This window comes from Grampus griseus (assembly GCF_964374135.1).
Source record: "Grampus griseus genome assembly, chromosome: Y".
Taxonomy (NCBI): Eukaryota; Metazoa; Chordata; class Mammalia; order Artiodactyla; family Delphinidae; genus Grampus; species Grampus griseus.
In genome coordinates, this window is record NC_139016.1 from 11,686,581 (window position 1) to 11,930,373 (window position 243,793).

Consider the following 243,793-nt stretch of genomic DNA (forward strand, 5'->3'; position numbering starts at 1 on the left):
TTCTGTGTGTGTTTATGTCTGCTAGCTTAGCCTGTGCACTGAGTCACAGGGAGCCTTGTGTGTGTGTGTGTGTGTGTGTGTGTGTTGGTAAAGACTGTGCATTGGGTCACAGTGAGCTGTCTTTGTCTTTGTGTGATTGCTGGTGTAGACTGTGCATTGATTCAAGTTGAGCTGTGAGTGTGTGTGTGGTGTTGGTATGGACGGTGCACTGAGTCACACTGAGCTGTGAGTGTGTGTGTACATGCTGGTATAATCTGAGCGTTGAGTCACACTGAGGTGTGTGCTTCATGTCTGTATGTAGTTGTATGGAATGTGCCTTGGGTCAGAATGAATTGTGTATGTGTACGTTTTTGTGTGTACTTGGTGGTGTAGAGTCTGTATTGAGTCACACTAAGCTGTGAGTGTGTGTGTGATAGGATGATAGGTATCCTATACCTGATAGGTATAGGATGTGCATTCAGTCACAAAGCCGTGTGTGTGTGTCTGTGCTGGGATAGGCTGTGCATTGATTCACAGTGAGCCTTGTTTATGTGCTAGTACAGACCGTGCATTGATTCAGTAAACCATGAGTGTGCTTTGCTGTGTTTGTCTGCTGATATAGGCTGTGAACTGAGTCACAGTGGGCCATGTGTGTTTGTGTCTGATGGTATAGGTGATTCATTGAATCACAGTGAGGCATATATGAGTGCGTGTTTGTGTGTGTGTGTGTGTTGTGCTGTAGGGTGAGTATTGAGTCACAGTGTGCCGTGTGTGTGTTTTTGTCTGTGTGTGTAGTACAGTCTGAGCATTCAGTTACAGTGCGATGTGTTGCATGTGTTTCTGCTATTATGAAGTGTACATTGAGTCACAATGAGCCCTCTGTAATTGTGTGTGTGTGTGTGTGTTGGTAGAGGCTGTGAATTGAATCAGAATTAGGTGATTATGTGTGTGTGGTGGTATGAGCTTTGCATTGTGTCATGGAGGTATGTGTGTGTGTGTTCCTACAGACTTCATTGAGTCACAGTGAGCCTGGTGAGTGTCTCTGTGCTCATAGAGGCTGTGAATTGAGTCACAGTTTCTTATGTGTGTGTGATTGTGTGCTGGTATACACTGTGCATTGAGTCATAGTGAGCAGGTCTGTGTGTGTCTTTGTTTTTCTGCAGTAGTACGGGTGGAGCCTTTAATCAGTTATGTGTGTGTGTGTGTTGTTCGTTTGGTCTTTGCATTGAGTCACTAAGGTGTATATGTGTGTGTGTGTGGTGTTATAGACTGTGCATTGAGTCAGAGTGAGCCGTGAGTGTGTGTATACGAGAGTGTGTGTGCTGGTGGGCTTTTGTTGATGCACTGGTGTGTGTGCATGTGTGTCTGTTGTGCTACAGACTGCATTGAGTCACAGTGAGACATGTTTGTGTGTGCTGGTATAGGCGATTGATTGAGTCACAGTGATCCATTTGTGTGTGCGTGTTAGTATGCGTGTGTTCTTGTTTAGGCTGTGCATTGAGTCACACTGAGGTGTGTGTGTATCCTTGTGTGTGTTGGTATACATTGTGCATAGAATCACAGTACCATATGTGTGTGTGTGTGCTGGTAAAATCTGAGCATTGAGTCACACTGTCGTGTGTGGTGTGTGTCTGTATGTACTTGTATGGACTGTACATTGAGTCACAGTGAGCATGTGTGTGTGTGTGTGTGTGTGCACTGGTATGCCTTGAACACTGAATCAGCTAGGTGTGTGTGTGTGCTCATATAGGCTTTGAATTGAGTCACTAAGGTCTTTGTGTGTCTGTGTAGGAGGGGGGCTACAGACTATGCATTTAGTCACACTGACACGTTTGTGTACGTGAGTGTGTGTTGTGGTATGTGATTTCATTGAGTCACTGGAATTTGTGTGTGTGTGTGTGTGTGGTGTTACAGACTGCATTGAGTCACAGTGAGGCGTGTGTGTGTATGATGGCATAGGCAATTGATTGAGTCACAGTGACGCATGTGTGTGTGTTCTCATATAGGCTGTGCATTGAATCACAGTGAGACATGTATCTGTGAGTGTGTGTTTGTGTGTGCTAGTATAGGGTGTGTATTGAGTCACACTGAGGTGTGTGTGTGTGCGTATGTGTTGTTATAGATTGTGCATTGAGTCAGAGTGCCGTGTCAGTGTGTGCATGCTGGTATAGACTATGCACTGAATCAGGGTGAGGGGTGTGTGTGTCTGTGTGTTCTGGTATAGGCGGACCATTGAGTCACACTGAGGTGTGTGTGTGTGTCTGTGTGTGTGTGTGTGTGCTGGTACAGCCTGTGCATTAATCACAGTCAGTTGTGTGTGTATGTTCACCTACAAGTTGCACTTTGTGTCACAGTGTGTCTGTGTGTGATATTATACGGTATACACTGAGTCAAAGGGAGCTGTGTGTGGGGGGGGGTGCATGTGCTCTTATAGACTTTGCATTGAGTCACACTGAGCTGTGTGTTTGAAAGTCTGTCTGTGTGTGTGTGTGTGTGTAGAGGTATAGGCTGTGTACTGACTCACAGTGAGCATTGTGTGCTTCTGTGTGTGTGTATGTCTGCTAGCTTAGACTGTGCACAGAGTCCCAGGGAGCCTTGTGTGTGTGTGTGTGTGTGTGTGTGTGTGTTGGTAAAGACTGTGCATTGGGTCGCAGTGAGCTGTCTTTGTCTGTGTGTGTGACTGCTGGTGTAGGCTGTGCATTGATTCAAGTTGAGCTGTGAGTGTGTGTGTGGTGTTGATATGGACGGTGCACTGTGTCACACTGAGTTGCGTGTGCGTGCTGGTATAATCTGAGCGTTGAGTCACACTGAGATTTGTGCTTCGTGTCTGAAGGTAGTTGTATGGAATGTGCCTTGGGTCACAATGAATTGTGTATGTGTACGTTTTTGTGTGTACTTGGTGGTGTAGAGTCTGTATTGAGTCACACTAAGTTGTGAGTGTGTGTGTGTGATTGTATAGGATGTGCATTGAGTCACAAAGCCGTGTGTGTGTGTCTGTGCTGTTATAGGCTGTGCATTGATTCACAGTGAGCCTTGTGTATGAGCTAGTACGGATTGTGCATTAGTCAGTTAACCACGTGCGTGCTTTTCTGTGTTTGTCTGCTGATATAGGCTGTGAACTGAGTCACAGTGGGCCATGTGTGTTTGTGTTTGATGGTATAGGTGATTCTTTGAGTCACAGTGAGCCATGTATGAGTGCGTGTTTGTGTGTGTGTGTGTGTTGTGCTGTAGGGTGAGCATTGAGTCACAGTGTGCCGTGTGTGTGTTGTTGTCTGTGTGTGTAGTACAGTCTGAGCATTCAGTTACAGTGCGATGTGTTGCATGTGTTTCTGCTATTATGAAGTGTACATTGAGTCACAATGAGCCCTCTGTAATTGTGTGTGTGTGTGTTGGTAGAGGCTGTGAATTGAATCAGAATTAGGTGATTATGTGTGTGTGGTGGGATGAGCTTTGCATTGTGTCATGGAGGTATGTGTGTGTGTGTTGCTACAGACTTCATTGAGTCACAGTGAGCCTGGTGAGTGTCTCTGTGCTCATAGAGGCTGTGAATTGAGTCACAGTTTCTTATGTGTGTGTGATTGTTTGCCGGTATACACTGTGCATTGAGTCATAGTGAGCAGGTCTGTGTGTGTCTTTGTTTTTCTGCAGTAGTACGGGTGGAGCTTTTAATCAGTTATGTGTGTGTGTGTGTGTGTTCGTTTAGTCTTTGCATTGAGTCACTAAGGTGTATATGTTTGTGTGTGTGTGTGGAGTTATAGACTGTGGATTGAGTCAGAGTGAGCCGTGAGTGTGTGTGTACGAGAGTGTGTGTGCTGGTGGGCTTTTGTTGATGCACTGGTGTGTGTGCCTGTTGTGTTACAGACTGCATTGAGTCACAGTGAGACATGTTTGTGTGTGCTGGTATTGGCGATTGATTGAGTCACAGTGATCCATTTGTGTGTGCGTGTTAGTATGCGTGTGTTCTTGTTTAGGCTGTGCATTGAGTGACACTGAGGTGTGTGTGTATGCTTGTGTGTGTTAGTATAGATTGTGCATAGAATCACAGTACCATATGTGTGTATGTGTGCTGGTAAAATCTGAGCATTGAGTCACACTGTCGTGTGTGGTGTGTGTCTGTATGTACTTGTATAGACTGTACATTGAGTCACAGTGAGCATGTGTGTGTGTTTGTGTGTGTGTGTGCACTGGTATGCCTTGAACACTGAATCAGCAAGGTGTGTGTGTGTGCTCATATTGGCTTTGAGTTGAGTCACAGAGGTGTATGTGTGTCTGTGTAGGTGGGGGGCTACAGACTATGTATTTAGTCACACTGAGACGTTTGTGTACGTGAGTGTGTGTTGTGGTATTTGATTTCATTGAGTCACTGGAGTTTGTGTGTGTGTTTCTGTGGTGTTACAGACTGCATTGAGTCACAGTGAGGCGTGTGTGTGCATGATGGCATAGGCAATTGATTGAGTCACAGTGACGCATGTGTGTGTGTTCTCATATAGGCTGTGCAATGAATCACAGTGAGACATGTATCTGTGAGTGTGTGTTTGTGTGTGCTAGTATAGGGTGTGTATTGAGTCACACTGAGGTGTGTGTGTGTGCGTATGTGTTGTTATAGATTGTGCATTGAGTCAGAGTGCCGCGTCAGTGTGTGCATGCTGGTATAGACTATGCACTGAATCATGGCGAGGGGTGTGTGTGTCTGTGTGTTCTGGTATAGGCGGACCATTGAGTCACACTGAGGTGTGTGTGTGTGTCTGTGTGTGTGTGTGTGTGCTGGTACAGCCTGTGCATTAATCACAGTCAGTTGTGTGTGTATGTTCACCTACAAGTTGTACTTTGTGTCACAGTGTGTCTGTGTGTGATATTATACGGTATACACTGAGTCAAAGGGAGCTGTGTGGGGGGTGTGTGCATGTGCTCTTATAGACTTTGCATTGAGTCACACTGAGCTGTGTGTTTGAATGTCTGTCTCTGTGTGTGTGTGTGTAGAGGTATAGGCTGTGTACTGACTCACAGTGAGCATTGTGTGCTTCTGTGTGTGTGTATGTCTGCTAGCATAGACTGTGCACAGAGTCCCAGGGAGCCTTGTGTGTGTGTGTGTGTGTGTGTTGGAAAAGACTGTGCGTTGGGTTGCAGTGAGCTGTCTTTGTCTGTGTGTGTGACTGCTGGTGTAGGCTGTGCATTGATTCAAGTTGAGCTGTGAGTGTGTGTGTGGTGTTGATATGGATGGTGCACTGAGTCACACTGAGTTGTGTGTGTGTGTGTGCATGCTGATATAATCTTAGCGTTGAGTCACACTGAGGTTTGTGCTTCGTGTCTGAAGGTAGTTGTATGGAATGTGCCTTTGGTCACAATGAATTGTGTATGTGTACGTTTTTGTGTGAACTTGGTGTTGTAGAGTCTGTATTGAGTCACACTAAGTTGTGAGTGTGTGTGTGTGATGGTATAGGATGTGCATTGAGTCACAAAGCCGTGTGTGTGTGTCTGTGCTGGTATAGGCTGTGCATTGATTCACAGTGAGCCTTGTGTATGAGCTAGTACGGATTGTGCATTACTCAGTGAACCACGTGTGTGCTTTTCTGTGTTTGTCTGCTGATATAGGCTGTGAACTGAGTCACAGTGGGCCATGTGTGTTTGTGTCTGATGGTATAGGTGATTCATTGAGTCACAGTGGCCATGTATGAGTGCATGTTTGTGTGTGTGTGTGTTCTGGTAGAGGCTAAGCATTGTGTCACAGTGTGCCATGTGTGTGTGTGGTTGTGTGTGTGTGTAATACAGTCTGAACATTGATTCACAGTGAGATGTTTTGCATGTGTTTGTGCTTGTATGAACTATACGTTGAGTCACAATGAGCCATGCGTGTGTGTGTGTGCTGGTAGAGGCTGAGCATTGAATCACAGTTAGGAGTTTGTTTGTGTGTACTGGTATGGGCTTTGCATTGAGTCACAGAGGTATGTGTGTGTTTGTGTGTGTCTATGTGTGTATGTCTGTGTTGCTACAGACTTCATTGTGTCACAGTGAGCTTTATGAGTGTCTGTGTGCAGACACAGGCTGTGAATTGAGTCCCAGTGTGTTATGTGTGTGTGTGTGTGTGTGTGTGTGCTGGTATAGCCTGTGCATTGAGTCACAGTGAGCTGTGTGTGTGTGTGTTTGCTGGTGTAGGCTGTGCAGTGATTCAAGGTGACCTGTGATTGTGTGTGTTGAACAGGAACGGACTGTGCACTGAGTCACAGTGAGCCATGTGTGAGTGTGTGCGTGTGTGTGAGCCAGTATAGGATATGCACTGAGTCACAGTGAGCTGTGTGTGTTTTGTGTGTGTGTTTTGGTAAAATATGAGCATTGAGTCACACTGAGGGGTGTCCTGTGTGTCTGTATGTACTGTCATGGACTGTGAATGGAATCACAGTGAGTGCTGTGTGTGTGTATTTTGTTGTATAGAGTCTTTATTGAGTCACACTAAGCTGTGTGTGTGTGTGTGTTTGATGGTATAGGTGGTTCATTGAGTCAGAGTGAGTCATGTATGAGTGTGTGTGTGTGTGTTTTTGGGTAAAAGCTGAGCATTGCATCACACGGTGTCATGTGTGTGTCTGTTGTTGTGTGTCTGTGTAGTACAGTCTGAGCATTGAGTTACAGTGAGATGTGTTGCATGTGTTTGTGCTAGTGTGAACTGTACATTGAGTCACAACAAGCCATGTGTGTTTGTGTGTGTGCTGGTGGAGGCTGATCATTGAATCACAGTTACGTGTTTGTGTGTGTGTGCTGGTATGGGCTTTTCATTGAGTCATGGACTTGTATGTCTGTGTGTTGCTAAGATTTAATTCAGTCACAGTGAGCCTTGTGAGTGTATATGTGCTGATATAGGCTGTGAATTGAGTCACAGTGTGTTATGTGTGAGTGTGTCTGTGTGTGTGCTGGTAAAGACAGTGCATTGAGTCACAATAAGTTGTGTGTGTGTTAATATTCTCATATAGACTGTGCATTGAGTAACAGTGAGCAAGTGTGTGTGAGTTTGTGGGAGTGCATGAGCACTGGTATGGGTGGAGCATTGAATCAGTTAGGTGTGTGTGAGTGTGTGTGCTCCTATGGGCTATCTATTGAGCTACTGAGGTGTATTTGTGTTTCTGTCGTAGTACCACAGACTGTGCATTTAATCACAGTGAGCAGGGTGTGTGTGTGTATGTGAGTGTGTGTGCTGGTAGGCTTTCATTGAGTCCCTGGTGTGTGTGTGTGTGTGTGTGTGGTGCTACAGACTGCATTGAGTCACAGTGAGGCGTGTGTGTGTATGATGGTATAGGCAATTGATTGAGTCACAGTGAGGCATGTGTGTGTGTTCTCATGTATGCTGTGCATTGAATCACAGTGAGCCCTGTATCTGTGAGTGTGTGTTTGTGTGTGCTAGTATAGGGTGTGTATTGAGTCACACTGAGGTGTGTGTGTGTGCGTGTGTGTTGTTATAGATTGTGCATTGAGTCAGAGTGCCATGTCAGTGTGTGCATTCTGGTATAGACTATGCACTGAATCAGAGTGAGGGGTGTGTGTGTCTGTGTGTTCTGGTATAGGCGGACCATTGAGTCACACTGAGGTGTGTGTGTGTGTTTGTGTGTGTGTGTGCTGATACAGCCTGTGCATAAATCGCAGTCAGTTGTGTGTGTATGTGCACCTACAGGTTGCACTTTGTGTCACAGTGTTTTGTGTGTGTGTGTGATATTATATGGTATATAATGAGTCAAAGGGAGGTGTGTGGGGGGTGGTTCATGTGTTCTTATAGGCTATGCATTGAGTCACACTGAGCTGTGTGTTTGAATGTCTGTATGTGTTTCTGTGTGTGTAGCGGTATAGGCTGTGTATTGACTCACAGTGAGCATTGTGTGCTTCTGTGTGTGTTTATGTCTGCTAGCTTAGCCTGTGCACTGAGTCACAGGGAGCCTTGTGTGTGTGTGTGTGTGTGTGTGTGTGTGTGGGTAAAGACTGTGCATTGGGTCACAGTGAGCTGTCTTTGTCTTTGTGTGATTGCTGGTGTAGACTGTGCATTGATTCATGTTGAGCTGTGAGTGTGTGTGTGGTGTTGGTATGGACGGTGCACTGAGTCACACTGAGCTGTGAGTGTGTGTGTACATGCTGGTATAATCTGAGCGTTGAGTCACACTGAGGTGTGTGCTTCATGTCTGTATGTAGCTGTATTTAATGTGCTTTGGGTCAGAATGAATTGTGTATGTGTACGTTTTTGTGTGTACTTGGTGGTGTAGAGTCTGTATTGAGTCACACTAAGCTGTGAATGTGTGTGTGATAGGATGATAGGTATCCTATACCTGATAGGTATAGGATGTGCATTGAGTCACAAAGCCGTGTGTGTGTGTCTGTGCTGGGATAGGCTGTGCATTCATTCACAGTGAGCCTTGTTTATGCGCTAGTACAGACCGTGCATTGATTCAGTAAACCATGAGTGTGCTTTGCTGTGTTTGTCTGCTGATATAGGCTGTGAACTGAGTCACAGTGGGCCATGTGTGTTTGTGTCTGATGGTATAGGTGATTCATTGAATCACAGTGAGGCATATATGAGTGCGTGTTTGTGTGTGTGTGTGTGTTGTGCTTTAGGGTGGGCATTGAGTCACAGTGTGCCATGTGTGTGTTGTTGTCTGTGTGTGTAGTACAGTCTGAGCATTCAGTTACAGTGCGATGTGTTGCATGTGTTTCTGCTATTATGAAGTGTACATTGAGTCACAATGAGCCCTCTGTAATTGTGTGTGTGTGTGTGTGTTGGTAGAGGCTGTGAATTGAATCAGAATTAGGTGATTATGTGTGTGTGGTGGTATGAGCTTTGCATTGTGTCATGGAGGTATGTGTGTGTGTGTTGCTACAGACTTCATTGAGTCACAGTGAGCCTGGTGAGTGTCTCTGTGCTCATAGAGGCTGTGAATTGAGTCACAGTTTCTTATGTGTGTGTGATTGTGTGCTGGTATACACTGTGCATTGAGTCATAGTGAGCAGGTCTGTGTGTGTCTTTGTTTTTCTGCAGTAGTACGGGTGGAGCCTTTAATCAGTTATGTGTGTGTGTGTGTTGTTCGTTTGGTCTTTGCATTGAGTCACTAAGGTGTATATGTGTGTGTGTGTGTGGTGTTATAGACTGTGCATTGAGTCAGAGTGAGCCATGAGTGTGTGTGTACGAGAGTGTGTGTGCTGGTGGGCTTTTGTTGATGCACTGGTGTGTGTGCATGTGTGTCTGTTGTGCTACAGACTGCATTGAGTCACAGTGAGACATGTTTCTGTGTGCTGGTATAGGCGATTGATTGAGTCACAGTGATCCATTTGTGTGTGCGTGTTAGTATGCGTGTGTTCTTGTTTAGGCTGTGTATTGAGTCACACTGAGGTGTGTGTGTATCCTTGTGTGTGTTGGTATACATTGTGCATAGAATCACAGTACCATATGTGTGTGTGTGTGCTGGTAAAATCTGAGCATTGAGTCACACTGTCGTGTGTGGTGTGTGTCTGTATGTACTTGTATGGACTGTACATTGAGTCACAGTCAGCATGTGTGTGTGTGTGTGTGCACTGGTATGCCTTGAACACTGAATCAGCTAGGTGTGTGTGTGTGCTCATATAGGCTTTGAATTGAGTCACTAAGGTCTTTGTGTGTCTGTGTAGGAGGGGGGCTACAGACTATGCATTTAGTCACACTGACACGTTTGTGTACGTGAGTGTGTGTTGTGGTATGTGATTTCATTGAGTCACTGGAGTTTGTGTGTGTGTGTGTGGTGTTACAGACTGCATTGAGTCACAGTGAGGCGTGTGTGTGTATGATGGCATAGGCAATTGATTGAGTCACAGTGACGCATGTGTGTGTGTTCTCATATAGGCTGTGCATTGAATCACAGTGAGACATGTATCTGTGAGTGTGTGTTTGTGTGTGCTAGTATATGGTGTGTATTGAGTCACACTGAGGTGTGTGTGTGTGCGTATGTGTTGTTATAGATTGTGCATTGAGTCAGAGTGCCGTGTCAGTGTGTGCATGCTGGTATAGACTATGCACTGAATCAGGGTGAGGGGTGTGTGTGTCTGTGTGTTCTGGTATAGGCGGACCATTGAGTCACACTGAGGTGTGTGTGTGTGTCTGTGTGTGTGTGTGTGTGCTGGTACAGCCTGTGCATTAATCACAGTCAGTTGTGTGTGTATGTTCACCTACAAGTTGCACTTTGTGTCACAGTGTGTCTGTGTGTGATATTATACGGTATACACTGAGTCAAAGGGAGCTGTGTGTGGGGGGGGGTGCATGTGCTCTTATAGACTTTGCATTGAGTCACACTGAGCTGTGTGTTTGAAAGTCTGTCTGTGTGTGTGTGTGTGTAGAGGTATAGGCTGTGTACTGACTCACAGTGAGCATTGTGTGCTTCTGTGTGTGTGTATGTCTGCTAGCTTAGACTGTGCACAGAGTCCCAGGGAGCCTTGTGTGTGTGTGTGTGTGTGTGTGTGTTGGTAAACACTGTGCATTGGGTCGCAGTGAGCTGTCTTTGTCTGTGTGTGTGACTGCTGGTGTAGGCTGTGCATTGATTCAAGTTGAGCTGTGAGTGTGTGTGTGGTGTTGATATGGACGGTGCACTGTGTCACACTGAGTTGCGTGTGCGTGCTGGTATAATCTGAGCGTTGAGTCACACAGAGATTTGTGCTTCGTGTCTGAAGGTAGTTGTATGGAATGTGCCTTGGGTCACAATGAATTGTGTATGTGTACGTTTTTGTGTGTACTTGGTGGTGTAGAGTCTGTATTGAGTCACACTAAGTTGTGAGTGTGTGTGTGTGATTGTATAGGATGTGCATTGAGTCACAAAGCCGTGTGTGTGTGTCTGTGCTGTTATAGGCTGTGCATTGATTCACAGTGAGCCTTGTGTATGAGCTAGTACGGATTGTGCATTAGTCAGTTAACCACGTGCGTGCTTTTCTGTGTTTGTCTGCTGATATCGGGTGTGAACTGAGTCACAGTGGGCCATGTGTGTTTGTGTTTGATGGTATAGGTGATTCTTTGAGTCACAGTGAGCCATGTATGAGTGCGTGTTTGTGTGTGTGTGTGTGTTGTGCTGTAGGGTGAGCATTGAGTCACAGTGTGCCGTGTGTGTGTTGTTGTCTGTGTGTGTAGTACAGTCTGAGCATTCAGTTACAGTGCGATGTGTTGCATGTGTTTCTGCTATTATGAAGTGTACATTGAGTCACAATGAGCCCTCTGTAATTGTGTGTGTGTGTGTTGGTAGAGGCTGTGAATTGAATCAGAATTAGGTGATTATGTGTGTGTGGTGGGATGAGCTTTGCATTGTGTCATGGAGGTATGTGTGTGTGTGTTGCTACAGACTTCATTGAGTCACAGTGAGCCTGGTGAGTGTCTCTGTGCTCATAGAGGCTGTGAATTGAGTCACAGTTTCTTATGTGTGTGTGATTGTTTGCCGGTATACACTGTGCATTGAGTCATAGTGAGCAGGTCTGTGTGTGTCTTTGTTTTTCTGCAGTAGTACGGGTGGAGCTTTTAATCAGTTATGTGTGTGTGTGTGTGTGTTCGTTTAGTCTTTGCATTGAGTCACTAAGGTGTATATGTTTGTGTGTGTGTGTGGAGTTATAGACTGTGGATTGAGTCAGAGTGAGCCGTGAGTGTGTGTGTACGAGAGTGTGTGTGCTGGTGGGCTTTTGTTGATGCACTGGTGTGTGTGCCTGTTGGGTTACAGACTGCATTGAGTCACAGTGAGACATGTTTGTGTGTGCTGGTATTGGCGATTGATTGAGTCACAGTGATCCATTTGTGTGTGCGTGTTAGTATGCGTGTGTTCTTGTTTAGGCTGTGCATTGAGTGACACTGAGGTGTGTGTGTATGCTTGTGTGTGTTAGTATAGATTGTGCATAGAATCACAGTACCATATGTGTGTATGTGTGCTGGTAAAATCTGAGCATTGAGTCACACTGTCGTGTGTGGTGTGTGTCTGTATGTACTTGTATAGACTGTACATTGAGTCACAGTGAGCATGTGTGTGTGTTTGTGTGTGTGTGTGCACTGGTATGCCTTGAACACTGAATCAGCAAGGTGTGTGTGTGTGCTCATATTGGCTTTGAGTTGAGTCACAGAGGTGTATGTGTGTCTGTGTAGGTGGGGGGCTACAGACTATGTATTTAGTCACACTGAGACGTTTGTGTACGTGAGTGTGTGTTGTGGTATTTGATTTCATTGAGTCACTGGAGTTTGTGTGTGTGTTTCTGTGGTGTTACAGACTGCATTGAGTCACAGTGAGGCGTGTGTGTGCATGATGGCATAGGCAATTGATTGAGTCACAGTGAGACATGTGTGTGTGTTCTCATATAGGCTGTGCAATGAATCACAGTGAGACATGTATCTGTGAGTGTGTGTTTGTGTGTGCTAGTATAGGGTGTGTATTGAGTCACACTGAGGTGTGTGTGTGTGCGTATGTGTTGTTATAGATTGTGCATTGAGTCAGAGTGCCGCGTCAGTGTGTGCATGCTGGTATAGACTATGCACTGAATCATGGCGAGGGGTGTGTGTGTCTGTGTGTTCTGGTATAGGCGGACCATTGAGTCACACTGAGGTGTGTGTGTGTGTCTGTGTGTGTGTGTGTGTGCTGGTACAGCCTGTGCATTAATCACAGTCAGTTGTGTGTGTATGTTCACCTACAAGTTGTACTTTGTGTCACAGTGTGTCTGTGTGTGATATTATACGGTATACACTGAGTCAAAGGGAGCTGTGTGGGGGGGGTGTGCATGTGCTCTTATAGACTTTGCATTGAGTCACACTGAGCTGTGTGTTTGAATGTCTGTCTCTGTGTGTGTGTGTGTAGAGGTATAGGCTGTGTACTGACTCACAGTGAGCATTGTGTGCTTCTGTGTGTGTGTATGTCTGCTAGCATAGACTGTGCACAGAGTCCCAGGGAGCCTTGTGTGTGTGTGTGTGTGTGTGTTGGAAAAGACTGTGCGTTGGGTTGCAGTGAGCTGTCTTTGTCTGTGTGTGTGACTGCTGGTGTAGGCTGTGCATTGATTCAAGTTGAGCTGTGAGTGTGTGTGTGGTGTTGATATGGATGGTGCACTGAGTCACACTGAGTTGTGTGTGTGTGTGTGCATGCTGATATAATCTTAGCGTTGAGTCACACTGAGGTTTGTGCTTCGTGTCTGAAGGTAGTTGTATGGAATGTGCCTTTGGTCACAATGAATTGTGTATGTGTACGTTTTTGTGTGAACTTGGTGTTGTAGAGTCTGTATTGAGTCACACTAAGTTGTGAGTGTGTGTGTGTGATGGTATAGGATGTGCATTGAGTCACAAAGCCGTGTGTGTGTGTCTGTGCTGGTATAGGCTGTGCATTGATTCACAGTGAGCCTTGTGTATGAGCTAGTACGGATTGTGCATTACTCAGTGAACCACGTGTGTGCTTTTCTGTGTTTGTCTGCTGATATAGGCTGTGAACTGAGTCACAGTGGGCCATGTGTGTTTGTGTCTGATGGTATAGGTGATTCATTGAGTCACAGTGGCCATGTATGAGTGCATGTTTGTGTGTGTGTGTGTTCTGGTAGAGGCTAAGCATTGTGTCACAGTGTGTCATGTGTGTGTGTGGTTGTGTGTGTGTGTAATACAGTCTGAACATTGATTCACAGTGAGATGTTTTGCATGTGTTTGTGCTTGTATGAACTATACGTTGAGTCACAATGAGCCATGTGTGTGTGTGTGTGCTGGTAGAGGCTGAGCATTGAATCACAGTTAGGAGTTTGTTTGTGTGTACTGGTATGGGCTTTGCATTGAGTCACAGAGGTATGTGTGTGTTTGTGTGTGTCTATGTGTGTATGTCTGTGTTGCTACAGACTTCATTGTGTCACAGTGAGCTTTATGAGTGTCTGTGTGCAGACACAGGCTGTGAATTGAGTCCCAGTGTGTTATGTGTGTGTGTGTGTGTGTGTGTGTGCTGGTATAGCCTGTGCATTGAGTCACAGTGAGCTGTGTGTGTGTGTGTTTGCTGGTGTAGGCTGTGCAGTGATTCAAGGTGACCTGTGATTGTGTGTGTTGAACAGGAACGGACTGTGCACTGAGTCACAGTGAGCCATGTGTGAGTGTGTGCGTGTGTGTGAGCCAGTATAGGATATGCACTGAGTCACAGTGAGCTGTGTGTGTTTTGTGTGTGTGTTTTGGTAAAATATGAGCATTGAGTCACACTGAGGGGTGTCCTGTGTGTCTGTATGTACTGTCATGGACTGTGAATGGAATCACAGTGAGTGCTGTGTGTGTGTATTTTGTTGTATAGAGTCTTTATTGAGTCACACTAAGCTGTGTGTGTGTGTGTGTTTGATGGTATAGGTGGTTCATTGAGTCAGAGTGAGTCATGTATGAGTGTGTGTGTGTGTGTTTTTGGGTAAAAGCTGAGCATTGCATCACACGGTGTCATGTGTGTGTCTGTTGTTGTGTGTCTGTGTAGTACAGTCTGAGCATTGAGTTACAGTGAGATGTGTTGCATGTGTTTGTGCTAGTGTGAACTGTACATTGAGTCACAACAAGCCATGTGTGTTTGTGTGTGTGCTGGTGGAGGCTGATCATTGAATCACAGTTACGTGTTTGTGTGTGTGTGCTGGTATGGGCTTTTCATTGAGTCATGGACTTGTATGTCTGTGTGTTGCTAAGATTTAATTCAGTCACAGTGAGCCTTGTGAGTGTATATGTGCTGATATAGGCTGTGAATTGAGTCACAGTGTGTTATGTGTGAGTGTGTCTGTGTGTGTGCTGGTAAAGACAGTGCATTGAGTCACAATAAGTTGTGTGTGTGTTAATATTCTCATATAGACTGTGCATTGAGTAACAGTGAGCAAGTGTGTGTGAGTTTGTGGGAGTGCATGAGCACTGGTATGGGTGGAGCATTGAATCAGTTAGGTGTGTGTGAGTGTGTGTGCTCCTATGGGCTATCTATTGAGCTACTGAGGTGTATTTGTGTTTCTGTCGTAGTACCACAGACTGTGCATTTAATCACAGTGAGCAGGGTGTGTGTGTGTATGTGAGTGTGTGTGCTGGTAGGCTTTCATTGAGTCCCTGGTGTGTGTGTGTGTGTGTGTGGTGCTACAGACTGCATTGATTCACAGTGAGGCGTGTGTGTGTATGATGGTATAGGCAATTGATTGAGTCACAGTGAGGCATGTGTGTGTGTTCTCATGTATGCTGTGCATTGAATCACAGTGAGCCCTGTATCTGTGAGTGTGTGTTTGTGTGTGCTAGTATAGGGTGTGTATTGAGTCACACTGAGGTGTGTGTGTGTGCGTGTGTGTTGTTATAGATTGTGCATTGAGTCAGAGTGCCATGTCAGTGTGTGCATTCTGGTATAGACTATGCACTGAATCAGAGTGAGGGGTGTGTGTGTCTGTGTGTTCTGGTATAGGCGGACCATTGAGTCACACTGAGGTGTGTGTGTGTGTTTGTGTGTGTGTGTGCTGATACAGCCTGTGCATAAATCGCAGTCAGTTGTGTGTGTATGTGCACCTACAGGTTGCACTTTGTGTCACAGTGTTTTGTGTGTGTGTGTGATATTATATGGTATATAATGAGTCAAAGGGAGGTGTGTGGGGGGTGGTTCATGTGTTCTTATAGGCTATGCATTGAGTCACACTGAGCTGTGTGTTTGAATGTCTGTATGTGTTTCTGTGTGTGTAGCGGTATAGGCTGTGTATTGACTCACAGTGAGCATTGTGTGCTTCTGTGTGTGTTTATGTCTGCTAGCTTAGCCTGTGCACTGAGTCACAGGGAGCCTTGTGTGTGTGTGTGTGTGTGTGTGTGTGTGTGGGTAAAGACTGTGCATTGGGTCACAGTGAGCTGTCTTTGTCTTTGTGTGATTGCTGGTGTAGACTGTGCATTGATTCATGTTGAGCTGTGAGTGTGTGTGTGGTGTTGGTATGGACGGTGCACTGAGTCACACTGAGCTGTGAGTGTGTGTGTACATGCTGGTATAATCTGAGCGTTGAGTCACACTGAGGTGTGTGCTTCATGTCTGTATGTAGCTGTATTTAATGTGCTTTGGGTCAGAATGAATTGTGTATGTGTACGTTTTTGTGTGTACTTGGTGGTGTAGAGTCTGTATTGAGTCACACTAAGCTGTGAATGTGTGTGTGATAGGATGATAGGTATCCTATACCTGATAGGTATAGGATGTGCATTGAGTCACAAAGCCGTGTGTGTGTGTCTGTGCTGGGATAGGCTGTGCATTCATTCACAGTGAGCCTTGTTTATGCGCTAGTACAGACCGTGCATTGATTCAGTAAACCATGAGTGTGCTTTGCTGTGTTTGTCTGCTGATATAGGCTGTGAACTGAGTCACAGTGGGCCATGTGTGTTTGTGTCTGATGGTATAGGTGATTCATTGAATCACAGTGAGCCATATATGAGTGCGTGTTTGTGTGTGTGTGTGTGTTGTGCTTTAGGGTGGGCATTGAGTCACAGTGTGCCATGTGTGTGTTGTTGTCTGTGTGTGTAGTACAGTCTGAGCATTCAGTTACAGTGCGATGTGTTGCATGTGTTTCTGCTATTATGAAGTGTACATTGAGTCACAATGAGCCCTCTGTAATTGTGTGTGTGTGTGTGTGTTGGTAGAGGCTGTGAATTGAATCAGAATTAGGTGATTATGTGTGTGTGGTGGTATGAGCTTTGCATTGTGTCATGGAGGTATGTGTGTGTGTGTTGCTACAGACTTCATTGAGTCACAGTGAGCCTGGTGAGTGTCTCTGTGCTCATAGAGGCTGTGAATTGAGTCACAGTTTCTTATGTGTGTGTGATTGTGTGCTGGTATACACTGTGCATTGAGTCATAGTGAGCAGGTCTGTGTGTGTCTTTGTTTTTCTGCAGTAGTACGGGTGGAGCCTTTAATCAGTTATGTGTGTGTGTGTGTTGTTCGTTTGGTCTTTGCATTGAGTCACTAAGGTGTATATGTGTGTGTGTGTGTGGTGTTATAGACTGTGCATTGAGTCAGAGTGAGCCATGAGTGTGTGTGTACGAGAGTGTGTGTGCTGGTGGGCTTTTGTTGATGCACTGGTGTGTGTGCATGTGTGTCTGTTGTGCTACAGACTGCATTGAGTCACAGTGAGACATGTTTCTGTGTGCTGGTATAGGCGATTGATTGAGTCACAGTGATCCATTTGTGTGTGCGTGTTAGTATGCGTGTGTTCTTGTTTAGGCTGTGTATTGAGTCACACTGAGGTGTGTGTGTATCCTTGTGTGTGTTGGTATACATTGTGCATAGAATCACAGTACCATATGTGTGTGTGTGTGCTGGTAAAATCTGAGTATTGAGTCACACTGTCGTGTGTGGTGTGTGTCTGTATGTACTTGTATGGACTGTACATTGAGTCACAGTGAGCATGTGTGTGTGTGTGTGTGTGCGCACTGGTATGCCTTGAACACTGAATCAGCTAGGTGTGTGTGTGTGCTCATATTGGCTTTGAGTTGAGTCACTGAGGTCTATGTGTGTCTGTGTAGGAGGGGGGCTACAGACTCTGCATTTAGTCACACTGACACGTTTGTGTACGTGAGTGTGTGTTGTGGTATGTGATTTCATTGAGTCACTGGAGTTTGTGTGTGTGTGTGTGTGGTGTTACAGACTGCATTGAGTCACAGTGAGGCGTGTGTGTGTATGATGGCATAGGCAATTGATTGAGTCACAGTGAGGCATGTGTGTGTGTTCTCATATAGGCTGTGCATTGAATCACAGTGAGACATGTATCTGTGTGTGTGTGTTTGTGTGTGCTAGTATAGGGTGTGTATTGAGTCACACTGAGGTGTGTGTGTGTGCGTATGTGTTGTTATAGATTGTGCATTGAGTCAGAGTGCCGCGTCAGTGTGCATGCCTGTATAGACTATGCACTGAATCAGGGTGAGGGGTGTGTGTGTCTGTGTGTTCTGGTATAGGCGGACCATTGAGTCACACTGAGGTGTGTGTGTGTGTCTGTGTGTGTGTGTGTGTGCTGGTACAGCCTGTGCATTAATCACAGTCAGTTGCGTGTGTATGTTCACCTACAAGTTGCACTTTGTGTCACAGTGTGTCTGTGTGTGATATTATACGGTATACACTGAGTCAAAGGGAGCTGTGTGTGTGGGGGGGTGCATGTGCTCTTATAGACTTTGCATTGAGTCACACTGAGCTGTGTGTTTGAAAGTCTGTCTGTGTGTGTGTGTGTGTAGAGGTATAGGCTGTGTACTGACTCACAGTGAGCATTGTGTGCTTCTGTGTGTGTGTATGTCTGCTAGCTTAGACTGTGCACAGAGTCCCAGGGAGCCTTGTGTGTGTGTGTGTGTGTGTGTGTGTTGGTAAAGACTGTGCATTGGGTCACAGTGAGCTGTCTTTGTCTGTGTGTGTGACTGCTGGTGTAGGCTGTGCATTGATTCAAGTTGAGCTGTGAGTGTGTGTGTGGTGTTGATATGGACGGTGCACTGTGTCACACTGAGTTGCGTGTGCGTGCTGGTATAGTCTGAGCGTTGAGTCACACTGAGATTTGTGCTTCGTGTCTGAAGGTAGTTGTATGGAATGTGCCTTGGGTCACAATGAATTGTGTATGTGTACGTTTTTGTGTGTACTTGGTGGTGTAGAGTCTGTATTGAGTCACACTAAGTTGTGAGTGTGTGTGTGTGTGATGGTATAGGATGTGCATTGAGTCACAAAGCCGTGTGTGTGTGTCTGTGCTGGTATAGGCTGTGCATTGATTCACAGTGAGCCTTGTGTATGAGCTAGTACGGATTGTGCATTAGTCAGTGAACCACGTGCGTGCTTTTCTGTGTTTGTCTGCTGATATCGGCTGTGAACTGAGTCACAGTGGGCCATGTGTGTTTGTGTTTGATGGTATAGGTGATTCTTTGAGTCACAGTGAGCCATGTATGAGTGCGTGTTTGTGTGTGTGTGTGTGTTCTGCTGTAGGGTGAGCATTGAGTCACAGTGTGCCGTGTGTGTGTTGTTGTCTGTGTGTGTAGTACAGTCTGAGCATTCAGTTACAGTGTGATGTGTTGCATGTGTTTCTGCTATTATGAAGTGTACATTGAGTCACAATGAGCCCTCTGTAATTGTGTGTGTGTGTGTTGGTAGAGGCTGTGAATTGAATCAGAATTAGGTGATTATGTGTGTGTGGTGGGATGAGCTTTGCATTGTGTCATGGAGGTATGTGTGTGTGTGTTGCTACAGACTTCATTGAGTCACAGTGAGCCTGGTGAGTGTCTCTGTGCTCATAGAGGCTGTGAATTGAGTCACAGTTTCTTATGTGTGTGTGATTGTTTGCCGGTATACACTGTGCATTGAGTCATAGTGAGCAGGTCTGTGTGTGTCTTTGTTTTTCTGCAGTAGTACGGGTGGAGCTTTTAATCAGTTATGTGTGTGTGTGTGTGTGTTCGTTTAGTCTTTGCATTGAGTCACTAAGGTGTATATGTTTGTGTGTGTGTGTGGAGTTATAGACTGTGGATTGAGTCAGAGTGAGCCGTGAGTGTGTGTGTACGAGAGTGTGTGTGCTGGTGGGCTTTTGTTGATGCACTGGTGTGTGTGCCTGTTGTGTTACAGACTGCATTGAGTCACAGTGAGACATGTTTGTGTGTGCTGGTATTGGCGATTGATTGAGTCACAGTGATCCATTTGTGTGTGCGTGTTAGTATGCGTGTGTTCTTGTTTAGGCTGTGCATTGAGTGACACTGAGGTGTGTGTGTATGCTTGTGTGTGTTAGTATAGATTGTGCATAGAATCACAGTACCATATGTGTGTATGTGTGCTGGTAAAATCTGAGCATTGAGTCACACTGTCGTGTGTGGTGTGTGTCTGTATGTACTTGTATAGACTGTACATTGAGTCACAGTGAGCATGTGTGTGTGTTTGTGTGTGTGTGTGCACTGGTATGCCTTGAACACTGAATCAGCAAGGTGTGTGTGTGTGCTCATATTGGCTTTGAGTTGAGTCACAGAGGTGTATGTGTGTCTGTGTAGGTGGGGGGCTACAGACTATGTATTTAGTCACACTGAGACGTTTGTGTACGTGAGTGTGTGTTGTGGTATTTGATTTCATTGAGTCACTGGAGTTTGTGTGTGTGTTTCTGTGGTGTTACAGACTGCATTGAGTCACAGTGAGGCGTGTGTGTGCATGATGGCATAGGCAATTGATTGAGTCACAGTGAGACATGTGTGTGTGTTCTCATATAGGCTGTGCAATGAATCACAGTGAGACATGTATCTGTGAGTGTGTGTTTGTGTGTGCTAGTATAGGGTGTGTATTGAGTCACACTGAGGTGTGTGTGTGTGCGTATGTGTTGTTATAGATTGTGCATTGAGTCAGAGTGCCGCGTCAGTGTGTGCATGCTGGTATAGACTATGCACTGAATCATGGCGAGGGGTGTGTGTGTCTGTGTGTTCTGGTATAGGCAGACCATTGAGTCACACTGAGGTGTGTGTGTGTGTCTGTGTGTGTGTGTGTGTGCTGGTACAGCCTGTGCATTAATCACAGTCAGTTGTGTGTGTATGTTCACCTACAAGTTGTACTTTGTGTCACAGTGTGTCTGTGTGTGATATTATACGGTATACACTGAGTCAAAGGGAGCTGTGTGGGGGGGGTGTGCATGTGCTCTTATAGACTTTGCATTGAGTCACACTGAGCTGTGTGTTTGAATGTCTGTCTGTGTGTGTGTGTGTGTAGAGGTATAGGCTGTGTACTGACTCACAGTGAGCATTGTGTGCTTCTGTGTGTGTGTATGTCTGCTAGCATAGGCTGTGCACAGAGTCCCAGGGAGCCTTGTGTGTGTGTGTGTGTGTGTGTTGGAAAAGACTGTGCGTTGGGTTGCAGTGAGCTGTCTTTGTCTGTGTGTGTGACTGCTGGTGTAGGCTGTGCATTGATTCAAGTTGAGCTGTGAGTGTGTGTGTGGTGTTGATATGGATGGTGCACTGAGTCACACTGAGTTGTGTGTGTGTGTGTGCATGCTGATATAATCTTAGCGTTGAGTCACACTGAGGTTTGTGCTTCGTGTCTGAAGGTAGTTGTATGGAATGTGCCTTTGGTCACAATGAATTGTGTATGTGTACGTTTTTGTGTGAACTTGGTGTTGTAGAGTCTGTATTGAGTCACACTAAGTTGTGAGTGTGTGTGTGTGATGGTATAGGATGTGCATTGAGTCACAAAGCCGTGTGTGTGTGTCTGTGCTGGTATAGGCTGTGCATTGATTCACAGTGAGCCTTGTGTATGAGCTAGTACGGATTGTGCATTACTCAGTGAACCACGTGTGTGCTTTTCTGTGTTTGTCTGCTGATATAGGCTGTGAACTGAGTCACAGTGGGCCATGTGTGTTTGTGTCTGATGGTATAGGTGATTCATTGAGTCACAGTGGCCATGTATGAGTGCATGTTTGTGTGTGTGTGTGTTCTGGTAGAGGCTAAGCATTGTGTCACAGTGTGCCATGTGTGTGTGTGGTTGTGTGTGTGTGTAATACAGTCTGAACATTGATTCACAGTGAGATGTTTTGCATGTGTTTGTGCTTGTATGAACTATACGTTGAGTCACAATGAGCCATGTGTGTGTGTGTGTGCTGGTAGAGGCTGAGCATTGAATCACAGTTAGGAGTTTGTTTGTGTGTACTGGTATGGGCTTTGCATTGAGTCACAGAGGTATGTGTGTGTTTGTGTGTGTCTATGTGTGTATGTCTGTGTTGCTACAGACTTCATTGTGTCACAGTGAGCTTTATGAGTGTCTGTGTGCAGACACAGGCTGTGAATTGAGTCCCAGTGTGTTATGTGTGTGTGTGTGTGTGTGTGTGTGCTGGTATAGCCTGTGCATTGAGTCACAGTGAGCTGTGTGTGTGTGTGTTTGCTGGTGTAGGCTGTGCAGTGATTCAAGGTGACCTGTGATTGTGTGTGTTGAACAGGAACGGACTGTGCACTGAGTCACAGTGAGCCATGTGTGAGTGTGTGCATGTGTGTGAGCCAGTATAGGATATGCACTGAGTCACAGTGAGCTGTGTGTGTTTTGTGTGTGTGTTTTGGTAAAATATGAGCATTGAGTCACACTGAGGGGTGTCCTGTGTGTCTGTATGTACTGTCATGGACTGTGAATGGAATCACAGTGAGTGCTGTGTGTGTGTATTTTGTTGTATAGAGTCTTTATTGAGTCACACTAAGCTGTGTGTGTGTGTGTGTTTGATGGTATAGGTGGTTCATTGAGTCAGAGTGAGTCATGTATGAGTGTGTGTGTGTGTGTTTTTGGGTAAAAGCTGAGCATTGCATCACACGGTGTCATGTGTGTGTCTGTTGTTGTGTGTCTGTGTAGTACAGTCTGAGCATTGAGTTACAGTGAGATGTGTTGCATGTGTTTGTGCTAGTGTGAACTGTACATTGAGTCACAAAAAGCCATGTGTGTTTGTGTGTGTGCTGGTGGAGGCTGATCATTGAATCACAGTTACGTGTTTGTGTGTGTGTGCTGGTATGGGCTTTTCATTGAGTCATGGACTTGTATGTCTGTGTGTTGCTAAGATTTAATTCAGTCACAGTGAGCCTTGTGAGTGTATATGTGCTGATATAGGCTGTGAATTGAGTCACAGTGTGTTATGTGTGAGTGTGTCTGTGTGTGTGCTGGTAAAGACAGTGCATTGAGTCACAATAAGTTGTGTGTGTGTTAATATTCTCATATAGACTGTGCATTGAGTAACAGTGAGCAAGTGTGTGTGAGTTTGTGGGAGTGCATGAGCACTGGTATGGGTGGAGCATTGAATCAGTTAGGTGTGTGTGAGTGTGTGTGCTCCTATGGGCTATCTATTGAGCTACTGAGGTGTATTTGTGTTTCTGTCGTAGTACCACAGACTGTGCATTTAATCACAGTGAGCAGGGTGTGTGTGTGTATGTGAGTGTGTGTGCTGGTAGGCTTTCATTGAGTCCCTGGTGTGTGTGTGTGTGTGGTGCTACAGACTGCATTGAGTCACAGTGAGGCGTGTGTGTGTATGATGGTATAGGCAATTGATTGAGTCACAGTGAGGCATGTGTGTGTGTTCTCATGTATGCTGTGCATTGAATCACAGTGAGCCCTGTATCTGTGAGTGTGTGTTTGTGTGTGCTAGTATAGGGTGTGTATTGAGTCACACTGAGGTGTGTGTGTGTGCGTGTGTGTTGTTATAGATTGTGCATTGAGTCAGAGTGCCATGTCAGTGTGTGCATTCTGGTATAGACTATGCACTGAATCAGAGTGAGGGGTGTGTGTGTCTGTGTGTTCTGGTATAGGCGGACCATTGAGTCACACTGAGGTGTGTGTGTGTGTTTGTGTGTGTGTGTGCTGATACAGCCTGTGCATAAATCGCAGTCAGTTGTGTGTGTATGTGCACCTACAGGTTGCACTTTGTGTCACAGTGTTTTGTGTGTGTGTGTGATATTATATGGTATATAATGAGTCAAAGGGAGGTGTGTGGGGGGTGGTTCATGTGTTCTTATAGGCTATGCATTGAGTCACACTGAGCTGTGTGTTTGAATGTCTGTATGTGTTTCTGTGTGTGTAGCGGTATAGGCTGTGTATTGACTCACAGTGAGCATTGTGTGCTTCTGTGTGTGTTTATGTCTGCTAGCTTAGCCTGTGCACTGAGTCACAGGGAGCCTTGTGTGTGTGTGTGTGTGTGTGTGTGTGTGTGGGTAAAGACTGTGCATTGGGTCACAGTGAGCTGTCTTTGTCTTTGTGTGATTGCTGGTGTAGACTGTGCATTGATTCATGTTGAGCTGTGAGTGTGTGTGTGGTGTTGGTATGGACGGTGCACTGAGTCACACTGAGCTGTGAGTGTGTGTGTACATGCTGGTATAATCTGAGCGTTGAGTCACACTGAGGTGTGTGCTTCATGTCTGTATGTAGCTGTATTTAATGTGCTTTGGGTCAGAATGAATTGTGTATGTGTACGTTTTTGTGTGTACTTGGTGGTGTAGAGTCTGTATTGAGTCACACTAAGCTGTGAATGTGTGTGTGATAGGATGATAGGTATCCTATACCTGATAGGTATAGGATGTGCATTGAGTCACAAAGCCGTGTGTGTGTGTCTGTGCTGGGATAGGCTGTGCATTCATTCACAGTGAGCCTTGTTTATGCGCTAGTACAGACCGTGCATTGATTCAGTAAACCATGAGTGTGCTTTGCTGTGTTTGTCTGCTGATATAGGCTGTGAACTGAGTCACAGTGGGCCATGTGTGTTTGTGTCTGATGGTATAGGTGATTCATTGAATCACAGTGAGCCATATATGAGTGCGTGTTTGTGTGTGTGTGTGTGTTGTGCTTTAGGGTGGGCATTGAGTCACAGTGTGCCATGTGTGTGTTGTTGTCTGTGTGTGTAGTACAGTCTGAGCATTCAGTTACAGTGCGATGTGTTGCATGTGTTTCTGCTATTATGAAGTGTACATTGAGTCACAATGAGCCCTCTGTAATTGTGTGTGTGTGTGTGTGTTGGTAGAGGCTGTGAATTGAATCAGAATTAGGTGATTATGTGTGTGTGGTGGTATGAGCTTTGCATTGTGTCATGGAGGTATGTGTGTGTGTGTTGCTACAGACTTCATTGAGTCACAGTGAGCCTGGTGAGTGTCTCTGTGCTCATAGAGGCTGTGAATTGAGTCACAGTTTCTTATGTGTGTGTGATTGTGTGCTGGTATACACTGTGCATTGAGTCATAGTGAGCAGGTCTGTGTGTGTCTTTGTTTTTCTGCAGTAGTACGGGTGGAGCCTTTAATCAGTTATGTGTGTGTGTGTGTTGTTCGTTTGGTCTTTGCATTGAGTCACTAAGGTGTATATGTGTGTGTGTGTGTGGTGTTATAGACTGTGCATTGAGTCAGAGTGAGCCATGAGTGTGTGTGTACGAGAGTGTGTGTGCTGGTGGGCTTTTGTTGATGCACTGGTGTGTGTGCATGTGTGTCTGTTGTGCTACAGACTGCATTGAGTCACAGTGAGACATGTTTCTGTGTGCTGGTATAGGCGATTGATTGAGTCACAGTGATCCATTTGTGTGTGCGTGTTAGTATGCGTGTGTTCTTGTTTAGGCTGTGTATTGAGTCACACTGAGGTGTGTGTGTATCCTTGTGTGTGTTGGTATACATTGTGCATAGAATCACAGTACCATATGTGTGTGTGTGTGCTGGTAAAATCTGAGCATTGAGTCACACTGTCGTGTGTGGTGTGTGTCTGTATGTACTTGTATGGACTGTACATTGAGTCACAGTGAGCATGTGTGTGTGTGTTTGTGTGCGCACTGGTATGCCTTGAACACTGAATCAGCTAGGTGTGTGTGTGTGCTCATATTGGCTTTGAGTTGAGTCACTGAGGTCTATGTGTGTCTGTGTAGGAGGGGGGCTACAGACTCTGCATTTACTCACACTGACACGTTTGTGTACGTGAGTGTGTGTTGTGGTATGTGATTTCATTGAGTCACTGGAGTTTGTGTGTGTGTGTGTGTGGTGTTACAGACTGCATTGAGTCACAGTGAGGCGTGTGTGTGTATGATGGCATAGGCAATTGATTGAGTCACAGTGAGGCATGTGTGTGTGTTCTCATATAGGCTGTGCATTGAATCACAGTGAGACATGTATCTGTGAGTGTGTGTTTGTGTGTGCTAGTATAGGGTGTGTATTGAGTCACACTGAGGTGTGTGTGTGTGCGTATGTGTTGTTATAGATTGTGCATTGAGTCAGAGTGCCGTGTCAGTGTGTGCATGCTGGTATAGACTATGCACTGAATCAGGGTGAGGGGTGTGTGTGTCTGTGTGTTCTGGTATAGGCGGACCATTGAGTCACACTGAGGTGTGTGTGTGTGTCTGTGTGTGTGTGTGTGTGCTGGTACAGCCTGTGCATTAATCACAGTCAGTTGTGTGTGTATGTTCACCTACAAGTTGCACTTTGTGTCACAGTGTGTCTGTGTGTGATATTATACGGTATACACTGAGTCAAAGGGAGCTGTGTGTGTGGGGGGGTGCATGTGCTCTTATAGACTTTGCATTGAGTCACACTGAGCTGTGTGTTTGAAAGTCTGTCTGTGTGTGTGTGTGTGTAGAGGTATAGGCTGTGTACTGACTCACAGTGAGCATTGTGTGCTTCTGTGTGTGTGTATGTCTGCTAGCTTAGACTGTGCACAGAGTCCCAGGGAGCCTTGTGTGTGTGTGTGTGTGTGTGTGTGTTGGTAAAGACTGTGCATTGGGTCACAGTGAGCTGTCTTTGTCTGTGTGTGTGACTGCTGGTGTAGGCTGTGCATTGATTCAAGTTGAGCTGTGAGTGTGTGTGTGGTGTTGATATGGACGGTGCACTGTGTCACACTGAGTTGCGTGTGCGTGCTGGTATATTCTGAGCGTTGAGTCACACTGAGATTTGTGCTTCGTGTCTGAAGGTAGTTGTATGGAATGTGCCTTGGGTCACAATGAATTGTGTATGTGTACGTTTTTGTGTGTACTTGGTGGTGTAGAGTCTGTATTGAGCCACACTAAGTTGTGAGTGTGTGTGTGTGATGGTATAGGATGTGCATTGAGTCACAAAGCCGTGTGTGTGTGTCTGTGCTGTTATAGGCTGTGCATTGATTCACAGTGAGCCTTGTGTATGAGCTAGTACGGATTGTGCATTAGTCAGTGAACCACGTGCGTGCTTTTCTGTGTTTGTCTGCTGATATCGGCTGTGAACTGAGTCACAGTGGGCCATGTGTGTTTGTGTTTGATGGTATAGGTGATTCTTTGAGTCACAGTGAGCCATGTATGAGTGCGTGTTTGTGTGTGTGTGTGTGTTGTGCTGTAGGGTGAGCATTGAGTCACAGTGTGCCGTGTGTGTGTTGTTGTCTGTGTGTGTAGTACAGTCTGAGCATTCAGTTACAGTGCGATGTGTTGCATGTGTTTCTGCTATTATGAAGTGTACATTGAGTCACAATGAGCCCTCTGTAATTGTGTGTGTGTGTGTTGGTAGAGGCTGTGAATTGAATCAGAATTAGGTGATTATGTGTGTGTGGTGGGATGAGCTTTGCATTGTGTCATGGAGGTATGTGTGTGTGTGTTGCTACAGACTTCATTGAGTCACAGTGAGCCTGGTGAGTGTCTCTGTGCTCATAGAGGCTGTGAATTGAGTCACAGTTTCTTATGTGTGTGTGATTGTTTGCCGGTATACACTGTGCATTGAGTCATAGTGAGCAGGTCTGTGTGTGTCTTTGTTTTTCTGCAGTAGTACGGGTGGAGCTTTTAATCAGTTATGTGTGTGTGTGTGTGTGTTCGTTTAGTCTTTGCATTGAGTCACTAAGGTGTATATGTTTGTGTGTGTGTGTGGAGTTATAGACTGTGGATTGAGTCAGAGTGAGCCGTGAGTGTGTGTGTACGAGAGTGTGTGTGCTGGTGGGCTTTTGTTGATGCACTGGTGTGTGTGCCTGTTGTGTTACAGACTGCATTGAGTCACAGTGAGACATGTTTGTGTGTGCTGGTATTGGCGATTGATTGAGTCACAGTGATCCATTTGTGTGTGCGTGTTAGTATGCGTGTGTTCTTGTTTAGGCTGTGCATTGAGTGACACTGAGGTGTGTGTGTATGCTTGTGTGTGTTAGTATAGATTGTGCATAGAATCACAGTACCATATGTGTGTATGTGTGCTGGTAAAATCTGAGCATTGAGTCACACTGTCGTGTGTGGTGTGTGTCTGTATGTACTTGTATGGACTGTACATTGAGTCACAGTGAGCATGTGTGTGTGTTTGTGTGTGTGTGTGCACTGGTATGCCTTGAACACTGAATCAGCAAGGTGTGTGTGTGTGCTCATATTGGCTTTGAGTTGAGTCACAGAGGTGTATGTGTGTCTGTGTAGGTGGGGGGCTACAGACTATGTATTTAGTCACACTGAGACGTTTGTGTACGTGAGTGTGTGTTGTGGTATTTGATTTCATTGAGTCACTGGAGTTTGTGTGTGTGTTTCTGTGGTGTTACAGACTGCATTGAGTCACAGTGAGGCGTGTGTGTGCATGATGGCATAGGCAATTGATTGAGTCACAGTGAGACATGTGTGTGTGTTCTCATATAGGCTGTGCAATGAATCACAGTGAGACATGTATCTGTGAGTGTGTGTTTGTGTGTGCTAGTATAGGGTGTGTATTGAGTCACACTGAGGTGTGTGTGTGTGCGTATGTGTTGTTATAGATTGTGCATTGAGTCAGAGTGCCGCGTCAGTGTGTGCATGCTGGTATAGACTATGCACTGAATCATGGTGAGGGGTGTGTGTGTCTGTGTGTTCTGGTATAGGCAGACCATTGAGTCACACTGAGGTGTGTGTGTGTGTCTGTGTGTGTGTGTGTGTGCTGGTACAGCCTGTGCATTAATCACAGTCAGTTGTGTGTGTATGTTCACCTACAAGTTGTACTTTGTGTCACAGTGTGTCTTTGTGTGATATTATACGGTATACACTGAGTCAAAGGGAGCTGTGTGGGGGGGGTGTGCATGTGCTCTTATAGACTTTGCATTGAGTCACACTGAGCTGTGTGCTTGAATGTCTGTCTGTGTGTGTGTGTGTGTAGAGGTATAGGCTGTGTACTGACTCACAGTGAGCATTGTGTGCTTCTGTGTGTGTGTATGTCTGCTAGCATAGACTGTGCACAGAGTCCCAGGGAGCCTTGTGTTTGTGTGTGTGTGTGTGTTGGAAAAGACTGTGCGTTGGGTTGCAGTGAGCTGTCTTTGTCTGTGTGTGTGACTGCTGGTGTAGGCTGTGCATTGATTCAAGTTGAGCTGTGAGTGTGTGTGTGGTGTTGATATGGATGGTGCACTGAGTCACACTGAGTTGTGTGTGTGTGTGTGCATGCTGATATAATCTTAGCGTTGAGTCACACTGAGGTTTGTGCTTCGTGTCTGAAGGTAGTTGTATGGAATGTGCCTTTGGTCACAATGAATTGTGTATGTGTACGTTTTTGTGTGAACTTGGTGTTGTAGAGTCTGTATTGAGTCACACTAAGTTGTGAGTGTGTGTGTGTGATGGTATAGGATGTGCATTGAGTCACAAAGCCGTGTGTGTGTGTCTGTGTTGGTATAGGCTGTGCATTGATTCACAGTGAGCCTTGTGTATGAGCTAGTACGGATTGTGCATTACTCAGTGAACCACGTGTGTGCTTTTCTGTGTTTGTCTGCTGATATAGGCTGTGAACTGAGTCACAGTGGGCCATGTGTGTTTGTGTCTGATGGTATAGGTGATTCATTGAGTCACAGTGGCCATGTATGAGTGCATGTTTGTGTGTGTGTGTGTTCTGGTAGAGGCTAAGCATTGTGTCACAGTGTGCCATGTGTGTGTGTGGTTGTGTGTGTGTGTAATACAGTCTGAACATTGATTCACAGTGAGATGTTTTGCATGTGTTTGTGCTTGTATGAACTATACGTTGAGTCACAATGAGCCATGCGTGTGTGTGTGTGCTGGTAGAGGCTGAGCATTGAATCACAGTTAGGAGTTTGTTTGTGTGTACTGGTATGGGCTTTGCATTGAGTCACAGAGGTATGTGTGTGTTTGTGTGTGTCTATGTGTGTATGTCTGTGTTGCTACAGACTTCATTGTGTCACAGTGAGCTTTATGAGTGTCTGTGTGCAGACACAGGCTGTGAATTGAGTCCCAGTGTGTTATGTGTGTGTGTGTGTGTGTGTGTGCTGGTATAGCCTGTGCATTGAGTCACAGTGAGCTGTGTGTGTGTGTGTTTGCTGGTGTAGGCTGTGCAGTGATTCAAGGTGACCTGTGATTGTGTGTGTTGAACAGGAACGGACTGTGCACTGAGTCACAGTGAGCCATGTGTGAGTGTGTGCGTGTGTGTGAGCCAGTATAGGATATGCACTGAGTCACAGTGAGCTGTGTGTGTTTTGTGTGTGTGTTTTGGTAAAATATGAGCATTGAGTCACACTGAGGGGTGTCCTGTGTGTCTGTATGTACTGTCATGGACTGTGAATGGAATCACAGTGAGTGCTGTGTGTGTGTATTTTGTTGTATAGAGTCTTTATTGAGTCACACTAAGCTGTGTGTGTGTGTGTGTTTGATGCTATAGGTGGTTCATTGAGTCAGAGTGAGTCATGTATGAGTGTGTGTGTGTGTGTTTTTGGGTAAAAGCTGAGCATTGCATCACACGGTGTCATGTGTGTGTCTGTTGTTGTGTGTCTGTGTAGTACAGTCTGAGCATTGAGTTACAGTGAGATGTGTTGCATGTGTTTGTGCTAGTGTGAACTGTACATTGAGTCACAACAAGCCATGTGTGTTTGTGTGTGTGCTGGTGGAGGCTGATCATTGAATCACAGTTACGTGTTTGTGTGTGTGTGCTGGTATGGGCTTTTCATTGAGTCATGGACTTGTATGTCTGTGTGTTACTAAGATTTAATTAAGTCACAGTGAGACTTGTGAGTGTATATGTGCTGATATAGGCTGTGAATTGAGTCACAGTGTGTTATGTGTGAGTGTGTCTGTGTGTGTGCTGGTAAAGACAGTGCATTGAGTCACAATAAGTTGTGTGTGTGTTAATATTCTCATATAGACTGTGCATTGAGTAACAGTGAGCAAGTGTGTGTGAGTTTGTGGGAGTGCATGAGCACTGGTATGGGTGGAGCATTGAATCAGTTAGGTGTGTGTGAGTGTGTGTGCTCCTATGGGCTATCTATTGAGCTACTGAGGTGTATTTGTGTTTCTGTCGTAGTACCACAGACTGTGCATTTAATCACAGTGAGCAGGGTGTGTGTGTGTATGTGAGTGTGTGTGCTGGTAGGCTTTCATTGAGTCCCTGGTGTGTGTGTGTGTGTGTGTGGTGCTACAGACTGCATTGATTCACAGTGAGGCGTGTGTGTGTATGATGGTATAGGCAATTGATTGAGTCACAGTGAGGCATGTGTGTGTGTTCTCATGTATGCTGTGCATTGAATCACAGTGAGCCCTGTATCTGTGAGTGTGTGTTTGTGTGTGCTAGTATAGGGTGTGTATTGAGTCACACTGAGGTGTGTGTGTGTGCGTGTGTGTTGTTATAGATTGTGCATTGAGTCAGAGTGCCATGTCAGTGTGTGCATTCTGGTATAGACTATGCACTGAATCAGAGTGAGGGGTGTGTGTGTCTGTGTGTTCTGGTATAGGCGGACCATTGAGTCACACTGAGGTGTGTGTGTGTGTTTGTGTGTGTGTGTGCTGATACAGCCTGTGCATAAATCGCAGTCAGTTGTGTGTGTATGTGCACCTACAGGTTGCACTTTGTGTCACAGTGTTTTGTGTGTGTGTGTGATATTATATGGTATATAATGAGTCAAAGGGAGGTGTGTGGGGGGTGGTTCATGTGTTCTTATAGGCTATGCATTGAGTCACACTGAGCTGTGTGTTTGAATGTCTGTATGTGTTTGTGTGTGTGTAGAGGTATAGGCTGTGTATTGACTCACAGTGAGCATTGTGTGCTTCTGTGTGTGTTTATGTCTGCTAGCTTAGCCTGTGCACTGAGTCACAGGGAGCCTTGTGTGTGTGTGTGTGTGTGTGTGTGTTGGTAAAGACTGTGCATTGGGTCACAGTGAGCTGTCTTTGTCTTTGTGTGATTGCTGGTGTAGACTGTGCATTGATTTATGTTGAGCTGTGAGTGTGTGTGAGGTGTTGGTATGGACGGTGCACTGAGTCACACTGAGCTGTGAGTGTGTGTACATGCTGGTATAATCTGAGCTTTGAGTCACACTGAGGTGTGTGCTTCATGTCTGTATGTAGCTGTATTTAATGTGCTTTGGGTCAGAATGAATTGTGTATGTGTACGTTTTTGTGTGTACTTGGTGGTGTAGAGTCTGTATTGAGTCACACTAAGCTGTGAGTGTGTGTGTGATAGGATGATAGGTATCCTATACCTGATAGGTATAGGATGTGCATTGAGTCACAAAGCCGTGTGTGTGTGTCTGTGCTGGGATAGGCTGTGCATTCATTCACAGTGAGCCTTGTTTATGCGCTAGTACAGACCGTGCATTGATTCAGTAAACCATGAGTGTGCTTTGCTGTGTTTGTCTGCTGATATAGGCTGTGAACTGAGTCACAGTGGGCCATGTGTGTTTGTGTCTGATGGTATAGGTGATTCATTGAATCACAGTGAGCCATATATGAGTGCGTGTTTGTGTGTGTGTGTGTGTTGTGCTTTAGGGTGGGCATTGAGTCACAGTGTGCCATGTGTGTGTTGTTGTCTGTGTGTGTAGTACAGTCTGAGCATTCAGTTACAGTGCGATGTGTTGCATGTGTTTCTGCTATTATGAAGTGTACATTGAGTCACAATGAGCCCTCTGTAATTGTGTGTGTGTGTGTGTGTTGGTAGAGGCTGTGAATTGAATCAGAATTAGGTGATTATGTGTGTGTGGTGGTATGAGCTTTGCATTGTGTCATGGAGGTATGTGTGTGTGTGTTGCTACAGACTTCATTGAGTCACAGTGAGCCTGGTGAGTGTCTCTGTGCTCATAGAGGCTGTGAATTGAGTCACAGTTTCTTATGTGTGTGTGATTGTGTGCTGGTATACACTGTGCATTGAGTCATAGTGAGCAGGTCTGTGTGTGTCTTTGTTTTTCTGCAGTAGTACGGGTGGAGCCTTTAATCAGTTATGTGTGTGTGTGTGTTGTTCGTTTGGTCTTTGCATTGAGTCACTAAGGTGTATATGTGTGTGTGTGTGTGGTGTTATAGACTGTGCATTGAGTCAGAGTGAGCCGTGTGTGTGTGTGTACGAGAGTGTGTGTGCTGGTGGGCTTTTGTTGATGCACTGGTGTGTGTGCATGTGTGTCTGTTGTGCTACAGACTGCATTGAGTCACAGTGAGACATGTTTCTGTGTGCTGGTATAGGCGATTGATTGAGTCACAGTGATCCATTTGTGTGTGCGTGTTAGTATGCGTGTGTTCTTGTTTAGGCTGTGTATTGAGTCACACTGAGGTGTGTGTGTATCCTTGTGTGTGTTGGTATACATTGTGCATAGAATCACAGTACGATATGTGTGTGTGTGTGCTGGTAAAATCTGAGCATTGAGTCACACTGTCGTGTGTGGTGTGTGTCTGTATGTACTTGTATGGACTGTACATTGAGTCACAGTGAGCATGTGTGTGTGTGTGTGTGTGTGTGCGCACTGGTATGCCTTGAACACTGAATCAGCTAGGTGTGTGTGTGTGTGCTCATATTGGCTTTGAGTTGAGTCACTGAGGTCTATGTGTGTCTGTGTAGGAGGGGGGCTACAGACTCTGCATTTAGTCACACTGACACGTTTGTGTACGTGAGTGTTGTTGTATGTGATTTCATTGAGTCACTGGAGTTTGTGTGTGTGTGTGTGTGGTGTTACAGACTGCATTGAGTCACAGTGAGGCGTGTGTGTGTATGATGGCATAGGCAATTGATTGAGTCACAGTGAGGCATGTGTGTGTGTTCTCATATAGGCTGTGCATTGAATTACAGTGAGACATGTATCTGTGAGTGTGTGTTTGTGTGTGCTAGTATATGGTGTGTATTGAGTCACACTGAGGTGTGTGTGTGTGCGTATGTGTTGTTATAGATTGTGCATTGAGTCAGAGTGCCGTGTCAGTGTGTGCATGCTGGTGTAGACTATGCACTGAATCAGGGTGAGGGGTGTGTGTGTCTGTGTGTTCTGGTATAGGCGGACCATTGAGTCACACTGAGGTGTGTGTGTGTGTCTGTGTGTGTGTGTGTGTGCTGGTACAGCCTGTGCATTAATCACAGTCAGTTGTGTGTGTATGTTCACCTACAAGTTGCACTTTGTGTCACAGTGTGTCTGTGTGTGATATTATACGGTATACACTGAGTCAAAGGGAGCTGTGTGTGTGGGGGGGTGCATGTGCTCTTATAGACTTTGCATTGAGTCACACTGAGCTGTGTGTTTGAAAGTCTGTCTGTGTGTGTGTGTGTGTAGAGGTATAGGCTGTGTACTGACTCACAGTGAGCATTGTGTGCTTCTGTGTGTGTGTATGTCTGCTAGCTTAGACTGTGCACAGAGTCCCAGGGAGCCTTGTGTGTGTGTGTGTGTGTGTGTGTGTTGGTAAAGACTGTGCATTGGGTCGCAGTGAGCTGTCTTTGTCTGTGTGTGTGACTGCTGGTGTAGGCTGTGCATTGATTCAAGTTGAGCTGTGAGTGTGTGTGTGGTGTTGATATGGACGGTGCACTGTGTCACACTGAGTTGCATGTGCGTGCTGGTATAATCTGAGTGTTGAGTCACACTGAGGTTTGTGCTTCGTGTCTGAAGGTAGTTGTATGGAATGTGTCTTGGGTCACAATGAATTGTGTATGTGTACGTTTTTGTGTGTACTTGGTGGTGTAGAGTCTGTATTGAGTCACACTAAGTTGTGAGTGTGTGTGTGTGATGGTATAGGATGTGCATTGAGTCACAAAGCCGTGTGTGTGTGTCTGTGCTGGTATAGGCTGTGCATTGATTCACAGTGAGCCTTGTGTATGAGCTAGTACGGATTGTGCATTAGTCAGTGAACCACGTGTGTGCTTTTCTGTGTTTGTCTGCTGATATAGGCTGTGAACTGAGTCACAGTGGGCCATGTGTGTTTGTGTCTGATGGCATAGGTGATTCATTGAGTCACAGTGAGCCGTGTATGAGTGCGTGTTTGTGTGTGTGTGTGTTGTGCTATAGGGTGAGCATTGAGTCACAGTGTGCTGTGTGTGTGTTGTTGTCTGTGTGTGTAGTATATTCTGAGCATTCAGTTACAGTGTGATGTGTTGCATGTGTTTCTGCTATTATGAAGTGTACATTGAGTCACAATGAGCCGTCTGTAATTGTGTGTGTGTTTGTGTGTGTTGGTAGAGGCTGTGCATTGAATCAGAATTAGGTGTTTATGTGTGTGCGGTGGTATGAGCTTTGCATTGTGTCATGGCGGTGTGTGTGTGTGTCTGTGTGTGTCTGCTGCTACAGATTTCATTGAGTTACAGTGAGTCTGGTGAGTGTCTGTGTGCTGATAGAGGCTGTGAATTGAGTCACAGTTTCTTATATGTGTGTGATTGTGTGCTGGTATACACTGTGCATTGAGTCATAGTGAGCAGGTCTGTGTGTGTCTGTGTGTTTGTGCAGTAGTACAGGTGGAGCATTTAATCAGTTATGTGTGTGTGTGTTTGTTCGTTTGGTCTTTGCATTGAGTCACTGAGGTGTACGTGTGTGTGTGTGTGGTGCGATAGACTGTGCATTGAATCAGAGTGAGCCGTGAGTGTGTGTGTATGAGAGTGTGTGTGCTGGTGGGCTTTTGTTGCACTGGGGTGTGTGTGTGTGTGTGTGTGTAGTGCTACAGACTGCATTGAGTCACAGTGAGACGTGTTTGTGTGTGCTGGTATAGGCGATTGATTCACAGTGATCCATTTGTGTGTGTGTGTTAGTATGCGTGTGTTCTTGTTTAGGCTGTGCATTGAGTCACACTGAGATGTGTGTGTATGCTTGTGTGTTTTGGTATAGATTGTGCATAGAATCACAGTACCATATTGTGTGTGTGTGCTGGTAAAATCTCAGCATTGAGTCACACTGTCCTGTGTGCTGTGTGTCTATGTACTTTTATGGACTGTGCATTGAGTCACAGTGAGCATGTGTGTGTGTTTGTGTGTGTGTGTGTGTGCACTGGTATGCTTTGAACCCTGAATCAACTAGGTGTGTGTGTGTGTGTGCTCTTATTGGCTTTGAGTTGAGTCACTGAAGTGTATGTGTGTCTGTTTAGGTGGGGGGCTACAGACTGTGAATTGAGTCACACTGAGTTGTTTCTGTACATGAGTGAGTGTTGTGTATGGGTTTTCATTGAGTCACTGGGTTTTGTGTGTGTGTGTGTGTGTTTGTAGTGCTACGGACTGCATTGTGGCACAGTGAGCTGTGTGTGTGTGTGCTTGCTGCTGTACGCTGTGCATTGATTCAAGGTTAGCTGTCAGTGTGTGTGGTGCTGGAATGGAATGTGCACTGAGACACAGTCATCTGTGTGTGTGTGCATACATGTGTGCTGGAATCAGCTGTGCACTGCATCACTGTGAGCCGTGTGTGTGTTTGTGTGTGTGTGCTGAATAATCTGAGCATTGAGTCACACTGAGGTCTGTGCTGTGTGTCTGTATGTAGTGGTATGGCCTGTGCAAGGAATCAGTGAGCTGTGTGTGTGTGTGTTTGTGTATTTCGTGGTGTAGAGTCTGTATTGAGTCTCATTAAGCTGTGTGTGTGTGTGTGTGTGTGATGGTATAGGATGTGCATTGGGTCACAGAGCCGTATATATGTGTCTGACCTGGTATAGGCAGTGCATTGACTCACAGTGAGTGTTGTGTATGTGCTACTACAGACTGTGCATTGAGTCAGTGATCAATTTTGTGTGTTTGTGTGATTGTCTGCTCATATAGGCTGTGCACTGTGTCACAGTAACCCATGTGTGTTTGTGGGAGTGTGTTTTTGGGTGATGGAATAAGTGGTTCATTGTGTCACAGTGAGCCATGTGTGAGTGCATGTTTGTGTGTGTGTGTGTTCTGGTAGAGGCTAAGCATTGTGTCACAGTGTGCCATGTGTGTGTTTGGTTGTGTGTGTGTGTAGTACAGTCTGAACATTGATTTACAGTGAGATGTTTTGCATGTGTTTGTGCTTGTATGAACTATACGTTGAGTCACAATGAGCCATGCGTGTGTGTGTGTGCTGGTAGAGGCTGAGCATTGAATCACAGTTAGGAGTTTGTTTGTGTGTACTGGTATGGGCTTTGCATTGAGTCACAGAGGTATGTGTGTGTTTGTGTGTGTCTATGTGTGTATGTCTGTGTTGCCACAGACTTCATTGTGTCAGAGTGAGCTTTATGAGTGTCTGTGTGCAGATACAGGCTGTGAATTGAGTCCCAGTGTGTTATGTGTGTGTGTGTGCTGGTATAGCCTGTGCATTGAGCCACAGTGAGCTGTGTGTGTGTGTGTTTGCTGGTGTAGGCTGTGCAGTGATTCAAGGTGACCTGTGATTGTGTGTGTTGAACAGGAACGGACTGTGCACTGAGTCACAGTGAGCCATGTGTGAGTGTGTGCATGTGTGTGAGCCAGTTTAGGATGTGCACTGAGTCACGGTGAGCTGTGTGTGTTTGTGTGTGTGTTCTGGTAAAATATGAGCATTGAGTCACACTGAGGGTTGTCCTGTGTGTCTGTATGTACTGGCATGGACTGTGAATGGAATCACAGTGAGCGCTGTGTGTGTGTATTTTGTTGTATAGAGTCTTTATTGACTCACACTAAGCTGTGTGTGTGTGTGAGTGTGTGTGATGGTATAGGTGGTTCATTGAGTCAGAGTGAGCCAAGTATGACTGTGTGTGTGTGTGTGTTTGGGTAAAAGCTGAGCATTGCATCACAGGGTGTCATGTGTGTGTCTATTGTTGTGTGTCTGTGTAGTACAGTCTGAGAATTGAGTTACAGTGAGATGTGTTGCATGTGTTTGTGCTAATATTTACTGTACATTGAGTCACAACGAGCCATGTGTGTTTGTGTGTGTGTGTGTGTGTGCTGGTGGAGGCTGATCATTAAATCACAGTTACGTGTTTGTGTGTGTGTGCTGGTATAGGCTTTTCATTGAGTCACGGACTTGTATGTGTGTGTGTGTGTGCATGTGTGTGTGTTGCTAAGATTTAATTAAGTCACAGTGAGACTTGTGAGTGTATATGTGCTGATATAGGCTGTGAATTGAATCACAGTGTGTTATGTGTGAGTGTGTCTGTGTGTGTCCTGGTAAAGACAGTGCATTGAGTCACAATAAGTTGTGTGTGTGTTAATATTCTCATATAGACTGTGCATTGAGTAACACTGAGCAAGTGTGTGTGAGTTTGTGGGAGTGCATGAGCACTGGTATGGGTGGAGCATTGAATCAGTTAGGTGTGTGTGAGTGTGTGTGCTCCTATGGGCTATCTATTGAGCTACTGAGGTGTATTTGTGTTTCTGTCGTGGTACCACAGACTGTGCATTTAATCACAGTGAGCGGGGTGTGTGTGTGTATGTGAGTGTGTGTGCTGGTAGGCTTTCATTGAGTCCCTGGTGTGTGTGTGTGTGTGTGGTGCTACAGACTGCATTGAGTCACAGTGAGGCGTGTGTGTGTATGATGGTATAGGCAATTGATTGAGTCACAGTGAGGCATGTGTGTGTGTTCTCATATAGGCTGTGCATTGAATCACAGTGAGCCCTGTATCTGTGAGTGTGTGTTTGTGTGTGCTAGTATAGGGTGTGTATTGAGTCACACTGAGGTGTGTGTGTGTGCATGTGTGTTGTTATAGATTGTGCATTGAGTCAGAGTGCCATGTCAGTTTGTGCATGCTGGTATAGACTATGCACTGAATCAGAGTGAGGGGTGTGTGTGTCTGTGTGTTCTGGTATAGACGGACCATTGAGTCACACTGAGGTGTGTGTGTGTGTTTGTGTGTGTGTGTGCTGATACAGCCTGTGCATTAATCACAGTCAGTTGTGTGTGTATGTGCACCTACAGGTTGCACTTTGTGTCACAGTGTTTTGTGTGTGTGTGTGATATTATATGGTATATAATGAGTCAAAGGGAGGTGTGTGGGGGGTGGTTCATGTGTTCTTATAGGCTATGCATTGAGTCACACTGAGCTGTGTGTTTGAATGTCTGTATGTGTTTGTGTGTGTGTAGAGGTATAGGCTGTGTATTGACTCACAGTGAGCATTGTGTGCTTCTGTGTGTGTTTATGTCTGCTAGCTTAGCCTGTGCACTGAGTCACAGGGAGCCTTGTGTGTGTGTGTGTGTGTGTTGGTAAAGACTGTGCATTGGGTCACAGTGAGCTGTCTTTGTCTTTGTGTGATTGCTGGTGTAGACTGTGCATTGATTCAAGTTGAGCTGTGAGTGTGTGTGTGGTGTTGGTATGGACGGTGCACTGAGTCACACTGAGCTGTGAGTGTGTGTACATGCTGGTATAATCTGAGCGTTGAGTCACACTGAGGTGTGTGCTTCATGTCTGTATGTAGTTGTATGGAATGTGCCTTGGGTCAGAATGAATTGTGTATGTGTACGTTTTTGTGTGTACTTGGTGGTGTAGAGTCTGTATTGAGTCACACTAAGCTGTGAGTGTGTGTGTGATAGGATGATAGGTATCCTATACCTGATAGGTATAGGATGTGCATTGAGTCACAAAGCCGTGTGTGTGTGTCTGTGCTGGGATAGGCTGTGCATTCATTCACAGTGAGCCTTGTTTATGCGCTAGTACAGACCGTGCATTGATTCAGTAAACCATGAGTGTGCTTTGCTGTGTTTGTCTGCTGATATAGGCTGTGAACTGAGTCACAGTGGGCCATGTGTGTTTGTGTCTGATGGTATAGGTGATTCATTGAATCACAGTGAGCCATATATGAGTGCGTGTTTGTGTGTGTGTGTGTGTTGTGCTTTAGGGTGGGCATTGAGTCACAGTGTGCCATGTGTGTGTTGTTGTCTGTGTGTGTAGTACAGTCTGAGCATTCAGTTACAGTGCGATGTGTTGCATGTGTTTCTGCTATTATGAAGTGTACATTGAGTCACAATGAGCCCTCTGTAATTGTGTGTGTGTGTGTGTGTTGGTAGAGGCTGTGAATTGAATCAGAATTAGGTGATTATGTGTGTGTGGTGGTATGAGCTTTGCATTGTGTCATGGAGGTATGTGTGTGTGTGTTGCTACAGACTTCATTGAGTCACAGTGAGCCTGGTGAGTGTCTCTGTGCTCATAGAGGCTGTGAATTGAGTCACAGTTTCTTATGTGTGTGTGATTGTGTGCTGGTATACACTGTGCATTGAGTCATAGTGAGCAGGTCTGTGTGTGTCTTTGTTTTTCTGCAGTAGTACGGGTGGAGCCTTTAATCAGTTATGTGTGTGTGTGTGTTGTTCGTTTGGTCTTTGCATTGAGTCACTAAGGTGTATATGTGTGTGTGTGTGTGGTGTTATAGACTGTGCATTGAGTCAGAGTGAGCTGTGAGTGTGTGTGTACGAGAGTGTGTGTGCTGGTGGGCTTTTGTTGATGCACTGTTGTGTGTGCATGTGTGTCTGTTGTGCTACAGACTGCATTGAGTCACAGTGAGACATGTTTCTGTGTGCTGGTATAGGCGATTGATTGAGTCACAGTGATCCATTTGTGTGTGCGTGTTAGTATGCGTGTGTTCTTGTTTAGGCTGTGTATTGAGTCACACTGAGGTGTGTGTGTATCCTTGTGTGTGTTGGTATACATTGTGCATAGAATCACAGTACGATATGTGTGTGTGTGTGCTGGTAAAATCTGAGCATTGAGTCACACTGTCGTGTGTGGTGTGTGTCTGTATGTACTTGTATGGACTGTACATTGAGTCACAGTGAGCATGTGTGTGTGTATGTGTGTGTGTGTGTGCGCACTGGTATGCCTTGAACACTGAATCAGCTAGGTGTGTGTGTGTGCTCATATTGGCTTTGAGTTGAGTCACTGAGGTCTATGTGTGTCTGTGTAGGAGGGGGGCTACAGACTCTGCATTTAGTCACACTGACACGTTTGTGTACGTGAGTGTGTGTTGTGGTATGTGATTTCATTGAGTCACTGGAGTTTGTGTGTGTGTGTGTGTGGTGTTACAGACTGCATTGAGTCACAGTGAGGCGTGTGTGTGTATGATGGCATAGGCAATTGATTGAGTCACAGTGAGGCATGTGTGTGTGTTCTCATATAGGCTGTGCATTGAATTACAGTGAGACATGTATCTGTGAGTGTGTGTTTGTGTGTGCTAGTATATGGTGTGTATTGAGTCACACTGAGGTGTGTGTGTGTGCGTATGTGTTGTTATAGATTGTGCATTGAGTCAGAGTGCCGTGTCAGTGTGTGCATGCTGGTGTAGACTATGCACTGAATCAGGGTGAGGGGTGTGTGTGTCTGTGTGTTCTGGTATAGGCGGACCATTGAGTCACACTGAGGTGTGTGTGTGTCTGTGTGTGTGTGTGTGTGCTGGTACAGCCTGTGCATTAATCACAGTCAGTTGTGTGTGTATGTTCACCTACAAGTTGCACTTTGTGTCACAGTGTGTCTGTGTGTGATATTATACGGTATACACTGAGTCAAAGGGAGCTGTGTGTGTGGGGGGGTGCATGTGCTCTTATAGACTTTGCATTGAGTCACACTGAGCTGTGTGTTTGAAAGTCTGTCTGTGTGTGTGTGTGTGTAGAGGTATAGACTGTGTACTGACTCACAGTGAGCATTGTGTGCTTCTGTGTGTGTGTATGTCTGCTAGCTTAGACTGTGCACAGAGTCCCAGGGAGCCTTGTGTGTGTGTGTGTGTGTGTGTGTTGGTAAAGACTGTGCATTGGGTCGCAGTGAGCTGTCTTTGTCTGTGTGTGTGACTGCTGTTGTAGGCTGTGCATTGATTCAAGTTGAGCTGTGAGTGTGTGTGTGGTGTTGATATGGGCGGTGCACTGTGTCACACTGAGTTGCATGTGCGTGCTGGTATAATATGAGTGTTGAGTCACACTGAGGTTTGTGCTTCGTGTCTGAAGGTAGTTGTATGGAATGTGTCTTGGGTCACAATGAATTGTGTATGTGTACGTTTTTGTGTGTACTTGGTGGTGTAGAGTCTGTATTGAGTCACACTAAGTTGTGAGTGTGTGTGTGTGATGGTATAGGATGTGCATTGAGTCACAAAGCCGTGTGTGTGTGTCTGTGCTGGTATAGGCTGTGCATTGATTCACAGTGAGCCTTGTGTATGAGCTAGTACGGATTGTGCATTAGTCAGTGAACCACGTGTGTGCTTTTCTGTGTTTGTCTGCTGATATAGGCTGTGAACTGAGTCACAGTGGGCCATGTGTGTTTGTGTCTGATGGCATAGGTGATTCATTGAGTCACAGTGAGCCGTGTATGAGTGCGTGTTTGTGTGTGTGTGTGTTGTGCTATAGGGTGAGCATTGAGTCACAGTGTGCTGTGTGTGTGTTGTTGTCTGTGTGTGTAGTATATTCTGAGCAGTCAGTTACAGTGTGATGTGTTGCATGTGTTTCTGCTATTATGAAGTGTACATTGAGTCACAATGAGCCGTCTGTAATTGTGTGTGTGTTTGTGTGTGTTGGTAGAGGCTGTGCATTGAATCAGAATTAGGTGTTTATGTGTGTGCGGTGGTATGAGCTTTGCATTGTGTCATGGCGGTGTGTGTGTGTGTCTGTGTGTGTCTGCTGCTACAGATTTCATTGAGTTACAGTGAGTCTGGTGAGTGTCTGTGTGCTGATAGAGGCTGTGAATTGAGTCACAGTTTCTTATATGTGTGTGATTGTGTGCTGGTATACACTGTGCATTGAGTCATAGTGAGCAGGTCTGTGTGTGTCTGTGTGTTTGTGCAGTAGTACAGGTGGAGCATTTAATCAGTTATGTGTGTGTGTGTTTGTTCGTTTGGTCTTTGCATTGAGTCACTGAGGTGTACGTGTGTGTGTGTGTGTGGTGCGATAGACTGTGCATTGAATCAGAGTGAGCCGTGAGTGTGTGTGTATGAGAGTGTGTGTGCTGGTGGGCTTTTGTTGCACTGGGGTGTGTGTGTGTGTGTGTGTGTGTGTGTAGTGCTACAGACTGCATTGAGTCACAGTGAGACGTGTTTGTGTGTGCTGGTATAGGCGATTGATTCACAGTGATCCATTTGTGTGTGTGTGTTAGTATGCGTGTGTTCTTGTTTAGGCTGTGCATTGAGTCACACTGAGATGTGTGTGTATGCTTGTGTGTTTTGGTATAGATTGTGCATAGAATCACAGTACCATATTGTGTGTGTGTGCTGGTAAAATCTCAGCATTGAGTCACACTGTCCTGTGTGCTGTGTGTCTATGTACTTTTATGGACTGTGCATTGAGTCACAGTGAGCATGTGTGTGTGTTTGTGTGTGTGTGTGTGCACTGGTATGCTTTGAACCCTGAATCAGCTAGGTGTGTGTGTGTGTGTGCTCTTATTGGCTTTGAGTTGAGTCACTGAAGTGTATGTGTGTCTGTTTAGGTGAGGGGCTACAGACTGTGAATTGAGTCACACTGAGTTGTTTCTGTACATGAGTGAGTGTTGTGTATGGGTTTTCATTGAGTCACTGGGTTTTGTGTGTGTGTGTGTGTGTTTGTAGTGCTACGGACTGCATTGGGTCACAGTGAGCTGTGTGTGTGTGTGCTTGCTGCTGTAGGCTGTGCATTGATTCAAGGTTAGCTGTCAGTGTGTGTGGTGCTGGAATGGAATGTGCACTGAGACACAGTCATCAGTGTGTGTGTGCATACATGTGTGCTGGAATCAGCTGTGCACTGCATCACTGTGAGCCGTGTGTGTGTTTGTGTGTGTGTGCTGAATAATCTGAGCATTGAGTCACACTGAGGTCTGTGCTGTGTGTCTGTATGTAGTGGTATGGCCTGTGCAAGGAATCAGTGAGCTGTGTGTGTGTGTGTTTGTGTATTTCGTGGTGTAGAGTCTGTATTGAGTCTCATTAAGCTGTGTGTGTGTGTGTGTGTGTGATGGTATAGGATGTGCATTGGGTCACAGAGCCGTATATATGTGTCTGACCTGGTATAGGCAGTGCATTGACTCACAGTGAGTGTTGTGTATGTGCTACTACAGACTGTGCATTGAGTCAGTGATCAATTTTGTGTGTTTGTGTGATTGTCTGCTCATATAGGCTGTGCACTGTGTCACGGTAACCCATGTGTGTTTGTGGGAGTGTGTTTTTGAGTGATGGTATAAGTGGTTCATTGTGTCACAGTGAGCCATGTGTGAGTGCATGTTTGTGTGTGTGTGTGTTCTGGTAGAGGCTAAGCATTGTGTCACAGTGTGCCATGTGTGTGTTTGGTTGTGTGTGTGTGTAGTACAGTCTGAACATTGATTTACAGTGAGATGTTTTGCATGTGTTTGTGCTTGTATGAACTATACGTTGAGTCACAATGAGCCATGCGTGTGTGTGTGTGCTGGTAGAGGCTGAGCATTGAATCACAGTTAGGAGTTTGTTTGTGTGTACTGGTATGGGCTTTGCATTGAGTCACAGAGGTATGTGTGTGTTTGTGTGTGTCTATGGTGTGTATGTCTGTGTTGCCACAGACTTCATTGTGTCAGAGTGAGCTTTATGAGTGTCTGTGTGCAGACACAGGCTGTGAATTGAGTCCCAGTGTGTTATGTGTGTGCTGGTATAGCCTGTGCATTGAGTCACAGTGAGCTGTGTGTGTGTGTGTTTGCTGGTGTAGGCTGTGCAGTGATTCAAGGTGACCTGTGATTGTGTGTGTTGAACAGGAACGGACTGTGCACTGAGTCACAGTGAGCCATGTGTGAGTGTGTGCATGTGTGTGAGCCAGTTTAGGATGTGCACTGAGTCACGGTGAGCTGTGTGTGTTTGTGTGTGTGTTCTGGTAAAATATGAGCATTGAGTCACACTGAGGGTTGTCCTGTGTGTCTGTATGTACTGGCATGGACTGTGAATGGAATCACAGTGAGCGCTGTGTGTGTGTATTTTGTTGTATAGAGTCTTTATTGAGTCACACTAAGCTGTGTGTGTGTGTGTGTGTGTGATGGTATAGGTGGTTCATTGAGTCAGAGTGAGCCAAGTATGAGTGTGTGTGTGTGTGTTGGGGTAAAAGCTGAGCATTGCATCACAGGGTGTCATGTGTGTGTCTGTTGTTGTGTGTCTGTGTAGTACAGTCTGAGCATTGAATTACAGTGAGATGTGTTGCATGTGTTTGTGCTAGTATGAACTGTACATTGAGTCACAACAAGCCATTTGTGTTTGTGCGTGTGTGTGTGTGCTGGTGGAGGCTGATCATTGAATCACAGTTACGTGTTTGTGTGTGTGTGCTGGTATGGGCTTTTCATTGAGTCACGGACTTGTATGTGTGTGTGTGTGCATGTGTGTGTGTTGCTAAGATTTAATTAGGTCACAGTGAGTCTTGTGAGTGTATATGTGCTGATATAGGCTGTGAATTGAGTCACAGTATGTTATGTGTGAGTGTGCCGGTGTATGTGTTGGTAAAGACAGTGCATTGAGTCACAATAAGTTGTGTGTGTGTTAATATTCTCATATAGACTGTGCATTGAATAACAGTGAGCAAGTGTGTGTGAGTTTGTGGGAGTGTATGAGCACTGGTATGGGTGGAGCATTGAATCAGTTAGGTGTGTGTGTGTGTGTGAGTGTGTGTGCTGGTAGGCTTTCATTGAGTCCGTGGTGTGTGTGTGTGTGTGTGTGGTGCTACAGACTGCATTGAGTCACAGTGAGGCGTGTGTGTGTATGATGGTATAGGCAATTGATTGAGTCACAGTGAGGCATGTGTGTGTGTTCTCATATAGGCTGTGCATTGAATCACATTGAGCCCTGTATCTGTGAGTGTGTGTTTGTGTGTGCTAGTATACGGTGTGTATTAAGTCACACTGAGGTGTGTGTGTGTGCGTGTGTGTTGTTATAGATTGTGCATTGAGTCAGAGTGCCGTGTCAGTGTGTGCATGCTGGTGTAGACTATGCACTGAAACAGGGTGAGGGGTGTGTGTGTCTGTGTGTTCTGGTATAGGCGGACCATTGAGTCACACTGAGGTGTGTGTGTGTGTTTGTGTGTGTGTGTGCTGATACAGCCTGTGCATTAATCACAGTCAGTTGTGTGTGTATGTGCACCTACAGGTTGCACTTTGTGTCACAGTGTTTTGTGTGTGTGTGTGATATTATATGGTATATAATGAGTCAAAGGGAGGTGTGTGGGGGGTGGTTCATGTGTTCTTATAGGCTATGCATTGAGTCACACTGAGCTGTGTGTTTGAATGTCTGTATGTGTTTTTGTGTGTGTAGAGGTATAGGCTGTGTATTGACTCACAGTGAGCATTGTGTGCTTCTCTGTGTGTGTATGTCTGCTAGCTTAGCCTGTGCACTGAGTCACAGGGAGCCTTGTGTGTGTGTGTGTGTGTGTGTGTTGGTAAAGACTGTGCATTGGGTCACAGTGAGCTGTCTTTGTCTTTGTGTGATTGCTGGTGTAGACTGTGCATTGATTCAAGTTGAGCTGTGAGTGTGTGTGTGGTGTTGGCATGGACGGTGCACTGAGTCACACTGAGCTGTGAGTGTGTGTGTACATGCTGGTATAATCTGAGCGTTGAGTCACACTGAGGTGTGTGCTTCATGTCTGTATGTAGTTGTATGGAATGTGCCTTGGGTCAGAATGAATTGTGTATGTGTACGTTTTTGTGTGTACTTGGTGGTGTAGAGTCTGTATTGAGTCACACTAACCTGTGAGTGTGTGTGTGATAGGATGATAGGTATCCTATACCTGATAGGTATAGGATGTGCATTCAGTCACAAAGCCGTGTGTGTGTGTCTGTGCTGGGATAGGCTGTGCATTGATTCACAGTGAGCCTTGTTTATGTGCTAGTACAGACCGTGCATTGATTCAGTAAACCATGAGTGTGCTTTTCTGTGTTTGTCTGCTGATATAGGCTGTGAACTGAGTCACAGTGGGCCATGTGTGTTTGTGTCTGATGGTATAGGTGATTCATTGAATCACAGTGAGGCATATATGAGTGCGTGTTTGTGTGTGTGTGTGTGTTGTGCTGCAGGGTGAGCATTGAGTCACAGTGTGCAGTGTGTGTGTTTTTGTCTGTGTGTGTAGTACATTCTGAGCATTCAGTTACAGTGCGATGTGTTGCATGTGTTTCTGCTATTATGAAGTGTACATTGAGTCACAATGAGCCCTCTGTAATTGTGTGTGTGTGTGTGTGTTGGTAGAGGCTGTGAATTGAATGAGAATTAGGTGATTATGTGTGTGTGGTGGTATGAGCTTTGCATTGTGTCATGGAGGTATGTGTGTGTGTGTTGCTACAGACTTCATTGAGTCACAGTTAGCCTGGTGAGTGTCTCTGTGCTCATAGAGGCTGTGAATTGAGTCACAGTTTCTTATGTGTGTGTGATTGTGTGCTGGTATACACTGTGCATTGAGTCATAGTGAGCAGGTCTGTGTGTGTCTTTGTTTTTCTGCAGTAGTACGGGTGGAGCCTTTAATCAGTTATGTGTGTGTGTGTTGTTCGTTTGGTCTTTGCATTGAGTCACTAAGGTGTATATGTGTGTGTGTGTGGTGTTATAGACTGTGCATTGAGTCAGAGTGAGCCGTGAGTGTGTGTGTACAAGAGTGTGTGTGCTGGTGGGCTTTTGTTGATGCACTGGTGTGTGTGCATGTGTGTCTGTTGTGCTACAGACTGCATTGAGTCACAGTGAGACATGTTTGTGTGTGCTGGTATAGGCGATTGATTGAGTCACAGTGATCCATTTGTGTGTGCGTGTTAGTATGCGTGTGTTCTTGTTTAGGCTGTGCATTGAGTCACACTGAGGTGTGTGTGTATCCTTGTGTGTGTTGGTATAGATTGTGCATAGAATCACAGTACCATATGTGTGTGTGTGTGCTGGTAAAATCTGAGCATTGAGTCACACTGTCGTGTGTGGTGTGTGTCTGTATGTACTTGTATGGACTGTACATTGAGTCACAGTGAGCATGTGTGTGTGTGTGTGTGTGTGCACTGGTATGCCTTGAACACTGAATCAGCTAGGTGTGTGTGTGTGTGTGCTCATATTGGCTTTGAGTTGAGTCACTGAAGTGTATGTGTGTCTGTTTAGGTGGGGGGCTACAGACTGTGAATTGAGTCACACTGAGTTGTTTGTGTACATGAGTGAGTGTTGTGTATGGGTTTCCATTGAGTCACTGGGTTTTGTGTGTGTGTGTGTGTTTGTAGTGCTACGGACTGCATTGGGTCACAGTGAGCTGTGTGTGTGTGTGCTTGCTGCTGTACGCTGTGCATTGATTCAAGGTTAGCTGTCAGTGTGTGTGGTGCTGGAATGGAATGTGCACTGAGACACAGTCATCTGTGTGTGTGTGTGCATACATGTGTGCTGGAATCAGCTGTGCACTGCATCACTGTGAGCCGTGTGTGTGTTTGTGTGTGTGTGCTGGAAAATCTGAGCATTGAGTCACACTGAGGTCTGTGCTGTGTGTCTGTATGTAGTGGTATGGCCTGTGCAAGGAATCAGTGAGCTGTGTGTGTGTGTGTTTGTGTATTTCGTGGTGTAGAGTCTGTATTGAGTCTCATTAAGCTGTGTGTGTGTGTGTGTGTGTGTGTGATGGTATAGGATGTGCATTGGGTCACAGAGCCGTATATATGTGTCTGACCTGGTATAGGCAGTGCATTGACTCACAGTGAGTGTTGTGTATGTGCTACTACAGACTGTGCATTGAGTCAGTGATCAATTTTGTGTGTTTGTGTGGTTGTCTGCTCATATAGGCTGTGCACTGTGTCACAGTAACCCATGTGTGTTTGTGGGAGTGTGTTTTTGAGTGATGGTATAAGTGGTTCATTGTGTCACAGTGAGCCATGTATGAGTGCATGTTTGTGTGTGTGTGTGTTCTGGTAGAGGCTAAGCATTGTGTCACAGTGTGCCATGTGTGTGTTTGGTTGTATGTGTGTGCAGTACAGTGTGAACATTGATTTACAGTGAGATGTTTTGCATGTGTTTGTGCTTGTATGAACTATACGTTGAGTCACAATGAGCCATGCGTGTGTGTGTGTGCTGGTAGAGGCTGAGCATTGAATCACAGTTAGGAGTTTGTTTGTGTGTACTGGTATGGGCTTTGCATTGAGTCACAGAGGTATGTGTGTGTTTGTGTGTGTCTATGTGTGTATGTCTGTGTTGCCACAGACTTCATTGTGTCAGAGTGAGCTTTATGAGTGTCTGTGTGCAGATACAGGCTGTGAATTGAGTCCCAGTGTGTTATGTGTGTGTGTGTGTGTGCTGGTATAGCCTGTGCATTGAGTCACAGTGAGCTGTGTGTGTGTGTGTTTGCTGGTGTAGGCTGTGCAGTGATTCAAGGTGACCTGTGATTGTGTGTGTTGAACAGGAACGGACTGTGCACTGAGTCACAGTGAGCCATGTGTGAGTGTGTGCATGTGTGTGAGCCAGTTTAGGATGTGCACTGAGTCACGGTGAGCTGTGTGTGTTTGTGTGTGTGTTCTGGTAAAATATGAGCATTGAGTCACACTGAGGGTTGTCCTGTGTGTCTGTATGTACTGGCATGGACTGTGAATGGAATCACAGTGAGCGCTGTGTGTGTGTATTTTGTTGTATAGAGTCTTTATTGAGTCACACTAAGCTGTGTGTGTGTGTGTGTGTGTGATGGTATAGGTGGTTCATTGAGTCAGAGTGAGTCATGTATGAGTGTGTGTGTGTGTGTGTTTGGGTAAAAGCTGAGCATTGCATCACAGGGTGTCATGTGTGTGTCTGTTGTTGTGTGTTTGTGTAGTACAGTCTGAGCATTGAGTTACAGTGAGATGTGTTGCATGTGTTTGTGCTAGTATGAACTGAAGATTGAGTCACAACGAGCCATGTGTGTTTGTGCGTGTGTGTGTGTGCTGGTGGAGGCTGATCATTGAATCACAGTTACGTGTTTGTGTGTGTGTGCTGGTATGGCCTTTTCATTGAGTCACGGACTTGTATGTGTGTGTGTGTGCATGTGTGTGTATTGCTAAGATTTAATTCAGTCACAGTGAGCCTTGTGAGTGTATATGTGCTGATATAGGCTGTGAATTGAGCCACAGTATGTTATGTGTGAGTGTGTCTGTGTGTGTGTTGGTAAAGACAGTGCATTGAGTCACAATAAGTTGTGTGTGTGTTAATATTCTCATATAGACTGTGCATTGAGTAACAGTGAGCAAGTGTGTGTGAGTTTGTGGGAGTGTATGAGCACTGGTATGGGTGGAGCATTGAATCAGTTAGGTGTGTGTGTGTGTGTGTGTGCTCCTCTGGGCTATCTATTGAGCTACTGAGGTGTATTTGTGTTTCTGTCGTGGTACCACAGACTGTGCATTTAATTACAGTGAGCGGGGTGTGTGTGTGTATGTGAGTGTGTGTGCTGGTAGGCTTTCATTGAGTCCCTGGTGTGTGTGTGTGTGTGTGTGTGGTGCTACAGACTTCATTGAGTCACAGTGAGGCGTGTGTGTGTATGATGGTATAGGCAATTGATTGAGTCACAGTGAGGCATGTGTGTGTGTTCTCATATAGGCTGTGCATTGAATCACAGTGAGCCCTGTATCTGTGAGTGTGTGTTTGTGTGTGCTAATATAGGGTGTGTATTGAGTCACACTGAGGTGTGTGTGTGTGCATGTGTGTTGTTATAGATTGTGCATTGAGTCAGAGTGCCATGTCAGTTTGTGCATTCTGGTATAGACTATGCACTGAATCAGATTGAGGGGTGTGTGTGTCTGTGTGTTCTGGTATAGACGGATCATTGAGTCACACTGAGGTGTGTGTGTGTGTTTGTGTGTGTGTGTGCTGATACAGCCTGTGCATTAATCACAGTCAGTTGTGTGTGTATGTGCACCTACAGGTTGCACTTTGTGTCACAGTGTTTTGTGTGTGTGTGTGATATTATATGGTATATAATGAGTCAAAGGGAGGTGTGTGGGGGGTGGTTCATGTGTTCTTATAGGCTACGCATTGAGTCACACTGAGCTGTGTGTTTGAATGTCTGTATGTGTTTGTGTGTGTAGAGGTATAGGCTGTGTATTGACTCACAGTGAGCATTGTGTGCTTCTGTGTGTGTTTATGTCTGCTAGCTTAGCCTGTGCACTGAGTCACAGGGAGCCTTGTGTGTGTGTGTGTGTGTGTGTGTGTGTGTGTGTGTTGGTAAAGACTGTGCATTGGGTCACAGTGAGCTGTCTTTGTCTTTGAGTGATTGCTGGTGTAGACTGTGCATTGATTCAAGTTGAGCTGTGAGTGTGTGTGTGGTGTTGGTATGGACGGTGCACTGAGTCACACTGAGCTGTGAGTGTGTGTGTACATGCTGGTATAAACTGAGCGTTGAGTCACACTGAGGTGTGTGCTTCATGTCTGTATGTAGTTGTATGGAATGTGCCTTGGGTCAGAATGAATTGTGTATGTGTTCGTTTTTGTGTGTACTTGGTGGTGTAGAGTCTGTATTGAGTCACACTAAGCTGTGAGTGTGTGTGTGATAGGATGATAGGTATCCTATACCTGATAGGTATAGGATGTCCATTGAGTCACAAAGCCGTGTGTGTGTGTCTGTGCTGGGATAGGCTGTGCATTGATTCACAGTGAGCCTTGTTTATGTGCTAGTACAGACCGTGCATTGATTCAGTAAACCATGAGTGTGCTTTTCTGTGTTTGTCTGCTGATATAGGCTGTGAACTGAGTCACAGTGGGCCATGTGTGTTTGTGTCTGATGGTATAGGTGATTCATTGAATCACAGTGAGGCATATATGAGTGCGTGTTTGTGTGTGTGTGTGTGTTGTGCTGTAGGGTGAGCATTGAGTCACAGTGTGCCGTGTGTGTGTTTTTGTCTGTGTGTGTAGTACATTCTGAGCATTCAGTTACAGTGCGATGTGTTGCATGTGTTTCTGCTATTATGAAGTGTACATTGAGTCACAATGAGCCCTCTGTAATTGTGTGTGTGTGTTGGTAGAGGCTGTGAATTGAATCAGAATTAGGTGATTATGTGTGTGTGGTGGTATGAGCTTTGCATTGTGTCATGGAGGTATGTGTGTGTGTGTTGCTACAGACTTCATTGAGTCACAGTTAGCCTGGTGAGTGTCTCTGTGCTCATAGAGGCTGTGAATTGAGTCACAGTTTCTTATGTGTGTGTGATTGTGTGCTGGTATACACTGTGCATTGAGTCATAGTGAGCAGGTCTGTGTGTGTCTTTGTTTTTCTGCAGTAGTACGGGTGGAGCCTTTAATCAGTTATGTGTGTGTGTGTGTTGTTCGTTTGGTCTTTGCATTGAGTCACTAAGGTGTATATGTGTGTGTGTGTGGTGTTATAGACTGTGCATTGAGTCAGAGTGAGCCGTGAGTGTGTGTGTACGAGAGTGTGTGTGCTGGTGGGCTTTTGTTGATGCACTGTTGTGTGTGCATGTGTGTCTGTTGTGCTACAGACTGCATTGAGTCACAGTGAGACATGTTTTTGTGTGCTGGTATAGGCGATTGATTGAGTCACAGTGATCCATTTGTGTGTGCGTGTTAGTATGCGTGTGTTCTTGTTTAGGCTGTGCATTGAGTCACACTGAGGTGTGTGTGTATCCTTGTGTGTGTTGGTATAGATTGTGCATAGAATCACAGTACCATATGTGTGTGTGTGTGCTGGTAAAATTTGAGCATTGAGTCACACTGTCGTGTGTGGTGTGTGTCTGTATGTACTTGTATGGACTGTACATTGATTCACAGTGAGCATGTGTGTGTGTGTGTGTGTGTGTGCACTGGTATGCCTTGAACACTGAATCAGCTAGGTGTGTGTGTGTGCTCATATAGGCTTTGAATTGAGTCACTAAGGTCTTTGTGTGTCTGTGTAGGAGGGGGGCTACAGACTATGCATTTAGTCACACTGACACGTTTGTGTACGTGAGTGTGTGTTGTGGTATGTGATTTCATTGAGTCACTGGAGTTTGTGTGTGTGTGTGTGTGGTGTTACAGACTTCATTGAGTCACAGTGAGGCGTGTGTGTGTATGATGGCATAGGCAATTGATTGAGTCACAGTGACGCATGTGTGTGTGTTCTCATATAGGCTGTGCATTGAATCACAGTGAGACATGTATCTGTGAGTGTGTGTTTGTGTGTGCTAGTATATGGTGTGTATTGAGTCACACTGAGGTGTGTGTGTGTGCGTATGTGTTGTTATAGATTGTGCATTGAGTCAGAGTGCCGTGTCAGTGTGTTCATGCTGGTATAGACTATGCACTGAATCAGGGTGAGGGGTGTGTGTGTCTGTGTGTTCTGGTATAGGCGGACCATTGAGTCACACTGAGGTGTGTGTGTGTGTCTGTGTGTGTGTGTGTGTGCTGGTACAGCCTGTGCATTAATCACAGTCAGTTGTGTGTGTATGTTCACCTACAAGTTGCACTTTGTGTCACAGTGTGTCTGTGTGTGATATTATACGGTATACACTGAGTCAAAGGGAGCTGTGTGTGTGTGTGGGGGGTGCATGTGCTCTTATAGACTTTGCATTGAGTCACACTGAGCTGTGTGTTTGAAAGTCTGTCTGTGTGTGTGTGTGTGTAGAGGTATAGGCTGTGTACTGACTCACAGTGAGCATTGTGTGCTTCTGTGTGTGTGTATGTCTGCTAGCTTAGACTGTGCACAGAGTCCCAGGGAGCCTTGTGTGTGTGTGTGTGTGTGTGTGTGTTGGTAAAGACTGTGCATTGGGTCGCAGTGAGCTGTCTTTGTGTGTGTGACTGCTGGTGTAGGCTGTGCATTGATTCAAGTTGAGCTGTGAGTGTGTGTGTGGTGTTGATATGGACGGTGCACTGTGTCACACTGAGTTGCGTGTGCGTGCTGGTATAATCTGAGCGTTGAGTCACACTGAGATTTGTGCTTCGTGTCTGAAGGTAGTTGTATGGAATGTGCCTTGGGTCACAATGAATTGTGTATGTGTACGTTTTTGTGTGTACTTGGTGGTGTAGAGTCTGTATTGAGTCACACTAAGTTGTGAGTGTGTGTGTGTGATGGTATAGGATGTGCATTGAGTCACAAAGCCGTGTGTGTGTGTCTGTGCTGTTATAGGCTGTGCATTGATTCACAGTGAGCCTTGTGTATGAGCTAGTACGGATTGTGCATTAGTCAGTGAACCACGTGTGTGCTTTTCTGTGTTTGTCTGCTGATATCGGCTGTGAACTGAGTCACAGTGGGCCATGTGTGTTTGTGTCTGATGGTATAGGTGATTCTTTGAGTCACAGTGAGCCATGGATGAGTGCGTGTTTGTGTGTGTGTGTGTGTTGTGCTGTAGGGTGAGCATTGAGTCACAGTGTGCTGTTGAGTGTTGTTGTCTGTGTGTGTAGTACAGTCTGAGCATTCAGTTACAGTGCGATGTGTTGCATGTGTTTCTGCTATTATGAAGTGTACATTGAGTCACAATGAGCCCTCTGTAATTGTGTGTGTGTGTGTGTGTTGGTAGAGGCTGTGAATTGAATCAGAATTAGGTGATTATGTGTGTGTGGTGGTATGAGCTTTGCATTGTGTCATGGAGGTATGTGTGTGTGTATTGCTACAGACTTCATTGAGTCACAGTGAGCCTGGTGAGTGTCTCTGTGCTCATAGAGGCTGTGAATTGAGTCACAGTTTCTTATGTGTGTGTGATTGTGTGCTGGTATACACTGTGCATTGAGTCATAGTGAGCAGGTCTGTGTGTGTCTTTGTTTTTCTGCAGTAGTACGGGTGGAGCCTTTAATCAGTTATGTGTGTGTGTGTGTGTGTTCGTTTGGTCTTTGCATTGAGTTACTAAGGTGTATATGTGTGTGTGTGTGTGGTGTTATAGACTGTGCATTGAGTCAGAGTGAGCTGTGAGTGTGTGTGTACGAGAGTGTGTGTGATGGTGGGCTTTTGTTGATGCACTGGTGTGTGTGCATGTGTGTCTGTTGTGCTACAGACTGCATTGAGTCACAGTGAGACATGTTTGTGTGTGCTGGTATAGGCGATTGATTGAGTCACAGTGATCCATTTGTGTGTGCGTGTTAGTATGCGTGTGTTCTTGTTTAGGCTGTGCATTGAGTCACACTGAGGTGTGTGTGTAAGCTTGTGTGTGTTGGTATAGATTGTGCATAGAATCACAGTACCATATGTGTGTGTGTGTCTGCTAAAATCTGAGCATTGAGTCACACTGTCGTGTGTGGTGTGTGTCTGTATGTACTTGTATGGACTGTACATTGAGTCACAGTGAGCATGTGTGTGTGTTTGTGTGTGTGTGTGTGCACTGGTATGCTTTGAACCCTGAATCAGCTAGGTGTGTGTGTGTGTGTGCTCATATTGGCTTTGAGTTGTGTCACTGAAGTGTATGTGTGTCTGTTTAGGTGGGGGGCTACAGACTGTGAATAGAGTCACACTGAGTTGTTTGTGTACATGAGTGAGTGTTGTGTATGGGTTTCCATTGAGTCACTGGGTTTTGTGTGTGTGTGTGTGTTTGTAGTGCTACGGACTGCATTGGGTCACAGTGAGCTGTGTGTGTGTGTGTGTGCTTGCTGGTGTAGGCTGTGCATTGATTCAAGGTTAGCTGTCAGTGTGTGTGGTGCTGGAATGGAATGTGCACTGAGACACAGTCATCTGTGTGTGTGTGTGCATACATGTGTGCTGGAATCAGCTGTGCACTGCATCACTGTGAGCCGTGTGTGTGTTTGTGTGTGTGTGCTGAATAATCTGAGCATTGAGTCACACTGAGGTCTGTGCTGTATGTCTGTATGTAGTGGTATGGCCTGTGCAAGGTATCAGTGAGCTGTGTGTGTGTGTGTTTGTGTATTTGGTGTTGTAGAGTCTGTATTGAGTCTCATGAAGCTTTGTGTGTGTGTGTGTGTGTGTGATGGTATGGGATGTGCATTGGGTCACAGAACCATATATATGTGTCTGAGCTGGTATAGGCAGTGCATTGACTCACAGTGAGTGTTGTGTATGTGCTACTACAGACTGTGCATTGAGTCAGTGATCAATTTTGTGTGTTTGTGTGATTGTCTGCTCATAGAGGCTGTGCACTGTGTCACAGTAACCCATGTGTGTTTGTGGGAGTGTGTTTCTGAGTGATGGTATAAGTGGTTCATTGTGTCACAGTGAGCCATGTATGAGTGCATGTTCGTGTGTGTGTGTGTTCTGGTAGAGGCTAAGCATTGTGTCACAGTGTGCCATGTGTGTGTGTGGTTGTGTGTGTGTGTAATACAGTCTGAACATTGATTTACAGTGAGATGTTTTGCATGTGTTTGTGCTTTTATGAACTATACGTTGAGTCACAATGAGCCATGCGTGTGTGTGTGTGCTGGTAGAGGCTGAGCATTGAATCACAGTTAGGAGTTTGTTTGTGTGTACTGGTATGGGCTTTGCATTGTGTCACTGAGGTATGTGTGTGTTTGTGTGTGTCTATGGTGTGTATGTCTGTGTTGCCACAGACTTCATTGTGTCAGAGTGAGCTTTATGAGTGTCTGTGTGCAGATACAGGCTGTGAATTGAGTCCCAGTGTGTTATGTGTGTGTGTGTGTTGGTATAGCCTGTGCATTGAGTCACAGTGAGCTGTGTGTGTGTGTGTTTGCTGGTGTAGGCTGTGCAGTGATTCAAGGTGACCTGTGATTGTGTGTGTTGAACAGGAACGGACTGTGCACTGAGTCACAGTGAGTCATGTGTGAGTGTGTGCATGTGTGTGAGCCAGTATAGGATGTGCACTGAGTCACGGTGAGCTGTGTGTGTTTGTGTGTGTGTTCTGGTAAAATATGAGCATTGAGTCACACTGAGGGGTGTCCTGTGTGTCTGTATGTACTGGCATGGACTGTGAATGGAATCACAGTGAGCGCTGTGTGTGTGTATTTTGTTGTATAGAGTCTTTATTGACTCACACTAAGCTGTGTGTGTGTGTGAGTGTGTGTGATGGTATAGGTGGTTCATTGAGTCAGAGTGAGCCAAGTATGACTGTGTGTGTGTGTGTGTTTGGGTAAAAGCTGAGCATTGCATCACAGGGTGTCATGTGTGTGTCTATTGTTGTGTGTCTGTGTAGTACAGTCTGAGAATTGAGTTACAGTGAGATGTGTTGCATGTGTTTGTGCTAATATTTACTGTACATTGAGTCACAACGAGCCATGTGTGTTTGTGTGTGTGTGTGTGTGTGCTGGTGGAGGCTGATCATTAAATCACAGTTACGTGTTTGTGTGTGTGTGCTGGTATGGGCTTTTCATTGAGTCACGGACTTGTATGTGTGTGTGTGTGCATGTGTGTGTGTTGCTAAGATTTAATTAAGTCACAGTGAGACTTGTGAGTGTATATGTGCTGATATAGGCTGTGAATTGAATCACAGTGTGTTATGTGTGAGTGTGTCTGTGTGTGTGCTGGTAAAGACAGTGCATTGAGTCACAATAAGTTGTGTGTGTGTTAATATTCTCATATAGACTGTGCATTGAGTAACACTGAGCAAGTGTGTGTGAGTTTGTGGGAGTGCATGAGCACTGGTATGGGTGGAGCATTGAATCAGTTAGGTGTGTGTGAGTGTGTGTGCTCCTATGGGCTATCTATTGAGCTACTGAGGTGTATTTGTGTTTCTGTCGTGGTACCACAGACTGTGCATTTAATCACAGTGAGCGGGGTGTGTGTGTGTATGTGAGTGTGTGTGCTGGTAGGCTTTCATTGAGTCCCTGGTGTGTGTGTGTGTGTGTGGTGCTACAGACTGCATTGAGTCACAGTGAGGCGTGTGTGTGTATGATGGTATAGGCAATTGATTGAGTCACAGTGAGGCATGTGTGTGTGTTCTCATATAGGCTGTGCATTGAATCACAGTGAGCCCTGTATCTGTGAGTGTGTGTTTGTGTGTGCTAGTATAGGGTGTGTATTGAGTCACACTGAGGTGTGTGTGTGTGCATGTGTGTTGTTATAGATTGTGCATTGAGTCAGAGTGCCATGTCAGTTTGTGCATTCTGGTATAGACTATGCACTGAATCAGAGTGAGGGGTGTGTGTGTCTGTGTGTTCTGGTATAGACGGACCATTGAGTCACACTGAGGTGTGTGTGTGTGTTTGTGTGTGTGTGTGCTGATACAGCCTGTGCATTAATCACAGTCAGTTGTGTGTGTATGTGCACCTACAGGTTGCACTTTGTGTCACAGTGTTTTGTGTGTGTGTGTGATATTATATGGTATATAATGAGTCAAAGGGAGGTGTGTGGGGGGTGGTTCATGTGTTCTTATAGGCTATGCATTGAGTCACACTGAGCTGGGTGTTTGAATGTCTGTATGTGTTTGTGTGTGTGTAGAGGTATAGGCTGTGTATTGACTCACAGTGAGCATTGTGTGCTTCTGTGTGTGTTTATGTCTGCTAGCTTAGCCTGTGCACTGAGTCACAGGGAGCCTTGTGTGTGTGTGTGTGTGTGTGTGTGTGTTGGTAAAGACTGTGCATTGGGTCACAGTGAGCTGTCTTTGTCTTTGTGTGATTGCTGGTGTAGACTGTGCATTGATTCAAGTTGAGCTGTGAGTGTGTGTGTGGTGTTGGTATGGACGGTGCACTGAGTCACACTGAGCTGTGAGTGTGTGTGTACATGCTGGTATAATCTGAGCGTTGAGTCACACTGAGGTGTGTGCTTCATGTCTGTATGTAGTTGTATGGAATGTGCCTTGGGTCAGAATGAATTGTGTATGTGTACGTTTTTGTGTGTACTTGGTGGTGTAGAGTCTGTATTGAGTCACACTAAGCTGTGAGTGTGTGTGTGATAGGATGATAGGTATCCTATACCTGATAGGTATAGGATGTGCATTGAGTCACAAAGCCGTGTGTGTGTGTCTGTGCTGGGATAGGCTGTGCATTGATTCACAGTGAGCCTTGTTTATGTGCTAGTACAGACCGTGCATTGATTCAGTAAACCATGAGTGTGCTTTTCTGTGTTTGTCTGCTGATATAGGCTGTGAACTGAGTCACAGTGGGCCATGTGTGTTTGTGTCTGATGGTATAGGTGATTCATTGAATCACAGTGAGGCATATATGAGTGCGTGTTTGTGTGTGTGTGTGTGTTGTGCTGTAGGGTGAGCATTGAGTCACAGTGTGCCGTGTGTGTGTTTTTGTCTGTGTGTGTAGTACAGTCTGAGCATTCAGTTACAGTGCGATGTGTTGCATGTGTTTCTGCTATTATGAAGTGTACATTGAGTCACAATGAGCCCTCTGTAATTGTGTGTGTGTGTGTGTGTTGGTAGAGGCTGTGAATTGAATCAGAATTAGGTGATTATGTGTGTGTGGTGGTATGAGCTTTGCATTGTGTCATGGAGGTATGTGTGTGTGTGTTGCTACAGACTTCATTGAGTCACAGTGAGCCTGGTGAGTGTCTCTGTGCTCATAGAGGCTGTGAATTGAGTCACAGTTTCTTATGTGTGTGTGATTGTGTGCTGGTATACACTGTGCATTGAGTCATAGTGAGCAGGTCTGTGTGTGTCTTTGTTTTTCTGCAGTAGTACGGGTGGAGCCTTTAATCAGTTATGTGTGTGTGTGTGTTGTTCGTTTGGTCTTTGCATTGAGTCACTAAGGTGTATATGTGTGTGTGTGTGGTGTTATAGACTGTGCATTGAGTCAGAGTGAGCCGTGAGTGTGTGTATACGAGAGTGTGTGTGCTGGTGGGCTTTTGTTGATGCACTGGTGTGTGTGCATGTGTGTCTGTTGTGCTACAGACTGCATTGAGTCACAGTGAGACATGTTTGTGTGTGCTGGTATAGGCGATTGATTGAGTCACAGTGATCCATTTGTGTGTGCGTGTTAGTATGCGTGTGTTCTTGTTTAGGCTGTGCATTGAGTCACACTGAGGTGTGTGTGTATCCTTGTGTGTGTTGGTATAGATTGTGCATAGAATCACAGTACCATATGTGTGTGTGTGTCTGGTAAAATCTGAGCATTGAGTCACACTGTCGTGTGTGGTGTGTGTCTGTATGTACTTGTATGGACTGTACATTGAGTCACAGTGAGCATGTGTGTGTGTTTGTGTGTGTGTGTGTGCACTGGTATGCCTTGAACCCTGAATCAGCTAGGTGTGTGTGTGTGCTCATATAGGCTTTGAATTGAGTCACTAAGGTCTTTGTGTGTCTGTGTAGGAGGGGGGCTACAGACTATGCATTTAGTCACAGTGACACGTTTGTGTACGTGAGTGTGTGTTGTGGTATGTGATTTCATTGAGTCACTGGAGTTTGTGTGTGTGTGGTGTTACAGACTGCATTGAGTCACAGTGAGGCGTGTGTGTGTATGATGGCATAGGCAATTGATTGAGTCACAGTGACGCATGTGTGTGTGTTCTCATATAGGCTGTGCATTGAATCACAGTGAGACATGTATCTGTGAGTGTGTGTTTGTGTGTGCTAGTATATGGTGTGTATTGAGTCACACTGAGGTGTGTGTGTGTGCGTATGTGTTGTTATAGATTGTGCATTGAGTCAGAGTGCCGTGTCAGTGTGTGCATGCTGGTATAGACTATGCACTGAATCAGGGTGAGGGGTGTGTGTGTCTGTGTGTTCTGGTATAGGCGGACCATTGAGTCACACTGAGGTGTGTGTGTGTGTCTGTGTGTGTGTGTGTGTGCTGGTACAGCCTGTGCATTAATCACAGTCAGTTGTGTGTGTATGTTCACCTACAAGTTGCACTTTGTGTCACAGTGTGTCTGTGTGTGATATTATACGGTATACACTGAGTCAAAGGGAGCTGTGTGTGTGGGGGGGTGCATGTGCTCTTATAGACTTTGCATTGAGTCACACTGAGCTGTGTGTTTGAAAGTCTGTGTGTGTGTGTGTGTGTGTAGAGGTATAGGCTGTGTACTGACTCACAGTGAGCATTGTGTGCTTCTGTGTGTGTGTATGTCTGCTAGCTTAGACTGTGCACAGAGTCCCAGGGAGCCTTGTGTGTGTGTGTGTGTGTGTGTGTGTGTGTGTTGGTAAAGACTGTGCATTGGGTCGCAGTGAGCTGTCTTTGTCTGTGTGTGTGACTGCTGGTGTAGGCTGTGCATTGATTCAAGTTGAGCTGTGAGTGTGTGTGTGGTGTTGATATGGACGGTGCACTGTGTCACACTGAGTTGCGTGTGCGTGCTGGTATAATCTGAGCGTTGAGTCACACTGAGATTTGTGCTTCGTGTCTGAAGGTAGTTGTATGGAATGTGCCTTGGGTCACAATGAATTGTGTATGTGTACGTTTTTGTGTGTACTTGGTGGTGTAGAGTCTGTATTGAGTCACACTAAGTTGTGAGTGTGTGTGTGTGATGGTATAGGATGTGCATTGAGTCACAAAGCCGTGTGTGTGTGTCTGTGCTGTTATAGGCTGTGCATTGATTCACAGTGAGCCTTGTGTATGAGCTAGTACGGATTGTGCATTAGTCAGTGAACCACGTGTGTGCTTTTCTGTGTTTGTCTGCTGATATCGACTGTGAACTGAGTCACAGTGGGCCATGTGTGTTTGTGTCTGATGGTATAGGTGATTCTTTGAGTCACAGTGAGCCATGGATGAGTGCGTGTTTGTGTGTGTGTGTGTGTTGTGCTGTAGGGTGAGCATTGAGTCACAGTGTGCTGTTGTGTGTTGTTGTCTGTGTGTGTAGTACAGTCTGAGCATTCAGTTACAGTGTGATGTGTTGCATGTGTTTCTGCTATTATGAAGTGTACATTGAGTCACAATGAGCCCTATGTAATTGTGTGTGTGTGTGTGTGTGTTGGTAGAGGCTGTGAATTGAATCAGAATTAGGTGATTATGTGTGTGTGGTGGTATGAGCTTTGCATTGTGTCATGGAGGTATGTGTGTGTGTGTTGCTACAGACTTCATTGAGTCACAGTGAGCCTGGTGAGTGTCTCTGTGCTCATAGAGGCTGTGAATTGAGTCACAGTTTCTTATGTGTGTGTGATTGTGTGCTGGTATACACTGTGCATTGAGTCATAGTGAGCAGGTCTGTGTGTGTCTTTGTTTTTCTGCAGTAGTACGGGTGGAGCCTTTAATCAGTTATGTGTGTGTGTGTGTGTGTGTTCGTTTGGTCTTTGCATTGAGTTACTAAGGTGTATATGTGTGTGTGTGTGGTGTTATAGACTGTGCATTGAGTCAGAGTGAGCTGTGAGTGTGTGTGTACGAGAGTGTGTGTGCTGGTGGGCTTTTGTTGATGCACTGGTGTGTGTGCATGTGTGTCTGTTGTGCTACAGACTGCATTGAGTCACAGTGAGACATGTTTGTGTGTGCTGGTATAGGCGATTGATTGAGTCACAGTGATCCATTTGTGTGTGCGTGTTAGTATGCGTGTGTTCTTGTTTAGGCTGTGCATTGAGTCACACTGAGGTGTGTGTGTAAGCTTGTGTGTGTTGGTATAGATTGTGCATAGAATCACAGTACCATATGTGTGTGTGTGTCTGGTAAAATCTGAGCATTGAGTCACACTGTCGTGTGTGGTGTGTGTCTGTATGTACTTGTATGGACTGTACATTGAGTCACAGTGAGCATGTGTGTGTGTTTGTGTGTGTGTGTGTGCACTGGTATGCTTTGAACCCTGAATCAGCTAGGTGTGTGTGTGTGTGTGTGCTCATATTGGCTTTGAGTTGTGTCACTGAAGTGTATGTGTGTCTGTTTAGGTGGGGGGCTACAGACTGTGAATAGAGTCACACTGAGTTGTTTGTGTACATGAGTGAGTGTTGTGTATGGGTTTCCATTGAGTCACTGGGTTTTGTGTGTGTGTGTGTGTTTGTAGTGCTACGGACTGCATTGGGTCACAGTGAGCTGTGTGTGTGTGTGTGTGCTTGCTGGTGTAGGCTGTGCATTGATTCAAGGTTAGCTGTCAGTGTGGTGCTGGAATGGAATGTGAACTGAGACACAGTCATCTGTGTGTGTGTGTGCATACATATGTGCTGGAATCAGCTGTGCACTGCATCACTGTGAGCCGTGTGTGTGTTTGTGTGTGTGTGCTGAATAATCTGAGCATTGAGTCACACTGAGGTCTGTGCTGTATGTCTGTATGTAGTGGTATGGCCTGTGCAAGGAATCAGTGAGCTGTGTGTGTGTGTTTTTGTGTATTTGGTGTTGTAGAGTCTGTATTGAGTCTCATGAAGCTTTGTGTGTGTGTGTGTGTGTGTGTGATGGTATGGGATGTGCATTGGGTCACAGAACCATATATATGTGTCTGAGCTGGTATAGGCAGTGCATTGACTCACAGTGAGTGTTGTGTATGTGCTACTACAGACTGTGCATTGAGTCAGTGATCAATTTTGTGTGTTTGTGTGATTGTCTGCTCATATAGGCTGTGCACTGTGTCACAGTAACCCATGTGTTTTTGTGGGAGTGTGTTTTTGAGTGATAGTATAAGTGGTTCATTGTGTCACAGTGAGCCATGTATGAGTGCATGTTCGTGTGTGTGTGTGTTCTGGTAGAGGCTAAGCATTGTGTCACAGTGTGCCATGTGTGTGTGTGGTTGTGTGTGTGTGTAATACAGTCTGAACATTGATTTACAGTGAGATGTTTTGCATGTGTTTGTGCTTTTATGAACTATACGTTGAGTCACAATGAGCCATGCGTGTGTGTGTGTGCTGGTAGAGGCTGAGCATTGAATCACAGTTAGGAGTTTGTTTGTGTGTACTGGTATGGGCTTTGCATTGTGTCACTGAGGTATGTGTGTGTTTGTGTGTGTCTATGGTGTGTATGTCTGTGTTGCCACAGACTTCATTGACTTGGCAGAAGGAAAGAAATCATAAAGATCAGGGCAGAAATAAATGAACTAGAAACAAAGAAAACAATAGCAAAGATGAATAAAACTAAAAGCTGGTTCTTTGAGAAGATAAACAAAATTGATAAACCATTAGCCAGACTCATCAAGAAGAAGAGGGAGAGGACTCAAATCAATAAAATTGTAAGTGAAAAAGGAGACGTTACAACAGACATGGCAGAAATACAAAGCATCCTAAGAGACTACTACAAGTAACTCTATGCCAATAAAATGGACAACCTGGAAGAAATGGACAAATTCCTAGAAAGGTATAACCTTCCAAGATTGAACCAGGAAAAAACAGAAAATAGGAACAGACCAATCACAAGTAATGAAATTGAAACTGTGATTAAAAATCTTCCAACAAACCAAAGTCCAGGACCAGATGGCTTCACAGGTGAATTCTAGCAAACATTTAGAGAAGAGCTAACACCCATCCTTCTCAAACTCTTCCAAAAAATTGCAGAGGGAGGAACACTCCCAAACTCATTCTATGAGGCCACCATCACCCCGATACCAAAACCAGACAAAGATACTACAAAAACAGAAGACTAGAGACCAATATCACTGATGAATATAGATGCAAAAATCCTCAACAAAATACTAGCAAACAGAATCCAACAACACATTAAAAGGATCACACACCATGATCAAGTGGGATTTATCCCAGCGATGCAAGGACTCTTCGATATACACAAATCAATCAATGTGATACACCATATTAACAAATTGAATAAAAACCATATGATCATCTCAATAGATGCAGAAAAAACTTTTGACAAAATTCAACACCGTTTTATGATAAAAACTCTCCAAAAAGTGGTCATAGAGGGAACCTACCTCAACATACTAAATGCCATATACGACAAACCCAGAGCAAACATCATTCTCAATGGTGAAAAACTGAAAGCATTTCTTCTAAGAACAGGAACAAGACAAGGATGTCCACTCTCACCACTAATATTCAACGTAGTTTTGGAAGTCCGAGCCATGGCAAATCACAGAAGAAAAAAATAAAAGGAATACAAATTGGAAAAGAAGAAGTAAAACTGTCACTGTTTGCAGATGACATGATACTATACACAGAGAATCCTAAAAATGCCAACAGAAAACTACTAGAGCTAATCAATGAATTTGGTAAACTTGCAGGATACAAAATTAATGCACAGAAATCTCTTGCATTCCTATATATTGATGATGAAAAATCTGAAAGAGAAATTATGGAAACATTCCCATTTACCATTGCAACAAAAAGAATAAAATAATACCTAGGAATAAGCCTACCTAGGGAGACAAAAGACCTGTATTCAGAAAACTGTTAAGACACTGATGAAAGAAATTAAAGATGATACCAACAGATGGAGAGATATACCATGTTCTTGGATTGGAAGAATCAGTATTGTGAAAATGAGTATACTATCAAAAGCAATCGATTCGAGACCTAAATGTAAGACCAGACACTATAAAACTCTTTGAGGAAAACACAGGAAGAACATTCTTTGACATGAATCACAGCAAGATCTTTTTCGATGGACCTCCTAGAGTAATGGAAATAAAAACAAAAATAAACAATTGGGACCTAAGCAAACTTAAAAGCTTTTGCACAGCAAAGGAAAGTATAAACAAGACGAAAAGACAATCCTCAGAATGGGATAAAATATTCGCAAACGAATCAACGGACAAAGGATTAATCTCCAAAATATATAAACAGCTCATGCAGCTCAATATTGAAGCAACAAACAACCCAATCCAAAAATGGACAAAAGACCTAAATAGACATTTCTCCAAAGAAGACATACAGGTGGCCAATAAGCACATAAAAAACCTCTCAACATCGCTAATTATTAGAGAAATGCAAATCAAAACTACAATGAGGTATCACCTCACATCAGTTAGAATGGGCATCATCAGAAAATCTACAAACAACAAATGCTGGAGAGGGCGTGGAGAAAAGGGAGCCCTCTTGCACCGTTGGTGGGAATGTAAATTGATACAGCCACTATGGAGAACAGTATGGAGGTTCCTTAAAAAACTAAAAATAGAATTACCATATGATCTAGCAATCCCACTACTGGGCATATACCCCGAAAAAAACGTAATTCAAAAAGACACATGCACCCCAATATTCATTGCAGCACTATTTACAACAGCCAGGTCATGGAAGCAACCTAAATGCCCAACGACTGACGAATGGATAAAGTTGTGGTACATTTATACAATGGAAGATTACTCAGCCATAAAAAGGAACGAAATTGAGTCATTTGTTGAGACGCGGATGGATCTAGAGACTGTCATACAGTGAAGTAAGTCAGGAAAACAAAGATCGTATATTAACGCATGTATGTGGAACCTAAAAAAATGGTACAGATGAACCGGTTTGCAGGGCAGAAGGTGAGACACAGATGTAAAGAACAAACATATGGACACCAAGGGGGGAAACCACATGGGTTGGGGATGGTGGTGTGCTGAATTGGGCGATTGGGATTGACATGTATACACTGATGTGTATAAAATTGATGACTAACAAGAACCTGCAGGGCTTCCCTGGTGGCGCAGTGGTTGAGGGTCCGCCTGCCGATGCAGGGGACGCGGGTTCGTGCCCCGGTCCGGGAGGATCCCGCGTGCCGCGGAGCGGCTGGGCCCGTGGGCCATGGCCGCTGAGCCTGCGCGTCTGGAGCCTGTGCTCCGCAACGGGGGAGGCCACAGCAGTGAGAGGCCCGCGTATCGGAAAAAAAAAAAAAAAAAAAACCCTGCAGTATTAAAAAACAAAGCAACTAATACTAAACTTTCTTTAGGTTATTTCTATGGAAATACATTAATATAAATGTTTCAGACATTACATGAAATTTCTAAAAATCTTATATGTTCTGGTATAATGTTATGTCACAATTCTAGTTACTAAAGTGTGTATCTCAGAAATAACTAAATTTCCTTGTCAACTGCATTATTATGAACTTTCCTCAAATCTTTAACCGTGGTCATTTTTAAGTCTTTGTCATTTACAGACAGTTCTGCGTGTACTCTGATGCTTTTGCAAAAGTGTTCCTATAAAAGGGTTTCATTTCAAGGAATTCATGGAAAAGACTGTGACAAGTACAGGTTTCTGGTAACTGAATATACTGCTGAACTGAATGAATACGCATTTTCAGAACTCTAATGGAAAACTGATGAACTCATAAAAGTAGTAACAAAAGATCACGATGGAAAAAAAATTAATTACATGGGACTGAGTGACATGATGAGGATGATTATAATTTGTGACTTTGTTTGAATTTAAAAAACAAATCCCAACAGGGAAAAAAAGACACAACTTATCAAAATATGTGAGACAAATCTGAAGCACTTTAAATAGAATTTATTTTACTAAGTATATATAGACAAAAAAGACTTCTAAATCAAACTGATTTAGTTACTTTAAGTAACTAAAAATAGCAAAACCGAAAGCAAAAAAAAGAGGAAACATAAGAAGAGAAACTGAATGCACAAAATAATAACACAAAATTCTAGGTCTTAAAAAATAAAAGTTAGCAATATTTACAAAGACAATGCACACAAAATCACAGAACGCCAACAATAAATTAGACAGGATATCTCTATACATCCTGTACCATTAAAAAGGTAATAATGAAAGTAGAAAAAAATTAACTTGTAAAACATGGAACAATTCCTCAAAAGGTACAGGAATGTAAAATGGTAGTCACTCTGGGGAAAAAAATTTTAACTAAATGTGTAAAGACTATACAACCTAGTAACTGCCCTTGAACATGATCCCAGAAAAATAAAAACGTATATCCACACAAACACCTGTACATGAAACACAGTGACTTTATTCATAACAGCCCCAATATGGAAACAAAGTTCTTTGATGGGTGAATTGCTAAATAAATTGTGGTACATCCATACCATGGACTGCTACTCACCAGTAAAAGCAAAAAAGAAAAAAGAAAAAAAAAATCCAGATATAAGCAACAACGGGGATACATCTCCAGGAATTATAGCATGTGAAAGAAGCCCTTCCCAAAATATGGCCTATTTTATGATTCCATTTGTAAAACATTCTTAAAATTTACTAAATTACAGAAATAGAGAACATTCAATGTTGCCAGTGGTCAAGTACAGGGAAAGGAGAAAATGAAGGTGGGTTTTAAAATAAAACGGATCCATGTGGTGAAGTACATATTCTGTATATTTGCCATATCAATGTTAGTATCTTGCATATGATCCTACACTGTAGTTTTGTAGAATGTTACCACTGAGGGGACGTGAGTAAAGGTACATAGGTTCTTTGCATTATTTTCTTACAATTTCATTCCAATCTCCGATTAAGTGAAAATAAAAACTTTACTGAGGGGCTTCCCTGGTAGCAAAATGGTTGAGAATCTGCCTGCCAATGCAGGGGACATGGGCTTGAGCCCTGGTCTGGGAAGATCCCACATGCCGCGGAGCAACTAGGCCCGTGAGCCACAACTACTGAGCCTGCGCGTCTGGAGCCTGTGCTCAGCAACAAGAGAGGCCGCGATAGTGAGAGGCCCGCGCACTGCAATGAAGAGTGGCCCCCGCTTGCCACAACTAGAGAAAGCCCTCACACAGAAACGACCCAACACAGCCAAAAATACATTTAAAAAAGCTTAACTGAAACAAAATACACATTGTTACCCTAGTTATAGGGTATCAAATTCAAAATCAGCATAATGAAAAGACTCCTCAAACACAAAAGCCTTGTAAACATTTAGCAATTCCAAATTTGCTATTGTGGGAGACAAAAGCACTTTACTCAGACAGCCAGAATGAGTTTCTACTCCTCCATCCCTTAGTCCCTTGTTAGGATGAAGATAGTTTCTACCTCAGAGGAACTGTGGGAGTCAGGTGGGAAAATGCATGGAAGTCCTTTGCACACAATATTACCCACAAGTGCATAATAAACGGTAATTCTCTAGCATATACCAAATACCAACATACTCTCATAGGGGGATTTCTGGACATAACCGACCACACCACTCTCAATTTCATAGTATTTCCCCTAGAACGGCAGTCTTTACTACAATTACTTCACTAAGCAGCTCAGATTAATGTCACTTGCTATGCTAATGTCTTTTCACTTTATATCTTTTCAGGATAATGGGGACTCGGATGTTCCAAAAATTCTAACTTGACCAAAATTACCACTTGTTCTTTTAGTTTTTCTCCTCTTCTCTCATTTCTCCCTTCTGAGTTGTAGTTCCAAGGTACATTTGGTCTTTCTCTCAACTTTGTTACCCTAACTTGTAACTTCCAGCCCAAACCACTCAATTCCAGACCCACAAATCGTTTATTAACAAATTAAAATTACTTAGATGGTCTAATGACACTGTAACCCTGTGCTGTGCCATCTGAATTTCTTAAAAGCACTCTCTCCACTGGGAAGACAACCAAATGTGGCTTGTGGACTTTATTCCCCAAAATGCTTCCCAAATCTGTGCCTTTGAACTCCATTCTCATCTGAACTCAAAATTTTGAGTTCAAGCCCAAAGCATTTCTTGATCTTCTATTTTTAGAAATATCCCTCTAGGAAGTGTGTAAACAACAAATGGAGCATGTTAAACAGGAAGAATATTGCAAATTTAATATTCTCTTGTTTAAAACCTGTCGAAAACTCCATTTCTTAACTGCAGCAAAAGTTTACAATGGCTGAGACTTTATACTATAAAAGTATTATACGGGCTTCCCTGGTGGCGCAGTGGTTCAGAGTCCGCCTGCTGATGCAGGGGACGCGGGTTCGCGCCCCAGTCCGGGAGGATCCCACATGCCGCGGAGCGGCTGGGCCCGTGAGCCATGGCTGCTGAGCCTGCGCGTCCGGAGCCTGTGCTCCGCAACAGGGGAGGCCACAACAGTGAGCGGCCCACGTACCGCAAAAAATAATAATAAAAAATAGAAAAAATTAAAAAAATAAAAGTATTATACTTCTATTTTTTCCAGTAGTCTGTTAACTCCCTCAGTGCCTTAAGTCATGCCAAAATACTTGAAGTTCCCAAACATTCATGTTTTGTGAGGTATGAAAAAAGTAGATGACTTAAATCTGTCCTGAAATGCAAATCCTAAAAATACTTATTATTTGATATATTTACATGAATCTCCCAAATTAGTGATAAAACTCTTGTGTGTAAGGACAGCAGGAAAAGTCCACATCTTTTCCATACTTGTCTTTCAGGAAATGGTAAAGAGGCAGTCATTAATAGAAATATGTATCACAGAAACATAAAAAAGGAAAAAGAAAAAACTTTACAGCACAGATCCTACATTTATCTAAATTCACATTATGAGCTTAAACTTCAGCTGATCAAATACAACTATTTTAATATTTCATTTTATTTTAAAAAAACTACTTTATTAAGGTATGATTCACATACATAAAAATCCTAATTTTCAGTTTACACCTTTGGAAAAGTGACAGGTTTTATTCCAAAATGCAAAAGCCAGGATATTTTGTAAATGATAATTTAAGCAAGTTGAATTGCACATTCATGTTGGAAATGTAAACTAATTTTCACAACACCAAGAAAAGTTCTTACTAAACTGGCAACATAGAGAAAAGAATGACTTAGTTACTGCTTTCTGAATTAGTACCCTGTTTTATGCAACTTATGGATTAGGTTCTTTTTCTAAATAATGTGCTATTATACAAATCTGTTTAATTAAAAGGTACTAGGGAGAACTGTACAATTTGGCTAAGCATAAAGACCCTGAGCTCACCTCCTACTATGAGCACACCCAAATCACAACTTTTTGCATCATCTTCTTCAACTAAACATACAAAGGAACAACAGGGAGAAGGGTAGGAGGGGCAGAATTGTGATACAGTCAAATCCCATACCCCTGGGTGGTCTACCCACAAATGGGAGAATAATTTACAAATGCACAGGTTCTTCCAAATGAATGAGAGGTCCAAACCACATGTTGGACTACCCAGTGTAAGGACCATGCACCAGGAAGACAAGACCCCAGAGCATCTGGCCAGTAGGAGTTACTTCTAAGAGATCCACAGGGCTGTGGGAAAGACTCCACTCTTAAAGTGTGCATAGAAAATCTCACACACTCTGTGATTCAGGGTAGAAGCAGTAATTTAATAAGAGCCTGGGCCAGAACTACCTAGTCACCTGGGAGTCTCCCAGAGAGGCAGGAAGCAAATGGAACTCACCCTGGGGACAAAGACACTGGTGGTTATAAAGCAGAAACTAACACACCATTGTAAAGCGATTATACTCCAATAAAGATGTGAAAAAAAAAGACACTGGTGGCAGTCAATTTTGGCAGCCCATTCTACTATGTGGACACCGGTGTTGGGAATCCTTTGGAGTCAACCCCCTAGTTTATCAGCCCCAGGACCCAGCCCTGCCCAAGTCCAGCAGCCACTGGCACCAGTTACAGAGGTGTCTCAGGCCAAGCAACTAAGTGGGCATAGCCACAGTTGACCCATCAACATTCAGGCTGCCTTAAGACCCCCTGAGCCCATAAGCCACCTTTGGACAGAGCCAGACCATGGACCATGAACCTATGCAACAGTGGGAAGGCACCAGGCTCAAGACCTCCATGACCCTCCAGCCAGAGACCCTGGGAACCAGCTCTACCCATCAAAGGGCAGACACCAGCTTCAAGTAAACCACAGCCCTGCAGTCTGTGAACATGGTCTGCACATCAGTTGGCCAGACATTGCCTGGGACCAGCTGTATCCGGACCCCACCCACTAGCAGGCCAACACAAGCTTCAAGACACCCCGAGCCAGGCATCGTTATATAAGTAACCAGCCCCACCTACCAACTATTTCACACCAGCTGCTCTGGGGACCCCTGGGTCCTGCAATCAAACCCCAGAACACAACTCTGCATACCAGTAAGCCAGTACTAGCCCAAAGGCTCCCTATGGTTCTGCAGTTAGCCACCCCCATGACCCGGTCCGGTCAAACAGTGGCTGGCACCTTCTGCAAGAGGCAGTGCCTGACAACCAATTGGACCCAGAGCCAATCAAACCTACCAGAACACCCACACAGTGTGCCACAATGAATGCAGCCCTCTTAGGGGGCATCACTACAGCATACAGTTCTGGTAACGAAAGGCAAGTGTGCTGCTGGGACACAAAGGACATCTAGAAAAGGCCACGTCTCCAATGATGGTAAATGCAACCAACCTGCCAGATACATACAAATATGAACAGCAAGTTAGGCAATATGAGGCAACAGAGGAACATGCTCCAAATTAAAGGAGAAGATAAAACTTCAGAAAAAGTTAGTGAAGTGGAGATAGGCAATCTACCTGAGAATGAGATCAGGCAAGTGATCATAGAAATGACCAAAGAACTCAGGAAAAGAATACAGGTACAGAGCAAGAAGACACAAGATTTAAACAAGTTTTAGAAAATATAAAGAACCAAACAGAGATTAAGAAATCAGTAAGTCAAACAAAAAATACACTTAAGACAATCAACAGTAGACTGATACAGAGGAACAGATGAAAGAGCAGGAAGACAGAGTAGCAGAAATCACTGATGCTGAACAGACACAATGAAAAGAAATGAGGACACTTTAAGAGACCTCTGGGACAACATCAAGCTCACTAATACCCACATTATACGAGTCCCAAAAGGAGAAGAGAGACAGGGACTGAGAACATAACTGAACAAATAACAACTGAAAATTTCTCTAACCTGTGAGGGGAACCTGTCAGCCAAGAAACACAGCCCAAACTGGATTAACTCAAAGAGGAAAACTGTAATAAAAATGACAAAAACTAAAGCTAAAAAGAGAACATTTAAAGGTAAGGGTAAAAAAATAAAAGTAAGGGTAACGTAACAAATGACATACAAGGGAACTCCCATAGGGCTATCAGCTGACCAAGAAAACTCTACCCAAAAAGGCTCTTGTTCAGATTTGGTGGAGAAATCAAAAGCTTTACAGACAAGCAAAAGCTAAAATAGTTTGGCACCACAAAGCCAGCTTTACAACAAATGTTAAAGGCACTCTTCTAGGTCAAAAATAAAAGGACATACGTGAAAATCACGAAAGGAAAAAACCCATCAGCAAAGACAAACATAAAGAAAGGAAATCATTAATGCACAAAACCAATGTTAAAATTAAAACAGTATAAACTAGTAAAATCATCTATATCCACAATAAGCAGTTAAGGATACACAAAACAAATAGATGTAAAATATGATATCAAAAACAGTAATCCAGGCTTCCCTGGTGGCACAGTGGTTAAGAATCTGCCTGCCAATGCAGGGGACACAGGTTCGATCCCTGGTCTGGGAAGATCCCACATACTGCAGACCACAACTACTAAGCCTGCGCTCTAGAGCCTGAAAGCCACAACTACTGAGCCCACAACAACTGAAGACTGTGCATCTAGAGCCTGTGCTTCCCAACAAGAGAAGTCACGACAATGAGAAGCCTGCACACTGCAACGAAGATTAGCCCCCCTCCGCCACCGCAACTAGAGAAAATCCACACGCAGCAACGAAGACCCAACGCAGCAAAATAAATAAAATTTTATTAAATAAAAAAACAGTAATCCTGAGAGGGAGATGAAAATGAAGGACTGTAAAAATGCATTTTAAATTAAAAGATCAGAAACTTCAAACAATCATATGCATATGTATGCATCTGTGCGTACTTATATATAAACCTCAGGGTAACCAGAAGTCAACAATCTGTAACAGATACACACACACAAATGAAAAGAAATCCAAACATAAGTAATTAAGGGGCTTCCCTGGCGGTTCTGTGGTTAATACTCCATGCTTCCACTGCAGGGGGTGTGAGTTTGATCCCTGGTTGAGGAATTAATATCACATGGGCCACGCCATGCAGGTAAAAAAGAAAAAAAAGTCATTAAATTACAAGAGATGAGAACAAAAAAGACCTATAAAAAACCCCACAAACGGGGCTTCCCTGGTGGTGCAGTGGTTGAGAGTCTGCCTGCCGATGCAGGGGACATGGGTTCGTGCCCCGGTCCGGGAAGATCCCACATGCCGCGGAGCGGCTGGGCCCGTGAGGCATGGCCGCTGAGCCTGCACGTCCGGAGCCTGTGCTCCGCAACGGGAGACACCACAACAGAGGCCCGCATACTGCAAAAAGAAAAGAAAAGAAAAGAAAAGAAAAGAAAAGAAACCCACAAACAACAAAATGGCAATAATAACATACACTTCAGTGATCACTTTAAATGTAAATGGACTAAATCTTCCAATCAAAAGAGATAGGGTGGCTGAACTGATGTGAAAACAAGACCTACCCACAAGTTGCCTACAAGAGACTCACTTCAAATCTAAAAACACATGCAGATGGAAAGCATGGGGATGGAAATGGTATTCAAAACAAATGGAAATCAAAGGAAAGCTGGGGTAGCAAAACCTGTATCAGACAAAATAGACTTTAAAATAAAGATTGTTACAAGAGACAAAGAAGGACATTCATTACGTAATGATTAAGGATTAATCCAAGATGATGTAACAGTTATAAATATACACACACCCAACACAGAGCACCTAAATATAAAGCAAATATCAGACACAGAGAGAAATCAACAGTAACACAGTAATAGAAGGAGACTTTAACACTCCACTTACATCAGTGGACAGAGCACCCAGACAGAGTAATCAGTAAGGGAACACTGGCCTTACGTAACACGTTAGACAAAGTGGATTGCATAGATATATACAGAACATGTCATCCAAAAGCAGCAGAATATTCATTCTTCTGAAGTGCATATGGAACATTCTCCAGAATAGATCACAAGCTAGGCCCCAAGACAGCTAGAAACCATAAAACCCCTAGAAGAAAACAGAGGTGGAATACTCTTTGACATTAAATCATAGCAATATTTTGGATCCGTCTCCTAAGGTAAAAAAAATACAACCAAAAAACCAAACAGAACCAGATTAAACAGAAATGCTTTAGCAGAGCATTCGTTTTCATCAACAAAAAGACAACCTAATGAATGAGAGAGACTATTTACAAATGACATGGTTCATAAAGAATTAATATACAAAATATATAGAGTTCTTACAAATCAATATCAAGCAACCCCCAAATAACCCAATCAAAAAATGAGCAGGGGGCTTCCCTGGTGGCGCAGTGGTTGAGAGTCTGCCTGCCGATGCAGGGGACATGGGTTCGTGCCCCGGTCCGGGAAGATCCCACATGCCGTGGAGCGGCTGGGCCCGTGAGCCATGGCTGCTGAGCCTGCGCATCCAGAGCCTGTGCTTCGCAACAGGAGAGGCCACAACAGTGAGAGGCCCGCGTACTGGGGGGAAAAAAAAAAAAAGGCAGAAGACACATTTTTCCAGATGAACAACGAACACAGGGAAAGATTGTTAACCATCACAGAAATGTAAATTAAAACCACAATGAGGTATCACCTCTTGCCTGTCAGAATGGCAGTCATCAAAGAGACCATAAGTCACCAATGTTTGTGAGGATGTAGAGAAAAGGGGACCTTCCTACACTGTTGGCCGGAATGTAAATTGGTGCAGCCACTATGGAAAATGGTTTGGAGGTTTTTCAAAAAACTAAAAAGAGAACTACCATATGATCCAGTAATTCCATTCCTGGGTATATATATGCAACAAACCCCAAAACACTAATTCAAAAAGATACATGCACCCCAATGTTCATAGCATTATTTACAATAGCCAAGATAAGAAAGCGACCTAGGTATCCTTTAAGAGATATGTGTTTATAAAGAATATGTGGTATACAGAAACAATGGAATACTACTCAGCTATAAAAAAAAAATGTTGCAACAACATGGATGGGCTTGGAGGGTTTTATACTAAGTGAAGTAAGGCAGAGACAAACACTGTATATCATTTATATGTAGAATCTAAAAAATAAAACTAGTAAAAGTAACAAAACAGAAAGACTCACAGATACAGAGAATAAACGAGTGGTTACCAGTGGAAGAGGTGGGGGGAGGGCAAGATAGAGGTAGGGAACTAACAGGTACAACTTACTATGTACAGAATAAATAAGGTACAAGGATGAATACACAGGGCATAGCCAATATTTTATAATAACTATAAATGGAATATAACCTTAAAAAACTGTGAATCATTATGCTGTGCATCTAAAACTTACATAATAATGTACCTCAACTTTTCAAAAAAAGGCACACCGGAAAAAAAAAGGCTTGGGTGGAGTCTATGTTAACAAGTGTTACACTTCCTGCAGTAAAATAACAACCACCTCCAAAATCCAATTTATAAAGGATATTAAACTGATGAAAGAAAATAGGAAACAGAAGACTTCGTTAATGTAGATATACTTCTAAGTGATGGTGGTATATTTGATTTCATGTCCTGTTCTCTACTGCTTTAAAGACTGTAAAATTCTGTGAAGTAAAATTCTTGACAGGCAATCCAAATAGAACTAAGGCTTTTTTATGTGCAGGTAAATACCGTAGTTCAATTTATACGAACCTTGGCAATAAATCATCTCAAAAAGAGATGAAACAGTAAGATGCTATGTAAGAAATACAAAATAGAGCTAGTTAAAAAATTCAGATGTAGCACTAATAAATTATAATATAAACGTAATACTTTATAAGTCTCCTGATTGTTAAATTTTAACTTTCGTTTCAAAAGAGTCTGTCTTGAGTTCTATCATATTTTGACTTTTGGACAAAAACCATTTACATGAAAATCAGAAAATATAGCTGTTAAAATAATATGAGTGGCATTTGCTAGTTTTCTTAACTAAAATGGAATTATAATTACTTCCTTTTGAAATTATATATACATGTGTATACATATGTGTATCTATATGTATGTATATATATATATGATTACTGTTCAGATTTCAATTATTGAAAAACTGTTACCTAAATTTAATAAAATATGCACAACTTTTTGTCTTTAAATTATTTCTAGAAAGTTATTTCAAAAAAGTACTTCATTAATACAATCATAAAGGCATTTCACCAGATAGGATTATAAATTCTCTAGACATTTGCATAACTTCATTTGTAGAACCTTACCAAAACTCCCTGGAACACTGTTATAAAGAAAAATGTGATAAAATGAGAATACAGGCCAAAAGCTTCAGCAAGTACAGGTAGAAAACAAGGAATTCTTACAAAATGGTTAATGGTTAATTAAGAGTAATTTGTTCATATGAAGTAAAAAACCTTCACCTTGTTAAAATTTACTAGTGATACAGAATTTGAATATATCCCCCCCTCCCCTTGCTGAACCATGTTGTACAGGCAGAAAATCATGAAATTTTAAGTCATGTAATCCAGAAAATAAGTCACTTAATATATTTGTTCTTAGAGTGGAGACCATCATTCTGACTCTCCTCTTCATAATAAACAAGATTTATCAAACCTACATCATGTTCTCTTTAAAATCTTAACTTCACTATTCATTTTCTACTCTACACTTTTCTGGTACTTTTTTATTGGTGATCACTGCAATAACTGAAACCTAACAAATCAGATGAAAGACATTTACTTTCAAAATAAACATACTTTTGCAAGTAATACTTTACAGTAGGCACCTCAGAAACTATCATATATGTGAAAATTCAAAAGTTTTCTTTATATTTTTACAACTATGTATTGTATTATATATGTTATACATGTGTGTGAATATATATGTACATATAAAATATATATAATCAGATTTGAAAATGAATAAAATCTGGGTCTTTACAGAAAGTCTTTCTACAACTCAAACAGTGGAAAACCCTTTGAACATTGAACAACTTTAACAAAAGATTCTGTACAATGCTAAAGTTTTATTTACACATACAAAATGTAAAAGGAGTAGTGTTTAAAATTACAGAACTCCTTAATATTTAACAGCAGGCAATCTCAAAAAAAAATAATAACATTCCATTCACAAATATTTTCAAGCAATAAATATGTATTCATAAATAGTGTAAATCTGTATTAAGATTAGAAACAAAATCACAAATTTAAAGTTTATTCCTTAGTCTATGTGCAATCGATTATCTTTGTATCTTTTGTTATTAGGCTACGAAATTTTTAAAAAAGTCTTAATTTGGAACCATTATGGCCTCAAAACAATACAGAAAAACAATGCAGTTAAAAAATATTTTTCTCCTTTAATTTTTCACATTAAAAAAGTTAACCAAAGATTTAAATTTATTAACTATCTTCGCAAACAAATGGCCAGTGAGGACAGTGTATCTTCCCCAGGAAACTTCTGAAAGGATAAAATATAGATGAAAACTAATTTATCAGTCCAGAAACAGAGAAACAAACAACAAAAAAGGTATCATCGAGTCAGTAGTCTGTTGGACAATGCCAGTTTTGTCAGATACCATAAAACATGTGATAATTATTACTAAGTAAAGCTGGATCATCTTGGAGCAGAAAAGTGCTCTCCTACATCCGGTTGTTTGACAATATTCTTGGAAGGTTGCATAGACATTAGCTTTTGGTCAGCACTCTTAAGAAGCAGCTACAAACCCAGTGGTGCAGAACTTTCCTGAAGATCAGAAAAGGTGTCATTTAATATTCATGGAACAATATCAAGAAGAGGAGGATGATACTGAAGGAGCCTAAAATTAAAAGTGAGGTGTATTAATTATTTTAGTATATCATTAATCCTTAAAAGTGTTCTCTAGTTCATGGCTATAAACAATATACAGCCTACTTATGAAGTGAGTTAGAAAGAAACATCAAGTCTTAAAAAAGTTCAATAGCCTGCTAATTGATGTGCTTTTATTGTGTCCTTTAGGACCATATTTCTAAGAGTTCTAAATTATTACCCTCATTTTTCTGTACATCATTTAGTCACAAAAACTTACAGGACATACCAAACTGACTGCTAAAACACAGAATTTGTGAAAAACTTTAAAAATTTTAATTAAAATTTCACTAGTAATTGGTTCATGAACATTTCTCAGCTAGAGTATATATTGCACATATTTCTCATAATTTTTCTCTTTTTTAAGCAATCCTAAGCACCATTCAATTAAAAATACTACAAACTAAATTTCAATATTTAGAACAAAAGGCACTTGACCAGTATTAACAACTCATGAATAACTGTAATTCCCTTCATAAAGCCATTCAAAGTCAAAAGTAAAGGTTGGCAACCTGTCTTTGAAATTAAAACATGCAGAATACACATACTTCTGAATTTAGTTTCATGCATCTTATAAACTGTACCATTAGTCAAAATCCATCAAATATTTCTATGAGTTTAAAAGATAACAAGAACTAGGTCTTAAATAAATACAATTAAGCTCTGAAAATAGAAGAATATTAAAAACATAATGATTTTTCTTTAGATTATACCTACAGAATTAAGTAACCAACATTTGGTTTTATCAATTAAGCCAAGTAGCATAAAGACTATGATAATATTCTAAAAGTACACAGAGATTTTTAAATGTAATTACTGTTATTATTTAGGCCATTCCCACTGAAAAGGACAAACAGTAATATACATTAATTTGATAAAAGGCTTCCAAGTATGAAAAAGAGGAATATTTTCTTACACATCATCTATTGAACCAATGGAACCAATATACATCTTATTAACAAATATACATCTTATTAACCAATATATATCTTATTAATCCTTATTAACTAATTAGCAAAAACAAACACTGCTGCTTCACAACCCAGCTAACTATGTACTCTCACATGATGAATTCACTTACTAATGTAAACTGGTCATATACTTGCATGAGGTCCTCCATTTTGTATTCTTCTAGCACCACAAAATTGTTCAGATTTCCACTTGTTTTTCGTGCACAGTCATGGCAATGTACTATGTATGTCTTTTGAGAATTGCTTTCATTAGTGACAAAAAGAAGATCAAAAACCTCCACCTATTTTGTAAGAGAAAAAGCACTGAACAGAGACAGTTGAATTTATTTGCACAACTTATAAAACTATGGAATTCTACTTTACATGAAAATGTGGACAGTTATTTTTGTCTAAATGCTGGAACTTAAAAAAGCCACAGAGTTGTATGTCTGAGATACCAGGTTTATTTTGTAGGACACCCAAAGACAAGGGTAATGTTATATACTTAGAGATTAAACTAATGGAATGAAATCCTCGTTATAATCACTAATTAAAGTTTAATCAAACATTTATAAGGATCAGCCTATTTTTATTTTCCCCAGAATATCAGAACAAAAATAGAAAAAAGTGATAATTTTTCTACTTCTTCATGATAGTATTCATAGTGTTCTGGTTTTGTTTGTCTCTCTCTCCTCACACTGAGCTCCACAAAGGTTGTGACTAAACTATTTTATTCATTTTTGGACTCTTAGATATCATAGTGCTTAGTTTGGAAGCAAACCAAACCAAAATAATAATAATAATAAAAGTAAAGGAAAAAAAGAAAAATGGAAAAGTGAAGGAAAAATAGGAAACAAACACTTGAATGAACATGATGAGATTATTTTCAAGAGCCCAAAACTCATAGATGACTAATAAAGGGTGTTCACTTCTAAGCCTACTATATTAAGGAAGATAAGTACAGAGTGTATTCATGAACTTTATCATACGGAGAGACAATAAGTGCATCTTAGAAAGAATGTTGAGTTACAATGACTCTGCCAGGAAAGTGGATAATAGACAGAATACTTGTTTTCATATACAGAATAGATTCTTATATATCTGAGGTATAATACCTAACCAGAATCTGTTTGGCCTTATAATAATATACTTCAATGAGGCTATACAATAGTAAAACAGCCAACAGATTTAATCAGTATATCTCATAAGTGTAACACAGTTTCAAGATCTAGTTCAGACCTTTCCAAGTTCTAGGCAAGTGATCTGACTTCTGCTTGACTTGTTCAGTGATTAGAAACTCATCACTTCAAATCGTCTTGGAACAACCTAATTAAACTTAAAAGCTTTTGCACAGCAAAAAAGAACCCCATAAATGATACGAAAAGACAGCATTCAGAAGAAAATATTTGCAAATGAAGCAACTGACAAGGGATTAATCTCCAAAATACACAAATAGCTCATGCAGCTCAGTATCAAAAAAACAAACAACCCAAACAAAAAATAGGCAGAAGACCTAAACAGACATTTCTCCAAAGAAATGACCATACAGATGGCTAAGAGGTACATGAAAATATGCTCAACATCACTAATTGTTAGGAAATGCAAATCAAAAGTACAGTGAGGCATCACCTCACACCAGGTACAATGACCATCATTAAAAAATCTACAAACAATAAATGCTAGCAAGGGTGTGGAGAAAAAGGAACCCTCTTGCACTGTTGGTGGGAATGTAAATGGATACAGCCACTGTGGAGAACAGTATGGAGGTTCCTTAAAAAACTAAAAATAGAACTACCATATGACCCAGCAATCACAGTACTGGGCATATACCCTGAGAAAACCATAATTCAAAAAGACACATGCACCCCAATGTTCACTGCAGCACTATTTACAATAGGACACAGAAGCAAACTAAGTGTCCAATGACAGATGAATGGATAAAGAAGATGTGGTAAATACAGTGGAATATTATTGAGCCATAAAAAGGAATGAAACTGGGTCATTTGTAGAGACGTGTATGGACCTAGAGTCTGTGACACAGAATGAAGTCAGAAAGAGAAAAACAAATATAGTATACTAACACATATACGTGGAATCTAGAAAACTGGTACAGAAGAATTTATACACAGAACAGGAACAGAGATGCCACATAGAGAATGGGCGTGTGGACACGGGGGAAAGCGGAGGTTATGACGAATTGGGAGATTAGGATTGACATAAATACACTACAATGTGTAAAACAAATAGCTAGTGGAAACCTGCTGTATAGCACAGGGAGCTCAGCTCAGTGTTCTGTGGTGACCTCCTAGCTGGGTGGGATGGCGGGGTAGAAGGGGGGGTCCAAGAGGGAGGGGATATATGTATACATATAGCTGATTTACTTCATTGTACAGCAGAAACTAACACAACACTGTAAAGCAATTACAAAAAAAATGCAGAGTTCATAAGGTTTTCTATTACTATGAACAGGCAGTAACATACTTTAGGGAGCCCAGTAAAAAGGTTGCGTTTCTTCAACTTGTCATCATTTGCCATTTGATCAACTATCCTGTTGATTTTATTTTCTAAACACTTCTCCCTTCCTTCTCCCTTTATTTTATATCCCTAACACTACCTATGAGTCTCAGCCCTCAGTTAACTTCTCTTAACACCATTCTAGGGATCTCCCTGGCAGTCTAGGTTAAGACTGTGCTTTTACTGCAGGAGGCATGGGTATGATCTGGGAACAAGATCCCACATGCCTTGTGATGCAGCCAAACAAACAAACAAAAAAACAAATAAACCAAACACACTACCCATTCTGTAGTCTCCCAACTAGGCTCTTCACTTTCTATCTCCATCCTCTTCAATGATCAACTACCACTCTCTGAAACACGTATCATGACTTGAGTCGCTTGCTCTAAAACTTTTAACGACCTTAGAATAAACATCAGATTCCTTAAATTCAAGATGCTCGCAGCTACACACCATCTCTTACACATTCTGAAAATATGTGCTACATTTTCTAGCCACATTGAACTACTTAACCTCTTTATTATGTACACTACTTGTTTCCCCATCTGTAACACCTAATGATGCTTTATTCTCCAATTCAAGCCATTTTGCGCCTGCTGAAATCAAATTCATGCTTCAAGGGGCTCCGATGGTAATGTTAGAAAGTCATTTTTCGTAAATATTTGTATAATAGTCTGTATATATGACCACAGTCATTACGGTTTCATATATATCACATTTAGTTGTTAACAAATTGTATTATCCAAGTAGAATATAAGCTCCTCCAGAACAGCTACCACATCTTTATCTTTGTACTTTTTAAAAGTCTTGGTCACAAGAGAAAAAAATTAAAAATTTATGAAATTAACTACAAAGGACTTAACACTTATCAGCCTAGACCTATACTGAAATAGATCCAGTTTGCTGGCAACTGTGTACTTACTACGAATTGTTCCTGATTTAAAATCTGAGATGATAATCATCTGGTAAGAAGGTGCAACACAAATACCACTGTTAGGAGATACTTCTGAGTTAATATTTGATGAAATATTATACCATCAAATGAAAATTTAATACAATTGCTATGATAGTCAATTTCAATAAAATACATTAAAGTATAGGTAAATTTATAATTAAAAAACAAAAGAAACCAAACCCTAGAGAAACCACAACAAAACTGTCAATAAGAAGTTACCTCGCAAATGCTACAGTAATGCGCTGGTTCATGATTTGTCCGCCCATGCCATATAACCTCTTTTCCTGCTGTAATAAGAGCTTCCCTCAGTGTCTGACATTGCTTTAGAATTTTCATAAGACAATACCTATTATGGAGAAAAATTATTGTGACAACTGAATACTGAGTATTCTTAGCACAAAAGAAACACCAAATAGAAATAACTTTGACATTCTTGGTTCTAAGATCTATTCACATAATTTTCCTTTTTTCAATTTTTCATATCTAGTAGGCCTAACAATGATAATACTAAAGCACTGAAAGTTGAGAACTAATATTTGAATATAAAAATACAATGCTGTCTACCAAAAAAAACCTCACATCTTATTTGAAGATATATTCTTACTTTTTACTTCGATTTAGACAACTGAGAGAGTTTCCCTAAGAGTCAATTTCTTCATCTTTGAAATGAACAGTCTGAACTGCAGGCTCTTTTTTTTTTTTTTTTTTTGGGGGGGGGGCTCCGGACGCACAGGCTCAGTGGCCATGGCATGTGGGATCCTCCCGGACCAGGTCACAAACCTGTGTCCCCTGCATCGGCAGGCAGACTCTCAACCACTGCACCACCAGGGAAGCCCAGGCTGACTCTTTGGTTATAGCAAGGTAAGAAGGTACATATTTACATCTAGATACAACAGAATTATTTTTATATAATTGATTTTAAAATTCTGAATTATGTAAACAATTATCTATGAATTATGATATAAAATTAGTTTAACTATAGTACTAAAGGAAAAAAGGGTATTATTGTTTCAATTTTAATTTGAAGGTAGTATAATGGAATCTTTATATTAACACAAACTTTTTTGTAATTTACACTTTCTTTACGTGCATACTTCTGATGCTAACAATATATTGAATTCTCACAAAAAGTGTTAATTTTTCTATAATTTGCTGTCACCACTTAGAATTGTCTATTACAGTTGCCACAAACGTGTCTCAAAGTTCTCCTTTGAATGCAGAGCTGGACTAGTTGATTTATGAGGTACATTTCAACTCTAAAATTATCCTAAAAAGCACAAAATTGGTTTAGCAAAAATGATGTCACAACAATGTCTGTGAATAGTATAACCGCCTGGAATCATGATCAGATTAACTTGGACCTCTTTGATATACTGAATTGCTACTAACTTAGAATTTGCAATGTATTATTATTACATAAACTATTATTTGAAAGAAATGATATTACATTAACAGTATCTGAAACTATCTTCCTTATCTTTATAGGCTTTTAGTCTTTTTTTCCCATTAGAATGTAGGATTAATGAGAGCAAAGGCTTTGTCTATTTTGTTACCTGCAGTAGGACTGTGCCTGGCATAGAGTAGGTATATAACAAATATTTGATTACTAAGCAAGAAAGTAAATTCTACAATATGATAAGAAATAGCAGATTTAGATTCCCTTTATTTATATTTCTATGCTATTTGTTATTTGCCAGGTTAAACTATTATTATCCGTTTTTTAAAATCAAAGAGTAAGTCTGGAATAAATTTACTTTAAGTAAAATCTTGTTCATTTATTTAAAAACATAAAAAGCATAATAATATTAAATCCAAACTTGCATGAAAATTTTCTTAAGTATCATATAAAATCATACCACTTTCAATTTGCCTAGACAAATTCTTTTCAGTTTTTAAGAAACAAAGCCATGCCTTACCTGTATTTGGATATCGAAATAAGAAAAGCTTTGTAGTGTGGTGTGGTGTGTTTTTGCGTGTGTGTTTGAAAGAAGTGCTAGGACAAGCAAGAAGTAAAAATTCAGTTCTGGAAAGAAAATATATATCACACTAGACATAGCATTTCTTGATGTCCTCCTACTACCCTTCTTCACTATGGTTTCACCTCTGGGACCAGACACCTTTTCACATAAGTACTGCTTCAAATTATTTATTTCACAGGAAAATAATGACTAAAACTCTGAAAATTTTTATTTGCACAGACAGCAATGCTCATAAACTTGACAATGCTATCATGTGGGAAAATAAAATGTTAATATTTTATTCATGAAGATAGCATTCATGAAGGGTTACATACATTAGGCCACCTAACTTTTATGCTACCTAAGCCCACCATCAGAGGCATTATTGTCTATCCTATTTTACAAACAAGGAAAATGGACAACAGAAGGGTGAAATTTCCCAAAATAAGATCCCAAATGATGCAAATACTGGAGTAAATAAAAGTTAGGCTGACTCAATATTAAAGTCTCTCTGACAACAATCTCAGACTGTCACCACAATTTTAGTAGATGCTACGGAAATTAAAAACCAAGAGATGCCTTGCCTTTTCCAGCCTACCTTACTGATAGAGGCATGTACAAAAAGTGAGCCTAATATACGGTGATAATTGTGGGCATACTACGAATCATTGTAACTGGCTTCATTTACCATTCAACTACATAAAGAACACGATATTTATATTACAAAGTTGAATCAGTATCAAAAGATCTCATCTACTACATTATCGTTTAATTCCTTTCAAGGATTTTATCAAAAGGAATGCTCTAATGTTAATGACCATATGAGTTTCATGAAAATGAAGAAAATCAAAGCACTGTAATAAATGTAATAAATTTCAAATATCTTCAAACATTAATTATAAATTGAAGAGTGAGGATTCCCTTAAACTTTCAATCAACTCATTTTTTAATTAAAACCAAGAAAGGAGAAATATTTATTTTGGAGAATACAGATAAAAATCAAGAATAAACAACACCTCCATTAACTGTATTTTAAGCTTTAAAGTACATATTTAGTGTCCCCTCATGATACAAAAATAATACTTAGAAATAGGGAAGGAAATTATTTTTCAGCTATCCAAGTAAAAATATATACACTCAACTTAACCCCAATCTCAAATAGTGACCAAAGAAACAGTATTGTATATCTCCTGATACGATACAAATAGAAAACACATTATCTCTTTTCAAAAATGTTTAACCTGAATCTAATATAAGGAAACAACCAGACAAACCCAAAATGTGAAACATTCTAAAACGCACCTGGCCTGGTTTCTTCAAATAAAAAGACAATGTCATTAAGAACGATTCTTAAGAGACCAAAAAGACATGACATGATTGAATGACTCCAAAAAGAACAGCCAAATACTATATTCAGTGTGAACTCTGAATGACTCTAAATTGGGAATAAGAGTGGACTAAAAAGAAGCAATAGCTTTTAAAGAACTTTTTGGACAGGTGATAAATTTTAACTATAGATAATATGATATTCTGATTTTAGTTATCTTAGGTGTGACAAAGCTACTATGGCTATGAAGGGTAAGGCCCTTATTTTTAAAAGATGTAGAATAAATTAGGCAGGGTTCCATAGATAGTAAGTAAATGTGGCAAAAACAAAGTAAACTAAGATGAAAAATCTATCAGTATTCAGTGTACTATTCTCTAACTTTTCTGCAGGGCTGAAAAAGTTTATACAATAATATAATTCAACTTGTGTAATTCAATTTTTGTAGTGCAGCTATGTTTTGTGGTAAAATTTACATTAAAAAATATATATCTTAATATGGAAAGATACAGGAGTTGAGTAAATTAAAATATCAGTGGACTTAAACTTTAAGTACTATTAATGCAGTCTTTCTGTGATGTTTTAAAAATAGCTAATAGTTCAGAAACCTCAGCATCTCAAATCTTAGCAGGGATTATATATAAGCTAGCTCCAGCTATCAGTCCTCTATACTAGGTAACAGAGCTATCTACCCCTCTGAGTGTTTATAGAAATTTTTCTTTAAACATTCTATGAAGACTTTAAATTCTTCATGTTGAAGAAGCCAGGCTGTAACATCATTATCAATATCTAACTCATTCCTCTCCTTATTCTTTAGTCACAATCTCAGTGACAAGAGCAAATGCTGTGTTACAATCCTGAATCAAGCAAAACAGATTCCTCCCTTATCTCAACCATTCAACCATGAAATATATCTTATTTTATTCTCTAAATTCTGGCTGCCTCTTGTCTGAACAGCAGTAATTACCTTTCAATTCATGCCTATATTCTTCCTATCTTCATCATACTGTGGCCAACTGATCTAACTTGCAAATTTGATTATTTTTACTTCCAAAATTAATAACTTTTCTCATTAGCAACTGTTGCTGATGTGAAACATACCTGAAATTTTTAGCCAAACAGTTTATATATGTTCCATAACTATTATGAATGAACAAGTTGAGCTTAACTGCAAAGACACAGTTTTAATTCTGATCCACATCAGGAGAAATTCAGTTCAGTTGTAACACAGAGGATTTGTGAAAAAGTTTTGACAGTAATTTAAGTCAAAAGAGAAATTTATACACTGAGATCAGTTATTACAGTGATTCCTCAGGGTTTAGGATTAAAATCTTTGAAGTCAAGTCCATTGCATTCTAAACTGACAGACAATGATAATCAACATAATGAATATGCTTTTCACTCATGATTCTCCTTGCTGCCATTTCTAGGTGGTATCTGGAAGAATATGAAGTAAAGTACGAATGAAGATTAGTCCAATATAGTAAAATGGCTAAGTTGTAGAAATCTGAAAAGATGTACTAAATCACTAAGTCACACCACAGGTTTCTGGCTTTAGAATGCACTGATACCAAACTTGAACTAACTACAAAGGAAAAAAAATTAAGCATCTTATAGAGTAGTTTAAGAAAAGAAAGATAATTCAGTCTTAAACCAACAAAAAAATCAGTAGTTGGAAAGTGGAAATAACCCTTGCCATTTTAAAATCACATAGTGCAAATACAAGCTAAGTGGCAAAGCACTTATAGTTTAGTTACACCAAGTATTCCTAAGGTTTGTAAAACTCATTTGGTGTTTAAATCAGGCTACTATAGTTATTACGTAGCTCATTTACAGTGCCCATTCACATTTCACTACAGAATTATTAATATGCTTAAGAATGCTGTCCTATACCCTGCTAGTATGGGTGGTAGGGAAAAATATGTATCTTTTTAAAAAATTTTTTGGCTGCATTGGGTCTTTGCTTCTGCGCCCATACTCCCTTTAGTTGCGGTGAGCAGGGGCCACTCCCCACTGCAATGCTCGGGCTTCGCCGGCTTCTCAGGCTTCTCATTGTGGTGGCCTCTTCTGCCGTGGAGCACAGGCTTCACGTGCGTGGGCTTCAGTAGTTGTGGCACACAGGCTCCAGAACGCGGGCTCAGTAGTTGTGGCTTGCAGGCTCTAGAGCGCAGGCTCAGTAGTTGTGGTGCACGGGCCCAGCTGCTCTGCGGCATGTGGGATCTTCCCGGACCAGGGCTTGAACCCACATCCCCTGCATTGGCAGGCGGATTCTCAACCACTGCACCACCAGGAAAGCCTCAAAATATGTACCTTTTTAAAACCAAAGAAAATCTGAAATCTAAAAGACATCTGGCCCAAAGAATTCAGGATAAGGACTATAACCTAGAGTATTTCATCTGTAAAGTCTTTCCTGAATTCTCTCTTGAAAGAGCCATCCTCTATGCTCCCCCATTATACCTTAGCAACAGTTCCATTAAAGCAAAGAGCACATTTTTCAATAGCTGTGCAAAGAGTACATTGTTTCTAATAGTTAGCACCCTAAAAATGTATCACACCTTTCAAAGCATCCTGCAAAGTACCTAGGCACCCAGTTGGTTCACAATAAACACTGACTGAATTAAAGAATAGAAAGACCTATTTATACCTCAGTAGATGATACTGGTAAGTATTCCTTATTTTCTTTTTGGTTGATTTGTAATACTTAAGCATACTGTATTTAGCTATGACCCAACTATAAAGAGGTTTAAAATAGTAAACATAGTGGTAAAAATAGAATATTTAAGTATACATCTAAAAGTAGTAGTGTGAGAAATGACTATCAAGAGAGGTGGATGTGGGGGAGTGTCAAATTCTTTCAGAAATTCATGTGCTAGGCTTAAAAATGTAGATTCTCAAGAATTCTACAATTGTGATGTCTTATATTTAAAATGGCTGGTCACTGGTTACCTCCACCAAGTAGTTTCAGGGATACATCAGAGTCAAAAGCCATACTGCTATGAATGGAGGAATGAAAAAGACAAGCTCAAAGCTAACACATGAAATGACTCAAAGAGAAGAATTACAAGAAAGAAACTATTTAGGAATCACCACAGCACATAAAACAGGTTAAATTAATACCACCTCCTTCTGACAGGATTTAAGGACAAAAGCAATGATAAGGATACAATAATTAAACAGCAAAAAAACTTCTGGGAAGACAACAAAAACAATAAATCTTTGTTATTTCTTTAACAACATATTCTAACTGCTCTCCTGCCTCTCTCTGTTCATTCTCTTATTTAGATCCTCATTTTTCCTGTTCGTAAATACAACTACTCTTTGAAGCTCTATTCCTCATTGTTAGTTCTCTTCCTGTAAAGGTAATAATCACAAAATAGTAGGTAAAACACTCCAGTTAGTTGGCTCCTGCTTTGCTCTCTAAAGTTATTTCCAATAGCTTTTTCTAAAATCTGTTTCCATTTTCTCAGTCTTGCTACTGCCCCACATGAAGTGATGTGTCCCAATTACAAACAAAGACCTTCCTACTGAACCTATATAGGTGTTTTAAAATGCTGATTCTGCACCTAACTAGATAGGTGACCTAAGCCTGGTGTAACTGAAATAATTTTTGTTCAGCACGTAGAATAAAACTTAGTAAGATTACAAAGTACTACTCAACATCTAAAACCTACTTAATATGGAAACCCAAAGGGATATTTCATTCATTCTTTTCCCACATCAAGTTCTCTACTCATTCCTTCTCCTATACCTTTGTGCTTCACATAAATTACCTTGCTTTTCCAAAGAACAGCTCCCCCCAAACATCCCTGATTCTGTAAGATCCAAGATATATAACATTAACATTTTAAAAAATTAGGATACTATTTTTTTTTACTGAGTTGTAATTGATGTCATTGATACATTTTAAAATCTACAACTTTTAATCCATGTATTTTACATGCTCTACAACTTTTGCCCTCCTACCTCCACTGTCTCTCCCCATCTTCCCTAAATGAAGACAGGAATTTGCACAGAATATTTATAAATCTTCAGGGCTCAGCCCAGTTCCATCTATTCAGCTAGTACTCAAATATTTATCTATTAAAGGAAAGACACTGCAAATAAGCATTGGTGGTGAATGAAAGTACATTTTGAGAGGTGGCTGAATGACCCTGGTCAACATTATTTTTTTTCCGGTACGCGGGCCTCTCCCTGCTGTGGCTTCTCCCGTTGTGGAGCACAGGTTCCGGACGCGCAGGCTCAGCGGCCATGGCTCACGGGCCAAGCCGCTCCGCGGCATGTGGGACCTTCCCAGAACAGGGCACGAACCCGTGTCCCCTGCATCGGCAGGCAGTCTCAACCACTGTGCCACGAGGGAATCTCCCTGGTTAACATTTTTAATCAGAGTGATAACAAAAAGAGGAGCTAATTCAACATGAGACAACTAAAGTTGGAAGTAGAATTCTGAAATTATAATAAATGCAGTCAATATTCAAAATGATTTCATATTCTATAAGGAAGTATTAAAAACCTCTACAAGAAACACAGCACCAATAAGTAAATACATTCACTTAGGGTATTAAATATATTTTTTTAAATGTGTAAGGAAAATATGGATGAAAACTATTTCCAGTAATTTAAATAGAAGGAAACCTGAATTTGTATATTCAAGTCCAATATTAAGACAACTGCTAGGACAAAGACAATGTAATTTAAAATGCCACCATAGAGAAATGGGAACATTTCCATTCATGGAAGGCAAGTCTTGGTGTCCTGCATTTTAAATACTGATAGAAACACTGACACACTGGAAGGGGTCTAGAAGATGTTGAGAACAATGAGGGTAGGGAATGAAAATGACCGAAGTGAGAGAAGTTTTAAGTTTATGAACCAGAGATAACAAAAACACAAGATGATAATCATCTTTTCTTGCTTCCTTTTTCCTTATCTCACTATCCAATCTATGTGTAAACATCCGAAAATAGACTGCAGTGTGATACTTCTTTCCAGTTCCACTGCTACAATCACAATCCAGGTTAGTCTGGATTTCTGCCAATTGACTTATAACTGTTCTCTTTAGTTCTAAAGAGAACTAGTTCCATTCTCCAATCCTTTTTCCACAAATAGACAGATTCACATTTTAAAAATGTAAATCAAAATCTATCCCTCTCCTTCTTCTACACACGTAGAATTAGTACCTAAACTATTTAACAGTGCCTACATCTGTAATTTCGTACCTCACCATTTTCATGAACTCATTACCACAGCTATTCCCCTCCTTCATTCCGTTACAGCCATTTCTGTCCCATAAATACACCAAAGTTGTTCTCATTTAAGACTTTCACTTGTTTTGGGGGACTGAAATGCTTTATCCTAGCTCTTCTTTTTAGTTGTCTCCTTTTTATGACTCCGATCCAAGTATGGAAACCATGCTCTCAGAAGCCACTTGAACAAAAGTGCAGCATTCTTCACCCCCTAACCAAAAAACAAACAAATTTGCAAAAATAAATTTTACTCATATTACTTAACAGTAACTTATTTATCTGTTTGGGAATTTGTCTGTCTGGCTTCACTACAGATTAAATCTCACAAAGGAAGAGATTTAGTTTTATACTCTGCAGTATCTATTTTATTGCCAAGAACAGCATCAAGCATAGAGTATGTGGTTCTGAAATACTAGTTGAATGTTATTCGTTTTGCAAAAATCCTAAAATAATCTGGGGCATTGAGACAAAAAGTACATTTTGGATCAGCCTTTGAATATATTCATGAATTAGAGCTGAGGTAATGACCATACTGAAGAAGTTACCAAATGACCACCCATAAATTGTGGATTTTTAATAGGACTTACTCTGTTAGTTAAGAATTTGAATAACATTCTTTCAAACTTTTCTAACTTTACTTCTCAAACATTTAACAAAAACAGAATGTGTCAATAAGTAAAACAGTGCATAGGCACATTACCCTGACCCTGCAATTTCTGTCTGGATATATTGGTTAGAACAAAACTTTGAAAATAAATTTGAAATTGTTTAAAATTAGCCAGCACTATTTTTAAAGATACTGGGAGACACTGTATATCTTCCTCTCCCATTCACAAAGTTCATAAACATAATATACAGGCCCTGAAGGGACTTAAGAACAACTAAGAAAATTACTGGTTTAACTATTTAGCCTGTAATTTCCCAAATTCATTTCAGCAGAGTTATTTTTCATTAGTGATGGAGTTGGGGGAGAAGGGCAAGAAAAGCATGTAAACTGAAATCTGGAGAAGCACTAAGTGGCACTGCCGGAAAAAATGTACAAGAAGAAACATCATGGTTCCATTCCATACCACTGCAATAAAGCAAATATTGCAATAAGGCAAGTCACAATTTTCTGGTTTCGCAGAAGTTAGGTTTACTATGTATGGTAGTCTATTAAGTTTGCAATAGCATTATATCAAAAATAACAATGCATACACCTTAATCAAAAATACTTCATTGCAAGAAAAATTGCTAATCAGCATGTGAACCTTCAGCAAGTCATAATCTTTTCACAATAGTAACATCAAAGAGCACTAATCATAGATCACTGCAGGAAATATAGTAATAAAGAAAAAATCTGAAGTATTGCGGGAATTACCAACATGAGACACAAAGAAAGAAAGTGGGCAAGTGCTCCTGAAAAGATGGTGCTGACAGACTTGTTCACAAACCCTCAATTTGTAGAAAACAATATCTGCAAAGAGCAATAAGGCAAAGAGCAATAAAATGAGGTATGCCTGTATTCTAAATATACCTACAAAAGAAATGGAACAGAAACTAGGCTAATAAATCAGAAATTACTAGAATATATATATTCAAGTTGTTTATCTACTAAATTTGTAATGAGTGGTTCAAGAAGATAAGGGAATGATTTAATTATGGCAGAAAATTTAAATAGTTAAAACACTATTTTAAATGCTAATTTCTTTACGAGATATTTTTATTTTAGTATCATTCTCACTCCCCGTGCTGCAGGCAGACATCAAATACTAAAACTAAAGATATCCCAGGATGTCACTTTGGTCAGAGGGTAAGGGAAAGCACAGATGTGTGAATTTACTGGTAAAGAATCATGTATGCCTTCACTCCTCTTCGTACCACAACAATCTATTTGGAAAGAAAAAATATTTTTTTACATGTGAATGCTCTTATTTTGTCAAGATATCTGAACCACTTTATCATCTGATGTCAACTGACGTAATTCTTTGGGGTAAAAATAATCATTAGGAAACACTCTTCACCATATTCCCTATCCCTATCACCAACCCCACAAGAGGAACTATAGCAATTTTGGAAAGTACTTACTTAATCATTTCAAAAAGCTTGGGATCTGAGACTTTGATATTTCGTGCCATATTCCAGGAGAGATGAACCATGGGTACCACTGACTTCACACTTTGCAATTTGTTCCACTCATACCGTTCTACTGCCAGTTTATACTGGCAGGCTAGGAGGAAAAAAATTTTTTTTAAGTTATAAAGCAAACTAACAAAATATATGAACATAATCATTATAACCTCTCAGGTGACCATTTTAACAGCAATTCTGAAAAACTAAAAGCACTAAAAAACTGTTTTATAAGTTGCAGGATACAATTAATGCACAGAAATCTCTTGCATTCTTATACACTAATGATGAAAAATCTGAAAGAGAAATTATGGAAACACTCCCATTTATTATTGCAACAAAAAGAATAAAATACCTAGGAATAAACCTACCTAGGGAAACAAAAGACCTGTATGCAGAAAACTATAAGACACTGATGAAAGAAATTAAAGATGATACCACCAGGCGGAGAGATATAACATGTTCTTGGATTGGAAGAATCAATATTGTGAAAATGACTATACTACCCAAAGCAATCTACAGAATCAATGCAATCCCTATCAAATTACCAATAGCATTTTTTATGAAAAAAGAACAAATCATCTCAAAATTTGTATGGAGACACAAAAGACCCCAAATAGCTAAAGCAGTCTTGAGGGAAAAAAAAAAGAGCTGAAGGAATCAGACTCCCTGACTTCAAACTGTACTACAAAGCCACAGTAATCACGACAATACTGTATTGGCACAAAAACAGAAACACAGGTTAATGGAACAAGATAGAAAGCCCAGAGATAAACCCAAGCACCTATGGTCACCTAATCTATGACAAAGGAGAAAAAGATATACAATGGAGAAAAGACAGTCTCTTCAATAAGTGGTGCTGGGAAAACTGGACAGCTACATGTTAAAGAATGAAATTAGAACACTCCCTAACACCATACACAAAAATAAACTCAAAATGGATTCGAGACCTAAATCTAAGACTGGACACTATAAAACTCTTAGAGGAAAACATAGGCAGAACACTCTTTGACATAAATCACATCAAGATCTTTTTTGATGGACCTCCTAGAGTCATGGAAATAAAAACAAAAATAAACAAATGGGACCTAAACAAACTTAAAGGCTTTTGCACAGCAAAGGAAACCATAAACAAAACGAAAGACAAACCTCAGAACGGGATAAAATATTCGCAAACAAATCAACCGACAAAGGATTAATCTCCAAAATATATAAACAGCTCATGCAGCTCGATATTAAAGAAACGAACAACCCAATCCAAAAATGGGCAGAAGACCTAAATAGACATTTCTCCAAAGAAGACATACGGATGGCCAAGAAGCACATGAAAAGCTGCTCAGCATCACTAATTATTAGAAAAATGCAAATCAAAACTACAATGAGGTATCACCTCACATCAGTTAGAATGGGCATCATCAGAAAATCTACAAACAACAAATGCTGGAGAGGGTGTGGAGAAAAGGGAACCCTCTTGCACCGCTGGTGGGAATGTAAATTGATACAGCCACTATGGAGAACAGTACGGAGGTTCCTTAAAAAACTAAAAATAGAATTACCATATGATCCAGCAATCCCACTACTGGGCATATACCCAGAGAAAACAGTAATTCAAAAAGACATGTGCCCCCAATGTTCATTGCAGCACTATTTACAACAGCCAGGTCATGGAAGCAACCTAAATGCCCGTCAAAAGGGGAATAGATAAAGAAGATGTGGTCCATATATACAATGGAATGTTACTCAGCCATAAAAAGGAACGAAATTGAGTAATCTGTTGAGACATGGATGGATCTAGAGACTGTCATACAGAGTGAAATAAGTCAGAAAGAGAAAAACAAATATATCGTATATTAACACATGTATGTGGAACCTAGAGAAATGGTACAGATGAACCAATATGCAGGGCAGAAGTTGAGAAAGAGATGTAGAGAACAAATGTATGGACACCAAGGGGGGAAAACGTGGGGTGGCGATGGTGGTGTGCTGAATTGAGAGATTGGGATTGACATGTATACAGTGATGTGTATAAAACTGATGACTAAAGAACCTGCAGTATAAAAAAAGAAACAAAAAAAAGAAATAATACTAAACTTTCTTTGGCTTATTTGTATGGAAATATATTAATATAAATGTTTCAGACATTACATGAAATTTCTTAAAATCTTATATGTTCTGGTATAATAAGTCATAATTCTAGTTATTACTTTAAAATGTATATATCAGAAATAACTAAATTTCCTTGTCAATTGCATTACTATGAACTTTCATCAAATCTTTAACCGTGGTCATTTTTAAGTCTTTTGTCATTTACAGACAGTTCTGGGTGTATTCTGTTGCTTTCGCAAAAATGTTCCTATTTTCATCTTCAAGGAATTCATGGAAAAGACTCTGACAAGTACAGGTTTGTGGTAACTGACTATACTGCTGAACTGAATGAATAAGCATTTTCAGAATTCTAATGGAAAACTGATGACTTCATGAAAGTGCTAACAAAAGATCAAGATGAAATAAAAAGGGACTGAGTGAACTAATGAGGATGATTATAATTTTTGTGACTTACTTTTTGAATAAAAATTTTAAAAAAAACTTTTATAAGAATTACAGTTAAAAATTATCATTAAAGAGCACTTACTATGTGGTAAGCATTGTGCGTGGCTCTTTTCACATCTCATTAAATTCTTTGAAACCCTCATTTTTTCAGACTAAAATAATTTCTCATTTTTCAGATTAAAAGAATGAGGCACTGAGATTTCAAAACACTTATCCAAAGTCACAAAACTAACAAAGACCAGATTTTTCATCTTACATATATTAGAGTTTGACATAAGACTGTTGATGTGATATATCAGAAGAAATAAAAGTCTAAAAAATAACTATTCTGCTTTGCTTTTCCCTATAAAAGATTTCCTTTATAAAAGAGACACACAACAGTCTAAAATATCAAAAGTATATCCTCTATGATTACAAAAGTATACATTTGTTACTTGCTACATCCATTTCTTAAGTTGAATTTACTCTCTGTACTAACCATTGAGATTTTTCCTTGGACACAATTTTTCAATTTTTGTGAGTTACTTTCTAATAGAAAAATAATATATATTAGAATTCTTTAAAATGTAAAACCTGTCATTATTATTTATAATACCTGTAAGTGGACCAACATTCCAAGCAATATTGTTGCACCAGCCAACAGCCTGAACCCAGTGCACAGTGCCTGCATTTATCCAGACCAAATCTCCAGGTCTTTGAATAAATCTATATACAGGAACATTAGCTTCATAAAGATCTTCAAGATTGGGCCACCAAGAACTCATTAAAAAATTCAAATTATTTCTGAAAAAAATAATGAATAATGTTAATGGATAAAGTTTTTTTAATGTCTCATCAAAAATGGAGAGATAATTTCAAAAGACTAAAAGATGCTCTTACTGTATACTTCATTAAAACTTTATTGTAACAAGAACTCTGTATTTCAAAACTGAGAGCTCTAGAATATAAGAAGCAGTCCTGAAAAAAATTAATAGGAGATGAAAATAGGTATACTTATTCAAAGATCTGTCCCATATGTCTAAACTTACTTTTCAAAAGTATAAATGTTAAATTTTCAAGTTATACTTAAATATTAAATAAACTGATTTTTTGGTTTAATGTCAATTTGAATTAGGTATAATTCACATACAATAAAATTCACCCATTTATGAGTGTTGACAAGTGGGTAAGTACCAACACAAGACAGAATATTTTCTTTAAGATTTGGGGCACTATGATTTCAGTAGCAGCTGTTCAACTACGTCAGTAAGAAAGCAGTCATGTATACAATACATAAACAAACAGGTGTGGCTATGTACTAGTAAAACTTTACAAAAGAGTTGGCAGGCCGGAACAAACTAATTTTTAAATTTTCTTTCAATAAGGATTTTGATTTACTCCTTTTTGATTTACTCCTTCTTCTTAAAGAACTTCTTTAATATCTAGGAATCTGTTAAACAGGAAATTTAGAGACTACTTCTTACTTAGAATCCTATGGCAGATGTAAGAGCAAAGATCTTCCCTCAATTCAACAGTGGAAGAAGACTCCTGCCTCTTGTTTTCTCCCAGGAATTTGAGAGAAGGTCCTTGTTCTTACATGAATCAACACTACCAGCAACCAAATTATTAAGCTTTTATTTAAATTCTGGTTTTTTATTATTCTCCTTCATTACAGTATTAGGTTTTGTTTTTTTTTTTGCAGTACACGGGCCTCTCACTGTTGTGGCCTCTCCCGTTGTGGAGCACAGGCTCCGGACGCGCAGGCTCAGCAGCCATGGCTCACGGGCCCTGCCGCTCCGCGGCATGTGGCATCTTCCCGAACCAGGGCACGAACCCGTGTCCCCTGCATCAGCAGGCGGACTCAACCACTGCGCCACCAGGGAAGCCCACTATTATGTATTTTAATGAAACTATGTTACCAATTTTTCTACTAGGAATACTAAGATTAACAATTTCAAATTAATTTTTTTCAAAAGAAAAAATTCACATGGTAGGACTGTTCCTTTCTGAATATCCAAAAAAAGCTTTTGCTCTATTTCTATGTTTTCTCTGAAAAAATATGACAGAGGGTGCCTTTGAGTTGTCTCTAAGAATCCACCTTCTATTCCTCTTTATTCCTCCTAAAATGGAAGGATTTTCTTGAGACAAGTCTGACTGACATTGACATTTAAGGGCTAAACACTGGTTCTTTTTTGGTATAAGGTTTCAAATACTGCGAGGAAGGGGAGGGAAGAGGGGAGGGGAGAGGAGGAAGGGAAAAATGATGAAAGAAGAAAAGAAAAAAGTATAAGCACAGTACAAACCCTAGCCCTAATTCACCCAACACTGCCAACATGAAACTCTCCATAAAAATTTCTCCATAAAAATTTTAAAAACTCTCCATAAAAATAAAAAATAAAAAAATAATAAAAGAAAAGAAAAAAGAAAAAATAATAGAAGAAAAAAAATGAAAGGAAAACCAACCATGGCATATAGATCAAGCATTTTTTCCAAAAGGTCAAAACAGGGATTGATTTTAACATAACATGTTATCTGGAATCATAAAATAAACTACAGAACTTACAGACATTAGAAGCAATATCCTTCTGCAAAACAATATTAGAGTAAAAAGCTAAGAGGACAAGTGGCATTCTGCAACTTAAGATAACCTGATTATTTTTATTACTCTGGAGTTTAAACTTTGGGGATATCACCTATCTTTTCCAACTATACTTGACCTAAGATATTTGAAAGAAAAGAAAGTTAAACTCTGAAAATAGTTTCTACTCAAAATAATACGAATCACTATATTGTATGTGTAATAACTACCATACAATATAAGAAATAAATGCTTTCTGCAGCACAATGGAGATTTCCCATATGACAATTCTTCCCCCCTGCTTATTAAGTCACTAGTTTCCTGGTGAACAAAAGTTCAGATAGATGATTATACTATTTTCCTGGGGTGGGGTGTGGGGTGGGGGAGATAAACAAACAAAACAAAAAGAAACAAGAAAGATTATACTGTTTTCCTGATCAATTTTAAAATTTAAGAAATTTCACCTTCCTTATCATAAGGAAAACTTATACATAAGACATTAAAAACTGACTATATCTTGACAGTAATTAGGAGAAGTTTGGAGTATTGTTCTTGTTAACCACTATGACATACTTTTTACTAAATAAACTATGAATAAAGACCCTCTATAATGTTAAAGATTTTAGTATATGAAATACGTGTATTGATTTTAAAATAATCACACATGAAAATTTTGAGAATTATATCCAATTTTTAATTGTTTAAGTATATGATGTATAATATACACTATAGCAGTATCATTACCAACTCTGAAAACAGCAGGTAATTTGCTTGCTACTGGACACTGATAATTTTAGGCTGAATTTACAAAGATACACAATCTTGAGTTATAAGTAAGGTGATTAATTTTGGAATTCCTGCCATTTCTAAATTCAATTATAATGAGCTTAATTTTTCTTTAAAGCACAATTTTCAAATGAATGTATCAGTTTTAAAAATTAACATAAAAAACAATTCACTCCGTAGTCTCTGAATTCGTGGCATCTTTCATTTGATATAAGAAAATAAAAGAGGGCTTCCCTGGTGGCGCAGTGGTTGGGAGTCCGCCTGCCAATGCAGCGGACACGGGTTCGTGCCCTGGTCCGGGAAGATCCCACACGCCGCGGAGCAGCTGGGCCCGTGAGCCATGGCTGCTGAGCCTGTGCTCCGCAACGGGAGATGCCACAACAGTGAGAGGCCCGCGTACCACAAAACAAAAAAAAAAAAAGAAAAAAAGAGAAAAGATTTGAAATAAAATCATTTATAATAAATTGCTGAATGAAAATTAAAACTTCAGGATCAGGGCTTCCCTGGTGGCCCAGTAGTTAAGAATCTGCCTGCCAATGCAGGGGACACGGGTTCAATCCCTGGTCCCAGAAGATCCCACATGCCGCGGAGCAACTAAGCCCATGAGCCACAATTACTGAAGCCCGCAGGCCTAGAGCCCACCCTCCACAGTAGGAGAAGCCACCATAATGAGAAGGTCCCGCTCACCACCACTAGAGAAAGCCTGTGCGCAACAACGAAGACCCAATGCAGCCAAAAATAAATAAGATAAATAAATTTATTTAAGAAAAAAAATTCAAGATCAGACTTTGTTCTTTACAATAACTGTTTTCTCATAATTACTTTAAAAGAAAATTTAGTTCAGAAACCTACTTTTCACAGAAGTCATTCAGAACACCCCAATAATCCTCAGGAACAACAAACCATTCACAATCACCTGGACCAATATTTATATTAACAGAACAAAAGTTGTTATTTTCTTGGTGACCTGAAATGTAAAAGGAAAAAAAAATCATTATTACACTGTAAATTCAATGAGAGAAATGTGCCTTTAAATCACTGAGTTGTTTTGAGGATTAGGTGAAAAATAAATGCTTATAAATCAATGAAGAGCCTATGAATAAGCAATAAATATTAGCTATTATCACTATTACTACATCCACCTCTAAACCATCCCAACTCACAAAGAGTACAGAAAATTAATGAATGAGGTATGGTTTTCAAAATGTTAACTGGCCCCTTAGCAACTTGGAACTACAATAAACATCCCAATTTGATGCCTATAACCCTCCCACCAGAGATAGAGATGGTAATCTCTTAGAATGTGGGCTGAGAGCAAACTAAATTTTTCAGAACACATGTAAAGGCCATGTCAGAATGTAAACTCTTATAGCGCATACCATTTCTTTTATGTATCAATAAGTAAGAACAGTAACTTTACCAAACAGGAACTTAACACAATGTTTGTTTGAATTATACAGAGCAGACTAAAACATATCACAAATTTCTTCTAAGGAACTCCTTAGAGATCCATAGGATAATACTGCGGAACTAACGACACATGAACAAATGAAACACCCCAAGAACTTTTAGGCACAGAGGTAATATACTAAATTTGGCTTCTGCCCCTAGATTTTAAGTGAAAGACATTTTCTATTTCCTTTGATTCATTTCATTTTCACATATTTACTTTTACAAAATATTCCAAATAGGATGAAATAATTTTCAAATACAAATGAATCTTAATAGATCTAGTCCAGCGACTTCCCTGGTGGTCCAGTGGTTAAGAATCCACCTTCCAATGCAGGGGATTTGGTTCAATCCCTGGTTGGGGAACTAAGATCCCACATGCTGCAGAGCAACTAAGCCTGTGTACCACAACTAGAGAAAAGCCCACAAGCCACGACAAAAGATCCTGCATGTTGCAGCTAATACCCGACACAGTAAAAAAAAAAAGATCTAGTCCAATACTATACATACATTTAAAAATCTTGAAAGGTGAAATTCTTGCCTGGTATTATGAAGTTATTAGTGACAAAGAAGGCCAAGATATTAAATCTTTTTTCAATTATTAGTATTTTGCATATTTCTTTTCACCTGACCCAAATACTGACAAAACAGTATCATGTAAAGTGAATTTCCAATAATAGCCTAGGAATAAACATTCCAACCAGTGGGTTCTATGCCTGGCTGTATATCAGAATCCCTGAGGAGCTTTTAAAAAGTACTGACATCTCATCCTCAAAATGATTCAGTATTTCTTCTAAAAGCTTTCCAGCAGATTCCAATGAGCACACAAAGCGGGGCACCCTAACTCATTTACATAAAAGCAACAACCCATTTTAAAAAATTAGTTGGCCACTTTACAGTGAGACTGTGGTGAAGAAGAAAGAACTATAGCTGCTGCAAGAAGAAAACAGAAAAACAAGAAAATGACATGTATCCTGTATATATCAGCATATAGCTGAACTGGTTGTTTCCTGCTAAAGTCTGAGCTAACTTCCAGAGACTGGAACTTACAAAATTACTAAGTATCTAGACTGTCACCTATGACATAAGTAATGTCAACACAAAGGGAACAAAGATGATTTTATATTTGAGTTAAATGAAACTTTATGATTTTAAATCAGGAGATGACAAACTACAGCCTCTTGGCCAAATACCTGTTCTTATAAATAAAACTGCAGATAAGTTTATTAGTTTATGCTCTGTCTACAGGTGTATTCATACTACAACATCAGAATTAAGCAGTTATAACAGAGACCTTGTGCACTCTCATAACTTCACACTGCTGGTTGGCAAACTATATACAAATTGCCTTAACACAGTTATAACTCAATATAGCATCTTAACTGGAAAGCATATCATCATACTTCAACATTTCATTTCTTTTAATTACAAGTGCATAACCATAATGTGAAGAGAAGAAAAACAAATGTCAAATGTAACACTTTTAAGGTATCTAGGAATGTGAATGATTTACTCCATTTAACAGGAAAGCACTGTACTTACCATGTAATGATGTTCTTTCTGTGCTAAAATATTACTATGTTCCTTGAAACTACCAAACCAAATGATCATTACATTATGTCTCACATGGAAACAGTGAAAGAAAAATTAGAAAGCTTAAAATGCATTATATGATCATGGCAGAAATTTTCACCAAACAAACAAACAAAAAAAACCAAAACCGAGGCTGAACCAAAGTTTGTCTCTGGGCAGGCAAGCAAAGCTGTTTACAGATAGCATGTTAATTAAATCATGTTTGGTTGTAGTGGTAAAAAAACATTTCTAGAGAAAATAAAATGTTTCCACATGATTAGCCTTTTGTTGAGAACAGCTACTCAATGAAGATGATGGAAGTCACGTATATAATCAACTAAAAAATGTAGTAAATAACTTTTGAGGGAACATCAATGATTAATTAAAAACAAAGAAAATAATTTCAAGCAGTTTTTCTTGAAATAATTTCAAGCAGGCCCTTCATAAGTCAGTAAGTACTACTACTACTACTCAATTGGTATTGTTTACTTGAGGAGTCAAAGCCAAATGTGAAGTCACTGAAGATTTTGTCTCTAAAAGTGATCTTCACAGGACCAACTGTTAAGTGAGAATATTTTCAAAGTTGCAAAAATATTCAATCAAGTACTTCTGAATTGGAATCTGCTAAGAAAAATTACAACTAATGGTAGGGAAAATATGTCTAGGAGAAAAAAGTGTACTTGGAAAATTAACAAAGTCTGTGAAAATGTTCGGGTACTAGATGCCTGTGGTTTTTCACTGTACTATTCACTGACAGATACTTTACGAAAATTGTGTGTGTGTGTGTGTGTGTGTGTGTGTGTGTGTGTGTGTGTGTGCGCGCGCGCACCACTCTCAAAGACTTAATACCAAATCTATGAATTTGTGACAGAAACAGAAGCCAGCTGTCCTGATATTCCCCATGGCTTTGCAGTGGTGACACTGGGCTCTAATTTTTAGAGACTGGAAATTTTTTGAATGAAGCCAACTGTCAGCCACTGATAAAGGTACATTATCTCTACTGTGGGATTTAAAATTAAATAAAATGCTACATATTCTTTCCCTTAAACATTTGTTGCAAACCCTAAAGCAAGTGAAGAGAACATTTCCATATTGCAAAAGCCTTCTACCTGACCTTCAACTGAAAAAACTGCATCTGAAATGCAATTAAATAAAAAAGGAAAATGTAAAGTAAGACAAAAACAAAAACAACAAAAAACCCTAACAGAATTCTGTAAATGACTGCCAACTAGTTGAATGCAGTCAATAAAATATGCTCATAGATTAATAAGAATATCTGGCAGCATCTATTTACATGAAAAACATTTTTAAAGATGAAACGTAAAAATTCTCACTACATAAAGCTTTAACAGATGTATATTTGTAGCTGATTCTGATGACAGGGAATACTGACTTTGAGCCCCAGTAAGGTAAAATGTTATTCCCCCTTTAGGGTTATTTGTATTTTGTCAATTATTTGTCTCAATTTTGTCTCAACTATTAGGTATTTTGACTTTCATCAATGAACAGACATGGAAGTAAGTTTTTTCTATTTTTACATATGTATCTTCATAATATTCTCAATTTTACCTCTTGGCTTATAAAGCATAAAATACTTACTATTTAACTTTTTAAGTTACCTGACTTCCACATTAGTTTCTGAATTACATTTTAAGAAATATAATGGGACAGTTTAGCAAATACTAGTGCATCACAAATTTTAAGTATTTTCAGTGAAGCTTTTATTACATGTAGTATACATACTAGTTCATTACTAGTAAGAACTGTAACTGTGATGAACAAGACGTGGAAAACTGACAATCTGCAGTCAATGGAATCAAGACAAAGCCTCTCAAGTGCTTTAAGTGCCTTTACTCAATGAGCAACTTAATGTCCCCTTGCTAGGTTAAATTTTTCTGATCGTATTGATGTTTACATATAAAAAGGATAAAAGTCACACTGACAGAACAAATTAATATCCTCAGCTTTAATTACAAATTATTTTTGCCTATTAGAAAGAATTTTAAAATCCTTTTGTCTTTATTAGTTATAAACAGGAAACTGATTGCAGGTGCATCTATCACATTTAACTAAATAACTCTTTTTTTTCAACTCTACAAGGGAAGTTATTTCATAAAAATAACCTGGTGTCCGACTCCCTGGAACTTTCATGTACAGCTGAACTGTATTCATGCCCAGTACGGTATGACCGAGGTGGCTTAGAAGATTTCCTGCTGATACAACACGTACAAAAGCTGGAAGTTTAGTCAGTTCATGTAGCTGCAACTTCCACCTGAAATACAGTAACAGATTAGAAGTGTAATCCTGCAGCAAATATTTATGAGAATTAACCATGTCCTCAAAAACCTTGTGATCCAATTAGAAAACATTTAAATCTCTAAAATAATACTTTTAAGATCAAAAGAACTAGTATTTAACTTTTTCCAAAAAAAAAGTCCTAAAGCAGGTTTACTTTAAAAAAAAAATCATAAAAATTTATGATAATCTTTATAAATGAAAGAAATAATTTTTATTTGTAAATCTGTAAAACTGTTTTGGCACTCTTTGGTAACAAAAATCTGAATTCATTATCTAGGGACTTCCCTGGTGGTCCAGTGGGTAACTCTGTGTTCCTAAAGCAGGGGACCTGGGTTCAATCCCTGGTCGGGGAACTAGATCCCACATGCATGCCGCAACTAAGAGTCCACATGCCACAACGAAGACCCGGTGAAGCCAAAATAAATAAATAATGTAACAAAATGATTCTGTAACACTAGCATTTTTAGCTAGAACTTCTTTGTGAACACACACACACACACACACACACACACACACACACACACACAGTATAACTACTGGATTAAAGAAAATATGAAAGTAGGCAGTTTCCAATCCTGCAATCCTATTTGTACTTCATGGAAATAGAACAGGAGGCCTTACTTTTTGCCATCAGAGAGGTCAATGTTAGTCCCAAATTTTATAGTTTTAAAAGGTCCTTTCCTTCTCTTTCCAGAACTTTAAAAAAAAAAAAAAATTAAATTAAATTCATGCCTTTTGGACAGAAATAGAGTGCACACTAAAATTTACTTACTTATCTGAAGATGTGGATTCATTATCTGAACATTCTTTATGTTGCATTCTTTTCTCATTTTCTTCCTATAGATTAAGCAAATACATTCACACTTAGTATTGTGCTACAGACTATAGTTCCCGTTACACAACTGAATAAAAGTCATATCTACATGAGTGCTACTGGTTACAATCTGAAAACTAATTTGCTACAGGCACATTTCACCAAAAAGCAAAGTTTGTTTTTCCCTATATATACTCTCCAATAACAATGAAATCTGCAGGTTCTTGTACTTGCCACAAATTCAAAATGATAAAAAAAAATTAAAGCAAGATTCTGTAACCTTGCTAAGTATCAAAATTACTTATGGGGCTTCCCTGGTGGCGCAGTGGTTGAGAGTACGCCTGCCAATGCAGGGGACGCGGGTTCGTGCCTTGGTCCAGGAAGATCCCACATGCCACAGAGCGGCTGGGCCCATGAGCCATGGCCGCTAAGCCTGCGCGTCTGGAGCCTGTGCTCCGCAAAGGGAGAGGCCACAACAGTGAGAGACCCGCGTACCGCAAAAAAAAAAAAATTACTTATGAATGCCAAGAATGAATGCTGAAGCACATATTCTAAACTGGCAGAAGTGTGTGTGCCTATAAAAACAACAGTTATGAGATGTATAGGGTAAGAAATTCAAGACTATTATTAACTATAGATTTCTTTTGTTATTCTGACTTTGCCTGTGGGGAGTACACAAAGAAAACTAAGGGAATATAAAGAAGTTCTTCACAGACTAAATTACTGACACAACAAATTCTATATAAATAATAAAACACATAGCACTAGTAAGGAAATTAAATGCTGAATAAAAACGTGTTATTCTCTTGACAAAGATGTTAATATAATTCTATGAGGAAATGGTACTATAACAACTGGAAATCCACATTTAAAAGGATGATGTTAGGCCCCTACCTTTTACCAAATAGAAAAATTAATGGATCAATGACCCAGATGTAAGAGCTACAACTATAAAACTCCTACAATAAAACATAAGAGTAAATCTGAATGACCATGTAATTAGGCAAAGATTCCTTAGCTCTGACACCAAAAGTAAAGCAACTGAAAAAAAAAAAGTATTCACCTAAACTTTAAAATTCTGTGCTTCAAGGACACCATCAAGAAAAAGTGAAACGACAACTCATAGAATAGGGAAACGAATCGCAAATTAAATACTTTAGAAAATGACTTTGTCAAACACGTAAGAAGTTTGGAAGTAGCCACCGCATCCTAACCACAAGTACAAACCGTGCAATCAGTAATTCTCAGATTACTTAAGAGAAGTGAGAACACATGGCAAACTGTTGCCCACAAAACTGGAGAGAGGGATAAATAATGGAAATCAAAACTAATGGGAGCAGAAACCTCCATGGATACCTATGCTGAAAATATCAGAAAAAATCCCCTTCTGAAACATACCAGGGCATTATTTTCTTCTTAGCAAGATCTGCCCTCTGGAGAAACTACTTAACCAGAGCCTAATTTCTGGAATTTTATCAGACCTGCATCTCCAGAGAGGAGGGAAATACCCATCTCCAGCTTACTCTAGCCATCCAGTCTTACTCAATGAATGGGGAAAACAAAAACCCAAAGATGAAGCACTACTGAAGTTCACAGTATAGAGGCACAGGCTCACAAAGACGGAGACCAAATCACAGGATAATAGAATATTTCCCCTACCCCAATATTTTTTACGAATAGGTTACTAAAGCTTATTTACAGCAGTTCCATTTACACAGCACATCATGTCTGTCTTTCAACAAAAAATTACAAGGTATAACAGAAGTCAGAAAAATAGCATGAAAACACACAGCAAGCACTGGGAACAGTCTCTGACGTGGCGCAAATGCTGGAATTCTAAGACTAATAATTTTAAATTGTAGTTTATTATGCAAAGAATTCTAAATGATAAAGTAGAAATCATACTAAACACATGGGCAATGTAAGCAGGGAAATGGAAATTTTTTAAAAGAACCAGAAAGAAACGCTAGAAGTCAAAAACATGAACAGAACTGAAGAATGCTTTTCATGGGAGTATTAAAAATGGATACAGGTAAGGAAGAAATTTGAGTTTGAGGATATCTGAAATTTCCAAATCTGAAAAAGAAAAAAAAAATTCACAACCCCCCCCCCCCCCCGAAGATGCAAGGACTGTAGGAAAGTTATGAAGATGTAACATATACAAACTGGCAATGTAGAAATAGAAGAAATATATGAACAAGCAGGAATTCCCAGTGGTACAGTATTTAGAACTCAGAACTTTCACTGCTGGGGCTGCGTTCAATCCCTAGCCTAGGAACTAAGCTCTTGCATCCTGTGCAGTGCAGCAAAAATAAATAAATAAAAATAAAAAATAAGTAAATAAATAATCTCCTGCTCCGCCTCCCCAAATGAAGAGATATTAAACCACAGAACACAGAAGTTCTGAGTAAAATGAAGAAGGATAAATGTCCAAACCCTAAAGCTAGATGTATAATACTCAAACTACAGAAAATCAAAGGTATGGGCAGAGCTGAGAACTGGAGCCTGAGAAAATGAAAACATCTCATTTATACTGGATGAAACGCAGGGATTAACATCCAACTCTTCTTTAAAAACCATGCACGCAAGAATACAGTGAAGCTGAAAAATAAAAAGAAAATCACACTAGAATTCTGTACCTTCAGAAATGACCCTTTAAGAGTAAAAGAGATGTAAAGGCTTTTTGGGTGAATAAAAATTTACAAACACTGCTGCCAGAAAAACTGCCTTTTAAGAATATTTAGTTCTTTAGAGAAGAAAAATGATACAGGTCAGAGTTTCTGATATACAAAAATAAAAGCAACCAAAAAAGGAGTAAGTGAAAGAAAATAAAAATATTTCTTATTTTTGTTTTTATAATTGATATAAATAACATGTAACACTGTATCATGTTTAGGTATACAATAAATGATTTGATATATGTATGTATTTTAAAATGATTAAAGTAAGTTTAGCTTTTATTGTCTACACACACACACACACACACACACACATATTTTCTTTATCTCTTCATCTGTGATGGACACTTAAGTTTCTGCCATTTTTTGGTCTTGTAACTAATGCTACAATGAACAAGGGGCTGCAGATACCTTTTTGAGATAGTCATGATATACTGGTCAGGTATTAGGCCAGCAGTCCAACTACTGCATCCATGGCAGGCCTATTTTTAGTTTATTTGAGGAACTTCCATATTTTTCTCCATAGTGACTGTGCCAGTTTACCTACCCACCAACAGTACACAAACGTTCCTTATTCTCTACATCCTCACATATCTCTAGATTTTTTGATGACAGCCATTCAAACAGGTGTGAAGGTAGTATTGCACTGTGGTTTTTATTTGCATTTCCCTGACGATTAGTAATGTTGAGAATTTTTAACATGAACCGGCTGGCCATTAGTCTAACTTCTTTGGAAAAATATCTATTGCAATCCGCTCCTCATTTTTAAGTGGATAATTTCTTTGTTTTCTGTTGAGTTATATGAGTTCCGTATATACTTTAGATATTAACACCTTATCAGATATAAGATTTGCAAATATTTTCTCCCATTCTGTAGGTTACCTTCTTGTTTTGTTGATCGTTTCCTTTGCTATGCAGAAGTTTTTTAGTGTTGCCTTTGCTTTTAGTGTCAAATCTAAAAAGTCACTGCTGAGACCAATGTCAAGGAGCTTACTGCCTACTAGGAGGTTTATGATTTCAGGTCTTACATTCAAGTCTTTAATCCATTTTGATCGTCTAATATTCTTCTTATTCTTAACTAATCTAACAGATTACACTTTGCTCAAAATAATAATAGAAACAGGTATTTTGATTATGTATGCAGATACATATACATATATACATATATATATATATATACACACACACACACACACACACATATATATGAAATGAATGATACCAATGGTTCAAGGAGCAGGAGTGAAAACATTGGCATACTGTGTAATAAGATACTCATGCAGCCCCTTCAGCTGTACAGTGTTACTTGAAAGTAGAATTGGATTAGTTGTAAAGGTATATTGCAATCTCTATGGCAACCACTAAAAAAAAAATTTTAAGTATAACTGATGTGCTAAGAAAGCAGAGAAAAAGTATCATATACTATGCTCAATTAAAGTTTTTAAAAGGCAGAAACAGTGAAAGAAAAAAATAAAGCAAAATATTAGTACACGGCTTCCCTGGTGGAGTAGTGGTTAAGAATCCTCCTGCCAGTGCAGGGGACACAGGTTCGAGCCCTGGTCCGAGAAGATCCCACATGCCACGGAGCAACTAAGCCCATGGGCCACAACAGTTGAGCCTGCACTCTAGAGCCCATGAGCCACACCTACTGAGCCCGCGTGCTGCAACTACTGAAGCCTGCGTGCCTAGAGCCCGAGCTCTGCAACAAGAGAAGCCACCACAACGAGAAGCCCGCACACCGCAACGAAGAGTAGCCCCCGCTTGCCGCAACTAAAGAAAGCCTGCGCGCAGCAACGAAGACCCAACGCAGCCAAAAATTAAAAAAAAAAAAAAAGCAGCAGCCAACCCACAGCTGCAGCCAGTTAAAAAAAAACCAAAAACCAAAACACCCCAAAATATTAGCACAAAAAAGTAACAAAATTGTAGGTATTAATCAATCTATACCAGTAAGCACTTTGAATGTCAATGGTCTAAACACACCAATTAAAAGACAGACGTTGTCAGAGTGGATAAAAAATTAAGACCCAAATACAAGTGGTGTATGAGGAACCCACCATGTTACATATAAAGACACATACACATTAAAAAAGAAGTAGATGGCAAAATATATACCATGCTAACACTAATCAAAAGAATGTAGGAGTAGCTAAGATTAATTTCAGACAGGTTATACTTTGGAACAGAGACAAAGCACAGCAATACACAATGATAAATGGCTGAAGTCTTCAATAAGACAAAAATAATGCTTAATGTGTATAAGCCTAACAATAGCATCAAAATACATGTGGCAAATTTTCTTTTTCATGTGGCGAAAACTGATGGACTTGCAAGGAGAAATAGATGAATCCACTACTAGAGCTGGAGATTTTAATACCTTTCAATGAGGAATATCTTCAGCAGGCACACAACCAGTAAGGACACAATGGAACTCAACAGCTCTATCAATCAACTGAATGAAATGGACAATTATAGACTACTATATCAAAAACTACACATTCTTCTTAGGTTCACATGGAACGTTCTCTAAGACCACGTTCCAGATCACTAAACGCACCACTGCAAATTCAAAAGACACAATACCTTCTGTCAGATAATAGTGGAACTAAACTAGAAATCAGTAAAACAAAGGTAGACAGAAAATCCCAAAACACATGGATACTAAACAACACATGGTCAAAAAGAAAAATCTCAAAAGAAATCAAAAATTATTTTGAACCAAATTAAAATGAAAACACAAAAGTCATAAAATTTGTGAGATGCACCCAACCCAGTCGTTGGCAAGAAATTTTGAGCAATCAGTACACATCCTTCTGAAAAGAATCTGAAATCAATCATCTAACTTTCCACTATACAATAAAATTAAATCCAAAAGAAGAGCATATTAAAACCAATGTAACAGCATAAAAAAAGAAGTATTAAGAATTAAAAATGAAGGCAATAAAACTGAAAATAAAACTCAAAAGAGAAATATCAGTGAAACCGAAAGTTGGCCCTTTGAAAAGATCAACAAAATTGATAAGGCTAGGATGAGGGAAAAGATGAAAAAAACCCAAAAAACAACAACAACAAACCACAGGACAAAAATTACTAACAACATAAAAGGCAGAACATCATTACAAACCCCATGGTCATTAAAGGATAATAAAGGAATACTATGAACAACTGTACACCCACAAATTTGATAACCTAGATGAAATGGACCAACTCCCTGAAAGACACAATCTACCACAAATAACACTGGGAGAAAGAGATCATCTGAGTAAACCTGTAACTATTTAAGCTGAAAAACAATAACTTTCCAGAACAGGAAGCACCACCATGCCCAGATAAATTCACTGATGAGTTCCACCAAAAATTTAGGAAGAAATTATGCCAGTGCTCTACAATCTATTCCAGAAAATAGAAACAGAGGCAGTATTTCAACTATACTATGAGGCCAGGAAAACGATTACCCTAATAGCAAAACATTACAAGACATTACCAAAAACATTACAAGAGAACTACAGACTAATATTACCTCAACAAAAATCCTCAACAGTTATCAGCAAATCATATCCAACTACGTAGAAAAAGATTTATACACGACGTCAAACTGGGATTTATCTACTGTATGCAAGATTAACTCAACAGTAGAAAATCAACTGTTACAATACATCACACACCCACAGACCTAAAAAGAAAAATCACATGTCATGATAACAGATGCAGCAAAAGAAGTGACAAAAACTGAACACTTGGTGCATGATAAAATTACTGTCACTGAACTAAGAATAGAGAGGAACTCCCTTCATTTGATAAGAATATTTACAAAAAACCTGTAAAAACCATATGTAGAGGGGAGAAATTCAAAGCATTCCCCAATAGGATCACAAACAAGGCAAGACATATATTTTGAGATGTTTTTGTAAATTTCTGCTTCTTTTGTAATCTTCTTTAGAGACTATGAATGACACAGAAAGAGTACTAATGATTCTCTATGGATTTTTCAAATAAAACAAAATGAAAACACCTTTTCATAGACCAAATAAACACAAGAGCACTACTCAGGTAATATTCTTCATATTAAAATCACTATGGAACTATTATGTAGACCTACTTACTTTAAAATTTTAAATAAAAACATTTCAAAAACAGGGAAATCTTGTAAAACAGTACTTTCTCTATTAACAGTATGTATTTTTGCTAATTGTAACTTTGTTTAAACATTTAAAAGTTTAATAATTTGTACAGTTATAAAACCTAATTATATTAACTGAATACACTGTTAGAAAAGTAATGTGCATTTAATTTAGCAAAATAATCTCCATGAAATAAACACTTACTCTCAATGATTCCTGGAAGGAGGAGGCCTGGTACTGTGCATACTTAGCAATTGTAGTATGAGATCTATTACTTTCACAGTGCCAGATTTTCTTTGTTCCAGTGGGATCCCAGTTTTCATCTGCTGGTTGCAACAACTGTGTCCTCACCTCTACTTTGTGTTCATTGTTAGCTTCTACCAAAGTTTTGGTAGAGAAAAGTCCAAGATCTTCATGAATAAATAAATTTTGTTAATAAATAAAACTGTATTTGGTAAAATGAATGTTTCAAAAGTACTTGAACAAACCTGCACAGCAGTCCCATGAAGCATTACATCTAACCATCATGACAGGGTATTAACAAGGGACTGAAGGAAATAGCAGGATCTAATTTTACCTACATGTTACATGCAAAAGGTCTTCTACTATCTAACCTAAATCACTCATGATGCCTAATAATACCAACTTAAAAAACCACCCAAAATTTGCCAATAGCCAATAGAGGCATCATGTTAAAAATGTGCTAAGGAGACATAAAGGAGGGGAGAACATTAAAATAAAAACTGAAAAAACTGGGAAAAAACGCATTTCTGCCAGTGTTTTAACAAATGCAAGACAGGAAAAGAAATGTTCCAAGTTTTTTTTAAACCTTACCCAATTTAAGAACTCCAGCAAGGCCACGTATTACTGTAACAGGGTTTTTGGGATTTATACAAAATTGATGTAATGGAGGAAAGAAAGCATCACGCTTATTTTCCAACTGTAAAATTCAAATATTGTGTTAGATTTCAGAAAATGACTAAATATAATCCTGAGAATATGTTTTCATTTTTTTGTCAGGCATTTTTACATTAACAATGTACCTTAGCCATTAACATTGAATGCTACATATTACAGTATTTTATCATTAGTCCTTTCAGGAAAATCCTATTAGGAGAAAATCACTATATAAGTTTATTTTTTTTAAAATGCATTTAATAAATTCTGAAATGATGTTATTAACTTCTGATATCACGTTAACATTCACAAAATGATTTAAATAGCTTAATAGTTCAAAGGTATTTCACAAGTTTACTTATCAAGTGTACTTCCTTAATTCCTGTATAGAAGAGGTAAAGAAGTAAAATTTTAAATTCAACATCATAAGTATTTTTAAAACTATTATCAAAATAAAAAAATGATTTGATAAGACCCACAAAAGATAAATTGCCATTTTGCATTTCTTCCCACAAAGTTCAGTTTCAGAGGCTTAGTTTCATCTTTATATCTGGACCTTCCTTCACAGCAAGCTATCAGTAAAGTTTCATTTGGTAAAGGATTGATTGACACAATGTCTGGTTAAAAAAAAAGGGCCAGATTTCCAAAATGCTCTATTATCTATAACATCATTTTAAATACTTCAATTTTTTACTTCTGTCTTAGAAGGTGATTGGAAGGACTTTTTTTTTCAGAAACTCTAAAAAAAACATAGAAACCTTTGATTTAACTAATACCAACCACATTTCTTTACCAAATGCCTAATTTTCCGAAAAGTAAAAACACTTAGCTTCAAATTGAAAATTTATAATTAACTACTTATATTTAACCTTTTCACTAACATGCACTAATCATCATTTTTATATCCTCAACCACTTTTTTAGTTACAAAAAATTCTTTTTTAAATTGAACCATAACATCAAGGTCCATATGATCAGCAGACGGCAGAGATTTAGAAGCATGTTAACAAAAAACACATAAGACCAATTACCTATTGCTATTCAATTACCTATTGCTATATAATCCAGTTCATAAGTGAGAAGACATTTTAAATTTAAATATTCTCTTCAAAAAATCTTTCTTGAATACACCTGTGGTCAGTAACTTTTTCTACAAAAGGACAGATGGTAAATATCTTTTGTTCTATGAACTACCTATGCTCTTTTGCTACTAGTTAACTCTGTCAGCCTAGTACAAAGCAGTCAGACAACATGTAAATAAATGAACATGACTATGTAACAAGATTTCTATTCACAAAACCAGGCAGTGGACTGTATTTAGATTGAAAGATATCATTTGTGATCCTCTGGGATTCAAACATGGTTTTACAAAGTTTGTAACTTTTGGGAAAAAATTAAATTTTCCCTAAAAGGATCTATACTGGTTTAAAAATATTTCTATAAAGACAGACAAGTTCAGACACTTGACATTTCTAGTTAGTTGATCAGACTCACATAAATACTAGGTGTGGGTGGATTCAACTTGTCCTTTGGCAAGGGTGGGTATGGTGAAGACGGTGGTCTTGGAGGTGGACATTTATCCAACAAAATGTGACTATTAGATAGGCCATTTTTATCTAGATTCCTAGAGAACAATTAGAAGAAAAATATCAGTTTTATTGTAATTTTAAAAACACAAGATTAAAACAAGAGAAAATCTTAAGTTCTGTGTATAGGGCATTTTAGTATATTCATATCCATTCAAAAAAAAAGTTAATTTCAAAGAATAACTAAATATACTATATCCACATAACATCAATCATTCACAAAATATTTTTCCTAATAGTTTTCCAATTTATTTCCTCACCTAAAGAATATGAACTCCATTTCTTTCATATTTCACCTTTAGATTTGTTTCATTTAATGTTAAAAAAATAACTTGAACCAAAATATTTTAACTACCAATAATTTCACAGTAATATTTATCTCTTTTCCTTCACCATATTTCCAGATTACCTTTGTGACTACTTTCAAATCTAGGAAGACCATTTGTTTTTTATTATCAAAACTGACTTTCTGTGCAGCTCCCTAAGATTAAGCAAGAATCCAGTCTACTATAGTTACAGACTATAATTTTTAAAGTGATTTGTATAGTTGCTAAACATTCTCACATTGTATATAATTATTACGTGATGGTATTTGGATTATTTTTTTCATTCATTGAAAGGTATATTTGGTAAGTTATAAATTCTTAAAATGTAAGAATATTGCTTCCAAACTCTCTCTTTTTAATATAAACCCATTATGGGGATATTTTTAAATTCTTAAAATTTTAAACTCAGAAAACAAATACAGAAACCTGTTAAGCTTTTGAAATCATTCAAGTTGTCATATTCAAACACTTAAAGTAAAAACTAATCAATGAATTAAAATACATAAGGAAAACAGCACTTAAAAATTAAATTTCAGATAAGAATCCAAAAGCTCTACTTTGGAAACTGAAATAACTATACACTATATTTCTTCAGAACAAATAACCATATTTCTGAAAAACAAATTATATTTTAAATTTTCAAATTATACCATTATACAAGCTGAAGCAAAATAACCATTCCTTGTTTAGCTTTACTTTAGCTAAAGGGAAGAAAAGCCTGAAAATCAGGATATTTTGATAGGACTAATGAAAATTAAAGTTTCAAATGGATTAGTTATCAACTTTGAGATGCCGTAATAAACAGCTTCCCGTGTGTATAACCTATTTTTTAGCAACAAAGAGTTGTGATTTTTCTTCCCCCTGGCTGATCCCTGTGTGCCTGCATCCTGGGTTGCTTCCCTGACCAGGGGTCAAACCCAGGACCTTGGCAGTGAAAGTGCGGTATCCTAACCATTGGACAGCCAGGGATTTCCCTTGGATGGGGTTTATAGTTATGAATTAGACTGAAAATGCAGATTTCTCTATTTTTAAAGAAAAGAATTTACAAATATGAATTACATTAAAATTTTATACTTAACCACCAATTAAGTTTAAATGCTAAATCAGCATCTAGGTTTCATTATCTGTCCACAAGGCATAATGACCCATGTGTTTAACATTTTTAAATTTAAAAACAGAATTGATCCTAACTTATAAAATCCACAGAAATGTTGCTTACAACAAAAATACATATCTGAATCTAACAGAGAAAAAAATTCAAGTACCCTCGTTAGGCCAATGCAGTAAGACTCAATTATCTCTGTATAATAAAAGGAATCAGTTTCAATGCTGAATTACTTATCTGTCACTCTGTGTATTTTCCATGAAATGATTCAGTTTGGTTACAAAAACTTGTTTTCCAGAGACAGAGATATGATACAATATAATATAAATATCTTATAATACCCTAATATATGGATCAAGTGTTTGTGCTTGAAAAAAATTTTATAAGCTTATTTAACATCCTCTATATGAAAAATGAGACACAGTGACAGGAAGTGACAGCTTGTATAATTCTGCCTGTATGGATTTTATGGTCCTGTAACAGAATAAAGTATGAATATATAGAAAAGTCAAGTAATGGAAAGTAAAAATAGATTTGAAAATTGGTGTGGGGGGGGGAGATGAAGCATGATCAAGGGATCCAAAACTAACCAATCACTTGAAATGCTGAACTTACATTTTAAAATCTAAAATCTTAACAGAAGCAAAGATGCTATAAATGCAACCAAAAGGAATGAAACAACAGCAATTTAAAATTTTAACAATACTTAAAAAACTGGTGAGAAATGTAGACAGAGAAAATTGTTCAAATAGTTCAATGAAATAAAATCTAATGATTCCTTAGTATGACCCTATCAATGGGGGTCAAATCAGACTACACAGATATTTACCAAAAAGAACTGATAAATGTTTTTGAAAATAAAGGAACCATAAGTTTTTTTCTCTGTTAAAATACCTATCAACACTAATGCATAAGGATAGGGCTGTGAATAACAGAAAACAGATTAACTTTTAAATAGGTATGACTGCTTTTTTTTTTTAATGTGGATTATTTTTTGAAGTCTTTATTGAATTTGTTACAATATTGATTCTGTTTTATGTTTTGGTTTTATTTGGCCAAGAGGGATGTGGGATCTTAGCTCCCCGACCAGGGCTTAAATCTGCACCCGCTGCATTGGAAGGGGAGGTCTTAACCCCTGGACCATCAGAGAAGTCCCTGACTCCACTGCTCTTCATGAGAAACTTTTTACCATAAAAATCCAACAAGGAAAGAAATGAAGTTGGGAAAAAAATGGAAGTGGGAAAGACTAAGGGTACCTCATTATTGCAGAAATGTATTACTACATAAAAATTATTTTTAAAATATCTTACTTTAAAATATCTTATTTTAAATTTACTTTTCTTTTTTTTTTTTTTGGCGGTACGCAGGCCCCTCACTGTTGTGGCCTCTCCCAGTGCGGCTCCGGACGCACAGGCTCCGCGGCCCGTGGGATCTTCCCGGACCGGGGCACGAACCCGCGTCCCCTGCGCTGGCAGGCGGAATCCCAACAACTGCGCCACCAGGGAAGCCCTAAATTTACTTTTAAATATAACATTTAAATACAAAAAATGAAAGGTGCTCTACAGATAACTCATATACAATTTAGATTTTCTCCTCAATAAGTTTCTTAATCAGTCAGATTACACTCTCACACTTATGATTCTTTGAACTAATCTGAATGCTGAGTCCTGAAAAGAACACACCACTATCAGATAACACAACTGGTCCCCATAGGACAGTTATCATTTGCTGTCTTGGCTCTTTCTCTAAGCTGGATAATAATTTTATCCTCAATTTTCAGAACCTGTCCTTTTATTCTCTTTCCTCCATCCTTTCTTTTCTTTTCTTTTCCTTGCTCTTAGCTTTACAATTGTTGGAGATGGTGAAAGGTTATATATACCTTCACTAGTAAATTGGCAGGCATATCTACTGGAAAAACCAGGCATCCACAGGAATCTATGGCATTTTCAAGTTATTTGCAACTTATAAAAACAAATTTACACATCTGCAGTAATAAGGCAAAAGTCCTTTTACTACTTTCTGAGCCAAAAATTAAGAATGTTACCCTGAATTAAATGTTTACATACGTTTCATATATAAGGTGAGATTAAAATTTAATCCACAATGAAAGACAAAAACTTCTTAATTTGATTTTCACAAAATAATAATTATTTCCATTTCTCTATTACTCTACCCTAGGTCACTGCAAGTACAAACTATATAAATATTTAAAAGTCTTTCAGTTTAGAATTTTGTCAGTAACACATACTCAATGGTTGACTGGTGATGCCTTCTAATAAAATCATTTAAGTTCCTCAAAAATCTCAACATGTTTTAGTTTCAGCAATACAGAAGACACATAAAACCTCCTAGTTTCAGGAAGAGATAGTCATTAATCAAGAATATTTTTTAGGGGCTTCCCTGGTGGCGCAGTGGTTGAGAGTCCGCCTGCCGATGCAAGGGACACAGGTTCGTGTCCCGGTCCGGGAAGATCCCACATGCTGCAGAGCGGCTGGGCCCATGAGCCATGGCCGCTGGGCCTCTGCGTACGGAGCCTGTGCTCTGCAATGGGAGAGGCCACAACAGTGACAGGCCCGTGTACCGCCAAAAAAAAAAGAATATTTTTTACATTTGACATTCAAAACCTGCATTAAATAAAACAGTCAAGGTAGATTAAAAAATAATCTTTAGGTCACATAGTTAATAGTATATATTTTCTATTTTATTTCATTTCAACCTTAATTAGAAAGACCTTTTTAAAACTTAGTATATTATTATTCAAATTTCAAATGTTATGTTCTAAAAAATTGTACAGAAGCATTACCTGTGGCATTCTAACAGACCTTCATACAGGTTTTATTCTCCTATACAGAACATTTATGAGTAACTGTGAGAAATAATTTATTGTTTAATTTTAGATTAGATTTTATTGTGTTTAATATGAACAGAATAAAAACACTACTTTAAAAATTGTATAACAGGTGCTGAAAAATTCACTGTGGTGATTGTTGGCACACATCTGAAAATACACTAAAAACCACAGCATTGTACATTTCAAAGACAAATTATGAGGTATATGAATTATCTCTCAATAAATCTGTTTTCAAAAAAGGTGGATTTGAATCTGCAGAATGTGGAAATCTACAGTTTCACAATATCCAAGAAAGTGTTCCTCATTCTTAGTCTTCTTTTTTGTGTGAAGGCAATAAAACCAATTAAAAAATAAATTTTTGAGGCCCATTCTTCTAAGAGTAGCAGAATATGGCTTCTCTTCCCAGGTAGTCTATTAACATTTCTCAATCCTTTCTTCCTTTCTCTTGTCCCTCCTACTTATTAGTTTATAACCTCTTTTAGAGTCACACAAAATGTTACCAGAAAGAAAACAAATAGTAAGGTTTCCCAGGATTTGCTGTTTTCTACCAAGTATCATTTAATCCATTCTCTGGTTTCAATCCCCAGAGTAAGGTCAATCACAGAGAAGCCAATAACAACTCCAATAACAGATCAGTAAGGCTACAGACATGCCTCTCAGAGAAAGCAGGTTGTAGAAAAATGTTTTTCACATGTAACACACTGATATAACCATAATACTGACGTACAACGAAGTTAGATATGAAAGTTATTTTACACAAGTGACTATATTATCACCTTTTACATAATTTTTATTTCTTATAAAATCAAATATTATTTCAGTTTTCTGATCAAGTCAGGAGTCAACTATTTTCACTTTGTGATACACTTTTTCATACTAACCTGCATGCCTTCAGAACTTCTGTGGAATTTGAGTATATGGACACAGACATTGATGGTATGATCTGATGATCAGTTTTGGGGCTAACTGTAGGCAGGTCTGTTTTACTAGAGCTCTGTGAGTTCTCTAGCCCCTCTCCATTAATTGTTTGTAACCTAATGTGAGCACTGTTAAGGCTTGTAATACCACGTGTGGTTGTCTGCTCAGTGGATTTTGGAGAGGGTGTTGTGGTGGGAATGACTGAAAAGGGTGAAGAGGCAACAGAAGTATTAGTCTTTGCATGACTTTCAGGGTGAATATTATTGACTTTGTCACAAGCTCCAGTCACCATACTGTCACTGCCTTTTCCAACCAACAAGGTAGAGATCTGAGGATTGTACGAAATTAAATTTGGTGATGTAGAATCTCCATGGTTTGGACTGCAAACAGGTTCTGCCATCAGCTGCTGAGCATGATTAGAAAGTCCCTTGACACTAGCACAGCCATTAAGTGTGTCTCCAGTGTGCCTGCTTATTTCAGGCACTGAAGATCTACTTCCTGAAGATGTGCTCTCTTTGGTAAAGGTAATGCCTCGTTGTCCACCTGAGGTAGCAATATGAGAGTAGAGGTGATTGAAAGCAGTTCCCTGTGTTGAACTGCTAGGCAGCGTTCTATGTCCAGTCTGCTTCTGAATACCAGTGCTAGCCGCCTGGAGATACTGGGCAGGACCAGTGGAAAGTGAAGGTTGTTCATCATTAGATCCTGCTAAATGTGAACTCTGACCTTTGTGAAGCCCCTAAAAAAAAGGAAATAAGACTTTAAAAACCCAATGCTGTGGGTTTCAACTGAATATTATGCAAACTCCCAATGCACACAAAAACAATACTGAGGGTTAAAAATTTTAAATAAAAGGAAAGCAAACAAAATTGTGAAACATAATATAACCAAAATCCTAACAATTATTTTTAAAAGTCTCCATAATCTGCTGACTGAAGTGGTTAGTAATCTTTAGGTAAAATTATGTAACTGGGCTGCTTAACTGATTTCATTTATTAGTGTGGCAATATGTTTCTTCACATAAGGCTTTGAGAATTTTTATTATTCAATTCAGATACTTACATTTTCATCTTAAGAGAAATGTATCAGTAAATTTAGATATGGAAAACCATGCATATGGTCATTACCAATTAAATCCATGAACACTAAATAAACCAATCTACAATGCATTATGTTAAACACAGAAAGTACAGGGGCTTCCCTGGTGGCGCAGTGGTTGAGAGTCTGCCTGCCGATGCAGGGGACGCGGGTTCGTGCCCCGGTCCGGGAGGATCCCATATGCCGCGGAGCGGCTGGGCCCATGAGCCATGGCTGCTAAGCCTGCGCGTCCGGAGCCTGTGCTCCACAATGGGAGAGGCCACAGCAGTGAGAGGCCCACATACCGCAAAAAAAAAAAAAAAAAAAAAAAAAAAAAAAATCACAGAAAGTATATTTATTAATCCTTTAAAATTACCACTGAACCTATAATGTAGATCTAGGAGCTATCCTCAAAGAAGCAAAACTATAAAATTTATGAATTTATTCCAAGGAATAACTTATACAGATTTCCATCCTCATTCTCTGACACCCCACAATCCTAAAAGACATTCTAAGTGCAGTGTCCCCACCGCACTTGACTGGAGGATAGTACTTTTCCTGAAATTCACATAATTAGGAGAATATATTGATCCTATTAAAACATTCTGGTGAGGCAGTTTTTCAAAATTAGAAGTTTGAAACCAGAGAAAAGATATTTCACAGAACAAAAATCATGCTATTTTTACCTGAAATTTGTCCTTGATGGCATAAACTGCCCTAAGAAGATTCTCATTATATTTTATTGACAAAGTAACTAAAAAAATAATTACCAGCAACACTAATTAAAGTCATGGGAACAGTAAAAGAATAATTTAATAGTTTCCAGACATGAAAACTAGTAACTTCTCTAAAGTTAGAAATATTAAATACACATATATTTCTTACTGAAAACTCCATATTAAGTGGTACCTCAGAGCCCTAGAGAAAATTTTAGAATTGCTACTTCCTGAGATAGTAATTAGTTCCATAACAAGGCTAAAAGCCTTTTTCTTCATTGTGAAATGTGTCAGTAATAACATACAAATTAATAAAAAATGAACTCACAAGTTATAAATATACAAACGTCACTGTCAATCATCTACTTAAAATTTGACATCAGGCCGAGTTTGAAAATCCAGTATCAAGCTCTACCATTTAAAACACCTTGAACTAATTTTTAATCAGAAATATTATCTATACACTAACCACTTTCACATTGGACACATTAAAAATGGATGTCGGTAGGGAAATCCAAAGTTCATTCATGATCATCAAAACTGACTGACAAATGAAATAATTAGAAAATAAGCAGCCAGGTTAAAAAGTAACAATTTTATTACTCCTCAACCTATAAATCAAAGTATTTTAAGCTGATAAATTCTTTTACAGGGAATCCACGGTACAGTAAAGCAAAGGGAAAACCTGAGAACTGCAACTTTCAATGTATTCCTGAACTGACAGTCAATATTCAAATGAAGGACTGTAAACACAACACAGAACCTAATAATTAGCAGACCACTAATCTATTATGTACAAGGGGGAAAATCATTAAAATTTAAAAATAAAAACAATTTAAAAAAAAAAATTTAAAAATAAAAACAAAAGATAAGGGCTACAAATTTCAGGGAACAGCCCTCAACAAACAAGTTACTAAGATGGAGTTTTTAAAAGGTTAGAAAGAGAAAGCAGAAAGGCTATTGATTAAAAATGACCAGTTATCAAATAAAAAATGGCTAAGTATAAAAGAACAGACTTCCAAACACAATATATGAAGAACCCAAAGCAGAACACTTCTCATATTGATGAAAAACATTGTTACAAAAAGTTCAGAAAAATGCTAAGCACCATAAACACAACTGCACCTAAAACATCATAATAAAACTGCTAAAATGCTACAAAGAGGCAGCAAAGAAAATGACATATTAAAAGGTAAAATGATCTCATAAACAAGACTCTCATAAAACATGAAATCTAGTAATCAGTGGAATAACATGTTCAAAATACTCGTAAGAAAATGAACGCTAAGTGAGAACTCTATGTAAAGTGAAAGTATACTTCAAAGATAATGGTGAAAGAAAGACACTTCTAAAAAAAAGGCACCAGCAAGCACAGAGTTAAAGGAACATTAAAAAAATATGAACAGAGGGCTTCCCTAGTGGCGCAGTGGTTGAGAGTCCGCCTGCCAATGCAGGGGACATGGGTTCAAGCCCCGGTCCGGGAAGATCCCACATGCCGTGGAGAGGCTGGGCCCGTGAGCCATGGCCACTGAGCCTGCGTGTCCGGAGCCTGTGCTCCGCAATGCGAAAGGCCACAACAGTGAGTGGCCCGAGTACAGCAAAAAAAAACCAACCAAACAAACAAACAAACAAAAACTAACAAATAATTCAGCTGAAAGCAAATGACATTACATAATACCTCAGGAACACAAAAAAGGAACAGCAGAAGAAATTTTAAAATGTTGATAGATGTAAAAGACTGTGTGTGTGTATATTATTTTAAATTACTTTTCTTTTAAACATACAAATGTTAAAGCAATCGAAACACTGCATTATTAGCTTTATACACATTTATTAATACACATGGCAATAAAATCATAAAGAAGGCAGACAAAATGAAAGCTGCTATTCTATATTTAAATAATTCAAAGATATACCAACAAATATTTGCCAAACACAAAAAAGGCAGTAAGTATGGAAGAGAAGATCAGAAAACAGATGGGACATAGCTAGAAAACAAAGAACAAAGGAGGCAGTGGAAATTAAGACAACGTTAACAACAACATTAAACACAAATAGACTGAACATTCTCCCCGCCAATGAGCAAAGACTGTCAGACTGGTTAAAAACATTAATATCCCACTATATGCAGTATGTAAGAGACATTTAACTTCAAAGATATAAAAATGCTGAAAGTAAAGGAATGACAAATGATATTTAGTGCAAACAGTAACCAATGCAAGTTGGTGTTAATAATACCAAAGAACACATTACTTTTCAAGTTCACATGACTGTCTAGGAGAAAAAACAACTCTTACTAAAATTATAAGAATTAAAATCATACAAAATACATTCCCTGAATGAAATGGATCAAAAATAATAAAATCTCAGAAATAATGAAATTCTGATTAATAAACAGAATTCTAAATACCCCAAATCAGGAAATTACAACAGTAATTACAAAATACCTTAAGGAAATGATTTGAACATAAATCAAGAATATAACTGTATTCATAATCACATAAAAACATGGCTGACAAAAGAGAACTAAGTAAATGGAAAGCTACTATGTTCATGGCTCAGAAAAATTAATAATTTGACTTATATATACAACACAATCCCTACTAAATGCCAGTAGGCACTTTTGGTACAAACCAACATGCTGAGCCAAAAAATTATATGAAGGTACAAAAAAGATAGCAAAATCAAATCAACTTTTAAAATAACTAACATGTTAGAGCTATATCATCCAAATTCCAAAACATAAAGTTACAGTGATAAAGACAATATAGGATTATTAAGAAAAATAATATTGATTAGCAGAACAAAACAGTTAAAAAAAATTTAAAAACGTGGTAAGTTAGTTTCTGACTAAGTTGGCAAGGTGGAAAGAATAAAAGTTTTTCATAAATTATGCTGAAATAACTGGATATTCACAGACAAAATATACAAATACTAACTCAAAAAAAAAAAAACAGAAGTGTGAAATAGAACTGTAAATATTCTATAACAGGATACAGCAGAAAAATTTTCAAACCTTGGTTTTGGCAAGGATTTCTTATATGTAATAATAAAAACATTAAACTTTAAAACCTTTGAAAAAAGATCTTCAGCAAAATTAAATTTTTCCATTTTAAAAGACATTACTAACAAAGTGAAAATACAACTTAAACAACAGAAAGATATATTTGTAAAACCTATGTCTCTTGCAAAACCTATGTCTCAAACAAAACTTGCGCTCAAAACATAATGAAATTTACATCATCATCATTTTTAAAAAAGGCCTAAATACAAAAACTGCAAATAAGCACATGGAAATATTAGTTACTAGAAATATATAAATTAAACCTTATCAAGAACCATTATACAGCTAGAATAAAAAACTATCAATATCAGGTGTTGACAAGTATATGGAATAAGTGTGGCCTCATACATTTCTATTAGGAATGAAAATGGTTCAGTCACTTGGATATGAGTTCAGAAAATCCTTAAACAGTTTAAACATTTTATCATCTAACTCAGGGACTCCACTCATACAGACTCCAAGATATAGAAATGAAAACATATTCACACAAAGATTTTTATACAAATGTTCATATCAGCACTGCTGATAATTTTTATGACTAAAAGCAGAAAAGACAAATTCTAAGTTAATAAATAGATTAAAAAATAAAATATATTCATGCAATGCAATAATAAAGCACCACATACACGAAAAGGTAGGATTCTGTTCATTTTGATCCCCATAAAAGTAAATGTTAAAGACATAAAGCAAATTTTTGGTTCCCAAGGACAGGGACTAAAGAAGGAATGGATTGCAACTTATGAAGAAACTTCTTTAAACAGCATTACAGCAACAGACATACAACAATAACATTTACCAAATATATTTTGTTGTGTGTCTATTATTTGAATAGGTTTATTAAAGTGTACATAAACTGTACCTCAACAGACTATTAGAGAAAAATAAACACATATCATTCATCCATTCAAAGCTCTCATACATTTTCCCCCTCACAAAAACTGAAACTCAGTATCTTTATAAACATGGATATAAGTAAAAAAAGGTCTACCTAACCGTTCTTACTCAAAACTAATAAAGCTATTTATCCATCCCTAGGTCACAATACTCAGCCATACTGGCCATCTTGAATATGAAAACACAATCTCATAAAATTTGTGAGATGCACTCAAACTAGTTGCTGGCGGGAAATTTACAGAAATCAATACATATGACAGAAAAAGAAAAGAATCATTTAAGTTTCCACTATAAAACAAAATTAAATCCAAAATAGCAGCAAATTAAATCCATTGTAAGAGCATAAGAAGTGTTAAGAATTAAAAATAAAGTCAATAAAATTGAAAATAGAAGAGGGCAAATGGCAAAAGCAAGAATAACTACAATCCTGCAGCTTGTGCAACAAAAACCACATTCACAGAAAGGCAGACAAAATGAAAAGGCAGAAAACTATGCACCATATGAAGGAACGAGATAAAACCCCGAAAAAACAACTACATGAAGTGGAGATAGGCAACCTTACAGAAAAACAATTCAGAATAATGATAGTGAAGATGATCCAGGACCTCGGGAAAAGAATGGAGGCAAAGATTAAGAACATGCAAGAAATGTTTAACAAAGACCTAAAAGAATTAAAGAACTAACAAACAGAGATGAACAATAGAGTAACTGCAATGAAAAATACACTAGAAGGAATCAACAGCAGATTAACTGAGGCATAAGAACAGATAAGTGACCTAGAAGCCAGAATGGTGGAAAACTCACTGCTGCCAAACAGAATAAAGAAAAAAAAAGAAAAGAAATGAAGACAGCCTAAGAGACCTCTGGGACAACAATAAATGCACCAACATTCGCATTATAGGGGTCCCAAGGCAGAAGAGACACAGAAAGGGCCTGAGAAAATATTTGAAGAGATTATAGACGAAAACTTCCCTAACATGGGAAAGGAAATGCCCACCCAAGACCAGGAAGTGCACAGAGTCCAAGGCAGGATAAACCCAAGAAGAAACACACCAAGACGGACAGTAATCAAACTGACAGAAATTAAAGACAAAATTATTAAAAGCAACAAGACAAAACTAACAAAAAACATACAAGGGAACTCTCATAGGTTAACAGCTATTTCTCAGCAAAAACTCTACAAGCTGGAAGAGAGTGGCACAATATATTTAAAGTGATGAAAGGAAAGGACCTACAACAAAGATCACTCTACCCAGCAAGGATCTCTTTCAGATTTGATGGAGAAATCAAATGCTTTACAGACAAGCGAAAGCTAAGAGAATTCAGCACCCCCAAAGAGTGCTACCACAAATGCTAAAGAAACTTCTCTAAGTGGGAAACACAAGAGAAGAAAAGGACCTACAAAAACAAACCGAAAACAATTAAGAAAATGATAACAGAAAAATACATATTGATAGGTACCTTATATGTGAGTGGATTAAATCTCCTAACGAAAAGACAACAGGCTCGCTGAATGGATACAAAAACAAGACACAAATATATGCTGTCTTCAAGAGATCCACTTCAGTCCTAGGTACACATACAGACTGAAAGTAAGGGGATGGAAAAAAAGCTATTCCATGCAAATGGAAATCAAAAGAAACCTGGAGAAGCAATACTTGTATCAGACGAAATAGACTTTCAAATAAAGAATGTTACAGGAGACAAATAAGGACACTACATAATGATCAAGGGAACAGTCCAAGAAGAAGATATAACAATTATAGATATACATGCAACCAACATAGGAGCACCTCAATACATAAGGCAAATGCTAACAGCTTTAAAAGAGGAAATTGACAGCAACACAATAATAGTGGGGGACTTTAACACCTCACTTTCACCAATGGACAGAACATCCAAAATGAAAATAAATAAGGAAACAGAAGCTTTAAATGACACAATAGGTCAGACAGATTTAATTGATATTTATAGGACATTCCATCCAAAAACAGCAGATTACACTTTCTTCTAAAGTGCACGTGGAACATTCTCCAGGATAGATCACATCTTGGGTCACAAATCAAGCCTTGGTAAATTTTAAAAAACTGAAATCACATCAGGCATCTTTTCTGACCACAACGCTATGAGATTAGAAATAAATTACAGGGAAAAAACGTAAAAAACACAAACACATGGAGGCTAAACAATATATTACTAAATAACCAAGATATCGCTAAAGAAAACAAAGAGGAAATCAAAAATTACCTAGAGGGCTTCCCTGGTGGTGCAGTAGTTGAGAATACACCTGACAATGCAGGGGACACAGGTTCAAGCCCTGGTCCAGGAAGATTCCACATGCCGCGGAGCACCTAAGTCTGTGCCCCACAACTATTGAGCCTGTGCTCTAGAGCCTGTGAGCCACAACTACGGAGCCCACATGCTGCAACTACTGAAGCCCGTGTGCCTAGAGCCCGTGCTATGCAGCAACAGAAGCCACCACAATGAGAAGCCCACACACTGCCAAAAAGAGTAGCCCCTGCTCTCCACAACAAAGAATGGCCACACACAGGAATGAAGACAAAACACAGCCAAAAATAAATAAAGTAAATAAATTAAAAAAAAAAACCTAGAGACAAATGACAACAAAGACATGACCATCCAAAATGTATGGGATGCAACAAATGCAGGTCTAAGAGGCAGTTTTATAGCAATATAATACTACCTCAAGAAACTAAAAGAATCTCAAATAAACAATCAACCTTAAAACTAAAGGAACTAGAGAAAGAAGAACTAACAAAACCCAAAGTTTGTAGAAGGAAAGAAATCCTAAAGATCACAGCAGAAATAAATGAAATAGAAACAAAACAACAGCAGAGAAAAGTAAAACTAAAAGCTGGTTCTTTGAGAAGATAAACAAAATTGATAATAAATCTTTAGCCAGACTCATCAAGAAAAAGAGGGAGAGGACTCAAATCAATATAATTAGAAGTGAAAAATAGAAGTTACAATGGACACCACAGAAATACAAAGCATCAAAAGAGACTACTAAGGGAGGAACACTCCCAAATTCCTTCTACGAGGCCACCATCACCTTGATACCAAAACCAGACAAGGATGTCACAAAGAAAGAAAACTACAGGCCAATATCACTGATGAACACAGATGCAAAAATCCTCAACAAAATACTAGCAAACAGAATGCAACAGCACATTAAAAGGATCAAGTGGGGTTTATTCCAGGAATGCAAGGATTCTTCAATATACACAAATCTATCAATGTGATAAACCATATTAACAAACTGAAGGAGAAAAACCATATGATCATCTCAATAGATGCAGAGAAAGCTTTTGACAAAATTCAACACCCATTTATGATAAAAAACCCTGCAGAAAGTAGGCATAGAGGGAACTTTCCTCAACATAATAAAAGCCATATATGACAAGCCCACAGCCAACATCGTCCTCAATGGTGAAAAACTGAAAGCATTTCCACTAAGATCAGGAACAAGACAAGGTTGCCCACTCTCACCACTCTTATTCAACATAGTTTTGGAAGTTTTAGCCACAGCAATCAGAGAAGAAAAGGAAATAAAAGGAATCCATATCAGAAAAGAAGAAGTAAAGCTGTCACTGTTTGCAGATGACATGATACTATACATAGAGAATCCTAAAGATGCTACCAGAAAACTACTAGAGCTAATCAATGAATTTGGTAAAGTAGCAGGATACAAAATTAATGCACAGAAATCTCTGGCATTCCTATACACTAATGATGAAAAATCTGAAAGTGAAATCAAGAAAACACTCCCATTTACCAATGCAACAAAAAGAGTAAAATATCTAGGAATAAACCTACCTAAGGAGACAAAAGACCTGTATGCAGAAAATTGTAAGACACTGATGAAAGAAATTAAAGATGATACAAATAGATGGAGAGATATACCATGTTCTTGGATTGGAAGAATCAACATTCTGAAAATGACTCTACCACCCAAAGCAATCTACAGATTCAATGCAATCCCTATCAAACTACCACTGGCATTTTTCACATAACTAGAACAAAAAATTTCGCAATTTGTATGGAAACACAAAAGACCCCGAATAGCCAAAGCAATCTTGAGAACGAGAAAAGGAGCTGGAGGAATCAGGCTCCCTGACTTCAGACTATACTACAAAGGTACAGTAATCAAGACAGTATGGTACTGGCACAAAAACAGAAAGATCAATGGAAGAGGCTAGAAAGCCCAGAGATAAACCCACGAACATATGGACACCTTATCTTTGATAAAGGTGGCAGGAATGTACAGTGGAGAAAGGACAGCCTCTTCAATAAGTGGTGCTGGGAAAACTGGACAGGTACATGTAAAAGTATGAGATTAGATCACTCCCTAACACCATACAGAAAAATAAGCTCAAAATGGATTAAAGACCTAAATGTAAGGCCAGAAACTATCAAACTCTTAGAGGAAAACATAGGCAGAACACTCTATGACATAAATCACAGCAAGATCCTTTTTGACCCACCTTCTAGAGAAATGGAAATAAAAACAAAAGTACACAAATGGGACCTAATGAAACTTCAAAGCTTTTGCACAGCAAAGGAAACCATAAACAAGACCAAAAGACAACCCTCAGAATGGGAGAAAATATTTGCAAATGAAGCAACTGACAAAGGATTCATCTCCAAAATTTACAAGCAGCTCATGTAGCTCAATAACAAAAAAACAAACAACCCAATCCAAAAATGGGCAGAAGACCTAAATAGACATTTCTCCAGAGAAGATATACAGACTGCCAACAAACACATGAAAGAATGCTCAACATCATTAATCATTAGAGAAATGCAAATCAAAACTACAATGAGATATCATCTCACACCAGTCAGATGGCCATCATCAAAAAATCTGGAAACAATAAATGCTGGAGATGGTGTGGAGAAAAGGGAACCCTCTTGCACTGCTGGTGGGAATGTGAATTGGTTCAGCCACTATGGAGAACAGTATGGAGGTTCCTTAAAAAACTACAAATAGAACTACCATATGACCCAGCAATCCCACTACTGGGCATATACCCTGAGAAAACCGAAATTCAAAAAGAGTCATGTACCAAAATGTTCATTGCAGCTCTATTTACAATAGCCCGGAGATGGAAACAACCTAAGTGCCCATCATCGGATGAATGGATAAAGAAGATGTGGCACATATATACAATGGAATATTACTCAGCCATAAAAAGAAACGAAATTGAGCTATTTGTAATGAGGTGGATAGACCTAGAGTCTGTCATACACAGTGAAGTAAGTCAGAAAGAGAAAGACAAATACCGTATGCTAACACATATATATGGAATTTAAGAAAAAAAAAAGTCATGAAGAACCTAGGGGTAAGGCAGGAATAAAGACGCAGACCTCCTAGAGAACGGACTTGGGGTTATGGGGAGGGGGAAGGGTGAGCAGTGACGGGGCGAGGGAGAGTCATGGACATGTACACACTAACAAACGTAGTAAGATAGATAGCTAGTGGGAAGCAGCCGCAAGGCACAGGGATATTGGCTCGGTGCTTTGTGACAGCCTGGAGGGGTGGGATGGGGAGGGTGGGAGGGAGGGAGACGCAAGAGGGAAGAGATATGGGAACATATGTATATGTATAACTGATTCACTTTGTTACAAAGCAGAAACTAACACACCATTGTAAAGCAATTATACCCCAATAAAGATGTTTAAAAAAAAAAAAAAAAAGATATCAGTTCTTACAATCTCAGTTTATGGATTCAATGCACGCAAATTAAAATTCCACCATTATTTTTATAAATGTTAACAAAGTGATTCTCGAGTTTATATGAAGACACAAAAGACCAAAATATCCAACACATTATTGAAGAACAAACTTGGAGGACTGACACAACTTTATTTCATGATTTAGTATAAAGCTAAACTAATCATGGGAGAATGGTATTGGCAAAAAAAAAAAAAAAAGGACAAATGATCAATGGAAAAAAACATACACCAGATAAATAAACCCACAGAAATACAGTCAACTGATCTTTGACAACAGAGCAGAGGTAACACAATGAATTAGAGATTGTCTTTTGAACAAGTGGTGCTGGAACAAATGAGAATCCACATTTGAAAAAATGAACCTTTGCACACATCTTACACTATTCACAAAAATTAACTCAAAGTGGGTCACAGACTTAAATGTAAAATGCAAAAGTACGAAACTACATAGGTAACATAAGGTAACATAAGGGAAACGTCTAGATACCTTGGGCATGGCGATAACTTTTTAGATATACTTCTAACATATGGTCATGAAAAAGAATTGATAAGCTGGACATTATTAAAATTTAAAACTTCTACTCTATGAAAGACACTATCATAGAGTGAGAAGACAAATGGAGATAGGGAAACTATATTTAAAAAGACATATCTTATTAAAAACTGTTACCCAAAATACAGGGGGGAAAGCTATTAATACCTAATAGTTAAATGAACCACCCAATAATAAAATGGGCGGAAGAGGTAAACAAACAGCTCCCCAAGGCACATATACAGATGGCAAATAAGCATATGTAAAGATGCTTCAAAAATTATTAGTGGGGCTTCCCTGGTAGTGCAGTGGTTGAGAGTCCGCCTGCCGATGCAGGGGACACGGGTTCGTGCCCCGGTCCAGGGAGACCCCACATGCCGCGAAGCGGCTGGGCCCGTGAGCCACGGCTGCTGAGCCTGCGCGTCTGGAGCCTGTGCTCCGCAACGGGAGAGGCCACAACAGTGAGAGGCCCCTGTACCGCAAAAAAAAAAAAAAAAAAAAATCATTAGCAATAGTAAATTTTAAAAATGAGATACCCCTACCTCTCTTTTAGTGTTACTAAAATCCAAAACACTAAGGCCATCAACTGAACGTGTCCCCAGAAATGTTATGTTGAAATTCTGTCTTGACGGTATCTGGAGGCAGGCCTTTAGTGGTGATGAGCTTAAAAGTGCAGAGGCTTTACGAAAGGAATCTGTGTGCCTTATAAAACAAACCACTGAGGCTGATCCTTTGCTATCTATGAGAAATCTGACTATGAAAAAGGTTGAGGGCCCTCAAAAGACATCATAATTTGCTGATGGCTTGATCTTGGACTTTTCAGACTCCAGAAGTATAACAAATACATGTCTGTTGTTTATAAACCACCCAACCTATGGTACTTTGTATCTGCCTGAATTAAATAAGCAACTCTCAATTGGTGGGAGAAGCTAGAGCAAAAAGAAGCCTCAGTCACTGTGAGAGGCAAATGACCATCAAAGTCCCTTTAGAACAGCAGTCCCCAAACCTTTTGACACTTTTTCCACAGGGGAGGAGAGAAGGATGATTCCTACGCATCACATGTACTGTGCACTTTCTTTGTATTATTACATTATAATATATAATAAAATAATTATACAACTCACTATAATGCAGAATCAGTGGGAGCCCTGAGCTTGTTTTCACTTGCCACTCACTGATAGGGGTTTGATATGTCTGCAAACGATTTATTATGGTCTCTGTGCAGTCAAACCTCTCTGCTAATGATAATCTGTATTTGCAGGTGCTCCCCAGCACTAACATCACCGCCTCAGCTTTACCTCAGATTATCAGGCATTAATTCTCATAAAGAACGTGAAATCTAGATCCTTCACATGTGCAGTTCACAGTAGGGTTCGCGCTCCTATGAGAATCTAATGCTGCCACTGATCTGACAGGAGGCAGAGCTCAGGTGGTAAGGTAAGTGATGTGGAGCAGCTGTAAATACAGATGGAGCTTCACTCACTTGCCCACTGCTCACCTCCTGCTATGCAGCCTGGTTCCTAACATGCCACGGACCAGTACCAGTCCTTGGCCCGGGGGCTGGGGACCCTGTTTTAGAAGACAGTTATCAGTTTCTTACAGAAGTATTGATAGTAGTCTAACAATATGATCCAATAATCATGCTCCTCAGTTTTTGCCTAAATAAGCTGAGAAGTTAGGTCCACACAAATCTGCATGTGAATTTTTATAATAGCTTTACACTATAACATTCTGGAGAAGGCAACTATATAGACAATAAGAGTATCTGTGGTTTCTCCACATTTAAGGGAGGCAGGAGAAATAAAGAGATGGAGCACAGGATACATTTAGGACAGTGACTCTATTTTGTTCTTCTGTGAAGGGGTTGCAAGTCATACACACCGGTGAAAACCTACACAATGTGCAACAGAGTGCATCAGAATGTAAATTATGGGGGTTAATTAACAATGAAGTATTAATATTGTCTTAGCACTTGTAATTAATGTACCACATTACTACGAGATGTTCAGGATAGCGGAAACCATGGATTGGGAACTTTGGGGGACTTTTTGTATTTTTGGCTCAATTTCCTATAAACCACTTAAGAAGTGTTCTAAAATGTAGTCAATTAATAAATTTAAAGAAGAGGGTGTTTAAGAAATTCCTATCTCTACATCAAAACTTTTAATAACTCCCATTTGCCCTTCACAAATTAAGCTGCATCCCTTGTGTTCCCTCTTCATAAACTACACTGTAGCCACATCTGTACTACCTTTCTGCTTTTAAATTCTGTTTTCTGTGACTGTAACATCTTGGTTCTCACCTAAGCTACTTTCTCTGCATAATGCAAGTCACATTTTATTGTAATTTATTGTTGGTGAAACCTTATCAGTCTTTTTATCACATTAAAATAAACACTTCACAACTGGCAGAGCACTTATTATATGCAGAAAATACTTCCAGTTATTAAATAACTGCAATTAAAAAACATGGTCATAATGCCTTAATTCATTAAGCAACAGGATTTAAAAGAATTATAAGGCTGTGCTTTCTTCCTTCTTTGCCTTTATCTCTAATAACCTAATTTACGTATATTAATTTACACTGGATAAGGAAGTAACTCACGTGCACAGATGAGCTGACAATTAGCTGACAACACTATTAGTATTAATAGTGTTAACAAAATTCTCAGATAATTGTGAATTATTTAAAATTAGTTTTTAAAGATAATATTTCTTATATTTTAATTTCTTCTCTTCAAAATGTATACAAGTTAAAGAAAAACCTACTATATAAGAACAAACAAAGCAGCTCATCTTTCTTTTACCTGAGTGGAGTTAGATAGCTGTTTTCTCCATGGCTCTTCTGTGCTGCTGGTCAGGTTTGTGCAGTTATGAGGTAGAGTGAGTGTGTTTTGCTGCAGATAAGGCACATTTCCATTACTTCCACTTCCTGTTATATAATTATCGCCTACCAAAATCGTGTCCGTACTCCCTAGCGTTTTTGATGTGCCGCAAGGAGTATCGCCTGCAGAAAAAGGTCCACTGGACAAAGGTACTTCAAGCTGAGAGACACTAGGTACTCTGGGTAGAACAGCAGTTTGTCCTGTTTGTCTCATCTTCAAAAACAAAAACGAAAACCTGTTTGTATGACTTTGAAATGTATAATCAATACATTCCTAACTTTATCAAAAAAATTAATCTCGCTAGATTAAAAAACATACATTTTAGAAATAAAGTGCTATGTTCATATGGGTAAAGCACAACCTTTTTCACTATATGCTAAAGAAAGCTCTCATTAGTGGTATAAGGGCAAAAGAAAAGCACTGAAAATTATAACTTAGTAATTTATAGGCCTTATTTCCCATCATAAACTAGGGGATTTCAAACAGCCATTCCATTACATTTATACCAAATCCCTGATAACAATCCTTAAAACATCTCCACCTCAGTATGAATATTTTGTTCATTATAAAAAAATAAAAGTAAGCCTACGGAACACACTGGAAATATGCAAAAAAACGTAAAATACTAGCTGTTATTTTCTAAACTAATTTGTGGCTATTTAAAGAAAGTGAACTGTCCACTAGTGATATTTAAAGCTCAGATATATAAATTCTATTGACTACACATAGGAAGTAGAAATATGTATTAAACTCTAAAAATATATTGTATTCAAGAAAAATACTTAACATAATGATAAATATCGGAATGAAAATGGTATACATACTTGTTGCATTAAGACAAGTTGAGTTTCCAACTGTCCCAGAATCAGTTTCTGTGCCGGATTTAAACTGTCTCTATTTATGCGCAGCTGTTCCAAGTGCTGGAAAAATGAAAAAGTATTCAAAAAAATAAATAAGTCACTATCAGGCAAAGTGTCACTGAAAAGATTACAAACACAGAACTTTTGAAGTGAAACACAGTGATGTCTAACCAAAAGTAATCAGTCCCAAAATGAAGTCCTTACAAAAAGCTAAGAAAAAGTAAAAACACAAGAATTCATCCAAAGAAGGTAATTTTTATGTTTTGAGTTAAATACATGGACAGGAAATCACAATCTTCAAAGAGAAAGCTGTTTAACTGTAAGATGTGTTATAACAGCAATGCTAATTAAGAGCAACATCGTTTATAAAATACTGGAAATGATATAAAAGTCCAACAATAGAAAACCAGTTGAATAAAATGTGGCTTCCGAGGAATTTTAAAATGTAGTATTATGTAGCCATAAAAGAACAAGGAAGTGATACAAAGACATGAAAAGGTCTCAAAGATACATCTTTGGAGAAAGTGAGCCAGGAGGGAAGACAAGGTCCTGATACTTACACATAGCATTCTACCTACATTTGAATAAAAGACAAAAGGCAATCTATGAGACCAGCATATTTTCTTGTACATGTACAATGTATCTCTAGTAACAAAACAAAAAAACAAAACAAACTTTTGATTATTTGTAGGAAAGGGAAATTAAGTGGATGGAGGCAGGAACTGGAAGGACTCTTTATACCTGTGCACCCTAATAATTATTCTAATAATTCGGGGTTTTTAAAATAAATTTATTTATTTATTTATTTTTGGCCGAGTTGGGTCTTTGTTGCCATGCGTGGGCTTTCTCCAGTTGCGGCGAGCGGGGGCCACTCTTCGCTGTGGTACGCAGGCTGCTCATTGCAGTGGCTTTTCTTGTTGGGGAGCATGGGCTCTAGGCACGCAGGCTTCAGCAGTTGTAGCATGCGGGTTCAGTAGTTGTGGCTCGTGGGCTCTAGGGCTCAGTAGTTGTGGGGCATGGGCTTAGTTACCCTGTGTCATGTGGGATCCTCCCGGACCAGGGCTCAAACCCGTGTCTGCTGCACTGGCAGGCAGATTCTTAACCACTGTGCTACCAGGGAAGCCCTCTAATAATTCTTAAATTTCAAACATATGAATATATTGCTTGTTTTAAAAAGGTAAAAAACAAAAATGAATTATCTCTATTCCTCTGGAAAATGTAGGTTCATTATACTTATGTTCGTTTTAATTTACGTCATGTTTGAATGGCTTACTGCCATTCAATTTTAAGAATACCCAGAAAAGCTTAAAGTTTACTACCTCGACTGCATTGAAACATGGTGTTAAAACCGTCAAAAGAATATTTCATACCTGTAATTTCTGTGGTGTCAGACACCATGAATGAACTTGTTGCTGTACTGAAGTATGTGAAACAGTATGGTCACTATTCCAGTTCTCAGAACTATTCTGAGGAAAATTTATTCGTAAAAATTAAAAAATACTTGGTTAAAACTCATACACCAATAATTATGACTAGTGAGATACCAAATGACTAGGAATTGGAGTATTTACACATAAATAAAGCTTATCTTTTAAAATCGTTAAAAAAAATTTTTAATGCATAATCAATTTGGAAAATTATGAATTTGAATTGTCATTCATTCTTTAACTTCACCTTAAAAGGCTCATATCTAAAAATGACTCAAAACTCTAACAGGTTATCCATTATATCCAACACTTAATTTATTTTAACGTCTGAAGTGGTGATATAAAGTACATTAAATTCATAAAAGCAGGGAAATGAATAAAATGACTTGATGAACATAAAGTTATCACTACTTTCTATATTTCTATCAATACTTTCTATAAATGATGCTACAATTTCAGGGTAGGAAATACTGCTTATAATAGCAAAATAACAAAACCTTTTCAATCTCTGATGTACATAGTTTAAAATTTAAGACAGGCACAATTACAGACTTTTAGCTTCACTTCTGATTGGGATTTTCCATTTCTCTAAAATGTATATATACCTTTGTTGGACTAGATGTTCTTTTCCTCTTCGCAGGACTGGACAGGCCATCTACTTCGTTAGAAGTAATCATGCGTACTGGCAAGGGCTGTTGTGAAACTGGCGTTTGACTGCGGCTTAATACAGGTTCAGTATTTGGATGATGAACTTTGTAAGCCTAAGGATCACAGAAGTAAAACAAAAACATGGTTCTACATATTCTTAATTCATGCATTCAAATTACAAAACTTTATAAGCTGCATACTTTCAAAACTATGTGGACATCATGAATTGCAACTGAAAATCAAAATCAAATGATTTATCAATGGAGGAATGTGTATCTTCTTTTGAAAAACTTAGTTTTTAAAACATTAAATAAACCACTGTGTAACAGTCCCTTAAGAAATCCCTTTTGCAGCTTCCCTGGTGGCGCAGTGGTTGAGAGTCTGCCTGCTGATGCAGGGGACACGGGCTCGTGCCCCGGTTTGGGAGGATCCCACATGTCGTGGAGCAACTAGGCCCATGAGTCATGGCCGCTGAGCCTGCATATCCAGAGCCTGTGCTCCACAACGGGAGAGGCCACAGCAGTGGAGGCCCGCGTACCGCAAAAAGTAAAAAAAAGAAGAAATCCCTTTTAAAATCATTAAACTATACAAAAGTTTTAAATTGGTACCCAAAGTTTCTTCCCATATCAGAGGAAGTTCTATTTTGATCTAAAATCCCTTTACAATTAGATATGAAGGATTTAAATTTTTTAAAAAAGCCAATTCTACTGTAATTTAAGTCTGATCACTACCAACTGGAAAGAACCCTTAAAGCTGGGCACCTACAGAAGATAACCCAACTTCTCACCTGCTGTGCTGTGTTCATGGCACCCTGCCTGGAGGTAAGCTCTGCGGGTATTGGTAGGCTCCATGCCTCCTCAATACTAGGAAGTAATTTAGTTTTATTCTGTAGACTACCTTGTGGAAGGTTACACAACTGAGCCTAGGAAAAATTATGTAAAAAGCAAATTTAACACAGGACTACTTGAGTAATTAGCAAGTCCACCAAAACTTCCTCAATGTTACAGGTTTTTATTTTTTAAAGAAAGCAGATTATAAATTTGGGGTTTCAGATATACGCTAAGTATAAAGAGGGCAACTAGAATACACTAGCGAGAATCAGAACAAAGCTAAATTCTGTTTTTCAGAATTACCATGGATACCTTCCATGAAACTTCAAGCAAGAGTGAAAAACAATGTGTTTTTTTCTCTAAAATGCTGTAACTTAAAAACACAGATAGCACACAAAATCATGCAAATTAACATGCATTAACAAAATAAAGATGCAAAAGAACATTTTCAATACAGTATATCTTAAAGTGAAAAATAATATCACAAAATATTAAAAAGTAGAGAAACAAGTTATTCACATCAAAACAAAAACAAACTTTCCAGCCACCCTACTGTGCCAGTTATCATATGGAAATGTCTTTTAAAATATGCTATTTTAAAAATTTACCTGTAAAAACTTAATTCTTCCTGTGAGCATAGAGCTATTACTACAACTTTTGCTTCTAGTTGCATTTAAGTAGCATTTAATGGCATCCTGAGGTTGGTTGCAGGATTCATAGAGAGTGCCTAGGTCCATCCAGGCTGCTGCATGCCCATGGTCCAACTGTACAGCACAAATATAGGCCTGTAATGCATCCATAGGCTGATTTTGCTGCTGATAGAGCACACTGGAAAGAGAAATGAAGTTTTCTGAAACTGACTGGGTGTAAGACTATTACATAGTATATTAGATGTAGTTCAATAAACTTGTGTATCAGTTAAAAATATTACAAATTTTACACACACAAGCCTTACCCTATTGAACACCAGGTATCTGCACTTGCTTCTGATTTATCAATAGACTGCCTGTAAGATATAAAGGCATCCTGAACTTTCCCAATACTTGAGTAGCACCTGAAAGAGGGGAGAAATAGATATATATATATATTTATATGAAGTATTCATAAATGCTTAAATTAACTATATTAGTTTACCAAAATTATATATATGGAAAGGAAAAATACTTATTAGCAACATGTTTACATATAGATTTCGACACTGATTTTAATCTACATTATAATTTGCTGTTAAATGAACTTTCTCTCTTATGACTGCAAACACGTTATATAATGAACTCTTTTCAAACCACTATAGCCCAGATTTGTTCACTGCTAGAACATTCAGGTTTAAATACACAGAGCTCTTTTTATATGTACTTTATACTCAAGCTTCTTATGCTACAAGAATATAGAGCTAAAACACAAAGAGAAATTAAATGTTGATAATGATTTTAATTTCACTAGCACATCGGAATTTTCCTTTCTGAACTTACAATACTCATAACAAATATTCCTTAACTCATGAAACATACAAAACTGAGATACAGTTAATATCAAATTCCACATAAAAAAGCGATAAAAGTAAGTTTAGAAAATGGCTATTTGTGGGTTAAGAGACATCAGAAACGCCAGTAAAAGAGAAAGAGATGCAGTTTCAAAGAGTGCATACAACGTAAGAATCTGAGGCAGAATTAAAAAGGAAACAGTAATGCAAACATGCACAGATATTAGAGACTATATGAATAGTAACAGACAAAAATATTTTTTAACAAAACCAAATTTCATATTATCAGACAAATGCCGTGTGTGTGTATATATATGTATATATATATACACGTATATTTATATATATTTTTATATGTGTGTGTGTGTATATATATATGTGTGTGTGTGTATATATATATATATTATATATATATATATATATATATTATATATATATCTCCTTCCTAAATATTAGGAGAACTGGAAATATTTCCTGAAACCAGCATTTTCACATTCCGTTTTTGTTTGGGTTTTTTTTGTGGTACGCGGGCCTCTCACTGTTGTGGCCTCCCCTGTTGTGGAGCACAGGCTCCGGACGCGCAGGCTCAGTGGCCATGGCTCACAGGCCCAGCCGCTCAGCGGAATGTGGGATCTTCCCGGACCGGGGCAGGAACCCGTGTCCCCCGCATCGGCAGGCGAACTCTCAACCACTGTGCCACCAGGGGAGCCCTCACATTCCGTTTTTTAAAAATCAAAACAAAAATTCAGTGTGTCCAAGTTTGTCTAGTCCACTGACCATGGCTTTTCTCTCCAACACAAGTTGTCTAGGTTCCTCTGAGGTAGGCTGGTATAACAGAAGCAGCACTGAGTAAAGCTGGGTTCTAGTTCTTTTTGTGACATTAATTAGCTATGTTACTTCAAAAAAACCACTTTACTTCTTTGAACTCATGTCCCCCATCTGTATCATAAGAGGGTGAACTAGGGCTTCCCTGGCGGCGCAGTGGTTGACAGTCCGCCTGCCGATGCAGGAGACACGGGTTCGAGCCACGGTCCGGGAAGATCCCACATGCTGCGGAGTAGCTGGGCCTGTGAGCCATGGCTGCTGAGCCTGCGCGTCTGGAGCCTGTGCTCCACAACGGGAGAGGCCACAGCAGTGAGAGGCCCACGTACCGCAACACCAAAAAAAAAAAAAAAGAGGGTAAACTAAGTTGCTGTCTGATCATTCCCAACTCTTAACAGTTTTCTGACTGTGTGAGACTATTTAACATTGTCATTACTAGTGTTATTACTGTATTACCCCATTCCTTTAACATACACATTCCAAACAAGCAGCAGCAATAATATGCAACACAGCCTTGAACACAGAGGTAACATACGGTCTCTGAAATACTAGGATCATCAAATCTCTGTAAATTTTACCAGCAGTGAGATGCCCATTCAGAGTGTCAATAAGTTTTAAAATATTTTTCACAAATTTGATTTTTCTATCAATAAAGCCAAGTAGAAGCAATATATCAAAAGGCAGAAGATAAACAAAGTTATAGAAAAAAAATACTAAAAATAAACTGTCTAAAATGACAATCCTTAGCCCAAGAAGGTTAGGTATCTTCTAGTTGAGAAACGAAGAGACTGTTCTGTACTTGTAGAAACTTTTATCCAAAAAAGTTAAAAACAAAGCATATGTCAATGTTTTAAATTCAGATAACCTCTAATAAAGCCCTCTGTGGAATACTGCTGTTCTTAAACAGATGGGAAAGTGCACCCTACTAAAATGCTGATTTTAAACATATTTCATTGCACCTTCATTGTACATGGCTGCAATTAAACAGAAACAACAATAAGGATCCCTTATACTAAGAAGTCACACACAATGTAAACTACATCATGCTACAAATTTTTATCTTGGATAAAAAGGAAAACAATATCCTGGGTCATATTCTTTTAATCTATACTAGCGAAGTGCTAATAAAAACCTAGTAGTATACGTCACACCTCTCCCTCCCTAAAGATAAGCTTCTTTTACAATCACTGTATGAAGACAAATATTGTGCAAAGGAGGTAATAATATTAGCTCCAAATGCCACTTATTTAGTTCACTTATTCAATTTATTAAATATTGGATCGATCTAGGCACATTGCAAGGCAATGGAAGATAGGAAAGATTCATTTTCTCCTGGAGGACCTTTAGTAGAGGAGAAAAAACTAAGTTGACAAGCAACTCAAAGTACACTCTTTTATAAGCCTGGGGGAAACTACGAAAAACTCCACTGAAAGTAGCTAACTTTAATTCTTATTAAACATAATAGAAAATCAAATATTTTAAAAAGGAACTATCCTAATACTAATCTGACACAAATATAAATATACTTTACTTTTTAAAACAGAAAGATATTAAAAACTAAAAATTAGGCGCTTCCCTGGTGGCGCAGTGGTTGAGAGTCCGCCTGCCGATGCAGGGAACATGGGTTCGTGCCCCGATCCGGGAAGATCCCACATGCCGCGGAGCGGCTGGGCCCGTGAGCCATGGCCGCTGAGCCTGAGCGTCCGGAGCCTGTGCTCCGCAGCGGGAGAGGCCACAACAGTGAGAGGCCCGTGTACCGCAAAAACTAAAAAAAATTAAAATTAACACAAAACGTAAGTTTGATTTAGACTTTATGTCAAATGTCCTAGAAAACAAAAAATTCAATGTGAAAAAGTATGGGGCAAAATTCACAGTCAAACCAAGAAGGACAACTAAATTTATAACCTTGAGAAAAGGTACCTGACATATCTAATCCAATTCATTCATTAATAGGTGGAATGAGAATTCAGACCTCAAACAATTTCAATAAATTTTTCCATAGGCTACTGGTGGTCCTCAGGTAAAATAAAAATGAATTTTCTGAAAATTCTTTAAAACTCTTCAAAACTCTCCGAAAACTAGTGATAATTCAAGTCACGTGAAGACAATGTGAAAATAAAATCTAATAAGCAAAATAAGAATTCCTCAGTAAAAGCACCTAACTCAGAGTGATCCAATTTTACCTCTCAAGAATCGCTATTATAATGTATTTAAAATAAAATGTCACTAAGCACATTATGTTATTAACATTTTAGATTATAAATCAACTCTAGGCAGCACAACCCAAGTGTCTGGTCTCACCTGCCAAGGAAATACCAAGACCGGCCAGAATTAGGATCTGCCTCCAATGACTTTTGGAGATACTGAATAGCATAGCTTTCCTTGGTGGCTTTGTCTCCTTGTAGATCCATGTTATGATGCATCCATCCTATAATTAAACAATTGCAAGCATTTATCCATAATTAAACTATTCTTCTAGCTTCAAGAATACCATGAAGCACACAAATAAATTAAAATACCCTTTTAGTACATTTATTTATCTTGAATCAAAATTTCCCTAAATATCAACCTACCAAAAGTAACTACTATAGAAAAATCCATTTTACTAAAAAGATATACTCAAAGCTATGAGGACTCTTAAAGAATAGAATGAAATTTGAAACATCAGGAGTACTGCATAGAAGCCATAGATAGATACTCCTTTTCTAAATTTAATTTGGAAAAAAGTTTTCCAATTTATAAACCAAAAAATACAAAGATGATTAATTTACTTGTGCTTTAAAGGTTTATTCTGAAAATAATCTAGAAAGTCCATACTTATCTCACAGGAATCAATAAAAGTAAAAATACTCAAAGATAAATAATTAAAAACAAAAACACCTTCCCAAAGATCCTACACTTTAATTACACTAATTGTTCTCATATAATCCTAAATATAACAACATTAGATCAAAAACAACAACAAAACACCTCCAGGGATATATGGATATCTAAATGAAAAACTGGTTCCAAAAGTTATAAAAGCAGTACAGTGCTTAATGAAGAGGTTTAGAGTTACAGCTACAGAGACAATGTTAAGACTAGATCATGAAAAAATGTTAAACATTTAAAACAAATAGAAATTAATGCTTCAGTTGTTAGTCAATTTACGTGTATAAGATTACCTTTGCAAAACTATCACTTAGGCAGAAGTATTACTAATTGCTTTTGACATTATAGGTAAAATACAGCCATTATAAAAATATTCACATTATCACAAACTCGATTAAAATTTAGAATTATTTACTCAAAACCAAAAACAGCGAAAGGAAAAACAAATTTAAAAAACCCAACCCATATATTAAATTATACATGATAAATAACCAACAAAATGAATTACTGAATATTCTTACTATCATCTGAGTAGTACTGATGCATTACTTATATTATTTTTGAACACCAAACCTTTGCTTTTAAAACATAAGAATATAACAAGTAGCTGGAGAAAATAACGAACTCTTCTATAATTTTTAGGTGAGATAGTTCCATTAAGTCATACAATGAAATATATTGTATTTCAAGCTCAATAGCACTAACCTGGCCGTTTGAATTATTTCAATTCAATTGACTTCAGAGTGCTAAGCACATGGAAATATTCAAACCTCCTCCAGAGGTCAGTTACTAAGGGGTAATTTTGAGAATTTAAAAGGACTAGTTGCACTGGACCACTGTATTTAGATAAATTTTGAGATGAACTGTGCTAGATAGTAGGAATAAATATATTATCAACTCTTGACAAAAGAGAAGGAATACATTTACATTGGGAACATTTACAACATAAAATACTCATTTTAAATACCATCTCAAAATAATTTATGTCAAAATTAATCCTAAAACACAGAAGTTTAATGAAAACTTATTTTTAAGCAGATGAGTTACAACTGCTCCCACCCACCAGTGCCAAAATGTTTAAAATACTACAATATATAATAAAAAGTAAATTTTTATGTACCTAACTGTTGTAAAACAGTTGCTTTTACTTGTGCAGGTAGGTTTTCTGTCCCTAAAAGCTGTTCATAAGCTTCTTTTGCAGAGTGATATTTTCTCTAGAGAGTAGAAGATATTCAGACAAAAAAAAAAAAAAAGATAAATCATTAATACAACAAAATAAAACAGACTCATAATTATGGAGAACAGACTAGTGGTTACCAGTGGGGAAAAGGAAGGAGGAAGAGGCAAGATAGGGGCATTGGATTAAGAGGCACAAACTACTATGTATCAAATAAATAACCTAAAAGAATATATTGCAGAACACAAGGAATATAGCCAATATTTTATAATAACTACAAAGGCAACATGATCTTTAAAACCTGTGAATCTCTATGCTGCACAACTGAAACTTACGTAATATTGTACATCAATTATACCTCAACTAAAAAAAAAAAAAACCTTCAAACAGAAGGTTTTCAACATCACTGTAGATGTTAAAAAGAATTAACTTTTCCAGTAATAAAGTGGAATAAACACTGACGTATATGTGTATATGTATCATAAAAACTTACTAGTATATGAAGATTTAGACAATAATATTTTATAAGTTTCAATTATTAAAAAGAATGAATGTAAAAGTTCTAATTTATTAACTGAGTATTTTACTGTGGACCACCATGTTTCAAAAGAACTAACAACCAATAAAACTACCCTTCAATATAACAAGGTATTAGTAAAATATGGCATTTATAACATTTGCTGTAACCCAAAAGTTACAAATAAAATAACTCCAACCTTAGACATTATTTAATAACATTCACAAGGCTGGAGAAATATTCTACCAGCAAATGTATAATTAACCTAGAACGACTTTTGAAGATACGGACATCTTATAAAGCAAATATAAGTGCTACTACTATCCTTTACAAAGTCTAAGACTGAGGAAAAGTAGTTATTGTCTTAATTTGCATTTTGAAATTTTTTGCTTTTTTATACAAAATACTTTTGTAAAGTGTTCATAAATAAAAGTGTTTTTTAAAGACATAACATTTCCCATAGATACGATAAAACGCTCATATTAAAAGTACAGGCAGGGCTTCCCTGGTGGCGCGGTGGTTGAAGAGACCGCCTGCCGATGCAGGGGACACGGGTTCAAGTCCCAGTCCGGGAATATCCCACATGCCGCTGAGTGGCTGGGCCCGTGAGCCATGGCTGCTGAGCCTGGGCATCTGCAGCCTGTGCTCCGCAATGGGAGAGGCCACAACAGTCAGAGGCCCACGTACCGCATAAAAAAAAAGTACAGGCAAATTTACAAATGAGACCATTGCCTACAGTTCTCCTTTAAAAATTATTAGTAAGACTAAAACCTATTATTGTTACTGTGATATTAAACACAACTCTTCCAAAACAACAGAAAAAATTAAAAAGAGAAAATCCAAAGTATGGTTTCTTTAAAACATACTTGGGAGTGGCATGGACATACATACACTACCAAATGTAAAACACTGAGTGGGAAGCAGCCACATAGCACAGGGAGATCAGCTCAGTGCTTTGTGACCACCTAGAGGGGTGGGATGGGGAGGGTGGGAGGGACGGAGACGCAAGAGGGGAGAGATATGGGGACATATGTATATGTATAACTGATTCACTTTGTTATAAAGCAGAAACTAACACACCACTGTAAAGCAATTATACTGCAATAAAGGTATTTAAAAAAAAAACTTGGAAAAACTGTTTTGGACATTTAAAAAGTGTTTATAAAAGGGATGATAAAGTCATTTCCAGGACATTTTTATTAAATGAGCAGAGCAATATGATTCATTAAAATAAATGTATAAATTGGTATTTAAAATATTGAGTTTTTACTTTAACCAAATGAGACAAGGAAAGAAGGAGGAAAAAAAAAACCCATCTCTTTTTTTATCTCTATCATATACCCACATACATATGTACATATACACATATGTATATATAGGAAAGCCACGGCTTTAACGCAGACAGAAAACCAACATCCACAAAGAAGCCAACACTTACAAGGATAAACACTTCCCCAAGCATGAACATGCACAGTTAATAAATTCAGCAGGATACAAAATTAACAATCAAAAATCAGCTGCATTTCTATATACTAGCAGAGAATAATTAAAAAAGGAAATTACGAAAACAAGTCAACTTATCGCAACACTAAAAACAAAATTAATTTAAAATAAATTTACCGGGATTCCCTCATGGCTCAGTGGTTAACAATCTGCCTGCCAATGCAGGGGACACGGGTTCAAGTCCTGGTCCGCGAAGATCCCACATGCCGCGGAGCAACTAAGCCCGTGTGCCACAACTACTGAGCCTGCGCTCTAGAACCTCAACTACTGAAGCCTGTGCACCTAGAGCCTGTGCTCCACAACAAGAGAAGCCACCGCAACGAGAAGTCTGCGCACCACAACAAAGAGTAGCCCTCACTCGCAACAACTAGAGAAAGGCTGCGTGCAGCAACAAAGACCCAATGCAGCCAAAAATAAATTTATTTAAAATTTTAAAAATTACAATAAAATGAATTTACCAAATATGTGACTTGTGTATAAAACACCACACTTTATCTACTCATCTGTTATTGATTGTTTCCACTTCTTGTCTGTTGTTAGTGGTTCAACAAACACAGGACAATTCTTATTTTTTTAATGTTTTTATTTTTTATTTCTGGCTGCATTGGGTCTTTGTTGCTGCACGCGGACTTCCTCTAGTTGCAGCGAGCAGGAGCTACTCTTGGTTGTGGTGTGCGGGCTTCTCATCGCGGTGGCTTCTGTTGTTGCAGAGCACGGACTCTAGGCGCGCAAGCTTCAGTAGTTGTGGCTCACGGCTCTAGAGCACAGGCTCGGTAGTTGTGGCGCATGGGCCTAGTTGCTCCGTGGCATGTGGGATCTCCCCAGACTAGAGCTCAAACCCATGTCGCCTGCATTGGCAGGCGGATTCGTAACCACTGCACCACCAGGGAAGCCCAATCAATTTTTTTGAATAAACACTCAAAGGTTGGAAAACTGATTGTATCCTACGATACTTCAATTTTAATTTTTGAGGAATCTTCATACTCTAGCTGCACCATTCTGCATTCCCACCAACAATGTATGAGGGTCCCAATTTCTCCACATCCTCACCAACACTTGCTTTCTTTTGTTTTTTGATAATATCATTTAGACAGATTTTAACTAATGTATATATACATATTTTTTAGACATGTTTTTGCACACTTAATAAACTGTAGTACAGGGTAAACATGACTTTTAAATGCATTGGGAAACCAAAAAATTCATGTGACTTGCTTTATTGCAATATTTACTTGATTGCAGTGGTCTGGAACTGAACCTGCAATATCTGTGAAGTATTCCTGCATTAAGATAAGAACACTTCCTGAAGCGATTTAAGGATTCAATGTAATCTCTGTCAAAATACCACTGTATTTGCCAGAAATTTTAAACATCATCCTAAAGTTCATATGGAATTTCAAAGGCCCTCAAAGTCAAACAATCTTGGGGGGTAAAAAAGAACAAAAATTCAATTATTTGCACATCCTGGGTTAAAAACTCATTTTTTCATCATATACTACACCTTTATCTTTTTCATTCATCATTAATACAAAACTGCTGAAGGGAGAAATAATCCAAGTGTTTACTCACAGATGAACAGAAACTGAATTTGATATACATATATGGAGTCATCCCTGATATCTTCAGGGGATTAGTTCCAGGACCTTAGTGGATGCTCAAGTCACTTATATATGCAAAATGCAGTAGTAGATGCGTATAACCTATGCACATCCTTACATTTGTCGTCTTCATCTCTAAATTCCTTATAATACTCAGTTCAATGTAAATGCTATGTAAATAGTAGCTGGAACATAGTAAGTTCAAGTTTTGCTTTTTGGGACTTTCTGGAATTTTCTTCCCAAATATTTTTTATCTGAGGTTGGCTTAATATGAATATGCAGAACCCACGGACAGTGAGGGCTGACTGCACATATAATGGAATGTTATTCGGCCTTAAAAATAAAATTCTGATACATGCTACAACATGGAAAAACCTCGATGGTATTATGCTAACTGAAATAAGTAATACACAAATGACAAATACTGTAGGAGCCTATTTATATAAATCCGCCTGCCAGTGCAGGGGACATGGGTTTGAGCCCTGGTCCAGGAAATGCCGTGGAGCAACTAAGCCCATGCACCACAACTACTGAGCCTGCACTCTAGAGCCTGCGAGCCACAACTACTGAAGCCCGTGCACCTAGGGCCCGTGCTCTGCAACAAGAGAAGCCACTGCAATGAGAAGCCCAAGTACTGCAACGAAGAGTAGGCCCCGCTCACCTCAACTAGAAAAAGCCAACACATGGAAACAAAGAACCAACACAGCCAAAAAAATAAATAAATAAAATTAATTAATTTTTTATTTGAAAATAGAAAACTACAAACCAATATCCTTTATGCATATTTCTGCAAAAATTCTCAAAAGAATACTAACTTACTGAATTCAGCATCATATTAATAAAAAATGAGGTAGAACTTATTCCCACAATGAAAGGATGGTTCACTGAATGTAATATTGCACATTAAAAGAAAGAAGTCAAAAGAACATATGAACATACTGATGCAGAAAAAGAATTTCGCAAAATGTGACAAAATTCAGCATCTTTTCATGATAAAAAATATTCACCGGGACTTCCCTGGTGGTGTGTGGTTAAAAATCCACCTACCAATGCATGGGACACTGGTTTCAGCCCTGGTCTGGGAAGATCCCACATGCCATGGAGCAACTAAGCCTGTGCACAACTACTGAGCCTGTGCTCCAGCACCCATGAGTCACAACTATTGTGCCTGTGTGCCACAAGTACTGAAGCCTGTGTGCCTAGAGCCCGTGCTCTGCAACAAAAGAAGCCACCACAATGAGAACTGAGAACGCTGTGCACTGCAACGAAGAGTAGCCCCTGCTCACCACTAGAGAAAGCCCATGCACAGCAATGAAGACCCAATGCAGCCAAAAATAAATTAATTAATTTAAAAAAATACTCACCAAATTAGGAATATAGGGGAACTACTTCAATCTGATGAAGGGCACTAATGAAAAACCAAAGTGATTACATAGCAGCTTTATTCATAACTGCCACAATTTGGAAGAAACCATTATATCCTTCAGTAGATGAATGGATAAATAAACTTGGTTCATCCAGACAATGGAATATTATTCAGAGCTAAACAGAAATGAGGTATCAAGCCATAAAGGGATATGAAGGAAACTTAAATGCATATTACTAGGTCAAAGAACCCAACCTGAAGAGACTACAGTCTCTATGATTCCAACTCTCTGATATTCTGGAAAAGGCAAAACTATGAAGGCAATAAAAGATGTGTGATTGCCAGGGATTAGGGGAGGCAGAAGGGTTAACTGGAAGAGAACAGAGGATTTTCAGAGCTGTGAAAACACTATGATACCATAATGATAGATAAATGTAATTATAAATTTGTCCAAATCCACAGAATGTACAACACTAAGAATGAACTGTAATGTAAACTCTGAACTCTAGGTGATGATGGATTGTCAACATAGGTTATTAACTGCAATAAATGTACCACTCTGGTGGGGAATGTTAATAACACGGAAGGCTATGGGGTAATAAGTATATACAAAATCTCTGCAATTTTGCAGTGATCCTAAAAATGCATGGGAAAAAAAAGTCTTAAAAAAAATGGTGAACATAATACACAATGCTGAAAAAGTGAAAGATTACTCACTAAAACCAATTTTATCCAGAGGACTTAGGCAAGAAAAGTAAAAGATATCTGACTTGGAAATGAAGAAGTTAAATTATTGTATCTGCAGATGACATGACCATTTTAATGACTAATTCAATTACTTTGAAAGAGGGCTCTTCAGGCTATCAAATTCTCCTTCAGTGAATTTTGCTACTTTGTGTCTTTTAAGAAATTTATCCATTTTATCTAAGTTATAAAATTTCTTGGCATAGAGCTGTTCAGGCATTCCCTTACCGTACTGGTAATGTATGTGGACTGAGCTGTGATATGATGCTTGGTTTTATATGTCAGCTGACTGGGCTAAGGAATGCCCAGACTGCTAATGAAACATTATTGCTGGGTGTTATCTGTGTAAGTACTTCTGGAAGAGATTCCATTTGGATGGATAGACTGAGTAAAGAAGATTGCCCACCCTCCTCAATGTGGGTAGGCATCAGCCAATACAAACAAAAAAAAAAGGCAGTGGAAGTGTAACTTTGCTCACTGCCTGCTTGAGAATGGGACGTCATCTTCTGCTTTCAGATACTCGAACTCGCGGTTCTTGAACTAAAGAATTAGACAGATTTGGACTAAAGTTTCTTTGGCTTGCAGACACAATTCCATCAGCAAGTTCCTATAATAAATGTACACACACACACAATATACACATACACACATACTATATATATTTATACATGCAAACATATACACACCCATAGGCTCCTATTCGGTGTTTCTCTGGAAAATCCTGGCTAATACAAGTGACAACCCCTCTTTCTTCTTTTTCTTTTATTTCTTTCCTTCTTATTTATCTGTTGAAAATTTTAAAATGTTTTTCATTGTGATGATTACCCCTCATCACATGAATGAAATGAAAGAGGATTTATCTTCTTTCATTCTTCATAATGGTAGTTGTGTCTTTTTTTCCTCCGATAGCTGAAACTGAGGTCTATCAAATCTGTTAACAAAGAACAAGTTTCCAATTTTGTTCATACTGTTTTTTCTTTTCAATTTCATTGATGTCTGATCTTATCTTTCTTAGTTTCTTCCTTCTGCTTGCCTTCAGCTTAATTTGCTCTAATTTCTTTCAAGGTAAAAGCTGAGGTTACTGACGTTAGATCTTTCTCATTTTCCGTACAAGCATTTAAGCTATACATTTAATTCTAAGCTAACTCTCTAACCACAAGCCACAAATTCTGAGGCTGCATTTTCACTTTTATAATTAAAATTTTTTTTAGTTTTTCTTGTGACTTCTTTTAGACCTATAGTTTAGAACTATACTGTTAAATGTTCAACTATGAGAATTTTTTTGCTACCATACTGTCACGAGCTTATAATTACACTGTGTTTTAAGAACATACTTAGTATAATTTGTTATAAACTCTTTTAAAGTTTGTATATAAACTCTTTTAAACTTTCAAGGTGTAGTCCATGGGCCAGAAGGTTACCTATGTTAACGAATGCTCCATGTACCATGAAAGCTGTTAAGACTCTACTATTAACTGTGTGTTCTATATAAGTCAATCAGTTCATAACATGATTGATAATTCTGTTATTTAGACTGACAATTTGATCATACACTGTTCAAGTTATCCTGAATATATTTTTTTCTGTAGCTGATTATTCATTTATTGAATAAGGCTTATTAAGATTCCAGGGAGAATAGCTGATTCATCCACCTCTCATAACCTGATGTATTTTGATGCTCTGTTGCCAGCTGTACCCATGTTCAGATCCTTATGTCCTTTTGGAGAATATATTTCTATATTCCTTTGCTTAAAAGGTATCTTTGTCATTAGATTTAACTGAGTTTATAAAATATACCCATAACAAATCTAACCCCATCACAAAGAATACTATACCATTTCCAAGTATAGTGAGTGTAGCTATCCTTTCTCAGAATATTCCCAATTTCTCCTTCCTGTCCCTATTAATATTATTTCATTTTATACATCCATATGCTATAAACACCCAATATACTGTATATTGTCACTATTAATGTCTTAAAGAAGAAGATATTGAGGGACGTCCCTGGTGGTGCAGTGGTTAAGAATCTGCCTGCCAATACAGGGGACAGGGGTTCGAGCCCTGGTTCAGAAGATCCCACATGCCGCGGAGCAACTAAGCCCGTGCACCATGACTACTGAGCTCTAGAGCCCGTGAGCCACAACAACTGAGCCCACGTGCCACAACTGCTGAGGCTGCATGACACAACTACTGAAACCTGCGCGCCTAGAGCCCATGCTCTGCATCAAGAGAAGCCACCGCAATGAGAAGCCCATGCACCACAACGAAGAATAGCCCTCACTTGCCACAACCAGAGAAAGCCCGTGCACAGCAACGAAGACCCAATGCAGCCAAAAATAAATAAATAAATTTATTTTTTAAAAGAGTATTTCTCCTACACATTACAAAATAAATTTCGATTTAAATTTTGTCTAATTTATAGAAAAAATGTAAACATACTACAGAGTTCTAATAGAGTTATACTAAATTTTCTGTATTATTGATATTAGCATGGCATACATCACAATGAATGAAGCAAAGTGGATATACAGTTATTATTGAAACTCATACTCTATCCAATGTCCCTTTTACCTAATATCATTTTGCTCTTTCAGGATACCACATTTTATTTAGTTGCCATGTCTCCTTCAGTTCCTTTTGACTATTATAGAGTCTCAGGTTTTGATTAGTTTAATAGAAGTTTTTAGTAGCCCTGGCAAGTACTTTTTAAGAGTTCTGTGTATTTGGAGTTTGTGTGATATTTTCCTCCTGGTTAGAATGGGGAAATGTATTTTCAGAATGAAGACTATAGAGGTAAAGTACTCTTCCCATCACCTCCTATCAAGGATACATCATATCAAACATGACCTACTACTGATGCTGTTAACTATGTTCACCAGGCTAACACAGTGTTTGTCAGTTAGCTCCACTGAAAAGTTCCCCACCACTAACTCTTTCCACAAATGTACTCTCTGAACAGAAGTAATTATTCTCAGTTCACACTTAAGAGAGGCACCTCTTTGATGGGGTAGTCTATAAGTAATTTGTAATTCTTCTCTGAAAAGATAATGGCACCGGTCATAGAATTCTATGTAAGTAGATTCTATTCTTTCAACACCTGGAGGGGATATTTTACTCCCATACTCTTTGCGCCTGCATGGTTCTGATAAGAAGTCTTACAATGATTTTTACCCTGATTCATCTATAAGTAAGATGGATTTTCTCATCATTTCTTTTTATTGTTAGAATAATGATAATCAAAAGTTTCATCCTTTGTCCTTTTTTTTTTTTTTGCAGTACGCGGACCTCTCACTGTTGTGCCCTCTCCCGTTGCGGAGCACAGGCTCCAGACGCGCAGGCTCAGCGGCCATGGCTCACGGGCCCAGCCGCTCCGCAGCATGCGGGATCTTCCCAGACCGGGGCACGAACCTCAGCAGGCGGAGTCTCAACCACTGCACCACCAGGGAAGCCCTGTCCTTTCATTTTTAAGCCCTTTTTTCTCCTTACAATTACTTATGTTCAATTGTCACTGAATTGATTGCATAAGGTCTACCTAATCATTCATGGTATGATTACTTCTAAACAAAACCTGAATTACATTTATCTTTATGTACAATTTTCAATCCGTTTATAAAAATGAATTCTGGGTCTTCCCTGGTGGCGCAGCGGTTGAGAGTCCGCCTGCCGATGCAGGGGACGCGGGGTCGTGCCCCGGTCCGGGAAGATCCCACATTTCGCGTAGCGGCTGGGCCCGTGAGCCATGGCCTCTGAGCCTGCGCGTCCGGAGCCTGTGCTCCGCGGCGGGAGAGGCCACAACGGTGAGAGGCCCGCGTACCGCAAGAAAAAAACAAAACAACAACATCAACAAAAAGAAAATCTATTAAATCATTTCAATTACCCATATTTGATAATTTTGAAGCAAATCCTAGACATTATCATTGTTATATCCACAAATACATTAGTATATATCCTATAATATACATAACTATGTTTTCTATAACCTAAGTACATTGCCCTTAAAAAATGACAATAATTACTTAATATTAAATTTCCACTGTATATCAAAACTTCTCACACAACTTTCTCCTAGCTGCCTTTTTATGGCTGGCTTAACTCAGGATCCAAACAAGGTCAAACCATTGAATCTGGATAGGTTTCTTAAAAAATCTTTTAATTTATAGGATTTCCTTTGCCTTCCCTTAACCTCCCACCCACTCTAAAGACTTAAAATTTTACTGAACAATCTATGTTGTTTATCCTGTACCCTACCCATTCCAAGTTTTCTCCTTTCTCCCCTCTTCTTAAACCAGTACATAGAAGAAAATGTTAACGTTGATTTCAGTTTCCCTTTTTTGCAAGAAATAACCACAAATGGTGGTATTTTTTAAATTCTACTATTGACTTTTTGGCCTTTTAAAAATTTCCCTCTGATAACGATATTAAAAAATCCACACACTCTAAAATCCACACACTCTAAAACCCACACAAATTTAAGCCCTTACAGATGGTTTTTCTTTTTTATAACACAAGTGCCTGATGTAAGCTTTGCTCTGAAATATCCACTAGAAAGCTGGCTAATCTGAATAAATACATTGCCAGCTATGTGACTAGATAAAGAACCAGGCTGCCGGCCACGCATGCACCACCACCCCCAACTTTGTATTAGAAATCATAGCTGACTTAGGTAACTTATCCTTTAGGCTGCACGTTTTTCTCTTCCTGAGCTTTAAATTCCTGCTCATATGTTTTAAATTCACCAATAAAAAGTGAAATCTTGAAACCCTCCTTTGATTCCAATAAAAGCAGGACTCTACATGCTCTTCCTTCCCAAGGGCAACATGCAATCACAGTAAGAACTGGAAGGGCAGGTCCAGCCACAAGAGTTTTTACTGACTTAGACCAGCACACAACAACAAAGTGTAAGTTGAGAGAGGTACACTATATTAACTTCTATTTAATCATACTGTTTCTGTCATCTTCTTGTAGATAAGCAGTTATTAAAACTTCTAATGATTTATCCTTTGGCTTTTTCATATAATAACACACATATGTCCAAATAAGTTATAGTTTACCCAACACATTGCTTGATTTTCCTCTATTCACTTAAAAATATATATGATATCCTTCCAAAGGATACACAAAAATGAATATTCCTCATTCCATTAACATATGAATGATTACACTAGATACTACAAAATATACTGTATTTTATTCAACTTCTTCCCAAGTGACAGATATCTGAGTTATCCTTGATATCTCCCTGTAAAGCACTTGATCTCATTGACCTATTTTATTTTCTGCATAATACTCAACACACTGAATGATTATTGTCTCTTTTCCCAAAAGAAAACAACTTTCTATTTTTACAGAAATTTATCCCACTTAAAATGGGATACCAAAAAATCTAACCATAAATTTAAGGAAATGTCCTCTGTCTTCCTCATGGAGGGCTACTTACACAAGGATAGAAAAAAACTGAACAAAGAAGAGTATGACAAAGCACCCACCTTTCCCTTTACGGCACTGGGGAACCATAACATTTCTAGTTGAGCATGGCAACAGGTCCTGTCAAATACATCTCAAGTATGTAGGTAAGTCTCAAAATTACTATAACCTTGATAAAAGGTGAATTAAAATCTAAAATCATACAAGGCCTTGTAATACAATAAGACCATTAAAAAAAAATGAAAACCATTTTTATTTTTTATTTTTTTTTGCGGTACGCGGGCCTCTCACCGCTGTGACCTCTCCCGCCGCGGGGCACAGTCTCAGCGGCTATGGCTCACGGACCCAGTCGCTCCGCGGCACGTGGGATCCTCCCAGACCGGGGCATGAACCCGTGTCCCCTGCATTGACAGGCGGACTCTCAACCACTGCGCCACCAGGGAAGCACAAGAAGCCCATTTTTAGATCACATTATTGCCTCACTGGATTATGGTGATCTTTCCCCACTCTAAAAAAAAAGGAAAACTGAAACAAGCCCAGAAGTTAAAATGATCTCTGTATGTTTTCATACATGTAGTCTGGCATTCAGTAAATAATTAAAAGCAAATTGTAAAGAAGTAAAAATAAAGGAAAGAAAAATTAAGTAAAAACAAAGGCAACAGGAGATTCAGATACCAGAATTATCAATGACTTTCAAATAACTAGGATTAGTATGTTCGAGAAAATAAATGATGAAGAATTTCAGCCCAGAATCAAGAACTATGTAAAATTCCATCAGAAATTTTAGGGAAAAAAGGGAATAATTAAGAACTCAGTGGTGGCTTAACTGCAGATTTGATATAGAAAATGAGAAGATAAGTGACCTGAAAAATAAACCAGAAGAAAATACAGATAAAGAGAGAGAAAAAAAAGTAGAAAATACAGGTAAAAATAGAAAAGACAGTGGAAATCTGTAATGTACATGTACTTGGACCCTTAAAGGAAAAAAGATAATTGGGCAAAAGTAGTTTTTGAAGAAATAACCTCCCTGCAAAACATAAAAGGAGAACACGGTACAGATTCAAGAGATACAAGAAACCACAAACAGAAAACCATAAAGAATTAGGATCATGGTAGCAAAACGGCAGGAAACTAAATACAAATAAAAAATTTTAAGTAATCAGAAAATAAAAAACCAGCGTGAAGATAAGCTTCACCTTCTAAGAATCAACAAGGGAATCATGAGACTTCAAGAAACAATACAGCTTAACAACAGTGGAACATAAATTTCAAACTGTGGAAATAAAAACAGAATTCCATGCCCACTGAAAACATTCGTAACAAAAAAAAAAAAAGAGGAGGAAGAGTTGTAGTCAAAAATCAGGGCACACTAACACACATAATTATGTTTAATACTATTACCATAATACTTCTTCAAGAACTGATTTAATGGATAAGCAAGAATTTTTAAATTAAAAAGCTGAAAAGGATATAGAAAAACCTGAACACAACCAAGTCTACACAGCTATACCACAGTATACCCAAGAACAACAAAACACACGTTTCTTTCTAATAAAAACATGAATCATTAACCAACACCGATGATACCATGGCCCAAAATCAATATAAAAAATAACAACTGATTTAAATAATAAAAGGGTAAACAACAAATTTAAGATGGAGATCAATACCAAAGACACAATCATAAAATTCTTTCATCGTTGTATATGTTATTCAACATATTACATAACCACAGGTCAAACAAAACAACAAATCACAGGTGAAATTAGAAAATATTTTGAAATAAGAAGTACACAACATAGCAAGTTTTTAGAATGCATCAAATCATGTTTGGAGAAAAAAATACTTTAATTCACATTGTTTTTAAAACTAGAAATCAATCACCTATGTATGTCAAAAATTAATAAAAAATAATGCTGACTAAATTAAACCCAAAGAAAGTAGTAAGAGAGCAGCAATTAATAAAATAGAAAGCAATCACATAATAGAAGCATATGAAAGGTTATTACATTTGACAAACCCTGGCAAGACCAATCAATAAAAAAAGGTGCTCACCACAGATCTGTACACACTTTATAAGAAAATATTATGAACCAATTCATGCCAATAATTAAGATGAAATCAAAAAAAAAATTATCTTCCCTATAACAGAACTGAATCAAAATAAAGATCTACAACTCTCCAAAAGTAGTGACAAATACTGCGTTTCAAATGTAACCATAATCAAAACTCTTTCAATTATGAAAAATCCAGTCCTAAATGGCTTAGACACTAAATTTTTCAAAACATTATGAGAAGAAATATAGTAACAATCTGTAACACAAACTCTTCCAGAGAATACAAAAATAAGGTAGCATTTCCAAAGCACTTTTGTAAAACAGTATAATCATCATTCTAAAGTCTCCAAAGGGCAGTACAAAAAGGTGAAAACCAATCTCATGAACAAAGACACAGAAAACTTGTATGTAACATTAACAAACTAGAACTATAATAATATTTAACAACAATAATACATCTCAATCTAGTATATTTACTTCAGGACTACAAGGCTGCATTATAATTTGAAAGATTGACATTAATTTCCAATTCCACACTAGGTGTAGAAAACAGACTTTTCTTTATTTCTCTCGCTAAATCCAGTTAAAAGCACTCCAAACTCTGCTTGCTTGTTTTATATGTAATATCAGAAAAATATGGAAAAAAGTAAACCATTCACTGATCTTTGGACTCAAGGAAAAATACAGCAGTAAATATATATATTTTTAATTTGTTTAGTTAGGGTTTTGGGTTTTTTTGATTTTGTTTTTTGTTCGTTGGTTTGTTGTTTTCTTTTGCCTCCTAAATTCCTTACTAAGTTCTGGAGAAGCCATACTTGGAAATACCAACAACTATAAAGAGCAAAATCTTCAAGAAAAGACTCATCTATACAGGTAAAAAAGATCAGTAAAAGTGGCAGCCAAAGAAGTCAGAAAACTTTAAGACAGTAAGTTCTCTACTCCAGCAAATACCAGGTAGTCTACTCTCACCCTCATCAGCGGTCTACATATACAATGAAACAGCATACAATTATATATACATAGTGTGCCAATGTCAATTTCCCATCTCAATATTGTATTACAATTACAGAAGATGTAAACACTTGAAGAAGAGAAGATGAGGTGAAAGGTACACTGTATCTCCTGTGCATATTTGCTACTTCCTGTGAATTTGCAATTATTTCAAAACAAGGAGTTTGAAAAAAATCAGTAGAACTCATGAGAATACCAGAATAAGGGTAAACTTCTGTTTTCATTTAAAAACCCTCAGAAACCATCTCAATAAATTAATGATTTTAAAACAGTAAATAATAACCCTATCAAATTTCAGAAAACAAAATTATCATCTTTCAGGAAGATGAAACTGTAAGAATATGACAGAGTATTTATAAATAAGAACTTCTATGTATAGGTTAAAATTAGAAAAATCAAAAAGACCTACATAGAAAATTATATTTTACTCAAATTATTTTATGAAACTATAATCAACTATAAGTAGAATTTTTTTTATAATGGGAGAACTATCTTGGATTAACAAGAAGATGATATTCACTGAAATGAAGAATTCTTGTAGATACCAAATGAAAGTATACTACTCATATTTTCCTTTCTGAGAATATCTCAGTTTATATTTCATGCCCTCATTCTATTAAAGTGCCATCAACTATAAAATTTAATAACACCACAATCTAATTTTTTTTAATTCAAATGGGAAAGTTCTATAACTTAATTGATTACTTGGGTTTAATATTTATTCTTTTCCTTCTTTGAAAACTGCAATGAAATTAAGATAGTTTAACATCCGAAAATACCAAATGGTCATACCATAGTAATCCCTCCGTATTTGTGGGAGATTGGTTCCATGACACCCGAGGATACCAAAATCCACTCAAGATACCTTACATAACAGTTTAGTAGCCTCAGCTGTGTGAATCCCCAGGTTCTGTATTGCAGATTCTTATCTTACCTGCAGTAAGGAACCTGCAGATTTGTTGGGCCAGCTAAAGATTGAATATACCAGGCTTCCCTGGTGGCGCAGTGGTTAAGAATCTGCCTACCAATGCAGGGGACACGGGTTTGAGCCCTGGCCCGGGAAGATCCCACATGCCGCAGAGCAACTAAGCCCATGCACCACAACTACTGAGCCTGTGCTCTAGAGCCTGTGAGCCGCAACTACTGAAGCCCGTACACCTAGAGCCCGTGCTCCACAGCAAGAGAAGCCACTGCAATGGGAAGCCCATGCACCGCAACTAGAGAAAGCCCGCATGCAGCAATGAAGACACAACACAGCCAAAAATAAAATAAATAAATTTATTAAAAAAAAAAAGATTGAATGTACCTAAAATAACTTTCCCTACATCAAAAGATTAAGGGGGAAAAAGAAAACACTTAATGAATAAAAACTCTATACTTAACAAAGACTCAGACGGAGGTAAGAATTTTTATCTATAACAATAGATATAAGAAGGCTGCCATTCCATGTTATAAAATAGAAATTAGCAGGTTACCAGAATATCCTACCTTGATACCAACTCTGATTCAGAAAATATGGGAATTTCACGGGTGTTTTCTGGGGAGTAAGGGAAGATGGACAGGGTATAGAAACCTGACGTCAATTTTTTTAAAGCTCCCCAAAATGTCTAACCCATAAGCAGGGTTTGGGAACTTGACACTTAAATGATCTCAAACTATCTTACTACATCTATTTATAATATGAATAAAGGAAGATGCCAGCATCTTTCCTTGTTTGGTATAAATTTGCATAGTATCTACCCTCAACCCATTAATTTATACTTGGACTAAAAACAAAAGAATAGACCTCACAAATGTTTACTACATAACAAGTGCTTTTTCACCCTTGAAAAGCTGCTATTAAATGCATGTTATAAATCAACTGAAATATAATCTTAAATGTTCAACTACTCATACTATTGATAAACTCTATGTACTTTTTTCAGCCTCCTAGCAACTTCCTGATTTCTGATCACAGATTATAAATTTATATGATACTACAGTTTTTAATCTAACAGCCAAACAAAATATGCTATGCACAAAATATTACAAAGTTAAACTGAAACAGTTTTTAAAGCCAATATTGAAGTTATGACAGTACCATTAAAGGGTGACTATCCTTTATGTTACAAATAAGATGTTTTAAAGACACTTCAGTATTACAGAAAAACAGAAGCAATTATTCTAAGACAATATCTTATTTCAAACAGGCAAAAATATTTTGGAAAAATACACATACTAACATCAGAATGGTAGAACACTTCCTAAGTAAAGTCATTTCAAACCACACAGATGACTCAATTTAGAGGCAAACTGCATTAACTGACAATTCCTAGTGTACAGCCAGAGAGTGTTTTGGAAATTTATTAAATCACAGTGAGTTGAAAATGGTTACCAAAACTATACTCATTCTCAATACAAACCTCAAATTCCTTCATGTCTCTTGTTTGGTTTTATCACTAACCAAAATTTCAAACACATTTAATGAGTTTAAAATATTAAATATATGCAGGAGTTTATACTCAAAACTGAACTAAAATTTATCAATAATTATTTCATTTAAAGTATGAAAGTGTAAAGTATGAAACTGTCTTATATAATTTTTATTTCACTTAAAGTATGGATAAGGATTTTGTTCTTGTTTTCAGTATAGTAAATTAAAACACTTACCTGGGTTTCATACAAGTGGGCAATATGAAACTGAACTACAAAGGATCATGGAAAAGAATTAATTACAATACAGCTGAGTTTAAAGTAATGAATGAAAACAGGGATTATACAACATTTAAAACATAAAGAAATGCTAAAGCAATGGATCACAAATTTGATTTAGAAGTTCAACTTTTGTTTTTAATAGAACAATGTACAAATAAAGATCATGGGCATGCTAAGGAAACATAATTAAAAGCCATTATTAAATAAAAATTTAATCCACTTATTTTTAATTCTAAGAAAACACATTAAAATACATTAAAAACATTAAACATCAACAGTAAATAAGTATACTAAATTTAAATCAGCAATATTAAATAAACATAGCCTTTCAAATGTATATATCCTAAAACACGATACTCAAAATGTTCACCTTAAAAATATAGTAAAGCTATTAAATAAAGACATGTTTTTAAACATATGCGTTTTTCTTCAGAATAAATCTATTTAAGCATTTTTTTTAAAGTCATAGATCGAAACAGTATTAGTAAAAGCACACACAAGAAATGACTTTGTTCTGGATATTCAGAATTTAGTGACTTTTACTTAAAGAAGAAAAAAGTCGTACCACCTAAAAAGCAAAATTATAAACTAAGTATATATGATAAATCAGATAAAGGTATATAACACATTTGCTCCTTCTTTTTTCCCCCCCAAGCTCTTCCTGTTACTCAATTTGCAATTACCAGAACATGAAAGATTCAATGAAAACCGTAAGGATCAATAAAACAAAATTACAATAATTACAACTAAATTCTAGCTATTTAAATTCTATGGGGTTTATGTGTCAATAACAAATCTCTTTTCATGTTTTGTTTTAGGCTGTAACTAGAAGAAGCTTTCAAAATTTTACAGAGAACATAAAATGTGGAATACTTTCCAGAACTGTCTTAAAGGAATCATGAAATTCTCATAAGTAACAAGATGTTTATTTTCATGTCCTTTCCTCGTCCTCCCACCCCATCCTTATCTTTCATTCTCTTTCAGCAAATGGCCCTGAAGATTATATTCTCTTTAGGAAGCATTAAAAAACTACCAATTCTTAAGCTCAGCTCTTAAAAACTGTGATTTAGTGATCCTGTGGTATAAAGGCCTGAAAAGCTGTCTCCTTTAATAAACTCCCTAGCTTTCTAATAACTTCTCCACATCCAGATTAGCAAACACTGCACTAGATATCCATAATTTCCTGCACATAACAGAGAAAAATTATCCTAAAATTTTGTAATTAACTCTAAAATCAAATAAATTTTGGGTACAAAGGCACTGCTCTCCCAAAGTATTTACACATTACAAGTTAACAAACCTCCTATGATTAAAAACATCATCTTCAGAGAAAAGGAAAATTCTATCACAAGATAATAACTAAATAAACAAAATACAATTCACACATTTTTTCTAGTCTCATATATAAAAACAACCTCTTTATTTAATAGGTTAAGTGATTTTCTTCCTCTTCACTGCCCTTTCCCAACATAACCTCAAATCCAGTTAATAGAAATTTCATCTCCATTATTTGACAGAAATAAGGAGAAAGTTAGGGAACCTAAATCCTATTTTTCTCATCTACATATCCATCTAATAAGTAACAAGAAAGAAAAGACTATCTAACTGGCACCCTAACACCATGTGAACTTCCTACCAATTCAGTCTCGGGTCCCATGTCTCTGGCCTCACAATCCCATAAGGTGACAGTGTCATCTTTCAAAAAGTGAAAATCTCCTATTCCATTCTTAAATATAATTTGAAAGAGGGCCATAAATATACAACTAGGAAAATACTCAACATGGAGATTTTCAAACATATGTACTAAAATACTAGCAACATTGCCAAAAAGGTCTTGAAATTTAAACTTTATTAGAAATGTTATTTTCAGAATATTAAGAATACATGCTATCATGAAGGACAATCATATAATGAAAGTTTTATATCATCTAATTGTTTTCAAAAATATTAATTGGATACATATCTCTTTCTAGCTTGAAAAACAGTATGTATAAACAATGAAGACTGTACATGTGTAAGTTACTCATAAACAAAAATACATTTTCCATTCTTTTTTTTAACTTTACTTTGAATACTCTGATCTTCCCAATTTCATAAGCACAGGTTAAGAGGTTCAAAGACCAGTCATGGCCTGTGGAATATGCAAAGTCTCAAAGACATTAAAAGAAACAAGAGAAATAAGTTATGGGTTAAAAACAGACACTACAAGATAGTAATGCCTGCCACCAATAATACCTAGCAAAAGGTAAGCAATCACTATATGTTAGTGCTCTGTGAGAAACCAGGGATTTCTACAGTTATCAAGTGATTATGCTGATCAACTATCTTAAAGCCTCTGAATCAGGCTTGTGTTCTCCCATTCTTTTTCTCAAAAACCAACATAAACAAAGATATAGAGTATCTGAAAAGGTATTCATGGTCGTAATTTGAAACGTTTCATGGATATTCTGTTCCTCAAAAAGACAAAAAACTATTGTATGTGGAAATACTTACTTTCAACACTCGACAAAGTACAGGGATTAGAGTCAATCAAAGCTAACTGAAAATGCTGTAAGAAAAAAGTGAAGACATTACTGTGCTAAATTTAGAGATGCATAAAGTCAACTTTTATATTTTAGTCTTTATCAGTCTAACATGTATAATGAAACCATGTTATATAACTAAAACATAATAGCCAACCAAACAAAATTACTATAATTCAAAATCTATTGTGGAAACAAAGTGTTATCAAAGTATTTCCATAGGATAGTTAAGAAGGGAGGATGTGGGGGGAAAGCTACTACTATTACTAAAACTTAGTACTTTACCTACTTACCCTGTGTCTATTTTTATTAGGTTAAAAAAAGGAGAATATTTCAGTATTAAAGTAAAGAAAAAGATTAAGTTATAGAAATGTTTAAACTAGACGCGTTTCAATTCACCATACAAAAATCTATAAAGGGGAGGGAGGGAGACGCAAAAGGGAAGATATATGGGAACATATGTATATGTATAACTGATTCACTTTGTTATAAAGCAGAAACACACCATTGTAAAGCAATTATACTCCAATAAAGAAAAAATCTGTAAAACCCAATGGTATCTTTTAAAACATCAGTGATTATCTTAAAATGAGATCTGGACTTTAGAAATGAAACAATACTATTATATATTTCCTAAAGAATAAGTCATATAGGCTTATATTCCTTCTTCTATAGTGCCCTTTCTAGCACTATATTTCAAGATATTTAAAAACCATAACCCATGTTGAAATTCATCTCTGAAATATAGTTGGTTCTTTTAAAAGGTATGTAAATTGTGTGTGAAGCATGTAGAATCATTCATGAAATATTAAAACATCCTACGTATATCAAATAAGTGTATGCAGAATGTAAATATATATAACTGTCTATACATAGATGTTATATATTTATATATAAAAACTAATAGATCATTACTAGGAAATTAGTTACTAACCAGTATTAGTTAATATGACAGTAAATAGAAAACATAATGTATAATTAATATATATATTAGACATTATATTTAATAACTCATGTGTCTGTCTACAGAGACTTATTACTAAAAACACAGATAACATTAAAACATGAAAACACTAGCTGTCACTGAAAAACACTGAATAACAAATGACCTCTATTAATTATCAATATAAATGTCAGAGTTATAAACTACTTAAGCAGAGAAAACAGATAATAAATTTTTTTAACTTAAATGAAAGAGGAATAAGCAAGTCCCCATCAACTATTCTACAAACTATTCCCACAAATGTACATTCAATTTTCAGTCTCCATTAATTATTCAAAGATTAAAATAATCAACTATAATACCATTAAGTAACCAAAGGACAAGTCATTAAACAATCAACTACATAAATGTCATTCCTATCTACAATTCATACATCTAAACTTGTGACAGACATACTGACACTTAAAATGCCAAGTTGGACATGTAGTCTAAACAATGTGGAATGATTGAGTACATAACTATGCTTCCTCAACTAGCTGTAACTAACAACAAAATTAATCCTTGCTATCACTGTAACAAAAGAATGGCTATAAAAAGAATAACTGGAAAGAACACTGTAGGTGGTACACACAGTCTATTATGCTCACACACCATACACAGGACAACCTTTTCAACAAATGGTAGCTGTGAAATAGCCACGTGGAAAATAATGAAGGTAGACTGTTATCTTCCATATAAACATGAAGAATTAAACTATAAAACTCTTAGAAGAAAATACAGGAAAAGATTTTCATGACAAAGGTTTTGGCAATGATTTCTTGGACACCAAAGGCACAGGCAACAAAAGAAAAAAGACTAGGATTCTTAAAAATTAAAAACTTTTATGCATCAAAAGACACTGGGAGAAAATATTTGAAATTATGGCTCTCATAAGGAATTAATATCCAGAGTATATAAAGACACCTATAACTCAACAAGAAGAAATCAAAGAATGGAATTCAAATGTGGGCAAAGGACTTTGGTGTACATTTCTCCAAAGAAGACAAATGCACAGGAAAAGATGCAAGTGAGAAAAACAAAGGTAATATCAATTCACTTCCATTAGGATGGTCATTACTTTTTTAAGAAATGGAAAAGAGGTTTTGGCAAGGAGGCAGATATTCTGGAATCCTAGTGCATTGCTGATAAGAATGTAAAATGTGCAGGCAGTGTGAAAAGTATAGCAATCCTCACAAAGTTAAATACATGATACAATTCAGCAATTAGATTTCTAGGTATATTTCCAAAAGAACTGAAAAAACAGAGTCAAAAAAAGAGTTCAAAAAACACTCATACGTGAGTGTTCATAGCAGTATTCTTCACAACTGCCAAAATATAGAAAAATCTGAAAGTCCATCAACAGATGAATAAATGAAAAAATTTTGTTATATACATACAATTGAATATTATTTGCCATAAAAAGGAAGCCCTATATATGCTAGAACATGGATGAATCCTGGAAACATTAAGCTAAGTGCAGTAAGCCAGACACAATAACATATGATTCCATTTGTATCAGGTACCTAAAACTGTCAAGTTCATAGAAACAGAAATTAGAACAGAAGGGTATCAGAAGCTAGAGGGGAAAAAGGAATGGAAATTATTGTTTAATGTGAACAGAAGTATTTACATGAGTTACTGAAAATTCTGGGGAATGGATAGTGATGATGGTTATACAACACTGTGAATATTATCAATGCCACTAAATTGTATATTTTAACTGATACAGTTGAATGTTGAAAACAGTATCATGTAGTGTGTATTTCTGCACAATAAAATAATTAAAAAACAACACTAGAAAAAATTTATGCTAGTCTATATGAAGTACATTTTAAAAACTTATTTAAAACATATTCTGAAATGGATTAACTTATTAAAATGCATATGACCCTTAAATAGCAAATGCATTATTCTTTCTATAGACATAGAGTCAAAAATAAACACAATGATACAGAGGATACAATGCTACAAAAAACAACAGTTTTCGACTTTATCAATGTCCAATCCTGGTTGTAATAAGATATAGTTATGAAAAATATTACCACTGAATGAAATTGATGGGTATATGTGAATTCCTTGTACTTTTTTTGTTTGTTTGTTTTATTGGAGTATAGCTGATTTACAATGTTGTGTTAGTTTCAGGTATACAGCAAAATTAATCAGTTATACATATACATATATCCATTCTGTTTTAAATTATTTTCCCATATACGCCATTACAAAGTACTGCGTAGAGTTCCCTGTGCTATACAGTTGGTCCTTATTAGTTACCTATTTTATTCATAGTATTATGTATATGTCAATCCCAATCTCCCAATCCATCCCTTTCTCCCTTCCCCCTTGGTAACCATAGGTTTGTTTTCTAGATCTGTGACTCTATAGCTTTTTTTTTTAATTGCATGAAAATTTACTATGATCTGAAAATTTTAAGTTAATAATACAACCAAAACTGGGGGAAAAACCTTTTTTACTCAGGAATATCTAACATTTGAACACTGAAAACTGCTTTAATTTTCATCTATTCTGCAAAGCCAAATACATATCCTTATTGTGCTATGAAAGCCAAGACAAAACTATTTTAAAATATGTATATTATTTAGGGCTTCCCTGGTGGCGCAGTGGTTGAGAGTCCGCCTGCTGATGCAGGGGACATGGGTTTATGCCCCAGTCCGGGAAGATCCCACATGCCGTGGAGCGGCTGGGCCCGTGAGCCATGGCCGCTGAGCCTGCGTGTCTGGAGCGTGTGCTCCACAATGGAAGAGGCCACAGCAGTGAGAGGCCCGCGTACCGAAAGAAAATATATGTATATGTATATTATTTAAAAATATATATATTTAATAACAGCTTTCCGCTAACAGAAAGAGCAGCATAACAGTCCCACTTTGTATTGTAGTACATTTTTAAGTCTAACTGACCTTGAAAACACATTAAAATGTTATGTGAGAAAACAGACCTTTCCTAAATGAGTCATCAAAGGAAATAAACTGACCTTAAAAGAAATACATTTCCAAGATGACAGTATTTCAGTATTACTATTATACTAAAACTCTCAAAAAAGCAGAGAGATTTGTTTTTTTTTGGGTTTTTTTGTGTTTTTTTTTTTCAGAGAGATTTGTATAATTCGAATTGCCCAGCCTACATTATCTCAGTATTCAAGATCCTAAAACAAAAAAAAGTCCACAAACTTTTGAAAGCAGCAGGAAAATTAACGCTTTTACTGTTTCAAACCCCACACGACACAAAATGTTAAGTATTTTCAAACAGCAATAATTCTGCAAATCTTGACACCAAATCCTGACAGCAAAAGCAAAGGTAACAAAAGTGAAAAAGAAGCAAGTGGGACTACATCCAATTAAAAAGCCTCTCCACAGCAAAGAAAACCATCAACAAAATTAAAAGGCAGTGTACTGAATGGGATACAGTTGCAAATCATGTATCCGATACACAGTTAATATCCAAAATATATAAAGAACTTATACAACTCAACAGCAAAAAAACTCCTATTCAGTTTGATTAAAAACTGGATGGAAGACGTGCACAGACACTTTTCTAAAAACATACATGGCCAACAGGCACATGAAAAGACACTGTACATCATGAATCATTAGGGAGATGCAAATCCAAATCACAATTATGTATCACCTGTCAGAATGTGTTCTATGAAAAAGGCAACAAATACCAAATGTTAGTGAGGATGTGTACAAAAGGGAACGCTTGGGCACTGTTGGTGGGAATGTAAACTGCCGTAGCCACTATGAAAAACGGTATGGAGTTTCGTCAAAGAATTGAAAACAGAAATACCATATGACCCAGTATTTCCACTCCTAGATATATATCCAAAAAAAAGTCATTAATTCAAAAAGATACATGTACCCCAATGTTCACAGCAGCATTATTTACAATAACCAAAATATGGAAGTGACCTAGTATCCATCAACAAATGAATGGGTAAAGAAGATGTGGTGTGCATGCATGTGTGTATGTGAGTGTATGTGTGTGTGTATGTGAGTGTATGTATATAAGTGTAATTACTCAGCCATAAAAAAAGAATGAAACTTTGCCATCTGCAGCAACATGCATACACTTAGAAGGTATTAGGCCAAGTGAAATACATCAGACATAGAAAGCCAAATACCAAAGGATCTCACTTTTATGTGGAATTTTAAAAAGAAACAATTAAAAAATAATTTAAAAAAAATCAAGCTAATAGATACAAAGAGCAGATTACTAAGTGCCAGAGATAGGGGTTATAGGGTGGAAGACAACCTATGGATGGAATCTGCAAACAATATGACCAACAAGGGGTTAATATCCAGACTATATAAACAGCTCATATAACTGAACATCCCCCTAAAAAAAAAAAAAAAAAAATTTAAAAATGGGCAGAAGACCTGAACAGACATTTTCCTAAAGAGGACATAAAGATGGCTACCAGGCACATGAAAATATGCTCATCATCATTAATTATTAGAGAAATGCAAACTGAAACAACAAGGTATCACCTCACATCTGTCAAAATGATTATCATCAAAAAACTACAAGTAGGGCTTCCCTGGTGGTGCAGTGGTTGAGAGTCCACCTGCCGATGCAGAGGACACGGGTTCGTGCCCCGGTCCGGGAATATCCCACATGCCGCGGAGCGACTGGGCCTGTGAGCCATGGCCGCTGAGCCTGCGCTCTCCAGCGGGAGAGGCCACAGCAGTGAGAGGTCCGCGTACCACAAAAAAAAAACAAAAAAAAAAAACAAAAAAAAACCTACAAATAACAAGTGTTGGTGAGGATGTGAGAAAAGGGAACTCTCCTACACTGTTGGTGGGAATGTAAACTGGTGAAACCACTGTACGGAGGTTCCTTCAAAAAACTAAAAACAGAGCTACCATATGACCCAGGCAGTCAATCTTACTCATGGACATATATCCTGAGAATACTCTAATTCAAAAAGATATATGCACACCAATGTTCAGAGCAGCTCTATTTACAATAGCCAGGACATGGAAGCAACCTAAATGTCCATCGACAGATGAATGGATAAAAAAGATGTGGTATATATATACAATGGAATATTACTCAGCCATAAAAAGAATGAAATAATGCCAATTGCAGCAACATGGATGGACCTGGGGATTATATCATACTAAAGGAAGTTAAGTCAGAAAGACAAATTCCATATGATATCACCTCATATAGAATCTAAAAAATTATATAAACAAATGTATATATCAAAACAGAAAGAGACTCACAGATATAGGAAACAAACTAGTGGTTACCATTGGGAAGAGAGACTGGGGGCATCGGCGTATTAGGGGTGTGGGATTAAGAGATAAGCAACAAGGATATATTGCACAGCACAGGGAATTATAGCCATTATCTTTTAATGACTTTTAATGGAGTATAATCTGTAAAAATACTGTATCACTATGGTGTACACCTGAAACTAATAAAATATTGTATATTAACTATACTTCATTAAAAAAGAAATATTAATGTCAAAAACATCCTAACATTCTTTATGTTTTCATACAACAAAATCAGAGAGTTATCAGAGTTTAAAATAAGGGGGAAAATGGCACAAAGAAAGAAAAAGAAAATTGCACGCCCCCAAATTTTTTGCTAAAATCAACATCATTTGAAGGTCTGTTACACTTTACCTAAGCCTAAACAAATAAAAGTGGATACAACACTGTTTCCATTATGCGTGAGTAAGCCAAAACACTTTCAACAAACCACTGAATGTTATCTAACTCTGCTCTGCCTAATTAAAGGATATTTTATTACATATTGACAATTTTCTTTTGCCCTCCAACATATTTTCAGAAAACATCTAAAATGTTGGTATATAACAAATACATTACAAAAAAATTATACCATATTTAACTTATTTTCTGCCATATGACATGTTAACATTTTTGATAGGCTAATTTATACCCTGTGAATGTATAAATGAAAGAGGTTAAAATCTACAAAGTGTCAGGGGCTTCCCTGGTGGCGCAGTGGTTGAGAGTCCGCCTGCCGATGCAGGGGACACGGGTTCGTGCCCTGGTCTGGGAAGATCGCACATGTCGCAGAGCGGCTGGGCCCGTGAGCCATGGCCGCTGAGCCTGCGCGTCCGGAGCCTGTGCTCCACAATGGGAGAGGCCACAACAGTGAGAGGCCCGTGTACCGCAAAAAAAAAAAAAAAAAAAAAAATCTACAAGGTGTCAAAACTGTACTTTCTTTACATTTTAAATCCACTGACACCTCACAGTATACAGTTTGATAAACTCTGTTCTAATCTTAACAAATAACTGATAAACCTAATCCCATTCTCTGCACCAAGTTCATTTAACTCTGGACTTATTCCTCAGCTACAACTGATCTCTGACCAGCGTGTGATCTAAATTCTTTACAGTCTACTTGCAATGGTTTTTAATGTTCTTGGTTGAGTTTCTATGTGCCCTCAGTATCACTCCTATATAAACCCATAAAATGCAGAGATAGTTTGAGGCACTTAATATTCTTCTTTTTTTTTGCGGTACGCGGGCCTCCCACCGCCGTGGAGCACAGGCCCCGGACACGCAGGCCCAGCAGCCATGGCTCACGGGCCCAGCAGCTCTGGCGGGCCCAGCCGCTCAGCGGCACGTGGGATCCTCCCAGACCAGGGCACGAACCCGCGTCCCCTGCATCAGCAAGCGGACCCCCAACCACTGCGCCACCAGGGAAGCCCAAGGCACTTAATATTTTAAAACCCAAGAGAATTAAGGAAGTGAACGAATACAGAGTGCAGCAAGGAATTAACTCAGCCGGTCTGGGTTGTTGAAACCCTGCCTATTCAAAAGAAAACAGCTCTAGCCTTGACCAACTCCTGAGAGAGAATCTCTAAACCTTTAGAATATCCTGCCTTGCAAGTGTACCTCTGTATACCTAGGACCTTGGGTCATCAAGATAATTCATTCTAACAACATTACAGTTTGATGTCTAAAGTGGCTGGTGATTAAGCAACTAAAACTAAGGTCAGTCAGGTGGCTCTCTCCCTTTCTATATTACCAAACGTCAATATTATACATATATACATATTTCATGGAAGAGAACAAAACCCTGAAAAGGCTTGGGAACACTCCCTGCATGTAACTAAACATCATTTCAGGGAGAATTAAGTGCTATCAATATGACTGCAATGAGACAGGACAAGTGAACTTTTGCACTTTTGACTCTGTTTTTGGTGTCTTTCTCCTTTGAAAAATTTTATCTATATTCTTTATCTGTAAATAAAACATAACCATAAATAAAACTTTTCTGAGTTCAATGACCTCTGCCAAATCACTAACCTTGAGGTTGGCAGTTTGGGGGACCTGCAATCACATCAGTTTTTAAGTAGACTTTATTTAGCATTTTCCTTGTTAAAGAGTTCAGAGTATGTGACACACACATATGTACACCACCTCTGTAATCAATATACTCTACAATTCACATCTATAAGGAAAAGAGCAAACATTCTAAACAGTCATAAATTCTCAAAACCTTTTTTCTCCAGAAACTTGAATTCTTTCAAAGAACAATGCTTCTGATATATAGGGAAGTCCCATTCTCATTAAAAACCCTTGGAAAACATAAAATGATAGCACAAACCCAGAAACTCGAAAAAATGTTAAGTACTGACAAATCAAATTTCCATTAGAAGCAAAGTATTTAACAATAATGTACCATTCTTTTCCAATGATGTTTATGTTCACCAACTAGCAGACCACAAACCTTAAAAGATAACAAATCTATTAAATAATTTTGCCATGACACATACCATGCTATTAAAAACTGGCAGATTTCTAATCAGACCCACAGGAAAGAACAGTCAATAATCAGATCACAGATATAGCATCACTAACCACCTCTTCATCTCTACAGTGCCAGTCACATATTGGAGAGTGTTTTACATACTCAAAAATGAAATAAAAACCTTCAGTGTCTCCTTATCACAAACATCAATATTTATATTTTGTTAAAAGACAAACCAAAAACAAAAATCTAAAGCACTTAAAAGTTCTTCTGCGTATCTTAGCACCATGCCTGTCTTGTACCCCGAAATCCAATCCTTTTTTCCTTTTTAAGTTCATATCCTAAATTCATTCAATAGCAGTAATATAACTTCCAGTATTTCTCTATACTCTTAACATTTAACCCCACACTCTACACTCACACACACACACGAAATAGTGTATATCAAGGAAAAGCCCCAACCACCTACCTTTAAACTAGATTCATAGTCTGTGTTCACTTTGAACATAAGCCCAAGTCGTAAATGAATTTCCTTGGCTCGACAAAAGCTGGGATCAACATAAAGCACCTCTTGAAATGCTTTAATTGCCCTTGAAGAATACAGACATAAGAAACGGTAAGATTAACTGTATGTGCTTTGGAAGTACAAAAAATACAATGGGTATACGACTTTAAAACAAATTATAACTTTATAAAAACACTATGAATGTAAAAAGGTAACTTTAACTTCCTCAAATTATTTGGCAATATTTAAATATTTAGTAGTATTTTCAATGTAAATAAACAATATAAAATTCTCTGAATCAACTTAGAGAAGACAGTAAGAAAGCTTTTAAAAATGGCAAAAAGGTAAGAGTGTTAACCTTGGTTCTCTACTGCTCCATATAAATCCACTGTTAGAAGCCTTACTCTTACCTACCACATTTTGGTTTACATTCAGCTTGGAACCTATTTTAAGTATGACGTGATTCAGATAGGGGTTAATATTTATCTTTTCCATATGGGATTCCTACTGTACAGAAAGCAGTGCCACCTCTATCATAAATCAAGGACCCGTGTTTACAGGACTGCTTCTGACTTCTCTAATCTACTTCTGCCTTCATTTGCCTACTTTTGTCCTAATTCTATTCTGTCTTGATTATTGTCTTTTTAACAGGTCCTTATTATCAGTGGAGAAAATCCAGATACGCTGGATATACTCTGAATATATTTAAGTGCTTGGAAGAGACAGAAAAAAAAGAAAAAAAGTCTATTTTGAATTTCAATTATTCTATACTGTAAAAACCTCAGAGGCCACTATTTAGGACTGTAAATGTTTCCAAAGTCAATTCTCTTTTTATTATAGAAAGATGCAGATAACAGTCATATCACAATTTAGTATCAAGCAACACACCACATGTCTTTAGTAAGTTACTTCAGTTAAGATCCTACTTGTCAAATGCTGTGGTTATACACACATTTACTGCAAAACAACTATTCTGAAAGGAAGATTTTCTCTGGGAAATATAGACATATCATTTACAGATGAGTTATTAAAATTTAAAATCATCTTTCACACAACTAACTCAACACTGTCACACACATATCAAGCAATTAATATTTTCAATCTATAGACTTATCTCCTTCCTGATTTCACATTCCTACCTTCAATCTAAGGGGGCTCAAAAGTTATAACTACATGAAAACTGTTCAATATTAGTCACACTTCTCTGTATCTAAAATGTATCGTTCTTTGTTCCCAGCCTTATATTGGATTTCACCTAAATTTGTTCTGGCTAGCTGAAATGACTGTATCTATTTGCACAACAACTGCAAATAATGATTTTTAAATATCCACTTTTCCATCTTGACATAAGGCAAAGTACAATAAATTATTCCATTTAGAAAAACTTATAACCTTATTTCTAAATACATCTCCCTACAAACTTTATAACTCCTATTACTGGTTTCGGTAACCATCTGTCCTCTTCCCATTTGTAAGTGATCACAAGTCCATGACCCAATGCCAGTGATAGTTTCATTCAAAAAAAAAAAGGAAGAAAGAAAATCTTTCTTTTCTCTAAGTATGGAATGTGATTTAAATTATTAGACTGCAGTCCTGAACATGAGGCCTGCTTCCACTACTAAATAGTTCACATAACACTAAAAATGAACACATCTTATTTCCCCCATCAACAAAATTTTAAAATTAAAACAAAATGATATCTAAGACCTTTTCTAGTTCTAAAAGTTCAGAATAGTGAGTTCTGTGAATAGGATTTTTAGGAAATTCACAGGGACCTTAAAATTGTCCTCATTCAAGACAAAAGGTAAGTTGACTTAAGTTTAAAATCTCTCAAAGAAATACACAGTTCATAAAATGAAGCTGTAACATGTATAACCTACAAGTTCATGTAACAAACAATGCAGTACTTCTGAACATGGCATAAACAACTTCCCAAAAAGCCAAGGAGTAAGAAAAATAATATACACGAAAAGTCATACAACTAAAAGCTGAATATTCATTCACATTTGGGAAACCATATCAAATACTGGTCAGTGGATACTTAAGGACTCTATTAACATTCAGAATGACCTACAGGACATGGCTGCAAACACTGGTGGTGTACTCACTCGCTTTCCTTTGAATTCTCATAGCACTCAAATGGAAAAAAAAAGGACAAGACCAAAAAAGTTTCCTATACTTTACTGTTTATACAAAATCTTACACATTACTATCATTGTTAATCCTCAACACTGAAGGAGGTATCATTATTCCTATTGTGGGAAATTGAGAGTTTATAATCAAGTTACTAGTTACTGAGAGGTGTTTGCAAATGTGCTGAGTGGAGGGAATGAGGGCTGAACTTGATTTGAACCTACAAAGGTAATACACAACTAATGAAATGAGTGTTTACTGACATTTAAATATTTTATGTGTTTCTCCTACATACACATACACACACACACACACACACACACACACAGTGGGAAAACATCTGATGTAAGTCAACTTACCAGTGAAATGCATTGAAATAGAAGTAAACCAAACCAAGGCCATATAAAAAGGCAGCATTCTGTTTAAAAAAAAAAAAAAAAAAAAAAAAAAAAAAAAAAAAAAAGCGCCATTTAAAAGCTTTTATGTCTACTTTATGTTATTAAGTAGAAACATAATACATAAAATGTTCTTTAGTTCTAAAAATTCTATCCTATCTTACAATATGATTAAAAGAAACAATGAAGTCATGAGCCAACACGAAATGCAGAGGCCAAACAACTTGGAGAAATATTATCAGTTCATTTTAATCAAGCCCACAATGAAAATAACTTTTAACTCCTACAATTTCTGTGAAACCACAAAGTTCCCAAATAGCCAAAGCAATCCAGAGAATGAAGAACAAAGGTGAAGGTATCACATTTCCTGACATCAAAATATACTACAAAGCTACACTAAGAAAAACAGTATGGTAACTGGTATAAAAATATTAGCACATAGACCAATGGAACAGAATAAAGAGATCAGAATTAAACCCCCACATTTATGGTCAACTAATGTTTCATAGGGAGCCAAGAATGCCCAACTGTAAGAGGACAGACTCTTCACCTCTTTAAAAATGATGCTGGGGAAAATGGATAAGCCCATGCAAAATACTAAAATTGTAGTCCTATCTTACTTGTAAATGTTAACTCAAAATGGATCAAATATTTAAACATAAGGTCTGATACCATAAAATTTCCTGGAAGAAAATACAGAAAAGAAGCTCCCTGACCTTGGTCTTGGCCATGTTTTTTGGATATGACACAAAAAACACAAATAGCAAAATCAGAAGTTAACAAATAGGACTATGTCAAACTTGAAAACTTCTACAAAGCAAAGGAAACAATTAAAAACATGAAAAGACAGCCTACAGAAAAGGAGAAATTTTCCAGATGTCATAAAGAACATTGAACGTTCATGGAAAGAGCTCAAAACATTAACAGGAGTTTGGAAGAAACAGATTCCAACCCACATGGATGACTTTGAGAAGTTCAAGGCTTCAGTTCAGGAAATACCTGCAGATGAGTTGGAAATAGCAAGAGAACCAGAATTTAGAAGAAGAGCCTGAAGATGTGACTGAATTGTTGTCATTCATGATAAAACTTGAACAGATGAGAAGTTGATCCTTATGCCTGAACAAAAAATGCTGTTTCTTGAGATGGAAACTACTCTGGTGAAAATGCTGTGAAGACTGCTGAAATAACAAAAAAGAATTTAGAATATTACATAAACTTAGTTGATAAAGCACTGGCAGAGTCTGAGAAAACTGACTGCAATTTTGAAAGTTCTACTGTAGGTAAAACATCATGCTATCAAACAGCATTACATATTACTGAGAAACTCCTTGTGAAAGGAAAGAGTCAATCAATGTGGCAAACTTCATTGTGGAGTTACTTTAAAAAACTGCCACACCCATCCTAACTTTAGCAACCGTCACCCTGATTGGTTAGCAGCCATCAACATCAAGGTAAGACCCTCCACCAACAAGAGGATTATGACTCACTGAAAGCTCAGATCATTTTCAGCAACTAAGTATTTTATTTTTTTTTATTTTACTGTTAAACTATTTACCTTTATTTGATTTTATTTTTCGCTACACTGAATTGATTTATTTTATTTTTATTGAAGTACAGTTGATTTACAGTGTAAGTATTTTTAAATAAAGGTATGTACATTGTCTTTTTAGACATAATGTTACTGCATACTCAATAAGACTACAGTACAGTGTAAATTCAACTTTTTTTAAGCATTAGGAAACAAAAAAATTAGTGTGACTCAATTTACTGCTTGCTTGCAGTGGTCTGGGTGAACCCCTAATATCTCTGAAATATGCCTAGTCTGTGTCAGTGTCTATCACAAACCCTAATTAATAAATTATAGGACTTCCCTGGTGGCACGTGGTTAAGACCACCTGCCAATGCAGGGGACACGGGTTCAAGCCCTGTTCCAGGAAGATCCCACATGCCGCGGAGCTACTAAGCCTGTGTGCCACAACCACTGAGCCTGTAATCTAGAGCCCGTGCGCCACAACTTCTGAGCGCGATCGCGCCTAGAGCCCGTGCTCCGCAACAAGAGAAGCCGCCTCAATGAGAAGCCCGCACATCACAACGAAGAGTAGCCCCCGCTCACCACAACTAGAGAAAGCCCGTGCTCAGCAACAAAGATCCAACACAGCCAAAATTAAATAAAAAAATGTTTTTTTAAAATGCCTTAAAAAAAAAAAGAAATTATGGTTTCATGTGGTTTACCATCAACCTATATACAATGTGTATTAACGGGGCGAGGGGCGGGGAACATGCCTGGGACTCTGTGCTTTCACTGCCAAAGGCCCCAATTCAATCCCAAAGGCCCAGATTCAAATCCCAATTCAAACTAGAGCTAAGAACCTGCAAGATACACGGCTCAGCTAGAAGAGAAAAAAAAAAGTGGCTGAATGTCACCAAGATGAAGGGATAGGAGGGCTGCTGGCTTATCCTACTGTTAGCATCAGAGCACATATAAAACCACATGGATTAACTCCATGAGCGAAATCCACAAACTGAGCATCTCCTACACACTGGGCAATGGAAAATACTGAAATGGGTGGGAAAGGCTAAGACACACTCCCGCAATAAGCCCCACTCCCACCATACCCCCTCTTAAAATCCTGAGATAACCTCCAACTCCAAGCTTCTACCTGGGAAGTGAAAACAAAGCGTCTGGACCACACATCTAGTGCCCCAGTTTTTAAGGCTGCCACTCCAAGGACCACCTAGCTCTGAGAATCAATGGAGTTTTACAATTATGTATCCCTTGGGATCTCTGTGAACAAGGAAGTGTCTATTACACAAGCACACAAGTACTACCTGTGGCACACCTACTCTCAAGATAAAATAACAAATTTCTTAAGGAAAAAGAGAAAGACACCAAGGAAATTTGCTAACTTTTCAAAGAAAAGGGAAATCAATGATGTATTTGTAAGTATATATACTGTAGCAAAGATCAGGAAACAATGGTACAGCATCCAAACCGAACTCACGGTCTTTTTAATGCATAGCTGCAGGGCTAACAACAGTTTTTATATTTTTACAAGTTTATTAAAAAAAAAAGAAGGTCTTCCCTGGTGGGGCAGTGGTTGAGAGTCTGCCTGCTGATGCAGGGGACATGGGTTCGTGTCCCGGTCTGGGAGGATCCCACGTGCTGTGGAGTGGCTGGGCCCGTGCGCCATGGTCGCTGAGCCTGCGCGTCTGGAGCCTGTGCTCCGCAACGGGAGAGGCCACAACAGTGAGAGGCCCACATACCGCAAAAAAAGAAGAAGAAGAAAGGAGAAGGAGAAGGAGAAGGAGAAAAGAAGAAGAAGAGGAAGATGAAGAGGGGACTTCCCTGGTGGCGCAGTGGTTAAGAATCCACCTGCCAATGCAGGAGGCACGGGTTCGAGCCCTGGTCCGGGAGGATCCCACATGCCATGGAGCAACTAAGCCCATGCGCCACAACTACCGAGCCTGTGCTCTAGCCCTCATGAGCCACAACTACTGATCCCACGTGAGACAACTAGTGAAGACTGCGTGCCTGGAGTCCATGCTCCACAAGAAAAGAAGCCACTGCAATGAGAAGCCTGCGCACCGCAACGAAGAGTAGCCCTCACTCGCTGCAACTAAAGTCCACGCACAGCAATGAAGACCCAACGCAGCCAAAAGTTAATTTTTGAAAAAGAAGAGTACCTGACAGAAATGAAATGTGGCCAGTTAAACCTAAAATTTAGTCAAGTCCATTAAAAAAACTTTGCCAAACTCCATAATTACAACCATTGAACTTCAGTTCTTCATACAATATGTATGATGGTGGCAAGGAAAACCTATGAAATTGTCTGCTAATATGTAGATACAATGAAAACAAAGACATTTTTAAAAAGAGTAAAATTAAGTTATATTGGAATAAGATTTGTACATTACACTTGAAAGGGTAAAATACTGTCCTACTTAAGAGATCTCCAGAAAAACAGAACTTCATGATATGAGAGAAAGATCAGGGCAGGAGGGGAGGTGGGGTGACTTGTAAAGGAATTGATGAGCAAGTTCTTTAATTGGTCATAATTGTTTACCTGGTGATACAAACCTTCATTCCTGAAGGGTGTATTTACTACTTCTGTCTGGATTGTTTTTCAGTTTCCCAGTGACCTTAATTACAAGGAGCAGTAGTACTAAGAGATGCCCTGAGGAATTTCCTGTATGGCCATTGTGCAGTCCCTCTACCTTATGGCCATTATGCAACAGTAGTCCAATTTCCCCTTTCTACTTGTCAGAATGAATCACCACAGCCAGAAAAGAAACTCTTTTCTTTGCCTGTTGATTCCAATTGAGGCATAAGGAGTCCAAATTACCAGGAAGCACTCTTAACTTTCAGCTTTCAGTTTAATGGAATCATTGGTGTGTCTACTGGTGAAAGCATTCCTCCCTTTGAAACTAACACCTCATCTCTTTCCCAGGAAAGCATAAGGTCATGGGGAAAGGAAGCTAAATTTGCTAGCAGGTCACTAAGGGTAACAGTAAGTGGTGCTGAGGTGACATCACCAAGATGGCAACACAGGTTGTTCCCAACTTCAGTCCCCCTCACTAGAAGACCAACTAACAAATACTCTGGACAACACTATGAAAATCGCAGAACATGGGGCTAAGACTGACACACATCCCTGGACCTCAAACACCAAGAGGATGTCTTAGAAGGGTAAGAGGACCAGCTATACTCTGACTACACTGCCCCTCTCCCAAACTAGCGCAGCAACATACCAAGAGGGATCTATCAGGCCTATGGTCCCTCCAGTGGGCAAAGGAAAGTCCAAGGTGGATATCCAGCTCCCCCAGCATTATGAGTGACATCCAGAGCATGCACTGAAGTCTTGCCTCATGGGGATGGCAAGAAGACTATGCACTGCTTAACCAGCGGGGATCAGAATATGACTGAGGGATAGGGCTTAATAGCACTCAAATCGTGATAGAACAAGTTTCCCTTGTAGGGGTGCTAAGTAGAGAGCCCAGAAAATGACCCTTATTTTGCAGAGCCACTCCAATGGCCACACTTGGAGTGAACTCAGCTCACAGTTATGCCTGATTCAGGACCCCAAACAATTACATTGCCAGCTTTGAAGACTTTTTTTTACCACCTAGCTGAGGCATGGCTAATTCACAGTATGCCCTGCTCTGTCCCCAAGCCCCAACCATCAGCAAACCCAACCACGTAATCTGGGAAACTGCACAGCCCATCCTACAACAGTACTTACAACAGCACTTGAGCAAAGAGGCCAGCCAGTAACTGTGCACTACTAGAAAAAGCTGGTGGCTCCAACTGGCCAAGGCACTTGGTGCACAGTTCTGATTAAAGTCCCTAGCCAGCAAGCCATACCAGCCCTGTCTGAGCAGAAAGGCAGATTCATAGTTCCACTTACTGCTCAGTACAGCCCTAGTCTCATCTAATCAGGAATTCTAACCACAACATTTAGGAAGATGTGTCACCCATCTTACAAGCCACTTAGGATGGCGCCTGAGCACAGAACTCACCCAAAAGCACTGCACATCTGGATAACCAATGCAGCAGTCCTGTCTGGCCAAGGAAGCTGGTAGGCAGCTCTGTCAGATTAGGATGTCCAACCATCAAGCCCTAACGGCCAAGGAAACCATGCAGGGAAGCAAATTCGCAGACCTAACCAAAAACTGAGTACAGGACCATGTCCCACACTATCGATAAACCTGACCAGAGAATCCAGGCAACCAAGGAGCCCATTCTACAGCTACACATGTGCAGAAAATCAAGCGAGCACTCCTATCCAATGGTTCACAGACAGAGTGACCTCTTGACCTCAGAGCTTAGGCAATGTCTCAACACACACACAAAAACCTCATATAGCAAGCCTCACCTGCCCAAGGAGGCTGTAAACTGACCTGTCTATAATCCCAAGTTGAGCTAACTGGTGAACTGCCTCTGACAAAGAAAACCAGATAAATCTGGAAAAGGAGACCATCACTCAAATGTGCAAAGTATAAAGATTATGAAGAATCAGGTGAAACTGACACCACCAAAGGAAACCATTAAAATTTCAATAACTGAGCCAAAAGAACCAGAGACTGTGAGCTGTTTGACAAAATAATTCAGAATAATCCTCTTACAGAAGTTTATTAAACTAAAAGAACACACAGAAAGACAACTAAATGAAACTAGGAAAGCAATAATGAAGAAAACAAAAAATTCAAGAAAGAAATTTTTTTTTTAAGGGTCTTCTAATGAAAAATACACTAGTTGAACTAAAGAACTAAATAGAGAATTTCACCATCACACTCAACCAAGCAGAAAACAGAATCTGTTAACCAGATGACTGTCATTTTGAAATTATCCAGCTGGAGGAGTAAAAAAGAAAAGTAATTGGAAAAAAAGTTAAAAAAGCCAAGAGGACTTACGAGACATTATCTAAAGGAAACAATATTCACATTTTGTGAATGCCAGAAACATAAAACAAAAAGAAAAGGCAAGAAAAGTACATGTAAAAGAAAAATGGCCCAAAACCTCCCATATCTTGGGGGAGAAATGGATATCCTAATTGCTTAGGTCCAAAAGACTCGTAGGGTGAACTCAAAAGAATCACACCAACACACATTACAACTGTTAAAGTCAAAGACAAAAACGAATTCTGAAAGCAGCATGAGAAAAGTGACACATCATAAGCAAGACTATAAGCGGATGTATTATCAAAATCTTGGCCGGCCAGAAGAGAATGGGATAATATATTCAAAATACTTAAAGAAAAACTGTCAACCAAGATAACTATATGCAAAAATACTCTACCTGGGGGGAGAGGGGGAAACTGTCCTTTAGAAACAAAATAATACTCAAATAATGAGATAATTTCCCCAATCAAACAAAAACTAATAAAGCTCATCAACACTGCCTTACCAGAAATCCTAAAGGGAATTTTTAAGAGGAAATAAAAGGATGGTATTTAACACTGTAAAAACAGATGGGTATATTTTAAAACTCACTGGTAAAGGTAAATATGTAAGTCAAAAATCCATGTATCTAACATTGTAATGGTGGTGTGTAACTAATTTATAAGTCTAATTTTAAGTTAAAAAACAATGACGAGGGAATTCCTGGCAGTCCAGTGGTTAGGACTTGGCACTTACACTGCTGGGGCCTGGGTCCAATCCCTACTTGGGGAACTAAGATCCTGCAAGCCATGTGGTACGACCAAAACAACAACAAACACAATGACTATAATAATTTATTATTGGATATACAACCTAAAAATATGTAAAGTAACATCATCAACTTAAAACTTTAATGTAATAAGTAAAAGTGAAAAGTTTATATTACTATTAAAGTTATTATCAGTTAAAATAGAATGTTACAAATAAAAAATACTTTAAGACTCATGGTAAACACAAAGGAAAAATTTGTAGCAGTTATCTAAAAGACTGTCATAAAGGAATCCAAGCATATCTGAAGAAAAATTTATCAAATTGCAAAGGCCAACACCAACATAGAAAAAAAGGAATAAAGAACTACAAAACATCAGAAAACATTAAAATGGAATTAGTAAATCTCACCTATCAATAAATACTTTATGTGGAAATGATTAAATTCTCGACTCAAAAGACAATAAATATTAAAAAAACAAGCAAACAAACCAAGATCCAACGACATACTGCCTAGAAGAATCTCAAGGGATAAAAAGAAATATTACTATGGCAACCAGAAGAAAGCAGCAGTAGCTATTTTTACAACAGACAAAACAGATTTTACACTAAAATTGGAGCAAGTAATACATTAAGCAAATCCCAAAAGACTTAATAGTAAAAATAAACATCAACACAAGTTAGAAGCTTTAGTGCCCTACTCTCAACAGCATTTAGATCATCCAGAGACTCCATAGAGAAACAGTGAATGTGAATAACTGTATAAGCCAAATGAAAAAAGTCCCATCCAACAAAGGCATAATATATTTTTTTTTCTAAAGCACCTATGGAACATTTTCTAGGATAAATCACATACTAGGGAACAAACAATTCTTTAATAAATTTAAGAACACTAAAGTCATACCAAGTATCTTTTCAGAACACAATGGTATGAAGTAACAGGAAGAAAACAAAAATTCACAAGTGCACGGAAATTAAACACCACACTCCAAAACAACCAATGAATCAAAGAAGAAATTAAAAGAGAAATTTAGGGACTTCCCTGGTGGTCCAGTGGTAAAGAATCTGCCTTACAATGCAGGGGACGCATGTTTGATCCCTGCTGGGGTAACTAAGATCCCACAAGCCACAGGTCAACTAAGCCCATGCACCACAACTATTGAGCTCGCACACCTCCACCAGAGAGCCTGTGTGCTGCAAACTACAGAACCCACGTGCCCTGGAGCCCCGGGCGCCACAACTAGAGAGAAACCCACGCCCCGCAACAAAAGATCCTGCATGCCTCAACGAAGACCTGCTGCAACCAAAAAACTATAAAACTAAATTATAAAATAAACATTTTTTAAAAAGAGAAACTTAAAAGTATCTTGAGACAACAAAAGCACACACAACATATAAAAAACCTGACACTGGAAAAGTAGTTCTAAGACATAAATTTATAGTTAATAAAGTCTCAGATCGAGATGAAAGAAGAATCTCAAACGACTTACTTCATCCCTTAAGGAAACAGAAAAAGATCAACAACCTCAGTCCAAAGTTAGGAGAAGAATGAGAATAATGAAGATTAGAGAACAGATAAATACAATCTTCCAAGACTGAACAAGGAACAAATAAAAAATCTGAATAGACCAATAATAAGTACGGAAATTTAATTGGTAATAAAAAAATATGCCAAAAAAAAAAAAATATGCCAAGACAGAAAACCCAGAAACAGACTCCTCCATTAGTGAAGTCAACCAAAGATTTAAAGAATTAATACCAACTCTTCTCAAACTCTTCCAAAAAACTGAAGATGAAAAAATACTTCCAATCTTATTTTATGAATAACCCTGATACCAAAGCCAGAGGATACTACCAATAAAAGGAAACTATAGACTAAAATCCATGGTTGAATATAAATAACAAAATTCGGAACCAGGTATCAGCAAACTGATTTCAACAACACATTAAAAGAATTATACACCACGCCCAAGTGGGATTTGACCGTGGGATGCAATGCTGATTCAACATATGCAAATCAATAAACGTGACATACCACATTCACAGAAGCAAAGAATAAAATGATATGATCAACTAAGCTGATGCAGAAATATAATTTGACAAAATTCAACATCCACTCATGATGAAAACTCAAAAACTGGATACAGTGGGAACATATGTCAACGTAATAAAGGCCATATATGGCATAACAAGACCTAACATCATACTCAACTGTGAAATTTGAAAGCTTCTCCTCTAAGATCAGGAAAAGCATCTATTCAACATAAGTACTGAAAATCCTACCCAGAATATTCAAGTAAGAAAAAAAAAAGGGCATGCAAATCAGAAAGGAAAATATAAAATACTCCCTGTTTGCAAATGACTTGATCTTATACATAGGGAGTCATAAAAACACCACCAAAAGAAAGAAAATTCAATGAATTCAGTAAAGATGCAGCATACAAGATCAACTGCAAATTTCAGTTGTTTTATACCTTAACAATTAGCTGTTAAAGAAAACAACTACATTCATAATAGTATCAAAGACAATTTAAAAACTTAAGAATAAATTTAACCAACAAGCTGAAAAATCTATATTCTGAAAACATACAAATCTCATGGAAGAAACTGAAAAGACACAAATTAAAGGAAAGATACCCATTTTCATACAAAGAACATGTTAAAATGTCCACACTACCCAAACCTTCTACAGATTCCTTTCAATCCTTATCAAGATTCTAGTGGCATTTTCTGCATTAATAGAATCAATAAAATTCATATGAAACAAAAAAAGACCCTGAATCACCAACACAATCCAAAAATAGAAGAACAAAGCTGGAGATACCAACTCTCCTGATTTCAATCTATATTACAAAACTACAGTAATCAATGAACATGATACTGGCATAAAACAGATACACAGACTCATGAAACAGAATTAAGAGTCCAGAAATAAACCCATGCATATATGGTCAGGTAATATGCTTTGACAAGGGAGCCATGAATCCTCAATGGAGAAAAGACATAACTTTTTAATAAGTGGTCCTAAGTAAATTAGAATTCACACACAAAACAATGAACACTAGAACGCTATCTTACACCATTCACAAAAACAAAGGAACAGATTAAAGATTAAAACAAAGACCTGAAACCATAAGACTCCTAGATTAAAACACAGGGGAAAAGCTCCCAGACAGCTGTCTTGGCAATGCTTTTTTTGGGTATGATACCTAAAGCACAAGCAACAAAAAATAAAGAAATGAGACTACATCAAACAGACAAACAAAAAGCCTCTCCATAACAACAGAAATGATCAACAAAATGAAAAGGCAACCTATGGAGTGGAAGAAAATTTTTGCAAACCACACGTGATAAGAGGCTAATATCCGGGCTTCCCTGGTGGTGCAGTGGTTGAGAGTTCGCCTGCCAATGCAGGGTACACGCGTTTGTGCCCCAGTTCGGGAAGATCCCACGTGCCGCGGAGCAGCTAGGCCTGTGAGCCATGGCTGCTGAGCCTGCGCGTTCGGAGCCCGCAACAGGAGAGGCCACAACAGTGAGAGGTCCACATACCGCAAAAAAAAAAAAAAAAAAAGTCTGTTGTTTATAAAAAAAATAATCAGGCAAAATTTAATGAAACTACTAATTTTGTAAACAAATTATTCTGACCTTGATTCTCTGATAAAATAGGTGGTGAGAAAAATATGTTTACAATGGAAAACTATAATGTGACCTTTGGATTCAGTCTTGCATATTTACCAGTCCTTGACAAATACCTCCAATTTACACCTCTCTAAATTGGTGCTTCCAAATTTTCTCCATTCTGAGAGAAATGGAGAAATTCCATTCCATCCTTAACAATTAGCTGTTAAAGAAATACTCCCTGTTTACGAACTGAAAACCCTTTTAATAATTGGAATAATTACGAACTGAAAAGCCTTTTACCCAGAGCCCTGAAAGCTGATGTGACACGACATCATATAAATTTCAAGAATATTACCATAACAGATCATTAATGAACAAACTGACTGGTCCTCTCATAAAGTTTGTCATCACAATTCAAACCAGTAATTCTATGTATTGCCCCTGTTGTCCACACTCTACCATCTACTGATGCTTTGAGCCCATCATCTACAGATCTTGACTGTCCTCTGGAATCAGAAATGGGGTTTTTAACATTTATTCTTTGTTTTCCTGTTATTTTCACATAAATTCGCCCCTCCTTAAATGCTTGCTGCCTAGCCCTGAACTTCTATTACCGTTACTCAACAGACTATTCAGTTGGTCCTAAATGTACAAAAGGCTATAGAACAAGAAATGAACTAACATTGTTCTAAGAAAGAAGAATGTCTCTTCACTCCTTTAAACAATAGTGGGAACTAACAAACTATAGGTCAGATTCCGGAACCTGTGCCTAAGCACATCTGCACATTTCCTTCTAAAATTGCAAGAACCACATTAAGTGGGTTTAGCAAAAGTGCCTCATCCTCTGTATGTGAAACACGCAGTATCTAATCGGGGTTACTCATACTCCACTACTCACCTTGATGAGGATGGCTTAGCACAAACTGCCTTGTTATTTCTTTTAGTAATTTTCCAAAGGCTGACCCTTACAGGGCTCCTTGGCAATAAATTCCTACTTGCTCAGGCTATATTCAGAACTGACCCCGGTTCTACATTGAATATCATTTCCTCAACTGCAACAGTACTGAAAAACAATGTTTTTCCACTTTAATTCTTATCCTCCTTTGAAAAACTAACAAACAACAACTATAAAAACACCAGCAAGATAACTCCCTTGCTTGCCTGATGAGTCACAGGCATGAAAATGAAATGAAAAAAGGCTATTTAATAATCTTAATGCCCCCTTCAAGGGAATCATTATTTTTGTCTCCTTGTGGAAGAATTCCTTCCTCTGGAACTAACACCTCTCAGTCATTCTAGCATGAAGTTGTAGGTACAAAAAGCAAAAATGCTGCTATTGGATAACCAGGGTAATAGTGGGTGCCACTCCCAATTCCACTGTCTTGATTGCTGGACCCATGAATGCTAGCTATTAGAAAAACACCACCAATTCAGAGCATTATAAATCTCTTGGTGAACCCTGCCCCAGCTTTGCAACACACTGCCACATAACTGGCACTGTAACTGAGTCTTCAAAAGGCCCTTTCACTTCTCTATCAAGCCAGCTGCTGTTTCAGGATAATGGGGGACACGGTTAACATCACTGAATTTCATAACATGGGAGTCCACTGCTGTATTTCTTTTCCTGTGAAGTTAGTTCCTTACTCTGAAGCAATTCTGTGTAGATTACCACAATATTAGATAAGGCATTCTGTAAATCCACGGATGTCAGTTTTGAAACACTGTCTGCAGGAAAGGCAAATTGGTATGCCAGCAAATTTCTATTCCAGTGTCGATAAATTCCTGACTCTTTCATGATGTAAGCAGTCCACTGTACTCGACCTGGCACTGAGAAGCTACATGAACACCTTAGGGAATGATGCCATATCAGGAATTGAATGTTACTGTCTGTTGCTGACAGACTGGGCACTGGCATTGGTGAGTGAAAGCCCATGGTGTTGAACACATGCAACACTTTGTCTCTGCCTCCATTAAAATTCTGTCATGTGCCTGTTGGACAATGACAGATGTGGCTGGGGAAAGAGCCTGTGCTATGCGCTTTCCATTAAGTGTACCAACGTATGTAGGAATGCCAGAAAAGAGAAAAGACAGGAAAAAAATATTTCAATAGTAAACAGCTAAAAACTTCCCGAATTTCAGGAAAAACTTTATCTGTATGTCAGTAAGCACAACTAAAACTCAAGAAGAATAAATGAAAAGACATTCAGAGACAGATCACTGTAGAAAATGTTGGAAGATCAAACACAAGGAGAAAATTCTGAAAGCAACAAGAGAAAAAAACTCTCTTACAAAACAAAACAGAAAACCAAATCAGATTAAGCTGATTTCTCCTCAGATACTGTGATGGTGAAAGACAGTGGGCTAGCATAATCAAAGTGCTCAAAGAAAACAAACTGCCAACCAAGAACCTTCTATCCTAGCAGAGTTTTCAACTATGAAAGCTAAATATTTGTAGATTATAAGAGAGAAAGAATCCACTTCAAACACACCCACCTTACAATAAATATTACAACAAATTCTAGTGAAGTTCTTTAGGCTTAGAACAAGTGTCCATGTCAGGTTTTCAAAGCCAAAAAACGGGGGTACGGGGAGGGTGGTTTAACATCTAATTATACAGGTATGGGACACAGCAGACCACATACATATTTCTTTTCTTTCCTTCCTTCTAACTGATTTAAAAACCAGCTCTCCATATAACTATTATTATGCCAATTAATATATAGTAATATAACTTAATGATAGAACAATGAGTTAAGCTGGGAACAAAGCTATACTGGACTACAGAAAAGACTCAAGATGGTCAAGAACAAATGAAGACAAACAGATATGGGAATTTAAGAGGCTAAAATACAAAAGCCAAACATACAATCTTTTTTTCTTAAACCTCAACAAATTACATAAATTAATACTATAACAACATACTACTACATAGTTCATACACACATACGTAACAATGTTAACTGCTGAAGGTCCAACAAATAAAAGAAGGCAAGTACATAATGTCATATTAAGAGTATCATTTCTATATCTCATAGGAACTAGTTTAGTATAAATCAAGGTAAAGTCATATAACTTGATATATACATGGTAAGCACTAGGGCAACCATTAAGGAAATAACTCAAAAACATATAATGAAAATACTTGAAGAAATTAATTTTAAAAATCTGTTTCATGCAGTAAAGCAAAAATAGAAGAAAAAGAGACATACAAAAGAAGTACATTGGCAGATATATATGCAATATTTTAATAATAACATTAGACAAAATTGGATTAAATAATCAATGCACAAATTATCAGACTGGATAAAATTAAAAGATCCAACTGTATGCTGTCTTCAGGAGACATACTTTAGATTGAAAAACACAGACTGTAAATAAAAAGATGAAAAGCAATGAATCATGAAAACACTGATTATAAAAATTCTGGGGGGCTTCCCTGCTGGCACAGTGGTTGGGGGTCCGCGGGTTCGTGCCCCGGTCCGGGAGGATCCCACATGCCGCAGAGCGGTTGGGCCTGTGGGCCATGGCCGCTGGGCCTGCGTGTCCGGAGCCTGTGCTCCGCAACGGGAGGGGCCACAGTGGTGAGAGGCCCGCGTACCACAAAAAAAACCCCAAAACTTCTGGGGACTTCACTGGTGATCCAGTGGTAAAGAATCCACCTTCCAACGCAGGGGACACAGATTCAATCCCTGGTCAGGGAATGAAGATCCCACATGCCACGGGGCAAGTAAGCCCTCGCACCATAACTACTGAGCTCCTGCACCTCACCTAGGGAGCCTGCGTGCCGCAAACTACAGAGCCCATGCGCTTTGGAACCCACACACCACAACTACAAAGCCCAGGCGCCCTGAAGCTTGCACATCACAACTAGAAAAGAGAAAATCCACACAGCACAACTAGAGAGAAGCCCCCCACTGCAACAAAGAACCTGAGCGCCTCAACGAACGATCATGTGTGCCTCAACGAAGATCCCACGTGCCGCAATTAAGACTCACAGCCAAAAATAAAATTAAACAAATAAATAAAAATTCTGGAATGGCTATACTACTACCAAACAAAATTCTTCAAAACCAAAAGAACGTTAGTAGAAATAAAGCAGGACAATAAAAATAATTATGTGACATGGAAATGTTGGCTAACGCTACAGTTTCAAATGCTTTGTGTATAAATGTTTCACATCAACACGCTATATACACCTTAAAGACATAGTGATACATGCACAGGTCAATTATGTCTCCATAAAGTTGGAAGAAAAATTTAAATAAAATAATTTATCCACCAAAATTACATAGCAACTCTTATACATGCATCCAACAAAACATATGACACAAAACCTATAAAAATGACCCCCAAAATAAGCAATTCATCAGTAACTGGAGGCTCTATCTCATATTCAATATAGATGGAATCACCAGAGAGAAAGAACACAAACAGGGAATAGATAGCTTAAACAAAACTTTAACCCACCAAACTTAACCAATATTTAGAGAATACTTCAAATAAAAACAGAATATACATATTCCTCTCATACACATTAAACATTCTCCAAGATAGAACAAATATTATGCTGCAAAATAAATCTGAGTAAAAGATGAATTGAAATAATATGAAGTATGTTCTTTGGACAAAACAAAATGAAATTTTTAAAAATAATATCAGGAAAAAAATGTGGAAATTAAAGAATATATTCCTGGGCTTCCCTGCTGGCGCGCAGTGGTTGACAATCTGCCTGCTAATGCAGGGGACATGGGTTCGAGCCCTGGTCTGGGAGGATCCCACGTGCCGCGAACCAAGTAGGCCTGTGAGCCACAACTACTGGCCTGCGCGCCTGGAGCCTGTGCTCTGCAACAAGTAAGGCCGCGATAGTGAGAGGCCCGCGCACCGTGATGAAGAGTGGCCCCACTTGCCACAACTAGAGAAAGCCCTCACACAGAAACGAAGACCCAACCCAGCAAAAATAAATAAATTAATTAATAAACACCTACCAGGGTTTCCCTGGTGGCGCAGTGGTTGAGAGTCCGTCTGCCGATGCAGGGGACACAGGTTCGTGCCCTGGTCCAGGAGGATTCCCACATGCTGCGGAGCAGCTGGGCCCGTGAGCCATGGCCGCTGAGCCTGCGCGTCCGGAGCCTGTGCTCCGCAACAGGAGAGGCCACAACAGTGAGAGGCCAGCGTACCGCAAAAAAAAAAAATAATAAAATAAAATAAAATAAAACAAAATAAAATAAACACCTACCAACAACATCTTAAAAAAAAAAAGAATACACTCCTGAATAACCAGTAAGTCAAACTAAGAATCAAATTCTCAATAGACACAGAAAAGAAATCTGACCAGGGGCTTCCCTGGTGGCGCACTGGTTGAGAGTCCGCCTGCTGATGCAGGGGACACGGGTTCGTGCCCCTGTCTGGGAAGATCCCACATGCCGCGGAGCAGCTGGGCCCGTGAGCCATAGCCACTGAGCCTGCGCGTCCGGAGCCTGTGCTCGGCAAAGGGAGAGGCCACAACAGTGAGAGGCCCGTGTACCGCAAGAAAAAAAAAGAAATTTGACCAAACACATCACCTTTTCATGATTAAAAAAACATAACTGAATAAAATTAGAAAGAAACTTCAACTTGATAAAAGATAGCTAAGAGGGCTTCCCTGGTAGCGCAGCAGTTAAGAATCCACCTGCTGCTCTATTTACAATAGCCCGGAGATGGAAACAACCTAAGTGCCCATCATCGGATGAATGGATAAAGAAGATGTGGCACATATATACAATGGAATATTACTCAGCCATAAAAAGAAATGAAATTGAGCTATTTGTAATGAGGTGGATAGACCTAGAGTCTGCCATACAGAGTGAAGTCAGAAAGAGAAAGACAAATACCGTATGCTAACACATGTATATGGAAAGTAAGAAAAAAAAATGTCATGAAGAACCTAGGGGTAAGACAGGAATAAAGACACAGACCTACTAGAGAACGGACTTGAGGATATGGGGAGGGGGAAGGGTGAGCTGTGACAAAGCGAGAGAGAGGCATGGACATATATACACTACCAAACGTAAGGTAGATAGCTAGTGGGAAGCAGCCGCATAGCACAGGGAGATCAGCTCGGTGCTTTGTGACCGCCTAGAGGGGTGGGATAGGGATGGTGGGAGGGAGGGAGATGCAAGAGGGAAGAGATATGGGAACATATGTATATGTATAACTGATTCACTTTGTTATAAAGCAGAAACTAACACAGCATTGTAAAGCAATTATACCCCAATAAAGATGTTAAAAAAAAAAAAAAGAATCCACCTGCCAATGCCAGGGGACATGGGTTCGAGCCCTTGTCCGGGAAGATTCCACATGCAGTGGAACAACTAACCCCATGCGCCACAACTACTGAGCCTGCGCTCTAGAGCCCGTAAGCCTCAACTACTGAGGCCCGCAAGCCTAAAGTCCCTGCTCCATAACAAGAGAAGCCACCACAATGAGAAGCCCCACGCACTGCAACGAGAGAGTAGCCCCTGCTCGCCATAACTAGAGAAAGCCCGTGCGCAGCAACGAAGATAAATAAAATAAAATAAATAAGTTAAATAAATAAATGTTTAAAAAGATAGAAATAAGTGTCAAGTGATGAACTTCCCTGGTGATCCAGTGGTTGGGAGTCTGCTTCCCAATGCAGGGGACACAGGTTCGATCCCTAGTCGGGGAACTAAGATCCCACATTCTGCAGGGCAACTAAGCCTGCGTCCTGGAACTACTGAGCCCACACACTGTGGAGCCCACATGATGCAACTAGGGAGCCCACGTGCTGCGACTACAGAGCCCACACGCTCTGGAGCCTACGTTCCACAACCAAAGAGAAGCCCGCACACCACAATGAAAGATCCCGCATGCCACAACTAAGACCCGACACAGCCAAAAAATAAATAAATAAATATTTTTTAAAAATTAAAAGTAAAGTGAAATTATGAAAATAATTCTATTTATAATAAAATATGGTTCAACTATATGTTATCCACAAGACAAAATTTACATTCAAAGATACAAGTAGTTTAAAAGAAATAGTTTTTCATGTGTGGTACCAACACAAAAACAGGCATAAAAGATCAACAGAACCTAAAGTTTAGAAATAAACTGTTTTCCGTTTCTTTGAACAGAAAGTCTAGAAATAAACCAACAGATTTGTGGCCAAGACTGGTGACAACAGTGTCAAGATCATCCAGTTGGGGAAAGAATTTTCTTTTCAACAAACACTGCTAGGACAACTACATATCCACCTGTAAAACAATAAAGTTGAAACCTTACCTTACACCACACACAAAAAAATTAACTTAAAATGATCAAGAACATAAGAGAGCTAAAACTACAAAACCTTTAAAAGAAGAATGTGGATAAAACTTTATGACTTGGATTGGTACTGTATATATGGTACAAGCAACAAAAGAAAAAAAAAGCTATATGGGAATTCATAACAAAACTTTTGTGCCTCAAAGAACTCTATTAAACATGAAAAAAAGACAACCTAGAGAATAAGAAAACATCAGCAAGTCAACTAGATATATAAATAATATTGCAACTCAATTTAAAAGGGGCAAAGAATCTGAATAGACATTTCTCAAAACAAACAAACACCAATGTCCAACAAACAAACAAGAAGATGTTTTAACACTGTTAGTCATAAGGGCAATGAAAATGAAAACTAAAGTGAGAAAACATGTTACACCCATTAGGATGGTGGAATTTAGAAAAGACAGAACAAATGTTGGCAAGAATACGGAGAAAATTAGGTCTTCCTACAACGAGTCAGAATGTAACATGGTGGAATCACTCTAGAAATTAGTTTAACAGATCATCAAAAAGTTAACAGCACAGCAAAATTCAACTCTGAGGCATACTTCCAAAAGGAATGAAAATATGTCTTCAAACAAAAACAGGGACACAAATGCTCAGATCAGCATGATTCATAGCCAAGGAGGAGAGACAGCAAATGTCCATCAACCGACGGAATAAATAAAATTAATATCCATAAATTGTAATTTATAGTTCTAAAAAGGAATGAAGTACTACTGCTGATACATGCTACAGCAGACACAAACCTTGAAAACACTAAGTGAAAAAAGGAGTCCAGACTAGACAAACATACAGAAACACAAAGTAAATGAACACTTTCTTAAGAAAGGGATCATGGGGGACTGAGAGAGAATACTTATTTTCATTATTGTATGATAAAAATATTTTATATAGTCTAAAATCAAAGGTGGTAAAGGATACACAAACTTTGTGAATATATTAAAAATAATTAAATTGTACCCTTCAAATGGGTGTATTCTATGGTAGATGAATCATACTTCTATAATACTGTTATAAAAAAAGAATAGTAGTAAATCTAAATAAACTTATGTGAATGTTTCTGGATTAAATAAACCTTCATACTTAACTGTTTCTTTCCACTCCAAGTACTTCACAAAAGCCAGCAACAATTTCAGTTACATTAGGGGTCAACACATGGGTTTTCAAACTCCTTGGGTAACCTAAAATTTCTTTGCAGGTAACATAACACTACCTATAACTAATTCTCATAGAAGTGATATATAGAACGGATATTATAGGTTATATCCTATTATAAGATAAATTTGTTTTGAAAAGCAATCTATTATTTAGCTATCTGTATCATATTTGAAAGCACATATGCATTGAAAGATTAATCTGCTAGCTAGTTAAACTTTACTGCTTAAATTAAGATAAAACAGTGGATAATTTATCCTTACACTCCATTCTTACTTAGGTAGATTTTCTAACATGGATGACTTTAATTCTCCTCAGAGATACAACCATAGCCTTTTAGCCTGATTCACCCATCTTTAAAATCACCATTATGCATCCTTCATCTATTCCCAGCTACACACTTTTAAAAAAGGAACAGATTTTTTTTTACTTGATTTTGTTATTAAAGTATCACACTTAGAATGTCTTTTTAATTAGTCAGAAAAATACTAATTACGAACAATATACTTCACACAAAACAGCTGGCACAAAATACCTTTCTCCCCCTTTCCATGTTCCTTACTTAGAATTAGTATTTCATATAATTTGCCCCAAAATAACAAAATTGGTATTCAAAGGTGCACTAACCTTCCAGTAGTCAGACTGTAAACTGTAGTATCTCTGATAAGCAGATAATGCTGAAAAAGGGAAAATAGTTATTAGTCCAATTATGTCCTATTTAAAAAGCCACAACACAGATTTTAATATTTTAATACAAGCTGCCCATCATACCTGCCTTTCCACAGTTATATAAACAGCAAACAATTTAAAGTTTATGCCCTACCAAGTTAATCACCTATGGAAATAATAATTATAATGGAAAAATAAATAACCTACAGGAGCCCAGGTATATAAACCATCATCAAATCTCATCCTTGCACTCAGAAAAATGTAAAACCTTGGCACTTACTTTAATTCACTTGATCTCCCTGATCAACCAAATGTCATGAAAATTTTCTAAGTCTGTTTTTACACACTATAATGAATTTTCTCAAAATCCAACACTTTCCAGAAAGATGAAACCTGAGCTGTAATAAACCCTTGTTTCTGGTGCTTTCTTTCACATAATCAATATCATCTTGGGCTACTAGCTTCAATGTAATTCCAAGATGGTTATTCCCACACTCCCTAACCATCTAAAGGCAAAAAAGTCTGGAATCACATAAAGAAGTTCCTGTCAGCCTAAAAAAAAGGCACATAAGGCAAAAAGGTAAATAGGAAGTCACATAAGCCAGGGCTCCCCAGCCGCCGGGCTGTGAACTAGTACAGTCCTTGGCGTGTTAGGAACAGGGCCATACAGCAGGAGGTGAGCAGCAGAAAAGCAAGCAAAGCTTCACGTGCCACTCCCCGTCGCTCACATTACCACATGAACCATCTGCGACCACTGCTACCCCACTATCCCACCCCCCATCTGTGGAAAAATCCACGAAACCGGTCCCTGGTGTCAAAAAGGTTGGAAACCGCTAAGATAAGCACATCAGAATTAGTGGGGACATTCTTTAAAACTAAGAACAACAGGAAACTCCATCGTGATTCCAAAGGAATAAGAATGTCTTTGAACTATTTGTTAAAGTTCCCAAGGGATAACGTTTAGAATGAAATACACTTAGGAATGAACACTGCCTTAAAGTCAAAGTAAAATAAGAATATTACACTACACGAAAGGAAGAGCAGATTGTACACAAGTATTGTAACACTGAGGATTTTCATATCTTCAACAATCATTTTTATGAATTTCAGACATTTTCTCAATAAAGCCAAAAACATCTAATATCCTTTCATGAAAATAACTAGAGTTAAGAGAAAACAAGACTTAATGAGAAAAACTTGCTTTTTCAAGTATTATCATAAAATTATAATAATAATAATTTCAAGATAACCAAATGTGTGGTTAAAAGACACTACTATATATGCTAATCACTGCGTACAACACATCTGAGAACGGACTGACTAAAATATTTGTTTTTACAAAAAAATTTGAAGGAGCAAGGCTAACACAAGAAGTCACAGATTACCAAAGCAGACTCTCACGGAGAGAATCAACCCTAGAAACAAGTGTCAGGGTACAAAAGTTCACGGCAGACATGCCTGAGATTTAAACATCCAGGGCTCCCAGGCAAACGAGGAGCCCCACAATACTCCAAGACTTTCTTCTAGGGGCCCAGTAATATTGCCACATGTTAACCTGAGAAAAAGCTCCACAAGCTTCTGGCCAAAGAATGGGAAAAAGAACAATTTTTAAATACCCCAGAGCATTCTGGTCGTAACAATCCGGAAAGTAAGAAAAATAATTCCAGCCCACTCCAGTCATCCTATCCAACCTAGAAGGAAGAAAACTGAGAAATTCTGATGCAATTCACTTTGCAAAGGCATAGGCTAACTAAAAAGACTGAGACCTAATCATAAGACTACAGAACACTTTTCCCTCCCCTAACACCTTGCTACCCCATTACTAAAGGCCTATTTACAGCAGTTCTTTTTAACTCGACATGGTACATCATGTCGAGATACCAAGAAAAAATTACAAGGCACACCAAAATAAAAAAAAAAAAGAGAGAGATAGAAAGAAGCAAGGGGCACAGCAAGCATCAGAAACAGATGTGGCACTGATGTTGGAATTATCACATCAGGAAATTTAAAACAAGTACAACTAATATGCTAAGGATATGTAATATATAAAGTAGAGAGCATACAAGAATGGAAAAACAATGTAAACAGAGATATAGAAGGCCAACAATTTCAAGTAGAAATGCTAAAGATCAAAAACACTATAACAAAAATTATGAGAGTCGCAGTAGATTAGATAGATACTGCTAAGGAAACGGTATCTGAGATAGAGGATTTATCAAAAAAATCCTCAAAAACCCCTAAAAAGGGAAGATGGGGGAAAAAAGAATATAATATCCAAGGCTGTGGGACAACTAGCAAAGGTTTAACAAATGTGTTACTATCCTAACAAAAGATAAAGAAATACTATACTATCAAAAGATAAATAAAGGAAGAGAGCACAGGAATTATTTGGAACAATAATGAATGAGAATTTCCCCCAAATTAATGTGAGACAATAGACTATAGATTCAGGAAGCTCAGAGAACACCAAGCAGGGAAAATGACCAAAGCAAAAAAATACACTGAGGCATATTTTCAAACTGCAGAAAATGTTTATTTAAAAAAAAAAAAAAAAAAAGACCATGGATACATGGATAGTAAGGCTAATGTATCTTTTGTTTTGTTTTTTTGACTGTAATAATAAGAACTGTATTGAATGATGTCTTGAGAGGGGAAAAGTAGTGGATAGGAATGATGACAACAGAAACAGCTCGGAAAAGATAATTCAAACCTATCTTCAGTTAACAAAGCCAATTATTGACATATAAAGAAATGGGGAAAGTCAAGAAAATAGATGCTTCTAAATCTGTTGATGAAGTTTTTGATGAAGCTGTGAAGATTTTTGACAAAGAAGGCTAACTCTAAACCTGAAAGCATCCTTTAAATAATGCTTGAAAATACTGCTTTGATAGCTGCTATCACAACCCGTTTTTTACATCTCAATTAATGTAATCGAGATGTATAATTACATCTCAATTAATGGCCAGAAAGTACGTAATAAGACAAATTAAATTTTTAATATTTTTTTTGGAGGGGGAGGGTCACAGGAGTAGACAGTAAATTTGAGTCTAACTTCATCTTAGTTACGGTGCTCACAAAACAAAAAAGGGCATTAGCTAGTTTTTGTTTTTACTCAAAAAGAATATCCCTTTTATTAGTTTATAGTTTATGCCTTCTGTGACCAAAACTTTTAGTATGTCTATCCCTTAGTAATTACAACATGCTTGGATTAGAGATTCCCCGCGTCTTTTTCTCTTGAAGGTTTTAAATTCCCAGCATATTAAATTGTAGGCCAAATTCCAAAAGAACTTTTCATGGGGTCAGTTCCAGCACAATGTGTTTGGTAAACTAACTCATGAAATGAATTCCCATAAGTGTTTGAGTATTTATCAAATAACTGACCATTTCCGATAGAAAAGTAAGAAAACTTAGGCTTCGTTTTACTGCACCTTGTACAAAGTTGTGTGACAGGGCACAGTCTTTGCTTCCAGGGATTGGGATGGGGGCACTGCGGGGACCTGGCAGAATTATCACCTTTATTCTGACATAAATCTGAGGGTAAGGGGCAAGCATCACACCCTGGACATGTATTCCTTATGCTCTATTATATAATGTTATTAATGATTAAACTGATCTTAACAAAATTCCTAGCAGTGGAACCTTGAAATGCATGTACTTAGATTTATGGTCAAATTTTTTAGTTAGCATTTTAATTTTACTTCAAAGTTATTTTCTTTGTTTTCCAGACTAAGCATAGGGTTAGTACAAAGGAGACCAAATCTAATGGTTACATTTCCCATTTGTATTTTATTTTCTTGAATATTTTTTTCATAGTACTTTAAGAAGATTTAAAAATCAATGCACTTTGGTCAGAAAAACAACACATTTATCGTATTTAAAAAACACACAAAGAACTCTTGAAACTCAACCATGGGAAAACAGCCTGATAAAAAATGCACCAGAGAACTTAACAAACACCTCACCAAAGAAGAGATACAGAGGGTAAAAAATCATAAGATGCTTTCCATCATGTCATCAGGGAAATGCAAATTAAAGCTATATACTTATTTAGAAAGGCCAAAATCAAAAACACTGACCATACCAAATAATGGCGAGGCTGTGGAACAGAAACTCATTCACTCCTAGGGAAAGCAAAAATGGTACAGCCAATGGAAAACAGTCTGGCAGTTTCTTACAAAGCTTACACATACTGCTATCATATGATCCAGCAATCATACTTTTTACCCAAAGGAGATGAAAACTTTATATCACTATGAAAATCTGCACATGGAGTTGCCTCTTGCCCAAGTTCCCATTTTAAAGTTTAGATATCTCCCTTTAAGGAAACAGGCTGTCAATCTTTCTTTCTCCAGCTCATCAACATGCTGCAGAAGCTATATTCCAAGCAAGTGCAAATGACAGCTAGGGCTACTTTGCTCTACAAGCTCACATTCATGGGATGGAAGCTCTAATGCACAAACAGCAGAGAAACCTATGTTCTCTAATTGCCCTTACCTATATCATACATGGAGGGAGACTCCATGTCAGGAGAGGCAAGGTACCTGTCTAACACCTGCTACTATATCAGAGGATCATTCCAAAAGAACAAGGCCATTTATCCCACACTCCAGTCCTGGAAAACTGAGGCAGAGGTTCTATGTTATAGAACACAGAACTCAGTGGCTGTCCCTAAATGACTGAATTTACAAGGAAAAGAGGTTAGAAAAGTTAAAAACTAACACTATTGTTGAAACCAATGTAAACTTTTTCATATTAAGTAATTAAGAGGAGGTTGTTAGCTCTAAGAAAGCAAAAATCAAGTACCTGACAAACGAGTTGTACCCACAATACTATATAAATAACTCTCAAAACTCAATAATAAAACATATAAAACAAAAAGTGTAATAATAAAAGAAAAACATCACAGACTAAGACAGCAAATAAGCACAGGAAAAGATGTTCACCATCATTATGGAAATGAATCATACTAACAATAACAAGTTCTGACAAAGATAAAGAGCAACCATGATTCTCATAAACTGCTATTGTAAATGCAAACTTGGAACAGCTACTTTGGGAAATCATAAGCAATTTGCTGTAAAGTTATAACAAACTTACCAGCAATGCACTGACCCAGAAATTCACTCCTAAGTGAAATTAAAACTTAAATTCATACAAAAACCGGTATGTAAAAATTTTAGGCACTTTTTCCACAACTGCCAAACTTCCTTCAATGGGTGTTGGGGTACACAAACTGTCGAACATCCAGACTACAGACTATTGTTCAGCAATACCAAGTAAATATCAATACACCCAATAACATGAAGAAATCTCAAGTGTGTCATGCTAAATTAACAAAGTTCAAACTCAAAACATTGTCTAAAATCATCCTAACAGAAAACAAAGCCCAGGTCTCTGATAATTCTGTGGCGTCAACGTATCAGAACTGTACTATTTGCCTCCAAACTTCTTAGGTGAAAGAGAAAAATGCTAAATACACAGATCACTCATGGTACTTTTAATAAAGGATAGTTCATTAATTATTTTAAGTCTTTATTGAATTGGTTACAATATTGCTTCTGTTTCAGGCTTTCGCTTTTTTGGCCCCAAGACATATGGGAGCTTAGCTCCCAGACCAGGAATTGAACCCACACCCCGCTGCATTGAAAGGCAAAGTCTCAACCACCCGACTGCCAGGTAAGTCCCTAAAGGATGGTTTAAAAAGAAGTAATTTTAGAGCTTCCCTGGTGGCGCAGTGGTTGAGAGTCCGCCTGCTGATGCAGGGGACACGGGTTCATGCCCCGGTCCGGGAAGATCCCATATGCCGCAGAGTGTCTGGGCCCGTGAGCCATGGCTGCTGAGCCTGCGCGTCCGGAGCCTATGCTCCGCAATGGGAAAGGCCACAACAGTGAGAGGCCTGCGTACCGCAAAAAAAAAAAAAAAAAAAAAAAGTAATTCTAAAAGACACAACTAACTTTTTTATAAAACTATAAATGAAAAATGCAAATAAAAATCAAATCAAGCCAAAGTATCAAATACAGACCAAATTTTTGTATCTAATATTTAATGAGTAAGTTGACACATGATTCAAAACAATTATTAAAAATTATCCTTCTGAAAGAACATCTCTCTGTGCCCATGGGCATACATAATCAATCAGTGTTCAACAGTTCTAGTCAGTGAAGCATATAAAGCTGAGTATGAACTTAAAACCACTGCAGGCACCAAAACAAATTATAAACAAAGTATATATCACTGAGACAGGTTGAGAACTGGGACCCTTTACTGCAGTGCTTGCTCCTCTACCTGTGCAACAATAAGGGACTAAAAATAACTGTGCACATGTACAGTTGGGGCAAATTATGAACAAGTTACAAAAAGACCAAAAACCACCTACCACAAGGTGCCAGGAGAAAAAACGGTACTGTGCACAATTTTCTGCACACAGCACCAATAAAGGGAATGAGCAGACCACCCAAGCCACCTCTCTGGCCTGACCCCTAGATCCGCCCCTACAGTCACCCCATTTAAGGGACCAGCTTATCCCCCTTAGGGAGTAAGCCACGGAACCTGTTAACTTGTTTCTGCTCCCCCCCGCCGCTGCAGTACTGAGTCCCAATAAAACTTTGCCTTTATTTCTCTTCTAGCCTCTTATCAATTTCTACAGATAAAGTCCAAGAACTATGGTCAGTAACATCACCAGCATATTTTATACCTTTTTATGACAACATATTAATGTCAGTACTGAATTTCCCTAATATATTGCTTAGCTAAACTTAAAAATTTTTTGTTTTTAGTACAATTATCAATAGCAGAGAACCATGAAACATACTAAGTACAGACTTAAATGACAAAGAAAGGTATATACTATACTAGTGCATAAAACTGTAACAGGCAAGAACAATTCTGACTCCATATTAGATGTTTTTTATTTTAATCTGTATTCTATTGCTTTTGCTTTGAGTTAAATTCAGGCCCATAGCCTGAAATATAGAGGATAGCCTATTCTCAAGGCTCTGACCTTTAAGAGTATACCACTTTTCCATTCACATAGAAATAAAAAGTTGCAGAACAGAGAATAACATATTTTTTGCTGGAGGTTTACAGGAACATCATGACCTGACCTGAGTGGACAACTATAAGAACAAAGGATTCCGATACCGAAAAGTATGCAACAAACAGCCACTCCTTTCCTCTTTTAGTATAAAAGAAGCCTGAATTCTGACTGGGGTAAGATGGTTCTCTAGGACAGTGGTGCCTAACTTTTTTGGCACCAGGGACCAGTTTCGTGGAAGACAATTTTTTCATGGACAGGGCGGAGGTGGGTGGGGGTGGTCAGGCAGTAATGTGAGGGATGGCGAGCGGCAGATGAAGCATCACTCCCTCTAGTGATCGGGGATTGGGGACCCCTGCTCTAGGATATTAGTCTACCATCTTCTCGGTCTGCTGGCTTTCCAAATAAAGTCATTACCCCTTGCCCTACCAGCTCATCTCCCAATTTAATGGCCTGTTGTGTGGCAAGTAGAACAAGTTCGCACTCCGTAACGAAACTAGTACAGTATTATTAAAGCAAAGCATGGACAATAAGTATTCATTACTAAAAATAACCTAAGCTGAAGTAACATAATCAATTTTCTGATTTTGAAAAAGTTCAAAATTTAGAGAATTTTTAAGGGCCTAAAGGAAAGAAAGTATCAAGCTGAGAAATTAAGAGTTAATGATACACTTTAAATGCTAAGCTAAAGAGATTCCCAGGTGGCACAGTGGTTAAGAATCTGCCTGCCAATGCAGGGGACACGGGTTCAAGCCCTGGTCCAGGAAGATCCCACATGCCGCGGAGCAACTAAGTCCGTGTGCCACAACTACTGAGCCTGCGCTCTAGAGCCCGTGAGCCACAACTACTGAGCCTGCGTGCCCCAACTACTGAAGCCCGTGTGCGTAGAGCCCGTGCTCTGCAACAAGAGAAGCCACCGCAATGAGAAGCCCACGCACCGCAACGAAGAGTAGCCCCTGCTCGCCACAACTAGAGAAAGCCCACACGCAGAACGGAGACCCAGTGCAGCCAAAAATAAATAAATTTATAAAAGAAAAAAAATGCTAAGCTAAAAATTTAACTTCTAGGACAAGGGTTCTCCAAGTTTAATCCCAGATGACTCAGTTACCAATTCCACTAGGAAATCCACATCCTCAGGCCCTATCTCAGATATCAGTGAGTGAGAAAATCTGGGACTGGATCCCATCAATTGGTGTTTAACACACTGTAGGTTTCTGATACACTCTGAAATTTGATAAGCATTGTTTTAGGGGCTCAGAAGTGAAACTTCTACAAAGGGAGTTTGGAGCAGCTGGGCCCGTAAGCCATGGCCGCTGAGCCTGTGCGTCCGGAGCCTGTGCTCCGCAACGAGAGAGGCCACAACAGTGTGAGGCCCACGTACCACAAAAAAAAGAGAAAAAGAAAAATAACAAAAAAAATCAGACAAAGGTATGTCACTGATCAAATAAAATTTATATTTTAAGGCAGGACAAGAGAATTTAAACATAAAATTCTCTCTGTGTGTCCATCTGAACCTCCTCCCTCTATCCCTAATGTGCAGGGTGCAACCTGCATTACACATTAACCAGACCTTCTTAAAGACTGGAGTGCCTGCTGAACCACAAGGTTAATTTTTTTCCAGTCTTCTAATGCTAGCAAATGTAACTTAAATAATAGTGCTCTTTCCAACTCTGTAGGGGTCCATGGTAACTTGCTGCTAGACTACACATCCTTGGTGAATTTTATGTAAAATGTCAGTATGTCATGTGATATATGATCCTTTGTCTCCTTTGTCTTGAAAATGTATTATGACTCTGCCTTCGACTTCTAATAGAACACTTCTCAGAGTGTCTGTCTCCTGGGTTATAATCCTCGATTTGCCTCAAATAAAATTATTTGTTTCTCTTCTTTATTTGGTTATTAATTCAAGTTTCATCAATATTTCCTTGGTGTAGCTGGCAAAATAACAGAGATGGGACACCTGGAGTCTACCCTGAACCAGCGCTTGCTACCAGCACAGGCCCTATGCCCCACCCCCATTCTCAGTATTCCTTAGGTGCTTTAGTGAGTTCTCCTGATATCCAAACATCATTGCTTTAAATGATGTCCTGAATTTTATTCGAATTGGTTTTCCTGGGACTTGGAGTCCTAAGGGGATACCAGTACATTTCCTGGGCAGGGGACACAGGGGAAACTGTAAAGTGAGCTGCGTTGGCCAGCCTCTTTTTTTAAATCTGTCTTAAATTGGAAAGATTATACATATGTGGTCTGAACTAACTGTTTGCTGGTGAAATGACAGACTGACCCTGCTCTGCTCAAAATAACAGAGACTTTTGCTCCTTCTGACCACAAGGAGTTCTCAGCTAACTGAGAATCTAGCAGAAGTGTCTGAGGATCAATCCTCTGCCATGTACTAGACCTACAGGAGATCCAACTACAACTACTAAGTAAATTCGGGAAGGGGGTGGGGGGAGACACAGACACAAGGGCACATGTACAATAAGGCTGATCACCTAGTGCTCTGAGCACCCACAGCAGTTTTAGACTGTTGGAGAGAGAAACCAACACATATAGAACACTTGAACCACAGCCAAGGGTACTCCTTGGGGAGCTAGACTCAGAAGGAGCTGATCCATCACACTGTCCTCAGAAAGTTGTTCACATCACATCTGACTTGGGCTCCCAAACAGAAACGGTGCCACAAAGGACAACCAGCTCACTGAAGGACAGCTGCTCACTGGAACTCCAGCTCTCTTCATGTACAATGGAGATGGAGCCAGTGCTTGCAAGCACTTGTCTGAGCTATTAAATGGCCAGGATCAAGCGCTTTTGACCTACCAAAATTATAGAAAAAACCAAATTGATAAAACATATTTTCAAACTTGTGACCTTGAGAGAAAAAAAATACTCCTAGAAGAAAGCTCTTAAGTAAACACAGCAAACATCACCTGACACTACAGTCTTGGCTCAATTATTAAAACCTAAAACTGGTATTCAGGGCCTCTCGCCATCTGAGATGGCCCACACTGTCTGCGGAGTGTGTTTCTCCCAAGGCCACTCTTACCTTTTGAGAAGGACTGCATTCTGTCTGTGGAATGTGTACCTCTCTAAATAAAACCATTGCTTCCTATCACTTCGTCTCTCACTGAATTCTTTCTATGATGAAACATAAAGAAGCTGAGCTTCATTAAGTCCTTGGGCCAGATGGTGGAGGAGAAGGACACGCACTCACGCCCTCTTGCAAGAGCACTGGAATCACAACTAACTGCTGAACAATCATCAACAGGAAGACATTGGAACTCACCAAAAAAGATCAACCGCATCCAAAGACAAAGAAGTCACAATGAGATGCTGGGAGGGGCGCAATCACAATAAAATCAAATCCCATAACCGCTGGGTGGGTGACTCACAGACTGGAGAACACTTATACCACAGAAGTCCACCCACTGGAGTGAAGGCTCTGATCCCCACGTCAGGCTTCCAAACCTGGGGGTCCAGCAACGGGAGGAGGAATTCCCAGAGAATCAGACTTTGAAGGTAGCAGGATCTGACTGCAGGACTTCCACAGGACTGGGGGAAACAGAGACTCCACTCCTGGAGGGCACACACAAAGTAGAGTGTGCATCGGGACCCAGGGGAAGGAGCAGTGACCCCATAGGAGACTGAACCAGACCTACCTGCTAGTGTTGGAGGGTCTCCTGCAGAGGCGGGGGGCGGGGGGGAAGCTGTGGCTCACCATGGGGACAAGGACACTGGCAGCAGAAGTTCTGGAAAGTACTCCTTGGCGTGAGCCCTCCCAGAGTCTGTCATTAGCCCCACCAAAGAGCCCAGGTAGGCTCCAGTGTTGGGTTGCCTCAGGCCAAACAACCAACAGGGAGGGAACCCAGCCCCACCCATCAGCAGACAAGCGGATTAAGGTTTTACTGAGCTTTGCCCACCAGAGCAACAGTCAGCTCTACCCACCACCAGTCCCCCCCATCAGGAAACTTACACAAGCCTCTTAGCCTCATCCACCAGAGGGCAGAGAGCAGAAGCAAGAAGAACTACAATCCTGTAGCCTGTGGAACAAAAACTACATTCACAGGAAGACAGACAAAATGAAAGGGCAGAGAACTATGTACCAGGTGAAGAAACAAGATAAAACCCCAGAAAAACAACTAAATGAAGTGGACACAGGCAACCTTCCAGAAAAAGAATTCAGAATAATAATAGAAAGGACAATCCAAGACATCAGAAAAAGAATGGAGGAAAAGATCGAGAAGATGCAAGAAATGTTAGCAAAGACCTAGAAGGATTAAAGAACAAACACCTAGAACAATTAAAGAACAAACAAACAGAGATGAACAATACAATTACCGAAATGAAAAATACACTAGAAACAATCAATAGCAGAATAACTGCGGCAGAAGAAGGGACAAGTGAACTGGAAGACAGAATGGTGGAATTCACTGCCATGGAACAGAACAAAAAAATAGAATGAGGAGGTGGCTGCTGTTGCAGGGCAGACTATGGCAACTCAGGAAGCCACTCCAGGAAGCCCGTCAGAGGAGACGAATGCTCTGGACATGCCATCAGATTATGTTGTAACAGAGACCCAGCCAGAAGGCCAACACTGAGGCTTTTATTTCTGAGAAAGCACTTTCTATTCCTTTCCCCTTTGATGTGGATCCAGCCCTGTGACTGACAGGGTCTTGGTGCTCCAGCATGGTGTCAGGCTTTTGTCCTGGACATTCAGGACAGTGGACCACAAGAGACCTCCTGGCCCCACATAATGTCAATCGGCAAGAGCTGTCCCAAAGATCTCTGTCTCAATGCTAAGACCCAGCTCCACCCAACAGCCAGCAAACTCCTAGTGTTGGATGTCCCATGCCAAACAACTAGCAATACAAAAACACAACCCCACCCACTAGCAGAGAAGCTGCCTAAAATGATACGAAGTTCACAGACACCCCAAAACACATCACTGGACGTGGCCCTGCACCCCAGAAAGACAAGATCCAGCCCCACTGACCAGAACACAGGCACCAGTCCCCTTCATCAGGAAGCCTACACAAGCCACTGAAAACAACCTCACCCACTGGGGGCAGACACCAAAAACAACGGGAACTACGAACCTGCAGCCTGTGAAAAGGAGACCCCAAACACAGTAAGTTAAACAAAATGAGAAGAGAAATATGCGGCAGATGAAGGAGCAGGTAAAAACTCACCAGACCTAACAAATGAAGACGAAATACACAGCCTATCTCAAAGAGAATTCAGAGTAATGATAGTAAAGATGATCTAAAATCTTGTAAATAAAATGGAGAAAATACAAGAAATGTTTAACAAGAACCTAGAAGAACTAAAGAGCAAACGAACAATGATAAAAAACACAGTAAATGAGATTAAAAATTCGCTAGAAGGAGTCAATAGAATAACTGAGGCAGAAGGAGTAAGTGACCTGGAAGATAAAACAGTGGAAATAACTACTGCAGAGCAGAAAAAAGAATAAAAAGAACGGGGGACAGCCTAAGAGACCTCTGGAACAACATTAAACACACCAACATTCAAATTACAGGAGTCCCAGAAAAAGAAGAGAAAACAAAAGGTTCTGAGAAAATATCTGAAGGATTATAGTTGAAAACTTCCCAAACATGGGAAAGGAAATAGTCAATCAAGTCCAGGAAGCGCACAGAGTCCCATACAGGATATTACTATACGCAGCAAGGATCTCATTCAGACTTCACGGAGAAATTAAAACCTGTACAGACAAACAAAAGTTAAGAGAATTCACCACCACCAAACCAGCTTTAAACCAAATGCTAAAGGAACTTCTCAAGGCAAGAAACACACAAAGACATACATAAACCAAACCCAAAACAATTAAGAAAATGGAATAGGAACATACATATCGATAATTACCTTCAGTGTAAATGGATTAAATTCTCCAACCAAAACTAAAAGACTGGCTAAATGGATACAAGAACAAGACCTGTATATATGCTGTCTACAAGAGACCCACTTCAGACCTAGGGACACATACAGACTGAAAGTGAGGGGATGGAAAAAGGTATACCATGCAAGTGGAAATCAAAAGAAAGCTGGAGTACCAATTCTCACATCACACAAAATAGACTTTAAAATCAAGACTATTACAACAAAGAAGGACACTACATAATGATCAAAGAATCAATCCAAGAAGATATAACAACTGTAAATACTTAGGCACACAAGATAGGCACACCTCAATACATAAGGCAAATGCTAACTAAGAGCCATAAAAGGGAAAATTGACAGTAACATAATAATGTTAGAGAACTTTAACACCCCACTTTCACAGAACATCCAAGATGAAAATAAATAAGGAACCACAAGCTTTAAATGACTCATTACACCAGAAGGACTTAACTGATATTTATGGGACATTCCATCCAAAACCAACAGAATATACTTTCTTCTCAAGCACTCATGGAACATTCTCCAGGATAGATCACATCTTGGGTCACAAATCAAGCCTTGGTAAATTTAAGAAAACTCAAATTGTAACAAATATCTTTTCCAAAAACAATGCTGTGAAACTACATTTCAATTACAGGAAAAAAACTGTAAAAAATACACACACATGCAGGCCAAACAATATGCTACTAAATAAGCAACAGATCACTGAAGAAATCAAAGAGGAAATCAAAAAATACCTAGAAACAAATGACAATGAAAACACGACAACCCAAAACTTATGGGATGCAACAAAAGCAGTTCTAAGCAGGAAGTTTACAGCAATACAATCATACCTGAAGAAACAAGAAACATCTCAAATAAACAACCTAAACTTACACCTAAAGCAATTACAGAAAGAAGAACAAAAAAAACCAAGTTAGCAGAAGGAAAGAAATCATAAAGACAACATCAAAAAAAATGAAAAAGAAATGAAAGGATCAATAGCAAAGATCAATAAAACTATAATCTGGTTCTTTGAGAAGATAAACAAAATTGATAAACGATTAGCCAGACTCGTCACTAAAAAAAGGAGGGACTTCCCAGATGGCACAGTGGTTAAGAACGTGCCTGCCAATGCAGGAGACATTGGTTCGAGCCATGGTCCAAGAAGATCCCACATGTCAAGGAGCAACTAAGCACGTGCACCACAACTACTGAGCCCACGTGCCACAACTACTGAAGCCCATGCACCTAGAGCCCATGATCCGCAACCAGAGAAGCCACCGCAATGTGAAGCCCGAGCATGGCAAAGAAGAGTAGCTCCCGCTTGCCGCACCTAGAGAAAGTCCGGGGACAGCAACAAAAACCCAACGCAGCTGAAATTTAATTAATATTTTTAAAAAAGAAAAAAAAGAAGACTACTCAGATCAACATAATTAGAAATGGAAAGGGAGAAGTAAAATTTGACACAGCAGAATTACAGATGATCGTGAGAGATTAATATAAGCAACCATATGCCAATAAAATGGACAACATGGAAGAAATGGAAAAATTCTTAGAAAACCACAACCTTCCAAAACTGAACCAAAACAAATAGAAAATGTAAACACACCAATCACAAGCACTGAAATTGAAACTGTGATTAAAAGTCTTCCAACAAACAAAAGCCCAGGACCAGATGGCTTAACAGACGAATTCTATCAAACATTTGCAAAACAGCTAACAAGTCTCCTCCTCAAACTCTTCCAAAATATAGCAGAGGCAGGAACACTCGAAAACTCATTGTACAAAGCCACCAACACCCTGATACCAAAACCCGACAAAGATGTCACAAAAACAGAAAATACAGGCCAATATCACTGACGAACATAAATGCAAAAATCCTCAATAAAATACGAGCAAACAGAATCTAAAAACACATTAAAAGGATTATACACCATGATCAAGTGAGGTTTATCCCAGGAATGCAAGGATTCTTCGATATATGCAAATAAATCAATGTGATACACCATATTAACAAACTGAAAGATGAAAATCATATGATCATCTCAATAGATGCAGAAAAAGCTTTTGACAAAATTCAAAACCCATTTATGATAAAAGTTCACCAGAAAGTAGCCATAGAGAACCTACCTCAACATAATAAAGGCCATATGTGACAAACCCACAGGCAACGTAGTTCTCAGTAGTGAAAAACTGAAACCATTTCCTCTAAGATCAGGAACAAGAAAAGGTTGCCCACTCTCACCATTATTATTCAACAAACTTTTGGAAGTTTTAGCCACAGCAATCAGAGAAGAAAAAGTACAAAAAGGAATCCAAATCGGAAAAGTAGAGGTAAAATTGTCATTGTTCACAGATGACATAATACTGTATACAAAGATGATCCTAAAGATGCTACCAGAAAACTACTAGAGCTAATCCATGAATTTGGTAAACTAGCAGGATACAAAATTGATGCAGAGAATTCTCTTGCATTCTTATACACTAACGATGAAAAATTTGAAAGAGAATTAAGGAAACACTCCCATTTACCACTGCAACAAAAAGAATAAAATACCTAGGAATAAACCTACCTAAAGAAACAAACTGCAGGGCTTCCCTGGTGGTGCAGTGGTTGAGAGTCCGCCTGCCGCTGTAGGGGACACGAGTTTGTGCCCGCTCCAGGAAGATCCCACATGCCATGGAGCAGCTGGGTCCGTGAGCCATGGCCGCTGGGCCTGCGCGTTCAGAGCCTGTGCTCCACAATGGGAGAGGCCACAACAGTGAGAGGCCTGTGTATCGCAAAAAAAAAAAAAAGAAACAAACTGCATACAGTTTTCTGTATGCATAAAACTATAAGACCCTGATGAAAGAAATTAAGGATCATACAAACAAATGAAGCGATATACCATGTTCCTGGATAGGAAGAATCAACATTGTGAAAATGACTATACTACCCAAAGCAACCTACAGATTCAATGCAATCCCTATCAAACTACCAGTGGCATTTTTCACAGAACTAGAACAAAAAATCTCACAATTTGTATGGAAACACAAAAGACCCCAAATAGCCAAAAAAATCTTGAGAAAGACAAACGGTGCTGGAGGAATCAGGTTCCCTGACTTCAGATTATACTACAAAGATACAGTAATGAAGACAGTATGGTACTGGCACAAAAAGAGAAATACAGATCAATAGAACAGTGTTGAAAGCCCAGAGATAAAACCACGCAATTATGTTCTCCTTACCTTTGAAAAAGGAGGCAAGAGTATACAATGGAGAAAAGACAGTCTCTTCGATAAGTGGTGCTGGGAAAACTGGACTACTACATGTAAAATAATTAAATTAGAACACTTCCTAACACCATTCAAAAAAGTAAACTCAAAATGGATTAAAGACCTAAATGTAAGGCCAAACACTGTAAAACTCTTAAGAGGAAAACACAGACAGAACACTATGACGTAAATCACAGCAAGGTCCTTTTTGACCCACCTCCTAGAGAAATGGACATTAAAACAAAAATAAACAAGTGGGACCTAATGAAACTTAAAGTTGTGCACAGCAACGGAAACCACTCCATTGCCAACAAAATGAAAAGAATCCTCAGAATGGGAGAAAATATTTGCAAACGAAGCAACTGACAAAGAACTAATCTCCAAAATATAGAAGCAGCTCATGCAGCTCAATGACAAAAAAACAAAAAACCCAATTCATAAATGGGTGGAAGACCTAAACAGACGTTTCTCCATATACACATTGCCAACAAACACATGAAAAGATGCTCAACATCAGTAATTATTAGAGAATGCAAATCAACCCTACAATGAGGTATCACCTCACACTGGTTATAATGGTCATCATCAAAAAATCTACGAACAGGGGCTTCCCTGGTGGCGCTGTAGTTGAGAGTCTGCCTACCGATGCAGGGGACATGGGTTCGTGCCCCGGTCCGGGAAGATCCCACATGCCGCGGAGCGGCTGGGCCCATAAGCCATGGCCGCTGAGTCTGCGAGTCCAGAGCCTGTGCTCTGCAATGGGAGAGGCCACAACAGTGAGAGGCCTGCGTACCGTAAAAAAAAAAAAAAAAAAAAATCTACAAACAGTAAATGCAGGAGAGGGTGTGGAGAAAAGGGAACACTCTTGCACTGTGGGTGGGAATGTAAATTGATATAGCCACTATGAAGAACAGTATGGAGGTTCCTTAAAAAACTAAAAATAGAACTACCATACGACCAGCAATCACACTATAGGGCATATACTCTGAGAACACCATAATTCAAAAAGGGTCATGTACCACAATGTTCACTGCACACCTACAGCATGTGTTCCACAATGACAGAAGCCACCACAATGAGAAGCCCATGCACTGCAAGAAGAGTAGCCCCCCCTCTATCCACAACTAGAGAAAGCCCGTGCACAGCCAAAAAAACACAAAAAATAAAGAAAGAAAATATATGTTACCCATATTTAAAAAAAACAAAAAAAAATCAGTAATCTTTTGATGTTCCAACTACCTATTCTTTGCTGCAGAAACTCCTATACACCTGGGCTCCCCACCTTTTCTCTGTGGAGCAATCTCTCAGAGTTATCTGAGATGCTGTGTCCCAGGCTTAAGTCCTCAGTTTCTTCAACCAAATAAAACATAACTTTCAACGTTTTGGTTGTACATTTTTTCAGTCAACAGCTCAAACTTAGAGAAGATTATCAGTATTACCATCCAATGCCATGAATAAATGTCAGATTTTCAAATATTTCCTAACTTAAATGGAAAATTTTTTAAAACTCAAGAACAGAAATGAGAAATGCTGTTTGTGTTTTAGAACAATAAAAAGTATATTTGGCCTAAGGTCTCGTGATAGAGAGCTCCTAAAATACTTGGAATGTCCTGAGTGAAGAGTGGCTCTTAAGAGCCACTTTTGATTCACTTAATGCTAATGAGATGACTTAACAGCGAGCCCTTAGGTATCCTCAGGATGAGGCAGGTAGGTAGGAGAAAGCCTGCAGATTAAGCTCTATAATAAATTCCTGGAAACTGAGATTTGATGCATCCAATTCCTCAGGGAAATAAGTTCCTGAGCTCAGGAAACTTCCAGACCTTATCTATGTACCTCTTCATTTAGCTGTTCATTTGTATCCTTTACAATATCCCGTATAGTAAATTGGTAAATGTTTCCCTGAGCTCTGTGAGTCACTTTAACAAATAATTCAAATTCAAGGACGGGGTTTGGGAAACTCTGATTTACAGCTGGATCATCAGCAGGACACGTGACAACCCTGACACAACTGACTTCTAAAGAGGGGCAGTCACATGGGACTGAGTCCTTTACCTGTGGGATCTGTTTTATCTCCAGATAAATAGTGTCAAAATTGAGTAAAATTTATAGGAGAACAGTGACAACTGGAAAATTGCTCGATGGTGCTGGAAAACACGCCAGGGTTACTCTTCCGAAAAGTACCACATTTGTATTTATAGATGAAAATATCAAACGACATCTCTTTCTGTGATAAGGTTTTAAACACAGGTTTGCAGAAAGGCAAGCACAGCAGCAACGCACGTGTATGTTGTTATGAATTTTACAGAATGATCAAATTTATTGAATATTTACATGGAATTACATAAAATTTTCACATTTCCATCTACTCTATTTTGTTTATCATTGCTTGTTTTGTTTGAGCTTAGAAGAAACTAAACAACAGTTCTAAGTGCCTTGATAAAAAGTAAAAGAAAAAAAGAAAAAAAGTAAAAGCAATTACATTTTTATATGACACAAACATAAATTAAGCAGAAATTTTAAAATAGAAAAATATTACCTTTTGGATAATCTTCCAATAAGAGGTTGAAGTGACCTAACTGACAAAAGAATTCAGACTCCATTTTTCCTTCAGCTTTTAAGATTAAAGATTCGTAGCAGCGAACAGCCTAGAAATGAAAAATATAAATATTAAGAGAAAGGTAAAATCCTAACTGTATCCTTTCTGAGAATGCATATACACCCCATGAGATTACCTGAGAAATCAAAACAATCAGTGTCAGCTCTACCACAGACACAGGACTCAATTTTTCTCATAAATTAGAAGAAACAGCTTTCTAATTACGTATTAAAGGAGCCCTGCTGATGATCAAAGTGCTCTTCCATATGAAAAAAGGGGGACTCAAACCTGCCAAATAAGATAACTTAGGAGCTCCCTTTGATTTTTGTTCACATAACAAAACTACTCTCAAACAAACACAAGCACAAAGAACTTTCTTGAATTTAGGGAGCTAATAACTACATGTGATTTTTGAACATTTGAAATGTAGCCAATCCAAATTGAGATGTGCTGTAATTGTAAACTATACAACAGATTACAAAGACTGCATACAAAAGAGTAAAATATTCACTAACAATTTTATGTTAACCATTAAATAAAATATATTATTTAATTTCATGTTTCTTTTTACTATTTCTAATACAGTTGTTATAAAATTTAAAAATCACAAAAGACATTAAAATTTTATGCTTCACAACATGTCTATTGAACCAAGTTGCTCAACAGTAGCTACCGTCAGTACTAATCAGCTATCTTTGCAAAGAAACGCTAGCTTTTAGACCACCATACACAATTTAGTGTATTCTTTCTGGAATATATGTTAATTGTTTTCTTACTAATGCTCCTCATATATTTCAACCATACTAACTTGAATATTATCCCACCCCAATACCTACAGACACCTCTCACACTTTTATTAGAGAAAAAAGTAACACTTAAAGAATCCCCCTTTTTTTTTAACTTCAGAAGTCTGCAAAATAAGAAATGATTTATTAAAAACATCATAAAGAACAGTGTTCTGCAGAGTTGTCACTAATGATGGGAAACTTTTTCATGTATTAAGATATGGAGGGGAGTTCCCTGGTGGTCTAGTGGTTAGGTTTCCACACTTTCACTGCCATGTCCCGGGTTCAATCCCTTGTCGGGGAACTGAGATCCTGCAAAGTTGAGTGGCACAGACAAAAAAAAAAAAAAGATATGGGGAAGTCATTCTGGCTTTTAGATGGTTCAGCCTAAACTTTGTGTGAACTAAAACAGCCTGACCTACTACCTATCAAACACACATAGCACATCTAGTTTAACCATTAACATAAAGAACTTTATGTTCAAAGATAAGGATAAAAAACTCCCTTTTTATACTGTCCATGTTAACGCTCCTTGGAAGACAAGGTTCGCTTCCCAAGGTCATGCTGTCCAGCTGTATCCATCTCTTTTGAAATCTGGAAGGAATGTAACCCTGTAATGTTTGATATATGTTCCGTGTTCTGATAAGGTATAAGACTGTGCTGAAAACCATGCTTCAAGGAACAGTTCCTCAGAGCTACTGAGAGGCTACCCTGGCACCTGTGCTAGAGTTCTCAGTTTGGCTTGAATAAAACTCTTTTCTAGGGCTTCCCAGGTGATGCAGTGGTTGAGAGTCCGCCTGCCGATGCGGGGGACACGGGTTCGTGCCCCGGACCGGGAAGATCCCACATGGCGCGGAGAGGCTAGGCCCGTGAGCCATGGCCACTGAGCCTGCGCGTCCGGAGTCTGTGCTCCACAACGGGAGAGGCCGCAACAGTGAGAGGCCTGCGTACCGCAAAAAAAATAAATAAATAAAGGCTGAACTTTCCTTCTCCACAAACTGGTGTCAGACCCAAGTCTAGTTCAGTAACACTAAAACTCCTACATTTTTTAATGTGTTATAATTTCTGATACTAGACACTTGAACTCTGTTTAAAGGAATATAAGTAAATAGAGATATATCCCATTGATGCTAGAATAGTAAGCTACAAGAGATACTTGATTTTGTAATAATACTATTTGAAGTCAAAAGACTAATTAAAAATGTAGACTAGGGCTTCCCTGGTGGCGCAGTGGTTGAGAGTCCGCCTGCCGATGCGGGGGACAAGGGTTCGTGCCCCGGTCCGGGAAGATCCCACATGCCGCAAAGCGGCTGGGCCCGTGAGCCATGGCCGCTGAGCCTGCGCGTCCGGAGCCTGTGCTCCACAACGGGAGAGGCCCGCGTACCGCAAAAAAAAAAAAAAAAAAAAAAGTATACTATACACAATTAGCTATTTAAAACAAAACTCAAGCAAATTTCCATCCTTTTTGTCTGTCTGACCTTAAACATGTACATGGTTTGTTGGTGGTAAAAAATGATGCTGACAGAATAAAATATCAAAGCAGATGAAGGTGAACAAGGTGACAGCAGTGGTTTTACAAGAAGAATGGAGTTGGGGGTAGGGACTTGCTTCTTTCCAAGGGGCATGTGGCAAAGTGTGGAGATATTCTGATTAACCTCCTACAATGCACAGACAGGTCAGCTTCCCACAATCCAATCAAAAATGTCACCAGTGATGGTGAACAGAGAGCAGAGTGAGCTTGGACTCTGAAACATTCCCTGGTAATTCAGCGGGTATGACTCCGTGCTCCCAATGCGGCGGCGGGGGGTGTTCGATTCCTGGTCAGGTAACTAGATCCTGCATGAATGCCGCAACTAAGAGTTCATCTGCTGCAACTAAGAAGCAGGCATGCCACAACTAAGACCCAAAGTATGCAAAATGAATAAATAAACATTAAAAAAAGAAAGAAAGAAAATACAGGATACTGGCCCCAGAGAGCTGAGGTGCACATGAAAAGAATGAGTCCAGTGAGCGCAGTGTATGTATTTTCTGAAAGCGCTGAATTCCTTAACTTGGGATATCTGGTTTTCTTTAATTAACAGTAACCTTTTGATGTTCCGGCTACCTGTGTTACCAAGTTGAAGCTCGCTCTGCTGGCCAGATGACAGGCCAATAAAACGGGAGACCAGGTGTTGAGGCAAGGAATACAACTTTATTCGGAAAGCCAGCAGACCAAGAAGATGGCGGACTAGAGTCCCCAAAAAACCATCTTGTCAGGGTCTGTTTGCCAGCTTCTTTTATAGAACAGAGAAGGGAAGGACATGAAGAAGTAAAGTAAAAAGGCCATTAGTATTGCCTGGCTTGGCCAGCATGGGGAGGGAATGTATTATTAATTTCTTCTTTTCTGTAGCCATTCACAGGTGCACAGGGTCAGACTGTCTCCCTATAAACTGAACAAAGGCACTTTAGTTTAACATTCAGGCAGAGAGGCAGGGTTCCCTGAGGCAGGCCATTATGTATGATTATGTTAAAAAAGCAACAAAAAGCAAAGGTTAATGTCAAAGAAATATCCGAAGTGGAGTCTGATTTTGCTCTTCCCTGTTACAATTCCCCAATGTCAATGTCCATTCCACAATATTGTGGAAAAAGGGGTGACAGCCGTTTTAACTGCTTCGTCAGATGGATCTTTCTGAAAGTGCCCACCATTGGTGCCAGTTTGTTCCAAATGGTGGGATTTGTCTTCTTTTGTTCCTCTTTGGAAAATGTCTACTTAATCAATATTCACAACCTGAAAGTTGAGATTTATGTTTTATTCAGCAGGAATATTTTTAGGACTTCAAACCCAGGAGGCAGCATCTCAAGTTAAGAAATTTAGCACTTTTCTACGTATGAGAATATGCAAGAGTCTGGGCTCACTGAAATCATTCCTTTGATATACACCTCAGCTATCTGGGGCTTGTATCCTATATTTTCACATCCTGAGTTTCCTCACAGCTCAACTGAGGGAATGGCTTCAGTTTGATGGCTGCTAGATGGCAGGTATTCTTCCTGAGTTTCCTCAGGGTTCATGGGCTCACGATGGAGGGCTGCAATCGTTGATGACTGATACGGCAGGGAGAATTCCATTCCTCAGACCTTCCCCGCTTGGTTAGGAATTTGACCAATATTTGGAAGACATTTCATGACGAAATTCTGTCCCACAACTGGCAGGCTCATCCAAGGTCAGGCAAAAATTGTTGATATGCCACTCCAGGTGCTAATTTTCGGATTAAGCCCTATCAATATTTAAAGATTCTCTGGATCCTCTAAATAGTCTAAAATGATCCAGGAGATATTTTCCCTTGTTGCTTCTTCCCATACCTAGAAATCACACTATTACAATTATTTTACATTGTAAATGTAATCTATTTAAGCTATTTCCTCAAGATGTTAGCCATCATCTATTTTGTATGGAGGCCTGGTTACACACTACATACTGTAAGAGACAACAATCTTATAAAATAAACAAGATAAAAGTAATGCAGCTAGGGACTTTCCCTTAAGGTGCAGTGGATAAGAATCCACCTTCCAATGCAGGGGACACAGGTTCGAGCTCTGGTCCAGGAAGATCCCACATGCCGCAGAGCAATTAAGACTGTGCACCACAACTACTGACCCCTTAAGCCACAATTACTGAAGCCCGCGTGCCTACAGCCCATGTGCTACACAAGAGAAGCCACCACAATGAGAAACCCGCACACCACAACGAAGAGTAGAGCCCCCCTCCTCGCTGCAACTAGAGAAAGTCTGCACAAAAAAAAATAAATAAAGCAGCTAGTAACATTAATAAAGTCATAGTGCATCAGGGAGACACAAACCACAAACAATTTGGAAACAAAGAACAAATTAAAGCAATGATTAGCATAACTAGTTGTAATCCAGTTCCAATAAAATATCAAGCCAGGAGAGCCAGCTGGAGAGGCCAAATTCTGGCAGGATCAGGTAGAGAGAAAAAGATAAATGTTTAATCTTTGTTCACAAAGAAATACTTTATAAGAGGAAATGTTTTCTGGAAAATAAAGATTAAAGCTAGTATATTTCTCAAAGTCATAAAGTTATACATCATATTCATCAGTTCATTTATTCCCATGTAATTATTTCCCATTAATGTGGATAAAATTATCAGGTTTCCTATTAGTTTTGTCATTTGTTACCCAGTCCAGTGGTATTATCTAAAGGCTATAAGACACTTTTATATGTTAAAGTTTCCTTTTTACAAGTCTTCTTGAACATGTGGCAGTTTTTTGCAAAGTATTATCTTAGATGCCTATGAATGATGAAGGTCTTAAAGAGGCAAGGTTAAAAATGATTACAATTTTTCTTGGCAAAGAAGTTTATCCAAATTGCTGTAACTTACAACATTTTAAGATAAAGATTAAAATTATAACATTATACCAGGACATATATTAATTTCAGGAACGTTACATAATTTCTAGAAGGTCTATATTAGTGACATTTACCATACAGTATAACCTATGAAGATTTATTACTCATTTGACAATTCTTCCCATGTAATTTAACATACTGAACAAACCTATCTTTCTTTAGGATGTTACAGGAGCCCTTTGAAGCATACTAAAGTTAGCCAGAGGCCGAAAGAACTTCATTAGAATCTGATTTAGGAAGTTTTGTCAAAAAACAAAAACAAAGAAATTTTTTATATATCTATATCTATATCTATATCTATATCTATATTTATATCTCAAAGGGTCTAGAACACTCAGTCAGATAGGATCATAGGTCACTGAGAAACAAGTTACTTAACCAAAGCAACAGTAAAACATTTCAAAGGCAAATACAGAACTGATCACTTCAAAGGTAAAGAAACTTAAAACCTGTCATCAAAGGCAGTTCAACATTTTAAGAAAACTTGTCCTCTTAACAGAGAGAAAGCCAAATTCAAGTTTTGCATCAGCTTACTTTTAAAAATTCATTTACTCAATTACGTTAATCTCAGCCTGACCATGCATAAAACTCCTTTTACTCAAAACATATACCTCGCTTACATACTCTACACTGAAATGTTTTATTATTTTCAGTAGCTTTAAATATATATTTAAATTAGAATCCCCAACTCTTAAAAATCTTACTTTCCAGTGAAGACCAAGAGGCAAGTAATAGTTACCGAAATCTGGAGAGACTTTTAGATCATTTTCAGAACATAATTATTCCTATAGAGTTTACCTAGAGGCTCTTATCTCGTTTACATTTACTTTCGTTAAATCACATCAAGCGATTTTTCTTGCTGACAAATCTGCAACAGATATAACAAGATTTCATTTAAGTTCTATTAAACCTAGGTGCACTGAAAGTATTATACTTGATGCCTCTAAAGACATGTCTATATTAATTGCATCAACAAACGTAAACATCAATACCAGGTATTAATTTAATACTAAATATTTCCTAGTTCACATGAACCTGAAACTCATTTAGCTTAATGTCTCTTGTATTTAGAATTGTTTGGTTTGTAAGCGCTTCCTTTCCTTTAAGCCAGTTTAACAGAGCTCATCCACAAATCAACATCAACAATGTAATCCAAAGACAAAGACACATTCAAACATACAAACAAACAGACAGACCTCATAGTTCTCAGTTCAGAATTTCATCCCTGAGTCAGGTAATGCAATGTAAAACCCATCAATTTACAAAAGATGTTGCATTAAAGTTGGGTTTCTGGTAGATGGAACAAATCAAGCTTACTTGTTAAATCTTTTTATTTACAGAAAAGACACTTAGGATTTCTATTTACCCTTCACAAGTCAATTTCTAAATTACTTTACCTTCTTTTCAAAACTTGCATTTTAAAAAGATGGCAGAGATGAGGGTTCCTGAGAAGACCAGATAGGACATTTCCATCTCAAAGACACAGACAAGTTTCTTCTAGGAAGATTTTGTTTCCTTCTCTGGGGTTTCCATGAGTAGCATGTATACGCTTAAAGCATGCTCCGGTGGGACCCTGATGTCAAGCTGTCCTGGTGAAAAAGTGACTTGAGCATTTAATTTACAAGGGAAATCCCATCTCAAAAAGGGGGATTGGACACGGGCATATACAAGAAGCTGTATTTCAGGGTGAGGTCTCCTAGTTGGCATTCTAGAGGTTGTAAGAATGAACGGTTTGTACTTCTCCAGAAACTCCTATGACTGGGATAGACTGAGATGTTTTCTGTGCCACCTTGGTGTTTATCACAGATCATGTGGCACCCTTATCTGTTAGAAAGTCAATCAAATTGTTCCCCACTGTCAAAGTTACCCAGAGCTCCTGTGGGGAAATTAGAATTGGACGCCTCAAGTCTAAGGGAGTCCCCTGGCCTCCTAACAGGATATCAGTGCAAGGGAGATTGTCCTGCTACAGAAGTAGATCCTGGTCCAAACTGGGTGCCCTGTCCGGTCTTTGACGGTGATACTAAACGATGTCCCTGTGCCTTGGGGGTTATCACAGAAACTTCTATTTGATCCCCATGGGTAGGGGAAACAGGAGGCGGTGAAAGGAGTGAATATGTTGGCATCATGGGGGAGCAGCTGGAAGAACTGCCAGTGCAGGCTTCTTGGCCAGTGGAGGAGCTGGATAGGCCAGAGGGGGGTTTAGGTTTTGGAGTAACATGTTCCCACTCTCATTTCCTCCCTCTTTGCCCTGTAGAACAGGTTCCCCCTTGGATTTCCTTTCAGATTACTACACCATAAGGTGGCAGCCCTCTGAGTCCTTTTCCTCCTGATGCAATAGCTTCTACAACATATGGAATCTCATCCTTTCCCTGCTCTTTTGCAAAATACTTTTAACTGTGAGATCAGATAATAATTGAGTAAGTCACTCAGGGGCCATCGCCCTTCTGATCCTAACATATATTGGGTCCACACCCTATTATGATAGTATATCAGGTCTTTCCTAGTCATAGGCTCATGGCTATGTTTTGCCCATTTATCTACTATACACCCCAAAGGGCTTCCCTTCAGGATAGATGGAGTATTTCCCATTTTTATAAGTTTGATAACACCAAAACACAAAAGACGCAGACAAATTCCAACACAAAAAGCACAAATTCCAATAGCGATGCACAAAAAACCAAAACAAACACACCAGTTCCGAGTCAGGTAGAGTCCAAGAGCAACTCCCCTCTCCAACAGGATACCCCAACCAAATTGGCTTGTCCCATAAAAGAAACGCCCAAATTGAGGGGGGAACGTGTTCCCTGTATGCACACCGGAGCGACTTACCCTCCAAATGCGAGTCCATCGACTCGCAGAAGTTTGACGATTCCTTGCTCCAACTGCCAAGGGCTGGGGTAGCCAGTGCTGCTTCAGGGAATTTTGAAGGGAAGATCCTCAGGACACATGGTCCCGGCAGCTGCTAGGGACTTGCCCCAATATCGCCTGACCAGGACCAGCTAGCCACAGGCAGCGAGGCTCCTGGCTGGCTAAGCCAAATTTGTTACAGGCCAATAAATCAGGAGACAAGGTGTTGAGCCAAAGAATGCGACTTTATTTGGAAAGCCGGCAGACCAAGAACATGGAGAACTAGGGTCCCTGAAACACCATCTTACTGGACTCTGTTTGCCAGTTTCTTTTACAGAACAGAGATGGGGAGGAAGTGAGAAAGTAAAGTAAAAGCTCATTGGTTTTGCCTGGCTTGGCCAGCATCGGGAAGGGATGTGTTACTTTCTTCTTTTCTGCAGCCATTCACAGGTGGGCAGGGTCAAAGTGTCTCCCTGTGAACTGAACAAAGGCACTTCAACATTCAGGCAGAGGGGCAGGGTTCCCTTAGGCAGGCCATTAGTATGATTATATTAACAAAAGCAATGAAAAGCAAAGGTTAAAGTCAATGAAACAGATGCAAAGTGGAGTCTGATTTTGCTCTTCCCTGTTACACCTGCTCTTTGTTGCAAAACATCTGGCTCCCCATTCACCTCCTCAAGCAGTTCTCTCAGGGCTACTTGAGATGCTGCTTCCCAGGCCTGAAGTCCTAAAAATTCCCACTAAATAAAACATAACTCTCAACTTTTAGGTTGTGAATATTTTTTAAACCAACAAAACTAAAGCTTAAATTCTATCAACATTTGCCCGACTCTCTTTTGTCAAGCCCCTTCAAGAATATGCGTGTACCTTTAACTTAAAATTTCCCCAATTCTGCAGTCACTGCTTTGGGAAAGATCCCAGGTATTCCCCTTACTTGCTGCAAGTAATAAACCCTTCCATCAGTCTTTGGCTTTGTTGCGCCTTTTGGCTTGATATCCACCAAGAGGCAAACCCAGTTTTCAGGTAACACTTTCATTTCAAAATAAAGACTATAACCAAGATAAAGAGAGTAATTTAATAACGATGAAAAGATCTGATACCAGGAGGACATAACAGTCCTGAACTTCCATGCAACTAAAAATGGTGCCCAAAATACATGGAGCAAAAGTAAAAGAAATATGAGGTGAATCAGAAAAGCCAACAATTATAGCCAGACAATATAACATCTTTCTGTCTAAATGATGGACTGAAAAAGACCCCCCTCCAAAAAAAGGAATTGTTAAGACTTGAAAATACCATCAACCAACTTGACCTAATTCATATCCATTGATCACTCCACCCGGCAACAGTAATACACATTCCTCTCCAGTGCAGGTAAAACATGGACCAAAAAAGATCATAAAATAAATTTCAATACATGTAAAAGAATTCAATTCATACAAAGAATATTCTCTAACAACAAAGGAATTAAATTAAAAACCAGTAATGATGAAACAAAATTACTTTAAAGATAAGAAAAATTTAACATAAAATCTTCTCTGCCACTAGAGCCAATACCCCTTCCCCTTTAATGTGCTTGTGCATCTATACTATATGTTAACTAGATCCCCTTAGAGGCACAGGAATACCTGCTCACCAAAAAAAAAGGAATTTTCTCCTGGCACTAGGCAAGTAATTTCTTGGGTAATACACTTTCCTCAATCCTGTAAAGGGTTACAATAACCCACTACTTGCATTGTTGGACTATGTAAACTGTCAAAATGTTACTCTGATGTATAACTTTTGTCATGAAAACTTAGATAACTGTGCCTTGACTTCTATCAGGTGAAATGATCCTAAGAGCTTTCTGAAAGACTGTCTCCCAAGTTATAATCCTCAGGTTGCCTTGAAGATTTTCCTTTTCTTTCTTAGACTACTAATTTTTTTGTTGACATTACATAAAGGTTTCTGGAAACACCACAATATTTGGAGACTGAATGGCAAATTTATAAATAAACCTGGGTCAAAAAAGAAATCAAAAGGAAAATTAGACAGTATTTTTAATTGCATGAAAATGAAAACAGGGCATATTTAGGAATAAGTTTAACCAATCCATTGGAAAAGGGGTAATCCTTTCAACAACTGGTGCTGGGACAATTGAAAATCCATTTATTAGGGACTTCCCTGGGGGTCCAATGGTTAAGAATGAAACTGAGCAGGGCCCTGTGGGGTTTCTGGGTAAGGGCAACAAGGAGGCCTTTTTGTCCCCCATTTCTTGTAGGCAAGACTCCAGCCTCGAGACCTCCCCTGAGTCCCAAAAGGCAGATTCAAACAGTTGCTAATCAAGGGAGGAGCAGCCAAGAAACCACCTGAGGCAAGATTAAAGGGACCAAAAAAGCTCATCAAAATTATATCACCTGAGACCCTGCACACACCCTAAACTTCTCAGCAACTCCACCCTTGGGAAGCATTATCATAAAACGCCTCAACAAATTCTCCTGGGTTTGAGACACATAGTTTTTTGAGGCAAGAGCCTGCTGTGTCCCCCTTTGCCTGGCAAAGTAATAAAACTATCCTTTTCTACTTCATCCAAAACTCTGTCTCTGAGATTTGATTCGGCACCAGTGAACAAGAGGCTGAGATTTCGGTATCAAGGCTCTGCCTGCCAATGCAGGGGGTGCAGGTTTGATCCCTGTCGGGGAGCTAAGATCCCACATGCCTCAGGGCCAAAAAAAACAGAGTATTGGGATTTCCCTGGTGGTGTAGTGGTTAAGAATCTGTCTACCAATGCAGGGGACATGGGTTCGAGTACTGGTCCGGGAAGATCCCACATGCCAAGGAGCAACTAAGCCCGTGCACCGCAACTACTGAGCCTGCGCTCTAGAGCCTGCGAGCCACAACTACTGAGCCCATGCACCACAACTACTGAAGCCCGGGAGCCCTAGAGCCCGTGCTCTGCAACAAGAGAAGCCACTGCAATGAGAAGCCCTCACACAATGTCTTCCACCCACACTACAACCAGAGAAAAGCCACACGTGGCAATGAAGCCCCAGCGCAGTCCAAAAAACTAAAACATAAAACAGGAACAACGCTGCAACAAATTCAATAAAGACTTTAAAAATGGTCCACATAATCAAAATAAAAAAAATTTAAAAAAGAAAATCCATTTATTAAAAATGAGAATTTTGACATATTACATGCATAAAATTACTAACAGATCACACATCTAGGTAAAATATAAAATAATAAGACATTCATGAGAAAACAAAGAAGACAACCTCTTTTACCTTAACTTAGGTAAAGATATCCTTAATAAAGCAAGAAAAGCACAATCCACAGAATAAAAAAGACAAAGTGAACTTTATGAAAACTGCAAACTTCTGCTCTTCAAAACACACTAATATTAGGAGAACGAATACACAAAATGGGAGAGATGTTTTACAGATTACTTATCAGATAAAGAATCCAAACCAAAATATATGTATTTTTTTAACTCCTAAATCTGAGTAAAAAAAAAAAGTAACTTTCAAAAATGGAAAGACTTGAACAAGCACTTCAAAGAACATATACAGAGAAGCAAGCAATAAGATGCTCAAGTTTTCCAAAGAATAAACTACTGACAGAACAAAATCAAAAAACCTGAAAAGAAGCTGAGGGAGAGAAGAAATACTGAAACAGTTTACTTTGTATAATTCCATTTATAGAAAGTTCTATAAACTGCAAAACTAATCTTTAGTGACAAAAAACAGATCAGTGACTATATAATGACAAATGGGGCAGCAGTGGTAAAAAGAGAATGATTACAAAAGGGCACAGGAAAATTGAGAGGCTGATGGCTATATTCACTATGTTGCTTTCAGTGGTGGCTTCATATTTATATACATACCAAATCGCACATTAACAAATTGCAACAAATTGCACATTTTAAATATATATCATTTGGTTTATATTATCAAACATAATCTAATGAGGAAGGAAAGGAGTAAATCTGCAAAGGACACTCAAGTGTAATCAGAAATGAAGTCAATGCAAGTAGTATATTTAAAAAACCAAAAGAAAGTGTGTTTCAAGAAATCTCTTAAAATTGTCTCCTTCGTTTCTAAACCACTGCCTGAGTTCAAATTAAAATGTCTTTTCCAAAATAATATATTTTTAAAAATTTATGTATTTTATTTATTTTGGCTGCATTGGGTCTTTGTTGCTGTGTGCGGTTTTTCTCTAGTTGCGTCAAGCAGGGGCTACTCTTCGTTGCGTTGCATGGGCTTCTCATTGAGGTGGTTTCTCTTGTTCTGGAGCACAGGCTCTAGGCACACAGGCTTCAGTAGTTGTGGCACACATGCTCAGTAGTTGTGGCTTGTGGGCTCTAGAGCGCAGGCTCAATAGTTGTGGTGCATGGGCTTAGTTGCTCCATAGCACGTGGGATCTTCCCAGACCGGGTTCAAACCTGTGTCCCCCAAACTGGGAGGCAGATTCTTAAGCACTGTGCCACCAGGAAGCTCCCAAAATAACATTTAACTTGTAATAAACTGCCACTGTGTCAGGCCCAATGCCAAGAACTACATATAAATTTTCTTCCCTATCACTGGGAGGCAGATTCTCAAGCACTGTGCCACCAGGAAGCTCCCAATATAACATTTAACTTGTAATAAACTGCCACTGTGTCAGGCCCAATGCCAAGAACTACATATAAATTTTCTTCCCTATCACAAAATGCAGTATCCTAAAAAAGTACTCCAGTAAGGGCACCATTTAACAGGATAATTAATACCTTCTTAAAAAAAAAAAAAAAAAGGAAGAAAAGGAAAAAATTTTAAATACAATCTTGAAAGTTACAAAAACATTAATTTCAGGACACTGGAAAGAGATTAAAGAAAAACAACTAAGAACCTTTTATTCTGGAGAAGCTGCTAAAGCTTCACCTATAGAATGTATACTTACCAGATATGAAGTCAGCAGCTTTGCTACATAAAATGTCAAATGTGAATGGGAAGTTAGTGAAAACCCATAGTCATACAAAGTAAAAGTAACAAATATGACAGTGGGTGACAAAAACTAATGGCTTTTCTAGCTTTAGTTTGCAGCCTCAGTGTGAGTTGAGCAGCACATAAGCACATCATGGCTGGTAATAAAGTACACATGTAAGGGAAAGATCCAAGACAGCCTCAAGTGAAAGTCAAGGGAGATTTAAAAACTGCAACTTTTGGGGACTTCCCTGGTGGCTCAGTGGTTAAAAATCTGCCTGCCAATGCAGGGGTCACGGGTTCGATCCCTGATCTGGGAATATCCCACATGCCATGGAGCAACTAAGCACGTGCAACACAATTACTGAGCCTGCACTCTAGAGGCCACAAGCCACAACTACTGAGCCCGTGTGCCCCAACTACTGAAGCCTGCGCACCTACAGCCCATGCTCTGCAATAAGAAGCCACCGTAATGAGAAGCACTCACACCGCAACCAAGAGTAGCCCCCACTCACCACGAGAAAAAACCCGCTTGCAGCAACAAAGACCCAACGCAACCAAAATTAAAATAAATTTTAAAAACTCCAACTTCTAATGTGTTCTGCAAGCCACACATAATTATCCTGCACAGAACAGAAGGTTCATGTGTTTGAGGTGTCTTAAAATTTCTGCACCAACTATGGACTATGAAGACAGTAAGACAACTTCTACAGAGCTAAAACAGAAAAACAAATTTTTTTAATATCATGCAGACATTCACAGAGAAGACAGTTCCACATTGTAAATCCAGCCCCCCCCCAAAGAAAGTTGCTATAATACTTATCTAAAATGTCCTATTTTTACTCAAAAATTACTAAACACATAAAAAGAGAGGAAAGTATTACCTGTATTAATCAAAAGAAAAAAAAAAAAAAGGTCAACAGAAACTGACCCCAAATGAATCTATATACTGTATTCACAAAAACTTCAAAAGAGCTATTACAAACATATTCATAAATTAAAGAAAATTGTGTTCCAAAAAATAAAAGAAAACGTGCTCAAATTAATAAACACATGCAGAATCTAAACACAAAAGTCATAAGAAAGCAGACAGAAATTAGAGCTAAAAATATTATTTTTATGAAAAGCTAAAGTTGATACGCTCAACAGAAAGTATGAAATAAGCAAAAGAGCCATTAAAATACATTTCATACATCAATATAACTGTCCAATCCAAAACAATTACAATACTTAACTTTAAAAAAAGAGCTTCTGACCCCTGTGGAGATAATGTCGAGCATTACACCCTAGCTGTAATGAGAATCCCAGTGGAGAGGAAAAGGGTATAGAAAAATATTTCAAGTAATTACCACAGAAACTTCCCAACTTTTATTTCTTTTTTTAAAGATTTATTTATTGTTTATTATTATTTTTTATTTTGGCTGTGTCAGGTCTTAGTTGCAGCACACAGGATCTTTCATGTGGCACACAGGCTCTTCGCTGTGGCCCACAGGCTTCTCTCTAGTTGTATCATGTGGGTTTTCTCTTCCCTAGTTATGGCGCACAGGCTCCAGGTTGTGTGCTCTGTAACTGTGGCATGCGGGTTCCAAAGAACGTCGGCTCTGCAGTTTGCAGCATGGGGGCTCTAGTTGAGGCGCACAAGCTCAGTAGTTGTGGCACTCAGGTGTGGGATCTTACCCCCTGGCCAGGGACCAAACCCTCATCCCCTGCATTGGAAGGTGGATTCTTTACCACTGGACCACCAAGGAACCCCGCAACTTTGATTTTTGAAAAATTAAGTACAGATCCAAGAAGCTAAAGAAAGTCCAGGGACTAAAACTAAACAGAACTAGACGTAGGTATATCCACAGGCAAACTGTTAACAGCCAAAAACAAATCAAACATCTTTAAACCAACAACAGAAAAATGACTTACTGTGTTGAGAGGCAGAAAATGATCTCATTACTGGCTGGCTTTTCATCATTAAAACCGGAGATCAGAAGGCAGTGCAATGACATATTCCATGTTTAGAACTGATACCTACCACACAAGTAATGTGTCGTAAAGGCAGGAGGAACATCAACAAAATGTACTATAGTAGTCCACCCTTACAGTTGGGGGATATGTTCCAAGACCCCAGGGGATGTCTGAAGCCTATATACACAACTGACCCTTGAACAATGCAGGGGTTAGGGGCACGAATACCCAAGTAGTCAAAAATCCAAGTATGAGTTCACCATCAGTTGGCCCTTCCTAACACAAGTTCTGCATCCTCAGTTCTGTACTCAAGGATTCAACCAACTTCCATTCATGTACCACTATAGTATTATACATATTAACTGTGTAAAAAAGAATTAAGTGGACTCTGTAGTTCAAACCTATGTTTTTCAAAGGTTTACTGTACTATGGTTTTTTCCCAATACCATACATAACAAACATTGCAATTTGGATATTTTCTTACTGTGCCTAATTTATAAACTGCTGGAGTCACTACTTTTCTACTTTGGGGCCATTAATAAGTAAAATAAGGGCTACTTGAATATAATTACTAGGGCAGTCAATCTGATAACTGAGAGGGCTACTAAGTGAACTATGGGGTGGGTGGCATTTACAGCATGGATACATTGGACAAGGGATGATTCACATCCTGGACAGGAGGTAGCAAGACAGGGAGAGATTTCATCGTGCTACTCAAAACAGCACACAATTTAACACTGATGAATTATTTCTGGAATTTCTCATTTACTTTTGGATTGCAGCTGACTGGGGGTAACTTGAGACCAGAGAAGCAAAACCAAGAATAAGCAAGGGGTTACTGTATTCATAACAGGTAAAACTGAAAATAACCCAATGTTCATCGAAGGATAAATAACCAGAATGTGGCATATCCACATAATGGAATATTAGCCACAAACAAGAATGAAGTACTGATACATGATATACAACATAGATGAACCTTGCAAACCTATGCTAACTGAAAAAAAACAGACACAAAAGGCCACATATTGTTTGTTTCTTAAGGGGTGAGCAGAGAAGGGCCATGGGTAGTAATTGCTGGGATTGTTTGGTGGGTGATGATGAAAATGTCCAAAATCAGGTAACAGTACAACCACACATTTTGAATGTACTAATATTAAGCATTAAACTGTACAGATTTAAAGTATTAAAGTGGTGAATTTTATACTATGTGAATTTAACTTCAATAAATTTTAAAAGATACAACTAAAAAAACAACAAACAAGGAGGGGGGCTTCCCTGGTGGCGCAGTGGTTGAGAGTCCGCCTGCCGATGCAGGGGACGCGGGTTCGTGCCCCGGTCTGGAAGATCCCACATGCCGCGGAGCGGCCGGGCCTGTGAGCCATGGCCGCTGAGCCTGCACGTCCGGAGCCTATGCTCCGCAATGGAACAGGCGACAGCGGTGAGAGGCCCACGTACCACCAAACAACAACAACAACAACAACAACAAGGAGGGACTTCCCTGGCGGCACAGTGGGTAAGACACAGCATTCCCAATGCAGGGGGGCCCGGGTATGATCCCTGGTCAGGGAACTAGATCCCACATGCATGCCGCAACTAAGGGTTCACATGCCACAATTAAGGAGCCCACGTGCTACAGCTAAGGAGCCAGTGAGCCACAACTAAGGAGTTCACCTTCAGCAACTAAGACCAAGTGCAACCAAATAATTAATTAATTAATTAATTATTTACAGGAATAAAAAATGAGAGAGACAGGAAGCAAATAAAGGAGTAGGTATCCTTAAGTTGAGACTAAATGTGAACAGTATACACATTCCAAACAAATGTCAGAGATGCCAGACTGGACCTGGGAAAGAGCCAACTACAGCATGTCTGTAAAAGATAACTCTGAATCCAAGCAAAAAGTAGGGAAATGGTAAACTATGAAAACAAAAGCGCTTAAGACTATGCGCTTCCACTGCAGGGGGCGCAGGTTTGATCCCTGGTCCAGGAAGTTCCACATGCCATGCAGTGCAGCCAAAAAAAGGAAAAAAAAAAATGTGGAAAACAACTGGTTCCTCAAGATTTAACTCAGAATTACCATATGACTCAGCAAATCCACTTCTAGGTATATATAAAATCTGTACTCCTGGGTATTGACTAACACAGTCTTTAAGGTGTATTTTAAGTTATATACGGCCATGTTAAAAAAGGGGAGATGGGGTGGGAACATAATGTAAATCAGCCCTGGAATATGGGTCCAAGATGACCATTATTAAATATTCCCAAGTATCCTTCCAAAAATCTGTCAGAGAACTTCTTAAACTGATCAATGAATACTCGTTAAAAAGTCTCAAGATAAAAAACTATAGCATAAGTAAATATTACTACAAAATGACCCCAGAGAGGAACAGAGCCTAGAATAGATTATCCTTTAAGTTTCTAAGCGCTAAAATCTTAATTTTAAACTACGCTTTTTAAAATAATATTAGAAAATGCTTCAATATGCTCTAAATCAAGAAAACAATTACCAAGAAACTCCTACTGAGAAAGAGCTATTCAAACTTTAATTTGTTAAACTGATCTTTACTGTGAACTTTTAAAGCACTTTATACTTTCCTTCTTCACTGACATTCTGGGGTCTTTGTCTTACAACACTTAAGGGGTAACAAGCTCAACATAATGAAAGGTAGCAGAATACGCCACCCCAAAAAAGCCTCTTTGGCATAGATAGGATTATTCTGAAGTGTTTACTCTTGAGAAGCCACAGACCCAAAAGTATCTCTAAAAATGGAGTAGAGTTCCAGTTGTAAACATAAGGAACATTTACATTTATAAGGGAAAACAACACTCTAAGGATGTCTCCCTTTTGGTACCAGGAAGAGACAGAAGACTCTAAATCACAAGAAACTATCATCAACAGACAGAACCCAGATTTAAATCTACGTGACAACCTTAACCTCAGTTTCCATGCTTTTCCCTCTTAACTTGCCTCCCACCCCCAACATCTTTTTTGCCTTAATCTGTAAATGGTATTTAAGATGGTGGCTTGGGCCATTTTGGAGTTATTCAATTTTCCTGGGTATCTGTCATGTATACAGGAGGTACACATGTTATCAAACTCCTTTTTTCTCCTGTTAATTTACCTTTTATTACAAAGGAATTTCAGCCAACAACCTAGAAGAGTAGAGAGAAAAGGATTTTTCCTCTCCTACAGTAGGCAGAAATATCTATTATCTCTATAGATTAAAAAAATCTTGCACTTATCACACTTTAGTTTTTATTGCTCTGACTTATTATCTCAATTTATAAGCGAATCATTTGAAGATTCAATGTAAGTTCACAGATGGCAATCATTAAATAACCTACATTAACAACATTCTGTAGGGAAATCCCTTGTGGTCCAGTGGTAGGACTCGGCAGTAGTTAGGACTGCCTTGGCCCGATTGAAATCGGTCAGGGAACTAAGATACTGCAAGCCATGTGGCATTGCCAAAACAAACAAACCCCACAGCCTGTAAACATGTGCAGGTAGGCCTTAATTTGTCGACTCAATGTTATAAGTTTTCTTACTGTAAATTAGCCCTCTGGACACCTCACTGCAAAAATATTAGTATCGTTTATTTAGCATGAGTTGCAAATATCTCAAAGCATCACAAGATGCGATGCAAAAACAAACTTTAAAATAAAAAATCATGTAACCAATGTAAAAAAAAAGTCTGCACTGATTCCATAATTGGCCAAGCACTAAAACTTCATTTTTGTTTAATGAGTGAAGCCTTACAAATTTTATGACCCAAGTCACAACAATTCCTATCAGACAGAACAGTTTTATTCATACCTTAACAAGAGTGTCAAATATTCCCCACTTTATTCAATTCTAAAAGGATCTACTTCGGGAATTCCCTGATGCCGCAGTGGTTAAAAATTAGCCTGCCAGTGCAGGGGTAAGGGTTCCATCCCTGCTCCAGGAAGATCTCACATGGCTTGGAGCAACTAAACCTCTGCACCAAAACTACTGAGCCTGTACTCTAGAACCCGTGAGCCACACCTACTGAGACCGTGTGCTGCAACTACTGAAGCCCTAGTGCCCAGAGCCCACACTCTGCCACAAGAGAAGCCACCACAATGAGAAGCCCTTGCACCTCAGCGAAGAGTAGCCCCTACTCGCTGCAACTAGAGAAAGCCCACACACAACAACAAAAACCCAAAAGCAGCCGAAATAAATAAAATAAATAGAGCAATTTCATTTTTAAAAAGAAAAGCTGAAACTAAGGAAGCTTCCACTGGGACCTCCCTGGTGGCACAGTGGTTAAGAATCCACCTGCCAAAGCAGGGGACACGGGTTCGAGCCCCACTCCAGGAAGATCCCACATGTCACGGAGCAACTAAGCCCATGCACCACAACTACTGAGCCTGCTCTCTAGAGCCGGCAAGCCACAACTACTGACCCCGAGCGCCACAACTATCGAAGCCTGTGTGCCTAGAGCCTGTGCTCCGCAACAAGGGAAGCCACCGCTTTAAGAAGTCCGTGCACTGCAACAAAGAGTAGCCCCTGCTCACCGCAATTACAGAAAGCCCATGCACAGTGATGAAAACCCAACGCAGCCAAAATTAAATTCATTAATTAATTTTTTTAAAAAAAAGAAAGTTTCCATTTATAACCTGCCAGTTCTGAATTGTGCCCAAATATGAAAACACTTCCTATAATCTCTTCTGGTCTTTATGACTAGTGTTATAACAAAATTTTATACTAACATTCCTATATAATGCCTAGGCAAAACTTTGTCTAGTAACGTGCACTGAAACTATAATGGTTTAGAATACAACTTTCCTAACAAGAAAATAATTTTTAATGCCTCAAATTAAAGACAATTTCTAAATAGCAAAACATGACGTTTCTATTGTCACTTTTTTTAACCCAAACAACTTTCTTAAAATGGAAATGAATATAGGGAATTCCCTGGTGGTCCAGTGGTTAGGATTTGGCACTTTCACTGCTGTGGGCCGCCCCACTTCCGTCCCTCACTTGCTGAGTTCAATCCCTAGTCAGGGAACTAAGATTCCAAAAGACACAAGACTTGGCCAAAAAAAAAAAAAAAAAAAAAGGAAATTAATATATGCTTAAATGTCAACAAACAGAAAATACATATAATGTAAGGGTACCTTAAATATCACCACTGAAATATTACTGTATAAAAAGCCACTTCTGAAACCATTTTAATAAATTTTTCTCCATGCATTAAGATCAAATCTAGAAAAATGAATGCTTCAATTTTTTTTTTATAAATTTATTTATTTTACTTATTTATTTTTGGGTGCATTGGGTCTTCTTTGTGGTGCATGGGTTTCTCATTGTGGTGGCTTCTCTTGTTGCAGAGCACGGGCTCCAGGCCCACGGGCTTCATTAGTTGTGGCGTGCAGGCTCAGTAGTTGTGGCTCACAGGCTCACTAATTGTGGCTCCCAGGATCTAGAGAGCAGGCTCAGTAGTTGTTGCACACGGGCTTAGTTGCTCTGCAGCACGTGGGATCTTCCCGGACCAGGGCTCAAACCCATGTCCCCTGCACTGGCAGGCGGATTCTTAACCACTGCACCACCAGGGAAGCCCTTCAATCAATTTTAAACCACTTCCATTATGCAAAAACTTTTAAATGCCAACTCTTCTAAAACTATCCTTCAGGGCAAAAAGCACACATTGTTTTTGGTGGTGGTGTTTAAATATGTATGTATGTATGATTTATTTATTTGGCTGCACCAGGTCCTAGTTGCGGCATGCAGGATCTTTGTGGTGGCATGCAGGCGTGAGGGCTCTTAGTTGTAGCATGTGGGATGCGGGATCTAGTTCCCTGACCAGGGATGGAACCCGGGCCTTCTGCATTGGGAGCATGGAGTCTTAATTCTACTGGACCACCAAGGAAGTCCCACACATTGTTGAATACTAAACAAACTACAACTTCCCTACTAATTCTTTTACTGGTTAACATAATTACTCCAAAAAAGCAAAATTTCAATAACACTATGTAGATCAGGGGTCCCCAACACCCAGGCCACAGACCAGTACTAGTCCTGGGCCTGTTAGGAACCAGGCCACAGAGCAGGAGGTGAGCTGCGGGCAAGTCTGAACCATCCTCCCACCCCAACCCCGTGGAAAAACTGTCTTCCACAAAACCAGTGCTTCATGCCAAAAAGGTTGGGGACTGCTGCTGGAGATAAGACTAAAAACTGAGAAAGATACTTCTAAACAAACAACAGTAGCAATGGGTAACTCAGCAATAATCAGACTACATTCCCCCAGCATTCTTTTAAAGCAACACTATATTAGTAATATTCTGCCAACTAAAGAATGTCATTTGTCATCTGCCTCTACAAAGACTGAGCCACTAGCCATGGCAGCTGCTGACCTTCAACATCACGGAAAAGAGCTAAGGGTGGAGAAGAGGCATGAGGCACTCTGTGCTCTAGAAAAAGCTGGCAAAGCAGGGCTTCAGATAGTTCAGATATTTTCAGGAGAAAATTTTATAAACCCAATTTCTTGAATCTTCCCATACTTAGAAAAGCACTTAAATCATTAAGATATTTGTGCCTCATGAGTAGCCGTAAACCTTCTACCAAGATACATACTGACCTCCCCTCTTACCTATACAAAGCAGTTCCTCAGGACTGAGAGGCTGTATCCCCGGCTAGAGTCCTCAGTAAGGCCCCAAATAAAACTGAAACTCACAGCTCTCAGGCTGTGCATTTTTTATTTCAGTGGACAATTCTATTTCAACTCTATCCAACATAAAATCAATCTAAAACATTTTCTAAACTGCAAGGAAAGTCACTGTTAATTTCTGTTAAAAGGCCTGGTTAATTAAAATACACCCATTTAAAAAATAAGTTGAAATATGGGTATTCCCTGACAGTCCAGTGGTTAGAACTTCATGCTTTGACTGCAGGGAGCCCGGGTTTACTAAGATCCTGCATGCCACATGTTGCAGCCAAAAAAAAAAAAAAATGTTGAAATATACATTACCATAAGATTAAATGTTAGCACCGGTTAAACTGCAACCTAGTTAAGGTCATGTGACAGTTCAAAAATTTTGATTAAGTAATGACTAGCTGTTTACAGCTTATTTTTAAAGTATTACTAAAAGCAATACATTACTAATTTATTTTTCAATCTAAAATCCTGAACACTGTATATTATGACAATCCTTTAAAAATTCTTATATTTCACAGTTTTAAGCATCTATTATTAAACAATTCTAATGGTACGTAACAACATTTACACTTAAAAATTTTTTTTCAAAGACAGAGAAGCTAACCATTGGGAGAAAGCACCCTTGAAGACTAGGGAAGTTGAGAGAAAAGAGCCTAATTTAAACACAGGCTTTGAGGAAATATGTCCAACTTGTCAAGCTGTGCACATTCAATACCAGCAGTTTTAGTTTATGCCAATTATAACTCAACAAAGCTAGAAAGGGAGGGAGAGATGGATCCATGAGTTTGCTCACATAGCCCAGAATATTTCACTGCACTTAAGTTACTTTTTTTTTTTTCGGTACGTGGGCCTCTCACTGTTGTGGCCTCTCCCCTCGCGGAGCACAGGCTCCGGACGCGCAGGCTCAGCGGCCATGGCTCACGGGCCCAGCCACTCGGCGGCATGTGGGATCTTCCCGGACCGGGACACGAACCCGCGTCCCCCGCATCGGCAGGCGGACTCTCAACCACTGTGCCACTAGGGAAGCCCCTGCACTTAAGTTACTTTAATATTAAGGTTAATGAGTCTTCATTAGGAAGAGGTAGGAATTCACAAGTCATAAAATTAAATGTTAATCAAGTTTAATTTTTTATTTCCATTTCACTCAAAACATTTACAGTAGTTTAACAAAACGAAACATTACTCAAGCATTTTATGAAGCTACAAATCTTCCAGACACAATGAAAGTTCAAGCCTTCTCACTATTAAAATGTTACTGTAATTTGAGAAAGACATGCTCACCTTCACAATTAATAATTGAAGACAGTTCCTTAAAATTTAAACCCAATACTGCACAGTATCTTAACAGTTCATACCAAATTCCTATCCAACATTTAGCACCACTAATTGAGAATTTATCTGAACTCATGCATATGGATATTTAAAGTTCTGAGCACATAAAACATCACAATACTTTTTTTCTTCATTATCATAACCAAAGTAATAGATTTGCCCATTCTTTTCCAAATTACCGTCAGTATACTCAACTTGACCAACCTTAAGTTAAACTATCAAGTCACACTGCTATAAAATAACATTCTGGGAGCGTGGGAGGGAGCGAGACTCAAGAGGGAAGAGATATGGAGATATACGTATATGTATAACTGATTCACTTTGTTATAAAGCAGAAACTAACACACCATTGTAAAGCAATTATACTCCAAAAAAGATTTTTTTTTAAAAAAAAGAAATTTAAATTAAACCACAATGAATACCACAGCACTCTCACTAGAATGAGTTAAATAAAATGCCTAAAAAAAAAAAAAACAACATCCCCCTAAGGTCAGAATTTTTTCAGTCATAACTTTGAAAATAAAATACATACTCAATTTTTTTAAAAAACAACAATCACTGCTGCTTAAATCATATCAGAGCTAATCAATATTTATTTTGCCAGTGATCATTTTAATGGAGCAACTATTACCTACATGATGGAAGTTTAATTCAAGTTTTATCAAATGGACTAGATTTAGTGAAAAAAATATTACAGTTGTTTGTGATCATTATTTGCCTTCAAAACAAATACAAAAGCGAGATTACAGGTAAAAGAAAGTTGATTACACAAATTCAAACTAAAGATAAGAATCATGGCAGGAAAAACATCTTAAAATGAAAATTACTTAATATTTCCTTTTCAATTGCATTACAAACTATGAGAAATCCACAGCTATCGATTTCAGCTAGAAAAAAATATCTAATGGAAGCAATATTTGTTGCACAATTACCAACTTTTATGAACCAACTGACAACAGAAAATATTTTAACCAAATTTTGCTCAGGAGACAGAAAATGACAGAGACTGAAAACTAGAGGGCCTTTTGTGCAATCATTTACATAAGATTAACTAAATGGCCTACAGCACAGTCAATGTTTATGAATGCTGCTGTAAAGCTTGGTAACGATACAAGAACTCTACTTTTAAACAATAGTGCTTAGTTTTTATTAAGCACCATCGAGCTACACAAGCCGACGCGAAAGCCTACTCATTGCTACTCTTTCCCTGTTTTTATCTCCTCCCTCCCTCAAAGCTCGCCTCGTCATTTCTCCACCCACTATTTCCCGCCATCTTGGCCGACAGGAGCAGCCATTAACTAAATGACAATCTCAACAACTTTTCACACAAACAGGGAAAGCTCCCTGGTTCCAGAAACAACACGATCATAAAATGGCATTCACAGCAATATTCTCTGCAGCTAGACCCAAACAAGTAAACAAATCACTTAACTTCAGATCAAACACGTATCAATCAGTATATTGTTCAAATACCCAATTTAAACTCTTGACCGCTCTAAAGTACCTTGTTCTGAGAACAAGGATATAAGAAAGCTTAAAACGCTAAGCTAAAATTAGACGTCAAAGAAAAAACTGCAAAAGAAAAACACACCGCAAATGATATAACACTCTTAAAATTTTTAAACTGCACACATTCAGGATCTTGTGATGCTAAAATTCAGACATAATTTGAATTTTCTAACGAAAATGCCCCCAAACAACTGCTACGCCTGGTCACAAAGCGCGGCCCTCTGTGCTTCTCAGGTTACGACTCAGAATTTCGCAAGGCAGTAAGTGACGTCTTTTTTGCAAAAATAATTTTTCACTTGCGACCACAGCGAGCTCTGACCCGCCTCAGAGGAGCCGCGGGAGCCAAAGCCCACAGAGAGTGAACGAAGAACACTGTAGGTCCGAGGATGCCTTACCTTGACCAATAGGGTCTTAGTCCTGGCGCCATCTTCGTGAAGGCTCACGAACCCAAAGAGTCGACTATGGGAAGAAATACACGCGACTTGTTAACGCTCGGGTAAAGCCACTGACCCGTCCCTTCCTGACCCCAAGGCTCCGACAGCAGCGACCGCTGCCTGGGGGCCGCCACCGGAGGCAACCCGAGCTCAGGTCTCCCAGAACAGCGGCTCCAGCCCGTGCGGAGGCACCTGGGTGAATGACTGCGGTCCGTACCTGTCCAGTCCACTGAGTGTCTCGCTCTCTTCTGCTGTCAAGCTGAGGGACCCCTCCTTGGTCTCGCTGCTCGGTTTTACCGCCGCCATTTTCTTTCCCTCATCACCAAAAGCAGCGGCGGCAGTAGCTACCGACACTCCGCAAGATTTCATATAAACGCAATAAATGTAAAACTCCCAACGCTGAAACCTACCAACCCCCAGTCCAGAGCTCGAAAAGACGCCCTAACCTCGAGAGACTGGCAAACTAACTTTACCACAACCAGCTTCTCCAATACAGGTGGCGGCGACGAAAAATCCCAAGGTGACAGCAAAAGCAGGGAATGCGGAGCTAGGCTCCGGGAGTCACATCGCGGGGTTCGCGGTGACAGCAGAAAAAGCGGAACCTCGCTGTAATGGAAGAATTTCTTAGAATCATAAACTTCGCCAGCACCAGCACAAAGTTGTTTTAACCGTATCACAGGGCGAAAGCCAAGTCGCCGTCACGTCAGCACCCCCAAAGCCGGGCGCCGCCAATTGACGCGAACGGTTCTTTTCACATGACCTTTGTTGACTTACGTCAGTTGTGGCTCCACAAAACTTGCTAGATACCAGAGGCCGCCCCAACCAAGGACCGGAAGGGGAGGAAATTCCCGCTGGTAATTGGTTAGCTGACGCGTCAGTTGCGAAAAGAGTAGTCACCAGATTTAGCAAAACGTTCGGGTGATTAAATTACGCTCTTGTTGAAAAGGGAGGCTCCAGGCCTCGCTACTCTGTAGCCCAGATGACCGAGGAAGGCAGTGGTGGCGAATGATGAGATCAGGGAGTGCGTCCTCGAGGCGGACGTAAGTGCGCCTCGAGTACGGATAGATCTCCTTTACCTGTCCCTTAGCACGAGGTATTACATGGCGGTGGGACTCCTCAGGGGCTGGTTCACATTATTTGCAACTAGTGTATGTCACTGATCTCCGCTCCCAGAACCGGAGACTTTTGTCATCTCTGGGAAATAACGACCCCGCGGCCCGGACTCTCCCTGCCTCTTTTCCTTTCAACCTTGTGGTAACAGAAGAGGTTAAGGACCTTAAGATTTCAGCCCACGTGCCAGTCGGGACGGAATGAATAGTCTTCCCTGCGGTCTCCTGGGCCCACCCAATGGCACTCCACACACTATTGCTGTTTACTGCACTTATCCCAAAGTGGGGCGTTAATCCGAGCTGCTGTAAATAAATACTATAGTTGTGAGAAAAACTAGGCCTCTGTAAAAATTACTCTTTTCCAAAGGAAAGTTGCATAATAATATTTCATGTAACAGATCTTTTACAGCTGTACCTCCACTCGTTAAGGGTAGAAAAATGCTATTTTTTAATAGGTATCTTAAGAAATACCTGATTTTATTTGTTTGTGTAAATAAATTTCCCTTGGTCTAAAATAGGCTGCGCCACCAGGGTATTGCTGAAGCTTGTGTCATTGACATAAATAAGCATCAATAAGAGAACTAAATACTGATTTGTAATTGAAAAGTGGTAGAGGGCTTCCCTGGTAGCACAGTGGTTAAGAATCCACCTGCTAAGCAGGGGACACTGGTTCAAGCCCTGGTCAGCAAAGATCCCACGTGCCATGGAACAACTCCGCCTGTGTGCCACAACTACTGAGCCTGAGGTCTAGAGCCTGTGAGCCACAACTACTGAAACCCATGCGCCTAGAGCCCATGCTCTGCAACAACAGAAGGCACCACAATGAGAAGCCCATGCACCGCAACGAAGAGTTGATCCCCGCTCACTGCAACTAGAGAAAGCCCACGCACAGCAACGAAGACCCAAAGCAGCCAAAAATAAATAAAGTAAATAAATTTATTTTTTTAAGTGATAAAGAGCGAAGAGTGAGCAGAATTTCAGTTTGACATTTTTGCTGTAAAAACAATTTGCTTTTTGTTCTAAGCTAGAATCTTTTGAGGTGCAGGTTTATGGACAATAATAAATGGTGTGATCACTTTATTTCTAGTAGCTAGAAACATAGTCAATTATGGGTTGCCCTGTGTTACTGGGGTTATAGGTTGGTCCCATTTTTTATGGTTCCTTTCCATTTTTACTGCAATTCCTTGAAGGATTGGTCAAGTATCCTATTATACTTCTATTTTAAAAAAGGGGGTGGGGGAGGGAAGAGGAAAGAAAGGAAGGGTAACCTTTAATATAAACGGTATTCCAGTAAGTAATACCAAATAGATGATTACTGCTTTTCTCAGCTTTTGGTTTTCCTTTTTCTTCTCCGTCCAACAAGCACACTTTTCTCTAATTACATGTTTTCTAACCTTCTCTGCCTTCTTTTCATCATTGTTAACCTTTGTCTACCTGCTTTTGTTTATGGAATGGAGACTGCTAGTAACCCTAGCCCCTGAAAAGGTTCATACATGAACTCATTGACAAAGTTCCAGGAGATGGCAGCGTAATCTCCAAAAATGCTTTTGAGCAGCAGACAGTGACTTCCTATGCTCAGCGTTAAGGTACCAAGCTTTACAGTTGACAGCCAGCTGACATGCTTAGGCATCACTAACTGCTCCCTAACAGACCTGAATCTCTTCACCTCTTCAGGAGCAAAGTGTGTACGGTATCATCTCTAAATAAATCATGCTGTGAGAGTGAGACACTGATAGGCCTTTCAAAACCATAAAAGCAAGCATAGAAAATGAGCAAGTAGAAAACCATCTACAAATTTGGGGATTGTAGCCATCATTTCATTGGAGATGGAAGAAGTGCTCACGGAATTTTGTTAGCTGCCAGCAATAAAACAGGAAATGTTCAAAATAAATAGGTAATAATTTTTAAAATGCTTTCCAAAATTTTACTGTTTAATTCCATGATTTACTGAACATTTACCGAAAATAAATCTCGTATAGGCCACGCTGCTCCCATGTCACCCTTTCTTGGGAAGCTGTATAAGTAAAGTCTGCAATAGAGAGGATGATTGCTATGAAATTTACCCAAATTTTTGCAGAGCTTACCAAGAGGCATTTGAGGCAGTCTAAAGGAACCCAGGAAGGCTCTTGCAAAAGAGGAGGTGGATAGGCAGGAGCTGTGGGTGGGCGTATGTGTTGCAGGCAGAGGCAAAAACATACCTGTAAAAACAGATAAGCCAGAGAATGTCAGGGTTCTGGTAAATTCAAGAATTTACTCAAAGGCTTCCCTGGTGGCGCAGTGGTTGAGAGTCCGCCTGCCAATGCAGGGGACGCGGGTTTGTGCCCCGGTCCGGGAAGATCCCACATGCCGCGGAGCGGCTGGGCCCGCGAGCCATGGCGGCTGAGCCTGCGTGTCCGGAGCCAGTGCTCCGCAATGGGAGAGGCCACAACAGTGAGAGGCCCGCATACCGCAAAAAAAAAAAGAATTTACTCAAGAACTTGAGTATGGCTGTAACCAAGAGAATGAAGAATCTTGATTCTGTAAATTAGGCAAGACCACGAAGAGTCTAGAATGGAACACTAAAGAATTATACCAGAGTTTATAGTGAGCTACTAATGGCTCTCAACCATTCTTTTAGTACTAAAAGGCAACTTGCACTGGAAAAATATAATGATGTGGTTATTGTTTCTTTTTTAAACAGAGGTTTCTTTTCAATGAGCTCAGAGCTGTCTCAGAGCTGGTACCATGCTCAGTAAGTATTGGCAAGTTGGCTGACAGATATTGCTAGATACCAAAACACTTTTTTTTTTTGCCTCAAAAAAATAGATACTCAGTTCTTTAAATATTAGGTTTGTCCCAAAATAATGTAAGGGCAATTCTCAGTGAACCAGAAAAAAACATACTGACATCATCTTTGTTCCTGCCTTGCAGAGTCTGCAACAAAGAGCAAGGGAGAGTAGGGGCAGCTGTCCCAAAATCTAAGGAGTGTTATTTTAATAACAAGACGAGAAGAAACAAAGATCCTTAAAAAAAAAAAAAAGCCTTTAAAATTCAGTTAGTTAGTTAGTTATATGTATATTTAGTAGAAAAAAATGACTGGAAGAAGGAAAGATAAGAGACCAGGCTGGTGATGAGGAAACTTATTATAGCATTTCTTTGGGGTGGGAAAATAAGTGTTGCATGAGAAGATTTGTAACCTATGTTTGTCCTTACAAAGTCAATAAAAATTAGTCCTGGCCTTCTTACTGGAATGACTTCAAAAATCAAAGGTAAATTGCTCTGATACATACAGAAAATGAGATTATGCAAAAGTATATAAAACACAAGGAAACAATCCCATTACAGTAAGCAAACAGTAAAATTAAATCCAATATCCTAGAATTTAAAGTTGTAAATGAAAAAATGTTGCCTGCCATATTAGTAAGCAAAGGATGTTGCTGCCATTTAGCCACTGCAGCTGCCCCCAGCAGTTTACTGCGATGGGAATCATGATGGGAAAGAACAGGATGCTGGCTCTATATAGTTAAGCTGCGTATCAAAGGAATGATTTCAGTGAGCCTAGACCCTCGCATCTTCTCGTACATAAAAAAGTGCTAACTCTGTTAACTTGAGATATTGCTTTTCTTTAATTAACACCAATCTTTTGATGTTCTCACTACTTGGTATCCTGGCTCTTCCCTTACCTCTTCAGAGCAGTCTTCAGAGGCTGCC

The 243,793-nt window shown here is 39.0% G+C and overlaps 1 protein-coding gene across 5 annotated transcripts; it reads right to left on the reverse strand.

Annotated features, from left to right (window-relative positions):
* Positions 1–76,624: 76,624 nt before the first annotated feature.
* Positions 76,625–239,693, reverse strand: LOC309817720 (lysine-specific demethylase 6A-like). Of its 5 annotated transcripts, XM_082646989.1 has the most exons (30): positions 239,212–239,693; positions 238,956–239,019; positions 214,045–214,153; positions 195,281–195,330; positions 175,370–175,428; positions 172,842–172,962; positions 163,613–163,667; positions 161,075–161,109; positions 144,149–144,242; positions 142,459–142,585; positions 138,808–138,906; positions 138,461–138,680; positions 137,810–137,944; positions 136,980–137,135; positions 136,318–136,413; positions 134,912–135,007; positions 134,010–134,300; positions 119,130–119,902; positions 113,875–114,004; positions 112,319–112,424; positions 111,689–111,894; positions 104,647–104,711; positions 104,496–104,570; positions 103,700–103,848; positions 99,408–99,522; positions 95,808–95,995; positions 92,621–92,762; positions 82,248–82,374; positions 78,691–78,861; positions 76,625–77,580 (listed from the first exon to the last, which is right to left on the reverse strand). In XM_082646989.1, exons 1-30 carry the CDS (start codon positions 239,361–239,363, stop codon positions 77,551–77,553), a joined length of 4,236 nt encoding a protein of 1,411 aa, XP_082503115.1. In that variant the 5' UTR covers positions 239,364–239,693; the 3' UTR covers positions 76,625–77,550. The 5 variants fall into 5 exon arrangements, with proteins under 5 accessions (XP_082503115.1, XP_082503111.1, XP_082503112.1 ...); XM_082646985.1 differs by lacking the exon at positions 137,810–137,944; XM_082646986.1 differs by lacking the exons at positions 104,496–104,570; positions 137,810–137,944.
* Positions 239,694–243,793: the final 4,100 nt, after the last annotated feature.

What these genes read in the sequence shown, in the direction of transcription:
- LOC309817720 (XM_082646989.1), bottom strand. Translation starts at nt 239,363, where the DNA reads ATGAAATCTTGCGGAGTGTCGGTAGCTACTGCCGCCGCTGCTTTTGGT. An exon ending in ACACTCAGTGGACTGGACAG is followed by an intron (nt 239,020 to 239,211) that starts GTACGGACCGCA and finishes TTCTTCCCATAG; the next exon opens with TCGACTCTTTGGGTTCGTGA. An exon ending in GATACCTGGTGTTCAATAGG is followed by an intron (nt 138,681 to 138,807) that starts GTAAGGCTTGTG and finishes TTCTCTTTCCAG; the next exon opens with TGTGCTCTATCAGCAGCAAA.